The 258,687-nt window shown below is 49.6% G+C and overlaps 10 protein-coding genes, 2 long non-coding RNA genes, 1 other non-coding gene and 1 pseudogene across 44 annotated transcripts in view; 10 read left to right on the plus strand and 4 right to left on the minus strand.

The window, feature by feature from the left end:
- Positions 1–5,767, plus strand: part of LOC101609460 — a 5,769-nt gene extending 2 nt beyond the window's left edge. The window contains exons 1-16 of one of the 6 annotated variants that reach the window (XM_045144017.1): positions 1–137; positions 240–542; positions 613–735; positions 971–1,089; positions 1,165–1,315; positions 1,383–1,467; positions 1,783–1,991; positions 2,151–2,268; positions 2,383–2,555; positions 3,700–3,887; positions 3,965–4,121; positions 4,316–4,606; positions 4,812–5,030; positions 5,120–5,204; positions 5,314–5,444; positions 5,546–5,767. The exon at positions 1–137 is cut by the window's left edge and continues 2 nt beyond it. In XM_045144017.1, the coding sequence (XP_044999952.1) occupies positions 291–542; positions 613–735; positions 971–1,089; positions 1,165–1,315; positions 1,383–1,467; positions 1,783–1,991; positions 2,151–2,268; positions 2,383–2,555; positions 3,700–3,887; positions 3,965–4,121; positions 4,316–4,606; positions 4,812–5,030; positions 5,120–5,204; positions 5,314–5,444; positions 5,546–5,632 (2,388 nt within the window). In that variant the 5' untranslated portion in view covers positions 1–137; positions 240–290 and the 3' untranslated portion in view covers positions 5,633–5,767. Of the gene's footprint in view, positions 138–239; positions 543–612; positions 736–970; positions 1,090–1,164; positions 1,316–1,382; positions 1,468–1,782; positions 1,992–2,150; positions 2,269–2,382; positions 2,556–3,699; positions 3,888–3,964; positions 4,122–4,315; positions 4,607–4,811; positions 5,031–5,119; positions 5,205–5,313; positions 5,445–5,526 lie in introns of all 6 variants that reach the window. The other 5 variants (XM_045144021.1, XM_045144023.1, XM_045144022.1 and 2 more) reach the window with 5 other exon arrangements.
- An 8,861-nt stretch (positions 5,768–14,628) lies between these two features.
- Positions 14,629–26,944, plus strand: Eppk1 (epiplakin 1). Its single transcript, XM_012948240.2, has one exon. The coding sequence runs from the start codon at positions 14,629–14,631 to the stop codon at positions 26,578–26,580; it is 11,952 nt and encodes a 3,983-aa protein (XP_012803694.2). The 3' UTR covers positions 26,581–26,944.
- A 17,957-nt stretch (positions 26,945–44,901) lies between these two features.
- Positions 44,902–71,458, plus strand: Puf60 (poly(U) binding splicing factor 60). 5 transcript variants are annotated; one of them, XM_004656392.3, is made up of 14 exons: positions 44,902–44,908; positions 45,635–45,638; positions 58,920–58,955; positions 63,462–63,557; positions 65,669–65,764; positions 65,878–65,967; positions 66,901–66,951; positions 68,984–69,145; positions 69,226–69,318; positions 69,447–69,660; positions 69,747–69,937; positions 70,074–70,209; positions 70,431–70,666; positions 70,746–71,458. In XM_004656392.3, exons 3-14 carry the CDS (start codon positions 58,932–58,934, stop codon positions 71,043–71,045), a joined length of 1,689 nt encoding a protein of 562 aa, XP_004656449.1. In that variant the 5' UTR covers positions 44,902–44,908; positions 45,635–45,638; positions 58,920–58,931; the 3' UTR covers positions 71,046–71,458. The 5 variants fall into 5 exon arrangements, with proteins under 5 accessions (XP_004656449.1, XP_045000389.1, XP_004656451.1 ...); XM_045144454.1 differs by having other exon boundaries at positions 58,926–58,955; XM_004656393.3 differs by lacking the exons at positions 44,902–44,908; positions 45,635–45,638 and having other exon boundaries at positions 58,916–58,955; positions 63,465–63,557.
- On the plus strand, positions 46,915–53,056 carry Nrbp2 (nuclear receptor binding protein 2). 2 transcript variants are annotated; one of them, XM_045144455.1, is made up of 18 exons: positions 46,915–47,037; positions 47,436–47,558; positions 47,629–47,730; positions 47,825–47,914; positions 48,086–48,126; positions 48,220–48,314; positions 48,428–48,451; positions 48,522–48,605; positions 48,683–48,738; positions 48,826–48,921; positions 49,323–49,455; positions 49,555–49,657; positions 49,748–49,798; positions 49,871–50,006; positions 50,822–50,875; positions 50,953–51,020; positions 51,106–51,161; positions 51,244–53,056. In XM_045144455.1, exons 1-17 carry the CDS (start codon positions 46,915–46,917, stop codon positions 51,131–51,133), a joined length of 1,407 nt encoding a protein of 468 aa, XP_045000390.1. In that variant the 3' UTR covers positions 51,134–51,161; positions 51,244–53,056. The 2 variants fall into 2 exon arrangements, with proteins under 2 accessions (XP_045000390.1, XP_004656456.1); XM_004656399.2 differs by having other exon boundaries at positions 50,953–51,016.
- Positions 71,459–71,967: 509 nt separating the features above from the next.
- Scrib (scribble planar cell polarity protein) lies at positions 71,968–94,104 on the plus strand. Of its 12 annotated transcripts, XM_045142879.1 has the most exons (38): positions 71,968–72,155; positions 73,262–73,379; positions 73,475–73,553; positions 73,647–73,736; positions 73,820–73,876; positions 73,960–74,023; positions 74,129–74,203; positions 74,280–74,424; positions 74,784–74,902; positions 75,915–76,114; positions 76,187–76,353; positions 76,445–76,572; positions 76,649–76,774; positions 79,165–79,329; positions 79,814–80,203; positions 81,099–81,161; positions 81,668–81,757; positions 82,258–82,335; positions 83,016–83,339; positions 83,445–83,525; positions 83,605–83,862; positions 84,241–84,351; positions 84,448–84,741; positions 84,811–84,999; positions 89,313–89,423; positions 89,502–89,558; positions 89,694–89,768; positions 91,195–91,257; positions 91,697–91,780; positions 91,939–92,034; positions 92,140–92,299; positions 92,383–92,536; positions 92,617–92,802; positions 92,917–93,059; positions 93,138–93,175; positions 93,302–93,376; positions 93,619–93,670; positions 93,748–94,104. In XM_045142879.1, exons 1-38 carry the CDS (start codon positions 71,997–71,999, stop codon positions 93,891–93,893), a joined length of 5,010 nt encoding a protein of 1,669 aa, XP_044998814.1. In that variant the 5' UTR covers positions 71,968–71,996; the 3' UTR covers positions 93,894–94,104. The 12 variants fall into 12 exon arrangements, with proteins under 12 accessions (XP_044998814.1, XP_044998817.1, XP_044998825.1 ...); XM_045142882.1 differs by lacking the exon at positions 93,302–93,376; XM_045142890.1 differs by lacking the exon at positions 92,617–92,802.
- Positions 94,105–94,303: 199 nt separating this feature from the next.
- On the minus strand, positions 94,304–150,246 carry Iqank1 (IQ motif and ankyrin repeat containing 1). The gene is made up of 13 exons (XM_045142854.1): positions 150,162–150,246; positions 146,761–146,850; positions 102,470–102,603; positions 102,145–102,309; positions 101,877–102,068; positions 101,629–101,754; positions 95,739–95,881; positions 95,613–95,673; positions 95,421–95,513; positions 95,071–95,179; positions 94,889–94,982; positions 94,682–94,816; positions 94,304–94,607 (listed from the first exon to the last, which is right to left on the minus strand). Exons 1-13 carry the CDS (start codon positions 150,244–150,246, stop codon positions 94,304–94,306), a joined length of 1,731 nt encoding a protein of 576 aa, XP_044998789.1.
- On the plus strand, positions 145,958–162,095 carry Fam83h (family with sequence similarity 83 member H). 4 transcript variants are annotated; one of them, XM_045142852.1, is made up of 5 exons: positions 145,958–146,005; positions 155,835–156,296; positions 158,009–158,173; positions 158,247–158,371; positions 158,607–162,095. In XM_045142852.1, the coding sequence occupies exons 2-5, from the start codon at positions 155,850–155,852 to the stop codon at positions 161,374–161,376; spliced, it is 3,507 nt and encodes a 1,168-aa protein (XP_044998787.1). In that variant the 5' UTR covers positions 145,958–146,005; positions 155,835–155,849; the 3' UTR covers positions 161,377–162,095. The 4 variants fall into 4 exon arrangements, with proteins under 4 accessions (XP_044998787.1, XP_044998785.1, XP_044998788.1 ...); XM_045142850.1 differs by lacking the exon at positions 145,958–146,005 and adding an exon at positions 148,926–148,944; XM_045142853.1 differs by lacking the exon at positions 145,958–146,005 and adding an exon at positions 151,831–151,909.
- LOC123458589 lies at positions 155,412–158,172 on the minus strand. Its single transcript, XR_006635727.1, has 3 exons — positions 157,852–158,172; positions 157,629–157,770; positions 155,412–156,617 (listed from the first exon to the last, which is right to left on the minus strand). It is a non-coding gene; the product is annotated as an uncharacterized LOC123458589 (long non-coding RNA).
- A 2,633-nt stretch (positions 162,096–164,728) lies between the features above and the next one.
- Positions 164,729–171,837, minus strand: Mapk15 (mitogen-activated protein kinase 15). 8 transcript variants are annotated; one of them, XM_004656388.3, is made up of 14 exons: positions 171,691–171,837; positions 171,092–171,190; positions 170,903–170,932; positions 170,692–170,782; positions 170,195–170,325; positions 169,949–170,112; positions 169,650–169,789; positions 168,960–169,017; positions 168,305–168,442; positions 168,116–168,221; positions 167,839–168,043; positions 167,630–167,730; positions 167,420–167,548; positions 166,811–167,326 (listed from the first exon to the last, which is right to left on the minus strand). In XM_004656388.3, the coding sequence occupies exons 1-14, from the start codon at positions 171,757–171,759 to the stop codon at positions 167,141–167,143; spliced, it is 1,647 nt and encodes a 548-aa protein (XP_004656445.1). In that variant the 5' UTR covers positions 171,760–171,837; the 3' UTR covers positions 166,811–167,140. The 8 variants fall into 8 exon arrangements, with proteins under 8 accessions (XP_045000616.1, XP_045000617.1, XP_004656445.1 ...); XM_045144680.1 differs by having other exon boundaries at positions 167,420–167,730; XM_045144678.1 differs by having other exon boundaries at positions 170,692–170,932.
- LOC123458856 lies at positions 168,152–176,838 on the plus strand. The gene is made up of 3 exons (XR_006635809.1): positions 168,152–168,232; positions 170,249–170,317; positions 176,719–176,838. It is a non-coding gene; the product is annotated as an uncharacterized LOC123458856 (long non-coding RNA).
- An 18,038-nt stretch (positions 176,839–194,876) lies between these two features.
- Ccdc166 (coiled-coil domain containing 166) lies at positions 194,877–195,392 on the plus strand. Its single transcript, XM_004656307.2, has one exon. It carries the CDS (start codon positions 194,877–194,879, stop codon positions 195,390–195,392), a length of 516 nt encoding a protein of 171 aa, XP_004656364.2.
- Positions 195,393–208,850: 13,458 nt separating this feature from the next.
- On the minus strand, positions 208,851–219,652 carry Znf707 (zinc finger protein 707). The gene is made up of 5 exons (XM_045143567.1): positions 219,647–219,652; positions 218,647–218,949; positions 211,415–211,568; positions 211,001–211,114; positions 208,851–210,232 (listed from the first exon to the last, which is right to left on the minus strand). The coding sequence occupies exons 1-5, from the start codon at positions 219,650–219,652 to the stop codon at positions 209,391–209,393; spliced, it is 1,419 nt and encodes a 472-aa protein (XP_044999502.1). The 3' UTR covers positions 208,851–209,390.
- An 8,957-nt stretch (positions 219,653–228,609) lies between these two features.
- Positions 228,610–229,089, plus strand: LOC101596119 (annotated as a pseudogene).
- Positions 229,090–248,193: 19,104 nt separating this feature from the next.
- LOC123458874 lies at positions 248,194–248,384 on the plus strand. Its single transcript, XR_006635825.1, has one exon. It is a non-coding gene; the product is annotated as a U2 spliceosomal RNA (small nuclear RNA).
- Positions 248,385–258,687: the final 10,303 nt, after the last annotated feature.

Genomic DNA, 258,687 nt, shown 5'->3' on the forward strand with positions numbered 1-258,687 from the left:
TGCATGACTGTGGAGGTGGAGCAGTGTCTGGAAGAAAGGCTGGGTGCCAAGGATCTGGGTAGAGGTGCATGAGGGATTCCTCCCGGAGGCGTGCCACAGCCTGCCCAGGCTGAGTCCAGCAGCAGAGACCCCAATTGGTAAGTCCCATGGTGTGTCCCTAGAACTAGTCTGAGTAAGGGGTGGGGGAAGATGTGCCTGTGCATCCCCTAGTCCTGACCCGGGTCCTCCTGTCACTATAGGGCTGTCTGGTGGTGTCCTGGCCACCCTATATATCCTGCGTGGTATCTACCATGGGAAATCCTGCCTCGCGACTGGGCTGCCTGGGGGACAGGAGAAGCCGTTCGGGCACCGGCCCCAGGGCCCAAGGGGGACCCCCTTCACCCATCGCCTCCCAGGGCCCACTCCCACCAGGGATCCCCTGGGCCTGGTGGGGCCCTCATGCTGTCCAGGTGACAGAAGTGACCGAGACGGTAGTAACGGAGACAGTGGTGACTGAGGCTGTGGAGGTGCCGCCCTGCTGTCAAGGAAGACAGCCAGCCCAGGTGAGGCAGGGTAGCTCTGGTGGGGGAGGCCAGGTGGAGGCCAGGTAGGTTGAGTACGTCCATTTTGCAGGTACCTCGAGCACCCTTGGATACACTGTGTAGCTGGCTGGATGGCATGGAGGAGTTGCAAGCCTCCCAGGGGCCCCTATCCACTGATGCCGCTTTGGCTACTGCCCAGCTTCGGGAGCAGGAGGTAAAGAGGCTGGGGCACAGGGCTAGGTGGAGGTACCTAAACTTCAGGTTACGCCATTGGCAAAAGCTGGTACCTACCACATGCCAGACCACAGCAGACTGGCCGCAGGGTGGGCGGAACACAGACACCTATTACTATCCCCACGACCAGTGACTCCCCAAAATGGGGCTGTGGTGAGAGGGTGGGAAGAGGCTTCCAGACTCCCTTCCCAGCCCCCTGACTTCACACCCTGCAGCTACTCCTGCGCCTGCTGAGGGAACGGACGCCACAGGTGGAGCCGAGGCTGCAGGAGACTGGGTGTCCAGCAGAGCTGTGTGCACAGTGGCATCGCTTGATAGAGCAGGCAGAAGCCAGGTGAGGCCACAGGTGGGGAACTGGAAGGCTCCAGGGCAGGAAGGGCACAGCTAACTGCTTCATCTTTGACCCCAGGTGGGGGCTCCTGGAGCAGCTTGTCCCAGCAGTGCGGAGTTTTGAAGCGGCTCGCGAGGCTTTCCTGAAGCAGCTGAGCCCCGGTGGGCGGCTCCTGGCTGAGCTGCACCTGAGGCCTACGGGCCTTGAGGGAGCCTTGCAGCACCTGCAGGTATGGCCCAGGCCTGGAGTGGGGACTTCAGGTTGGCACAGGCTCAGGGGCATGTGTCTGCTCTCAGCTCGTGTGTGACGGAGCTGTGGCTCATGCTGGGGACCTGGAGAGAGTTTTGCACACTGGCCGAAGGCTGGCTGAGCTGCTCACAGGTGAGTGGACCTCAGTCCAGCTACTCAGCTGGCTGGTCACTCCAGCTAAGATTCATTTGGTGCTTATATTTTGGGGACTACAGAAAAGCCTACCCTTCACTCCTTATACACCATGCCCCCTAGGCAGACATTTGTGCTAGTTTTCAGGTCCAAACCCAAGATATGCCTGCCACCCACCCCCAGCCCTGGCCCAATGTCTAGGTCCCTGCTGCTGGCTCCTAAGGGTTCTTCTGATTCATTCATCCCTGCGACTGGTGTCCAAGTTCCTCTCCAATGCCTATGCCCTTGCCTCTGGCCTCTTCTCTCTGGCTGCAGAGGACCAAGCTCAGCTGGTTCAGCAGCAGTTGGACCAGCTCCAGGAGCTGGTGAGGCCAACGGTGTCCAGAACGGCCTACGCGCACCACAAGCTGCCACATGACCCAAGGACAAGGTCCCTCGAGCCTTCACCGCCAACAGCCCTGGAGGTCCAGCTTGACCTGCAAGGGTCAGCCTCAGAGCACCCAGGTTTCACGAACCAGAAGCAGGTGTTTGGACCATCATGGCCACCATAGAGGAGAGGCCCCTCATCCACCCATGTCCTCTGACAAGCCTAAAGCCCACTGTGCCAGGGAGCCAGGGTGGCTAGTGTGGGCTTTCTGGCTCTGGCCAGGTATGCCTGGGGTGATACTGGTTTTCTCCCCTAGCTGAGTGTCCAGCTTGTGCAGCTGGCAGAGCAACTTGAGCAGCTAGCACAGTGGACACAGACCCCTAGCCAGGCAGCAGCACCTACAGTGCCCATCTGGAAATGGATCCTCTCACCAGGTACCCTGGGGTCTTGGAGCCCTTGGTAGACACAGAGCATATTCAGGCATAGGGGGTAGACTTGGGGCCCAGGTAGGGCCAGGCATGGGTTGCCAGGAGGTCATGTCTTCCCAGTTGTGCTTCAGGCAGAGATGGAACCCCTGGTAGGGTACTGGTCAGAGACTGAGGAGCAGGATGTGCTGAAGGCTATACCGGGGACAGCTGAGCAGATCTGGTATGGCCTAACAGAGCAGGTGACCATGGAGAAGGAACAACAGCCTGAGGATGGCCGGAAAACAGCCTTGCAGGTACTTTGGAAGTTTGGGAGAAGGAAGACCTCACCTAGTCTCTTGGGAGAAAAAGGTGACCACAGGGAGACTGGACAATTTGGGGACTCTGGGGCTGAGCTAGAGGGCTTGAAGGTGAAGGAGTGGCATGGGGAAGGGAAGTTTGGACTGCAAGACCAGCTTTTAGTGACAACTTCCTGGCTCAGCTCTCACACTTCTGACAGCCTCTAGTCTCCTAGACATGGACACAGCCGTCTCAGTGGGATAAGGCTGACGTTAGGTCAGGCTGGATGTTAGGTGGTACGTAGCTGCCAGACAAGAACCGAACTGTACAGATTAAGCTGTATGGGCTGGGGAGGGCCCAAGTGTCTTGCTGTATCCATTGTAGCAAGTAGTGTTCCTTATCATGGTCACAGCATGCACAAATAATTCCTCTACGCAACAGCTGGTTAGAGAATTCATGTAGGAACAAGAGAGAGAGAGAAACTTACTGCTGAAGAATGCCTCTCCAGCCTGCCAAAGGCGAGAGTGGGCTCTGCCCTGGGTTTGGACCCCTCTTCTGTACAATGGGAGAAGCGGGGCCTGCCTGAGGCCACCACAGGCCAGCCTCCTCCTCCACTTGCTCTCATTTCTCGTTCTTTGGCTACCATCACCAGTCACCATGGAATTAGATCAAACTGTGGCAACACCCTGACTCACAGCTCCAGGAACTGAAAGCTTGGAATGAGAGTGGGTAGGGCAGGCTCCTGGGAGCCACGATGCCATTCTGATCCCACCTTTCTCTCTGCCTCATAAACGGCAGTGTGTGCCCTCTGCATGTCTGTGTCCAAACTTTCTCCCTTTTAAGGGCACTGGCCACACTGGTACCAACCTTCTACTGTGACCTCATGCTATACAGTTACATCTACACTGCTTCTAATAAAGGCACATTCTGAGGGATGGTTAGGGACTGGGGCTCCGAGTTATAAATCTGGGGGGATAATCCAACCCACAGGGAGCACGCTGCTAGCTTTCTCCCCTTCAGCCCTGAGCAGAGGACAGCCCTGGGCGGGGCTATAGTTCTCCCACGGAGGAGGCCCAGAGCATGAAGGGGCTGAGGAATGCTCAGGATTGGGGGGGCATGGAAGCAACACAGTCTGACCCCTTCCACCCTCCTCATCTGGAGGGCAGACAGGACACCAGGGTCGTCTGCTGGCAGGAGCTCCCGTGGGGACAACAGGCCCTAGCAATGTCTTGGCCTAGGAGGGGCCCAGACCTGACAGAAGGGGCTACCTATGAGTTCACCTGCCACCTGGCTCGGCTGATGGAGCTGTTGGGCTGTCAGGCCATCATGTCCAGCCCCTCCAGGGAGCGGTGAGCCTATTCCCCCACCATCTCCACCCCCCCTGCTGGTCCTCCAACTTGCTTATATCTGCCCATCTTCTCCCCAGGATGCATACCCTGGAGGGGATGCTACTGCTTGTGACCCACTTTGTAGAAAATCTACTGACATGCTCCCACAGGCTGTATCAGACTGAACCCCTGGAGACTAAGGCAGGAGTGATGGCTAGAGACTCTGGCCTACACAGTGATGTGGACCAACCCAGGGTCAGCATGACGACACTGCTGGGGCGGGGGTCCTTGGGCTATGCCCTCTGAGAGACCATTTGTCCTCCAGAAGGAGCTGGGAGGTTGGGTATGGACTGTGGAGAGGCCTGAGAGTCTTGGGGGCATTGGCTCAGGCAGCCACAGGTGGAGCACTAGGCAATATTGGGCATGGGGGTCGCCATTCTCCACAATAGGTGTTGCAGACCCGGGATTGGGTGCTGGAGAAGCTGCCTGGGCTGAAGCATAAGACTGGAGGCCTAGGGGAAGCACTGGCTCTGAGGTGTCCTGACCAGGGGGGGTCTGGGCACCTGTGGAATAGAGCCCAGGCTTGCCTCCTGAAGATGTCCTCAGGAGATCTGAGCTGGAGGCCTTGGTGGACAGAGACCACCATAAACAGCTGGAGCCATGGGAAGTCAGAGCCCAGGGAGAGGAGCCAAGAGGACAAGAACCAGTGGGTGCCACTGCAGCAGGGCCACCTGGAGCAGGTGAGGGCAGACAGGTACTCCGTTCATACCTAGGCATGTGAAAGAGGCTTGGCCCGGCCAGTCTCACACCTCCTTCTCGGAGCAAAAGACTAGCTCAAACCTAGATCTTGTGGGGACACTACCCATATTGTCTTGGCCACAGGACAAAGTGGCCTGAGGTGTGTTCTATGCCCCAAGCCCCAGCCAGCACTTAAACACTTCCCAGCAGGACCTTATGGACAGTCTCCTGACCTCTGGGGAACAGGACAGGTGTGGACAAGGCTGCATGTGGAGGAAACATGGGCCCTCTCCTGAGCTCTGCACCATTTTGGGGCCAGGGGTCCCCAACAGCCAGCAACAGCCACACAGCAGGATCAGATCAAGAGACATAGAGGGCACAAGTACTCCAGTAGCAAGAGGCAGGCTCAAGGTCCAGGGAGCCTCGGTGAGCAGGTGTGAGTGGGCCTGGGGGGGAAGGGGAGGACAGAGCCTTAGAGCTCTGGGTAGAAAACTTGCCACCCCTGTGCTCCACAGATAGCACGGGGAGCCCTGATGGTTCGTGTTGGAGGGGGTTGGGCAGCTCTGGATGAGTTTCTGGTCAAGAATGACCCCAACAGAGGTGAGGGCTGGTGGTAGAGTGGCATGCGAGATCTCAGGGACTGGGTAGGGGCTGGTAAGAAAGGCTTGGCATCCACCCTGGCCCTGCCCCCCCTGGGATCTCTGGGTAGCAAAGGGGAGGACCAGCCAGAAGATCCATGAGAGGTTCCTGTGCTGGGATCCCAGTAGGCCAGCCTCTGAGGTCATCGCCCTGAGGCTCTGGACCTCCATCCGCATAGCTAGCAGACCTCTGTCTCAGAAGGTGAGTACTGGGAACCAGACTGTCCTGGGTGGACAGAGGGCTTTCTCTGAGCCCAGATGGAGGGATTGAATAGTGGGGTAAGGCCTAGCCATCCTTCTCAGACAGGATTGCCAACTGGCCAGACACACAGAGACCCCAGATCCTACAAGGTCAAGGCCTCGGAGCACCCCAGTGAGGAGAACCCCTGATGACCCCAGGCTCCAGCAGACACTGGACAGTAAGCAGCTGTGGAGCAGCTCGGGAAGTGAGCAGGAGCTGGTGGACACAGACCCCAGCACGCGGGGTTATCTGCGGGTTTGCGTGCCCGGCAATAAAGTGAAGTTTGGGGAACTGAAACCTCACTCTGGCCAGCCTGCATTTCCCTTGCAAATCTATTCAAAAGCCATGGGGCAGATGCGGGTTGCTCCCCACCTCCACCCCTGCTCTGCATTCTTTTCCAATGACTTGGAGTGGAAAAGGAAGAAGGGAGGGACCCTGCTGCTAGCAGCCCCTCCTTGCCCAGGTGTGCTCACAGGGAGCCTGGCCCTGCACAGGTTCACACCCAATCTGCCTTGGAGGCCCTACCTGGCCTCTGCCCCGCCTCCTGCTTTCCCCAGAAGGAGGGCGGGCCACTATAGGGAGGGGCTCCCTGGTTTAAATGCTGGTGGCGCGGGCCCTGGTGCAGAGCAAGCAGAGAGACTGAGGATCCAGCGCCAGCGCCTTGAGGGCAGGTGGGGACATAAGGGCTGGTGGGGTAAGCGAAACCAAAAGAGCTGTGGGAGCCAGAGCCTCAGGTGGGCATAGTGAGGACTGTAGTTTAGAGTTCTGGGCTCTGGCCAGCTGTGCTTGCCATGCAGGGCTGTCAGAGCTCAAGGTCCAAGGTTGGAGCCCCTGACCTCCTGGTTTGGTGGTGGTGGGGTGGAGACTGAGGCCCCTGGCCAAGGGTGGGGGTATTATTGGTCCAGAGGTTTCCAGCAGGATATGTGGTGGGCTGGGTGGTCCTGTAGGTGGGGTCCTCCCTGTTCCCACCTTGCACCGAGTAGGACTTCTGGCAATCCCACGGAGTCGGTGGCCAAGGCAACTGACAATTTGGCAATCTTTTTGAGATAAGGGAGGTGGGGCCAACCAATAGTGTCAGGTCCCTTGTGGGGCGGAGGCTGGAGGGGCCTTGCTTCCTCACCCCCACCTGCAGTTCCTGCTGAGCTTGCATGGGGTCATTGTCTTCTGTCAGTCTGTCTGTCTCGTCTGTCTCGAACAGTGGGGGGTGGGGGGAAGGGTTGCTTTTCTGCCTTCTGTCCTCGGGGCGGCGGGGGTGGGGGGATGGAGACCAAGTTCTCTGCTTCTGTGTGGGCTGAGTCTGCCTCGTGTCCTGGTCCTGCTGTGGCCCAGCTCAGGGAGACAGCAACTAGCCCTTGCCTACTCCCTATGATCAGCTGGAGTGGAGGCCCACCCCCTACAGATGTTACCCCCCTCCAAAATGGCCTTCCTACCGCTTGGCACCTGGTACAGCCTGTGGTGGCCTATGGTGACAAAGAGGAAGGGAGGGTCCGCTTTCTTTACCACTGGGCTCTGGCTCACCTGCCTCTCCCAGCCACCGTGTGCTTATGCTGCTGTGCCTGCTAGAATCCTGGTTCTTCCCTTTCTTGGCACTGTCTGATTCTCTTGCATCCCTCCCCCCCAGCTCTGTATGCCTCCCAAGAGCCCCTCCCCCACAAGTCCTGACCCCTGTGTCTGGCTGCCACCCCAGGCACCTACTACAGACCCACAGACGCCAGGCGTCTACTCCTACACCTTCCTCATGGCAGCCTGGGAAGGGGCAGGGCCCAGACTCATACCAGGCCCAAGGTCACCCACAAGCCAACAGGGAGTGGCTACAAGCCACAGGCTGCATCTCACACAACAGAACTCAATAGTTTCTGCCCTGTTCCCTCCCCCAGCCCCCATTCTTAGCTCTCTGGGTTCCCATCATGAATCTCCTCTTTGTTCAGGGAACATGAGATGCTTGCCTGAGCTTATATTGGCTTCTCATCCAGGCCTTGCCCGCCTCCACGGAACACTGCCAGTCAGTGCAGGCTGTCTACATCCAGGTCAAGGGCTGCTCAAGACCATGTCCACCTCATCATCCTGTGGTGCCCTGTGTCCCACTTTGGCTGGGCAGTGGACCGCTTGTCTTGGCTTTGGGCAGATGTCGAGGGCCGGGTGCCATGCCCCGCAGCCCCAGGGCTTGTGCTTGACTGACCTGGGCTGGGCCGGTTCCTTCCAGCTCAGGCTGTGCAAGTGGGCAGCAAAGATACCCAGGGAAGTTTGGGAAATATCAGGGGGTGGTCCTCAGACACATCCATGGGGAAGAGGGAGGAGGTCTGCCAGGCTAATTCACTGGTGACTAGAAGCAAGCAGGTTGGGATAGCCCTGTGCCTATCAGTCACGCTGTGTCCCAGAACCAGCCTCCAGGGTGGTCCCAGTGTCTTCTCATGGAAGCGCACCAAGAGAAGGTCTGTGTGATGGACCCAGGCCCGTGGTAGAGGCTCTCAATCACACGGCCGGCCTCCTCCACTGAGACGGAGCAGACACCTTTGGCTCACTGTGCATCTGCTGGCTGGGGTCACTGGGGCGTGTGACCAGACCCCGCTTCCCTACAGTTATTCTCTCTGGCCAGGGTTCACATTCACATTTTACAGTGAGATGTTGCATGGTCTCTAGGGTCCCCCCCCAACACCTCCACTATGCAGTGGCCTGCCTCTCCCTGGAGGTCAGGTCTGACCCCCTCCCAAGTCCTCCTCTAGGGACTGTGGGACTTGTTCTCCTAGTGCATTATGGGGGTGGTTTCTGGGCTTTGGTTCCTGGACTGGTGTGGCCTTCCTGAAACCTAGCACTGTGAACAAACCACATTTTATAGTAGAAGTCTTGCTTCCTTGACATGATGCCCTGCCTGTAGAGTGTCACTTGGGCTGAGGCTGAGATGCCTTCAGCAGTTGTTCTTACATAAACCCCATCTGATCAGCAGCTTGTGTGAGGCAGTTGACATGTGTCAGGGGCCCATGTCTAGTTCCACTGACCTCTTGGCCTTCACCACTGGATAGCTCATCCTCTAAGTCCAAAGAACTCCTGAGTTTGTCTCTTAAAGACTTGAGGTAACCAGAGAGTGGCCCTTGACATAGAGCTCTCAGGCTTTAAGGTCTGGTGGGTGGCCCTACAGAGTCTAAGTCACTTTGCCAGGGCATGGTCACCAAGTGGTGAGCTGGACCTCTCCTGCAGAAAGGTTGTGCTGTTCTTGCATGTGGAGTCAGGTTCCTTCTCTTCCTCTTTCTCCTCCTCCTCCTTCTTTTTTTTTTTAGGTATGGTCTTTCTTGTTGTAGCCCAGCTGCTCTGGAATTCACTATGTAGTCTCAGGCTGGCCTCACAGCCATCATCCTACCTTAGTGTGGGATTAAAGGCGTGTGCCACCACGCCTGGCAGGTCCTTCTTTTAGTTTTTTTTTTTTAAGATATTTTTTAAATTTTTTTGTTCATTTTTATTTATTTATTTGAGAATGACAGAGACAGAAAGAGGGAGAGAGAGAGATTGAGAATGAATGGGTGCGCCAGGGCTTCCAGCCACTGCAAACGAACTCCAGACATGTGTGCCCGCCTGTACATCTGGCTAACGTGGGTCCTGGAGAATCGAGCCTCAAACCAGGGTCCTTAGCCTTCACAGGCAAGCGCTTAACTGCTAAGCCATCTCTCCAGCCCAGGTCCTTCTTTCTTAACCCTGCTTCACTCAAGCTCTGGCCACTCAGGGGCTGGAGGCTGGAGAGCCCCTCTCAGACCCTTGTTCACCACAGGGCCCTTCACCTGTTCTAAGACACATGTTCTGCTTACCACTTCTGGAACTCTATGTAGATAGACAGGTCCTCTTGGTGGCCTTCCACTAGGCTTTGACCAATAGACACCAGGGCCCAATTCTGTTGTTGGGGCATCTCTGCCCCTTCCTTCCCAATAGCTGGCTGAGTCAGGACTGACCTGGAAGCCCTGGGCTAATTTGCATCACAAGCTCACTGCCAAAGCCTATCTTGGAGGGGAGCTTGCTGCCTTCTGCAGATTCCAGTGGCATCTTAGAGTCCTTCAAATCCTGGGAGGCTCCTTACTAGCCAACTATATGCTCTGCCAAGACCCTGATCCCCTTTGGGTTAGACCTCTGACTACTCTCAGGCCCACAGGGCCATGGGCATCCCACAGGTACAGGAACTTCAAGGGAGACTACAAATTCAAGATTTTGAGATGTATTGATCCAGACATACCCATCCTGAGTTGCCCACCGCATAACAATCTTGGCATAATCTTGATGAGGGGCCCTAACCCCTGCCCTTATAGTCTTATATATTATATATAGACCCTCACAATAGAGTTACTGGGTCTATACTGACCCATGTTGTCGAGCATGTGATTCACAGCCTTTGGTGATCTTTTCTCAAAGCTCAGTTGCTTAGCAACAACCCTTCTACTGTCCTCTTCTTTTGCCTTCTCTCCACACTCCATAAGTACAGCCCGTCTGGACTAGCTCAGCCCCTTCTGTCCATGCTTCATGACTACAGCCCGTCTGGTCTACCTCAGCCCCTTCTCTCCATGCTCCATGAATACAGTACTTATGGTCTAGCTCAGCCCCTTCTCTCCATGCCTGGGATACAGTCCATCGGGTCTAGCTCAGCACCTTTTCTCCATGCCCCATGAGTATAGCCCAACTGGTCTAGCTCAGCCTCTTCTCTCCATGCTCCATGAATACAGCACTTATGATCTAGCTCAGCCCCTTCTCTCCATGCCCCATGAGTATAGCCCAACTGGTCTAGCTCAGCCTCTTCTCTCCATGCTCCATGAGTACAGCCCCTCTGGTCTACCTCAGCCCCTTCTCTCCATGCTCCATGAGTACAGCCTTATCAGGTCTAGCTCAGCCCCTTCTCTCCATGCTCCATGAGTAAAACCCGTCTGGTCTAGCTCAGCCCCTTCTCTCCATGCTCCATGAGTAAAACCCGTCTGGTCTAGCTCAGCCCCTTCTCTCCATGCTCCATGAGTACAGCCCATCTGGTCTACCTCAGCTACTTCTCTCCATACTCCATGAGTACAGCCCCTCTGGTCTACCTCAGCCACTTCTCTCCATGCTCCATGAGTACAGCCCCTCTGGTCTAGCTCAGCCCCTTCTCTCCATGCTCCATGAGTAAAACCCGTCTGGTCTAGCTCAGCCCCTTCTCTCCATGCTCCATGAGTACAGCCCATCTGGTCTACCTCAGCTACTTCTCTCCATGCTCCATGAGTACAGCCCCTCTGGTCTACCTCAGCCACTTCTCTCCATGCTCCATGAGTACAGCCCCTCTGGTCTAGCTCAGCCCCTTCTCTCCATACTCCATGAGTACAGCCCATCTGGTCTAGCTCAGCCCCTTCTCTCCATGCTCCATGAGTACAACCCGTCTGGTCTAGTTCAGCTCCTTCTCTCCATGCCCCATGAGTACAGCCCATCTGGTCTACCTCAGCCCCTTCTCTCCATGCTCCATGAATACAGCTAGTCTGGACTAGCTCAGGCCCTTCTCTCCATGCTTCATGAATACAGCTAGTCTGGACTAGCTCAGGCCCTTCTCTCCATGCTTCATGAGTACAGTCCATCTGGTCTAGCTCAGCCCCTTCTCTCCATGATTCATGAGTACAGCCCATCTGGTCTAGCTCAGCCCCTTCTCTAAATGCTCCATGAATACAGCCTATCAGGTCTAGCTCAGCCACTTCTCTCCATGCTCCATGAGTACAGCCTGTCTGGACTAGCTCAGCCCCTTCTCTCCATACATAGCCCTTCTGGTCTACCTCAGCCCCTTCTCTCTATGCTTCATGAGTACAGTCCGTCTGGTCTAGTTCAGCCTCTTCTCTCCATGCGTACAGCCTATCAGGTCTAGCTCAGCCACTTCTCTCCATGCTTCATGAGTACAGCCTATCTGGTCCACCTCAGCCCCTTCTCTCCATGCCTCATAAGTATAGTCTATCTGGTCCAGCTCAGCCCCTTCTCTCCATGCTCCATGAGTACAGCCCCTCTGGTCTACCTCAGCCCCTTCTCTCCATACTCCATGAGTACAGCCCATCTGGTCTACCTCAGCCTCTTCTCTCCATGCTCCATGAGTACAGCCCCTCTGGTCTACCTCAGCCCCTTCTCTCCATACTCCATGAGTACAGCCCATCTGGTCCAGCTCAGCCCCTTCTCTCCATGCTCCATGAGTACAGCCCCTCTGGTCTACCTCAGCCCCTTCTCTCCATGCTCCATGAGTACAGCCCCTCTGGTCTACCTCAGCCCCTTCTCTCCATACTCCATGAGTACAGCCCATCTGGTCTACCTCAGCCCCTTCTGTCCATGCTTCATGAGTACAGTCCATCTGGTCTAGCTCAGCCCCTTCTCTCCATGCTCCATGAGTACAGCCCCTCTGGTCTACCTCAGCCCCTTCTCTCCATACTCCATGAGTACAGCCCCTCTGGTCTACCTCAGCCCCTTCTCTCCATACTCCATGAGTACAGCCCATCTGGTCTACCTCAGCCCCTTCTCTCCATGCCCCATAAGTACAACCCGTCTGGACTAGCTCAGCCCCTTCTCTCCATGCTGCATAAGTATATTCCGTCTGGTCCAGCTTAGCCCCTTTTCTCCATGCTCCATGACTACAGCCCATCTGGTCTAGCTCAGCCCCTTCCCTCCATGCTCCATGACTACAGCCCATCTGGTCTAGCTCAGCCCCTTCTCTCCATGCCCCATGAGTACAACCTGTCTGGACTAGCTCAGCCCCTTCTCTCCATGCCGCATAAGTATATTCCGTCTGTCCAGCTCAGCTCCTTTTCTCCATGCTCCATGACTACAGCCCATCTGGTCTAGCTCAGCCCCTTCTCTCCATGCTCCATGAGTACAGCCCCTCTGGTCTACCTCAGCCACTTCTCTCCATGCTCCATGAGTACAGCCCATCTGGTCTAGCTCAGCCCCTTCTCTCCATGCTCCATGAGTACAGCCCATCTGGTCTTGCTCAGTCCCTTCTCTCCATGCTCCATGAGTACAGCCCGTCTGGACTAGCTCAGCCCCTTCTCTCCATGCTCCATGAGTACAGTCCATCTGGTGTAGCTCAGCCCCTTCTCTCCATGCTGCATGAGTACAGTCCATCTGGTCTAGCTCAGCCCCTTTTCTCCATGCTGCATAAGTATATTCCGTCTGGTCCAGCTTAGCCCCTTTTCTCCATGCTCCATGACTACAGCCCATCTGGTCTAGCTCAGCCCCTTCTCTCCATGCCGCATAAGTATAGTCCATCTGGTCCAGCTCAGCCCTTTCTCTCCATGCCCCATGAGTACAGCCCATCTGGACTAACTCAGCCCTTTCTCTCCATGCTCCATGAGTATAGCCCATCTGGACTACCTCAGGGCTTGCTGTGCTGCCTGTAGTCTGGGCTCTGTGCTCTGACTCCCATTGCAGAGTCGTGGAGGACACCATTGTCCTCACCTAGGTGACATCTAATTCTAGTCCTGCTGTCTAAGACTCTAAGCAACAGGTCAACCCAGAAATCTTTGGACCAACATCTGTAGAAGGAAGGGATGGAAGGGTAGGACATCACCAAGGCTATTGTCCTCTCATTGGTGGTTTTGTGGGCATTTGAAAACTGACTTGATGGCCCTCGAAGTTTCCCCAGATTAGGTCAATGAACTGAATCTGTCAATGGCCCTTGTGTGTGCTGATTCCTGAAAGGACTGGAAGTAGGTATCTGCCCACAGCCTTCCTGACCTGGGCAGCTTCTGTCTCCCTGCCAGATCATGTGATAGCAAAGCCTGTGCAGGAGCAAACATGCTGGCCCTGAGGTTCTGGGATAACCTGTGAAATTCCATGAGAACTTGGACAGGTATGAGGTGGAACTGTGTGCAGCCTGCATCAGCATCCCTTTGAGAACCTTCAAAGGCCCAGTATCAATCTATGGCACAGAAGACCACCAGCTGTCTTGTGTCCAGTGCTGCCGCGCCAGCTTGCACAGCCTGCAGGCATGGAGCTCTGAGGACAGACATTCTCAGTTCCCTGGGCACTTGGGGAGTGGGGGGGCGGCGGTGGGGGTGGGTGGAATCCTATCACAAAGGAGGAGTCTGTTCCTGAAGGTCAGGTCCAATCCAAAATGCATTATGTTCAGCAGTCCAGCTGTGGGTCGGGCACGGGTAAGTGTGAACCTCCCAAACTTCATGTGGAGATAACCTAGACATACTTGCAAGCAGAGAGAAGGTTCCAGCAGCACTAAGGCTGTGGAGCAAGAGTAGACAGGGATCAGTCCAAGTTCACGGGTAGAATGCTTGAGTAACACAAACTGGGGACCTACACCAGAGGCCATAAGTTGAAGGTCAAGGTAACACAGGGCTGTGCTCCCTCCATAGGATCTTGGCATGACCCTTTCTGCCTCTTCCAGCTCTGGGTGCTTCCAGGCTGTTCTGTGACTTTCTTCTTCCTGTATAAGTCTGTGGTCTTTTAAGAGTACCAGGTGCACTGGCCTGGGGCCAGCATGGTAACTATGATACCATCATAGTTATGAACATAGACATCTGCTTCCAAATATGGTCATAGTCATATGTCCTGAAGAATAGGACTTTGGGTTATCTTTTGGGCAATCAGTTTAGCCCAGCTTAGAAGGGGACAGGCCTGGGTAGAAGCTAGGGGCCTAGAGTCAGATGTCTGAAGACAGGCAGGGCTGAAAGAGGAGCACACATCTCTTGAATCTAGGATGGGGACCCAGAGTGGGTGAGGGACAGAGGGCTGGCCAAGAATATTCCAGCTCCTCTGCACTTGGACCATGGAAACCTGGGTAGAGGTCAAATATGATCAACAGAGAGTCCCAAGAGTTGCTGGCCTTTGGGTCCCTGTGCCCACACCATCCCTTGTGTCTTCTGAGCTCACTGGACAGCTTCTTGCAGGGGCCTTACAGGGCAGGAAGAGTTGCCAGCGATGCAGAGCTTGTGCCCTAAAAGGGCTGCTTCTGGGTGCTCAATACCACCGATGCTCAAAGTCAGTCCTGGAGTCAGAAGATGGATCCAGCACTCACCTGGCTTAGAAGGATGTACCTCTGATAAATACTATGACCATATCTTCCCTACCTGCCCAGCCACTCACTGTTCCTGACTGATTGAGTTTTTCTGTCCCCTACAGGATACAAGGAGACCTTGGGCAAGTTCGGCACAACCAGCTGTGTGCAATGAATGGCCACTCCTCTCCTCTTCATGTCCTGATTGCCAACGGCACTGAGCATGCCAGTGTCCCTCAAAACATGAAGGTCAGGCTGGGAGCCAACACCCCTTCCAGCCTCCAGGAAGAGGCTGCACCACACACCACAGCCAGGTGTGTCGCCGGGGTATATGTGGAGTCCTCAGGGCAGACCCAGAGCATTCATGCTGCCATGAAGCAGGGCCTTCTACCCACTGGGCTTGGACTGGCTTTGCTGGAGACCCAGGCAGCCACTGGGGGTCTTGTGAACCCTGCCCAAGGCCAGCTGCTCCCTGTGTCCGAGGCCCTGAGGCATGGGCTTGTTGGACTGGAATTGAAGGAGAAGTTGCTGACCGCAGAGCGTGCAGTGACTGGCTATCCTGACCCTTATGGGGATGGAAAGCTGTCCCTCTTCCAGGCCATCAAGAAGGAAGTTGTGGATAAGACCCTTGGGTGGAGTTGGTTGGAGGCTCAGCTAGCCACTGGTGGTCTGGTGGACCCTGACCGAGGTGTGCGAGTGGCCCCAGAGCTAGCCTGTCAAAAGGGGCTCTTAGATCAGGAGACATGGCACAGCCTGATGGAGCCAGAGTCTAGTGTGGATGCCCCAGGCTTCTTTGACCCCAACACATTGGAGCAAGTGCCATATCACATGCTGCTGGACAGGTGTGTGCGAGACCCCAGCTCAGGGCTCCTCCTGCTGCCCCTCAAGACCACCTTCCTCACTCTGGGTGGGGCAGCCAGTTCAGCAGAGCTGCTGGAGGCAGGAATCTTGGAGGAGGAGATAGTCCAGAGTTTGCAGGAGGGTACACTGGTGGTGTCAGATGTGAGCTCACGTCCTGAGGTGCAACGCTACCTAGAGGGTACTGGTGGCTTGGCAGGGGTTGTCCTACTGCCTGAAGGCCAAAAGAAGAGCTTCTTCCAGGCCTCCGTTGAGTACTTGCTCCCAAAGGGCCCTGCACTACAGCTCCTAGAGGCTCAGGCCGCCACTCGTACCCTAGTGAACCCAGCCACAGGCCAACGGCTGTGGGTGGACGAGGCAGTCAGGGCAGGCCTGGTTGGCCCAGAACTTCATGAGCAGCTCCTGATGGCAGAGCAGGCAGTGACTGGGTACCACGACCCTTTCAGCAGCTCCTGCATCCCCCTCTTCCAGGCTATGAAAAAAGAACTGGTGGATCAGTCACTGGCTCTGCGCCTCCTGGATGCCCAGTTGGCCACAGGTGGGATAATTTGCCCAGCCCGCAGATTCAGGCTGCCCCTGGAGGCTGCCCTGCGCTTCAGCTGCCTGGATGAGGAGACTCAGCAACGTCTCTCCCAGACAGCAGGCTTCTCAGATCCCAGCACACATGACAGCCTGCACTACGGGCAGTTACTGGCCCGCAGTGTCACTGACCCAGAGACGGGGCTCGCCTTCCTGCCCCTGCATAGGGAGACCCATGGAGAGGAGCCCCAGGGACCCATATTGATTGAACACAGCACTCGGCAGGCCCTTAGTGAGGTTACAACCTCTGTCTCCTCAGGGAGGTTCCAGGGCCGGCCTGTGTCCCTCTGGGAAATGCTCTTCTCTGAGGCAGTGCCCATGAAGCAGAGGGCAAAGCTGGCCCAGCAGTACCAGGAAGGGGCTCTGGCAGTGGAGGAATTGGCAGCCCAGCTGAAGGCCACTGTTGAACAGGCTGCAGCCAAGGCCAAAGTTACCTTTGCTGGGCTGAGGGACACTGTGACACCGGGAGAACTGCTGAAGGCTGACATTATCGACCAGGAGCTGTTTGAGCAGCTAGAACGTGGGCAGGCCTCAGCACAGGATATTGGTAGCCTGGACTCGGTGCAGAGGTATTTACAGGGCACAGGCTGCATTGCAGGCCTGTTACTGCCTGATTCCCAGCAGCATCTCAGCATCTATGAGGCCCGCAGCAAGGGGCTCCTCAGGCCTGGCACTGCCCTCATCCTGCTGGAGGCCCAAGCTGCCACAGGCTTCATCATCAACCCAAAAGAAAACAAGAGGTACTCTGTGGAGGAGGCACTGAGGGCTGGAGTCATTGGTCCCGATGTATATGGGAAGCTGCTGGCGGCCGAGCGCGCCGTCACAGGCTATACTGACCCCTACACCGGGGAGCAGATCTCACTTTTCCAGGCCATGCAGAGGGACCTCATAGTCAAGGACCATGGCATCCGCCTGCTGGAGGCTCAGATTGCCACAGGCGGTGTCATTGACCCCGTGCACAGTCACCGTGTGCCTGTGGACGTGGCCTACCAGCGCGGATACTTTGACCAGATGCTGAACTCAATCCTGTTGGACCCCTCTGATGACACCAAAGGCTTCTTTGACCCCAACACACATGAAAACCTCACCTACCTGCAGCTGCTGGAGCGCTGTGTACGTGACCCTGAGACAGGCCTGTACCTCCTGCCACTCAATAGCACACGGCCCCAGCTGGTAGATGGTCCCACCCGGCAGGCTTTCCAGAACTCGCTGTTATCTGTGAGGTATGGGCGGTTCCAAGGACAGAGGGTTTCTGCGTGGGAGCTGATCAATTCAGAATACTTCACTGAGGCCTGGCGGAGGCAGCTACTGCAGCACTATCGGCAGCACAAGGTCACAATGGATAGGGTTACTCAGCTGCTGGAGAGAGAGATGAGGAGATGGGCAGATATCACCCTGCCTGCATTGCAGGGTCGTGTCACTGCCTATCAGCTCCTGGAGGCCCGCATCATCAGCCAGGAGCTCCTGGACCAAGTGCTGGAGGGAGCAGTCAGCCCTGGTGCACTCCTCCACATGGAAGGCGTCCGCAGGTACCTGCAGGGCTCAGGCGCCATTGGTGGCGTGGTCCTGCAGCCCTCGAACCAAAGGCTAAGCCTGTACCAGGCTATGAAAAAGAAGCTGCTGGCACCTGGCGTGGCTATGGCCCTGCTGGAGGCGCAGGCAGCCACTGGAGCCATCAGAGACCTCTGCAGTATGGAGACCCTGTCAGTGGACGAGGCTGTGCGCAGAGGTGTGGTGGGGCCAGAAGTGTATGGCAGACTGAAGCGAGCTGAAGATGCTATCACTGGTTTCAGAGACCCATTTTCTGGAAAGAGGGTGTCCTTGTTCAAGGCCATGAAGAAGGGCCTTGTCCCTGTGGAGCAGGCTACCCGTCTACTAGAGGCCCAAGTATCCACAGGAGGGGTCATTGACCCCACAAGTCATCACCACCTGCCCATGCCCGTGGCTGTCCAGCGTGGCTGTGTCGACCAAGAGATGGAGGTGGCCTTGTCCAGATCTCCGAAGACCTTCCCCATGCCAGATGGCCGAGGGCACACCAGCTATGCCCAACTTCTGGAGCAGTGTCCCCAGGATGAGGCCTCTGGGCTTCACTTCTTGCCCCTGACAGAAGATGCCCCTGCTGTCCCCACTGACGCCCAGATCCAAGAAACCCTGCAGGCATCAGTGGGTACTGAGGATGGTGTGTCCCTCTGGGACTTGCTCACCTCCTGCCACTTTACTGAGCAGCAGCGCAGGGGTCTCCTAGAGGATGTGCGGGAGGGGAACACCTCTGTGCCGCAGCTGCAGGACACTGTGCGCAGCTGGGTGCACTCAGCAAAGCTAGCCCAGGCTGGCATCATGGTGCCAGGCCCACGGGGCGAGGTCCCTGCCATCTGGCTGAGGGATGCTGGCATCATCACCCAAGAGACCCTGGGAGCCCTAGCTCAGGGCATGCAGTCACCTGCTGAAGTAGTTGAGCAGCCCACAGTGAAGGCCTACCTCTGGGGTACGGGCTGCGTGGCTGGTGTGTGGCTACAACCCTCAGGGACCAAGGTGAGCATCACCCAGGCCATGAGAGATGGCCTCCTGCCCATGGGCCTGGGCCAGCAGCTGCTGGAGGCTCAGGTGGCCTCTGGCTCCCTTGTTGACCCAATAAGCAACCAGAGACTGTCAGTGGAGGGTGCAGTGAAGGCTGGCCTGGTGGGCAGGGAACTGAGTGAGCAGCTCAGGCAGGCAGAGCGGGCTGTGGTAGGTTACTCAGACCCCTACTCAGGGGGCTCCCTCTCTCTGTGGCAGGCCATGGAGAAGGGGCTTGTACCCCAGAGTGAGGGCTTTCCCCTTCTGCAAGTACAGCTGGCCACTGGTGGTGTGGTGGACCCTGTACACGGTGTACATGTGCCTCAGTCAGTGGCCTGTAGACTTGGCCTCCTGGATGAACAGACAAGCCAGGTACTGATTGCTACTGAGGAGAACAAGTTCTTCTTTGACCCCAATGCCCGTGAGAAGGTGACATACCAGCAGCTCAGGGAGCGCTGTGTGCTGGATGCTGACACTGGCCTGTGGCTGCTGCCACTGCCCCAGGACACTGCCCTTGAGGTGGATGACCACACTGCAGTGGCACTGAGGGCTATGAAGGTGCCCATCAGCATGGGGAGGTTCCAAGGACACAGTGTGTCGCTCTGGGACCTGCTCCACTCTGAGTATGTTGGTTCTGAAAAGCGGCGGGAACTGGTGGCCCTCTGTTCCTCTGGGCGAGCCACAGCCCTGCGGCAGGTAGTGAGTGCCATTACCACCCTGGTGGAGGCTACGGAGAGTCAGTCCCCGCAGGCCACCTTCAAAGGGCTCCGCAAGCAGGTGTCAGCCAGGGATTTGTTTAGGTCCCAGCTCATTAATAAGCAGACCCTGGACGAGCTGACTCAGGGGAAAAGGACAGTGGAGGAAGTGGCAGAGCTGGACAGTGTGAGGCGCTCCCTGGAAGGAGGCAGCTTCATCGCTGGGGTCCTTATTCAGGCTACCAAGGAGAAGATGAGTATTGCAGAGGCCCTGAGAAGACACATCCTGAGGCCTGGCACAGCCCTAGTGCTGCTGGAGGCACAGGCTGCTACTGGCTTCATCATTGACCCTGTGGAGAACCGAAAGATGACTGTGGAACAGGCGTTTCAGGCGGGGATGTTTGGCAAAGAAACCTTCGTGAAGCTGCTGGCGGCTGAGCGTGCCGTCACTGGATACACGGACCCCAATACTGGGGAGCAGATCTCGCTCTTCCAGGCCATGCAGCGGGACCTCATCGTCAGGGACCACGGCATCCGCCTGCTGGAGGCGCAGATCGCCACGGGCGGCATCATCGACCCTGTGCATAGTCACCGTGTGCCCGTGGATGTGGCCTACCAACGTGGGTACTTCAGTGAAGAGATGAACCACATTTTGGCCGACCCAAGCGACGACACCAAGGGTTTCTTTGACCCCAACACGCACGAGAACCTCACCTACCTGCAGCTGCTGGAGCGCTGTGTGGAGGACCCTGAGACGGGGCTGTACATGTTGGAAATTGTAGAGAAAGGCAGACCCTCCATACACATGGATGACACCATCAGGAAGGTTCTGCAATCTAGAACTGTGCAAATGCACATAGGGAGATTTGCAGGTCAGATGGTATCTGTGTGGGACCTACTGTCTTCTCAGTACTTCACGGCGGAAAGAAAGAGAAAGCTGATGCAGGAGTACCAAACCCAGAACATGGGCCTAGAGAAACTGTTGGAGGTGGTGACCACCTCCGTGGAAGAAATGGAAAAGCAAAACCAAGTCATCAAGGTGGCTGCCATCCATGGGGATGTGACTGCTATGGAACTGTTTGACTCTGGGGTTCTTGATAAGAAGACCCTGGATGAGCTGCACAGTGGGAAAAGGGGGTGTCAGGACCTACACCGACTTGAGCATGTCAACATCTACCTAGAAGGTAGTGGCTGCATTGCTGGGGTGACCACACCCCTCACACAGGAGGTGATGTGCTTCAGTGAGGCCAGCAAGAAAGAGCTCATCCCTGCAGGGTTTGCGGCTCAACTGCTGGAGGCACAGGCAGCCACTGGTTTCCTGATGGACCCCTGCACCCACCAGAGGCTGTCTGTGGATGAGGCTATAGCTGCTGGCCTGGTGGGAGAAGAGCTACAGGAAAGGCTTATGAATGCAGAGAAGGCAGCAAAGGGTTTCAAAGACCCAGGCTCAGGAGAAACCATCCCACTGTTCCAGGCCATGGAGAAGAAGCTAGTTAAGCGGGAGGATGCACTGAGACTGCTGGAAGTGCAGGTGGCGACTGGGGGAGTCATCGATCCACTGCACCACCACCGAGTCCCACTAGAAACAGCATTCAGACGTGGCTGTCTGCACAAGGACATGGTCATGCTTGTTGCTGATCAGAAGCACATGAGGAGAAGGTTTGTGGATCCCAACACCCAGGAGAAGGTCACTTACCAAGAGCTGCAGGACAGGTGCCAGAAGGAGGAGGATTCAGGCTGGGCTCTATTCCCAGTGGTCAAAGACACAAAGGACAGTGAGTATGTCGATGAGGCAACTAAGAAGGCACTGGAGGCAGAGCAGGTGGCAGTGACTGTGGGGAGATACAGAGGCCAGAGGCGATCCGTATGGGAGCTTCTGAACTCTGAGTATGTGACCAAGGAGAAAAAGCTTGAGCTGGTCAGGATCTACAAAAAAGACACCAAAAGAGCCCTTGATAAGGTGGTCAAGGTTATTCTACAAATGATTGCAGACAAGGAAGAGGGTGGCAAAAATCTCTGGTTCCGAGGCATCAGAACACAAGTCACAGCGGCAGAGCTCCTCAACTCAGCAGTCATCACAAAACAGACCTACACAGAACTGGAGGAAGGCAGAATCACCGTGGAACAGATCCAAAGAAATGAAGATGTCAAAAGATACTTGGAGGGCACCAGCTGCATCGCGGGCGTCCTGGTGCCCGTGCAGGGCGAGCCGGGCCGCCAGGAGAAGATGAGCATCTACCAGGCCATGTGGAAGGGCGTGCTGCGGCCCGGCACGGCCCTGGTGCTCCTGGAGGCTCAGGCGGCCACCGGCTTTGTCATCGACCCCGTGCACAACCGCAGACTGTCCGTGGAGGAGGCCGTGGCTGCGGGTGTGGTGGGTGGCGAGATCCGAGAGAAGCTGCTGGCGGCCGAGCGCGCCGTCACTGGATACACGGACCCCTACTCCGGGGAGCAGATCTCGCTCTTCCAGGCCATGCAGAGGGACCTCATCGTCAGGGACCATGGCATCCGCCTGCTGGAGGCGCAGATCGCCACGGGTGGCGTCATCGACCCCGTGCACAGCCACCGCGTGCCCGTGGACGTGGCCTACCAGCGCGGCTACTTTGACCAGGAGATGAACCAGGTGCTGGCTGACTCCAGCGACGACACCAAGGGCTTCTTCGACCCCAACACACACGAGAACCTCACCTACCTGCAGCTGCTGCACCGCTGTGTGCGTGACCCGGACACCGGGCTCTTCATGCTTCAGCTGGCCGGCAAGGGCTCCGCCGTCAACCAGCTGAGCGAGGAGCTGCGCAGAGCCCTGCGTGAAGCCCGCGTGACCCCGGGCTCGGGAGACTTCCAGGGCCAGAGCATCTCCGTCTGGGAGCTTCTCTTCTACCGTGAGGTGCCAGAGAGCACGCGCCAGGATCTGCTGCGCAGGTACCAGGCGGGTGTGCTGACCGTCCAGGACCTTAGCACCACCCTCGTCTCGCAGCTGGCCCAGGCTGAGGACAGGAGGCCCCGCTCGGACCCACAGAGGGCCCTCAGTGTGGCCACCATGGAGGTCAGGGTGGGACGACTCCGCGGTCACGCGGTGCCCGTGTGGGATGTCCTGACGTCCGGCTACGTGAGCGTGCACATCCGTGAGGATCTGCTGGCCCAGCTCAGGTCGGGAAAGCTGGCCCTGCCTGCGCTGACCCACACTCTCACCAGCATCATCGAGGAGGCGGAGGAGACCGAGGCAGCCCGGCCCAGCCTGGGGCACGCCTCGTCCAGCCAGCGGGTCCCAGGGCCCGGCACCTCGGGTTCCTCCCTAGGCACAGTCGGGTTGGAGGTCGAGGCCGTGGACGTCACTGAGGCCGCCAGGGGCCAGCAGGAGGGGACGCTGCGCTCGGCCACCATGGAGGTGGGCTGCGGCCAGTTCCGCGGTCAGCGGGTCTCTGTATGGGAGGTCCTCTTCTCCTCGTACCTGAGCGAGGCCCGCAGAAAGGAGCTCCTTGCCCAGCACTTGGCTGGCACCCTGGGGCTGCCCGAGCTCGTTGCCACCCTCACCCAGATCATCGAGGAGAGCGAGGAGCGGCTCAGCAAGGTGTCCTTTCCTGGTCTGAGGCGCCAGGTGTCTGCATCCGAGCTGCGCACTTCTGGGATCTTGGATTCCGACACCCTGCGTGACCTGGCCCAGGGCACCAAGACCCTGCAGGAGGTGAAGGAAATGGACTCCGTGAAACGGTTCCTGGAGGGCACCAGCTGCATCGCGGGCGTCCTGGTGCCCGTGCAGGGCGAGCCGGGCCGCCAGGAGAAGATGAGCATCTACCAGGCCATGTGGAAGGGCGTGCTGCGGCCCGGCACGGCCCTGGTGCTCCTGGAGGCTCAGGCGGCCACCGGCTTTGTCATCGACCCCGTGCACAACCGCAGACTGTCCGTGGAGGAGGCCGTGGCTGCGGGCGTGGTGGGTGGCGAGATCCGAGAGAAGCTGCTGGCGGCCGAGCGCGCCGTCACTGGATACACGGACCCCTACTCCGGGGAGCAGATCTCGCTCTTCCAGGCCATGCAGAGGGACCTCATCGTCAGGGACCATGGCATCCGCCTGCTGGAGGCGCAGATCGCCACGGGTGGCGTCATCGACCCCGTGCACAGCCACCGCGTGCCCGTGGACGTGGCCTACCAGCGCGGCTACTTTGACCAGGAGATGAACCAGGTGCTGGCTGACTCCAGCGACGACACCAAGGGCTTCTTCGACCCCAACACACACGAGAACCTCACCTACCTGCAGCTGCTGCACCGCTGTGTGCGTGACCCGGACACCGGGCTCTTCATGCTTCAGCTGGCCGGCAAGGGCTCCGCCGTCAACCAGCTGAGCGAGGAGCTGCGCAGAGCCCTGCGTGAAGCCCGCGTGACCCCGGGCTCGGGAGACTTCCAGGGCCAGAGCATCTCCGTCTGGGAGCTTCTCTTCTACCGTGAGGTGCCAGAGAGCACGCGCCAGGATCTGCTGCGCAGGTACCAGGCGGGTGTGCTGACCGTCCAGGACCTTAGCACCACCCTCGTCTCGCAGCTGGCCCAGGCTGAGGACAGGAGGCCCCGCTCGGACCCACAGAGGGCCCTCAGTGTGGCCACCATGGAGGTCAGGGTGGGACGACTCCGCGGTCACGCGGTGCCCGTGTGGGATGTCCTGACGTCCGGCTACGTGAGCGTGCACATCCGTGAGGATCTGCTGGCCCAGCTCAGGTCGGGAAAGCTGGCCCTGCCTGCGCTGACCCACACTCTCACCAGCATCATCGAGGAGGCGGAGGAGACCGAGGCAGCCCGGCCCAGCCTGGGGCACGCCTCGTCCAGCCAGCGGGTCCCAGGGCCCGGCACCTCGGGTTCCTCCCTAGGCACAGTCGGGTTGGAGGTCGAGGCCGTGGACGTCACTGAGGCCGCCAGGGGCCAGCAGGAGGGGACGCTGCGCTCGGCCACCATGGAGGTGGGCTGCGGCCAGTTCCGCGGTCAGCGGGTCTCTGTATGGGAGGTCCTCTTCTCCTCGTACCTGAGCGAGGCCCGCAGAAAGGAGCTCCTTGCCCAGCACTTGGCTGGCACCCTGGGGCTGCCCGAGCTCGTTGCCACCCTCACCCAGATCATCGAGGAGAGCGAGGAGCGGCTCAGCAAGGTGTCCTTTCCTGGTCTGAGGCGCCAGGTGTCTGCATCCGAGCTGCGCACTTCTGGGATCTTGGATTCCGACACCCTGCGTGACCTGGCCCAGGGCACCAAGACCCTGCAGGAGGTGAAGGAAATGGACTCCGTGAAACGGTTCCTGGAGGGCACCAGCTGCATCGCGGGCGTCCTGGTGCCCGTGCAGGGCGAGCCGGGCCGCCAGGAGAAGATGAGCATCTACCAGGCCATGTGGAAGGGCGTGCTGCGGCCCGGCACGGCCCTGGTGCTCCTGGAGGCTCAGGCGGCCACCGGCTTTGTCATCGACCCCGTGCACAACCGCAGACTGTCCGTGGAGGAGGCCGTGGCTGCGGGCGTGGTGGGTGGCGAGATCCGAGAGAAGCTGCTGGCGGCCGAGCGCGCCGTCACTGGATACACGGACCCCTACTCCGGGGAGCAGATCTCGCTCTTCCAGGCCATGCAGAGGGACCTCATCGTCAGGGACCATGGCATCCGCCTGCTGGAGGCGCAGATCGCCACGGGTGGCGTCATCGACCCCGTGCACAGCCACCGCGTGCCCGTGGACGTGGCCTACCAGCGCGGCTACTTTGACCAGGAGATGAACCAGGTGCTGGCTGACTCCAGCGACGACACCAAGGGCTTCTTCGACCCCAACACACACGAGAACCTCACCTACCTGCAGCTGCTGCACCGCTGTGTGCGTGACCCGGACACCGGGCTCTTCATGCTTCAGCTGGCCGGCAAGGGCTCCGCCGTCAACCAGCTGAGCGAGGAGCTGCGCAGAGCCCTGCGTGAAGCCCGCGTGACCCCGGGCTCGGGAGACTTCCAGGGCCAGAGCATCTCCGTCTGGGAGCTTCTCTTCTACCGTGAGGTGCCAGAGAGCACGCGCCAGGATCTGCTGCGCAGGTACCAGGCGGGTGTGCTGACCGTCCAGGACCTTAGCACCACCCTCGTCTCGCAGCTGGCCCAGGCTGAGGACAGGAGGCCCCGCTCGGACCCACAGAGGGCCCTCAGTGTGGCCACCATGGAGGTCAGGGTGGGACGACTCCGCGGTCACGCGGTGCCCGTGTGGGATGTCCTGACGTCCGGCTACGTGAGCGTGCACATCCGTGAGGATCTGCTGGCCCAGCTCAGGTCGGGAAAGCTGGCCCTGCCTGCGCTGACCCACACTCTCACCAGCATCATCGAGGAGGCGGAGGAGACCGAGGCAGCCCGGCCCAGCCTGGGGCACGCCTCGTCCAGCCAGCGGGTCCCAGGGCCCGGCACCTCGGGTTCCTCCCTAGGCACAGTCGGGTTGGAGGTCGAGGCCGTGGACGTCACTGAGGCCGCCAGGGGCCAGCAGGAGGGGACGCTGCGCTCGGCCACCATGGAGGTGGGCTGCGGCCAGTTCCGCGGTCAGCGGGTCTCTGTATGGGAGGTCCTCTTCTCCTCGTACCTGAGCGAGGCCCGCAGAAAGGAGCTCCTTGCCCAGCACTTGGCTGGCACCCTGGGGCTGCCCGAGCTCGTTGCCACCCTCACCCAGATCATCGAGGAGAGCGAGGAGCGGCTCAGCAAGGTGTCCTTTCCTGGTCTGAGGCGCCAGGTGTCTGCATCCGAGCTGCGCACTTCTGGGATCTTGGATTCCGACACCCTGCGTGACCTGGCCCAGGGCACCAAGACCCTGCAGGAGGTGAAGGAAATGGACTCCGTGAAACGGTTCCTGGAGGGCACCAGCTGCATCGCGGGCGTCCTGGTGCCCGTGCAGGGCGAGCCGGGCCGCCAGGAGAAGATGAGCATCTACCAGGCCATGTGGAAGGGCGTGCTGCGGCCCGGCACGGCCCTGGTGCTCCTGGAGGCTCAGGCGGCCACCGGCTTTGTCATCGACCCCGTGCACAACCGCAGACTGTCCGTGGAGGAGGCCGTGGCTGCGGGCGTGGTGGGTGGCGAGATCCGAGAGAAGCTGCTGGCGGCCGAGCGCGCCGTCACTGGATACACGGACCCCTACTCCGGGGAGCAGATCTCGCTCTTCCAGGCCATGCAGAGGGACCTCATTGTCAGGGACCATGGCATCCGCCTGCTGGAGGCGCAGATCGCCACGGGTGGCGTCATCGACCCCGTGCACAGCCACCGCGTGCCCGTGGACGTGGCCTACCAGCGCGGCTACTTTGACCAGGAGATGAACCAGGTGCTGGCTGACTCCAGCGACGACACCAAGGGCTTCTTCGACCCCAACACACACGAGAACCTCACCTACCTGCAGCTGCTGCAGAGGGCTACTCTGGAACCTGAGAGTGGTCTTTTGTTTCTGTCTGTCTCTAAGGTCTGATTCAGTGTTATACTAAATAGAATCACCATTTTTTAAAAAATCATTTCCTTATTCTGATCTTGGACATCTATTGTCTTTGTAGTGTTTAGAAAACATTCTATTGAATTTTATTTATTCGATAGAGAGAGAGAGGGAAAGAGAGAGCTAGAGAGAAAGTCAGGTAGAGTGCTGTTGCAGTCAAACTCCATATGCATGCACCACCTCATATGTCTGGCTTACGCGGGTCTTGGGTAGCTGTACATGGGTCCTTTGGCTTTGCAGGCAAGCACCTTAACCACTAAGCCATCTCTCCAGGCTGTCTGTCTTGGTGTGTTTTAACTGGCTGGCAGTTGTACGTCTTCAGTTATAGTGGATTTAAATTCTTTTTTTCCCTATTTATTTATTTATTTATTTATTTATTTATATGTGTGTGTGAGAGAGAGAGGGAGGGAGGGATTGGGAGAGAATGGTCATGCCTTGGCATCCAGCTGCTGTAAATGAACTCCAGATGCATGGGCCACATTGTGCACCTGCCTCATGTGGGTCCCGGGTAATTTAACTTGGGTCCTTTGGCTTGTAGGCCAGTGCTTTTACTGCTAAGCCATCTCTGCAACCCGTAATTCTTTCTGTTCTGTGCTGTTTGATTTCCGTCTTTTTATGTCATTCTTTCTCCATACATTCTTCTGACATTTGGGAATGTTTCTTTTTGAAACAGGCTCTCTCTGTAGGCCACACCACCCTGTCCTGGAACTCACTAAGTAGCTCCAGCCAGGTATGATCTCATGTTATCCTTTCACTTCAACTTTCCTTATACTGGGATTACAGGTGTCAGCCACCAATACAATGACAATGACTCGATACTTTTAACCAGCCAAACCAGTTCGTATGTGCCTTTAAGCCCAGAACTGAAGAGGTTGAGGGCATATGATTGCTGTGTGTTCCACACCAGCCTGGAACTATAGTGAATTCAGGTCAGCCTAGGCTAACATGAAACTGTACCTCAATATTTTCTGGGCTGGGGAGATGGTTCAACAGTTAAAGGTGCTTGTTTGCAAAGTCTGCTGCCTAAGTTATATTCCCCAGCGTTCACATAAATTCAGACCCATAAAGTGGCACTTTCATCTTTAGTTTGTTTGCAGTGGCAAAAGATCCTGGCATGTCCACATCCTCCCCTCCCCCTCCCCTCCCCTCCCCTCCCCTCCCCTCTCCTCTCCTCTCCTCTCCTCTCCTCTCCTCTCCTCTCCTCTCCTCTCCTCTTCTCCCTCCCTCCCTCTCTAATAAATAAATAAAAATAAAAAATAAAATAAAAATAAAATAAATAAAAATAAAAATAAAATATAGCCGGGCGTGATGGCGCACACCTTTAATCCCAGCACTTGGGAGGCAGAGGTAGGAGGATCGCCATGAGTTCAAGGCCACCCTGGGACTACATAGTGAATTCCAGGTCAGCCTGAGCCAGAGTGAGACCCTACTTCAAAAAACCAAAAATAAATAAATAAATAAATAATAATAATGATAAAATAAAATATAAAAAATATTTTTACCCTTGTCTCTCTGCATATTACATGAAGTATCTCTTCTTTTTGTTGTAGTCCAATTTTTACTGTATGCATTTCGATGAGTTATAACATGAGGTTCTTGTTTTGGCATATGCCGTTTCCCACCAGTTGAAGACTTCAGCTCAGTAGCTGTGCCTGGGCTAAGCCCGCTCCCAGTGCTCTGTCCTCAGTGCGCAGCTTACTCTGCCCCCCACCAGCAGCTCGGTCTTGTGTGCCCCACCCAGCAAGTGACTGGCTGACCGGCTCAGTTCGGAGTGTGCCCAGCTGGCACTTTACCAGGAAATGTTTGTTTGTGTAGAACCAGAACTCTTGTTCGGAACGTTTGGGGCACTTCTTTTTGTTTTAAAAAGAAAGGGATTTTTCTTGGCTCCAGGTTCAGAAGATGCAGGGCCGGCAGCCTGGTCCTGGCTTACTTGCTGGACGTGTCCCAAAGTAGAACAAGGCCTCACGTGAAAAGAGGCAGAAGAGTGAGGACTTTCTTCTATAACTCTTAATTTTTTAAAAGTTTATTTGAGAGAGAGAGACAGACATAGAGAAAGAAGCAGACAGAAAGATAGTGATTCCAGGCATGGTGGTGTATACCTTTAATCCCAGCACTCGGGGGGGCAGAGGTAGAAGGATTGCCGTGAGTTTGAGGCCACCCTGAGACTCCATAGTGAATTCCAGGTCAGCCTGGCTAGAGTGAGACCCTACCTCAAACCACCCCCCCAAAAAAAATAAAAAAGAAAGAAAGATAGTGGGTATGGACAACAGGGTCTCCTTCCACTACCAACAAGAAGCATGCAGCACTTTGAGCATCTGACTGGGGAGTTGAACCCTGTCAGGATTTGTAAGCAATCTTTATGTTCTGTTTTCTAACTTTTCTTTTTGAAGTAGTCTTGCTCTAGTCCAGGCTGACCTGGAATTCACTATGGAGTCCCAGACTGACCTCAAATTCACAGTGATCCTATTATAAACTTTTTTTGTTTTCTGTTTTTAGAGGTAGGATATCACTCTAGCTCTGGCTGACCTGGAATTCACTATGGAGTCTCAGGGTGGCCTCGAACTCACGGCGATCCTCCTACCTCTGCCTTCCAAGTGCTGGGATTAAGGCATATGCCACCACGCCTGGCAACTTTTTTATTTTTTAAAAACCACATTTTATTCAGTTTTTACAAAGAGTGGGGAAAGGGGAAGGCTGGGAGGTAAAGGGAGATGGAGTGGGGAGAAGAGAAGCTCACCACATGGAGGCCAAAAGCCCATGTGGGCCATGTGTAGCTCAGGAGTCCATGTGACCAGATATGGATCTGGGGAAAAAAATATGAGAGGGAATTTAAAAAGTAATGTGCACTTTCAAGAAGGACCAAAAGTGAAGATAGTAATAAAAGAAAAAAAAGGGTCTCTTCCCCATCCAAAGATTGGAAAACACTGCTGCCAGCTCCAGAGAAAAGGGAAAATGGGCTTTAAATTATGATTTATTTATTTATAAGAGAAAGAGAGAGAGGGACAGAATATATATTGTATATATTGGCACACTAAGACCTCTTGCTACCATAAATGAACTCCAGACATATATACCTTTGTGTGGGTATTGGGGAATTGAACCCAGGCCATTTTTCCAGCTCTATTTTTTAAAATTTAATTTATTAGTTTTCAGCAAATATAGGCAGTTTGGTACCATTGTTTAGGCTCATCCATGACCTACCCTCCCAATGGCCCCTCCTTGTTGATGTAAATGGGTCATGCATTGTGGAGTTAACCCACAGTTATTGGTATGACAAATGTCTCTGCATGTCATGACCCAACATGTGGCTCTGACATTCTTTCCACCCCCTCTTCCGCAAAATTTCCCTGAGCAATGTTGGGTTCATTTCTGGTCTGCTTCAGTGCTGAGGTGTTGGGGGCCTCTGAGGCTCTGGCTCTCTTATTTGGTAGGAGTTGATTTTTGTCTGTGTTGGTCTCCTTCCCCTTTGATTTTTTGATGTTTGTTATCCTTCTTGGGGTAAGATGGAATCTCATAGTTGTTGTAATTTGCATTTCTGTGATGATTAGGGATGATGAACATTTTCTTAAGTGTGTGTTTGCTATTTGTATTTCTTCCTCTGTGAACTGCCTGTTCATCTCTTTGCTCCATTTTGTGAGTGGGTGTTTGTCTTCTTATTGTTTAGATTTTTGAGTTCTTTGTAGATTCTACAGATTAGGCCTCTATCAGTTGGATAACCCGCAAATATTTTCTCCCATTCTGTGGGTAATCTATTGGCTTTGCTTATTATATGCTTGTCTGTAAAGAAACTCTCCAGCTTCATATGATCCCATTGGTTGAGTGACTGTTTAAGATCGTGAGCCATTGGGGTTTTGTTCAGGAAGTCTTTTTCCATTCCTATATCATGGAAAGTGCTTCCTAAATTTTCTTCCAGTAGTATTCAAGTTTCTGGTCTTATGTTGAAGTCTTTGGTCCATTTGGATTTGAGTGTAGTGCATGGTGAAATGTGTGGATCAAGTTTCAGTTTCCTGCATGTGGTTATTCAGTTTGTCCAGCACCATTTGTTGACAATGCTATCTTTTTTCCAGCCTATATTGTTCGGGCCTTTGTCGAATATCAAGTAGCTATAGTTGCTTGACCCTAAATCCGGTCCCAAGTCTATCCCATTGGTCTATACTACTGTTTTTATGCCAGTACCATACTATTTTTATTACTATGGCTTTGTAGTATAGCTTTAGATCAGGTATGGTGATGCCACAGAGGTATTTCTTTTGCCCAGCCCTATTCTTTTTTGTAATAGAGATGAAACAAAGGATCTAAAAAAATCTTAAATCTGGGAGGCAGAGGTAGGAGGATTGCTGTGAGCTCAAGGCTAGCCTGGAAATACAGAGTGAGATCCAGGTCAGTCTGGGCTAGACTTACATCCTATCTCAAAAAAAAGAAAAATTATACACATATATAAGATATGGGCTGCAAAGAGCCCTGACATACGGTAGTCTCCACAAGGTTGCCGTTAAGCCTCACTTCTAGGAGCACTTGAAAATGCACTCAGCCATCAACACGTGGCTCACTGGGGCAGGTGGAGGGGGGCAGGCCCTGCCTGGCTCACTTGGCAGCATGGGCACCTGCAGGGCCCTGGCCTTCTTTACTGCAGAAGAACCTGCCCATGCTTGTGGACATGACTTCCTCTAAGCTGACCTACGTGCAATGTGCTGAGCTTCCTGATTCCATGAAATCATGTTTTCTACCAAATTTGGGAAGTTTTCAACATTATTACTTCAAAATATTTTTGTAGGGACTGAAGAGATAGCTTAGTGGTTAAGGTGCTTGCCTGCCAAGCCATAGGACCCAGGTTCAATTCCTCAGGACTCACGTAAGCCAGATGTACAAGATGACACATGCATCTGGAGTTCATTTGCAGGGATAGTGGCCCTGGTGCTCCCATTCTCTCTCTATCTGTCTTTCTCTCTCTCTCTCAAATAAATAAATTAATTAAGTTAATTTTTTGCAGCACTCAGGAGGCAGAGGTAGGAGGATCGCTGTGAGTTCAAGGCCACCTTGAGACTACATTGTTACTTCCAGGTCAGCCTGAGCTAGAGTGAGATCTTACCTCAAAAGTACAAAAAAAAAAAAAAAAAAACCTATGGTCATATCTTTCTTTCCTAAATACATTGATATCAGGTATTGTTTTATATGTCTCTAACGCTTTGCTTATCTTTGATTTTTGAAAATATTTCTACATCTTAGATTGGCGAACTCACAGATACACACACATGCTGCAAACCTATAAATATAATAGCTTTTTGGTGTTAGTGAGGATTCTCTCTCCCCTCTACTCAGTGTGTGTGTGTGTGTTAGAGATTGAGACCAGGGCATTATGCATGCAATGTAAACACTATACCCACTGAGCTATATTCCAAACCCCAGTGCTAAGGGTTAAACTCAGCTTCTTGCAAATGTTAATTATTCATAATCTATTTCATGCTTACTGAATGAATCATCTGTCATCTCCATCCACTTGTTGAGGTAACTATTGAATTTTTTTGTTTTGTTTTGTTTTTCGAGGCAGGGTCTCACTCTAGCCCAGGCTGACCTGGAATTCACTATGTAGTCTCAGGGGGGCCTTGAACTCTTGGTAATCCTCCTACCTGTGCCTCCCGAGTGCTAAGATTAAAGGCGTGCACCGCCCGGCTTGTTTTTTTGTTTTTTGAGGTAGGATTTCACTGTAACCCAGGCTGACCTGGAATTCACTCCTGGGGATTCTTCTACCTCTGCCTCCCAAGTGCTGGGATTAAAGGTGTATACCACCACACCTGGGTCTGTTTTTTGTTGTTTTGATTTGTTTTGTTTTTCTGAGGTAGGGTCTTGATCTAGCCATGTTTTCTACCAAATTTGGGAAATTTTCAGCATTATAACTTCAAAATATTTTTTGGAGAGATGGCTTAGGGGTTAAGGTACTTGCCTGCAAAGCCAAAAGACCCAGGTTCAATTCCCCAGATCCCACATAAGCCACATGCACAATGTGGCACATACATCTGGAGTTCATTTGCAGTGGCTAGAGGCCCTGGTGCACCCATTCTCTCTGTGTCTCTCTCTGACTCTCTCTTAAATAAATAAATAAATTTTTTTAAAAATTTATTTGTTTGAGAGCGACAGACACAGAGAGAAAGACAGATAGAGGGAGAGAGAGAATGGGCGCGTGAGGGCTTCCAGCCTCTGCAAACGAACTCCAGACGCGTGCGCCCCCTTGTACATCTGGCTAACATGGGACCTGGGGAACCGAGCCTTGAACCGGGGTCCTTAGGCTTCACAGGCAAGTGCTTAACCGCTAAGCCATCTCTCCAGCCCTATTTTTAAAAAGATATTATTGAGGGAATGGACTTGCCAGGGCCTCCTGCCACTGCAAATGAACTCCAGATGCATATGCCATTTTGTGCATCTGACTTTCCTGGGGATTTGAACATGGGCCACCAGGCTTTGCAAGCAAGCACCTTTCACTATTGAGCCAGCTCTCCTGCCCAGCTCTTGAGAGTTTTAGCTGCTTATAATGGCACCCTCACTACCACCACAGGGCAGGTCCAGGACAGGGTTGAGAAAAGAGAAGAATGGGAATTCATCCTACACTCTCCAACTTGCAGAAGAACAGCAGGTTTCTTTCAGGGCCTTGGCTGGCTGTGCCCACTGCAGGACTCAATCTCCACCATCCCCTGTCATGGCCATAGATCGGGCAGAATAACTCACCCCCTTACCAGTTGTTCTCCGAGCTCTTACCCTCCCATCTGGCTAGCGCTGTGCACTTTCCAGCCTTACAGGCGTAGCTGCTGTGTTCTGTCCAGAAACAGGAGCTGTAACTAGTGGGAGAACCAGATTATGGAGTCTTCCTCCAAGTCACTATTCTGACTTGACAAGTGATAACCGTCCTGGAGGCTGGCAGGCTAAATCCCCGTGGCAAGCTGGGATTCACAACCATTAGCTCCAAGCTGCATTCTCACCTAGCCAGTGTGTGCCTGCCACTGCAAGAATACTGCTGGCTGCACCCTGCACGAGAAATGAGGGTCCCTATGGATGTTCAAAGTGCTGGATAACGTGGAGTACCCTCTACTGCTGGCCGTGCCAAATGGCTTCTGAATGTACTGACCAGCAAGTGTGGTGCATTCTGGGAGTATAATGAGAAGTATGAGGATTGTCAGGTCCTTGCTGTGTGTCTGAAGCGAAGGGGACACAGGGCTGAGAGCATGAGGGGTCAGTCAGGCAGCAGTCCACCCTGTGCACCATCTATCGCTGCACTCTCACCACCAGAGCATGTTTCACAGTCCCTGAGATTTCTTGGCAAAATGTGTGCCAGTCTCAGGCTCACAAACCTATATGGTTTATGCAAAGGTAGCTTCAGGCTCCAGTGGCTGCATTTGGGTCCCAGCACCCTTGACCCTTGACCACCACATACTATGTGGCTAGTTATTGATTTCTGCATGCTTCACTTTCCTTTTTTGTCAAGTGGGCATGATAACAGCAATGACTCAGAGATAATTGTGCAGACACATCAAAGCTGCATCCTGGAAGTGTTTCAGAAACATCTGCAAGAGTGGGTCCGTATGAGCTGCATTTTAACATGTGTGTGACTTTTCTTATCTGAATATATGAACCACACCCCCTTCCAAAACTCAGGCCAAAGCCGGGCGTGGTGGCGCACGCCTTTAATCCCAGCACTCGGGAGGCAGAGGTAGGAGGATTGCCATGAGTTCGAAACCAACCTGAGAATACATAGTGAATTCAAGGTCAGCCAGAGCTAGAGCAAGACCCTACCACGGAAAAACAAAAAAACAAAAACAAAAACAACAACAACAAAATCAGGACAAGTCATCTTTCTAGCTGGAAGAAAATTGGGTTGCTATAGAAACAATTCAAAGGCACACACTAGTTAATAAGCAGGTATTTGTATTCAACGCTGACTACACTGGGCCTAAATGGCTCACATCTCTCATTTCCCAGCACTTGGGATGCTAAGGCAGGAAGATCATGGGTTTGAGGCCAAACTGGCTTCAATCCAGCCTGTTCCAAAAAGCAAAACAAGGGCTGGAGAGATGACTTAGTGGTTAAGGCTTTTGCCTTCAAAGACAAAGGATCCTGGTTCAACTCTCCAGGACCCATGTAAGCCAGATGCACAAGGGGGCACACACATCTGGAGTTCATCTGCAGTGGCTGGAGGCCCTGTTGTGCCCATTCTCTCTCTCTCTCTCCCTCTTTCTTTCTCTCAAATAAATAAATAAAATATATTAAAATTTAAAAATGCAAAAGCTGGGAGGCAGAGGTAGGAGGATCACCATTAGTTCGAGGCCACTCTGAGACTACATAGTGAATTCCAGGTCAGCCTGAGCTAGAGTGAGACCTTACCTTGAAAAAAAAAAAAAAGAAAGTTTAAAAAGCAAAACAAAACAAAAAACTTACTTTGCGGGGCATGGCAGCGCATTCCTTTAATCCCAGCACTGGAGAGGCAGAAATAGGAAGATCACAGTGAATTGGAGGCCAGCCTGGGACTATAGAGAGAGTTCCAGGTTATCCTGGGCTAGAATGAGACTCTACCTCAAAAAATAAAAATAATAAATAATAAAAATAAACAAATAATAGTAATAATAATTTTTAAAAGCTGACTTTGCAGAAGGCTTTAGGCCTGAAAGATAAGTATAAACTGGGTTCTAGCTGCTTTGCTCCCTGAAGGTCAGATATGACATCCTTTCCTTTCCAGCCTCTAACACTCTTAACTATTTATTCTGGGACCATAAAAGGATAGAGCTTGTAGGTGCCCAATACCAGTGCCTTTCCCATGCTCCCTAACCCATTCTACTCTCTCTCTCTCTCCTCACAAATAAATGAACAAAAATGTTTTCTTTTTTAGAAAATATATTTTATTTATTTATGAGAGAGAGAGAACAGGCACACCAGGGCCTCAATCCACTGCAAATGAACTCCAAATGTGTGCGTCCCCTTGAGCATCTGGTTTGTGTGGGTCCTGGGGAATCGAACCGGGGTCCTTTGGCTTTGCTGGCAAATGCCTTAACTGCTAAGCCATCTCTCTAAATCAATAAAAATATTTAAGGAGAGAAAAAAATCTCAAACTAAAAACATCAGTAAGTTTAGCCATTGGCAGGTTTAGCCAGCACATCAGAAAAATTGGTGGCGAACGTGGGTGAATTGCAAGATGGTACAGCAGGTGCTATGGGAAACACAACACAAGATGAGGGGTCACAACACAGAAGAGAAGGAAGGAGGCAAGAGGCACAGTAAAATTTCTCAATATATATATATACCCATCGAGTTCTCAAAGGAAGGGGTCTGGAAGTGGGAGAGGGAACTCTGGAAAGGGTGGCAGCCTGGAATGCACCAGATTAAAGACCCTAATGTCCACGTTCAAGAACTCCCTATGTTGGGGGTGTGGCTCAGCAGCAATTGCTTAGTGTGTACAAGGCCTTGGACTCAATCCCCAAAGTCCTAGCCAAGTCACAGTGAATCTGCAGGTATCCAAGGGCCAAGAGAAAGGCAGGATGCCTCAGAGGAGCAACAGCTGGACTGGCAGGCAGCTGGATGACCCAGAGCAGCAAGATGAGAGGCACAGAGGCTCCACAGAGAACCAAGGACCCACATGTGCCAACGCAGACCATGAATGGGGTGCTGTGAGCACCAGGCCCTCTAAGAGGCCCCGCCCTCAATCTGGTACTCTGGGTGTCACCTACCAGTGCCTCTTTGGTTATTGCAAGGATCATGGCCAGGCCTGGCCTTGGTCCCTGATGTCTATGGCAAGGCTTGTGAGCAAAAGCCAGGCTGATTTCTGAAGTCCTTGTTTTCCTGTGCTCCACTGTTCTCACAAATGGAGAGGAAGTAGGAGCTGAGGAAGGAGTCCCTCGGCACAGTGAATTCAGAACACCCTCCCAGACTCCAGCTCACAGGCTCAAGGCCCTATCTCTGAGTCTGCAGGGTCTGTTCTTAGCCCATGCGGTCTCCAAGCACTCCATGTGCACTTCTGGGCATTCAGGGAGATTTGCACTCTGTGTGGCTCTCTCATTCATAAGCAAGAAATGAACTAAGGAGCATTGAATACTAAAGCTTTGGCTGGTGTGACTCCTTGTGTGTGTACCCACCACACACACACATATGTTGGGCTGGAGAGATTGCTCAGTGATTAAGGTGCATACCTGCGAAGCCTAAGGACCTGGATTCGGTTCTCCAGGTCCCACATAAGCCAGATGCACAAGGTGGCGCATGCATCTGGAGTTCATTTGCAGTGGCTAGTGGCTCTGGCATGCCATTCTCTCTCTCTCTCTCACTCTCTCAAATAAATAAATATATATTTTTTGTTTTGGTTTTTCAAGGTAGGGTCTTGCTCTAGCTCAGGCTGACCTGGAATTCACGATGTAGTCTCCAAGTGGCCTTGAACATATGGTGATCCTCCTACCTCTGCCTCCCAAGGGCTGAGATTAAAGGTGTGCATCACCATGTCTGGCTTTCATAAATTAAAATATTTTTTTAAATATTTTATTTTATTTATTTGTGAGAGAGAAAGGGGGCAGGTAGAAAGAATGGGCAAGTCAGGGCCTTCAGCTGCTGTAAACAAACTCCAGACAAATGGGCCACCTTGTGCATGTGGCTTATGTGGGTCTGGGGAATCAAACCTGGGTCCTTTGGCTTGGTAGGCAAGCACCTTGACTGCTAAGCCATCTCTCCAGCTTTTTTTTTTTTTTTTTTTTTTGAGTTAGGGTCTCAAGCTGCCCTGGAATTCACTATGTAGCCTCAGGGTGGCCTCGAACTCGTGGTGATCCTCCTACCTTGGGATTAAAGGTGTGCGCCACCATGCCAGACTCTGTTTTGTTTTTGTGAGGTAGGGTGCTATAGTCTAGACTGACTTGGAACTCACTATACAGTCTCAGGCTGGCCTGGAACTCACACCTACCTCTCCTCCCAAGTTCTGGGAATAAAGGTGTGCACCACCATGCCTGAAGAGGCAGATAAAGAGAGAGAGTACAGGGCTTTTAGCCACTGCAAATGAACTCCAGATGAAAATGCCACCCTGTGCATCTGGTTTATGTGGGTCCTGGGGAATCAAACCTGGGTCCTTTGGCTTTGAAGGCAAGTGCCTTAACTGCTAAGCCATCTCTCTAAGCCCAATAATTTTTTCCCCCAATGTAAAGTCTCATTCTAGCCCAGGCTGCCCCAGAACTCACTCTGTAATCCCAGGCTGGTCTCAAAATCACAGTGATCCTCCTACCTTTGCCTCCCAAGTGCTGGGATTAAAGGTGTGCACCACCACACCCAGCCAATCAATAACAATTGTAAAACTGACTGTTAAAGGCTGAAGCTTATTTTAAAACATTCATATATGGAAGCACTGACCCTTTGTGCCCCAAAACATTTGGGGAAAGGATCATAGGTTTACTGGTTAAGCTACACTGAGCTCACTAAGGTGGTCTTGAACTTACTACATAACCTCAAACACATGATCTTCCTCCTTCAGCCTCCCAGGTATTAGGATTACCAGCATGTGCCATCTTGTCCAGCACTGATTGACATCTTTATAGGAAGAGGTTGGGTCACAAACACCTGTAGAGAGGTGACTTTACAAGGGCCCAGGGAGAAGATGCAATCTATACTAAAGACAGTGCCTGAGGGGATCAGTTCTGTCCTGTGGAGATCCTGGACTTCCAAACCTGGGCTGTCATGAAATTAATTTCTGCTGTTTAAATCGCTAAGTCTGTGGTATCCATTCTGACAGTCCAAACAAACTGATATAGTAGACAGTTTTTAATAGGGGCAATGTTATACTGTGTCAATTACTACACAAGTTAGTTTGTTTTATTTATTTTTATTCTTACTTATTTGAGGGGGGAAAGGGAGTATGGGCCTTCTGCCATTGCAAACAAACTCCAGTGCTAGGATTAAAGGTGTGCACCACCACACCCAGCTTGATTTTTTTTGACAAGTGTTTGGAATGGCTTAAAATGAACCCCCCCCCAAAAAAATTCAATAAAATAAAATTAAAATGTAGGGCTAGAGAGATGGCTAGAGAGAGTTAAGGTAATTGGCTGCAAAGCCAAAGGACCCAGGTTTGATTCCCCAGGACCCACATAAGCCAGATGCACAAGGTGGTACATGCATCTGGAGTTCATTTGTAGCAGTTAGAGGTCCTGGTGTGCCCATTCTCTCTATATGTCTGCCTCTTTCTCTCTATTGCTCTCAAATAAATAAAACTATAAAAATGTAAATGTGCAAGTCTTGAAAGCAATATGATGGAGTTTCATCACTGATGGCCTTGTATCCATCATCTTTAATTTAGTCAGGGCTGTCTCTATTTCTTGATATTAATCCATGATTCAATAGATGGTGACTCTTCTGAAGTCTCTCTTGAAACAGCTGATCATGAATTTACAACTGGTACTTTCTTTATTTTTAAAAAATGGTCTAGGCTTAGTGGTTAAGTGCTTGCCTGTGAAGCCTAAGGGCCTCAGTTCAAGGCTCAATTCCCCAGTATCCACATAAGCCAGATGCACATGGCACATTCATCTGCAGTTTGTTTGCAGTGGTTGAAGGCCCTGGTGTGCCCATTCTCCCTCTCCCTCTGTCTCTCTCTCTGCCTCTTTCTCTGTCTGTCTGTTGCTCTCAAATAAATAAATTTAAAAATAAACAATTTTTTTAAGTCTACTTTACGTTTCTATTTGAGGCTGGGTGTGATGGCACACACCTTTAATCCCAGCACTCGGGAGGGAGAGGTAGGAGGATCACTGTGACTTCCAAGCCACCCTGAGACTACATAGTGAATTCCAGGTCAGCCTGGACTAGAGTGAGACCCTACCTTGAAAAACAAAAGCTCCCATTTGTTTGCCTGGCTAGATGGTCTCACAGCAAGCACCCTGCTCAGTAGGAAGGAAGTCAGTAGATTGAATAAGAGATGGTTTGGGTCTGGTTTCTTGGCAAAGGTCTAGAGAAAAGTACATTTCTTCTGGCCTGGATTGTCTTTTGGTCTGGTAAGGAAGCCAGCAGGTATGCAGTGCTGGCCTTTAGGGTGCAGTGGAACATCAAAATGGTAAAACCAGGGCATGGAAGTTCAAGGGCATGCCCTCTGCCATTTGGTTTATAGCTATAGATACATTTTAAAACTTATTGACAACCTCTATACATATAGACAATATGTCTATACCAATAGACAATACCATGATCATAATCCTTTCCCCCACCCTCTCTTTTTCCCCTCCCAAATCCTCCCTTTAGTAAGTCCCTTCTTCTTTCCAACTAGTCTCTTCTATTTCGATGTCATCAGGTTTTTCTTCCTATTCCATCAGCCACTGTGATATTAAGACCACTTTGTATCTGGAAGACAGTATTGTACACAGTCCTCCCCTTCCTTTGACAATGGTCCCTGAGCCTTAAGAAGGTATGATAGAGGGCTGGAGAGATGGCTTAGCAGTTAAGCACTTGCCTGTGAAGCCTAAGGACCCTGGTTCGAGGCTGGGTTCCCCAGGACCCATGTTAACCAGATGTACAAGGGGGCGCACACGCATCTGGAGTTTGTTTGCAGTGGCTGGAAGCCCTGGCGCGCCCATTCTCTCTCTTTCTTGCTCTGTCTGTAGCTCTCAAATAAATAAATAAATAAGATGAACAAAGAAAGTGTGATAGAGGTCTCACTTATAGTGGTGAACACTCCATTGTCACTTCTTCTCGGCACTATGATAGGTTTTGAGTTACATCTGAAGCTTCTCTAACCAAAAATGAGAGTAGTGTTACTATATGGGCATAAACATAAGTGTTTAGAGGGCCGTTTGGTGGGCATAATATATCAATTCAGCCAGTCAACAGTCGTAGTTTCCCTTCTAGAGCTTACGACCTAAAAATAAAAAAAAAATAGAGCTTACGACCTTCCCAGCCATAGGCTTTTCTTCTTTTTATAAATAAATAAATATATATATGCATATATATATATAATTTATTCATTTATTTGAGAGAGCTAAAGAGAAAGAGGCAGATAGTAAGAGAGAATGGGCATGCCAGGGCCTCTACCCACTGCAGATGAACTCCAGATACATGCATCTGCTTGTACATCTGGCTTATATGGGACCTGGGGAATAGAATTGGAGTCGTTAGGCTTCACAGGCAAGTACCTTAACCGCTAAGCCATTTTCTCAGCCCTCCAGCCATATGTTTTGATTAGGTTTTCATTACCAGGTCTGAATTCCCTCCTGGGAAGTGGAACTCAAGTCCAATCAGAGAATAGCTGGTTTCCTCAAAACAGACATGCTACCACTGTACCAGCTGGTACATTTGGCCTGGGTGGCCAGCTGTAAGACTTGTGGGGTCTACTGATGGTTAAAACCATTGATGACTTTTTTTTTAACTTACAAGGAGAGAAGGGGGGAGAGAGAGTGAATGGGTGTGGCCCCAGGGCCTCTAGCTGCTACAAATGAGCTACATATATATATATATGCCACTTTGTGCATCTGGCTTTACATGGGGACTGGGGAATCGATCCTCAAGTTGTTAGGATTTGCAGGGAAGTATCTTAACTGCTGAGCAATCTTTCCAGCCCTGTTTTTTTTTTGGGGGGGGGGGTTTGAGGTAGGGTCTCACTCTAGCACGGGCTGACCTGGAATTCACTATGTAGTCTCAGGGTGGCCTCGAACTCACAGCAATCCTCCTACCTCAGCCTCCTGAGTGCTGGGATTAAAGGTGTGCGCCACCACACCCAGCAACTCATAGCTCTTTCTAGCATCCTGACAACTAGTCAACAGGAAGGAGGCTTGTAGTTCAGCTCCTGATGGATTTCTCAGTGACCTGCAGCCCAAGCTTGTAGAGTCTGTAAAAATAGGGTCTTTCCGTCTAGCTCTAGTGGGCAGCCAAAAGCCTTGGCAATAGTCTGTAATGTTTTGGGGGACCTCAGCAACCTCCCAGAACAATATTTGGCTGGAAGATACCCCTATCACTGGCACTGAATTTTTTTGGTAACAATCTATGGATTCTGGACCCAGCATACCCACTCCCACAGAGTGCTTCTGTCCAAACACACTTACTCTCTTTCTCTTTCACACTCTTTCTGTTTTAATTTATTAATTTATTTATTTTCAAGGCCAGATCTCACTCTAGCCAGCCTCACCTGGAACTCACTTTGTAGCTCCAGGTTGTTCTCTAACTCAAGTAGTTTTCCTACTTCAGCATCCTAAATGCTGGGATTAAAGTCCTGCACCACCACGCCCAGCTCCAGCTCTCTCTTTTTTAACATATACATTCTTTTCTTTTCTTTTTTTCTTTTTGGTTTTTCAAGGTAGGGTCTCACTCTAGCTCAGGCTGACCTGGAATTCACTATGTAGTCTCAGGGTGGCCTTGAACTCACAGGTATCCTCCTATCTCTGCCTCCTGAGTGCTGGGATTAAAGGCATGTGCCAACACACCCAGCTTTGTTTGTTTTTCAGGGTAGGGTCTCACTCTAGTCCAGACTGACCTGGGGACTCACTCTGTAGCTCCAGACTGGCCTCAAACTCATAGCGATCCTCAGTCTCCCGAGTAGTGAGATTAAAGGTGTGCCCCACCACTCCTGGCCAACACATATAATATTTAACTAGTGAAGAAGTAGGTTTCCATATGGCTTATTCATAACATCTGCAATTTTGATTACTCTACTTCCAACCCCTCCTCTCTTCCATCCCCTCCCTTGTAAACACATCTATTTATGTTAAGTATATAGCTATGCTATTAAAAAGGGCCTTACAGTTCTAAGTGTGGTTCAGTCAGGCAGCTGTCAGGAGCCTCCCACCCCACGTGCAGGTCAACTGTGAACAAAACAGCGGGAAACACTGGAGAGATGGTTTAGCGGTAAGGCCGCTTACCTGCAAAGCCTAAGGGTTCAATTCTCTATACCCTCGTAAGCCAGATGCACAAAGTGCACACGTGCATGGAGTTCATTTGTAGTGGCTGGAGGCCCTGGCGCACCCATTCTCCCTCCCCCCCTCTCTCTTTCTATCAAATAAATAAATAAAATATATTTTAAAAACCAACACGAAACCAGGCTTTGACCAGCATCTGTGCTTAGTTAAGTACCTTCACGGTCTGACTGAAGTAAGCTGATCCTGCCTGCATGGGGTCCCCTGGAAGTCAAGGGAATGCCACAGAGGGATGTCACTCGATGCCACGTTGTACATGCAGCTGATCAGCCACCCAGGTTTGGGGCTGAGAGCTGCCTGCTTGGGGGAAAAGCAATGCGGCTGTCTCTGAGCCCTGGCTTCTCCTCACGGTGCCCCCACCCTCTTCCAACAGCAAGTACCTGTCACTGCTCACTTTTGATGGTTTGACATGATGTAACTTCTCATTCAGCCTGTGTTCTTTAGATTGTTCATGTCATCTCTAAGATTCTTATAACTACAATGTGATCAGAATATTACCATAATACTATGCATTTTAAAAAATGCCTTGCTGAGGGGTGATCTTTGAAGCAAGTGCATTTTTCTAGGTGTGGTGGCACACGCCTATAATCCCAGCACTCAAGAGGCAAAGGTAGGAGGGTCACCATGGGTTCGAGGCCACCCTGAGACTACATAGTGAATTTGAGCCTGAGCTAGAGTGAAACCCTACCAAAAAAAAAAAGGAAAAAACACACACCCAAAGGAAAAAAAAAGTACATTTTAATACACTCAGTGAATAAAGGCATAACTAAAATTTTTCTACTTCATTTAATGTTAGCATTTATAAAGACATCCTATCTTTATTTTTTCCTTTTTAAATTTATTTGAGAGAGAGAGAGAGAGAGAGAAAGAGGGAGAGAGAGAAAATGGGCATGGGCTGGAGGGATGGCTTAGCGGTTAAGGCATTTACCTTCAAAGCCAAAGAACCCAGGTTCAATTCCCCAGATCCCACGTTAGCCAGATGCACAAGGGGATGCACGTGTCTGGAGTTCTTCTGCAATGGCTGGAGCCCTGGCATCCCCATTCTCTCTCTCTCTCTCTCTCTCTCTCTCTCTCTCTCTCCCCCCCCCTTCCTCGTTCTCTGTCAAATAAATAAAAATAAAGCATTTTTTAAAAAAAGAAAATGGGCATGCCAGGGCCTCCAGCCACTGCAAACTCCAGGTGCACATGCCCCCTTGTGCATCTGGCTTACATGGGTCCTGGGGAATCCAATCAGGGTCCTTTGGCTTTGCAAACAAGCACCTTAACCACCGAGCCGTCACTGGCTCCTCTTTTTCCTTGTTTATTGTGTCTGCTTCTGTGTAAATGTGGGTGTGTGCATTCTACCGTGTGTATGGAGGTCGGATGGCAAGCCTGTGTGTCTGGAGTTGCAGTGACTAGTGGCCCTGGTGTGCCATTCTCTATCCATCTGTCTGTCTCTCAAATAAATAAATAAATAAAATAATAAAAAGTGAAATCTTAGAGTCAAGTCTCCAAGTCTGGTCTGCAGTTCTGGGGTGTAATGCACACAGGTGCAAAGCCAAGAGGCAGAATAATGAACCTCATAGGCTGCTCTCTTCCCACCTGGGATGCCTGTCTAAGCAACGAGATCCATTCTCAGCAGGCGTGGTGGCACACACCTTTAATTCCAGCACTTAGGAGGCAGAGGTAGAATCATTGTGAGTGGAGGCTACCCTGAGACTACTTAGTGAATTCCAGGTCAGGCTGTGCTGAAGTGAAACCCTGCCTTGAAAAAAATTTTTAAAAAGAAGAAGAGGGCTGGAAAGATGGCTTAGTGGTTAAGACATTTGCCTGCCAAGCCAAGGACCCAGGTTCAACTCCCCAGGACCCATGTAAGCCAGATGCACAAGGTGGCGCATGCATCTGAATTTCTTTTAAAGTGGCTGAAGGCCCTGGTGTGCCCAGTCTCTCTCTCCCCCCCTCCCTTCTTCCCTCTCTCTCTCTCTCTCGAAATTCTCTCTCACTGAAATAAATAAAATAAAAAAGAAAGAAAGAGGGAATTCAGAAATTGGGTCACCTTCCTGACCTCAGAGAGACCCCAAGGGGACATCCAAGGAGCTCTGCCATAGCCACAGGATAATGGTGGAAAGATACCAGGTACCATGACACAGGATAGGTTGTCCAGGGAGTGGCTGCTGACTCCAGAGAAGGGTGTCTCCAGAGGATGTCTGATACACAGCATGAGCCTGACAGAACAAGGCAAGGGCTGGAGGGTGGCTGGATCCAGAGCACTGGCTGAGGAAGGTGGCTGAGTGCCATGTCTCAGCCTCCAATCCCCAGAGCTGTGAGCTGGCAGCAGCGGTCTGACCCATCGAGTCACAGGGGAAAATGGCTGAGAAACCCAGGACCAAGCTGTCCAGCACCCACGTAGTATCCTGCTGTTGTGTGCTCTTCCTGTTGAGGGTGCAATTGGGCATGCTATTAGTGAAGGGCTAGTGTGACAATGCTTAAAACAGCACAGATTTCTACTCTCACAGTTTTACAGGCCTGCTGTATACAGCCAAGGTGTGGGCGGGGCTCATCTGTTCTGGAAGCTGTCAGGGGAAGATTTGCTTCAGGCTCTCTTCTCACCACGGAAGACTGAAGAACCAGGCCATGTCTGCCTGTCACTCACCTCCATCCTTTGTCTTGGCACAGCAGCCTCCTGGTTTCTCTGTGACCTCACTCTCAGAAGGTAAATGTTGGTTTCAGGGCCCTCCCTAAATCTGGCAGGAATGTTCTCCCATGAGGCATGTCACAGGAACCCAGGGATGCACACTTGACTTGTGAGGCCTCTATTCGATCTTCCACAAGTTATATGTTTGCTTGTGGAGAATCCCAACAGAAGAAAATGAAATGATTTTTGGCTCAAATGTTGCCTTCTCTGCAGGCTCTGGGGCCACTGACTTAACCCTGCACCTTGTGTGTCATGTCTGCTGAGGACCCAGTGTGTGCTGGGTACTGTCCTGAGCACCAACAGCAGACCCCTCCCAGGTTCAAATCTCAGCAGGGACAGAGGATGGAACAACGAAACACATGCAGATCAGATAGCAAATGCCACAAAAAATATGAGGCCTGGTAGGGTGATGTGCTAGGATGGATGACCAGGGCATGCCTGCCTGAGCGGTGACACCTCAGTCAAGATCTGAAGCAAGTGGACTTGGAGGACAGTGGGAAAGATACTAGCTATAGCAAAAAGCTTGCTGGGACAGGCGGGCCAAGTTCAGCAAACAGCCTGGGTCCGGGGTGCCTACAGCAGGCTCTACTGGAGAGACTGGCAGACAGGGTCAGTTGTGAGGCCTTCACAATTAGGATTTGACCCTCAAGCTGAGTGGGAAGGGACAATTGGAGGGTTCCTCCAACAGTGTCAGGCCCAGCGATTTACTAAAATGATTCCCAGTTCTCAAAGCTATTATAGGCACAGTTAGAATTTATGATAGCAAAGGATAGAGGCCAGTGTGAGTATTCAGTGTCCTCTCCCTTGTGGACTTTGCACGATGCCCCTGTCTCACAGCAGCGATGTATGGTAGTGCCAGGCTTGGGGCAGGGGTTTTGGTTGGTTCTGTTTGTAGTCGCTATCCGTCCAGAAGCCCCTCCTCCTTCATTACTAGTATAGAGTCAACAGACACAAAGCCCACATGATGTGCCAACAGGCTTGAAAACTGTCTCCTAAGCACTGACCCAGGACCTATTTGTGGGTCAAGGAAGGACTGACCTCTCCTAACCCGTCGAGGCAGCCGTTTTCAAGTTAGGATGGGCAACCAGTGCAGGCCAGTGGGTTCTGAACAGGCTCCTAGTGCAGAATGCCAGCTGGGAGAAGAAGGTGCAGAGCTGGTCAGCACAGGCAGACAGCTAGGGTTTGAGTCTGAGGGCAGGAGGGCAACTAGCAAGAGGAGGTGAAGGTGGGCAGGGCAGGTGTGAGAGGTCCACCTCAGATCGGGTGCGGGTTATGTGCGGTAGGAGGGTGAGGATGCGGCGCAGTAAGAACCAGCAGGAAGAACCAAAAACTGGGCAGAAGCGGTTCCCAAGGAGGCCCTGAAGCAGAGGTGCCCAACAGCCTGGGCAGCTTGGGAAAGCCCGGGCGTGGCCTCCGTGGGAATGGGCGGTGCCTTCCAGGGGAGGGTCTCTCCCGAGCAGGGGATTTGAGGCGCGGGCGTGGTCTGGACGGTCGGGGGTGGGACCTGGGCGAGCGGGGCGGAGTCTCGCCCCCCTCCCCGGAACCGTATCCAGCTCTTGCCCGCAGAGGCGGCTCCAGAGGGGCGGGCCGGCTCCTCCCTCGGGCCCTCTGCCCGCCCGCACCTCCCAATTCCGAGCTCCGCGGCGGCTCCGCCGGGCTTCGGGTTGCGCGGCCGGGCGCGGGGCCAGGGCGCCGGGATCCGGTCGGCGGATCGCGCGGAGGGCGGCGGCCTGGGCCCGCCGAGCCATGGCGGCCCCAGAGCCGGCGCCGAGGCGGGGCCGTGAGCGGGAGCGCGAGGACGAGAGCGAGGACGAGAGCGACATCCTGGAGGAGAGCCCGTGCGGCCGCTGGCAGAAGCGGCGCGAGCAGGTGGGCACGGGTGGGGGTGGCGCCACCCTGGAGCCCAAAGTCCGCGGCGGGGGGCAGCCTGGCCTCCGTTGACACCGCGTCTCGTCGGACCTTGGACCCCTTTGGCCCCACGCCCTGGTTAGAAACCCCCATTTCCTGAGGACTAGTGTGTTTCCAGACCACCTCCTGGTGCCTTTTGGATCACCGCCAGCCCCCCCCCCTCAGCATCCCTCGACCCCTGAACCCTGCTTCACCTCCAGGTCCAGCCCCTGGACACCACCCCCTGTGCTCCTGGGGCCGGCCTCCGGATCCCTCCCGTCCCCCGCCCCCTCCCCCCGAGTGGGTCAGGGATGGCGGTACGGGGTCACGTCCCCCACCCGCCCCTGATGTAGCAGGACACACATCCCACCACCACCCAGGTGAACCAGGGGAACATGCCTGGAATCCAGAGCACCTTCCTGGCCATGGACACGGAGGAGGGGGTGGAAGTGGTGTGGAACGAACTCCACTTCGGTGACAGGAGGGCCTTCGCAGCCCATGAGGTGAGACTCGTGGTCCTCCCCACACCCCAGTCCCGGCTCGTGAGCACTGCGTGACCGCCCTCCTCCCCAGGAGAAGATCCAGACCATGTTCGAGCAGCTGGTGCTGGTGGACCACCCCAATATCGTCAAGTTGCACAAGTACTGGCTGGATGCCTCTGAGGCCCGCGCGAGGGTGAGCCGGGCCGGGTGCAGGGCAGGGGGGAAGCCACAGGCTGGGTGGGACGGCGGGAGGACCCACCCGCAATGGCAGAGCCCGCTGCCCGCAGGTCATCTTCATCACAGAGTACGTGTCGTCGGGCAGCCTCAAGCAATTCCTCAAAAAGACCAAGAAGAACCACAAGGCCATGAACGCCCGGGTATGGGGAGTGGGCTGGGGACGCGGGGGGGGGGGGCGGTGGGGGTGGGGAGGGACAGGAAGGACTTGGGCGCGCAGAGTGGCCTCCGGTCAGGAGTTGGGCGGTGGGGTGGACTCCGCGGGCCAGCCGCCTCTGTGTGCCCACCTGACTGAGCCCCGCGTCCGCCGCTAGGCCTGGAAGCGCTGGTGTACACAGATCCTGTCGGCACTCAGGTGAGCGAGGAGTCGGGCTGGCCCAAGCGCTTGCCCCGGCGCGCCGCACTGGCGCCCTCCCACCCCGCTCCTCCTGCGTTCCCCTCCCTGCAGTTTCCTGCACGCCTGCAGCCCCCCCATCATCCATGGGAACCTGACCAGCGACACCATCTTCATCCAGCACAACGGCCTCATCAAGATCGGCTCCGGTGCTGGCGGGGCAGGGCGGGCAGGGGGGCAGGGGGGCAGGGCTGAGGATCCCCGGGGAAGCTGAGGGCAGCTCGCTGACGCCCGCCTTTTCTCCCCGTGGTGGCCGACGCAGTGTGGTACCGAATCTTCTCCAATGGTGCGTAGGGTCTCTGGGGGAGCCGGGGCGGTGGAAAAGAGGGTCTGCTCAGCACCTTGCTCTCCTGTAGCGCTGCCTGATGACCTCCGGAGCCCCATCCGCGCTGAGCGTGAGGAACTGCGAAACCTGCACTTCTTCCCACCAGAGTATGGAGGTGAGTCCGGGAAGGTGCCTGGGGTACGTGTCCTGCTGACACATCTGACCTATCCTGCCTCATTCTGCCCCTTTCAGAAGTCAATAATGGGACAGCTGTGGACATCTTCTCTTTTGGGATGTGTGCATTGGAGGTACTGGCCACACACTTCATAGCCCCTCCCCCGCTGGGCTCGGCCACTATCTCACCCACACAGTCTCTCCTGCATGTCTGTACCCAGATGGCTGTGCTGGAGATCCAGGCCAACGGGGATACCCGGGTCACAGAAGAGGCTATAGCTGGAGCCAGGCACTCGCTGAGTGACCCCAACATGCGGGTGAGCAGCTTGCCCTGCCCCTCTGGGGATGGCTCCAGGTGCGCAAGATTGTTATGTGCTAAGCTGGTTAGTGCATCTGAGAGTGCATGCTGGCTGCTGCCCCGAGGCCTCCCTGGGAGATCAGACGAGATCGGGTGCATTCAAGGTGGTTGGGGAGCTCTGGAGCTCAGTGCAGGTGAAGGGAAGTAGGGCACTGATGAGCCTGGGTCTGCCTGTCCTCAGGTTCACAGAATCAGGTCCTGGCTGCTAGTGGGATGCCTTAGCCTGTGTGCATTCCTGTGAGAAAGTACCTGCCGCACGACTAGGGGTCTGGCGTTTCCAGGAAGTCTCCTCATCTCTCATGCTGGGTCTAGAGAAGGGAACCTCCATTTCACCACCAACCTTTCCTCTCCATTCCCCAGGAATTCATCCTCTCCTGCCTGGCCCGGGACCCTGCTCATCGACCCTCTGCCCACAACCTCCTCTTCCACCGTGTGCTCTTTGAAGTGCACTCACTGAAGTTGCTGGCAGCCCACTGCTTCATCCAGCACCAGTGTGAGAGGCAGAGAGGGTTGAGTGGGCCAGGAACTAGGGGTCAGAATGTGGAAGGGATCCTGCAGGACCTTGGCCTAGCTCCACCTCTGTGTTCTACAGACCTTATGCCTGAAAATGTGGTGGAGGAGAAGACCAAGGCAATGGACATGCATGCGATCTTGGCAGAGATGCCCCAACCCCAAGGCCCCCCCATGCAGTGGCGGTGAGCAGTGGTCACCAGAGTCCTCCCCTCTTAGTTCCCTAGCCCAGCCCCAGGCTGGCCACTCCTCATGTGCTTACCACACCATGCTAGGTACTCAGAGGTGTCCTTCTTGGAGCTGGACAAATTCCTGGAGGATGTCAGGTGAGGCTGGTATGAGACTGGGGATGGCACTGTCAGGCCTGAGCCCCCAGACATACCCTGGTGTGTTCCTAGGAATGGGATTTATCCACTGATGAATTTTGCGGCTGCTCGGCCCCTGGGGCTGCCCCGGGTATTGGCTCCACCCCCTGAGGAGGCCCAGAAGGCCAAGACCCCAACACCAGAACCCTTTGACTCAGAGACCAGGAAGGTGAGATACCACTCCTGTGCACTGTGCGGTCGCTCAGCGCTGTCCGCGTCCAGGTAACCAGTGTATTTCTCTGGGGACCTGTGTTCTCTGGACCAATTCTCCAGGCTGCCAGACGGCCGATCCTTGCTGTCTCCTCTGTGGAGGCTTGGAGGCTGTAGATCAAGCTGGGACACCCCTCTTCCCAGAGGCTCCTTGCTCCTGCAGCCCTTCTCCCACCCTGCTGCATGCTCCATCTGTCTGCACTCCAAACAGCCTTCCTCTGGAAATCTCATTCAACCCAGCTTTCTGGTCCCATTTCCTTGGTTTACTGATTGTCCTGGGTTCTCCCCAAGACCTCCAGAGAGAGACCACAGTTACTTAAACCCTCCAGCCAGGCTGTCTTCTGCCTTCTGCCTACGCCTTGTATCTTCTCACCTGGTCATGTCTGCACTGGATGGGTACCAGAAGCTTTGGCCATATCCATTTCCCATCCCCTATCTCCTTCCTCCCTTCCACAGTGCCCAGTTCACATCCCAGCAGTCAAGGGGCTGCCTGGCTCCTCACTATGCACAGGGGCAGGGGAGTCCTCCACCTGAGCTCCAGCCTCTGCAAACCTGCTTTTGCTGGCACCATGCCCTTCAGCTCAGTTACATCGATCTCTGGGCTTCCCACAGTTCCCTCCTTTGCAAGGTGCTCTAGTTGTCCCACCAGCCAGGCCCGACGCCTTCTTTCTGGGAGTTTTCTTTACACCCCAGTGTGGCACAGTAGATGTGCTTTCCTTTCCCTGCCCCTGCTGGGCTCCACACTTGTGAGTGACACGGCCTCTCTGCTCCCAGGTTGTGCAGATGCAGTGCAATCTGGAGAGAAGTGAGGACAAGGCTCGCTGGCATGTGAGCAGTGCCCTGGGCGAGGGGGGAAGGGGTGGGGCAGATTTAGGCCCTGCCTGACCACGCCCTTTCGTCCACAGCTCACGCTGCTTTTGGTGCTGGAGGACCGGCTGCACCGGCAGCTTACCTATGACCTGCTTCCAAGTAGGTTTGTTGGGGACTGGGCGGCAGGCTATGGTTGGGGTGGCAACCGCTTCTGCAACTTCACCCGTTGTCCCATGTTCTTGCTTCAGCGGACAGCGCCCAGGATCTCGCAGCTGAGCTGGTGCACTATGGCTTCCTGCACGAGGTGGGTGGGCTGTGCGGAGGGTCTGTAGGGTGCAGGCTGAGTGGGGCTGCCTGTTACCTCCGTGTCTACCTGACCGCTGTAGGATGACCGGATGAAGCTAGGGGCCTTTCTGGAGACCACCTTCCTCAAATACCGAGGAGCCCAAGCCTGACCCTCTCAGCCCTGGAGGCCCAGGCCAGATGCAGCCGCTCAGGGCTGTCCAGTGGGGAAGAGCCCTGCTCCCCAGAGATGCCTTCAGCCTGGCTGGCATTCCTGGATGCTGATGAACACTGGCCTGCTGGTGAGGCCCTCTGGTCTCCTGCAGCAGTGTGGAACTCTGAGGTGGTCATGAAGCCCATCAGGGGCTGAGGGAGCTCCACTTGGAGTGGAGTGTGGGGGTCAATCTGGATGGACCTCTGCTAGGGGAACTGCTCCATCTGATGGGCAACAGCCCCCATCCCCTGTTGGCACAGAAAATCCAGGCTAGGAGCCCTGCAGGTGTCAGAAACGCCAGGCAGGCTAGACCAAGCTGGAGAATAAGAGTTGAGCCTGTGGGCAACCAGCCTCCCCCACCATTCCACCCCAGGTCCCATGCAGACCAGCTCCAAACCTTGTCTCTGACCTTCCATACACTTGAGACCAGAGCCTGTGCTCTCCTTCATGCCCCGCCCCCAAGGGGATGTCTCCCTGCTGTGTTCCCTGGCCAGGGTGTTCAGAGGTGAGGCATGGCCCACTCCTCCCAGTGGTAGCTACATGTTGGGGCCCTGAGGATGTAGCTGGCTCTGTCTTTTTCTCTCCAACTCTTTTCGATCTTGTAGGTTTCAGTACCCCAGTGGATTCTTCACTCCTTCCAACCATCCTGGTTTATTGGTTCTTAAACTGACTGTCCTCCAGTTTCAAATTTAAATAATCTTAAACATTTTAAATTGTATGTATAAATTAAATGCATTCAGGTTTCTTTATAAGCATTTCAAATGTGAAACCAGGAAGGCTTACCACTATATCAGTTCCATATTGCTGCTGTAGCATCACACACCCAGAGGCTTGGGATGACACAAATGTGTTATAATTCTGTAAGTCAGAAATTTGATACAGGGTCTCACTAGTAGTCTAAGATCAAGGTGTCAATGGGCTAAGATACTTCATGGAGGTTCTGGGGGAAACTTACTTCCTGCTCATTTAAGCTAGTTCCCTCTTTTGTCTTTTTGTAATTCCCCCCCCCCCCGGAACTAGACTGATCCTAAGGACCCATCCTAGGGCCCTTCATTTAATTGGCAAGCACTCATCCCCTAAGCTAAGTCTCCAGCTCCTCATTTAAGCTGTTAGCAGAAGTCCACTTCCTTACAGTGGTAGGACTGGGGTCCTTGCTTTCTCACCGACTGTTAGCTGAGCTTTTAGAGGCACCACCTTCCTTGCCTCTCCTCTCTTCCCTCCCTCCACCTTCCAGGCCAGCAGCATAAGGTTCAGTTTTTGTCATGGATTGGCTGCCTAGTTTTCTGCCAACAGGTTCTCCATGGGACTCCTGTGATTAATTTGGAGCCACCTAGATAATCCAGGATAATGTTCAACTCAAGGTCACACCTTTTGCCATGGGGACTAACTTTCCTGGGTTCCCATGGTTAAGAGAATGGACTCAGGAGAAAGGGCATGCTGCCTACTATAAAACCTTAACCAAAGCCAAAATCAAAGCAAATTTGCCAAGGCACAGCTAATAAATGAACTATGGTGGGGAATTTCAAGTAATCTTAAACATTCCAGTAATATTTCCAAGCTTTTAAGTTCTCATACCTTTCGACTTGAAATTGCAGATCTCAAAGAACATATTCTAGGAGACTAAACTGATTGTGCATGGACTTACACAGTTGGAGAAACAAATGCTTAACAATGTATGAGTGATTAAACTGAAGTTAAAAGCATGAGAGCTACCATTGCTGCACTTTATCATGCCTCTGTTGATTTTATGTTTTCAGAGTTATATGCATATTATTTGATTTTTTTCTTAAGATTTATTAACTTGAGAGATAGAAAGAGGGGGAAAAGAAAAAATACAAGAATGGGCATGCCAGGGCCTCCAGCCACTGCAAATGAACTCCATATGCATTCGCCACCTTGTGCATCTGGTCTAATGGGTCCTGAGAATGGAGCCTGGGTTTTTTGGCTTTGCAGGCAAGTGCCTTAACCACTAAGCCATCTCTCCAGCCCATATTGTTTGGTTTTATTTGGTGGGGGGGTTGAGGTAGGGTCTCACTGTATCCCAGGCTGACCTGGATTCACTCTGTAGTCTAAGGGTGGCCTCAAACTCAGTATGATCCTCTTACCTCTGCCCCTCAAGTGCTGGGATTAAAGGTGTGTGCCACCATGCCCAGCTGATTATTTTCTTTTTAGACAGATCCTCACTTTGTAGCCCTAGCTAGCTTGGAGTTGGTTATCTAGACCAAGTTGGCCTCATACTTTCAGTGATCCTCCTGATTCTACCTCCCAAGTACTGGGATTATAGGCATGATCCACCACATCTGACTATGCATAGTTTTAAAAGTGGAATTTTTTGGTGGGGAGGGGGCAATAGCAAATAATAAATGCACTCTTATAGACTGATTTTCAGCAAATTGAATTCTTTTATCTTCAGGTACTTAAAATCTTGGTTTTTCAAAACCACAAGCATGCTTTTAATCCTGTTTATTGGTTTTTCTACATGAGGTATTCCCAGATGGAAACCTTTAGGGGGAGACATCTACCTGCCACCCTCATCCAGCGTCATCCCAGTGTGATGGACAGCACAGCTTCCCAAGTAGTAGTATAGTTTCATTACTGTAGGTTTCAGTGGAGAACAAGGGGTCCTAGGCTGTGTTTCCTTCCTTGCATAACTTTTTGTTTTCTCTGGGATTAATAATTGTCTTTTCCTCTCTTGTTTAGTTTGATGTATGTGTCTGCCACTGATTAAGCTTAGATTTCTCTGCAATAAGTATGGCCATCCTCTCAATCCTTAGGACTGACATAAGTGACAATTTCTTCTTTTCTTGTAGCCCCACTATGTGAGTCCTGTGCCCCTGGCTGCTTGTATTGTAGCCCAGTAGTGAGCCTTAGTTACCCTGAACTAGCATTTTAGAGCACTCCTTTTTTTCCTCTCTGGATCCCATCCTTCTTCCCCCACTCCATTTGAGGAACAACACCCCCAAGCTGTCGGAGATACATGTATGTGGGAAGTTATGGTGTCTTTGTTTGCTCACCTGTATTCTAATCTCACATGTGCTTTAAAGTGTATCCAGGTACAAGAAGGTTGGCTTAGCTGACAGCCATGTCTCTCAAGGACATTGAGGGTGTCATTTCATGTTTTTCTACTAAGACTTGTCATGCCTCTAAATTCTGACCCTTTGTATGAGTTCTTCTCTTTCAGTCTCTCCTGATCTTTCTTTCTTGCTTTTTGGCTTTGTTTGCTTTGGGTTTTTCTTTTCTTTTCTTTTTCAAGGAAAGGTCTCACTCTAGCCCAGGCTGACCTGGAATTCATTGTGTAATTTCAGGGTGGCTGCGAACCTACAGCAATCCTCCCACAAACTGGGATTAAAGGCATACACCACCATGCCAGGCTTTGTTTTGGTTTTTCGATGTAGGTTCTTGCTCTAACCCAGAATGACCTGGAACTCACTCTGTAGTTCCAGGCTGGCCTCAAACTCATAGCAGTTCTATCTCTGTCTCTGAGTGCTGGGATTAAAGGCATGTGCCACCACACCCAGCTCTGATCTTTTCTTTATCCCTGTGGTTTGGAAATTCTTAGTGACTCATCCATTGTCAAAAAAGAAAAAAAAAGGGAGGGGGTTAGAAGGATAGCTCAGTGGTTAAAAGTGCTTGCTTGCAAAGCTCAACAGCCCAGATTTGATTCCTCAGTACCCATGTAAAGCCAGATGCACAAAGTGGTGCATGTGTCTAGAGTTCGTTTGCAGTGGCAAGAGGCCTTTGTGTGCCCATACCTACTCTATCTTTTTCTCTCAAATAAATGAAAATATTTTTTAAAAAGAAAAGAAAAACTTGCTTGAATTATTTCTGTATTGACATTTCTGCTTTCCTTATTTCCTGTACAATTCATTGAGGTGTGCTTGCAAGTCATGGTGACACATGCCTTTAAACCCAGCACTTAGGAGGATGAAGTAGGAGGTTTACTGTGGGTTTGAGGCCAGCCTGGAGGCTAAAGGGGGAGTTCTAGGTCAGCAGGGCTAGAGTGAGACTCTACCTATGCTTGTCTTCTGAGAGGTGTAATTGAGTGTCCCAAGGGCCGGGCTTTAAAGTGGGTCTACTGCTCCCTGTACCTCCTCATCCAGAGCAATGGAGGCAGCACTGCTGTACAGGACTTATGTAAGGATGGCATGAGTTTCTGTGTGCCAAGTCAGCGCAGTGTTGCGCACCAAGTACCTGGATGCAGTTGTACATACATTCCTAACTCAAGTTGCCACCAGAGGGCGGTTCTTCTGGCTCCCCCTGGTGGTGGTGGTGAGCTTCAGCTCCCTGCCGCCCGCCGCCCCCACCCTCCATTTAGAGGTTCTGTTTGAGGTGCACAGGTTCTTAGTTCTGGAGAATACAAATGGTGTGATTGTTAGAGTTTTTGATTTACTTAAAATTTTTTTTTTTTGATTTTCCAAGGTAGGGTCTCACTCTAGTCCAGGCTGATCTGGAATTCACTATGTAGTCTCAGGGTGGCCTGGAAATCATGGTGATCCTCCTACCTTTGCATCCTAAGTACTGGGATTAAAGGCATGCACAACCATGCCTGGTTTGTTTTTTGTTTTATTTTTTTTCTGAGGTAGGGTCTTACTCTAGTCCAGGCTGATCTAGAAATCACTATGTAGTCTTAGAGTGGCCTTGAACGCACAGCGTTCCTTCTCCCTCTGCCTCCAAGTGTTGGGATTAAAGGCCACTATGCCTGGCTGTGTCAGTTTTTGTATCCAGCTTATGTGGGTGGTTTTGGGATGGAACCTGGGCCAGCAGGCTTTGCAAGCAAGCACCTTTAATAGTTGAACCATCTTCCTAGACCTATTTATTTATTTATTTGAGAGAGAGTTTTGTGTGTATGTGTGTGTGCGCGCACACACACACACACACCAGGGCCTTTTTAGAATTTTATTTATATTTATTTATTAGAGATGGGGGAGGGGAGAGAGAGTGAGTGCACCAGGGCCTCTAGCCACTGCAAACGAACTCCAGACACATATGCCACCATGTGCATTTGGTTTACGTGGGACCTGGAGAATCAAACCTGGGTCCTTAGGGTCTTAGGCTTCACAGGCAAGTGCCTTAACTGCAAAGCTGTCTCCAGACCATGTGCTACTCTGTGCATCTGGCTTTACATGGGTACTGGGGAATAGGGTTAGTTCTTTTTTTTTTTTTTACATATTTATTTGCAAGCAGAGAGAGACAAAGAAGGAACACGCTAGGGCTTCCTACCACTGCAAATGAACTGCAGATGCATGTGCCACTCTATCCATCTGGCTTTACACGGGTGCTGAGGAATTTAACCCGGGCCTTTAGGCTTTACAAGCAGGTGTCTAAGCCACTTTTCTAGCCCTTGTTTTTGAAGCTTAGGCTGCCATGGAACTCACTCTGTAGTCCCAGGCTGGTCTTGAGCTCACAATGATTTTCCTACTTCAGCCTCCTGAGTTCTGGAATCATACTGGCCGATCTGTTTTCTAGCTACCTGCTTTTGTTGTAGGCCTTCTGGGAGATTTCGACTTTATTTTTCAAGCCTATTGAACTGCTCATTTTCTTCTCAACTTTTTCATGTGGAAGAATGCTTTCTTAAGCTGGGACCTACCTAAAAAAAACAAAAACAAACAAACAAAAAAAGAATTCTTTCTTGTTCAATTAATGCTCTTGTTTTGTTTTGTTTTGGTTTTTGGCTTTTCGAGGTAGGGTCTCACTCTAGCACAGGCTGAACCAGAATTCACTATGTAGTCTCAGGGTGGCCTCGAACTCACGGTGTTCCTCCTACCTCTGCCTCCCAAGGGCTGGGATTAAAGGTGTGCGCCACCACTCCCGGCCTTTTTTTTTTTTAATCTCTAATATCTCTAAGCATATCACTTTAGCTTTAAAAAACTCTGCTTCCTTGATTGCCTTGGTTCCTTCTGAGTCTTGTTTCCTCATCGTCTGGTGCTTGGTGATCCTGGCTGTCCAGTTATGCTTAAGAGTGAGCTTGGGGGCTGGAGAGATGGCTTAGCGGTTAAGCGCTTGCCTGTGAAGCCTAAGGACCCCGGTTCGAGGTCGGTTCCCCAGGTCCCACGTTAGCCAGATGCACAAGGGGGCGCACGCGTCTGGAGTTCGTTTGCAGAGGCTGGAAGCCCTGGCGCGCCCATTCTCTCTCTCCCTCTATCTGTCTTTCTCTCTGTGTCTGTCGCTCTCAAATAAATAAATAAATAATTTAAAAAAAAAAAAGAGTGAGCTTGGCTTGGATTTAGCACTTGGTGAGCCTGTACGCCAGGAGTCTGGCTGGGCCCTTCTACCAGGCACCCCTCACTGCTACCTTTTTTTTTTTTTTTTTTTTTTTAAATTTTTTTAGAGCTGAAAGTTGCAGCAGAGAGACTTCCTCTGGAGAAGCCCAGATGGCACTTGTATGAGGTCAGTCTCTAAGGTAGGGGAGGAGGCCGCTTTCTCCCCTACTTTTGAAACAGAGCTAGGTCTCTGTACTCCTCTCTGAGTGGAGCTAACTTCCAGCCCCTGTTGGCAGGGTAAGCGCCTGCCAGCACCAGATGGTAGGGTTAGAGGTCTGGAGTGCTTTTTCCAGCTGGGCTTGCTTTCCCAAACAATCCTAGACACTACCTGCATAGCCCAGTTGGTTAAGGCAGCTCCACAGCATTTCATTTCTCTGCCCTTGTAGGCTGTGTCTTCATAAAGTTCCTTTCCTGTGGTATTAGAGGGAGGAAAATAATCTGTCATATTTTGCTAGTATTCAATTCCATATTTTCCCAGGGTTCACAGCAGAATGCTCATACAGTCAGGGGGAGACCTTAGGTTAGGGGTTAGGGTTAAAAACTTGGATGCAGCCATGGCAATGGTCAGGGAAGTTCCTTCCACAGCACTGATGAACACACGGGGCCTTTAAACACAGCCCAGAGTCTAGGGACCAGTGTGTACTCTGTGCCTTCAGACTGTTCCCACAAGACCGGCTTGTAAGGAAGTTTAGTGGCTGAATATTATCCGAGAAGCACTACCATGTTTTTTTTTTCAAGGTAGGGTCTCATTAGTCCAGGCTGACCTGGAATTCTCTATGTCGTCTCAGGGTGGCCTCGAAGTCACGGTGATCCTCCTACCTCTGAGTGCTGGGATTAAAGGCGTGCGCCACCACGCCCGGCTTAAGCACTACCGTTTTATGAATCACTAGAAGGATAGCAAGTACCCAATTAAACAGGAACTCCAGAGATTTGACAAAGCGAAGAAGGTGCAAGGTCCTTTTGTCATTTGTCTACTCAGGGTCGGCTGCTCTTCTTGTTTCCAGAAAATGGGTTCGACTGAAATACAGGTGTGTGTGAAGTAGGTAAGAGAGTTGGAGCAAATCCTGAGTGGGAGGTGACACAAATGAACTCGCCAGGGGATGGTCCCCAGCGCTCCAGCCCTGTTTTTGCAGGCCTCTCCCGGCCCCGCCCGGTAGGGGGCGTTAACTTCCCAGCCCGGAAAGGCGTTCCTTTCTCTTTCCACGCAGCGGGCAAAAGGTCTTACATCGCGAGAATTCCTAGACCGGCGCCCAGATCGCGCGAGACTTCGGAGAGAGCAGGAGCGTGTGGCGCGCGCAGCGGCCGCGACGGACGCAAGATGGCGACGGCGACCATAGCTCTCGTAAGTGAGCCCCCCGCAGTTGGGGGCGGCCGCCAGCTGGCCGGAGCGCGTCGTCTGCCGGGCCTGGGTGCGGAGGACCCCCGAGTGCGCAGCGGCTCTCTAGGCCCCGCACAGACCCTCTCGTAGCCCTGGGCATGCAGGGCGGGGGCGGAGCGGGTGGCGGCCCGATGCCGCAGCTTCCGGCTCGAGGATTCCAGCTTCCGGAGGCCGGGGAGACCTAACTAGATCCCTGCCGGGTAGTCCCGGAGCCGCGGCGTCTGCAGGGGACTGGGATCGCGCGGACCTGAACCTTTAGCTCCGCGCTAGTGCCGCGTGGCCAGGCGGGGGACCCCCGTCCTGTTGCACACACCTTTCGAGCAGGTTCTCTGCCCCCGGCCCTATGCGGTAACCTTGATGTACAACGGGAAACTAGAGTAAGGCTGCCTGCCTTGGTGTGAGGGGCTGTCTTGCACTGCGGTGCCGTGTGCCGGGTGCCCGAGGGAGCCGCGGTGCTAGGGTGGTTTGAGAGCCCGGAGGGGCGGGCCTTGCCCCGCTCTGCTCTGCAGTGCACGAACAGTGACTGCCACAGGTCTGCCTCCCCGCCTAGCTGAGGGCCACAGCCTTCCCGGACCTACCCTACAGCGTTTCATCCTTTTATTACCGCCACCCTTCCCCAGCCCTCACCCAGAGGGATGGAGTCCGGTCTGAGAAGACTTAGTCAGATAGCTGGAGGCTGAACCGGTAAGGTCAAGTAGTGTACACCGGCTGCCTTTGCTCAGCCTTGACCCGGCAGTTGCACCCTGTTCCATTGGAAAGGGGGCACTTGCTCAAAATGCCCTAGCTTGTGAGGGACAGCCAGTGCGTGGCACCTGTATCTGCTACCTTTTTTTTCCTTTTCTTTTTTTCCGAGGTAGGTTCTCGCTCTAATCCAGGCTGACCTGGAATTATTGTGTAGTCTCAGGGTGGCCTTGCGCTCACCGTGATCCTCCTGCTGCTGCCTCCCCAGTACTGAGATTTAAGGTGTGCACCACCACGCCCAGCCTCTTTCCCCCCCCCCCCCAAGTAGGATCTCACCTTAGTCCAGGCTGATCTGGGACTCACTTTGTAGTCTAGGCTGGCTTGGAACTCACAGTGATCCTCCTGCCTCCGTCTCCCGAGTGCTGGGATTAAAGGCGTGCACCACCACGCCCAGCCCCTGCTGTTCCTTGAAGCCACAAGAGCAAATATTTGTGAAGAGAAAACCAAGTTAGTGACTTAGTGACTGTCCTCAAGTGGTTAGTTAAGGGTGATGAAGGAGAGGGAAATGAAACTTTGGAAGATGTTGGAGGAGAGTGGGTGCCTAAAGTGGACTGAGGAGTGAGGTGGGGCCCGTATCTACTGTGGCAAGGCCCCAGGTAGATGAATGTGAGCGGTAAGCCCGAGCCCGGAATTAGGAGTTTTCAGTGTGGTGATCATTACCACACAAATGTTAAGGTTAACACATGTTCTTTAAATCCTCAATTGTCAAGTCCCAGTCTTGACACAGCATGATCTCTGGGAAGTCTTACAACATTCTTACCCCCTTCCCCAGTTGGGTGTAAACCTAGGGCCTGGAATGTGCTGGGAAGATTTACCATTGAGCTACCCCTTATTGATTTTTAAATGTTCTTATTTATACTTCAGGGCTTCCTGCCACTGTAAATGAACTAGACACATGTGCCAGTTTGTGCATCAAGTTTTACACAGATTACTAGGGAATCAAAACCAGGCTGTCAAACTTTGCAAACAAGTATCTTTAAAACTGAGCCATTTATCCATCCCAACCCCAAAATTTTGAGTAGTATCGTCTAGAAGGGCTGTATTATCTGTTTTGGCTGGGCATAACAAATCCCGTTACCCATGCTACCCACATCAGATCTTGGGAACAGGTCTGGCGAGGAAAAATACTGGCAGGTATAGAAAGGCCTCCTCTCCCTTGGACTCTCGTCTGGTGGCTACAGAGACAGCCTAATAGCCCTATCTCAGTAGTTCAGTCTTTCTTTGACTCATTGCTTTTCTCTCTTTTTTCAAATTGCTGCCACTTGGGACCATTACCTGCCCCTTCTTCCTTTTCCATGGACATACTTTCTTGCCTCCTGAAAAAACTAGTTTGCATGTTACTTCACAAAGGGATCTTCCCTGGCTGCCATGGCCTAGTGTATGCTTCACAGTCACTTTCTTGTTGTCCTGTGCTTTGTTTACTTAGCACTTGCTGACTACAGAGATCATCTTAAGTTCCAGTTGGAATATTCTTTGTCTGCCTACAGTTGCCCATGAGGCTCCCAAGAGAGTTGTCACTCTCTTTCTTGTATTGCTGCTCCTGCAGTGCTCAGCAGAAGCCTGGCTACCCAGGAAGCTACACTGTACCCTGTGAAGGGACCTGAACAGATGGAAGACAGTGTCCTGCAGCAGGGCTCTGATGCTGGTGTTATTGATGGTACTAACAACCGCTAGAACCTGTGTCTCACTTTCTCTGTGCAGGGACTAAGGGCCTCATGAAAGATGATTCAGTAAATCATAATGGTTGCCCGAGAAATAGGTGATCCTCCTGCATAGCTAAGGATCCTGTGACCTAGAACCTTAGGTGTTGTGTCCCCGGGTTACTGTTGCTTGCATTTTTGTGGGTTTTTTTTTAAGGCACATTTTTTTCTTTTTTTAAGAGCAAATTTTATTTTATTAGAGAGAGAGAGAATGGGCACAGCAGGATCTCTAGCCACTGCACCTTTTTTTTTTTTTTAAAGGCAGGGTCTCACTCCTATCTCAGCCTCCTGAGTGCTGAAATTAAAGGCAAGCACCACTACACTTGGCTCCAAGTTGATTTTTTTTTTTTTTTTTTTTTTTGGTCTTGTGATGGAAATAATCCTTTGGTTCTGGGCTGGGGCAGAGCAGGCGTGTGCATCTGAGTCTTTTGGTAGCACCATCTCTCAGGCTTTCCACCCAGGAGCATTGGGACTACAAAGCCTACTATTCCCATTTCCATTGCCAGAAGTGACAGTATGTGACCAGCTGTGGTGGCAAAGGAGTTTTCTCCAGGCTTTCCTAGTGACTGTTAGACCAGATCCCTAGTTCAGTGTGACTTGCTCTGCTGTAAATGGGGTAAATGAGGTGGGGTGTCCTGTACTTTGTCTTCTGTGAGCTGTCTCCTGGTCTCAACATGATCCTTATTTCTTTTCTTAAAATATTTTACTTTTATTTATTACAGTGTGTGTGAGAGAGAGAGAGAAATAGGCACACCAGAGCTTCTAGCCATGTGCATCTGGCTTATGTGGGATCTGGAGAATTGAACCTGGGTCCTTAGGCTTTGCAGGCAAGCACCTTAACCGCTAAGCCAATTTTCCAGCCCCCTTATCCTTATTTCTGAGTTGGCTAGTGCAATAATGTGGAGAAGCAGGACCCAATGCCCCAAGTTGACCCTGCTCACCAGTGTCAGGGCTGCACGTGAAGCATGCTTTTGCTGTGGGTGTTGAGAAGCAGCCTCTGTTCTGAGGTGGCTGTGTCACAGCAACCCCTCCATTCCTGAACAGCTGTGGAGATGAGCTGGGCAGTGGAGTACTCGTGTTGGTAGCATCAAGAGCAGCTCCAGGTGCAGGCTGGGTTGGCACGGCTTCCAAGCCCATCACCTCTTAGTACATGACACTGCTGCTGTTCCTTCTTGAGAAGCATAAGGACCTGAGACACCCTGGCCAACAGCCAGCCTCTGGCTTTGTCTGAGCATAGCCCTTAAGAGTGGACACAGCCATCCCTTCATGTCCTTAAATACCTATGGATCATGTCATCAGCTGGAGTAGGATATGCATGTTCCATCCTCTTCCCATTGTAGCCTCTGTGAAGGTGGAGTGAGTCTCACTTCCCCCTCTCCTGTCTTTGCCCACCCCACCTGAGGCCTGTTTCTTCTACCACCCCAGTCGGCCATGGTAGGAGCTGTTCCCTCCTGAGGGCTGGCTCTGGGCAGCAATAGTCTATGCCCCCTCTGGGATGGGTCTTGTTAGTGTAGAAAGCCAGCCTCTCAGATGCCTTTCTAGGAATCAAACAGCCTTGCAATTTGGCTACTGGGGAAGGGAGGCCTAGGTTTTATCAGAGCCTATTGATACTCTGGGACAAATGCCAGGCTGAGTACTGGCCTAGGGTGTTCAGAAGGCAGTTCTTCTGCTTGAGGAGGGGATGGGGAGGGAGACAACTAGCAACTCACCTTGTCATCTAACCTGACCCAGTCTGTCAGCAGGAAAGGCTGCTTTCCTTGACCTGGGGTCCCTTCCCTAGGAGATTCCCAACTCAGGCCTTCACCAGCTGCTGGCTTGCTTTCTGTCTGGGTTTTGGGCAGGTGTGCTGGCAGGCTTGAGGGTGGGCAGTATGTCAGGTAGGAAGAATGCTGGGAATGCATATTCAGGGGCCCTTCTATGGCACTGTCCAGCCTCCCTCCTACATATGGGGACTGACCATAGCTTGAAGATGAGAGGGCCTGGGAGGCAGCTTGTGTGACTGTTGGTTGCATCTCCTTCCTGCCTGCAGCAGGTTAATGGCCAGCAAGGAGGGGGGTCTGAGCCAACAGCGGCGGCGGCGGCGGCAGCAGTGGTGGCAGCAGGAGACAAATGGAAACCTCCACAGGTACTGACCCTGAGCATTCTCTCCCTCTGCCAGCCTGCCTATCTGTGGATCCTGGTCTTGGAGAAGCCTGATTGGGGCAGGTGGGGAGGAACCTAGAAAACTTTCTCTGACTTCTGGATAGATAGTGCCTGCAGGATTTGGGCCTATCCTGGTGCCTCTTCTGCCCCCCTCCCAACCCTGCTTCTGCCCTGTCCTCTTCCCAATGAGTCCAGCTAGTCTTGAGTCCCTAGCAGGGCCTAGCAGTTGGCTGGCCAGATGGGGAGCTGTGGCCTAGCTGTCGCTGGTGCTGGCTCTCAGCATTGTGCAGGATGGTGGGTCTGCTGTTGCAGAATGTCAGCATTATGTATAGAGCCAGAAATGGGGATTTCCATTTTAGCTCTGTATTTTGATTTAAATAAAACATCATGCAAGTCAAAGGTTTGCATCTTTGTGTAGTGAGGAAACTCCCCACCTTCTCTGAGCCCAAGGATGGGTGTGGGTTAATCTATTTCCTCAGGTACCTGCCCATGGGATCAGGTCCTGTGGGAAGTGTTGTTGCTAGGTGATAGGTTCCTTGTGCTTCTCCATGTCACTGCTTGCTTCCACAGGGTCCCAGCAGGCCTCAGCAAGGTGGCCTGGTAGCCTCTTGGGCTAGGCCCTCCTGACCTCTCTGGCACTGGTGGGAAGGGGGAGTTGGACGGGGACATTTTATGCAGCCTGGCTCCTGGGAAGTTGTGGGGGCTGAAGTTCCCGGTCCTGGCCAGGCAGCCAGCCACTAGTTGGTGGGAAAAGGGCCTTTTGTTCACCAAGACAAAGAGGAGATTGAAAAGTTTCTAGGGGGCTGAGAAGAACTGGCATTGATTTCCATGGTGACAGCCTGCTCTAGCTTTACAGCCTCAGGTCCTCTCCCACTAAGGAAGAACAGACTTGGGGCCAGCTGGGAGGTCAGAAGAGAGGCTTCGTATGAGCCAGATTACAACCACTGGTCCTGTCTACTGTCAGCCTTTGAGAGACTTTGGGGTCTTCTTGGGCTCTGATGGCCCATGAAGTGGCCCTTTAAGCTTCCTGCCTTTTGACCTTGGTCTGGAAACTCCAACACTCATGGTCAGGTTAGGGTTTCCTGTCTGCCTCCTTTGTACTTCAGTACTGTGTGTCACTCCTAGGCGGCAGACTTTTCTCTCTCAGGCTGAATCTGGAAGGCGAAAAAAGCACCAGTGGTATTTGGAGCTGGTCAGCATGCAGTCCAGCTCCCTTTGCTCTCCAGGGCCTGCTGCTCTCACATTGGGCTTCTCTGCTCTCTTTGGGCTTCTCTCCCTGCCGACATGGCCATGTTCTTCTTCTGCAAAACAAAACAACAACAACAACCCCCCCCCAAAAAAAACAAAAAACTTGAAAACAACTTTGATAGGAGGAATGTAAACACAACTCTGGTAACATCAAGCAGTCATTGTGGCAAGCCCATTGCAGCCCAACACTCCCTGTTCTGTAGGCACTTGGCTAGGGTTCTATTGTTTTGAAGCTGTTATATGCCTGGTTTCTCCCAGTGGGCTGAGCACAGCCCATACAGGAATGTAGTAGAGGTGGATTACTGCCTCTTGGAGGGCTCATGTGCTGTGGGGCAGCACCCAGGCTCTCTGGGAGAAGTGCTGAGTGTCTCTAGATGCCCTTACTTGTTCCAGTGTGGCCTGTGTCTTATGAGGAAGCCAAGAGGCTGGAGTGCCAGGCAGCCTAGGTATTAGGAGTCTCTGAACTTCCAGAGTCCTATTATTGCTCTTTCTGCCCCGGGGGACAGTAAATGCAGGATTTAGGATGGGGACTCTGGGGTCAGATTCTCAATAATGGGCTGACTCCTATACTTTCTGCCTGAGGAGGCCATTTTGGCCAGGACCTCTTAGGTACTTGCCTGGTTTAGTCATTGTCCTAGCCATGGGTCCTGCATGTGACAAGAGGCCTGGCTGGGGACAGCCGTGTCAGAAGAGCAGACCTTATCCAAACTAGGCAGGAGACAGTTTATACTGGAGGTTTGCCCCTTGATTTGAAGGGTCTAGGGAGAAAGGGTCTAGGGTTTCTGGGGTCTCATGAGGAAGACCTTGAGTTTCCTTCTAGAACAGCTGTCCTGCTCCCTCCTCCAGGGCACAGATTCCATCAAGATGGAGAATGGGCAGAGCACAGGCACCAAGCTAGGGCTGCCTCCCCTGACGCCCGAGCAGCAGGAGGCCCTCCAGAAGGTGAGAACACACATCCTGGGCACTGGGGGCTTAACTGCTCATCCATAGTCAGTGGGTCAGGCTGTCTCCCTGCAGGCTGAGCCCCCAGTGCTCCTCACTGCCATCTCTTGTAGGCCAAGAAGTATGCCATGGAGCAGAGTATAAAGAGTGTGCTGGTGAAACAGACCATCGCACACCAGCAGCAGCAGCTCACCAACCTGCAGGTGAGCCCCACCTCCCTCTTGCACACCACTGCCACCACCTTGGGACTGGCTTTGCTGGAGGCCATCCTGCCCAACCTGGGCCGGGAAGCCTCCACTGCCCCTCCCCACCACCTCCACCATCTCCTCTTCTCTGCCTCCTCCTGTGCCTGCAGCCGACTGCCCCCAGAAGGTGTTATGACTCTCAAACTCTCAAGACTCATTTTCTGGACCCCCAGGGTCCCCTCTGAGGCATGAATGGCCTAGCCTTTCCTCCTGTTGCTTGATAAGGCCCCTTCTCCACTCCCTTCCCACTCCTTCTCTGTAGTTCTGCCTTGTTCTCCTTGGTCTTCCCACTGGTGCCTCTCGGACTCCCCCACACCCTTGTCCCCCAGGCTGTTCACAGCTATGGTGGCAGCATGTAGGGTGTGATCCTCTCTGCCCCTGTTATCAGGCCTCCACCCCTACAGTGAGTCCTGACCACCTGTGCTGGGACCAGGGAACTGAGGAGACAATCTGGGAGGGGAGGAGAGGGAGGTCCATGGGTCCTGCTGTAGGCTGGAGGCTGCAGTATTGGGAAGAAGCCTGTGAGGCTGACAGGTTCCTGGGCCTTGAGTGCCCACCCCTTCTACCATGTCCCCAGGCCCAGCCCTCAGACATTCACGCTGCCAGTTTCTTGGCTGTTAAGTGCTCCTTCCATCCCTTTCCTCCCTCCCTCCCTTCCTTTGGCCCTCGCCAGTCCTGCTGCAAAGGCTGCGGGGCAGGGCACCTGGGGCTCTGAGGCCCCCCTAGGCAGGTGCCAGTGGCCAGCCAGAGTGGCCGGCAGTGTGGGAAGGCAGGTGGGCCTCCCTGGCAGGGCGGGGACTCCGGGCCTTGCTGCTGTCTGCGTGAGGTGTTGACAAGAGCGGGAGACTGCTCGGCTCCAACAGACTGAACTCTGTCTTTACTGTCTTTCAGATGGCAGCAGTGACAATGGGCTTTGGAGATCCTCTCTCACCTTTGCAATCGGTCAATAGAAATGCTCACTTCTTCCGGGGCTCATGTCCTTAGTCAGGGCTAGAGGGGGGCAGTGCAGCCCACTGCTGGGGACCTTGCTCCCCTGGCCGGCCCTGCCCGCCAGCTCTGGACGAGCACAGCAGAGCGCCAGGCATGGCGGGGCCAGTGGTGTGGGCACTCACCCCGGGACCGCCCCTGGGGAGGCCTCCATCTGCTCTGAGGGCCCGCCTTAAAACTAACCGGCCAGGTAACTGCGGAGGGCAGCCGCGGCAGCCAGCCAGGGAGGGTAGCTGCCAATGCCAGGCTCATCTGCGCCTTGCACCCCCACATGGGGGATGCACCTGTGGGCCAGTCCGACAGTCTCCAGGCTGCCCGGACTCTTGGGTTGGGGTCAGGCCCCTGAGAAGAGAGGGGTCCTAACTGGCCCCATAAAATTCTGGAGGGCGGATGGATGGATGGGGTGGGGCCTGGGGGGACTTGAGTGAGCAAGAGAGGGAAGGGCAAACAAAGACTTGGGTCATGGAGCTGACCACCAGCAAGGGGTAGAGGTCATAAGACCATGGCTGCAGTGAGAAGAGGAGTCTGGGAAGGAGATAGCCCACTCTTGCCCAGAGGCGAGTTGAGGCAGCCTGGCCCTATCCTGGGGAGATCCTGAGGGAGAGACATGGCTCTTTCTCTGGGGTGTTCACTCGGAGGGGTCATCTCTGGATGAGTTGCCCTCACATTTGAGACAGTGTCCTGTCTGGGAAGTGTGCGTTTGAAAGGGAGCTATTGACCCTTTGAGGAGACCTGGACTATGAGATGTGCTGAAGCAGAGTGCTGTCTGCCCACCAGTAGTTGGGTAGCCTCACCCTGAAGGGGAGACATGGCCTTTATTTGGAACTGTGACCTTAAGGGATGGGTGTGGCTTCACATCTCCAGGGTTCTTGGAGAAGGGGTAACTGTACTCTCAGGGCCCTTGGTCTGAGCAGGAGCCTGTGGCCTGTCAGGAGCCAATTTGAGGGAACAGTCCCTTATTCAGGGAGTTCCTAATGTGTGGGAAGATAGGCCCCCACCTTGAGGAGTCCTATGTTGGGGGGATGTTCACCTCGTTTTTAGTTCCCTCTGAGGGAGGCTGCCCTACTAATGTCTGAAGAAGTTAACTTGTCTCTGGCCACTGGGACCTGTGTTAGGGTGAGAGGAGCCCTTTGAGTTAAGGGCCAGGGCCCTGGCCATGGGGCCCTTTCTGCAGCCTGCCCAGAGTTGTGTGGAATAGAATCCCCTGCCTGGTGAAATGTCAGGGAGGGATCCTGTCTCAGAGTACTTGGGGAAGTCCCAGCTCACTGCCAGGCCTGACAACTTCCCCATCTCCCAAGGAGCCCTGAGACTTCTCTGTTGGGTTCTCTGCTACCTCATGATGCTCTTACCTGGGCCAGCTCTTGTGGCTACGGTCATGGGCTCCCAGTAGCTCTTTTGTGGGGGTGGAGATTTTGGGATGGGGAGCATGAAGAGCACACTGAATCCCTTCCTGAGTCTCCCTGCATGAGCAGCTTGCTCCTTGTTCTCTCCAGAGAGCCCCTGTCTGGGCTCCCAAGCTCCTTCCCTGGGATCTCTTCTGGGCAGTGGCTGCTCTGTCTCTGCCACCCTCTCTTCTGGCCTCCCTGCCAGTGTGTCCCACTGGTTTGGACAGCTCCTCCTTCCCTCTTCTGTCCCAATATTTGGCCAGGTTCTTGGGAAGATCTCCCAGCCTAGTCCAGGGTACCTGGCACCAGACTGCAGGGTGGTCATTGAGCCTCCTGACACCTGTCAGCTTTGCTGCCAGTCTACCTGGGACCTTGGTGGACTGGGTTCTTCCATGTCCTGCCATTGGGACTGGCTTTCTTTCCTCAGGGAGGGGTCCTGCTGACCCCCATGCCCTGATTGCAGGGCCTCAGCCTGCACCTCACTGCTGTATGGGGAGCCCTTCCCACAGCAGAGTTGGGTGGGTGGTCCAGGAGGGGAGAGGGCTGCTGAGCCTTCTGCCCCTCTGACAAGCCAGTGGCTCTCTCCTTCTATCCTGCTGCAGATGGCAGCTCAGCGGCAGCGAGCACTGGCCATTATGTGTCGTGTCTATGTGGGCTCCATTTACTATGAGCTGGGAGAGGACACCATTCGCCAGGCCTTTGCCCCCTTTGGCCCCATCAAGAGCATTGATATGTCGTGGGACTCAGTCACCATGAAGCACAAGGTAAGCAAGCCTGGTCTGCCCCAAATGCCCTGGCTTGTCCTCCCTGCTCTTCTAGCCTGACAGCACCTCCCTGTGTCTAGGGCTTTGCCTTCGTGGAGTATGAAGTCCCAGAGGCAGCACAGCTTGCCTTGGAACAGATGAACTCAGTGATGTTGGGTGGCAGGAACATCAAGGTGAGGTCATCTGGACTTGGTCCTTAAACTGAGCACATAGTGCTCTTGTCAAGCCCCCCACAGATGTGTGGAATGCCATCCCAAAAGCCTGGGCTGATAGTAGCTTTCATCCCCTACCTCTTCCTCAGGTGGGCAGGCCCAGCAACATAGGTCAGGCCCAGCCCATCATAGACCAGCTGGCTGAGGAGGCTCGAGCCTTCAACCGAATCTACGTGGCCTCTGTACACCAGGACCTCTCAGATGATGATATCAAGAGTGTGTTTGAAGCTTTTGGCAAAATCAAGTCTTGCACACTGGCCCGGGACCCCACGACTGGCAAGCACAAGGGCTATGGCTTCATTGGTGAGTTCCGGGGAGGGGTCCCAGGAGAAGAGGGGCTCCAGCTGATCCTGAGCCCAGCCCCTTCTCACTGCTGTTCTGCCCTGCAGAGTATGAGAAGGCCCAGTCGTCCCAGGATGCTGTGTCCTCCATGAACCTCTTTGATCTGGGTGGCCAGTACTTGCGAGTGGGCAAGGCCGTCACACCCCCCATGCCTCTCCTGACACCTGCCACACCTGGAGGCCTCCCGCCCGCTGCTGCTGTGGCCGCAGCTGCAGCCACTGCCAAGATTACAGCTCAGGTGAGAGCTGGTGCAGTGGTGTGTATTTGACAGTGGATACACAGGCCTGTTGGTTCTTTGGGGACTTTTTTGTGGGTGGGGGGTGTGGGGAGGTAGGCAGACTAGGAACTGAATGTGATGCCTTTTGGGGTTGCAGGAAGCAGTGGCCGGAGCAGCAGTGCTGGGTACTTTAGCCACGCCTGGGTTGGTGTCTCCAGCACTGACACTGGCCCAACCCCTGGGAGCTCTGCCCCAGGCTGTCATGGCTGCACAGGCCCCTGGAGTCATCACAGGTGAGTCTGAGTGAGCCAAGGCTCCCTTCCATTCCTACCCCTTTATCTCTAGGCTCTGCCTTCAGTTTGCTGACACATGCTTGATTGATTGATTGATTGATTGGGGTGTAGCTCTCTGAGCCAAGAACAGGCTGGCTGTGGCCAACCAGCTCTCTGCTCTTTCCCAAGAAGGGTGGCGGGGGGGGGGGGGGGTGACTTGGACTTGGTTGGTTTTGCTGCAGGTGTGACTCCAGCCCGTCCTCCTATTCCGGTTACCATTCCCTCTGTGGGAGTGGTGAACCCCATCCTGGCTAGCCCTCCAACATTGGGTCTTTTGGAGCCCAAGAAGGAAAAGGAAGAGGAGGAGCTGTTCCCTGAGTCAGAGCGGCCAGAGATGTTGAGTGAGCAGGAGCACATGAGCATCTCGGGGAGCAGTGCCCGCCACATGGTCATGCAGAAACTGCTCCGCAAGCAGGAGGTAGGTGGTCAGGTCCTCTGTGGGGCAAAGTGGGTGTGGTCCAGTCAGCTACATCACACAGCTCTTTCCTCCCCTGCAGTCCACGGTGATGGTTCTCCGAAACATGGTGGACCCCAAGGACATCGACGATGACCTGGAGGGGGAGGTGACAGAGGAGTGTGGCAAATTCGGTGCTGTAAATCGGGTCATCATCTATCAAGAAAAGCAAGGCGAGGAGGAGGATGCAGAGATCATTGTCAAGATCTTCGTGGAGTTTTCCATGGCCTCAGAGACTCACAAGGCCATCCAGGCTCTCAATGGGCGCTGGTTTGCTGGCCGCAAGGTGGTGGCTGAAGTTTATGATCAGGAGCGTTTTGATAACAGTGACCTCTCTGCGTGACTTTGGCCTCCGTCTCTGGACTTGTACATGTCCCTTGTTTCCTCTGGGTTTTATAGAGTGATAACAATGGTGTCCCTGGGACCAGGCACTCTGCCCAGCCCAGCCTGTAGTGTGCATAAAGGTGCAGATGCTGCTGGCCCTGATTGCCTGTGTCTGAAATTGGTCCCTTGAGCCAGGCTTTGTGTGTGGGCGCGTGGCCCTGTACTCTCCGTCCTAGCACAAGGAAGACAGTGGGAGCAGGGTTTAGCCTGCTGCGCAGGCGCAGAGGGGAGGAGCCTTGGGGGCTCGGTGCGATACTCTACTCGCTTGTACCCGTTTTCTCTGCCTTGCGGGCCACTGCTGTTCACGTTGACAGAGACCTCAATCGGGAAGGTATCTCCCGGTTCTGAGACATTAAATATCGGACAGAGCGAGTGCGGATATCTCGTATGTGGTCGGTCGAGAAGCACTGGTGGGTGGGGCCTGTGCCGCATCAGCGGGGGGGCGGTGCCTCCCGGCAGCCTGTGCGCGCAGCCGCGGGTCAGCGGAGGCGCTGGATCGCATTGCCTTCTGGGGACTGCAGTTTGGGGAGACGAGGGCGGGCCTCAGCTTCCCGGCGGGCTGCGCGGCTGGGCGGTTGTCGCGGACAGCGGCGGCGGTTCCGGCTGCGGTGCTGCGGGCGGAGGAGCGGCGAGCTGAGTAGGCCGGGGGGTGGGGGGGATGCGGAGCCGCCGCCACCGCGATCCCGCTGCCTGAGAAACAGCACCACCGGGCTTCGCCCCGGCCGAGCGCCGCAGTCCGAGTGCAGCGCGCGGGTCGGGCCCAGTGCTGCCCGCGGCCCGTCCCGGTCCCCGTGGCCCGCCCCCCGCGCGCCGCTCCGCCCGCGCCCGGAGCTCATGCGGGCCGAGCCCCGCCCCCTGGCCCGAGCCCGCCGAGCGCCGCCGGTGCCCGCGCGCGCCGCCCGACCGCACCATGCTCAAGTGCATCCCGCTGTGGCGCTGCAACCGGCACGTGGAGTCGGTGGACAAGCGGCACTGCTCGCTGCAGACTGTGCCCGAGGAGATCTACCGCTATAGCCGCAGCCTGGAGGAGCTGCTGCTGGACGCCAACCAGCTGCGCGAGCTGCCCAAGGTGAGCGGCCGCCGCACCTGCCGCCCCGAGCCCGCGCTCTCTTCACCCCTCAGAGTCCGACCCTTCGGAGTCAGACGACCTACTGCCGGCTGGGGTGAGACCTCAGCAGAGAGGCCGTCCGGGCGGGGCACCGCAGCCTCCAGCCGGCCCTGCTGGTTCCTACTGGCCAGAGCCCCGCCCCGGCCAGCCCCACCCTCCCCCAGCCGCTTGCGTTGGCACCAGGTGGCAGCGGTCTTAGGGAGCCCGTCTGGGGATGAGGTGGATATTGAGCCTAGAAAAGGAGAGAACTGAGAAACTTGTGAGGCGCAGGGTATAGATTGGACCCGGGTGGAAGGCGGACCTCGGGGTGGTGATGGGTAAAGCTTGCCAAATTGCTTGAGAGGTGAGGGGCCTGGCCCTACCGTGCCCCTGTCTTGTGCTGAGTATCCTCCTAGGGTGCCTGAGGTGTCAGACATCATCTCTGTCCTTTCTGATGAGGGCTGCCTCTCATTGCCGGGTTCCTTCCGGTCACTTTGTTTTTCTTCTTCTGAGGCTACTCCAGAAAGATGACCAAAGGAAGCAGCTTATGAAAGATTTCCTTTGCTGAGGTGGGGGGCTCAATCACACAGAGGGCTTGGCTCGGCTTTGGGCCTGTTTGTGAGTGCTGTTCTTTAGTGGTCCTATGGTACCTACTTGTGTGAACTGTGCGTGTATGCAACTGGCACACTGCTGCTTTTGTAACTGCTTTCCTGATGGCCTTTGTCAAGTTCTTGCCACTCGGTGTGCAGTAGAAAAACCGTGCAGGCCCCCTGAAGGGCTCACCTGTGGGTGAAATCTGTAGAGAGACACAGGACAGAGGATGGAGCCCTGTCCAGTCGGGCAGCAGCTGGTGACTTCTTAGCTGGTGCACAACAGTGATGGTGCGTGTGGGATGGGACTCTGGGGACAAGGCATCAAGCAAGGCATTGAATGTGTATGTCAGGGTTATGTTTTACATGTTTCCTTGCTTCCAGCAAACTGGTGTCGTGGCTAGATCTCTAGGTGGCCATGACCATGCTGGTCTGGAAACTCTTCTCTAACCTCAGGGCTTCAGAGCCTGTTCTCCTGACTACATTCCCTCCCCACAGCCCTTCTTCCGGCTACTGAACCTGCGCAAGCTAGGCCTCAGCGACAACGAGATCCAGCGGCTGCCCCCTGAAGTAGCCAACTTTATGCAGCTAGTGGAGCTGGATGTGTCCCGGAATGGTGGGCAAGCAAGGGGAGGGTGTGTGGCTAAGGTGCATCCTAGGAGCTCTTCAGGCTATGGGCATCCCCATGGCAATGTCCCTCTCCGCACACAGATATTCCAGAGATACCCGAGAGCATCAAGTTCTGTAAGGCTCTGGAGATTGCCGACTTCAGTGGGAACCCCTTGTCTAGGTGGGTGCATGGCATGGGTGGCTTTGGCCATGGGTGGTCCCATAGCCCTTCTTTGGGCATCTGACGTCCTGGTCTGCGGCATCCTCTCCACAGGCTCCCTGATGGATTCACACAACTGCGCAGCCTGGCTCATCTGGCCCTGAATGACGTGTCCTTGCAGGCCCTGCCTGGGGATGTGGGCAAGTGAGTGCCCGCTTATGAGTGGATGTGGAGGAGGGCCTGGCCTGGCCTTGCCTTCCTGAGATTTGGTCCCTGGTCTCTTTCAGCCTGGCCAATTTGGTGACCCTAGAACTCCGGGAGAACCTACTGAAGTCTCTGCCCGCGTGAGTTCCGGGTCATGCAGCCTGTGGTGGAGCCATGCCGGGGCTTGAGCTGTGTGACCACACTGAGACTGCTTTCTTGACAGGTCCTTGTCTTTCCTGGTCAAGCTGGAACAGCTGGATCTGGGAGGCAACGAACTGGAAGTGCTGGTGCAGTGAGGGCTGCCTGGGGGCAGGGCAGGTAGGTTGTGGAACAGCTGCTTCTGGAGGGCAGGGTGTCACTCTCATCTCTCCTGTCCTTTACTCTTCTTGCAGCCTGATACTCTGGGGGCTCTACCTAACCTGCGGGAGTTGTGGCTAGACCGGAACCAGCTGTCGTCTCTGCCCCCGGTGAGTGAGGGCGGGTTGAAGGTGGATAAGGGCAGGACTGTGCAGTGCCTCCGCTGCTACCCCTCTGTGTCTTCAGGAGCTCGGCAACCTGAGGCGCCTGGTGTGCCTGGACGTTTCAGAGAACCGGCTGGAGGAGCTGCCCGTGGAGCTGGGGGGACTAGCGCTGCTCACAGACCTGCTTCTTTCCCAGAATTTGCTGCAGCGGCTGCCAGATGGCATCGGTCAGTATGCCCACAGGGCCTTAGAGGCTATATACCCCCGTTAGTGACCTTGTAAAATGCCAACGAGGGTGTCTTAGGTTAGGGCTTGCTTTACCTGGGCCAGAGATATCCTGAAGGGGGAGGTCAAGGTTGACGCTCAGGTTATACCCAAAGGTCTGAGGAGCATTTTATGATGCTGCACTTGGGGGTATGGGCTTTTGAGGGTAGATGGGTAGGCAGAGCCTTGGGGGACACTGCACAAGATATGCAATGGGAAGGGTGGTAGCTCAGGGTCAGTCTGTGGTCCCTGTGACAACACAGACCCTCAAGAGCACCCTTGGCCCAACACAGCCCTGGTCACTGTGTTTCCTTGATGCCAGGTCAGCTGAAGCAGCTGTCTATCCTGAAGGTGGACCAGAACCGGCTGTGTGAGGTGACTGAGGCCATTGGGGACTGCGAGAACCTCTCTGAACTGATCCTCACAGAGAACCTGCTAACGGTAGGACACCCGTGAGGTGCCAGGTCCTACCAGGAATGCAGAGTGCAGTCAGTGCTAGTGTAAAGCAGGAGTGCAAACATCTGGCAGTGTCACATGTGGATGGTGGCTTGGCCTAAGGGCACTGCTTGGGAGAGCCACCCTTGGAGTCAGGAGAGGAGCTGATGAGATGGGATGGGGACTGTAGGGTAGGGCAGGACCCTGCTCTTTGGAGTCAAGCTTAGGGTGTGCTTCTTCAGGCATGTGGAATGAATGCCTGGGGATGCAACCAGGTCTCTAGGGATCACACAGACACCAGGTCCCAATCACATTAAGCACATGTGGCTGGGTCAGATGGGTGAGCTCAGTGACAAGATGGTAGGTGATTGTCCCTCAGGAAGAGGACTCTGGGTAGGCAGAGCTTTGGGGGCTCAGGTAAGCAAGGACTGCAGGGAAAGTGAGGAGGAAAACCTCTGCTTTTAGAGAAAGATGACGAGGAAAGATGAGGGGCCGAGGGGGAGGCTGTTTTTAGCATCCCTGCCCCATCATAGCCAGGGAAAGCAGAGGCTGAGGAGTTAAAACTAGAGATAGCCACAGTGGTGTCTGCCTTGGCCTGGGGAGACAGGCTCTGCCAGTGGGCAGTGTGTCTGGGAGGTGTCTGTAGGTGAGAGACATGCCCTCAGACACGGGAGTGGGTTAAGAGCATACCCTGAGGATGCAGTGGCAGGCCAGAGTAGGAGGCTCTTTGGACAGCAGAGGGTGCCATGAGCTTGTGGGCTTGAGGTCAAGCCTTGGTGGCTGCAAGAGAGGCCAAAGATGATAGTCTGAGGTCTTAGACAGATATGAGATTAAGAGACGGCTGTGCACCCTGGTCCCAGGTCCTTGGTCCTGGTCCTGGTCCTGGTTCTGAGGGGCATAAGGAACCTGATGGGAGCCAGCATGATCTTCTTCACCCTGTATACCTGAGAGGCTTGTTTTTTCTTCCTCCTACTCTGGGGGACTTTGTCAGCCTCTGACCCCTCCTGTTCCTGGCCAGGCTCTACCCAGCTCTCTGGGCAAGCTGACCAAACTGACTAACCTTAATGTGGACCGGAATCACCTTGAAGTGCTGCCACCTGAGATTGGTGGCTGTGTGGCCCTCAGTGTACTCTCCTTGAGGGACAACCGTCTGGCCGTCCTGCCCCCCGAGCTTGCGCACACAGCTGAGCTGCACGTGCTTGATGTGGCTGGGAACCGGTAAGTGCTTGTGGCTCCTGGGGCCCTGACTGTGTCCCCGATGCGTGCTGACGGTGCCCGCCTGGCCCCCAGGCTGCGGAGTCTGCCGTTCGCTCTTACGCACCTCAACCTCAAGGCACTATGGCTGGCTGAGAACCAGGCACAGCCCATGCTCCGCTTCCAGACTGAGGATGATGCCCAGACTGGCGAGAAGGTGCTCACCTGCTACCTGCTACCCCAGCAGCCGCTGCCCAGCTCTGGTAGGTTGTTGGTGGCAAGTCTTCACTGGGTGGGTGAGGTCTTGGGTAAGGCAGGAGACCAGCCTGGGTCCCTTATGCTCGCTTCCCACAGAGGACCCTGGGCAGCAGGGCAGCCCTTCGGAGAGCTGCAGTGATGCCCCTGTGAGCCGGGTCAGTGTCATCCAGTTCGTGGAGGTCTCGGGCGGTGAGGACGCTGAAGAGGCTGCTGCTGAGAAGCGGGTATGGAGGGGGGCGCCTGTCACACCCCGCTTGACCCCTGCCCTGCCTCTGTCCCTCATCCCTGTCCCCACTGCAGGGCCTGCAGCGTCGGGCCACACCCCACCCCAGCGAGCTCAAAGTGATGAAGAAAGGCATTGAGGAGCGCCGCAGTGAGCCCTATACCTGCAAGCCTGACCCTGAGCCACCCTCACCCTCAGAGGAGGTGGGCATAAAGGAACAGGGCAACCTGTATATCTGTCCATCCTGGAGTAAAGTTGTGAGGGCTGAGGCTACACAGGGAGGGGTGGGAACAGGCTGGGGAGCAGGACTGGGATGTGTGGTGGGCAGCAGCTGTAGGCTGCGCTGGGTGAGGGGTACGTATAGACAGGACTGGGATGTGTGGTGGGCAGCAGCTGTAGGCTGCGCTGGGTGAGGGGTACGTATAGACGGGACTGGGATGTGTGGTGGGCAGCAGCTGTAGGCTGCGCTGGGTAAGGGGTACGTATAGACAGGACTGGGATGTGTGGTGGACAGCAGCTGCAGGCTGTGTGCTGGGTAAGGGGTACATATAGACAGGACTGGGGTGTGTGGTGGCCAGCAGCTGCAGGCTGTGTGCTGGGTGAGGGGTACGTATAGACAGGAGTGGGGTGTGTGGTGGACAGCAGCTGCAGGCTGTGTGCTGGGTGAGGGGTACGTATAGACAGGACTGGGATGTGTGGTGGGCAGCAGCTGCAGGCTGTGTGCTGGGTGAGGGGTACGTATAGACAGGACTGGGATGTGTGGTAGACAGCAGCTGCAGGCTGTGTGCTGGGTGAGGGGTACGTATAGACAGGACTGGGATGTGTGGTGGGCAGGAGCTGTAGGCTGCGCTGGGTGAGGGGTACGTATAGACAGGACTAGGATGTGTGGTGGGCAGCAGCTGCAGGCTGCACTGGGTGAGGGGTACGTATAGACAGGACTGGGATGTGTGGTGGACAGCAGCTGCAGGCTGCACTGGGTGAGGGGTACGTATAGACAGGACTGGGATGTGTGGTGGACCGCAGCTGTAGGCTGCGCTGGGTGAGGGGTACGTATAGACGGGACTGGGATGTGTGGTGGGCAGCAGCTGCAGGCTGTGTGCTGGGTGAGGGGTAAGTATAGACAGGACTGGGATGTGTGGTGGGCAGCAGCTGTAGGCTGCGCTGGGTGAGGGGTACGTATAGACGGGACTGGGATGTGTGGTGGACAGCAGCTGCAGGCTGTGTGCTGGGTGAGGGGTATGTATAGACAGGACTGGGATGTGTGGTGGGCAGCAGCTGCAGGCTGTGTGCTGGGTGAGGGGTACGTATAGACAGGACTGGGATGTGTGGTAGACAGCAGCTGCAGGCTGTGTGCTGGGTGAGGGGTACGTATAGACAGGACTGGGATGTGTGGTGGGCAGCAGCTGCAGGCTGTGTGCTGGGTGAGGGGTACGTATAGACAGGACTGGGATGTGTGGTGGACAGCAGCTGCAGGCTGTGTGCTGGGTGAGGGGTACGTATAGACAGGACTGGAATGTGTGGTAGGCAGCAGCTGTAGGCTGCGCTGGGTGAGGGGTACGTATAGACAGGACTGGGATGTGTGGTGGGCAGCAGCTGTAGGCTGCGCTGGGTGAGGGGTACGTATAGACGGGACTGGGATGTGTGGTGGACAGCAGCTGTAGGCTGCGCTGGGTGAGGGGTACGTATAGACAGGACTAGGATGTGTGGTGGACAGCAGCTGCGGGCTGCGCTGGGTGTGGGGTACGTATAGACAGGACTGGAATGTGTGGTAGGCAGCAGCTGTAGGCTGCGCTGGGTGAGGGGTACGTATAGACAGGACTGGGATGTGTGGTGGGCAGCAGCTGTAGGCTGCGCTGGGTGAGGGGTACGTATAGACAGGACTAGGATGTGTGGTGGACAGCAGCTGCGGGCTGCGCTGGGTGTGGGGTACGTATAGACAGGACTGGGGTGTGGGGTGGACAGCAGCTATGGGCTGCGCTGGGCAAGGGGTTCATGTAGATGGGACTGGAGTGTGGGGTGGACAGCAGCTATGGGCTCTGCTGGTCAAGGAGTACATGTAGACAGGGTTCATTAAGGCTCACCTCCATGGCCAGAATACAGGATGGAGGGTTCTAGAGCTAGGTGCCTGGTGTTTCTGGTGGCGCAGGCTAGGAGGAGGCTTGATAGCGTGGCCTTCATCCTTCTGTATCAGGGAGAGGTGTGGTGCTAGAGCAGCATAGGCTTGGCTGCTTGTCGGCAAGCTTCTCATGTCAGTCAGGGCTGGGATGTTTCTGGGCTGTTGGATGGACAGCACATGTTCTGGCCATGCATAGCCACTTGCTGTCCTGTCTGGAGAGTAAGTTCACTTCAGGTGTGTATCTTCCTGAGAACTGTGGTCCTTGTTCTCCTGAGTTTGGGGGGTGGCTTTTCTAAGGGTTGGGCTTTAGAACCATGGCCTTGAACAGCTCTGGAGGCAACAATGTCTTCTCCAGGACTGGGGCAGGGAGTGGCTGCAAAAGCAAGCCTGTTGGGGAAGCTAGCAAAGACCTACCACATAGGGTATGGCCTGTGGGGGACAAGGACCCATGCAGACTGACACCACCACCTGCCACAGGACAAACGGCTGAGTACGGAGTCTGGCTTGAGTGGAGGTTCTGGCCCATCTGCAAGCACAGCCTCAGAGGGTGAGCCTGAGGTCCATCTGGCTGAGGCACAGGGGCTAGGCCAGCAAGAGGCCACACCTGGCCATGAGGAAGAGACAGAGGAGGACTATGATGAGGTGAGGACAGACAAGGAGAAGGTAGCAGGCCAGACCTGGGTGGTCACTTGGTAAAGGCTTTCTGGGGTATAGGCTGCCCCCCCCCCCCCCGCCGTGCCATTTCCAAGCAAGTGTTGGTTGGTCTGTTCTGGGTGTTGTGTGTTCAACAGGGGTTTATCCTAGCAGAGCTTGGGCAAGGTGCAGGGACAAGGTAGTGGTCCTGGGAGAGGTGGTACCCTAGAATGGGGATAGGTTCTCCACTCTATAGTCAAGCTAGCGGTGTTGTATCTCCTACCTGTGTACTGTCTCTAGATGGTCCCCTATTCCCCGCCTGGCCTCTGTATCTTGCATTTCAACTTTGGGTGCCATGTTTGTCTGGAAGAGCCCCTAGCTCTGGTCTTGGAGCTGAATTTGCTGTGTGCCTCTGCAAGTCCCACTGGGAACCTCACAGCTGTTACCTGCAGGGCTCTGCCAGGCTGCCGTCCTCACCTTTTTACCTGCTTAGCCCACAGTACACTTCGCGGAAGACACGCTGCTGCCAAGGGAAGATGGCGAGAGTGAAGAGGGGCAGCCTGAAACCCCCTGGCCCTTCCCCAGTGGCCGACAGAGACTTATCCGCAAGGACACACCTCACTACAAGAAGCACTTCAAGATCTCTAAGCTCCCACAGCCTGAGGCTGTTGTGGCCCTGCTGCAAGGGGTGCAGCCAGACGGGGAGGGTCCCCTGGGCTCTGGGGGCTGGCACAATGGCCCGCACATGCCCTGGGCGCCTCGGGCCCAGGAGGAAGAGGAGGAAGAAGAGGAGAACAGAGTGGAGGAAGGAGGCGAAGCCACTGCAGAAGAAGACGATGATGATGACAAGGAAGATGCGGTGGCTTCTGCTCCCTCTGTCAAGGTGTGTTTTGCACCCTGCCTGGTCCAGGCTCCTCTGCTGTAGCCAGTAGCATTATGCAGGCTGGCTTGCCCTGCTCTGATGACTGCATTGTCAGTTCAGGTCAGATCTTGGTCCACTGATCCCCGACTGCCTGGAGAAGAGCCTTTCTCATGTAATCAGCACTGTCGCCCTATGACACTCTTTGCTTAGTCACAGGGCCCCCCCTGTCATTGACCTTATTTGAAATTCATGATGAGCTCAGAGACCCAAGAGGGTTCCTGGAAGCTGGTAGGCCCTCTGCACCCCCAGGGCTATATGTAGAGATCCCGCACAGGGTCAGCTGTTGGCGTTCCCAGAAATCGTCCTGCCTTCCTGAGGCCTGCTGCTGTCCTGTGGCCCCTGCTGTGGGCCTGGTGGTGGGTCTTCTGCTTTGTTTGGCCCTCCTGGGCTCCAGGCAAACCTTTGGGGATCTGGCCTATCCCTTCCTGGTCCTTATGTTTGCTTTTGATGATTCTCAAAGTAGCTCACCTGTTCACTGGGGTCTCTCACATGCCAGAGAATGCCCCCTCCTCTAAGCTGCCCAAAGTCCCACCTTTTTTGCCCCCAAAACACTTGTGCACTGAGCATGGGCAATGACATGGACTTGGAACGTCATGGGAGTCAAGTCAGGCACAGCCAGGCCTAGCTCCCCCTTCATTGGAGCCTTCACCCCAGCCAGCTGAGCCCCACCATGCAGCTTGTCCGTAGAGTTGCTCGCATTCCTATAGAATGGAGTACACCCACGTGGGGGCTGACATAGGCAACAGGAGCTTGGTGGGATCTTCCTTCTGTCCTGTCTGCTCATGGTGAGGGCTGGGTAAGGTGGTGGTTCCCAGCGGTGGCTAACCTGCATGCCTCGCTGCTCCTGTCCTAACAGGGGGTGTCGTTTGACCAGGCCAATAACCTGCTGATAGAGCCTGCTCGCATTGAGGAGGAAGAGGTCTGTACTGCTCACTGCTGCTCTTTGCTCTGGGCCCGGGGCTGCTGCTGACCTTGCTTCCTGGGCTGCGGGTTCTCCTCTCTCCACCCCCATAGCTCAAGTGTGTGACCACTCCTGAAAGAGCTCTTGGTGGAGTCCTGGAACCACCCCCATAGGGCTGGCTGGTTTCCTGACAGGGCAAGCCCACCTCCACCCGGGGCAGTCTGGTGCACGGGGCTGAGTACGGGCTGTCCCATGTCCACAGAGCCGTGAGGATGTTTCAGAGCCGTGAGGTGGTTTCAGGTGCAGTAGCAAGGGTGGGCTTTGTCTTCTGGAGCAGAGCCAGCCCTGAGCTGCCCAGCCTGACCCAGGGCCCCAGGAACCTCCCTGGACTGTGCTACTCTAATGGGCATATACATGCCCAGGGAGGAGCTAGGCAGGACTGTCAGTAGCCATCCCTTTCGTCTGCTGTGATCCACATGGGCACCCCAGGACTTTCCAGACACTCGTGTCTGCTCTGTTTCCAGCTGACACTCACCATCGTGCGGCAGACGGGGGGCCTGGGCATCAGCATCGCAGGGGGCAAGGGCTCTACCCCCTACAAGGGAGATGATGAGGTGAGCTGCTGCTTGGATGGTAACCAGGACCCAGCCTCCTTGAGCTGCCTTTTGTGACTCTCCTTAGAGGTGTCCTGTTTCTCTGAGAGGTGTCAGTCATCCTAGACAGCTGCTAATTACCCTCTAGTGCTTGAGCATGCTTGGCCACCACCAGGAGAAAACTCCCAGGGTCCCAGGTGGAGCCAGGAAGGTGCTCGAACATGATATAAGGAGCCTACCAGCCGCTTCGGCTGGAGCTGTTCCCTCTGCAGACTGGCTTTCCTCATTCTGTTCCTGCACTGGGGACAACCCCACAGGGGTCTGAGCCCAGCCCTGTGACCTTGCCTCCCCCATGTTCGCTGTTCCCCTCCATGCACTTGGGGGTCTTAACAGCCTCCATAGAGAGTAGACCAGGGCTTGTGTCTGGAGAGTGGGTCTTTCCCAGCCTGAAGGAGCCAGGATGGCTTGTCTGCACAGCCTCTGCCTGTGTTCTTGTGGACCAGTCCCTGCTTCTCCTCCAGGGCATTTTTATCTCTCGGGTGTCTGAGGAGGGCCCTGCAGCCCGTGCTGGAGTCCGAGTGGGTGACAAACTCCTTGAGGTAAGGAATGACCAGTTACTAGCAAGGGACAGCGTGCCCTCCAAACTCTATAGTTCTGGCTGTTGAGATGTTTGGCTGTCTCCATCAGCAAGTGGAGACACCATCAACCCCTTCCAAGAGCCCAGCATACTAGGACATCTGGGTAAGGGTGGGGAGTCCATGAGCCAGAAGCTTAAGAGGTGCCCACTACCCCTTATGGGACTGTGGAGATATAGCTCAGTTACAGATCACTTGCCTAGAATGGTTGAAGCCTAGGGTTCAGTCCTTTTACTGAAGGAAGGAAGTGAGAGAAGGGAAGGGGAAAGAAAAAAAGAAAACCCACCCCCTTGTCTGGTCAGGCAGTACAAGCCACATTAGAAGCCTCAGGAGTGGAGTGAGGACCAGCAGTCCCTGTGTGTAAGCCCTAGAGGTCCCCATGTGGCCATTGCGCTCAGAACAAGGAGGGCCCTGGCTGTCAATGGTGCCTTCCTGCTCAGCTCTTAGCCCAGCTCCACCCAGGAGCATCTGGGAGGTGCTAACAGGGTAGCTGTTCATAGGTAGTATTCTTCATTGTGCAGGTGACAGAAAGCTTCGGGGAGCTTGAGTTCTGGCTATGGGGACATGCACAAGGGGCATCAGCATTCAGTGCCAGGGCACTGTGGCTGGGTGCTGACTTGTACTCTGTCTCTTACCACCCACAGGTAAATGGTGTGGCCTTGCAAGATGCTGAGCACCATGAAGCTGTGGGGGCACTTCGAGGGGCCGGGGCTGCTGTGCAGATGCGAGTATGGAGGGAAAGGATGGTGGAGCCCGAGAACGCGGTCACCGTCACACCTCTGAGGCCTGAGGATGATTACAGTCCCCGGGAATGGCGAGGAGGTGGCCTGCGCCTGCCCCTGCTTCAGCCAGAGACCCCTGGTCTCCTCCGCCAGCGCCATGCAGCCTGCCTTGTGCGCAGTGACAAGGGGCTGGGCTTCAGCATTGCTGGTGGAAAAGGATCTACACCCTACCGGGCTGGTGATGCAGTAAGACAGTGTGGCCTAGGGTTGCAGGAGAAATGGTCCTGGAGAACAGGCAGTGGGAAGCCTCCAGGCCTTCTGGCGCCCATGCTTGTCCCTTCTCCCCTGCAGGGCATCTTCATCTCCCGCATTGTGGAGGGGGGTGCCGCCCACCGGGCAGGCTCTCTGCAGGTCGGCGACCGCGTCCTCTCAGTGAGTAGGGGCAAATAGGGGCTGGCCAGTGCCTTTTACTTGTCCTGCCCAACCTTACTGACCTGAGATGTCCCTGCAGATCAATGGAGTGGACATGACTGAGGCGAGGCATGACCATGCTGTCTCCCTGTTGACTGCTGCCTCCCCCACCATCTCCCTGCTACTGGAAAGGGAGACCGGGGGGTGCCTCCTGCCTAGCTCCCCGCCACATTCTGCCCCAACTCCCACTGCCACTGTTGCTGCTACCATGACCACTGCCACTCCTGGGGAGCCTGGGCTGCCCAGGCTGGGCCCCAGCTTCCTAGCCACTGCCTTGGAAGGACCCTACCCTGTGGAGGTGAGACAGCCACCCACGATGTCACATGCTGGCTTTTGTTCAGACACCCACTCAGCTCCAGCTTCACCCACCCTGCAAGTGGTCCTGCACACTCAGCAGAAAGCAGTGCACAGCCTTTCTGCTTCTGCCCCAAGGCCGGGTGGGACTTGTTCTATCTTCTCCTTGGTAAGGCCCATCTGTGGCAGCACAACCTCCCTGCCAGTGGCCTCGTCTGCCACATGGCTATCATTAGCACATAGACTTCAGATTGCACATCTGGGTGGCTGAGGTGCATGGGACAACCTGGCCTCATCCCACCTAGGTGTGGAGCCCACAGCCAGTTTGCTACCTCCTTGCATACATCTACTATTGTGACTCTTTCCTGTTCTGTGTTCTCAGGAGGTCTGTCTGCCCAGGGCTGGGGGTCCTCTAGGACTTAGCATTGTAGGGGGCTCCGACCACTCCAGCCACCCATTTGGTGTACAGGAGCCTGGTGTGTTCATCTCCAAGGTAGGTGGTTTTGGCAGGTGGCTCAGTGCAGGGCTCTGCTGTCCTGGGCACTGACCCGTGCAGCCGTCCACTGCATGTTGCTTCCCTTCCCCGCAGGTGCTCCCGCGGGGCCTGGCTGCTCGCTGCGGCCTTCGGGTTGGGGACCGCATCCTAGCAGTGAATGGGCAGGATGTCCGAGAGGCCACACACCAAGAGGCTGTCAGCGCCCTGCTCCGGCCTTGCTTAGAGCTATCTCTGCTTGTGCGGAGGGACCCGCCACCTCCAGGCATGCGAGAACTCTGCATCCAGAAGGCCCCTGGGGAGAAGCTGGGCATCAGCATCAGAGGAGGTGCCAAGGGCCATGCAGGGAACCCCTGTGATCCCACAGATGAGGGAATCTTCATCTCCAAGGTGAGCACCCTGCCTTCCTGGGGCCATGGCCAGGGGTCAGGCCCAGAACTCACGCTCATCTTCCTACAGGTGAGCCCTACAGGGGCGGCTGGGCGTGATGGCCGCCTGCGTGTGGGGCTGCGGCTGCTGGAGGTGAACCAACAAAGTCTACTGGGCCTCACACATGCTGAGGCTGTACAATTGCTACGCAGTGTGGGTGACACCCTTACTGTGCTTGTCTGCGATGGCTTTGACACCAGCATCACCACAGCTCTGGAGGTTAGTGAGCCGCCACCAGGTATGTGGCACTGCCTGAGCAGTGCCCTTCAGGGTCCAGGTGACACAGCCCTCCTGCCTCAGTATGGGAAGTGCCTGGCAGTTTTGAAATGGCTGTGTGTGGACAGTGTGTGTGTGCCAGGACTTTTTCTGAGCCCTGGTCACTGAGCTGTTGTGCTCTGCTCTTTTCTGGCATCCTTGATGGCCATGCTGGTCCCCAGAGTGTGGGTGGCTATGCCACCACTCCATAGCTTCCAGTCCTTGCAACAGCCTCACAGTTGGCTCTCATTTGCAATGGACCTTGGGTTTGCTGACTTCCTGTCAGATGCAGGCAGAAAGATGCCCCAGGGCTAACAGCCACAGACTGTAGTCTGTTCCAGACTGCCAGCAAATGTCACTTCATCAGAAACAAGTTTGCCTTCATCCTTTTGGCCCACAGTGGGATATTAGGCTGGAACCTGCATGAGCTGAGGCACCACTCCCTGGGACTTGAGGCAGGCAAGGCTGTTTCTTGTCCCCATTCTCCACCCCAAGAAGATCCTGCTTGACCTGGGGACAGATTTTGCTTAGGACTTACACCATGGAAGGTCTAGTCCATAGAGAGGGCTTACCTTTTGTTACTTCAGCACATGTATCTAAAAGCACTTTGCCCAACACATGTTTAGTTCAGGCTAGAGGGATGGCTTAGCAGTTAAGGTGTTTGCCTGTGAAGAAAAGAACCCAGGACTCATGTAAGCCAGATGCACAGGGTGGCACATGTATCTAGAGTTTGTTTATAATGGGTGAAGGCCCTGGCATGCCTATTCTCTCAATCTGTCCCCCTCCCCTCTCTCAAATAAATATTTAAATTTTTAGTTCAGAAAGAGGGAGCCCCTGAGAAAAATAAGTTGCCAACAACATAGTTTCTAGGTCCCCATGACTTTGTATCTGGCTCCTGCTGTCTAATCCAGGTTATCTTGGCAGGGCTGTGGCAGGAGGGTCAGAACCTGCCCTAGCCATATGGTCTCTTCCCTGGCTGGAGAGTGAGGCAGGTCTATCTGCAGTAGCCATCTCATATGACCACTGTCTCCTCAGGATGTTTGTCTCATCCTAGGATTTGAGGCCAGTACCCACCCACCTTCATGGAGTGTAGTGTCCATCTATTTATCTTTGGTACTGGGGATTGCATCCTGGGCCTTACTTGCACTAGGCAGGGGCTCCACCACTGAGTCTCCCCTTGCCCTGGGATGCAGCTGTGTTCCGTGTCACTGAACATTTTCATTTTATAATTTTGGGTTTAGGTGGGTTTGTTTTGTTTTGTTTTTTGAGGTAGGGTCTCATTCTGGCCCAGGCTGACCTGGAATTTATTATGTAGTTTCAGGGTGACCTTGAACTCATGGTGATCCTCCTACCTCTGCCTCCTGAGTGCTGGGATTAAAGGTGTGCACCACCACACCTGACTTAAAGCAGTATTTTTATTTTCAAGCACAGAGACACACACACAGAGAGACAAAGAATGGACACACCAGATCCTCCAGCCACTGCAAACAAACTCCAGATGCATGTACCACTTAGTACCTGGGTACTGGGGAGCTAAACCCAGGTTGTTAGGTTTTGCAGGCAAGCACCTTAACTGTTGAGCCATCTCCCCAGCCCCACAATCAGTATATTTTTAAAAAACTTATTTTGAGGGCTAGAGAGATGGCTTAGCGGTTAAGCACTTGCCTGTGAAGCCTAAGGACCCCGGTTCAAGGCTCAATGCTCCAGGACCCAAGTTAGCCAGATGCACAAGGGGGCGCACGCATCTGGAGTTCATTTGCAGTGGCTGGAAGCCCTGGCGTGCCCATTCTCTCTCTCTCTCTCTCTGCCTCTTTCTGTCTCTGTCACTCTCAAATAAATAAAAATGAACAAAAAAAATTTTTTTAAATTGTATTTTGAGAGATAGAATGTCTGTATCAGGGCTTTCAGCAGCTGTGAACAAACTCGATGCCTACGCCCCCTTGTGTGCATATGCAACATTGCATGCTTACATCACTTTGAGTCTGGCTATGTGGGACCTGAGATTCAAACGTGAGTTCTTAGGCTTCTCAGGCAAGTGCCTTAACCACCAAGCCATCTCTCCAGCCCTCAGTATCTTTTTTTTTTTAATTTTAAAAATATTTTTAAAATTTATTTTCTAGTGTGAGAGAGAAAGAAAGAGGGAGAATAGGTGTGCCAGAGCCTCTAGCCACTGCAAACTTCAGATGCATGATCCACCTTGTGCATCTGGCTTACATGGGTCCTGGGGGAATTGAACCTGGGTCCTTTGGCTTTGCAGGCAAGTGCCTTAACTGCTAAGCCATCTCTCCAGCCCTAAAAAGGAGCTCTGGTTCCTTTTAGTGGACAGTGATGTTTCAAAACCCAGCTCTAGGTGCATTGTTGGGATATTGTGGTCCCTGGGCATCTTGGCAGCCAGAGCTAGGGCACTGTAAGAGTAGTTAGTCATTACTCTGGATCCATAGGAAGCCCAAGCCATTGCCCATCTTTCCAGTCAACACTGCAGGCCAGCCCTTACTCCAGTCTGGTACATGGGAAACCAAGCTTCCTTGTCTGTAATTTGCTCTGTGCTGTCACTCTGTATGACGGTCCTTCCCACCTCACTGAGCCTGCTTGTCTTGGGCTCTCTCCATTGCCATTTTGATTGAACTATTGCAAACATTAAGAAGGTAGACACTTTGCTTACTTACTGTTGTTTAAGCCATTAGTGTCAGAATCTGGAAGACGTGTTTCATGTTTATAGCTCCCATTACAAATTCTTTTAATCTGGCTTTTTAAAAAAAATTATACTTGTAAACTGGGCATCGTGGCGCATGCCTTTAATACCAGCACTTGGGAGGCAGAGATAGGAGAATCACCATGAGTTTGAGGCCACCCTGAGACTCCATAGTGAATTCTAGGTCAGCCTGGGCTAGAGTGAGACCCTACCTCGAAAAAAAAAAAAAAAAAAACTTGTGTGTATATGTGTGCCAGGGCCTCTAGCCATTGTAAATGAACTCCTTAGGCATGCGCCACCTTGTGCATCTGGCTTACATGGGTACGGGGGAATCAAACCTGGGTCCTTAGGCTTCACAGACATGCAGTGCTTTAACTGCTAAGCCATCTCTGTAGCCCCACTTGAACACTTTTGGCATCTAGCTTATATGGATGGCTTGGCTGGCAGTATTGTAAGCAAGCACCTTTAACTGCTGAACCATCTTCCCAGCCCCTAACTTTTCTTATTTCTATGTGATCCTTGTTTTCTGTGTTTGGCTGCTCGTACTTTTTAGTGCTTACAGTTTATAGTCCTCAGATCCTTGTTCACTAGGCCTTTTGCTATACAGCGTCCTCCTGTGACTGCTCGACATTCCTAACCTCAAGCCCTCACTCCCCAACTGAGCAGCTGCTCTCGGTGCCTGCGCTCTGTTTGTGGGCTTCTCTTACTGTCTCAGTGGATCCTGAAGCAATGCGCAGTGGGGTTGTAATTCAGAGCACATTGCTCACTTACAGTCAAAGACTGCTCTGGTCAGAGTGGCTGTCGATGCCGTGCTTGCCACATTGCTGCCACCTGTCCTGTCATTCTCTGGTAGAGATTTGACTAGGTCCCTTTGTGCTTGAAGGAAAGGGAGTTAATTTTCACATTTCCATCACCTCTGTGCCTCAACCTAAGCACATGTTGTGCCCAGTGGCCATGTTCTCACTCTCCCTCCCCTGCTCTCAACCTGCCCCTGGGGCCTCTTCCACTTCACACACCACCTTCCCAGACTCAATCAGTTCTGAAGTTCACAACTGGTTATATTCCCTTTCAGTGTGTCCCGTTTCAGATTCTTAGCATCCATACTACACGTTCTGGATCTGGAAGCATTAGTTTGCCACCAAGCACGTTGCCCTTGGGTTGTTCTCTTCCCAATACTGTTCCGTCTAGCCATCCTTCTTTATTCCCAGGGGTCCACAGTCAGCCTGTTTTACCCCCACAGTGAGCAACATGGCTAAACATGGTTGTTTCACAATCCTGCCACATGTAGAAATGTGCTGCGTCCACCAGACCTCATGAGCCTAGTACCATAGCAGCCACCCTGTGTCCCTGGTACCATAGCCACCCTGTGTCCCTGGCAGACTGGGTAAAGGCAATATGGATCTTTGGTGGCCCAACAGCTTGTTCACATAGGCCATCTTAGGTGAGTGGCTGGCCAGATCGTCAGGATATGTGCTCCTGTGTCCATTGTACATCACCAGCTTGTCTTGGATCCAGGCCTCAGCCTGCTATGGAGGTGGAACCTCACACGCAGGTTTCCCCACTCAGCCCACTCCTCTCCTTTTAGGTGTCCCCAGGTGTCATTGCCAACCCTTTTGCAGCAGGCCTAGGCCATCGGAACAGCCTGGAAAGCATCTCATCCATCGACCGGGAGCTGAGCCCTGAAGGCCCAGGCAAGGTCAGAACCGAGGCAGCCAGTAGGCCAGAACTAAGAGTCAGCTGTGCTGGCTCCTTACTGCGTCTCTTCTGCTCACAGGAGAAAGAGCTGGCTGGTCAGCCCCAGCCCTGGGGGCCTGAGCCTTCAGAGGCCATGGTGAGTCTCACACAGGCCTGCCTCTGAGCATAAATGGCCTACTCCTGTTAGGACCCTGCAGAGGTGCACACACCCATGAAATAGTGGGCAGACACATTATCCCCTGCTAGAACTCTGGTCCACTTTGCTCCCCAGGGCCGGAATCTGGAGCCCCTGAAGCTGGACTACCGTGCTCTGGCTGCTGTGCCCAGTGCTGGCAGCATGCAGAGAGTGAGTGGCATGTACGAGTTATACTCTCCACCTGCTCTGTTTGCCCACCTGCCATCAGTCTCATCCCTATCTCAAGTCTCTTCCTTCACCTGGGGCCACTGCCACAAACTCAAGTGCCAAGGTCACCACAGAGGGAACCTTAGTCTTTGGTAGGGTGGGGCGTGCAGGTGGCCAGAGCTCTACCTCCCAACCAGGCAACGTTTTGACTTTTTAAAATACTTATTTTAGCCAGCTGTGGTGTCGCATGCCTTTAATCACAGCACTCGGGAGGCAGAGGTAGGAGGATTGCTGTGAGTTCGAGGCCACCTGAGACTACATAGTGAAATCCAGGTCAGCATGACCTAGAATGAGACCCTTCCTCAAAACAAACAAACAAAAAAAACAACAACCTAATTCTACTACTTTACTTACTTACTTATAGGTACAGAAGGGGGAGTCCTTAGAAAGGTCATGGCCTCTTCCCTTCACCCCTCCCTCTCAGGCACCCCTTGAGGGCTGGGCTGGGGGTCAGGGTGTTCAGCCTTTTGCAGGCAAACATACTACTAAGGGGCAAAGGCAGCTGGAATTCCTCTGAGCCATCCAGAGCTTCTGGTGGAATTTGGTGTTCTTGGCCCCCATGGGGCGGGCAGGCTGGGACAGCTGCAGCCTGTGGAACAAGGCCTAAAAATGGAGCAGGTTTGGCACTGACAACTGAGCTGGGAGAGGCCCCCAGGGTTGTGGGCAAGGGGCAGTCTCCAGGACAGTTGTGGGCCTGTGACCAGGCAGAAATGACATGACATCCTCATTCCACTCCAAGAGGTATTTATAACCAACAGTCCTAGAGGTGCATGCACTCAGCCAGCCCTTCTGGGAGACCCCGCCAGAACGTGAGTGCTTGAGGAGTGGGCTTGGCCAGAACACTGCTGAGCAGTGGGAGGATGAGGAGTGGTTGGGTGGAGCCTAGAGGTACTGCAAACAGCTCCAAGAGAGGTCCTCAGGAAGCAGCCTTTGATTGAGAAGGGTGTAGTGTGGGTTGGGGGCCTTCCCTGGCTTGTGTACTACTGGGGCAGAGGCTTGTGGCAGACACTGCTGGGCTCACTGGGCCCCAACCCCCAGGTTTCTGTCTTGTGTCGATCTTTCCCTGTCTGCTCAGACCTGCACCAGTAGCAATGGCCCACTGCCCAGCCCTGGCCCCAAGGAAACTACAGGCCTATGGGCAGGGCCAGGGCCTGGCTGACACTCACCCATGCCTGCCATTGGGTAGGGGCCACTCTTTGTGGTGTTCACATGGTCATCCAACGCTGTTGAGTGGCATCTGTGGTTGGGTTGAGACACAGGAGCAGCCCCATGCTGCCAGGATGAGTGCCCAGCCATCCCAAGTCCTTCTCCCTTGGGACACTACTGCTTGCTGCCCCCCCCCCCCCCACATACCACCCTGTTTCTCCAGGGACTATCTGGAGCTACTGGAGGGAAGATGGCTGAATCCCCCTCCTCCCCTGGCAGCCAGCAGGTTAGCACCCCAGTAATGGGTGATAATGTGGGGGGCTCCCTGCGGGAGGTGCTGTTAGGAGACCCAGGGACAGACACGCTAACCCCTTGTCTGTGGGTCCCTCTGAGTCCCCACCTGCCTGCTGCATGGAGGTGGTCTGGTTACCCGAAAGTTCACCTCAGGGGACAGGCAGGTCCAGGGCCATTACCAACCTGGCTCCCAGCCACCCTGCCTGCTGCATGGAGGTGGTCTGGTTACCCGATAGTTCACCTTAGGGGATGGACAGGCCCAGGGCCACTCTCAGCCCTGCTCCCAGCCACCTCCAAGGCAGGGGCATTTGGGTGAGTGTCTTACAGCCCACCTTGGCTCCATCTCTGTCTCTCTCCCCCATCCCTTCCTACCCTAATTCCCGGACCTCTGATCCTGCTTTCCTTTGGTCCCCCATTCCTGCCCTTTGCAGACAAAACCCGGGGTGATCCAGCCATTGGCTCAGGCCTGGCCAGGGGGCTCCCCGGCCCCCAGGGGCAGAGGTGATCCCTGCTCCGTGAGTGTCCTATTCCACAGGGTTTGAGGGTGGCAGAGCTCCTTCCAGAGCAGGATGGGTGGGGTTCAGTGGCAGCAGTGGGGACAGCTGGTGCCTGGGTAAGTGGCAGTTGCACTAGGACAGCTGCTGCAGCCGCTTATGAGTGCCCTCTCCCCAAGCCTCCCTCCCCAGATGAATTACCCACCAATGTGAAGCAGGCCTACAGAGCTTTCGCAGCTGTGCCCACTGTGCATCCACCTGAGAGTGCCACCCAGGTATGTGCCCCAGTGCCTTCTGCTGCTGCATGCTCTGGGGAGAGTGCCTGAAGGAGGTACCCCAGGGGGATGCCAGCCAAGTCTCAGGGCCTGCTCCCCCTCCAGCCCCCCACACCTGGTCCCACAGCCTCCCCGGAGCAGCTATCCTTCCGGGAACGGCAGAAGTATTTTGAGCTGGAGGTGCGAGTGCCCCAGGCAGAAGGCCCTCCCAAACGGGTGTCCCTGGTGGGTGCTGACGACCTGCGGAAGATGCAGGAGGAGGAAGGTGAGGGGCCTAGACGTGGGGGGGTCCTGGATGAGACTGTGGCCTGGCCTGGTCTGACTTGCCTGCCTGCCTCCCCCCAACAGCCCGCAAGCTGCAGCAGAAGCGGGCACAGGTGCTGCTGGAGGAGGCAGGGGCCTCCGCCCCTGACGACGTGGGCCTCTCCTTGGACAAGGAGCTCCCTGATGAGGAGGAGCAAAAGGATGAGCGGCCCTGGGCTGCACCAGGCCATGCTGGAGGGTGAGGACCGGAAGTTGAACACCATCACTCAGTCTTCTGGTGCATGCCCCTCCCACAATGTGCCCTGTCCCATTCTCCAGGCCCAGCCCCTCATCACCCTTGCCCCTGGGAGGTGGTGCCCCAGTTCGGACAGCCAAAGCCGAGCGACGCCATCAGGAAAGGCTACGCATGCAGAGCCCCGAGCTCCCTGTCCCTGAGCGGGCACTATCCCCTGCAGAGCGTAGGGCCCTGGAGGCAGAGAAGCGAGCACTGTGGAGGGCTGCCAGGTGAGCCCATCCCTACCCCTTCCTGGCCCCACCCACTGCCCACTGTTTCCTGCTTTGTTCCTCTGGTGTGAGGCCTTCCCACCCCACCTTCATCATCCACCCTCTGGTGCTTAGGATGAAGAGTCTGGAGCAGGATGCTCTCCGTGCACAGATGGTCCTCAGCAAGTCCCAGGAGGGCCGCAGCAAGCGAGGGCCACTGGAGCGGCTGGCCGAAGCCCCTTCACCCTCACCTACCCCACCACCCACTCCCTTAGAAGGTCCGTGTGTCCAGGGGCAGGCACGGGGCTCGGCCAGCTGTGAGGACCTTTCCCAACACCCACTTCTTGTCCCCCTAGACCTTGGCCTCCAGACCAGCACCTCCCCTGGACGCCTGGTAAGAAGCCAATATCTGGGGCCCTTCCTGGCACCACTGTGGCATAATGGGGAAGGACTCCAGATTCCCCTCCTAGCCTCACCTCTCCCTTGCACTCTGCCTCTCCCTTCATGCTGTCCTTTCAAGCCCTTTTCTGGAAAGAAGTTTGACTACAGGGCATTTGCAGCCCTGCCTTCTTCCAGACCTGTCTATGACATCCAGGTACTGGAGGCCTCCTGGTCCTTGCATGCTCCTGCCCCCTCTTGTACCTGTACCCTGGCCTTTTCTGCCCGTCTGTCTCCTGCTCTTCCTCTGGTGTGGGGCCTTCCCACCCCACCTTCATCTCAGCCCAGCCTGCCCTGACCCTGCCCAGACCCTGTGGGCCTCAGCCCCAGCCAGCCAAGCCCTCGTGGGTGGTTGAATCAGGTCTGGAACCCACCCTGACCAGCTCCTCTTCCTGTCAGTCACCAGACTTCGTGGAGGAACTGAGGTCCTTGGAACCTTCTCCCAGCCCTGGTGAGTTGGCATGTGGCTGGGGGTGACCTCCCAGGGTTCCTGGATACCCTTGGCTCACAGCTTCCCTGACCTTCCAGGCCCTCATGAGGAGGATGGAGAGGTGGCTCTGGTGCTCCTGGGCCAGCCCTCACCTGGCGCTGTGGGCCCTGACGACGTGACCCTGTGCAGCAGCCGTCGGGCCATGCGGCCAGGGCGCCGGGGCCTGGGCCCTGTGCCCTCCTAGGGGTGGGGGCCCTGCCAGCTCCATCAGCACCCTTGCCCTGAGTCTTTTAGCCTGGGTGTTAGCATTTTAAAAGAGACCCCCTTCAGGAGTTCTGGCCTCTGACTAACTGCCCCTGTAGCCAGGATCTCTTGGCAAGACTGTAACTAGTGATGTTTGTACAACCAAAGACTCTATTTTGTGGTTTAAGGAGAATAAAGTTGACTACATTTTATTCCCATCTGTCCATCTGCTTCCACCTGCCCATACTGACACTTCCACCCTTGTAAGGTGTCTGTCCCCGGATGGGGCCTTGCCCTACTTCCTGAGAGCCAGTGTCCTCTCACTGGGGTCTGGGCTGACTGAAGGATGGACTTGTGCAGAGTCGTGGTGGCAGCGCCTGTAGCACATGCTTTATTGATTGAGGGGTGGCACTAGATGCCCCCACTGGGCAGCTGTACACGCACTGGGAGTAGGACCTGCAGCTGGTCAGCTGGTGGCCACCGTACCCGGGTGACAAAGAAGAGACGAAAGTGCTCTAGGCGCGCCTCCTGGAACTGGGTGGGGCTGTACTCGGGCCCATCAGTGGGCCGCAGCAGTGACAGGTACCCTTCCTGTACCAGCAGCCCGCGGCTCAGCAGCGCCTGTGCCAGGCCAGGCTGCACTGCCTCCAGCTGCTGCTGCACGGCTGAGAACAGGTTCACCTCACGCAGGTCAAACACCAACGGCTTCCCGTACCTGTGGGCCCATGGCTGGTGAGGTGCGTGCAGGGCCTGCCTGTGGTTGCCCAGATCCCTCCCTGCCCACCACACCTGAGTGCCCCCAGCAGAGCCAGCCGAATCCTCTCTGGCCGCAAGTGCTCTGGATTCATGGTGTCCACGTAGTTGGTATCCTGATAGCGTAAGAAGATGGCTGCCTGGCCGGAAGGGTCAATGACAAGAGGCCACCTGAGGGCAGCCGTTAGGTCACTGCAGTCTGTAGGCACCTCTGAGTGACCCACACCCATCCGCAATACTGACCGTCCATCAGCGCGGATTCGGTCACCCACGTCCTTCATTAGCACATCATGGAGTTCAGTGACCTGGCACTTCAGTCCAGGCTCTGCCTCCTCCTCTGTGGGGATGTTTGCAGTAGATGGGCGATTCCAATGCTGGGCCCTTCCCTGGCCTCCCCTCCAGACTCCCCAGGGCCCTAGCCCCACCCTCCTGGGTCTGCTCCCGCAGCTCCAGCCTGGCCATGGCCAGCATGTCCTCAGCCTTCTGTGCCTCCTGCCGCAGTCTGTCCACTTGGGCCTCTGCATCCTTGATGGCCTGGAGAAGGGGCCACACTGACGACCTCCCACCTGCCTGTCCCCTCCACCCACCTGGAGGCTTGCTTTGCCCATCCGCTGCCTGGACACCCCAGGTGGATGTTTGACAGGGCCTCCAGGACCCCACCCCTGCCCACAGGTGCTGGTGCAAGGTGGGAGGCCTGTAAAACCAGGCTTGGGAGGTGAGGCTTCAGGTTGGTGCAGAGCAAGGAGGGTCCATAAAACAGGGTACACCATGTCACCTGCAGTGTGAGTTCGGTCTTGCCCATGCACTTCTGCTCACATTTGTCATGCTCTGTGATCCTTCTGTTGAGCTCGCAGTAGGCCTGCTGCAGCTGGTAGGCAGGCAAAACCCACAGACCTCAGCCAGCCCCACCCTTGGCCCTTGGGCCCTCCCCAGGGGCTCCTGAAGGAGGCCCTAGGTCACAGCTCACCTCCTTGTGACACTGTTGCTGCTCCTTGGTCAGCTGCTGTACCTTGAGGTTGATGCTGGAATGGGAGGGAGTGGGGCCATCAGAGGCCTTCCGCGCCCACCTAGGGTGACCACTGTACCCACTGCGCACCGCTTGGCTTCTGCTTCCTTGTGCTTCTGGGCCTCCTGGGCCCGGCGCTGCCGCTCAGCCTCCATGTTCTGGAGCATGGCCTCTGTGAGGCTTAGGTCCCACGACTGCAGCACACTGGCCACTGTGGGCAGTGAGGCCACCTAATGATAGAGCATTTGGCACATGGAGTTCCTGTGCTCTGATAGTTTATAACCTATAAAGGTACTTCCCCATTTTTCAGGGTTTAGGAAGGTTAGGGTCCAGAGGTCCTGGCCATTATGACCCTATATCACAAGTTCTCCTGAGCCCACTGTCCAAGTCCAAGTGGTCCAAGCTCCAGTGACAGGGCCACCTTTGCCCCAGCTTTCCTCCCATTCACCCCCACACCAGCCTCTTTTGCCTCTGTCCACTACTCATCCAAAGCCACTATGGGCCTCTAGGCTGCCTGGAGCTTCATTTCTCTGCCACCCACCTGCAGATGAACCCTCTAGAATTGAGCAGTTGGAGGCACCAAGACCAGAGCCTGCCAAGAGTGAGTGCTCATACCTCTATCTCACCACTCGGGAGACAGAAGCAGGAGTAATCACTACAAGTTTGAGGCCAGCCTAGTCTACATAGTGAGTTCCAGCCCAATCAGGACTATATAGTTTTTCTCAAACAAAAAGGTCTCAAGCCTCCTTGTCCCTTTGGAGTCAACAGGGCACAGCAACTGGTTGGTTTCAGATCCCTACTGCCTAGGCAAGCCACTCCTGTGCCTGACTATAAGGATGGATGGACATGATGGGGTCTGGAGGCAGAGATGGTGAGAAGGTGCTTCAGGAAGGGCTGCTGACTGCCAAAAGGCTGACAACACAGCTGACAGCACATGTCTCCAGCCTCCTCATACACTGAAGAGTTAGATGGCTGTTGGTCCCATTTCATTCACTCCAAGACAGGATATTAGCTCAAGGCCCCACAGAACCTGACTCAGTGTTTATACTTTGAGGTGCTTTACATATACTCGAGTAAGCACATTTTTAGACATCCAGTTTTAAAATAGCATCTAGCACCTGCTGGCACAGCTAAGACAAGCCCAAGGGCTGCCTGTCCCTGCTCTTCACAGCTCTGCTATGGAGTGAGCGAGGGCACTGGTCCCCACCACCCCTTATTGTCTCCTTGAGCAGACCTAGAAAATTCCCACACTTATCCCCCACAGCCACATTGTCCTTTCTTCTCAGGGCCTTCCACTGCTCTGCTGTCCTTCACAGCACCCATGTCCTTGCATTCCAGTCTCCTACAAGATACTTCCTTGTGGAGATCCATCCTGTCCCCTGTTACCACAGTCCTGCTCACCCTAGTGACTTAGACCCTGTTCTGCCCCACTTTTCATTTTTCCTTAGTATGTTATACTATGGACTGACTGAATGTCCATTGTCTCCCACTAGCATGGGCTTTTTACAATTTTATTTTCATTTATTAGGGAGAGAGAAAGACAATGGGTGTGCCAGGGACTCCAGCTGCTGCAAATGAACTCCAGATGCATGCACCACCTTGTGCATCTAGCTTATGTGGATCCTGAGGGATCGAACCTAGGTCCTTTGGTTTCTCAGGCAAGTGCCTAACCACAGTTGCAGTCAGGTTTGCATTGCTGGTAGAAATCACCCAACCAAGAGCAGTTTGTGGGAAAAAGATTTATTTTGGCTTACAGGTTCGAGGGGAAGCTCCATGATGGCAGGGAAAATGACGACATGAGCAGAGGGTGGACATCACCCCCTGACCAACATAAGGTGGGCCATAGCAACAGGAGAGTGTGCCAAACACTGGCATGGGGAAACTGGCTATAATACCCATGAGCCCACCCCCAACAATAGCACTGCCTCCTGGAGGTGTTAATTCCCAAATCTCCCATCAGCTAGCATTTAGAACACCTAGCTTTATGGGGGACACCTGAGTCAAACCACCACATTTTGCCCCTGACCCCCATAAACTGATAACCATACATGATGTAAAATGCAATGCATTCATCCAACTTTTAAAGTCCCCATAGTTTTTATCAATCACAATGATGTTCAAATATTCCCATAGTCCAAGATCTTTTATCTGAGCCATAACACCAAAAAAAAAAAACTCTCAAAAAATTCATAATGGCACAGAATAAACATTCATACTGCAAAAGATGACACTGGGCATAGCAAAGAAATATTCAACTAACACAGGATTTAAAACAACCAGAGAAAACATCAAACTCTGTAGCTTCAAGTCCAACAACTCTAGCCAATGACAAATCTCCAAGTTCGATTAACCAGCAACAAGTCTCTGGCATTCCAATTCCACTCCTCCAGCTAGGCTACTCACAGTCCTGGAAAACTTCATCAGGCCCAGCAGCTTTCCTTAGCAGCCATCTCCACGGTTCATCCACATGGCCCCATGGGGTCTCCATACAGGCATCCAGCAAACCTGCTTCACACTGCCCATGGCCATTTCCAAAACACAAGACAGTGTTGCAAACTCAATGACCCTCTCTTTCCTCCATTTCTTACACTCCACAATACCAGGTAGGGTGCCAATTTGTTTATAAATTTGGGAATAAAGCAGACTTTGAAGAATAGGACATTCCTTGAGCACTCAGGTCCCTTCAAAAGAGTCTACATTTTTCCTGTTGCCCCAACGCAGATCAACTGGCCCAATCTCAAAGGTTATAATCTCTCAATTGCAGCTGAACTGGCAGCAGTTCACCCAAAGGTTTTTCTTTCTGTGCCATTAGCTGCTGAGCCATCTCCCCAGTCCTCTTGATTCCTTTTAAATTGATATTGGGGTGCAGAGGATAGGGAGTGGGTTTAGGGCTACTAAGCCACATTCCAACCTTGCATTATGTTTTTTAGATTTTTATTTTATCTCCCTAATTGGCTGCAACTCTTGACATTTTTAGTAGTTTTTTTAGGGTTTCAGTGAACCCGTGACATCACACACTTCACAGAGCTGAGGACACTTACGATAAGACATTTGCATTTCCTGTTCCCAGTACTTGTGACTTTTGTTACACATCCAATGTACAACCTTGACTAGTGTAATTTTCTGGCTCTTAGGAATTGCTTTCTTACTGCCTGATCAGTCCAGTGTCTTGAAGCTACATGTGTTCATATCTTTGCAAATATCCTTGAATGTTGCTGGAAATATTTCAATTACCTGGAAAGTTTTATCATTTGAGTCATGCTTCAAGATTTTTGGGCTAGATCAAAGCAGCACCTGTTGTAAGAATAATTATTTCTCACTCCTGAGTACCTTACTCAATACTCCAATACTCAATCCTCCAACACCAACACTCCACTGAGCATTCAACACCTACGAGTACTCAATACCAACAGTCCATTGAATATTTGGTGCCCATGAATTCTAAATATCAATACTCCGTTGAGTACTCTGTTCAACACCTATGAATACTCAATACCAAACTGAATACATGATGCCTGTGAATTCTAAACACCAATGTTCCATCGAGGATGCTACTCAAAACCCACAAGTGCTTGTTCCTAATATTCTTTTAACACGCTACTCAGTGTGCATGAGGGCTTGTTACCAATACTCCATTGGGTCCTCTACATCATTCAGATGGTTCTTTCTCAGCCTTTTGTACATTCCTCACACACAGGAGCCAATGAATGCTCAACTTAATAACTCACCAGACCCCCAACATCTCTGGGACTCTCTCTCTGCAGCTCTCCTTGGCACTGGCCATCACAAGCCCCCATAGTTGCCCTGGACTCTTACTTCTGTCACCTCAACTCAGAGAATGTGCTCTGCATGATCTCCCTTCTATGTTGAGGCCTGGACATCCCATGGTAGGACTCCCTTCACTTTTTGGCCTCTGGGGTCATTTTGTGACTTGCTGCTTCAGTGTCTTGGGGGGAAGTTTTTCTGTGTATTCAGGCTTTGTACCTGTCTCAGGTACATCAGGTCCCTACTGCTCCACATGAAAGCAGAAATCTCTGGTCATTTTGTCCCAATCCTTTTTCTCTTATTTCGTTTCAGATCACTTTTACTACTAACTCTTCTGATTGGCTGACATCTTTTCAGTCCAATCTGCATTGGTGGCCAAGTAGCCTTCATTGCAGACACAACTTCCCATGGCTCGGAGCTTGGGTCCCTGTCCCATACTCTCAGCGTTCTTGTCTGCCAGATCACCATCTGTTATTTCAGTTTCAATTAAATTAATTGATGTTTCTCTTCTAGGTATGTGATGTTTCTTTGCACGCTGGGTAACCTTATTAAATTTTTACTTTGAAGCCGGGCATGGTGGTGCACACCTTTAATCCCAGCACTTGGGAGGCAAAGGTAGGAGGATCACTGTGAGTTCGAGGCCACCCTGAGACTACATAGTAAATTCCAGGTCAGCCTGGGCTAGAGTGAGACCCTACCTTGGAAAACTTTTTTTTAACTTTGAGATGACTATATTTTATAGGACAGGGTCTTTCAAAAGTTATACAATATTCCCATAGGGCCTTAGCAAGTTTCCCCAAGGGTGACCTCTCACCTAGCTAGTACAAAGCATGGCTGGACACCAGCAGGACCGTCCAGGCTCAAGCTATTTCAGTGATTATGCATGCACACATGTGTATGTCCTGCACAATTTACCATAGGCAGACATACATAACCTCACTACAATTGAGATTTGGAACTGCCTGTCACCTCCCTGATCCAAGCTGCTCTTCCTCACTAGCCACACCTCTCTCTTCTAATCTCTTCCCCGTTTCCAAAATTTTGTCGTTTTCAGAATGCTATGTAGGTGGGGTCTTGCATGTAACTTGTGAGACTGGCATTTTCTCACACAAGTCTCTGGAGAGCTGCCCAAGCAGTAGCACGCATTTCCAGCTCCATCCTCAGCTCAAGAGGCAGTCAATGGCATGGGCAGGCCACCTTTCAGCACTGAAGGGTGTCAGGGCAATTTCTAGTTTGAAGCACCAACAAAGCTGTGGTGTGGATCCTTCCATTTTACTTGAATGAATGCCGAATGATGCCACTGTTGAGTTAGCATCTAAATGCATGTTAAGATTTTCAAGAAATGTCAAAGTATTTGCAGAAAGGGCAAGCCACTTTACATGTCTACCAGATCCAGCATGCCAGCTGCCTACCAGTCCCGGGTTTCTCCCCGCCTTTGGTCAGGTGTTGTGACTAGGACTCAGCGGTGCAGGACGGTCCTCTTCCTGCCCCTCCTTCCTGGTGGGCTTGTCTGCTGTTGAGGCTTGAGTGTTTCTACATCTCAGCCAAGCCTGCTGTCAGGTAGGGTTGCAGATACTCCTTCTTGTCAGTGCTTATCTGCCCTTGGCAGGGTCTTGTGTAGAGGAAGAGTTTTGCATTTTAATAAAATCCAATTTCTTTCTTTTTGGATTATATTTTTGGTATTGTATCTAAGAATTTTTCACTACTCCCTAGGGCTCAAAGATTTTTCTCTGAAGTGTGTCTAGAGTTTGACAGTTTACATTTTAGGCTGAAATCTCCAATTGGAGTTAAGTGTGTATGGGTGGTGGGGGTCATATGAAGGACCTTTACTTGGGCTGTGGATGGTCTTTGGCTCTAGTGCCAGGGGTTGACATGGGCATCCTTCTTGATAGGGAATGTTGCGGGCACCACTTCCCACTGCTCCCGGTTGCCAGCCCTGTAGCTGCCCACCAGTCTTCTACCCTCCATGTCCTCCAGGCACTGGCTCTGGTGGGTCCTCTCTGCACCCCCAGACTTCTGCCCACATCCCTTCACCTGCGGTGGGTGGGGGGAAGAAGGTCAGGCCCAGAGTAGCACCCACAGAAGGAAAGCCTGGGTGGGGTTGGCATGCACAAGTTAGGGGTGTGCATCTCCCTGGGTAGCCCAGGCTAGTCTCCCGGTCTGATTGCCTCGGACTGCGGTGCTGAGATTTCCGGTGTGCCCGGGGCCACACCTGCTCTGGAGTGCTCCCATCGTCTGCATACACGCGGGGGTCAGCTCCGAGCTTTAGGAGCACCTCCACAGCTTCCAGGTGACCCCCGAAGGCGGCTCGGTACAGCGGCGTCCTGCCAAAGGAGCCCTGTGGGAAAGACGGTGGCGGTGAGCACTGCGGAGGGACCCAGAGGCCCTGGAGCCTGGCACCGCGCAAGCGTCCACGCCCCACACCCAGCACCCCGCAAACAGCGCCCACGCCCCGCCCACCTTGCTGTTGGGGCTGGCGCCCAGCTCGGCCAGCAGCTGAATGGCCAGGGCCTGCCCGCCCGCGGCCGCCTCGGACAGCGGCGTGTTCCCGTGCCCGTCCTCGCACTCCACGGTGGCCATGCGCCGCTGCAGCCGCCGCGCCTGGCCCGCCTCGTAGTGGCCCACACCCTCGCGGGTCAGCGCCCGCTCCACCTGCGGCCCGGGGCGGTCACCGGCGGCTGCGTTGCCCCCGCGTTCCCCCCCGCACCCCGCGCCCCGTTGCACGGACCTCGGCCAGCACGGCGCGGATCTCGCCCACGTCCCCCTCGAAGGCGGCGTCCAGCAGGCGGCGGCGGCGCTGCAGTTCCTCCCGCCTCGCGCGCTCCGCCGCCTCCTCCTGCTCGCGCTGCCGCCGCGCCGCCTCCTGCTCCCTGCGCACCAGCGCCAAGTAGGCCTGCCACGGGCCGCGCCAGGTCACTGCGGCCCCAGGTCAGGGTCCCCAGCCCCAGGCCACTGCTTACAGCCTAGGGTCCCCGTCCGTCCATCCTGGCTCGTGGCTCTCCCCGCTCCCCGCCGGGCCGGGCCTCGCGTCTCTGCTGGCCGGTCCTGCTCACCTCCTGTTGCAGCTTCTCCATCTGCTCCAGGTACTCCCGGCGCTCCTGCTCACGCTGGACCCGTTCCTTTCTCGCCAGGTGTTGCCGGAAGGCACACTGGATAACAATGGCGGCTCGGTCCTCAGCAGCTGGCCCTGGGTGGAGAGAATGGGGTGCAGACCCCAGCTCCCTATTCAGGCCAGGATCCATGTAACTGCTGGGACCTCTGCCACACAAAAGACCAAAATGGTACTCAGAACCCTGCAAGTCAGGGGCAATGCTGTAGTCCCAGCACTTGGGCAGGCCGAGACAAGAGGATCCCTGGAGTGATCCAGGGGTCTGAAGGGAGAAAAAAGACAGAGTAGGACTTCTGTTAAGATGGTGGTGTAGTGGCTGGCCAAAGCAGCCTGAATTTAAGGAGAAAAACACCACAATACACTCTTCTACTAAAAAGTGAAGGTGTATAAGGAATTAACAAGCACAGCAGAGAAGCAGAAGAAACCCAGAGCTTCTAGTAACCACGCAACCAGCCAGAATCTGAGCCCGGCACCGGTCCTGATCAGGGTCATTGGGAAGAAGCAAGCCAGGCCCAGCCCTGCCTGAGCCACAGGAGCAGAACCCAGGTGGGGGGACTCTCCACTCACACCCAGCCTCTTAACAAAGTCAAAAACCTGAAGGAGAAGACAGCATGGACCAGCTGAATGGATCCTGAGGAAGAGGACCATGGGGACCAGCTACACACCTCAGGTACAACTTCAGGCACCCTCCACAGCCTCCCCTCCCACAACAGCCAGTGTGGGAAACCAATGGAGACATGGGGAAGGGAGACCAGCCACCCAGCACCCAGAAAAGATGACCAATGTAGCGGACCCACTGACCCAGCCAGCCTAGCAACGCCCACAGCGCAGTAAAGAGGGACCCAAGCAGGCACAACACATAGGTGAGATTGGAAGCCATTCCAAATGGTAACAGGGGTCTGGAGAGAGAGATTAGCAGTTAAGGTGCTTGCCTGTAAAGCCAAACGACCCAGGTTCCTTTCCCCAGGACCCATGTAGCCAGATATACAGGGTAGAACATGCATCTGGAGTTTGCAGTGGCTGGAGGCCCTGGCTCGCCCATTCTCTCTCTCTCTCAATCTCTCTCTCTCTCTCTCTCTCTCTTCCTCTTTGCTTCTTTCTCTCTCTCACAAATAAATAAATAAAAATAATTTTAGATTGAGATGGGGAGATAATATGATAGAGAATGGAATTTCAAAGGGGAAAATGCGGAGGGGGGGAGGGAGGGTATTACCATGGGATATTTTTTATAATCATGGAAAATGTTAATAAGAATTGTGAAAGAAATAATAATTTAAAAAAACGGTAACAGGGCCTACTTAGATCTGTCAATCGCTGCTCCAAAACCTGGTATATAGGCCTACATTGGAAGTGCTAATTGTACCTTACATGTCAGGGCAGGTTATGTATTAGATTTGATTGATGGTCAGCTTTGCCATTCTTAAATACACTGTGTTTGGGATGGAGGGATGGTTTAGCGGTTAAGGCATTTGACTACAAGGCCAAAGGACCCAGGTTCAATTCCCATGACCTATGTTAGCCAGATGCACAAGGGGGTGTACGTGTTTGGAGTCTGTTTGCAGTGTCTGCAGATGCTGGCGCACCCATCCTCTCTCTCTCTGTCCCTCTTTCTCTGTCAAATAAATAAGTAAGAATAAAATATAAAACTTAATTACGCTGTATTTTGGGGTTGTTCTTTATTGCTTCTTGACTTGTAGTGCCTTTGTCATTGTTTTCTGTCATTCTTGGGGCAGGGTCTCACTTGGCCACAGGCTGATCTAGAACCCATTACAGACCAGGAATCTCAGTCTACCAGTTGACAGGATTAGGGGTGTGGGGCAACATATACCCTAGGGACATTGACTTTGTTAGATTATCTGTTTGTTTTAATGCCCACTCTTGCATAAGTACTCCATGCTGGTTTTGATTGAGTGTGTATAGTGCTCAGTTGAATTTTAGAATTTGCCTGTATTTTGCTCCACCCAGTGTACTACAATACTTGCACAACGGGCAAAGTCGACACTTAGGGTCATTCCTGCTTCTACTCTAAGAATAATATAAGAGCCACACCCGGCACCTTAAGCTCCTACCCTGAAGATATATAACATCTGATTTACAGTGCAGATAATTAGAAAACCCAAGCATTAAACTAACCTAAGAATCAAAAATCTCTACATTATACCAAAAGAAAAACAAAAAGTCAAGACAATATAATTCTCCAAAAATTATAAATCCAACAGAAATAACTTCCAGTGACACTGATTTAGAAGAAATGTCTGACAAAGTTTTCAAAAAAAATGATTATAAACATGTTCAAAAAAATCAAAGAAGAAAACAAACTACTGAAGGAGAACATAGGAAACTAACTTAATGTAATAAGAACATCAATAGAAGACATGAGTAAGGAAATAGAAATACTGAATTAAAAACAATTAGAAATACTAGAAATGAAAGCCACAGTAAGTCAAATAAAAAACTCTATAAGTCTCACCAGTTTAATGGATGAAGGAGAGGACAGAATATCTAAACTAGAAGACCAGGTGGCAGATCTAATACAGTCCAACAAAGAGAAAGACAAGCTAAGAGGAAGGGATGAATGGGATTTTCAAGACATTCAGGACACTGAAGAGATCAAATGTAAGAATTCAGGGCATAGTAGGCAAAGAATTTCACTCTAAAGACATAGCAGGTGTTTTCAACAAAATCATAGAGGGAAATTTCCCACAAATAGGAAAGGAGATGCCAATACAGATATAGGAAGCCTTTAGAACACCAAATAGACAAAACCAGGAAATTACCTCTCCTTGCTATACTATAATTAAACTACTAAACACACAAACCAAAGAAAATATATTTAAAGCAGTTAGAAACATTAAGTCACTTATAGAAGCAAGCCCATCAGGATAACAGCAGATTACTCAACACAAACTTTAAAAGTCAGAAGGGCTTAGAATGATGTATTCCTAGTAGTGAAAGATATCAACTGCCAATGGAGATTACTTTATCCTGCAAAACTACCCATCAAAATTGATGGAGAAATAAGGACACTCTACAACAAAAACAGGCTAAAGGAATATATAACCACTAAACCTATACCACAGAAAATACATGAAGGGATCCTTCATGCTGAAGTGAAAGGGAAGCACACACATAAGGAAATAGGCAAAAATAAACTATACAAGAAAGTAAAGGAAAAATAGAAAGAACTACAAAACAAGAATAGTAAAATAAATACATACCTTTCAATAATAACTCTTAATATCAATAGCCTCAATGCCCCAAAGAAAAGACAGGGTTGCAAACTGGATTAATGGTCAGGATCCTACTGTTTGTTGCCTCTAAGAAATTCACCTTTCCATAAAAGACAGATACAATCTTAGGGTGAGAGGATGAAAAATGGTATTTCAAGCAAAGGGGACTAGAAAATGATCAGGTGTTGCTATCCTAAAATCAGACAGGGACTTCTGGTTAAGATGGTGGCATAGGAACCACCCCAAAGCAGCCTAGGGGAGAAAAAAACCAAAAAATAAAAATAAAAAAGCCACCAAAATACACTCTTCTACTAAAAAGTGAGGTGTATAAGAAATTACCAACAGCAACAGTGAAGGAGAGATGCAGAGCATCCAGAACCCATACAGGCAGGCAGAAGCAGCTAGAGCAGCGGCAGCACCAGGGCCGCGGGGCCACATCTGCCAGGCTCGGCTTGAGCACAGGAAAAGCCAGGTGAGGAGATTTTCCACTCACACCGGAGCTCTTCACAAACACAAGAAACGTAGAAAACCCAGCAAACAACAGAGGAGCAGTTCATGAGGTAGAGGATCACTTGGACCAGCAGGAGAACTAGATCCACCATCCACAGCCTCCCCTGCTCCACCACCAGTGCAAGCGCCATCAAGCAGCAGAGACCAAGGGAAGGGAGATCACAGCACCCAACACTGGTGACCAGAGCAGGAATCCAATGACCCAGTCAGCCTACTTGAACCCACAATGCACCAAAGAGGAACCCAAACAGGAGTGTAATATAACTGAGACCAAAATCATCCCAAAAGGTAACTGGGATTACACCAGGTGAGTACCCGCCAAATAAACCTGGTATATAGGCCTGAGCCAGAAGTGTTAATTGTGCCTTCCATATCAGGATAAATTATATGTTAAATCTGATGGTCAGATTTGCCATTCCTAAATAAGCTATATTTTGGGCTTGTAATTTGTTGCTTCTTGATTTATAGTGGCTTTGTTTCCTCTTCTGTTGTTCATTAGGGAAGGGTCTCACTTGGTCACAAGCTGACTTGGAACCCTCAACAGACCAGAAATCATAACCTCCTTGTTGACAGGATTAAGAGTGTGGGGCGCCACACACCCTAAGGGACAGTGATATTGTTAGAGGATCTAGTTATCATGATATCTACTCTTGCACATATACTCTGTGCTTATTTTCATTGAAAGTGTACATTGTTTAGTTAAATTTTAGAATCTGCATGTATTTTGTTCCACTCAGCCTACTTGAATAATCCCATAGCAGGCAAACCCAGCATCTAGGATCACTTTTATAGATGCTCTGAGAGTCTTGAGAGCCACACCTAGCACCTTAAGCTCCTATCCTGAAGATATATAACATCAGATTGATTGATACATCTAATAATAACTGTAGCTAACTAGAAAATCCAAGCATTAAATTAATCCAAGATACAAAAATATATACATTATAACATAAGAAACACAAAAATCAAGACAGTATCAATCCACCAAAAAGAATGAATGCATCAGAAATGACCTCCAGTGAGAATGAGTTAGAAGAAATGCCTGAGAAAGATTTCAAAAGAATGATTATAAATATGCTCAAAGAAGTCAAAGAAGAACTCAAAGGAATGAAAGAGGAAATCAAAGGAATCCAAGAAGACACCAATTTAATGAAATAAAGAGGTCAATACAAGACATAAATAAGGGAATAGAAATAATAAAGAAAAACCAGTCAGAATTACTAGCAATGAAGAGCACAGTTAATTAAATAAAAAACTCTGCAGAAAATCTCACCAGTAGAATGGATGAAGGAGAGGACAGAATGTCTAAACTAGAAGACCAGCTGGCAGATTTAATACAGTCCAACAAAGAGAAGGACAAACTAATAGGAAGGTATGAATGGGAATTTCAAGATATTCAGACACTATGAAAAGATCAAAAATAAGAATTCAGGGTATGGTAGGAGAAGAATTTCACTCCAAAGGCATAGTAGGTGTTTCCAATAAAATCATAGAAGAAAACTTCCCCCAAATTGGGGAAGAGGTGCCAATGCAGATAAAGGAATCCTTTAGACACCAACCAGACAAAACCTGGAAAAAAACCTCTCCTCGACATATTATAATTAAACTACCAAACACACAATCCAAAGAAAAAATATTGAAAGCAGTTAGAGAGAAAAATCAAGTTACCTACAAAGGCAAGCCCATGAGGATTACAGCAGATTACTCCACACAAACTTTTTTTTTTTTTTTTTGAGGTAGAGTCTCACTCTAGCCCAGGCTGACCTGGAATTCACTATGGAGTCTCAGGGTGGCCTTGAACTCATGGCAATCCTCCTACCTCTGCCTCCCAAGTGCTGGGATTAAAGGTGTGCGCCACCATGCCCAGCTTCCACACAAACTTTAAAAGCCAGAAGGGCTTGGAGTGATGTATTCCAAGTCCTGAAAGATAACAACTGTCAACCAATGTTACTTTATCCTGCAAAGCTATCCATTCAAATAGATGGAGAAATAAGAACATTCCACAACAAAAGCAGGCAAAAGAATATTTGAGGACTTCCAGTTAAGATGGGTACCACGCCAAAGCAGCCTACGGGGGAAAAAGACCAAAAAAACTCAGCAAAATACACACTTTTACTAAAAAGTAAGGTGTATAGGAAATTGAAGTGGCAGTGGAGAAGTAGAAGAGATCCAGAGCATCCAGAGCCCGCAAAGGCCAGGAAAAGCGGCTCGGGCAGCTTGGCCAACCACCGCGGCGGCAGCGCACCAGAAAGCCGCCAGGCTTGGCTCAAGCTGCAGGAAAAGCCAGGTGTGGGAGCTTCCACACACACCACGCTCTCCACAGCTCAGGAAACGTGAAGGGAGAGTGGCAGTGAGCAATGGAGGAGCAGACCACGAGGTAGAAGCACATGTGGAACAGCGAGAGAACCAGAGCAGCTGTGGCTCCTTCCCCTCCCCCACTGCCTGAGCCCAGCTCCGGCAAACAGAGCAGGGGTCCCGGGACCCAGCCATGCCAACTGGAGCCAACAGCAGGACCCAAGCAGGAGCAGAGTTCGGCAGCAACATCAGTGGCTCCGGCACCGGTAACTGCGGCCCCAGAAGCAGCAGACCCAATCGCGGCGGCAGCAGCAGACCCAGTAGCGGCAGCAGCGGCAGACTCTGCAGCAGCAGCTTCAGTGGCAGCAGTGGCAGTGGACACAGCAGCAGCAGCTTCAGCAGCAGTGGTGGCTCCAGCAGTGGCAGCTCCAGCAGCAGCAGAGGCAGCAGCAGCAGTGGGTCTAGCAGCAGCAGCTTCAGCAGCAGCAGCTACAGACCCAGCAGCTGCAGCTTAAGCAGCAGCAGTTCCAGCAGCAGGCGTGCTGATCTGCAGGGCCACACTTGCCAGGCTCGGTTTGCCCCACAGGAAAAGCCAGTGCCCAGCTCCAGAAATCAGAACAGCAGCCCGACGACCCAGGCAGCAACTTGACTGAGACCAAAATCATACAAGGTAACTGGGATTGTACCAGGGAAGGGTCTCACTTGGTCGCAAGCTGACTTGGATCCCTTAACAGACCAGAAATATTAACCTCTCTGTTGATAGAGGATCTGGTCGTTATAATAACTACTCTTGCATACATACTTGGGGCTGTTTTTGATTGAATGTGTACAGTGTTTAGTTAAATTTTAGAAACTACGTGTATTTTATTCCACTCAGCCTGCTTGAATACTCCTATAGCAGGGAAACTCAACCCCTGAGAACATCTTTGTAGGTACTCTGAGAGTCTTAAAAGCCACACCTAACACCTTAAGCTCTTACCCTGAAAATATATAACACCAAATCAATTAATACAGCTAAGAACACACAGCTAGCTAGAAAATCCAAGCATTAACTTAATCCAAGATGCAAAAATATATACATTATAACACAAGAAACACTAAAAAGCAAGACGATATAAATCCACCTAAAAGTATTAATGCTTCAGAAATGTCCTCCAGTGAGAAAGAGTTAGAGGAAATGCCTGAGAAAGAGTTCAAAAGAATGATTATAAATATGTTCAAAGAGGTCAAAGAACACATCAAAAGAATCAAAGAAGATGGGCTGGAGAGATGGCTTAGCGGTTAAGCGCTTGCCTGTGAAGCCTAAGGACCCCGGTTCGAGGCTCAACTCCCAGGACCCACGTTAGCCAGAGGCACAAGGAGGCGCACACGTCTGGAGTTCGTTTGCAGTGGCTGGAGGCCCTGGCGCGCCCATTCTCTCTCTATCTGCCTCTTTCTCTCTCTGTCTGTCACTCTCAAATAAATAAATAAAAATGAGCAAAAAAAAAAATTTAAAAAGAATCAAAGAAGAAATCAAAGAGGAAATCAAAGGAATAAAAGAAGACTCAGGACTCCAATTTAATGAAATAAAGAAGGCAATAGAAGACATAAATAAGGAAATAGAAATAATAAAGAAAAACCAGTCAGAATTACTAGCAATGAAGAACACAGTTAATGAAATAAAAAACTCTACAGAAAATCTCACCAGTAGGATGGATGAGGGAGAGGACAGAATATCTAAGCTAGAAGACAGGTGGCATATCTAATACAGTCCAACAAAGAGAAAGACAAACTTATAGAAAAGTATGAGTGGGAATTTCAAGATATTTGGGACACTATGAAAAGATCCAATATAAGAATTCAGGGCATAGTAGAAGGAGAAGAACTCCACTCCAAAGGCATAGTAGGCGTCTTCAACAAAATCATAGAAGAAAATTTCCCCCAAATTGGGAAAGAGGTGCCAATGCAGATACAGGAAGCCTTTAGAACCCCAGCCAGACAAAACCCAGAAAGAACCTCTCCTCGCCATATTATAATCAAACTTCCAAACACACACACCAAAGAAAAAATATTGAAAGCAGTTAGAGAGAAAAATCAAGTTACCTAAAAAGCAAGCCCATCAGGATTACAGCAGATTATTCAACACAAACTTTTAAAGCCAGAAGGGCTTGGAGTGATATATTCCAAGTTCTGAAAGATAACAACTGTCAACCAAGGTTACTTTATCCTGCAAAGTTATCCATTCAAATAGACGGAGAAATAAGGACATTCCATGACAAAAGCAGGTTAAAGGAGTATTTGAAGACAAAACCAGCTCTACAGAAAATACTTGATAGAATCCTCCATGCTGAAGAAAAGGAAAGCACAGATATAAGGAACCTAGAAAAAACAAGCAATACTCAAATACTAGTTAACACAAGAGAGCACAGGTAGAACCAGAACCACACAAAAAAAAAAAAAAAAAAAAAAAAAAGGCAAACAGAAATACACACCTTTCAATAATACCTCTTAATATCAACGGCCTCAATGCCCCAACGAAAAGACATAGATTTGCAGACTGGGTTAAAAAGCAGGATCCTACAATTTGTTGTCTCCAAGAAACTCACCTTTCTACAAAGGATAGACATCATCTTAGGGTGAAAGGTTGGAAGACGGTGTTTCAAGCAAATGGGCCTAGAAAACAAGCAGGGGTTGCTATCCTAGTATCTGACAAGGTAGACTTTAGTCCAACGTTAGTCAAGAAAGATAAGGAAGGTCACTTTATATTGATTAAGGGCACACTCCAACAGGAGGACATTACAATCCTAAACATATATGCACCTAACATGGGGGCTCCCAATTTCATCAAACAAACACTATTAGAACTAAGGTCACAGATAACACCAAACACAGTGGTGGTGGGTGACTTTAACACCCCACTCTCATCAATTGACAGGTCATCCCGGGAAAATATAGAGAGGCATCTGGACTAAATGAGGTCATAGAAGGAATGGACTTAACAGATATATATATACAGGACATTCCATCCAAAGGCTGCAGAATATACATTCTTTTCAGTAGCACATGGAACATTCTCTAAAATAGACCATATATTAGGACACAAAGCAAATCTTAACAAATTCAGGAAAATTGAAATAATTCCTTGCATTCTATCTGACCACAATGGAATTAAACTACAAATCAGTAGCAAGAAAGGCTATAGAGCATACACAAAATCATGGAAACTAAACAATACACTACTAAATGATGAATGGGTCAATGAAGAAATCAAGAAGGAAAACAAAAAATTTATAGAGTCAAATGATAATGAGAACACAACATACCAAAATCTCTGGGACACAATGAAGGCAGTTCTAAGAGGTGAATTTATAGCCTTAAGTGCCTATATTAAGAAATTAGAAAGGTCACAAGTAAATGACCTAATGCTTCACCTTAAAGGCTTGGAAAAAGAAGAACAAGGCAAACCAAAAATCAGTAGACGGGAAGAAATAATAAAGATTAGGGCAGAAATTAATGAAATTGAAACAAAAAGAACAATCCAAAGTATTAATGAAACAAAGAGTTGGCTCTTTGAAAGGATAAACAAGATTGATAAACCCTTAGCAAATCTGACCAAAAGAAAGAGAGAGGAGACACAAATTAATAAAATCAGAGATTAACAAGGTAACATCACAACAGATTCCAGAGAAATTCAAAAAATCATAGGGACATACTATAAAAGCATATACTCCACAAAGTATGAAAATCTGAAAGAAATGGATGACTTCCTTGATCTATATGACCTACCTAAATTAAATCAAAATGAGATTAATCACTTAAATAGACCTATAACAAACATGGAGATCCGAACAGTTATCAATAATCTCCCAACTAAAAAAAGCCCAGGCCCGGATGGATTCACTGCTGAATTTTACCAGACTTTTAAGGAAGAGCTAACACCATTGCTTCTTAAGCTTTTCCAGGAAATAGAAAAAGAAGGAATTCTACCAAACTCCTTCTATGAGGCCAGCATCACCCTGATACCAAAACCAGGCAAAGCTAGAACAAAAAAAGAAAATTACAGACCAATCTCCCTCATGAACATAGATGCAAAAATTCTCAACAAAATATTGGCAAACAGAATACAAGAGTATATCAAAAAGATCATTCACCCTGACCAAGTAGGCTTTATCCCAGAGATGCAGGGATGGTTCAACATACGCAAATCTATAAATGTAATACATTACATAAACGGGTTGAAGGACAAAAATCACATGATCATCTCATTAGACGCAGAGAAAGCATTTGACAAAATCCAACATCCCTTCATGATAAAAGTCCTACAGAGACTGGGAATAGAAGGAACATATCTCAATATAATAAAGGCTATTTATGACAAGCCTACAGCCAACATATTACTAAATGGGGAAAAACTGGAAGCTTTTCCACTAAAATCAGGAACAAGACAAGGGTATCCACTGTCCCCACTTTTATTTAATATAGTTTTGGAAGTCTTAGCCATAGCAATAAGGCAAGAGACACACATAAAAGGGATACAAATTGGAAAGGAAGAGATCAAGTTATCATTATTTGTAGATGACATGATTCTATACATAAAGGACCCTAAAGACTCTACTAGCAAACTGTTAGAGCTGATCAAAACCTACAGCCATGTAGCAGGATACAAAATAAATACACATAAATCAGTAGCCTTCATATATGCTAACAACAAACACACAGAGGATGAAATCAGAGAATCACTCCCGTTCACAATTGCATCAAAGAAAATAAAGTACCTTGGAATAAACCTAACCAAGGAAGTAAAGAATCTCTACAATGAGAACTTTAAAACACTCAAGTGAGAAATTGCAGAAGACACTAGAAAGTGGAGAAACATCCCTTGTTCCTGGATTGGAAGAATCAATATTGTGAAAATGGCAATCTTACCTAAAGCAATCTACACATTTAATGCAATCCCTATCAAAATTCCAAAGGCTTTCTTCATGGAAATAGAAAAAGCAATCCAAACATTCATTTGGAATCTCAAAAAACCTCGAATATCTAAAATAATACTGAGCAACAAAAATGAGGCTGGTGGTATCACCATACCTGATTTTAACCTATACTACAGAACCTATACTACTACTCACATCTGGGTCCTCTAGTCTGCTCCATTGATTTACATGTCTGCTTTTGTGCCAGTACCATGCTGTTTTTGTTACTATGGCTCTGTCCTCTCCCTCATTCATCCTACTGGTGAGATTTTCTGTAGAGTTTTTTATTTCATTAACTGTGTTCTTCATTGCTAGTAATTCTGACTGGTTTTTCTTTATTATTTCTATTTCCTTATTTATGTCTTCTATTGCCTTCTTTATTTCATTAAATTGGAGTCCTGAGTCTTCTTTTATTCCTTTGATTTCCTCTTTGATTTCTTCTTTGATTCTTTTGATGTGTTCTTTGACCTCTTTGAACATATTTATAATCATTCTTTTGAACTCTTTCTCAGGAATTTCCTCTAACTCTTTCTCACTGGAGGACATTTCTGAAGCATTAATACTTTCAGGTGGATTTATATCGTCTTGCTTTTTAGTGTTTCTTTTGTTATAATGTATATATTTTTGCATCTTGGATTAAGTTAATGCTTGGATTTTCTAGCTAGCTGTGTATTCTTAGCTGTATCAATTGATTTGATGTAATATATTTTCAGGGTAGGAGCTTAAGGTGTTAGGTGCGGCTCTTAAGACTCTCAGAGTATCTACAAAGATGTTCTTAGGGGTTGAGTTTCCCTGCTATAGGAGTATTCAAGCAGGCTGAGTGGAATAAAATACATGTAGTTTCTAAAATTTAAGCACTGTACACATTCAATCAAAAACAGCCCCAAGTATGTATGCAAGAGTAGTTATTATAACGACCAGATCCTCTATCAACAAAGAGGTTAAGATTTCTGGTCTGTTGAGGGATCCAAGTCAGCCTGTGACCAAGTGAGACCCTTCCCTGGTGCAATCCCAGTTACCTTGGATGATTTTGGTCTCAGTCAAGTTGCTGCCTTGGTCGTAAGGCTACTGTTCTGATTTCTGGAGCTGGGCACTTGCTTTTCCTGTGGGGCAAACCGAGCCTGGCAAGTGTGGCCCTGCAGATCAGCTCCCCTGCTGCTGGTATTGCTGCTGCAAAAGCTGCCACTGCTGGGTCTGTAGCCACTGCTGCTAAAGGTGCTGCTGCTGGACCCACCACTGCTGCTGCCTCTGCTGCTGCTGGAGCTGCCACTGCTGGAGCCACCATTGCTGCTGAAGCTGCTGCTGCTGTGTCCACTGCTGCTGTTCCCACTGAAGCTGCTGCTGCTGAGTCTGCCACTGCTGCCGCTCCTGGGTCTGCTCCTGCTGGGTCTACCGCTGCTGCTGCGACTGGAGCTGCTACTGCTGGGGCCGCTGTTACTGGTGCCAGAGCCACTGATGTTGCTGCCAAACTCTGCTCCTGCTTGGGTCCCGCTGTCAGCTCAAGTTGGCGTGGCCGGGTCCCGGGACCACTGCTCTGTTTGCCGGAGCTGGGCTCAGGCGGTGGAGGAGGGGAGGGAGCCGCAGCTGCTCTGGTTCTCTCACTGCTCCACGTGTTCCTCTACCTTGTGGTCTGCTCCTCCATTGCTCACTGTCACTCTCCCTTCAGGTTTCTTGAGTTGCGGAGAGCGCCAATGTGAGGTAAAGCTCCCACACCTGGCTTTTCCTGCGGCTAAAGCTGAGCTTGGCGGCTTTCTGGTGCGCTGCCACCGCAGCCGCTTTTGCCGGCCTGTTTGGGCTCTGGATACTCTGGATCTCTTCTACTTCTCCGCTGCCGCTTCAATTTCCTATACACCTCACTTTTTAGTAAAAGTTTGTATTTTACTGAGTTTTTTTGGTCTTTTTCCCCCTAGGCTGCTTTGGCGTGGTACCTACGTCGCCATCTTAACCAGAAGTCCCTGTGCTGTCTGCTTCTTGACTGAAAACACAATGTGACCAGCTCCCTCACATTCCTGCCTCCACACTGTGCCTTCCTGCCGGGCGCGCTGTGGGCCTTCTTCCCTTCAGCAAGGAGACCAGTATTACCAGTAATTAGTACAGTTCGTACACCTCCAAATGTTCCCTATGGGATGCAAAGGACCCCCCAAAATGATCAGGCAACTGAAGAAAAATGATGTCACTGGAAAACAAGAGAAATGACAACATTCAAAGCAGACCCAGACAGAGTCAGTAATGGTGTTCTTAGACACAGACTTCAACATGATCATGATCAACATAGTTCAAGACTTAAAGGATGAGGTTGACATTGGAACCTCATGAAATTAAAAAGCTTTTGTATAACAAAGAACACTGTGAATAGAGCAAAGAGGCAGCCTATAGAAATGGAGAAAATCTTTGCCAGTTATATCTCTGACAGAGAATAAATATCTAGGATATATAAAGAAGTCAAAAAATCTAAATAATAAAAAATTAAACAACCCAGTAAAAAAAAAAAAAAAAGGCTATAGAACTGAGTAAAGAGTTTTCAAAAGAGGGCTGGAGAGATGGCTTAGCGGTTAAGCACTTGCCTGTGAAGCCCAAGGACCCCGGTTTGAGGCTTGGTTCCCCAGGTCCCACGTTAGCCAGATGCACAAGGGGGTGCATGCGTCTGGAGTTCATTTGCAGAGGCTGGAAGCCCTGGTGCGCCCATTCTCTCTCTCTCCCTCTATCTGTCTCTCTGTGTCTGTCGCTCTCAAATAAATAAATTTAAAAATAAATAAATAAATAAATAAAAATAAAGTTTTTTTCTTAAAAAAAAGAGTTCTCAAAAGAAAAATGGTTAATAGACATTTAAAAACATATTCTACATCCTTAGTCATCAGGAAAATGCAAATCAAAACTACTTGGAGATTCCATCTCACTCCTGTCAGAATGGCTATTATCAAGAAATCATGGGGGCCGGGTGTGGTGGCGCACGCCTTTAATCCCAGCACTCGGGAGGCAAAGGTAGGAGGATCTCCGAGAGTTCGAGGCCACCCTGAGACTACATAGTGAATTCCAGGTCAGCCTGAGCCAGAGTGAGACCCTACCTCGAAAAACCAAAAACCAAAAAAAAAAAAAAGAAATCATGGGGCTGGAAAGATGGCTAAGTGGTTATAGGCACTTACTTGCAAAGCCTGCCAGTCTGGGTTTGAGTCCCCAGTAACTACATAAAAGCCAGATGCATAAAGTGACACATGCATGTCCCTCTCTCTGTCTTTCCTTGCAAACAAGTAAACATAGATTTGTAAAAAGAAATCAAATGACAATAAATGCTGTAAGGATGTGAGGCAAGTGTTCTCCTTTGTTGGTGGGTTTAAACTGGCACAGCCATTATGGAACTCAGTGTGGAGGTTCCTGAGACAGCTAAAAACAGATCTACCATAGGACCCAGAAATAGCACTCCTAGGCACATACCCTAAGGACTCTGATAGTTACCTTAGAGACATTTGTTCATCCATGTTTATTGCTGCTCTATTTACAACAGCTAAAAAATGGAACCAGCTTAGATGCCCTTCAACTAATGAATAGATAATGAAGATGTGGTATATTTACACATGGAGTTTTATTTAGCTGTAAAAAATGAAATTTGCAAAGAAATGGATAGATTTGGAAAATATTATGCTAAGTGAGGTTACTCAGGCTCAGAAAGCCAAACACTGCATGTCTCTCTCATATGTGGAGCTTGGCTTCCAAGATTTAGATCTGTATGTGAGCTGGAGTAAAAGTAGTGAAGGCCAGGAAGCTTGATAGGGGCTAGGAGGGAGGGAGGGAGGGAGGGAGCAGAGGGGAAGCTATAATAGATATGTAAGTAGAGGGGCAGAGCACTATGAATGAACTGGTCTAAGTGGGGTCAGTGGAGGAGAAAAGAGGAGAGGAGGGAGTGGGAGGAGGGTTAATCAAAATTTAAGAACTGGGCTAGAGAGATGGCTTAGTGGTTAAAGAACTTGCTTGTTAAAGCCTAAGAACCCAGATTTGATACCCCAGTACCCACGTAAAGCCAGATGCAAAAAAGTAGCACATGCATCTGGAGTTCATTTGCAGTAGAGGCCCTGGTGTGCCCATATTCTTGCCCCCCTTCCTCTTTCCCTCTCTCTGCTTACAAATAAACAAAAATTAAAAAAATTAAGATCTATGAATAAGCTATATGGAAGCCTATGTTTTTTGCTAGCGATATATAAAAAAATGTTTTAAAGCCGGGTGTGGTGGTGCCTGCCTTCGATCCCAGCACTCGGGAGGCAGAAGTAGGAGGATCACCATGCAGAAGAGGTGGAAGAAAGAATGTAAGAGCCAAAGGAAGGGAGGAGTGCTTTGCAATACTATCTTCTAGACAAAGTGCCATAACACTCATGGCCTCACAGTGGCTGATACCACCTATACAAGATATGTATAATAGGAGGAAAAAAATGGTGACATCAAAATAGAAGAGATCTGGGGCTGGAAAGCTTACTTAGTACTTAAGGTGCTTGTCTATGAAGCCAAAGGACACAGGTTCAATTCCCCAGGACCCATGTAAGCCAGATGCATGCATCTGGAGTTTGTTTGCAGTAGCTGGAGGCCCTGGCATGCTCATTTTCTCTCTCTCCCTCTCCCTCTCCCTCTCTCTGTAATAAATAAATGTTAAAAATAGAAGAGATCTGATTGGACATGAGGCACGCTCAGTAGTAGGGAACTCATATCTGGTACTAGAAACCAAGTCAGATTCCCAAAGTCAGGAAAGAGTAGTCTGGCACACCAAAAATCTCCTAAACAACTTTATACATCCCTTTAACCTAAATTGCTCTCATACTTGTCTAGAGAATCTGTTTTATTTTATAGATGGTAGGGAAAATGAGGAGATCCTAGACCCATCTATAAGATAAGAAGATAGCTGACTGCCTGCCATGAGACTTTCTACCTCTACCACTTCTGCCAGAGCCCAGGAGAAATTGCAGAGAAAGCAACACCGTGAATACTGCTCTTACTGCTAGCCTGAACACCAGCCCCAAGGTGATGATGACAGACACTTAGAATAATAAAAACCTATGGAAGCAGAAATCCAGAGGCTATAAAGAACTCAACAGTAAAGCCGGGCGTGGTGGCTCACGCCTTTAATCCCAGCACTTGGGAGGCAGAGGTAGGAGGATCACCATGAGTTCAAGGCCACCCTGTGATGACAGAGTTAATTCCAGGTCAGCCTGGATCAGAGTGAGACCCCACTTTGAAAAACAACAACAACAACAACAAAAAAGAACTCAACAGTAAAACAGACTGCCAATGGGTCTGCCATGGTTCAGGGAACTTTGTGGGAGAGGAGATAGAAAGATTATAAGAGCCACAGAGTGGGTAGAAATACCTTCAAACGCAGTCCTTTGCTACCCCATAGGGACTACTGAGGCCTTCATGACCCCACAGTGATTACCATAACCCCACTGAGGAGGCTGCCAGGGCAACAGGAGTGGGGATTTGGGGACAATAGTGTATAACCTGTTATATATAAAATAAAATTTAAAAAATAGAAAAGAGGCTAGTTGAAAAGAAGATGGATTCAATAGGGCAGGATTTGGGAGGTAAACAGAGAGGATGGTGGTAGGGAATTCTGATCATGGTAGATGGTCTATATTTATGGAAGTTGTCAATAAAAAGTTTAAGAAAATAAGGTTGAAAAATTTTGGCAGTGCTGGAGAGATGGCTTAGCAGTTATGGCACTTGACTTAAAATCCAAAGGACCCCAGTTGGATTCCCCAGGACCCATATAAGCCAGATGTACAAGATGGCACATACATCTAGAGTTTATTTGCAGAAGCTAGAGGCCCTGGCATACTGGTTCTCTTTCTCTCTCTCTCTCTCTCTTTTGCTCTTTTCCTCCCTGTATCTTTTTTTTTGGGGGGGGGGTTGTTCATGGTAGGGTCTCACTCTAGCCCACGCTGACCTGGAATTCACTATATAGTCTAAGGGTGGCCTTAAACTTACAGCGATCCTCCTATCTCTGCCTCCCAAGTGCTAAAGACATTTGATACCATGCCTGGCTCCTCTCTCTATCTTAAATAAATAAATAAATAAATAAATATACTTATCAAACTGCCCAGCAAGCACTTCTCTTAATGCTCATACCCATATATTAATGCTACTCTCACTTTTGGTAGAGAACCTTCTCTTTTCAGATGGCAGTGATCTTGGGATGACTCAGAAGGCATCATGGTGCTAGAAAGAAGTGACAGGAGTGCTCAGCACTGCAATATCTCTATCATACTGCCAAGGCTCAGGGTCTATTGTGAAAGAGGTGGCGGAAAGAATGTAAGAGCCAAAGGAAGAGTAGGACTCCTTACATCATGCTGCCCCCAGACACAAAATGGCCTGGATATCCATGACCTCACAGAGCCTGACACTATCTACACAAGACCATCATCATAGGAGGAAAAGATGATGACATCAAAATAAAAGAGAGACTGATTGAGAAGGGGAGGGGATATGATGGAGAATGGAGTTTCAAAGGGGAAAGTGGGGGAGGGAGGGCATTACCATGGGATATTGTTATAATCATGAAAGTTTTTAATAAAAAATGTTAAAAAAAATAAAGAGAAAATGATTTGTTTTTTAAAGTTAAAAAAATAATAATAAATAAATAATAATTTTTAAAAATTTGGGGGAAGAAATGGAAATAGGACTGGAGAGATGATTCAGCAGTTAAATGCACTTGCTTAAAAAGCCTGAAGGCCTAGATTTGATTCCCCAGTACCCATGTAAAGCTAGATGCACAAACTGGTGCATGCATCTGAAGTTTGTTTACAGTAGCAGGAGGCCCTGACATGCCCATACTCTTTCTATATCTACCTCTCTCTCTCTCTGACTCTCTCTTTAAAATAAATAAATAGGGCTGGAGGGATGGGTTATCAGTTAAGGCACTTGCATGGAAAGCCATAGGACCCAGGTTTGATTCCCCAGGACCCACATAAGCCAGATGAACAAGGTGGCACATGCATCTGGAGTTCATTTGCAGCAGCTGGAGGCCCTGTCTGTCTATCTGTCTGTTTCTCTCTCTCTCTCTCTCTCTCTCTCTCTCTCTCTCTCTCTCTCTCAAATAAATAAAAATAGTAAAGTAATTTAAAATAAAAATATTATTTATTTTTAAATATTTTATTCATTTCGCTGAGAAAGACAGAGAGGGGCAGATAGAGAGGGGGGCACACCAGGGCCTCTAGCCACTGCAAACAAACTCCAGATGCATGCATCAGCTTGTGCATCTGGTTTACATGGGTCCTGGGGAATTGAACCTAGGTCCTTTGGCTTTTCAGGCAAATGCCTTAACCACTAAGCCATCCCTCCAGCCCTCAAATTTATTTATTTATTTTGTTTGGTTTTTCGAGGTAGGGTCTCACTCTAGCCCAGGCTGACCTGGAATTCACAATGAAGTCTCAGGGTGGTCTCGAACTCATGGCAATCCTCCTACCTCTGCCTCCTGAGTGCTGGGATTAAAGGCATGTGCCACCATGCCCAGCTTATTGTTTCCACTTAAAAAAATTTTTTTTGAAGCCAGGCATGGTGGTGAGTGAGACCCTACCTTGAAACCCCCCCCCCCAAAAAAAAACTGAAAACAAAATACAATCAAATAGAAATTCTAGAGTGTAAATTCACAAAACAAATTGAGAGTCCAGTGGTCAAGGTTAGCAGCACAGTAGACACAGCTGAAGGTAGAATTAATAATGTGCAACATAAATGAGTAAGAATACCCAGAGTAAAGTCAGAGAGACAACTGGGCATGGTAGTTCATGCCTGTCATCCCAGCACTCAGAGATGGGGGCAGGAGGATCAGGAGTTCAAGGTTAGGATTGGCTTGTAGTGAGTCTGAGAGAATCCTGGGCTACATGAAACCCTGTCCCACACCCCCCAAAAAACCACAGAGACAAAAATTGTGGAGTGCAGACGCAACTGGAGTCCAACTATTGATGTAATATCAATATTTGAAGAAAATTTTTGAAAGCTAACCGAAGGCTTTGCTATGTATTTGGAACTTGAAGAAGGAGAGATACAAAACAAGCCAGCAGACATGTGCCAAAGTAAACAGGGAATGGCCTCATGCTGAAGACAGGGAAAAAGAAATATGTTACTATCAGATTAAGTGATAAAATTTAATGACATTTATAAAAGGCAAAATAAACAGTAGTAGCAGATAGATGCTGAAGGAAGTCCAAAAGGCATTCTTCAGACAGACGGGAACAATGACAGATGGACTCAAGTTCAGGACAGCATGAAGTCAATAAAAAGGATGAATATGTGGGTGGATGCGAATAAGGCAGCACCCCATCATCTTGTATAAGAATTAAAATTTACAAAGAATAACATATCAACAAGTAAGTGTAGCCATAAGTACTAAGGTCCTTGCAGTATCAAGAAAATGAAACATTAGGGGCTGGAGAGATATCTCAGTGGTTAAGACACTTGCCTACAAAATCTAAGGACCAGAGTTCAATTCCCCAATATACCCATATAGCCCCAGATATACAAGGTTGTACACGCATCTGAAGTTTGTTTGCAGTGGCTAGAGGCTTTGGTGTGCCCATTCTCTTTCTCTCTCTTCTTCTCCTTTTTTCTGTATCTTAAATAATGGAGAAATAAATATATTTTTAAAAATGAGTGAGCTGGGCATGGTGGCACACACCATTAATCCCAGCACTTGGGAGGCAGTGGTAGGAGGATCTCTCTGAGAGTTTGAGGTCACCTTGAGACTACATAGTGAATTCCAGGACAGCCTGAGCTAGAGTGAGACCCTACCTCAAAAAAAAAAAAAGTAGAGAAAATGAGGGTTGGAGAGATGGCTTAGCAGTTAAGGTGCTTGCCTGTGAAGCCTAAGGACTCTCCAGGTCCCACATAAGCCAGGCACACAAAGTGACATAAAGTTGCATGTGTGCACAAGGTGGTACATGCATATGGAGTTTGAATGCAGTGGCTAGAGGCCCTGGTACACCAATTCTCTCTCTTCCTTTGTAGTAAACAGCTTCAAGTTTGCTGAGATGAACTTCCAGACCAGGCACAATTATGGAGGAAGGGGTATTTATGGAAGCTTACAGATCCAGGGGAAGTTCCTTGATAGCAGAATAAGCTGGCCTGCTTTCACAGGTCCAGCAGAGAGACAGAAGCCACACAGCACACTTCAGGAACTCCAGGTAGAACTAGGCACTTTGCACATCCCACCACCACACCTTAGGGCTGAATCCTAAGATCTATCCAGTGATACTGCCTCCAGCCAGGTGGCTGCAGATGCAAAGTACAAACTAATAAAACACTGAATATATTGGGGGCCATCTATTCAAACTACCACACTCTTCCTTCCCTCCCCCCACTCTCTTTCTCTCTCTCTCTCTCTCTCTCTCGCATAAAAAAAAAGGCCAGTCTGTTGGGCTTGCCTCAAAAAAGAAAAAAAAAAGGAAGAAAGAAAGAAAAGAAAATGGCACAATAATATGGAGAAGTTAAAACATTTTATGGGGCCTGGGGAGATGGCTCAGTGATTAAGAGCACTTGAGAGTTTGAATCCCTCAAACCCACATAAATTGCACACATCCTCAATCCCAGTGTTACATCCGTGAGAGGCAGTCAGGAGAACCCTGAAGCTTGTGGGCGAGCTAGTTGGGCATTTGCCATGGCAGAAATGATAGATCCTGTCTCAAACAAGGTGGAAGCAAGGAATGACACCCCACCTTGCCTGTGACCTCCTTACATACACTGTGGTACACACACTGGTACCTGCACACACACACACACACACACACACACACACACACACACTAAAAATAACTAAATAAAACATTTTTCTGAACTAAAAGATTAGCAGCAGAATTCAGTGGCTGGCATCCCCTGTTGTGACAGCAGTAGCTCATGCCATCTCAGTCCCTCTGCAGTAGTGTGTCAGATCTGTGGTTTGCTTCTAGCCAAGTGTATGGCAGAAGCAATGAGTCATCACTCCTTGGACTGCGTCAGCAAGAGAGACTAGTTGCCTCTTAGCTCATTGACTGCTGGCCTTGGAAATTCAGGTGGCCATATTGCAAAGTGCTAGGAGAGGTTGCATGACAAGAAAGTGAAGACAAATGAGACTGAGGGGACAGTTGCCAGCAAATTGCCAGGGCCATGGGCTGAAACCATGAGAGCATGAATTCTGTAACAACCTCAACAGACTGGAAAGTGAATTTGCAACCCAGCCCCACCTCCAGACAATATGCAGCCTCAGCTGACTAGACCTGACAGGGGACCCATCAGTCATGCCCAGACTCTGCCCACAGGAAACGGTTTGTGGTAATTTGTCATACAGTAATAGAAAATACAAGTTTACATATAACTGCTAATAGTAGGAAAAACTGCACTAACAGGAATAACTTAGTGGGGGCTGGAGAGATGTCTCAGTGGTTAAGGTGCTTGCCTGCAAAGATTAGGGTTCAATTTCCCAGTACCCATGTAAAACAAGATGCACAGTGGCACATTCATCTGGAGTTTGTTTGCATCAGCTGGAGGTCCTGGCATGTTCATTGTCTCTCGTCTTTCTATCTCTCTCTGCTTGCAAATAAATTTTTTATAAAGAGAATAACTTAATGGAGTCAAAAGAAGGCCAAGGCCAGACATGGTGGCACACGCCTTTAATCCCAGCACTCAGAAGGCAGAGGTAGGAGGATCACCATGAGTTTAAGGCTACCCTGAGACTACATAGTGAATCCCAGGTCAACCTGGACTAGAGAGCAAAACCCTACCTCAAAAACAAATAAACAAAAAAAAAGGCCAGAATTTTAAAAAGAGTAGAAAAGAAGCCAGGTGTGGTGGTGCACACCTTTAGTCCCAGCACTCAGGAGGCAGAGGTAGGAGGATCATGTGTTACATGTGTTAAAGGTCAGCCTGGGCTATAGTGAGATCCTGTCTCAAAAAAAAAAAAAGGGCACGGTGGCAAAATGGCGGACAAGGAGAAGAAGAAGAAGGAGAGCATCTTGGATCTGTCCAAGTACATCGACAAAACGATCAGGGTAAAGTTTCAGGGAGGCCGAGAAGGTAAGTTGGTCCACAGGCTCCCTGGCTGTGTGTGCAGGGGTGTGGAAGGAAACCACACCATTTTCCTGTAGATTTTTCTTTCTTCCTTTTTTTTTTTTTTTTTTTGTGTGTGTGTGTATATGCCACGTCAGAGTCTCTTGCCATTACAAATGAATGTCCAGCTTTACGTGGGTGCTGGGATGAGCATGGCATTCTATATGTGCAGCCAAGACCACCTCCAACTGTCCTGTTTCTGTGGCTCTCTCTATCACTGGGCTGTCCTCCAGGTCCCACGGGTCCTGGGCCCTGAAGGGTGCTGAGTAGCATCCCTGGCCTTCACCCACTCCATACCAAAATCTCCACGAGTCAGAACAGCCACAGATGTCCCCAGACATGGCCCAGTGTCCCCCAAGATTGAAATGACATTTGACTGGGAACTGTAAGTGTCCGGACACAAGATCTGGACAAGGAAGGATGCCTTTACTCCCTGCTCAAATCCTGTAGGGCTTCCCCTGCCCCAGGGGCAAGTCTAGCTTTTTCTGTGTGCTTTACTTCCATACATGTATGAAGTGTCTGTCACCTCTGCCCGGAACATGCTTAGCAGGTGACCCCCACCACCACCATCCAGAGTCACTTCCTAGGCTCAGCCACTCTCCTGGGTTTGCTCTCCCTTGGCCCTTGGATTTATACTCCCAACTGTTTTTTGTGTACTCCCAACTATTTTGTTGTTTGGTTTTTCGAGGTAGGGTTTCACTCTATCTCAGGCCAACCTGGAATTCACTGTGTAGTCTTAGAGTGGCCTTGAACACATGGTGATCTTCCTACCTCTGCCTCCTGAGTTCTGGGATTAAAGTGGTGTGCATCACCACGTCCAACTGTTTGGTTTTGTTGGCTTTTGGCACACAGTCTCACTCCGTGGCCCATGCTGGACTCACACAGCAATCCTGCCTCTGAGCAGCTAGGCTGGTAGGCAAGCCCCCCCCCCACACACACACACACTTGGATTTACAGCCTCCTCAATGCTTTCTTTTCTTCCTGAGACAGGGACCCAGGCCCCTCTCCAGAAGCTGAAGTGTAGGTGATATCAGTCTGAATGCACAGTGCTGAGCACATGGACCCAGGCCTAAATCTAGTACCATTGGTTGGAAGCACTCTGCTTCCAGACTCCACAGTTGACAGTCAGCTCCTTGGGGTAGGGGCACATTGAGCAAACTTTGTTCATGGGCCATTGTGGAAGTGTCTTTGAGAAAATGCTCAGGCATGGAAGGGCTTTCCCTGTGAGGCCAAACCTCCCAGGGTCATCTCCCTTTAAATTTCTCCCAAACCAGGCTGGAGAGATGATTTAGTGGTTAAGGTACTTGCCTGAAAAGCCTAAGGACCCATGGTTGACTCTCCTGATCCCACAATAGCCAGGTGCACAAAGGTGAGGCAAGTACAAGATCACATATGCTCACTAGTTGACACAAGCGTGTGGAGTTTGACTGCACTGTCTGAAGCCTGGTGTGCCAGTTCATCCCCCACCCCTTGCTCTCTCTAAAATAAATAAATAGATAAATTTCCCCAAAGCCCACTCCCATCTCAGACCTTCATTGTACCTAACCTGGGAGGTGGCACCCCACCTGTGTCACCTGAGCTCAGGCAGCATCCTGGCTTCTGCCCCAGCAGCTCCTCTTGCCATCACAGCCACAGAGGAGCAAATGAATGTGACTGTGGCTAAAATAAAACTTTACAACAACAGGGTGGGCTGGGGCCTGGCATCCAATTCTTGCTTTTTTATTATTTATTTTATTTTATTTTTTGAGGCAGTTTCACTAGCTCAGGCTGACCTTGAATTTACTATGTAGTCTCAGGGTAGACTTGAACTCATGGTGATCCTCCTACCTCTGTCTCCCAAGTGTTGGGATTAAAGGCATGTGCCACCATGCCCAGCCCCAGTTCTTGCTTTTGGGGACACTGGACAGGAAGGGTACCTGTACAATGCCTGAGTCCTAGACAAAGCCAGCCAGCTGGGCTATCACCCAGACTGCTGCACTTGTGTCCAGAAGGATGGGAGGAGGCAGGATGGAGCATCCAAGGGAACCCAGAGGTACCAGGGTGTTACTCTAGCAAGCGAGAGGATCCCAAGTTCAAGGCCACTCCCAGATACGTAGTGAAATCCTGTAGTAGCATAGGAGGGTTGCTATGAGTTTGAGGCTACCCTGAGACTACATAGTGGATTCCAGGTCAGCCTGAGCTAGAGCGAGACCCTACCTTGGAAAACCAAAGAAAGAAAAAGAAAAGAAAAATCAGAGCCAGGTGTGGTGGTGCACACCTTTAATCCTAGCACTCAGGAGGCAGAGGTAGGAGGATTGCCGTGAGTTCGAGGGCCCCCTGAGATGACATAGTGAAATCCAGGTCAGCCTGGAGTGAGACCTTACCTCGAAAAAAAGAAAGATAGATCAGGGCTGGAGAGATGGCTCAGCAGTTGAGATCCTTGCTTAACAACCCAATACCTACAGTGTAAAGCCAGATGCACAAAGTGTGCATGCATCTGGACTTTATTTGCAGTGGCTAGAGGCCCTAGCATGCCTTTTCTCTGCCTTTCTTTCTCTGCTTGCAAATAAATAAAAATAATTGAATAAAAAAATATATAACATTCAAACCCAGGCATTGTGGTGCATGCCTTTAATCCCTTTACTCGGGAGGTAGAGGTAGGAGGACCACTGTGAGTTTGAGATCAACCTGAGACTACATAAATTAATTCCAGGTCAGCCTGGGCCAGAGTGAGACCCTACCTTGACAAACCAAAAATAAATAAATAAATAAACAAATAAAAACATTCTTTTTAAAAAAAATCGAAGCTGGGTGTAATGGTACACGTCTGTCATCCCAGCACTCAGGAGGTAGAGGCAGAAGGATCAGGTTATAATCATCCTTGGCTACATACTGAGTTCAAGGCTAGCCTGGGTTACATGAGACCCTGTCCTAGGCAGACAAAACAAGGGTGTTTTGTAAATGGAAACTGAAATTCAAACTTTGTTGTCAATAAAGTTTTATTGGCAAATTCAAAAAAAAAAGATATCAAGAAAATGACAGGCTGGGGAGATGGCTCGGTGTTTAAAGGCACCTGCTTGCAAAGCTTCCTGGCTGGGGTTTGATTTCCCAATACCATAAAAAGCCAGACAGAAAACGTGGTGCATGCATGTGGAGTTGTTTACAGTAACAAGAGGCCCTAACACACCAATACACACACACACACGCACACACACACACACACACAGAAAAAATAAACAAATAAGTAATATTTTTAAGAAAAAATATACAAATCGAAGCAGATAAATTGGAGCTAGGGAGATGGCTCAGAGGTTAAAGGCACTTACTTACAACTTCTGACAACCTGGGGTTCACTTCCCTAGCCACCCACATAAAGCCAGATAGTATGTACTTTCAGTGACAAGAGACCCTGGAGTACCTAGACACATACAAATGCAAGTAAATAAATGCAATTTTTTAAACAAAAGGCAGATAAACCAGCCAGATATGGTGGTGCAAACCTTTAGTCACAGCACTCTGAAGGTTGAGATAGGAGAATCACCATGAGTTCAAGACCAGCCTTGGGTTATATTGTTGGTTCCAGGTCAGCCTAGGCTAGAGTGATATCCTGCCTCAAAGCAAACAAACAAAAAAGCAGATAAAGGGCTGGAGAGATGGCTTAGTGGTTAAGCGCTTGCCTGTGAAGCCTAAGGACACTGGTTTGAGGCTCAACTCCCCAGGACCCACGTTAGCCAGATGCACAAGGGGGCTCACACGTCTGGAGTTCGTTTGCAGTGGCTGGAGGCCCTGGCGTGCCCATTCTCTCTCTGTCTCTATCTGCCTCTTTCTCTCTCTGTCACTTTCAAATAAATAAATAAATAAAAATATTTTTTTAAAAGCAGATAAATCTACAATTATAGGAAAATTTAACATCTCAGTAATAGACTAAGTATCAATAAATTTGTTATATAACTCACATATTAACCTGACATATAGAATATTCAACCTTACAACTGCAGAAAGTAGATTATTTTGAAGTACATATGAAATATTTACCAAAATAGACTATGTGCTGAGCTAGTACATTTTAACAAGCATTACATAGTTGCAATTGTACAGAAGTCTTTTTTTTTTTTTTTTGCAGTACTAGGATTAAACCCAGGGCTTCATGCATTCCAAGCAAGCCACTGTCACTGAGCTACATCTCCAACCCTCTTTTTAAAACATTTAAAATAATTTTTATTTGGGATGGAAAGGTTGCTTAGTGGTTAAGACACTTGCCTGCGAATCCTAAGAACTCATATTTGAATCTCCAGGTCCCATTTAAGCCAGACACACAGTGATGGAATCACACAATGTATCACATGTGCATAAGGGGTGCATGCACCTGGAGTTCATCCACAGTTGGCTGGAAGTCCCTGGCATGCCCATTCTCTCTCTGCTTTGTTTGATCTCTCTTTTTCTCTCAAATAAATAAAACATATTTAAATATTTGAAAATTCATTTGTGTGGTGGTGGTGATGATGACATGTATGGGTGCTTTAGAGCCTCTTGCTACTGCAAAAGAAGACCACATGACTATGCCACTTTCTGTGTCCTGCTTATGTGGATGGTTTGGAAATTGAACCCACACCTACAAGCTTTGAAAGCAAGTGCCTCACTCTGTAGCCCAATGTTGTGATTTGAACAGATCTCCAGTCCAATTAGTGAGTGGTTGGTTTCTCCCATAACAGACATGCCACTATTGTACTCATTGGCTCATTTGGCCTAGCTGGCCAAATTTAAGGCTTGTAGTGTCCACTATTTATTCTTTTGGTTTTTTGAGGTAGGGTCTCACTTCAGTCTAGGCTGACATGGAATTCACTATGTAATTTCAGAGTGGTCTCAAACTCACAGCAATCTCCCTACCTTTGCCTCCCAAGTGCTGGGATTAAAGGTGTGTGCCACCATGCTAGGCTGTATCCACTGTTTTTTTATCTCCACTGATGACTTTTCTTTCCCTTAGGACTGCATGCTTTTTCCAGCTTTCTGTAGCTGATCTACAGGGAGGAGGTTTTCAGCTTAGCTCCAACTTGATTTCTCAGTGACCTTGAAGCCCAAGCACATGGTGTCTCTAGCAATAGGGTCTTACCATCTATTCCTCATGGGGACACCAAGAGCTTTAGCAATGGTCTATAATGTTTGGGGGACATCAGGGACCTTCTTGGCCAACAACGCACTGGAAGGTATCCCATCTCTGGCACTGAAAGTTTTCTGGCTTCTGGGTGTGCCATTGTCCAATAAAATGAGGTTCCCATATGGCTTATTCATACCATTTTAGATTTTGATTAGCCCTCCCCTCAATAGCACCACCCAGTTGGGGACAAAGTGTTCAAACACGTGAGCCTATGGGGGACATTTTACATTCAAATCACAACATCAGGCTACAGAGTCAGTTCAAAACCATCTTGGGCAACTTATTGATATCCAGCTTCATAATAAAAAGCAAAAAAGAGAAATGGAAGGAACTGGGAAGGTGGCTCTTGATTGCAGATAAGGCTCTTGATTGCAAAGCTTTCTGGTGTGGGTTCAATCAAGATCAAACATCAAAATAAAAGAGAGACTAATTGAGAGAGGGAAGGGATATGATAGAGAGTGGATTTGTGAAGGGAAGGGGGGAAGAAATAATTATGGTTTATCGTCTGTAATTTTAGAAGTTGTCAATAAAAAAGTTTAAAAGCAAAAAAATAAATAAATAAAATAGATAAATCTTTCCTCCTTTAAACTTATTTTAATTTATTGAGAGAGAGAATGGGTGCACCAGGGTCTCTAACAACTGCAAAAAAACTCCAGATGTATGCACCACTTTGTGCATCTGGTTTATGTGGGTCCTGGGGAATTGAACCTGGGTCCTTAGGCATTGTAGGCAAGTGCCTTAGCCACTAAGCCATCTCTCCTGCCCTAAACTGATTTTTTCTTCTTTTTAAAAATCTTTTAAAAAAACATTTTAATTAATTTATTTATTTGAGAGAGGAAGAGGCACATAGACAGAAATAGAATAAGCATGCCAGGGCCTCCAGCCACTGCAAACGAATTCTAGACGCATGCATCCCTTGTGCATCTGGCTTACGTGGATCCTGGAGAGTCAAACCTGGGTCCTTTGGCTTTGTAAGCAAGCACCTTAACTGCTAAGCCATTCCTCTAGCCCCTAAACTGATTTTTGTCAAGTATTTTATCACAGCAATGAGTAAAGTAACATGTCCAAGCAGATCTTGAAATTTCAATAACTTTGCCTCAGCCTTCCAAGAAGCTGGGATTATAGGCCTGTACCATCACATCTAGTGGCAGGATACTTTCTTAAAAACACACTTGAGAAGTTAGAGATGGTTCAGCGATTAAAGGTATTTGCTGACAAAACCTGATGGCCCAGGTTCAATTTCCCAGTACCCATGTAAAGCCAGATACACACAGGCATTTGGAGTTCATTTGCAGTTGCAGGAAGCCCTGGTGCTCCTCCTCCTCTCTCTCTCTCTCTCTCTCTCTCACTTAAATAAATATTTTAAAACATAGTTAAATTAAGCTTTAAATTAAATAACAAAAACGGGAAGAAAAATGGGCTGGAGAAATTGCTTGGCAGTTAAGGCACTTGCTTCCAAAGCCTAAATGACTCTGGTTTGATTCCTTAGTACTCATGTAAAGCCAGATGCATAAAGTGGTGCATGCATCTGGAGTTTGTTGCTCTTTTTCCCTCTGTCTCTCTCTGCTTAAAAATAAATAAAAATATTTTTAATAAGATAGAGATACATATTTAGAAAATAGGGTTGACACTTTATAATAGTCTATGGCTCCCAAGGGGAATCACAGATAAAGCCTAAATTGTATTGAACTGAATGTAGCGAGAATGCTGCGTGTAAAGCAATGGTATCAGGCATTTAGTTGTGAGATGTGGTCTAAGCCACTGCAGCAGAGCTCGCAACTGAGTGAAGAGTAGGCTTTTTGTTCCCAATACAGAGGACCTCAACCCCGACTGAGTCGAAGTGGTCTGGTACCAGAATTAGGTACTGCCTTCACACCAGTCAGACCAGACTCTTGTGCTGGCTTTAAAGCAGTGGGTGTGAGCTGCAGGGTATGGTTTCACATGCCTATAATCCCAGCATGCAGGAAGCCAAAGCAGGAGGATTGTGTGCTTAAGTCAGCCTGGCTCAATTGCAAGACTATTGTCTCCCCCCCCCAAAAAATGTTACTTCCAGTTAAGATGGTGGCATAAGAACCATGCCAAAGCAGCCTATGGGAGAAAAAGCCAAAGAAAACCCAGAAAAATACATACTTTTACTAAAAAGTGAGGTGTATAAGAAATTAAAATGACAGCAGAGAAGAAGGAGAGATCCAGAGCATCCAGAGCCCACACAGGCAGGCTGAAGTAGCTCCGGCAGTGGTGGCCCTGGCTCCAGCAGTAGAAGCAGTGGTGGAAGCCACGGCCCCAGATCCAGGAGCAACAGCAGTGGCTCCAGCTCCGGGAGCAACAGCAGTGGCTCCAGCAACAGCAACAGTGGCTCTAGCAGCGGTGGACCCAGCAGCAGCAGCTTCAGCAGCAGCTGTGGCAGATCCAGCAGCGGCAGCAGCAGTTCCAGCAGCAGGGGTGCCGATATGCAGGGCCACAGTTGCCAGGCTCGGTTTGCCCCGCAGGAAAAGCCAGTGTCCAGCTCCAGAAAACAGAACAGCGATCCAGTGACCCAGCCAGCCTACTGACTGAGACTAAAATCATCCAAAAAGGTAACTGGGATTGCACCAAGGAAGGGTCCCACTTGGTCACAAGCTGACTTGTAACCCTAAGCAGACCAGAATCTTAACTTCTTTGTTGACAGAGGATCTGGTTGTTATAATACCTACTCTTGCATAAATACTTGGTGCTGTTTTTGATTGAATGTGTACAGTGTTTAGTAAAATTTTAGAATCTACCTGTATTTTGTTCCACTCAGCCTACTTGAATACTCCAATAGCAGGCAAACTCAACCCCTAGAAACACTTTTCTAGATACTCTGAGAGCATTAAGAGTCCACCTAACATCTTAATCTCCTACACTGAAGATATATAACTTCAGATCAATTGATACTGCTAAGAATATACAGCTAACTAGAAAATCCAAGCATTAACTTAATCAAAGATGCCAAAATATATACATTATAACACAAGAAACACCAAAAATCAAGACAATATAAATCTACCAAAAAGTATTAATGCATCAGAAATGACCTCCGGTGAGAACGAGTTAGAGGAAATGCCTGAGAAAGATTTCAAGAGAATGATTGTAAATATGTTCAAAGAAGTCAAAGAAGAAATCAAAGGAATCAAAGAAGAAATCAAAGGAATCAAAGAAGACACAGGACACCAATTTAATGAAATAAAGAAGTCAATACAAGACATAAATAAGGGAATAGAAATAATAAAGAAAAACCAGTCAGAATTACTAGCAATGAAGAACACAGTTAATGAAATAAAAAACTCTACAGAAAATCTCACCAGTAGAATGGATGAAGGAGAGGACAGAATATCTAAACTAGAAGACCAGGTGGCAGATCTAATAAACTCCAACAAAGAAAAAGACAAACTAATAGAAAAGTATGAATGGGAATTTCAAGATATTCGGAACACTATGAAAAGATCAAACATAAGAATTCAGGGCATAGTAGAAGGAGAAGAATCTCACTCCAAAGGCATAGTAGTTGTCCTCAACAAAATCCTAGAAGAAAACTTCCCCCAAATTGGGAAAGAGGTGCCAATGCAGATACAGGAAGCCTTTAGAACACCAGCCAGCCAAAACCTGAAAAGAACCTCTCCTCACCATATTATAATCAAACTACCAAACACACAATCCAAAGAACCTTTTTTTTTTTTTTTTTTTTTTTTTTGGTTTTTCAAGTTAGGGTTTCACTCTAGCTCAGACTGACCTGGAATTCACTATGTAATCTCAGGGTGGCCTTGAACTCTCAGTGATCCTCCTATCTCTGCCTCCCGAGTGCTGGGATTAAAGGCATGCGCCACCACACCCAGTCCAAAGAAAAAATATTGAAAGCAGTTAAAGAGAAAAATCAAGTTACCTACAAAGGCAAGCCCATCAGGATTACAACAGATTACTCAACACAAAATTTAAAAGCCAGAAGGGCTTAGAATAATATATTACAAATTCTGAAAGATAACAACTGTCAACCAAGGTTATTTTATCCTGCAAAGCTATCCATTCAAATACACAGAGAAATAAGGACATTCCATGACAAAAGCAGGCTAAAGGAGTATTTGAAGACAAAACCAGCTCTACAGAAAATATTAGATAGAATCCTCCATGCTGAAGAAAAGGAAAAGCACACATATAAGGAACCTGGAAAAAACAATCAATACTCAAATACTAATTAACACAAGAGAGCAAAGGTAGAATCGGAACCACACACAAAAAAAGGCAAACATAGACACACACCTTTCAAAAATATCACTTAATATCAACGGCCTCAACCAAAAGACATAGGCTTGCAGAATGGGTTGAAAAGCAGGATCCTACAATTTGTTGTCTCCAAGAAACTCAGCTTTCTAAAAAGGATGGACATTATCTTAGGGTGAAAGGTTGGAAAATGGTGTTTCAAGCAAATGGGCCTAGAAAACAAGCAGGGGTTGCTATCCTAGTATCTGACAAGGTAGACTTCAGTCCAACGTTAGTCAAGAAAGATAAGGATGGTCACTTTATGTTGATTAAGGGCACACGCCAACAGGAGGACATTACAATCCTAAACATATATGCATCTATCATGGGGGCTCCCAAATTCATCACACGAATGCTATTAGAACTAAGGTCACAGATAACACCAAACACCATGGTAGTGGGTGACTTTAACACCCCACTCTCATCAATTGACAGGTCATCCCAGGAAAAAATAAACAGAGAGGCATCTGGACTAAATGAGGTCATAGAAGGAATGGACCTAACAGATATATACACGATATTTGATCCAAATGCTGCAGAATATACATTCTTTTCAGCAGCACATGGAACATTCTCTAAAATAGACCATATATTAGGACACAAAGCAAATCTCAACACATACAGGAAAATTGAAATAATTCCTTGTATTCTATCTGACCACAATGGAATCAAACTACAAATAAACAGTAAGAAAGGCTATAGAGCATACACAAAATCATGGAAACTAAACAATACACTGCTAAATGATGAATGGGTCAATGAAGAAATCAAGAAGGAAATCAAAAAATTTATATAGTCAAACGATTCTGAGTACACAACATACCAAAATCTGTGGGACACAAAGGAGGCAGTTCTAAGAGGTAAATTTATAGCCTTAAGTGCCTATATTAAGAAATTAGAAAGGTCACAAGTAAATGACATATGCTTCACCTTAAAGCCTTGGAAAAAGAAGAACAAGGCAAACCAAAAATCAGTAGATGGGAAGAAATAATAGAGATTAGGGCAGAAATTAATGAAATACAAACAAAGAGAAAATCCAAAGAATTAATGAAACAAAGAGTTGGTTCTTTGAAAGGATAAACAAGATTGATAAACCCTTACTAAATCTGACCAAAAGAAAGAGAGAAGAGACACAAATTAATAAAATTAGAGATGAAAAAGGAACATCACACAGATGTCAGAGAAATTCAAAAAATCATAAAAGCATATACTCCACAAAGTATGAAAATCTGAAAGAAATGGATGACTTCCTTGATTTATATGACCTACTTAAATTAAATCAAGATGAGGTTAATCACTTTAATAGACCTATAACACACATGGAGATCCGAACAGTTATCAATAATCTCCCAACTAAAAAAAGCCCAGGCCCGGATGGATTCACTGCTGAATTTTACCAGACTTTTAAGGAAGAGCTGACACCATTGCTTCTTAAGCTTTTCCAGGAAATAGAAAAAGAAGGAATTCTACCAAACTCCTTCTATGAGACCAGCATCACCCTGATACCAAAACCAGGCAAAGATAGAACAAAAAAAGAAAATTACAGACCAATCTCCCTCATGAACATAGATGCAAAAATTCTCAACAAAATATTGGCAAACAGAATACAAAAATATATCAGAAAGATCATTCACCCTGACCAAGTAGGCTTTATCCCAGAGATGCAGGGATGGTTCAATATACGCAAATCTATAAATGTAATACATTATATAAATGATTTGAAGGACAAAAATCACATGATCATCTCATCTAATGAGACGCAGAGAAAGTGTTTGACAAAATCCAACATCCCTTCATGATAAAAGTCCTACAGAGACTGGGAATAGAAGGAACATATCTCAATATAATAAAGGCTATTTATGACAAGCCTACAGCCAACATATTACTAAATGAGAAAAACTGGAAGCTTTTCCACTAAAATCAGGAACAAGACAAGGGTGTCCACTGTCCCCATTTTTATTTTAATATAGTTCTGGAAGTCTTAGCAATAGCAATAAGGCAAGAGACACACATAAAAGGGATACAAATTGGAAAGGAAGAGATCAAGTTATCATTATTTGCAGATGACATGATTCTATACATAAAGGATCCTAAAGACTCTACTAGCAAACTGTTAGAGCTGATCAAAACCTACAGCCATGTAGCAGGATACAAAATAAATACACAGAAATCAGTAGCCTTCATATTTGCTAACAGCAAACACACAGAGGATGAAATCAGAGAATCACTGTCACTCACAATTGCATCAAAAAAAATAAAATAAAATAAAGTAGGGTTGGAGAGATGGCTTAGTGTTTAAGCGCTTGCCTGTGAAGCCTAAGGATCCTGGTTTGAGGCTCGATTCTCCAGGATCCACATTAACCAGATGCACAAGGGGGTGCATGCGTCTGGAGTTCATTTGCAGTGGCTGGAGGCCCTGGCACACCCATTATTTCTATCTGCCTCTTTCTCTCTGTATGTCGCTCTCAAATAAATAAATAAAAATAAATAAAAATTAAAAAAATAAAGTATCTTGGTATAAACCTAACCAAGGAAGTAAAGAATCTCTACAATGAGAAGTTTAAAACACTGAAGCAAGATATTGCAGAAGACACTGGGAGTGGAAAAACATCCATTGTTCCTGGATTGGAAAAATCAATATTGTGAAAATAGAAATCTTACCAAAAGCAATCTATACATTTAATGCAATCCCCATCAAAATTCCAAAGGCATTCTTCATGGAAATAGAAAAAACAATCCAAAAATTCATTTGGAATCACAAAAAACCTCGAATACCTAAAATAACACTAAGCAACAAAAATGAGGCTGGTGGTATCACCATACCTGATTTTAACCTATACTACAGAGCTATAGTAACAAAAACAGCATGGTACTGGCACAAAAGCAGACATGTAGATCAATGGAGCAGACTAGAGGACCCAGATGTAAGTCCAGGTAGCTATAGCCACCTGATATTCAATAAAAATGGCAAAAATACTCATTGGAGAAAAGACAGCCTCTTCAGCAAATGGTGTTGGGAAAACTGGATATGTATCTGCAGAAGGATGAAAATAGATTCTTCTCTCTTGCCATGCACAAGAATTAAGTCCAAATGGATTAAAGACCTTAACATCAGACCGGAAACTCTGAAACTGCTAGAGGAAAAAGTAGGGGAAACCCTTCAACATATTGTTCTTGGCAAAGACTTTCTGAATACAACCCCAATTGCTCAGGCAATAAAACCACAGATTAATCACTGGGACCTCATGAAATTACAAAGATTTTACACTGCAAAGGACACAATGGAAAAAAGCAAAGAGGCAACCTACAGAATGGGAAAAAATCTTCACCAGCTATATATCTAGAGGATTAATATCTAGGATATACAAAGAACTCAAAAAGTTAAATAATGAGGAATCAAACAAGCCAATCAAAAAAAAAATGGGCTATGGAGCTAAATAGAGCATTCTCAAAGGAAGAAATACGAATGTCATATAAACATCTAAAAAAATGTTCTACATCACTAGTCATCAGAGAAATGCAGATTAAAACTACATTGAGATTCCATCTCACTCCTGTCAGACTGGCTACCATCATGAAAACAAATGATCATAAATGTTGGTGGGGATGTGGAAAAAGAGGAACCCTCCTACACTGCTGGTGGGAATGCAATCTGGTTGTGGAAATCAGTGTGGAGGTTCCTAAAACAGCTAAAGATTGATCTACCATATGACCCAGCTAAAGCACTCCTAGGCATATATCCTAAGGACTCATCTCATTTCCTTAGAAGTACGTACTCAACCATGTTTATTGCTGCTCAATTTATAATAGCTGGGAAATGGAACCAGCCTAGATGTCCCTCAACTGATGAGTGGATAATGAAGATATGGCACATTTATACAATGGATTTCTACTCAGCGGTAAAGAAAAATGAAGTTATGAAATTTGCAGAAAAATGGATGGATCTGGAAAGGATTATACTAAGTGAGGTAACTCAGTCCCAGAAAGCCAAGCACCACATGTTCTCCCTCATATGTGGATCCTAGCTACAGATGATTGGGCTTCTGTGTGAGAAGGAAAATACTTAGTAGCAGAGGCCAGTAAGTTAAAAAGGAGATATAAAGGGAAGAGAAAGGAAGGGAGGATGGTACTTAATAGGTTGGTATTGTATATATGTAAGTAGAATGATTGAGATGGGGAGGGGATATGATGGAGAATGGAATTTCAAAGGGGAAAGTGGGGAGGGGGAGGGAGTGTATTACCATGGGATATTTTTTATAATCATGGAAAATGTTAATAAAAATTGAAAAAAAAAGAAAGTAGAATTTAAAAAAATGTTGATGGGGGGGAGGCTTGAGAGATGGCTTAGTGGAAATTACCTGCAAAGCCTAATGGCCAGAGTTTGATTCCTCAGTGGCCATGTAAAGCCAGATGCATAAGGTGGCACATGCATCTGGAGTTTGTTTGTAGTGGCTGGAGGCCTTGACATGCCCATTCTGTCTCTCTTCTCTTTGTCTCTCTCTCCTTGCAAGGTAATTAATTAATTTTAAAATGTTGAGGCTGGGAAGATAACTCAGTGCTTGCCTTTCAAGCCTGAGGACCCGAGTTCAATCCCCAGAACCCATACAAAAAAAAAAAATGCCAGGTGTGGTGAACATATCTGTAATCCCAGTAATGGGGAGGCAGAGACAGGAGGACCGCTGGGGTTCACTGACCAGCCAGTTTTGCCTAATTGGTGTGCTCTAGGCCAGTGTCTCACTGACTCAAAGGAAGCAGATGACGTGCTTGAGGATGACACCCAGCGTTGTCCTTTGGCCTACACAGACATGCACAAACATGTGACATGAACTTGCACACACACATATGTACACATGAGCAGGTAACACACACATGCATAAAAATGTGTTGGATGTGGACTAAAGAGATGGCTTAGCCATTAAGGTGCTTGCCTGTGAATCCTGATGACCCATGTTTGACTTTCTAGGTCCCACGTAATCCAGATACACAAAGAGACACAAGTGTGCAAGGTTGCACATGTGCACAAGGTGATACACATGTCTGGAGTTCGACTGCCGTGGCTGGAGGCCCTGACATGCCAGTTCTTTGCCTTCCTCCCTCTGTTGTTCTCTCTCTGTCCTCTCTCATAAAAAAATATTACAGAAAAGGAAAGAACAGATAGATATTCAGCCTAGAAGGGTAGCAAAGAGCAGATGTGTGGTGTAGTCCTCTGGGATGGAACAGGTCTTCAGCGTTAGAACCCAGAATCCAGCCTGGAGATAATTCTGTGTCTCCTTCCCCTTCACACATGGGGGATTCTGTAGCCCTGTCCATGTCCAACCATGGTCACAGCTTTAAGCCACTGAAACTTACAACATCCCACAAGTGAGATTATGTGGTCCTCTTAGTAGATAAAGATGCACTTGATGAAGGCCAGTATTTCTATGTTTTCCTAAAGGGAAATTTTCCTAAAGGGAAATTGGCCTAATGTCACAACTTAAAGAACCAGAGGGCTGGAGAAATACCTTAGTGATTAAGGTTCTTAGCCACAAAGCCTGAGGACCCACATTCAATCCCCCAGTACCCACATAAGCCAGATACACATGGTAGTTCATGCATATGGAGTTCATCTGCAATGGCTAGAGGCCTTAGTGTACCCATTCTTTCTGTCTCTCTGTCTGTATCTCTCTCTCTCTCAAATAAATAAAAATAAAATATTTTTAAAGAACCAGAAAAAATAAAACTAAACCTAAAGATGTCAGAGGAGCTGGACATGGTGGTGCATACCTTTTGTCCCAGCACTTGGGAAGTGGAGGTAGGAGGATCACCATGAGTTTGAGGCCATCCTGAGACTACATAGTGAATTTCAGGTCAGCCTGGTTTAGAGTGAGACCCTACCTCAAAAAACAAACAGGAACATATAAAAAGGATAGCAGAAGAAAGTAAAGATTAGAGCAGAGAGAAATTAAATAGAGAAATTAACAACAACAGAGAAAGTCAATAAGACCAAAAGTTGGTACTTTGAAAAGATTTTTAAAAATTGACAAAATTTAACTAGACAAAGAGAGAAAAGATGTGAATTAGTACGATCAGAAATTAAAGTAGGGACAGCTCTACTGAGTCTATAAAAGTGAAAAGAACTATATGCACCAAAGGGCCACAGTAGGACCTTGCCTTCAGAAAGAAAAAAAATGGGTGGGTACAAGCAAAGATCAGTGGTAGAGCACTTGTCTTGTATGCATGAGGCCCTAGGTCCAACAGTATACAGTATAGCCAAGGAAAAAGAAAGAAAAGGAAAAAAGGAACACTGTTAATGTTTGAACAATTGTATACAACAACCTAGATTTGCTAAATGAAGTGGAAAACTTCCTGGAAACACAAAGCCCACAAAAATTAAAACAGGAAGTAATAGAAATTCAAAATAGACCCCTAAGTAGTGAAGAGATTAATCAGTCATCAAAAATTTGCCAATACATGTTGGTTCACACCTTTAATCCCAGAACTTGGGAAGGAGAGGTAGGAAAATCACTCTGAGTTCAAGGTCAGCCTGGGACTAGAGTTCGAGGTCAGTCTGGGGTAGAGAGAGAGACTGCCTCAGGGGGGGGGAGGCAAAAAGAGAAACAATCATAGAATATATATTTTATTAGCTCCATTCCTATACAAAGATTATACTTTTTAGCTAGGTGTGGTGGCACACTCCTTTAATCCCAGCACTCAGGATGCAGAGGTAAGAGGATTACCTTGAGTTTGCGATCACCCTGAGAATACATAGTGAATTCCAGGTCAGCTTGAGCTAGAGTGAGACCCTACCTCAAAAAAACAAAGGATTATACATCTGTACCACACTTACAAAGGGTTTGGCCATCTGATTTGTAATGGCCGATAAAAATGTTAAGTAGAAGTTATGTGTACCATTCCTTAGCAGAAATTATAAGGTATGTCAACTGTTGTTCTTTTTCCGTTTTTAATATGTCTTAAGCTATCATAGAGAGGGTCCAGATGTCGGTCCTAAAATGATGTCTGAACCAAAAATGTACCCAACAACCTGTGAATGTGAGCAAGAAATAAACTGTTGATGGACGTGGCAAAAAAAAAAAAAAAAAAACACGTTGCCAATAAATAAAATCCCTGCATATGGTAGGCATGATGACAAGGATGGTGAAAATGCTTAAAGAACTCATGCCAGGGCTGGAGAGATTGCTCAGTGGTTAAGGAACTTGCCTGCAGACCCTAACAACTCATGTTCAATTCCCCAGTATCTACATAAAGCAGGTGGCACATGCATCTGGAGATCATTTGCAGTGCCTGGAGGCCCTGGTGCACCCATTTTCTCCCTTCCTCCCTCCCTCCCTCTCTTTCTCCCTTTCTCTCTCTAACCCCCTCCCATTGCTTAAAAAATAAATAAAAATATTATTTGAAAAAGAAGTCATACCAATCCTTCTCAACTTTTCCAACATAGTAAAGAGGACATTCTACAAGACCAGTATTGTCTGATACCAAAGTCAAGCAAAAGCACCACAAGGGGGCTGGAGAGATGGTTTAGTGGTTAAGGTGCTTGCCTGCAAAGCCTAAGGACCCATGTTTGGTCTCTCTCCAGATCCCATGTAAGCCAGACACACAAGGTGATGAAAGCACAAGGTCGCACATGCACACTAGGCAGTGCAAGCATCTGGAGGAATTAAATTTCAGTGGCTGCAGCCCTAGTACACCAATTGTCTCTCTCTTTTGCTTTCACTTTCTCTCTCTCAAAAAAAAAAAAACAAAAAAACACCACAAGCCAGGCATGGTAACACACACCTTTAATCCCGGCACTTGGGAGGCAGAGGCAGGTAGATTACAGAGTTCAAGGCCACCCTGAGACTACATAGTGAATTCCAGGTCAGCCTGATACCTGATCTAGAGTGAGACTTTACCTCAAAAAACCAAAACACACACACACACACACACACACACACACACACACACACACAGAGACAGAGAGAGAGAGAAATCCAGATCAGCACCTCCTAGGAGCACTGACACAGAAATCCTCAACTGAATAACAGCAAACCAAGTACAGCAGCTACCTGAAGTTTCTTCACCACACCCATGAGATTTGCTTCTGGAATACAAGGATGGCTCAATACATGAAAACTGACTAACCCCTTATACCACACTAACAAAATAAAGGAAAAACCACAGGACCATCTCAACTGATACACAAGAAAAAAGAAAAACCACTTGACAAAATTCAATACCTTTCCACAACAAGAAATATTGAACACACTAGAAATAGAAAGAAATTTTCTGAGCCTGATAAGAGGCATTTATAACCCACATAGTAAACATTATACTTGATGGTGAGGGAGTTAAAGTTTTGTCCTTTAACATTAGGGGGAAGAATACATATTTTCATCTACTCTGCTTAACACAGAACTGGAAATCCCCACCAGAGCAGCTGGACAAGAAATAGAAGACATCCAAATTGTATAGGAAGAAGTAAAATGATATGTTTATAGATTACATGATTTTTATATCTAGAAAACTCTAAACATGCCACAAAACCTTGTTAGAATAAATGGATTCAAAAAGTGGCAGCAAGTTGTCTATAAAAAAAAAATAAGCCAGATGTGGTGGCACACATCTTTAATCTCAGCATTTGGGAGGCAGAGGTAGGAGAATTGCCATGAGTTTGAGGTCACCCTGAGACTACATAGTGAATTCCAGGTCATTCTGAGCTAGAGTGAGACCCTACCTTGGAAAACAACAACAACAATAATAATAAATAATGTGGCGGCGGCAGCCTGTTTATAGAGGTCAGGATCCATGGCAGATGGCACTGTGGCCAGATACACCTCTCGTGGGTCCAGCAGAGCTATGGGGCTGTCTCAAGGTAGACAGACTTAGTGTCTAACAGGATGCTCAACTCGGCACTGGTCAATGGAGCAATGGTCATTGTGGAGGGCAGGGGCAAGTGAGGGTCTATGGAATGCTTCCCATTCCACATATGAGACAGAGAGAGAAACTGTTTTCCTGGAGGGATTTTGGATACAAATACCAACAGTGAAGGTGAGGGAAGTAAGGACAGTCTCTGGCACTTCCTCATCACATTGACTGATCTGGCTTTTGCTAGAACTATGGCAGAAACCAATGACTACAAGAACTCAAACAGGTGACAGAACCCACTAGTGGAACGGGGTGACTTATATTCCTGGCACTTGATAGGTAGCTGCTGAGGTAGCTAAAGTGGCCAATCTTCATGTGGCAAAGACAGCAATATACCTTTCCTACCTGGAGCCAGAGTTACACTCTGGTCTTCTATCCTGATATGGTTCATAAAGACCAGGACAGGCAGGCAGAGCAGTGTCCTCTCAATTATGTCTATGACTTGCTCCCTGGACACTAATTATGTTAGGGCATGTGGTCAGGGGGAATCAAGGTTGCAGTTAAACTCAGGTTGCTGATCAACTGACCCTAAAACAGGGAGGTGTGATGGCTGCTCTTGCCAACTTGATGGGGCTTGTGACCAGTCACCTCAAACTCCTGCTGCCATGTCCTGTTACAATAGACTGAATTGCTTCTAAAACTCTAAACCAAAACAAACCTTTCTCCATTATGTTGCTTTTTGTTGGCTATTTTGTTACAGCAAAGAGAAAATGGACTAAAACTGGAGGTACTCCCTCATTATTCAAAACCTAGTATAATCATGGGGCAGAAAGGGGGGAAGAGGGAGGCAGAAAAGAGGCAAAAGAGAGGAGTTCAATGGAGGGCATTTGCTGACTCTGAAGATAAAGGAAGGGGTCTCATATGAGGCAAGAACCATAACACTGGAAATGAGCAAAAAGACCACACTCCGCGATAGCACCTCAGAAGTAACAGTCCCTGAGCCACTTGCTTGTGTGGTGGCCAGCTGTTAACCCCCAGGACTGCTGGATACCAAGTGCATATTGTTTTATGGTCCTTAGTTTACAGTAATGTTCACAGCAGCACAAGGAAACAAGTGCAGGACCTTGACCATCTTGATACTCTGCTGGTCGAGGGTGGAGCTTTGGGGTTTGTATGTCTGGGACATACCCAGACACACTGAGGTAAAGGAGAAATAACTGTATCTGGTGTCTCTATCCAGCAAGACTGTCCCAATGCCAGCAGGTCTCTATACCTCAGATACACTGTGCTATGGATTCCACTTTGGCCCACTGGAGACCTGGAGATCTTTGTAGGAATACAGGGGTCAGTGAGGTGTGAACCCCAAGCCACTTAGAACTTATGCTCACAGGTGATATGTGAAGGAATGTGGGGAGGAGGCTGTGTGGACTCTGAAGAGCTCCAAGGTTCTGGGAAGCCATTCTCCCTTTAGAGGGGGATTCCTGGGAGGTGGCACAACCAGCCCTTGAGGGCCAACTGTCAGCTCCTGGCATCAGTGGCCCAACAGCAGCGTGTGCAGCAGAAAGGACAGGCACTTTCCTCTCTAGTGTGCTGATGCCTCTAGAGGTGGACGGTGGAGAAAAGGAGCAGTATGCACTTGGTCAGTCCATATCTTGACACAACCCCAGCTAGACTGCCACCAAGTATAGGTGGTCCTGTGCTAGGAGGTACCAAGAGACAGAAGGGAGGAACAGCACCCCAAAGGGCACCTGGCCATTCATTTGCTGTGAGCACTAAGTGTGTTCTGAGTGGCTCTGGAGAAATGAAGGGCAAGTTGACTCATAAGAATCCTGAAATGAACAAACTTAGGCCAACAGTGACATGGAGATCTGAGGGAAGGTTTTGGACTGGCCTGTGGGGACAGTGGCATGTGGAGTGACATTCTCAGAGAGAATGTGAGGGGTGGGCACCTGACAGCCAGGTGGATGCCACAACCATTCTGTGGACATCAGCCAGGAGATCTTGAACACAGTGGTGGTGGTGGCAGAGATCGTGGCCCAACGTGAGTATCTCTTGTAGGACTCCTTCAGACTGTCCCTGCTGAACAGCTCTGGCTGATGGATTAGAGAATCAGAAAGTCACAGAGGACAGGGCTGAGGGGCAGTGACAGGGAGACAGGGAAAGGTATGCTCTGAGGACCTCTTGGAAAGCCCAAAGGGTGACAGAAAGGCCTATATGACAGTAAACAGGTGTCCCTTCTAAAGAAGGCAGAGTTAAGAGACTAGCACAGTGGTTAAAGGTACTTGCTTGCAAAGTCAGCCTGCCCGGGGTTCAATTCCCCAGTCACCCATGTAAAGCCAGACAGGCACTTGTTTAACAAGAGTCCCTGGTGTACATGTGCAAGCAAATACACACACGCGCGCACACACATGAAAGCAAAATCAGAAAATGGACATGAGACCCTGTTCCAAGCACTCAGAGCCCCCACGCTGCTGCAGTACGGGATGGAGCTGCCTGTCCTCTACTTCCAGTGCACAGTTCTGAGCCTGCGCCTGGACTCCAGCAGCTCTGTTTGGCATCTTCCACTGTGAAGGGGCCACCAATGCTCTGGCCAAACTGAAAGTCCTGCTGGGTTTGCAGGTCCCTTCCGCAAGCCCCCAAAACAGTCCTAACACCCCAGCAGCACTGCTCCCAGGCTGAGCCTCCAACCACTGGCAGTCTCTCCAGGACATGTAGTGAGTAAAGGTGACCAGGAGCGACGCTGGGACGCTGCTCCTGCTTGAACACTTGGCTCTGGTCCATGCGTTCCCTGTTCCTGGCATTCGGCTTCCCTTCTGCGCCCAATCTCTGCTCGGGACTTCATGACTACACATCTGTCTGATTGCGTCTCTGGACTGTTTGACCCTTCCCTAAGCAGAAGCCAAGTCAATGCATCAGACACACACAACCACAGAACCACCCACACACGTTCTGTGGTCATCCTGTCCTCAGGACAAACTGAGCCTCCTTAGCCCAGCACCTTGGGGGAGTTACAGGAGACTATGGTGCAAGAGAGTTGGTACCGGTGACAGCCGTGCCAGGACTTCACGGGGGCGGGCCGCAGCGTCTCCCAAGGTTCAGCACACCGCCTCTGGCTGCTCAGAGAACTCTGGGAGGGAGAAGCAAACTGGGAGGCGGCGGCCAGGTGAGAGCAGGCCAGCTGTGGTGAGGTGAGAACCGGAAATCAGGGAGGGAAAGCGCAGACGCGAAGGGGGAGGCCTGGGGTGGCGCCAGGGTGTGGGTCACTGAAAGCAACGCGAACTGGAGGTGGGGCACGGGGGAAACTTGGTTGGATGTGCTGGCGGGCTGCAGGATACCGGGCAGGGAGCTAGGTGGCCGCTCGAGGCGCGGTTAGGGCGCGGGCGGTGAGGTCTGAACCTAGGCGCGCCTCGGAACAGTGCGCACAGCCTGCGGGACAGCTGAGAGGTGGGAGAGGCTGACGGAACGGGCCGCAGTCACAAAAGGCCAGGGCCTTGGGACTCCCTGGGGAATCCGGTGGTGGTGGATGTGCCCGCTCCAGGCCGGAACGCTGTACTGCCACCAGAGGGCGACGCGAATAGAGCGGACGACATGGTGGGCTGGGTGGGACGAGTGATGCTTGACCCCAGGAGGGCAGGGGGCTGGGGCGCTGAAGGCCACACAGGCAGTGCTGGCCCGGGGAGAGGAGCAGGAAGTGGAGATGGGGGAGCCAGGAGCTCCCGTGACGCCCCTGCCCAGGGAAAGGCTGTAGTGCATGCGTGCTGCAGGCCTGCTCCCCAGCCTACTAGGGCACATGTGCGCGTGTGTACTTACATGCACACACTTGCACACTCATTCACATACACATCAGTGTGTTCATACACTGCATACCATGGTGTCCGGACCCAGGGCAGTTCCCTTCCTGACAGTCTACCCCTCAGCAGAGGAAGGGAGCCCAGGCTCTCACCTGCAGGGGCCTCTGGGTTCTCAGGGTTGGAGGGTGCCCTGGCTATCGGGCCTGTCTTCTTCTGTGATTGACGGTTCTCTTGAAGCTTCCCTGGGGGATGAGGGGGAGTAGTAGTGGTGTTAGGGTGTGAGACGCTTCTCATCCCATCTACTTCAGGAGGCATTTATGGGACACCAATGGGGCTTGGGTCCAGGCCATTAGGGAACTCCCCCGTGAAGCATGGTCATGACTTTAATGGGCAGCCAGGCAGCGTCCTCCAACAGAAAATATACCTTGGACCACGTGACCCCAAGGTCCAGCAGACAGGCCTGCCCCTGCACTTGAAACCCAGAACCCCTTAGGATGTTGTGGCTCCTGGAAGGCCTGGCCCTTAGAAGTCCTGATTGCAGGCCTGACCTCCACCCTCAGTACTGTCCTTCACCCAAACAGTGCTCTGTCCATCCTCCATGCCTTTCTGCCTCTGTCCAACTGAACGCTCAGGACAGTGGCTCTCCATATGCTCCTGGGCAAGAGCAGGATGGGGGGGGGGTGCTGCTCTGGGTAGGGCTGGGCCAGGCAAACCAGTCTGGCCAGTGAAACAGAACTAGCTGGGATGAGGCCTTGGGCGTGGGTGTGAGTCAGTGGCTGAGGCTAGGGAAGCACTGGGGAGGCCACCTGGAGCACCGCCCTTGAAACAGGAAGCCTGGAAAGGAAGGCTGAGGTGGGAGTTGGTCCTGAACCCCCACCCCCATTTCAGAGTGTCAAAGGAGGGCCTCGTGAGAGCTTTATTGCAATGTTCAGAGGAGCTGGACTCCCAGTCAGGACAGCAAGCAGGCTAGACTCTTCCTTTCTCACCTCAGAATGCCATTTAGGACTTTGAAAGCCCAGTGTCTTCACCAGCCCAGTGTGGCTTGAGTCCTCCACACTGGGGCGATGGGGCCCTTCATCTTTATGGGTGCCCAGGCAAATTCAAGCCCAGCAGGACTCCTCCGAGTAGACTGCCTGGGCTTGGCCAGGGTGGGCTGGGGGTCTTTGTGGCTAGTTGGGTTGGGACAGCCTTTCGCCAGCGAGGGACTGAGTCTTTACATTTGGTGTGGCCAGGATGCAGCTGCTGTCCCTGTAGTAACAGTTTGAGTTTCCCGCGCGACCAGGGGTGGGGCGAGGGGTGGGGGGCCTCGGTGCCACCCAGACAGGACTGGGCACGTCCTCCTGCGGCGGTCTAGCTGCATAGAGCCGCCTACAGTTTCTCAGTCTCCCTCCCAGTCTGGCCAGAGAGGCCTGTGGCCCGTAAACTCCTGTGCCCTGTGTCAGCATGTTAGTCAGACTTCTCAGCCTGCCAGGGTGAGCCACCACGCCGCCGCCAAGTCCCTATAAACTCCCTAGCGTAGCCTGGCCCCACCAAGTGGGGCCCATGAGGCCTATAGGCATAGCCAGGGCCTGGAGCTGAGCTATTGTGTGCGGTGCCAGCAAGGGGCAGGAGGACCAGAGGGCTGAGTGTGCTGGGGAGCAAGCAGCCAGTTGTGGCGTCTTGGATGCCCGCTGAGCTGCCCAAGGCAGCCAGTCGATGGGCCGACTCCTGAGGAGCAGAAACCTGGTGAAAGAGGCACTGGTTCCAGAGCCATGTCTGGGAAACGAGGTCGGGCTCGTAAGACCCGAAGCAGGAGGGCAGGCAGGGCCCAGAGAGCAACTGGGCAGCAAGGCCCTGAGGCTGAGCCCCCGCCCCCCAACACAGGGGGCCGTCAGAACCAGACGGGGGTGGCCCTGACACAACACGTGACCAGCACCCAGCTGGCTCCTCAGGGACACTTCAGGGATACCGGGCCAGAGCAGCCACAGGAAGCCTGGAGGCCAGTGCAGGCCACTGCTGCGGACTCAAAACTGGTGCCAGTCCCTGAGCACATGGAAGGCTGTGAGGCTGGGGGCCTCATACCAGCCCTGGGCCCTGAACTGCTGAGACTCCATGAAGTCCAGCTGTGCCTGGCTCAGGAGCAGCTGCTGCTGGAGGACCGGCAGCGGCAGGTCCAGATGCACATGCAGCTGTGGCAGGAGGAGCAGCTGTGGCTGCAGCAGCTGCAGGAGGAGCAGCTGTGGCTGCAGCAGCTGCAGGAGGAGCAGGCCTGGGTGCACATGGAGGGGCTGCAGCTGGCTGTGGCCCTGGAGCAGCTCCGGAGTGAGGGCCTGGAGGCACTGCAAAGCCAAGGCCAGGTAAGGCTTGGAGGGATGTGGGGAGGGGCTTGGGCACAGTGACCACCTGAGCATCCTACAGGTGTGTGGAAGCCAGGAGAGCAGGTCAGTTGTGGGAAACCTCTGTGTGCCCTTCTGCCAAGGGAGGCTGGTGCCTACTGCCCAGGATGCTGCTGAGCCCATCCAAATGCTTAGCAGGCAGGAGCCCCTGAGGGAGGAAATTTGTTTGGAGACGAAGGTGTCCTGGGGCCGGGACAGAGAGCTGCAGGAGCTGTCCTGGGAGTGTGCACATAGGGTGTGGGGTAAGGGCTGGGCGCATGGTTGGCAGGCAGTGGCAGAACAAAGGAGCAGCCCCTGCCTGCAGTCTCCTAGCTGGCTTCTGATCTGGTCCTCCTGCTCTGCTCCCTGTTTCCTGCAGCGTGGTGCCTGGGGCTTGAGATCATGGAGGCAGCACGCCGTGCCGGCACCCATTATCCTCATTCCAGGAGGAAAACCAGCCTCAGACACGGCTGGGGCTATTTTGGGCAACCAGGATCTCACACAGGTGTGGTGTGGAGTCACTGCCACCCCACCAGCTCCAGGGAATCTGGCAGCTTTCTAGAGTACAAAGAGCTGGGCCAGGCACACTTCCATTCTATAGGGCTGTATTGGGACTGTGTGGGTCTCTTGCGGCAGACACAGGCTCCAGGCAGGCAGGACACAAAGCCTGAGAGACACAGCCTGGAAGTGTTCACAGTTGGGATGCAATAAATGGAGCTCAGAGGACAGAAGTAGTAACGACTGAAGGAGAGTAGGTGTTGGGGACGTCCCTTCCTGATGTTCTGCAGGATGCAGGCCAAATGAATTGGCATCTTCCAACCTAGAAGTACTAGGGAGAGGTGCTGGAGGCATGATGCAGAAGGATGGAGCCGAGTGCATGGGCACAAATTTTGCTTTTTATCCCAACTCTTAAGTTTTTTCAGCCACCTATTCCCCTCCCCCCCCCCAACTTCCTCTTGTCTCCTTTCTACCACCAGAGGCTCTAAAACTGTGCTGCTCTGAACACCGTGCCCAGCCCCTAACCCGGCTATAGGGTCCTGGGCAGCAGCAGATGTCTGAGCTCTGAACCACTGGTCTGGTGTGCCCAGGCCCAATGAAGACATCCCCTAAGTCTGCTCAGAGGCAGCCCTGGGTAGCTGCCTAGAAGGTCTCATGGTCAGTGTTGGGGCAATGCCCTAGAGGGCAGAGGGTGCACTCACCAGCAGTAGCTCGTGTCTTGGGTCGAGGGTGGGATGCCTGCCACTTCCCTGTTGCAGCTTTGGCCACCCCCTTCTTACTGCTCATTCTCCTAGGAGTGGGAAGGAAAGGCCGAGGAAGAGTATGCTCAGGAGTGCATAGGGCTGGCCATGCTGCCCTGGCCTAGGGTGAACACATAGCAGGAACACAGGCCCTCTGGCACATTCCTTAACCAGCTCCCTGGCACACTTTCCTGCCCCTGGTTATTTGAGTATATGCCCATGAGCTTGAAAAGGGATGCATGGCAACTGTGTGTCCCCTTCATCTTTGTGTGCTTGTCCCCACAACCCTGACTCAGCCTGTCCTTCCAGGCCCCCAAGTCTGGGTTATGGCACCAGACTCCAGGCTCCAAACCACTGTTGGGACAATGCAAGCTGGAAAGCCTGGACTGTGACACACAGGACTGAGCAGAAATGCTCTGCAGACACATACCATTCACTGCTCCAGAGCCAGGGATGCTGAGCCCAACCCTTGTCCTTCCTCCAACCCCTCTCCTCCTATCCTCGGCAGATGCTGATGTCTGCACCTGGAAGCAATATCGTTTCCCCCTAGTCTGAAGGCTCACCCCAAGTTCATTCCTCTGGGAAACCTCCCTGCCTGCTCCTGGCTGGGTCAGAGGTCTCCAGGGCCCCACAGCCCTTCACTAGGGCCCAATGTACAGCAAGCCCAAGCGGTGCAAACGCTTTGGTAGAGATCTGACCCCACAACTGTGCTCCCCGAAGCCGCCATGGATGCGGTAGAATGCTACTGGGTGTTTGGAGGACTTAGTAAAATGGTGTAATCCTGAAAATGTGACAGGGGTGACTGAAGGCTGTCTGGAAGAAAAGACTCAGGCAGGATAGTGGGGAAAGGTAGCTTGGGGTGGGAGTGGTAGGCAGGGGAGGTGGCTTTAACAGATGGTTGAGTACAGGCAAGGTCTAAGTGGGGAAGCAGCCCTAAGTGAGGGTCCAAGAAGGAACTGGGCAGACTAGGAACGGGGGTGGGGGGGGGCGGTAACTGAGTGCTAGAATGCATAAGCTGGGGGTGGCATGGGAGGGGCTGGTGTGTGCTTGAGTTCAGTATTGCAGCATCTTGGGTGCATAAGGGACTCTAGTGTGAGGGGACTTCCCTGTGTGAGCCCAGGATCCGTGGGTATGAGAGCTCTTGTCTGTGTGAGATGTGGTCCTCCGTATGACGGGGTGTGTGGAGCTTGGTGTGCAAGGTCTATGTGTGGGAGCGGTCTACCGTGTTTGTAAGTCATTCGGAGTCCACTTGTGCCTAGGGGTCCCACGTGTTTAACGGTCGGTCAGTGTTTGCTGAACCCCCTGAACGTCAGGGGGTTTGGTGGGGGTTCTTCACTTAATGCCTGTAGTTTCCAGATCAAAGGCTGAGCTTCGTGCTCCTGGCCTGGGGGAGCCTGAGGTGTGAGGAGGTCTCGTGTGTGCGTTGGGTGCCCGCGCCCGTCTCTTGGTGGGCGTCGGCAACGCCCCCACGCCTCACCTGTCTGCTCCTCAACGCTCCCAGGCGAGAAGCCACGCCCCGCGCGTGGGGCCGACCAGTTTCCTAGCAACTGAGCCGGAACTTCCGAGTCACCCCGACTTCCGGGGCGAGGGTCAAGGGTCACATGTAGGGGCTTCAGCGTTCTGTTCATCGATGGGCTCGAGGGTGCCCGGGGCGGAGGTCCCGGAACGGGGGGCCCTTTGGTCCGGGGACGCGCCAGCCGAAGCGCGGGGTGCGGCCGGCGGGGCGCGCGGGGGTCCCGGTGGGGCTCGGGGGACCGGTCGGGGGTCCGGGCGGGATCGGGGGACGGGGCGGCGGCGGCGCCGGAATGCGGGCGCGTCGGGGTGGGGCGCCCCGCCCAGGTGCTGCCCGGGCAGGCAGGAGGCCGAGCGCGCGGGCGGGCGGGGCGGGGGCGGCGCGTGAATCAGGCCGGGCGGGCGGGCGCGCCGCGCCGGGGAGTGGCTGCCGGACCGACGGGACCGCGAGGCCGCTGGGCGGCGGTGGGCTGCTGCTGCCCCTGTGCCGAGACCCCGCGCACCTGGCCAGGTAGGGCCCCGTGGCCGGGCCGGCGGGGCGGGGGCCGCGGGCTCACCTGGGTCGGGCCGCGGGGCTGGGGCAGTGAAAATGAGTGCTTGCGTGGCCGGGGCTGGGGTCTTCGGACTTCCGAATGACAGGTTTCTCCGCACACCAGCCCAGGACGGGCAAAGGGAAAGGGGGCCCTGACCCTACGTGGATCTGCTGGATTGCCCCGCCCTGATTTCGCCCTCGCGGCCTGCCTGGAGGCTGGGCACGGCCTAGACCCTTCCTGGGGACATGCCCCCTGGACCGTCATGGCCTTGAGTGTCCAGGGCTGGATCCTCGAGTGGAGGGCAGAGAGAATGGGAGAGGCCTCTTATCCTTGTTCCAATGTCCCTGGACTGGGTGGGCGGACAGAACACCTGGCTTGGGTAGCGGCTACTTTCCTGGTCAATAGCACCCTTTGGCCTGGCCTGCTAGTGCCTGCCCTGCAAGTTATGAACCATGACTTCTGTGCACCACGCCCGTGAATCCCACCGCCCATTCCACCTCCTCACTTTCTAATTCCCTCCCCTACTTGGACACAGTCACCCAGGTCCCATGGTGTTCCCCATCCAGACTCGGGAAGTCTACTAGCTACCTGGTAGGAAGGGTGGGTCTGTGCTGTGGAGGTGAAGGGCCTAGACACTGACTCTCTTCAGGTTGGAGGTCATAGGCAGAGGGTTCTAGCTAAGTCACTGGTTTGGATGGGGTGGGACCCTTTCTCGTGCAGGGCCCCAGGTGGATAGGCAAATCCGGTAGTGGAGGCTGGATTCACCGCTGACAGGAGTGGTCACTTCCCAGTCCATAGTCCAGAGGGGTGCTTACTCTTAAAATAGGTAAAGCATAAGGTCATCGCAGGTTGTGATTGACAGCTCTGAGGCCAGGAGGTCCTATAGTGACCACTCAGGACTGAGGTGCCCAGGGTGCCAACCATTAGCGTCTGTGCCGGCTCCTCACCACAGAATCCACAGACTTCTCCCTAGTACCTAAAGACTGAGAATTACCGAGTGCCCTTTAGCTCGTCTTCCTCCCACCATGGAAGTGCCCTTAAAATGAACAAGCTGGGTGCTGTACGAAGCCTGCCCCAGCTAACAGTTGGGCTGCCTTGATCCATCCAAGACAGTGCCCCGCTGCACATGGGAGGCAGGAGAAGTGTCTGCAGTCAGGGCAATGCCCCAAGTGGAAAGTCAGGGCCACTCCACCTGGGGCCAGAGGACACGGAGATCCTCACCTCCTAGCTCTCCATTTTGCTTGTACTCATAAGTTAACGTGTCACATACGGCTCTGGGAAAGGCAGGCATCACGGCTCCTTGCTTGGTGTACAGCAGGACCCTCGCCCCCTCTCCGCACTTTATCAGGCTAGTGTGTGAGCAGAGCAAGCCAGCGCCCGTACTCGTCGGTATCACTCAGCCACACCTTGAGGCACACTCCTGTCTGGGCAGAACTACTTCCTAGTCCAGAGCAACATCTGGGAATCTGTGTGCTAGGATAGGCAGGAATCCCTTCCACTCACTCTGGAGAATGAATGCCCTAGGGTCGGCTCACTCCATCCCTCACTGCTCCCCTGGTTCAGAGGGCAGCGAGTTTCCAGGTATTCAGTCTAATGGGTTCCCCAGGGGCAAGCCTCCCCCGCCGGCCAACAGAGGCCATTCCACTAGAGGGCAGAAGTTCCCAGGGCTGACAGGAGTAGCTAGTGCTTGCTGTGGAGGTGGGAGGCCTCATGAAGCTCAGGATGAGACCTGTCTGCAGCAGAGGCTCTGACTTCATGCTTAATGCAGCCTTGAGAGGGTGGTGACCCAGGAACTGGAAAGGTCCCTGGTGCCATGGAGCTAAACTTGGCAGGACAGGACTCTAGGGGAGCTAGGTCTGAGAGGGTGTGAAGTACAGGCCCTGCTGGGGGTATTGACCCCCAGGGACTGGCCCAGGGATGCTTTGGCTAAGATGACAGTGACAAGTGAGGGTTGGTGCTGGGAAGGAGGGATGACGATGGACAGGTCAGGGCTGAGAGGTCAGTGAAAGGGTTTGGGGGTCCAAGTGTGAAGTCCTAAGGATGTGGAGGAGGTGTGGCTGTGGGTAGGGTTTAAGTCATCACCCCACGATGAGTCAGTCTCCGCCCTGTGCTGTGCTCACCTTGGGTCTGAGTGTCTCATCACTCCTTCACTGTGTCTCCCAGGTGGTGGAGACAGTGCCAGCATTTTTTTCTATTTAGGTGGTGTCCCATTGCTGGCGGGGTGGGGGGTGTCTCCATTTAATTACTTACTTGTACCACTTTGCATCAGGGTTTACTTGGGCACTGAAGGAATTGAACTAAGATCAGCAGGCTTGGCAAGCAAGTACCTTTAGCTGCTAAGGTATCTCCCCAGCCCCAGTGCTGACTTCTGGAGGAGACAAAATGTTGGGGAGATGGGCTGGAGAGATGGTTGATAAGTTTAGGTGCTTGCCTGTAAAGCCTAAGGACTCAAGTTTGATTCCCCAGGACCCATCTAAGCCAGATGCACAAGGAGGCACATGTTCCTCTCTACCTGCCTCTTTCTCTCAAATAAATAAGAAAAAAATACTGGGGAGGAAGAGGAGGAGGGGCAACAAAAATGTTTTAAAATAAGAGAAAGCAGAATATCATACTGGATTACATTTGTGTATCAACCAACACTATATATAAATTTTATTTATTTGAGTCAGAGGGAGAGAGTGAGTGAGAATGGGCACACCAGTGCTTCCAGCCATTGGAAATGAACTCCAAACACGTGGGCCCCTTGTGCATCTGGCTAACGGGTCCTGGGGAAGTGGACCTTGGTCCTCTGGCTTTGCAGTCAAATGCCTTAATTGCTAAGTCAGCCCCTTCAACGCATTTTTTAAAAGTTTTTAAAATTCATTTTTATTTATTTATTTGAGAGTGACAGAGAGAATGGGCGCACCAGGGCCTCTAGCCACTGCAAACGAACTCCAGACGCGTGCACCCCCTTGTGCATCTGGCTAACATGGGTTCTGGGGAATCGAGCCTCAAACCCGGGTCCTTGGGCTTCACAGGCAAGCACTTAACTGCTAAGCCATCTCTCAAGCCCCCCCCCCCCGAACACATTTTTAAATCTGTTTTTATTTTCAAAAATATACTTGAGAGTTTTGGATGCACCAGGACCTCCTGCCACTAAAAAAGAACTCCAGACACATGCTAGCTACTCTGTGTGTCAATCTGGCTCTATGTGGCTACTGGAGTATCAAACCCAGGTGGTCAGGCAATTCAAAGCAAGTTCCTTTAAACACGGAGCCATATACCCAGCCCTAACTTACTTATTCTTATAGGTTTAGGGGCCCACAAATTACGTGGGGCCATGAATGCTGTAACCCTGAAGAAGAGGCGAGGAGCTACAGCCCCTGCCCAGAAGCTGAGGCAGGCACTGGCAGTCTCTAGGGTCTGGTGAAATAGTCCTATCCCATTCCCAAGAAGGGGAGTCAGGGCTGAGGACCTAAGGCCTTTGTCCCACTAGGAGCATCCTTCCCAGACGTGGGCTGAATGAACACACGATCTCCAGCAGCTCCACGAGTGAGGATAGGGAAGAGGTCCCTGCATGCCCTACTTCATGTATCTTTTACTCTTCTAGGCCCCTGGCCCCAACATGGCCCGTCGTTCCCAGAGCTCTTCTCAGGGGGACAACCCACTGGCACCAGGGTACCTACCTCCTCACTACAAGGAGTACTACCGCTTGGCCGTAGATGCACTGACTGAGGGGGGGCCAGAAGCCTATAGCCGCTTCCTGCAAGCCGAGGGGGCACCTGACTTCCTGTGCCCTGAGGAACTGGAACACGTGAGCCGCCACCTGCAACCCCCACAGCATGTGGCTCGGGAGCCTCGTGAAGGCAGCCCTCCTCCTGTGGACATGGATGGCTCCTCAGGCACATACTGGCCAGTAAACTCAGATCAGGCTGTGCCTGAACTGGACCTGGGCTGGCCCCTGACCTTTGGCTTCCAGGGCACTGAGGTCACCACACTTGTACAGCCACCACCACCGGACAGCCCCAGCATCAAGGATGAAGCTCGAAGGATGATCCGTTCTGCCCAGCAGGTGCATCGTCATGGGCCTGGCGGGTAGTGGAGGACAACCTGAGCTGGAGCTGAAAGCTTGAGTAGGAGGGTGAAGGAGCAGTACAAGTGTGGCTGGTGCTAGTGGGGGAGGGGCATGGCTGCCAGCCAGGCCTTGGGGACAGCAGCAGAGGGTCCCAGCTGCGCGAGAGGCTTCCTGCAGAGTTCTTCCATGGTCACCCAGAAGTTGGTATGTGCAGACTGCACACACTTGCTGCCCAGGGTCTGAAAGTCAGGGGCTTTGGAATGTCGGGATCCTCCTAAGGGACTGGTATTCTCCAGGCCTGCCTTGTCCATCCAACCCCTGCAAACAGTTGGTAAACAACAAAAAAACCTGTTAAACTGGAAGACTGGCTCATGCCTGTCATCCTAGCACTTGAGAGGCTGAGGCAGGAGGATCACCAGGAGTTGGAAGCCAGCCTGAGTTTCACAGTTCCAGGCCAGTGTGGGTTGTAGAGTATGACCCTATCTCAAAAGAAAAAAGAAGGGCTGGAGAGATGGCTTAGCGGTTAAGCGCTTGCCTGTGAAGCCTAAGGACCCCGGTTCAAGGCTCCGTTCCCCAGGTCCCACGTTAGCCAGATGCACAAGGGGGCGCACGCGTCTGGAGTTCGTTTGCAGAGGCTGGAAGCCCTGGCGTGCCCATTCTCTCTCTCCCCCTCTATCTGTCTTTCTCTCTGTGTCTGTCACTCTCAAATAAATAAATAAATAAATAAAAGTTTAAAAAAAAAAAGAAAAGGCTACAAAACCTAGGAAGACTAGACTAAAGTAGCAGAACCAGGTGGTAAAGAGCCCATTTCTAAATTTTTTGTTTTTATTTGAGAGCAACAGACATAGAAAGAAGCAGATAGAGAATGGGCATGCCAGGGCCTCTAGCCACTGCAAACGAACTCCAGGTGCATGTGCTACTTTGTGCATCTGCTTTATTGTGGGTACTGGAGAATCAAGCCTCGAAGCGGTGCTCTTAGGCTTCATAGGCAAGCGCTTAGCCGCTAAGCCATCTCTCCAGCCCAAGAGCCCATTTTTTTCGGGGGGGGGGGCGGGTTTGAGGTAGGGTCTCACTCTACCCCAGGGTGGCCTGGAACTCATGGCAATCGTCCTACCTCTGCCTCCCCAGTGCTGGGATTAAAGGCATACGCCACCATGCCCGGTTTACCAAGAGCCCATTTCTAAGCCGGATATGGTGGCACATGCCTTTGGGAGGCAGAGGTAGAAGCATCATCATGAGTTCCAGATCATCCTGATACTCCATAGTGAATTCCAGGTCAGCCTGGGCTAGAGCGAGACCCCACCTCAAAAAAAGTAAAAGAAAACCTACTTCTGCTCCTGCTCCAAGCAGTGAACCCCCTTTCAGCCTGATGTTCTGCCCTGATCTCTGTCCTGGGGTTCAGGCATCTCAGACAACTCAGGGTCCGTGGAATTGCAGGGGCTCCCCTTGCTTTCCCCTGCAAATGAAGCACCTCCAAAAAGGTGTGGGCCTCAGGCTCCCTGTGGACCACCACCTGTCAACTGCCTCATGTAGGTCCCTTCCACCTACCTACCTTCCCATTCACAGCCACTCTCCTGTGGAGTGGGCTACTGGCCGTTCTGTTCTGTAGTGCTTGTGGGTGAAGTGGTGGCCTCCCATCTCTGGGAGTGTGGTTGGGGAAGGGAGTGGCTGGGGGCCCTGGCTCCCCTGACGCGGAGTGCACTCCCCAGGTGGTGGCTGTAGTGATGGACATGTTCACCGACGTGGACCTGCTCAGTGAGGTGCTGGAAGCGGCCGCCCGCCGCGTCCCGGTCTACATTCTGCTGGATGAAATGAACGCACAGCACTTCCTGGACATGGCTGACAAATGCCGCATCAATCTGCACCACGTGGATGTGAGTGACTGGGCTGGGGGTGGGGGGGAGGAGAGGAAGCTTTGGAGAAGACCTGACTGCTCCCTCTCCCCAGTTCCTACGGGTGCGCACGGTGGCGGGCCCCACCTACTACTGCCGCACTGGGAAGTCGTTCAAGGGTCATGTGAAGGAGAAGTTCTTGCTGGTGGACTGCGCTGTGGTGATGAGCGGGAGCTACAGGTGTGCCCGGCTGGGACGGGGGGGGGGGCGGGGGTTCCTCGGCCCTAGCCCTCCCACAGACCCTCTCGTTTGGCCCAGTTCCCTCCCACAAAACCCTTCTCTCCAGGAGCCCCCTCCTGTAACACAGCCCACCAACACAGATCCTTTCAGACTAGGGACCCTGCCTGTCCAGAGGGAGCCCCCGGGCTTTTGTAGCTCTACTCTCTTCCCCTGACTTTGGCCAACCTATTCGCAGCTTCATGTGGTCCTTCGAGAAAATCCACCGCAGCCTGGCTCACGTGTTCCAGGGAGAGCTGGTCTCCAGCTTCGACGAGGAATTCCGCATCCTTTTTGCACAGTCAGAGCCACTGGTGCCTTCAGCTGGGGCTCTAGCCCGCATGGATGCCTATGCCCTGGCTCCGTATTCAGGGGCAGGGCCCCTGGCTGGCATACCTGGTGGTGGGGCGCCACCACCTTTCTCCTTCCCTAAGCGGGCACACCTCTTGTTCCCACCACCCCGGGAAGAAGGCCTGGGCTTCCCCTCCTTCCTAGACCCCGACCGACACTTCCTATCTGCCTTCCGCCGGGAGGAGCTGTCCAGGATGCCAGGAGGTACTCTGGAGCCACATGCCGGGCTGCGGTCACTGCGTGCAGCGGAGGGTCCCGGTCCCGGAGGAGAGTTCGCGGGCCCACGGGGCTTCTTCCAGGCTCGGCACCTGGAGATGGACGCCTTCAAGCGTCACAGCTACGGGGCTGACGGCGCTGGGGCGGTGGAGAACTTCGCAGCAGCGCGGCAAGTGTCCCGGCAGACGTTCCTTAGTCACGGCGACGACTTCCGCTTCCAGACCAGCCACTTCCACCGAGACCAGCTCTACCAGCAGCACTACCAATGGGACCCACAGTTTGCACCTGCGCGCCCACAGGGCCTGTTCGAGAAGCTTCGCGCTGGCCGCCCTGGCTTCGCAGACCCTGACGACTTTGCGCTGGGCGCGGGTCCTCGCTTCCCCGAACTTGTCGCCGACGGGCACCAACGGCTGGAGTATGTGCCGTCCAGCGCATCGCGGGAGGTGCGCCACGGCTCGGACCCCGCCTTCGGAGCTGGCGCCCGTGGCCCGGAGCCCAGCGGGGCCTTGCGCGCCAACCTAGGCCAGCGGTTTTCGTGCCAAGCAGTGGCGAAGCAAGGCCTGGACACCGCTCCGGAGGCGGAGGCAGAACGCCGGGGTGGGACCGAAGGACGGGCCGGGCTTCGGCACTGGCGCCTTGCCTCCTACCTGAGTGGCTGCCATGGGGACGATGGGGGCGAGGAGGGCTTGCCCATGGAGGCCGAAGCCTACGAAGACGACGTGCTAGCTTCTGGCGGCCGAGACCTGCTCCCCTCCGCCTTCCGCACCCCTGCAGCCCTCCCAGCCAAGGGCCCGATGCCGGGCTCCGGAAGTGGCGGCGGGGACAGCTCCGAGCGCGAGGGCCCCGAGGAGATGGGCCTGTTAAAGCAGGATTCGTTCCGCTCGCGCCTGAACCCACTCATCCAGCGCAGCTCCAGGTTGCGCTCCTCGCTCATATTCGCCTCGCAGGCAGAGGGTGTGAGTGGGGCCTCGGCAGCCACCACCGAGAAAGTGCAGCTGCTGCACAAGGAGCAGACCGTGAGCGAAACTCTGGGTCCCAGCGGGGACGCTGTGCGCTCCACGGCCTCCGCCAAAGTGGCTGAGTTACTAGAGAAATACAAGGGCCCGGCCCGGGACCCTGGCGGGGCAGCGGGGACCGTCACTGTCTCGAGCCACAGCAAGGCTGTCGTATCTCAGGCCTGGAGGGAGGAGGTGACAGCACCAGGTGGAAAAGGAACTGAGCGCCGCAGCCTTGAGAGCTGCCTGCTGGACCTGCGCGACTCTTTCGCGCAGCGACTGCACCAGGAGGCGGAGCGACACCCGGGAGCCGCTTCCCTCACTGCTGCTCAGCTACTCGACACCCTCGGCCGGAGTGGCACCGACCGCCTGCCCTCACGCTTCCTCACTACCCAGGGCTGCTCCATGTCCCCGCAAGGGCGGGACAGCCCTCCCCCAGAAGGGTCTGGAGCGCACCAAGTGCCTAATTCTGAGCCAAAAGGGAGCCCCACCTCAACCTACCCGGAACGGAAGGGCAGCCCCACGCCTGGGCTTCCCAATCGGAGAAGCAGCCCAACCACGGGGTTTACTGAACCGAAGGGGAGCCCCACTTCGCCCTACCCGGACCGTAGAGGCAGCCCGGTTCCTCCAGTGCCAGAGCGCAGGAGCAGCCCTGTGCCACCTGTACCTGAGCGCAGAGGCAGTCTCACCTTCTCGGGGGAGCCTCCAAAGACTGGGTCTGCAGAGGAGGTGGCTGTCGGCCCCATGGAAGTCCTGCGAAAGGGCTCCCTCCGCATCAGGCAGCTGCTGAGCCCCAAGAGTGAGCGGCGTGGGGAGGACGAGGGCGGCTTCCCAGTCCCGCAAGAGAACGGGCAGCCTGAAAGCCCCCGGCGAGCGTCCCTAGGCCGAGGTGACAGCGCGGAGGCTGCTGCGGCGGATGATCGAGGTCCAAGGGCGCGCCTGGCTTCTGCTACGGCTAATGCCTTGTACAGCAGCAACCTGCGGGATGACACGAAGGCCATTTTGGAGCAAATCAGTGCCCATGGCCAGAAGCACCGTGTGGTCCCTGCCCCGGGCCCACCCCACAGCAGTCCTGAGTTAAGCCGCCCAACAGTTGCAGGAGACCTGGCTCCAGACATGTCCGACAAGGACAAATGTTCAGCCATCTTCCGCTCAGACAGCCTAGGGACGCAAGGCCGGCTTAGCCGCACACTGCCGGCCAGCGCCGAGGAGCGCGACAGGCTGCTGCGCCGCATGGAGAGCATGCGCAAGGAGAAGCGCGTCTACAGCCGATTCGAGGTCTTCTGCAAAAAAGAAGAAGCTGGCGGAAACGGGGCAGGAGAAAGCCTGGCAGAGGAGGACACCAGGGACAGCAAGATTGGCAAGTTCATGCCCAAAATCCTGGGCACATTCAAAGGCAAGAAATGAGTCTCCTGGTCCTTCATCAGTGCCGCCTTATACCCAGTGTACCTGTCTGGCCAGATGTTCCCTGCCCGTGTTTTGGAGTGATCACTGCCAGGCCCTGGTGTCAAAGCAGTTTGAGACCTGGCTAAATACCGCCTGAGCTTAGCAACACTTGAACTCCTCTGACAGCTGTAACTGCCTCTCACCTTTAGCATCTCTTCCCTGGGAACTTTGCCCTTTCCTCTGCCCTGTGCTTTTTCCTCAGCATCCTCCTCACTTCTGCCTCCACCATGTCTTGAGCTCAGGTCTCCTATGGGCCCTCATTCACCTCAGGGACCCCTTTCTGTGTGCCTTATTACCCAATTTCCCAGGGGGCCTTTCACTTGGTGCCTCGGTTTTTCCCAGAGCCTTTTGCCTCGGGGCTGCTTTTCTCAGGACATGCATCTTCTCACCAGCGTCCTGGGTCTGCTGCCTCTACCCGTTGAGAGCCCCATCTTCATCCCAGTCTCCTTTGCTGGGCCTCAGTTTCTTTGCTCCAACCCTGTCTCCTCCCGGCCTCCTGGCACTGTCTTCTTTACCATCTTGCTATGGGGAAGCAGGGCTTGTTGTAGGCAGTTTGTGAGGAAGGGGCTGCCTCAGCCAGGTCTATCCACCTCAGCAAATCCCTGGGGTGGGGGCATCTGTGGAGGAACCAGTATGGAGAATACTGGTCCTTGAAACACAATAAACAAGCACAATGAGCAGTCTGGTGGATTCCCTGTGGCCCAGCCTCATTACACATTTCCCACACAGGTGAAAGCCAAGTCTTGGAAAGAGGCAAGGAGAGTGCTTGTCCTTGTTAAAGGACAGAGGACAAGGTGTGGTACAGCCTGAGTTCAAGCCATAACCATAAAGCACAGCCTTTTGCCCAGCACATCCCAGTTCCGTCCTTGTCTTTAGTACTATCCTGCCATCACATACAATTCGTCCAAGGCCTCTGGCTTACACTATACTCTTTTACCTCCAGAGTGGTTTTAACTGATTTGAAATGACACTACCACCAAAGGTTTAAAAGGACTTCCCACTGCTAGGTATTGACACTGGGAAATGTGTTTCTGTAGTCTGTTGTTTCTTTCCAGATTGTGTGTATGACCTCCAAGAGGAAAAAGACGAGAACAAGGCCACCAAGCAGTTCCTTCCAACTTCAGCGGCTGGGGAAGGGAGGGCTCTAGGTCCTGGGAGGTGGCCCTTTTCCATCATGTCAGTTCACTGTTGGAGTCCCAGAGTAGGAGTGTGCAGAATTTGTCTTGTTGCTGGAACGGAACACCTGGCCAGCAGCAGCCTGGGAAGAAAAGCGTTTATTCTGGCTTACAGCTTTAAGGGCAACTTTCACCGCGGCAGGGAGAGCGTGGCTGAGCAGACAGCTGAGCATCAACTCTGGTCTCATCCACTGGAAAGAAGGAACAAGAGTAAGCTGCATTCACACTGTTAAGGGGGCTGGATGATCAAAGTCTGGAGACCACCCCTAATGAGCACCTCCTCCTCCACCTCTCAAAGGCCCCACAACTTTCCAAAATTGCCACCAGCTGGGGACTAAGTATTAAAAATATGTAAGGCTACAGAGGATATTCAAAGTACCATATTCTGTCCCTCACCCCCATAGACTCATAGTCATCTCACATTGCAAAATGCATCCAGTCCAAGAGTCCCCATAGTCTTTATTCATCCCAATATTGTTTAATAGTCTTAAGTTCAAAGTTGCTTCTGAAACTCAAGACCTTTTTTTTTTTTTTTTTTTTTTTACTTTTTCAAAATATTTTTATTTATTGAGAGTCAAAGAGAAAGAGAATGTATGGGCACATCAGGGACCCCCACCCCTGTAAAATCCAGATACATGGACCACTGTGTATCTGGCTTTACATGCATACTGGGAAATTCAACCCAGGGTGTGTAGCTCTACAAGCAAAAACCTTAAAACATTGAGTGATTTCTCTAGCCCACTGCGGTGGTTTAATTCAGGTGTCCCCCTGAATTAAATACCCATAAACTTAGGTGTTCTGAATGCTAGGTTCCCAACTAGAATTAAGTAATTGAGAATTAACGCCTTCTGGAGGCAGTGTATTGTTGGGAGCAGGCTTATGGGTGTTATAGCCAGTTTCACCATTTCTTGACTGTGAGCCCTGTAAAAATCTGTAAAAAAAAAAAAAGCACAAGTTAACTGATTCCAAGACATACTGCACAGAGTAAACATCCTCATTTCAAAAGGGACCATTTGGGCATAGCAACAAAAGACTGGACCAAGGCGCAGTCCAGACATCAGATCCTCCAGCTCCGTGTCTGGCACCTGGGATTCTTGATGAAATCCTCTGGGCTCCAAAAGGCTGGGGCAACTCCATTCCTCCAGCTGTGCTCATAACTCAGGCAGAATCCATCTGAACCTGAAGCTTTCCTTGGTGGCTCTCCCATATCCTGGCATCTCCAACAGCCTGGAGTTTCCACTGCAACCCATATTTCATCCTTCATGGCTCCTTATGGCCTCCATGTTGAAACTATCACCCTGCTTCACATCACCTAGCAGTTCTCTCAGAACCATGCACACTTCAATGACCCTCCTCTCCTGCATTTGTCATACTTCCAAAATCAGTACCAAGTGGTGATAGTGCCAAATTTCTAAGTCCAGGGGGGTTGTGACTTTGTGGAACAGGAAACTCCTTCAGTATTTGTTTGTCAGGCTCCCTCCTTTCAGGCAGATCAGCACTCCTATTGTCCCAGTGTAGAGCAGCTGGCCCATCCTCATTGATGGTAATCTCTTAACAGTTGCAGCTGAAGTTGCCTAAGATTAGCCCATGTTCCCTTTTGTGCCAAATTTTCCATCTTTTGTATCCTTCTGCTCTGTATTTTCCTCCACTAAACATACCAGTCCATTACTCTTAAGTTCAGCTTTGCTCAAGTTCTTAGGACATGGGCAGAACACAGCCAGAATGTCATACAATTTGCCTGTAACCAAGTTTCTGACAAAGTTCTCTCTCCTTTCTGAAGTCTTATAAGCTGTGTCTCCATAGTCCGTACTTCTCTCTACATTGTAGTTTTTCTAAAGGTATTTACTTTGCTCAAGTTCTTAGGACATGGGCAGAACACAGCCAGAATGTCATACAATTTGTCTGTAACCAAGTTTCTGACAAAGTTCTCTCTCCTTTCTGAAGTCTTATAAGCTGAGTCTCCATAGTCTGTACTTCTCTCTACATTGTAGTTTTTCTAAAGGTATTTATTTATTTGAAAAAGAGAAAATTGGGATGCCATGGCCTTCTGCTGCAAACACATGTGCCACTGTGTGTCTGGCTGTATGCAGGTACTAGGGAATTAAATTTGAGATGTCAGGCTTTGCAAGCAGGTGCCTTAACCACTGGTCCATCTCTCCAGCCCCCACTGTAGTCTTGCAAATAGAGTAGTCCATCAAGCTCTGTTTACAGTACTTCAAGGCTTCTCTAGTCCAAAGTTACAAATCCCTCCGTGTTTCCCTTGCAAAGTAGTTCTGAAAGACAAAAAGAAAGCCTTATGGTTAGGCTTATCACAGTAATGTTCCCACTTCTTGGAACCAATTTTCTTTTTACTTTTTTTAAAAAGATTTATTTGAGAAAGAGACAGGGAGAAAATGAGCACACCAGGGCCACTAACCACTACAAACAAACCATATGCATGTGCCACCTTGTGCATCTGGCTTACATGGATACTGAGGAATCAAACCTGGGTATTTAGGCTTTTCAGGCAAGTGATTTAACCTCTAAGCCATCTCTCCAGTCCCTGGAACTAGTTTTTTTGTTGCAGAGACCTTGCTCAGACAAAACCCAACCACAAGTGGCTCATGGAAGAAGTAAAGTTTATTTCACCTTGCAGCTTTGAAAGGAAGCTTCATCATGACCAGGAAAGCATGGCAGAGCAGACAGCCAGGGGTGTCACATCTTGTCACATCAGCAAGAGTAAGCTGAACTCACACTGTCAAGGGGGCTAGATGGTAATTCTGAAGACCCCCACCCCCGTGACCACCTTCTCCAGCAGGGTTCTACCTCCCAGAGGCCCCACAACTTTCTCAAAGACATGAGGCTATGAGAGACATTTTACATTCAAACCACCACTGAGTGACAGCAGGGACTTGAGAGCAGGCTGGGAAGATTCTATGGGAGCTGGAGTGTCTCCCATTTTGTGAACACTTCCTAGCTTGACCTAGGACATGTGGCCTGGTGTCCTTGCAACAGCACTTAGACTCAGCGCACTCTACCGGTGGAGAAACTGAGGCTGGCAGTGTGTCCCAGGACTCTAACCCTTGCTGAGAAGGACATTTCCTGAAACACAGTGTTGTATGTCCTGATATTCACAGTAAAATCACATAAGATACTTCAATCTTTCCCCAAAATGTATCTAACCACTTCATTCATATAGTAATCTTTAACTTCATAGGTTTCAGCTTTCCTAGTGAATGCTATGAATCCCTGTGGGGAGTACCCAAGAGACCTCCACACCTGTACTAACACCACTCCTGCACCACCCAACCCCTCGCAGACTCTTACCTCTGGGTCCTCCATGTAGACACCCTGTGGCTACTCACCCTGGCCCAACCCACCCTGGCACTCGCCCCAACAGCTTCATGGTTCCTTCTTGTCAGCACCTTGGGGCTGTATCTCTGGCACTTTCCCAATCAGCTATCGCCCCACCCCACCCCACGAGATCAACCTTGTGACTGAAGCTCATCTATTGGTCCCTGTCATGGTGAAATCCCACCCATTCTCTCCCAAGCCCAGTTCTTTGCTTTCTGATTCAGTGTCATCCAGGTCCAACACCACTGCTCTCAGGTTTGGACTCTGCTCAGCTCTGCCTATGCTCACCTGTCCTTCCATCCTCCCCCAACTGTGGCCGGCAGCTTTCATCTGCGAGTGGTTCCAGCCAGCTTGAAGAAGTGGCTTTCCTACACTCTGGGGTCAGATGCTGTGTGGGACACCTGTGGCACCACAGCCCCCATACATACACTGCCTGAACCCACACCAAATCTTTGATCGGTGGTGCCTGACAAGACCTTTAAGGTGTTCCCCCCACCAACACACACACACACACACTACCAAGACCTGGAGACAAAGAAAAACTGGCCACTGTGTGGATGGGGGCAAGCTGCAGATGAAAAAAGGGGCTGGCAGTGGCCTTGGCTAGTAGCAGCCTCTTCCTCACTCTTCATGCACTGCCTTGCACCCAGGCAGGCATTGGGTCTGCTGTCCTTTGCCCCACAGGTCCAGCCTGGGGCAGCTTCAGGCCGGGATCTGATGGTGCTAATGGCAATCCAGGAGGCAGGCACCAGGACACTTGTGGACAAAAGAGAAGAAACTGGCTTTGAGGTGTGAGGTGCTCCCCCCAGATCAGGCTTAGGTGGCATCCACCTAGAGGAAAGTGGTAGGCAGTGGGCTAGGTGGGCAAACACCACAGGAAAATGGCAGACCAGACCCACTTAACTTTTACTGGATACAGGACCTACACATGGGAATGAGCACTCAAGAGAGCAGTAAGGTAGGGGGTTCTCAAAGGAGGCTGTGGCCTAGGAAGGGAGCCTCAGACAGGAGTGGGTGAAAGAGGGCTACCTGGCCTGGGACAAACAAGGTTTTATTTGAGGTAATTCTTGGATCTGGGGTGGGAACCTCTGTCTGCTTCCCCAAGAGGGAGTGAGGCTCAAAGAGTCTTCCCAGAGTGGAAATATAGAGGGGCAAAGGAGGGAGTTGCCGTGGGGCCTGAGGGAAAGCGCTGGTCACAGTGGGCAGGTCGGTGGTGGTCACGCACGCGGTCCAGGAAGCAGGGGCAGGTGGTCCAGGGCAGAGCGGCACACAGTCCCATAGGCCTGGGAGTAGCCACCAAGCACAGCTCTGGCAGCGCCCTGGGCCCCCTGTAAGCCGGAGGTGCCAAACATCCTTCTGCCTGGCCTGGGCTCCATAGCCTCCTGGGGCTGGCGGGAAGGCCCCTGCTTGAAGGCAAGGGTCATGTCCGGAGGGAGAGGATGAAGGGGGGGCACTAACGCACTACAGCCCCCCACCCCAGGAGGACCAGAACTCACCCTTCGGAGAGCAGCTGCCTTGGGCCCACGACCCCGGCCAGGGTCACTGCGGACCAGGGCCTGATTGGCCGCCTGGGCCGCAGCCTGCAGGGTCAAGGAGGGCTCCACCACCTTCACACTTGGCTTCACCTGGAAGGCGCGCACGACGAGGTGACTCAAAAATGCGGCAGTGTGGGAGGGCTCAACCGCGCTCACAGCACCTCGACTCACCCCTGAGGGTGCCAAGGGAGGGTCAGCGATGGCGCCTGGGGGCCTTTCCCCGCTGTCTGGAGGAAACTGGCGCAGGGGGGCTGCGCTCGGCGAGGGAACCTCTGCGGGTCCGAAGAGCCCGGGTTAGTGCCCACTGCTCAGGTCGATGGCCCCACCCGGGAGGGGCCGGGAGCGTCGCCGCGTGTGGGAGGGAGGCACGCAGAGCTCACCCACGCGCTCGGGGTTACGCCCGGAGCCGCTCTGAGACCTGGGCGCACGCCTCCTGGAAGGTGTCTGCGCAGAGGCTTGAAGGAGAGATCCGGGCTGGAGCGGAAGCTTGCGGGCCGGGGCGACCCTAGGCTCTGGGCACCCGGCGGCGTCCCCGGGGTTCTCCTCCTGCCGGCTGCGCCGGTTCCCCCTGCGCCCCAGGATCATCTGCAGGATGGAAGGGGCGTTCAGGGGGGCGGCCCTGGGGTCACCGAGGGAGGGGGCTCGAGGGTGCAGCACCTGGTAAAGATGGCTGCGATACTGCGATGCTGAGAGCCTGGCTCCTTCGTCCACCGGGAGCCGCACGTGGCAGCCCCGTGTCCACTCGCGGTCGGGGCAGTGGAATCTGCGGGGCCGGTGAGCCGGATGCGGCGCTGGGGTTCCCTGCCCGTCCCGGCCCCCACTGGGGGCTCGCCCCGCCCGCCCCACCTCTGAACGTAAGGGTGCTGCAGCGCCTGTGCCGCGCTGAGCCGCTTGTCCGGGGCAAACACCAGGAGTCGCCTTAGCAGATCCAGCGCTTCTGTGGGCGTGTCTGGAGGCAGGAGGGCGTCCAGCGTCTGCCGTGGCCTGTGGACAGCCGACTGTTGTCTCCTCGCCACGGACCCCACCCGTGGCCTCTTCCAGATCTCACTAGGGCTTGGGCTCTCTTCCAACTCCTTTCCTGCCTGCGTTCCTTTCCCCTCCCCCCCACCCCCCCACCCCCGCAGACCCGTAGGTGGTCACTTCCTATCCCTTCCTCCCCACTCACAGGCAAACTTGTCCAGCCTCCTGCTTTACTGCACAGAGCTCAGGGCTCTTGCCTACAGCCCCCTTGCCAGGACTGAGGTTGTCTTCCTATTTTGTTTTTCCTTTTCTCTCTCTCCCTTCTTCCTTCCTTCTCTCCCTCCCTCCCTCCTCCCGTTTCTATGCCAGTCTCCTGGACTTTAGCATGATCAAGCTTGCTGAGGTTGGGGATGAGGATGGGGCTGACATCAGGAGTGCAGGGCACAGTCTGGACTGGTGCACACTGGCTCCTGTGTCGGCTGCAAGAAGGCTCCCTCCTGCGACCCACCACCCCTTCCACACATCTGAGCTTCTTGCTCACCTGGATCCCAGGCTGTGCAGAATCAAGGCACTGTAGCCTGAGCCAAGGGCCTGGAGCTCTGGGGGTGGATGGCAGAAGGAGGTATGAGCAGACAGGCCTGCTGGGATGGAAAGGCTGGTGCATGGTAGGGGTGCGTGTGATGGGGCAGAGACTAGAGCCAGCCATCTCTTTAGGCCACAGGACCTGCAGCCTCTCAGAATTTGTGGTCTGGTGGGGTCCACCCCCGTCAAAGCCAAGCATTATCCGCAGTGAGTCTATGAGTGCCCACAGCTGCGAGAACCTCACAGACTCTTAATACCTAAGCATGCTCACAAACGTGGGAGCTCATGCCCCACCCTCCTTGCCTCTGCTCAAAGAAGCAGAGACTTCTGTGTCCCCCTTTGGTCCGTCCAGCACCCTAACTGCTGCTTTCCCCATCTCTTCCCTCAGTACCTGGGCTGCCTCACCTTGCACAGCAAGACATCACCCATCCTCTCACCCCTCTGCTGCTTGCTCCTCTGGTTTCTGTGGCCAGTCCTATTTCCCTTGAAGCATCTGTGTTAGCCTCTTTGCAGTGGCCCCTGAAACCTGTCCCCTAGGCCCTGCCAGTCTTGTCCTGGCCCTCCTCCTGCCCTGACATGTCCTTCTGACCCTCATCATCCTGTACCTAGGGATAGCTGCTGAGTTTGGGAACCTAGCACACATGCTTACCGTCAATGGAGGGCGGTGAGATGGTCTCCAAAATCAGCTCCAACTGGTGGAGGGTGGATGTGCCTGGGAACAGTGGCTGCCCTCGCAGCATCTCTCCCAGGATGCAGCCCAGGCTCCACATGTCCACCCCAGGGGTATACCTGGGGCAGGAAGAGGTGTGGGCAAGGGGCAAGGTACAGAGGCAGAATGGGGGTGATGGGATGGGGCACTGAGGACCCAGATGGGCCCAGGCAGGCCCAGGTTACCGAGTTCCCTGAGGGACCTGTAGAGAGAAGGTAGGGTGGACATCTGGCTTTTACCTTCTCGAGGACAGTAGCACCTCTGGAGCTCGGTACCAGCGTGTGGCCACATACTCTGTTAGGGCTTGGCCTTCTGGCCCCTCAGGGAGGTCACTCAGGGAGCGGGCCAGGCCAAAGTCACAAAGCTTCACCCGGCAGGAAGCATCCAGGAGAACATTGGATGGCTGGAGAGAGGAATGGGCTGAGGCCCAGTGGGCCCAGTGTACAAGGGTGCCTGGGCCCTTGATTGCACAGTGTGGGCCCAACCTTTTGATCCCTGTGGATGACACGCCCTGAATGGATAAACTTGGTGGCCCGCAGGAGCTGGTAGAAGATGCAGCGCTTGTGGATGTCTTCCAGGAGTCTGCCCTTCTGAATGACTGCATTCAGGTCAGTGTCTGGGGAAGGCGGGATCCAGGGAGGATGGAGAAGAACATAGGTCTGGATGACTTTGAGTCTGGTCCTTGTGACCACCCTGGCATCATCTCCACCCAGCTCATTGTCAGCACAGCCATAAAAGTATGGAGAAGTATTTATACTTTATTGCAATGTGGAGCTTGTTTTACAAAATGAGTAAAGAGAACAAAAGAAGACAGTTCTGTGCCACAGTAGGCAAGGTAGTCTCTACCAGTATCCAGATGCTGGTCCTTGCCAGCTGTGTGCTCAGGTTCAGAGGACAGAAAAGGTGCTTGCCATAGCAGAGGGACACACCGAGGAAGCCAGGCCACCATGTAGAGTTTGGGGCTGGTCTAGACCTCACTCACCCATGGACTCAAACACCAGGTAAATGTCCTTGTCATTCTCCGCTGGGATCACATGGAGCAGACGGATGATGTTGGGATGGTCCCCAAACGCCTGGAAAGAGAGGCTGCTGTGGAAGCCAAAGCTGTGCAGAGGGTGCTGGAGCAGGCTCTCCCTTGTCTGCAGGGATGTGCATCTGCAGAGGGCCCAGGCAGTGTGGCCTGGGCTGCTCACCTGCAGAAGCATGACTTCCCGGAAAGTTCTCTGTAAGAGACAAAAACACCCAAAGGGGCTGATGCGTGTTACACAAACACCCAATTAGCCGACATTCCAGGAGACCTGCACTGAGGGGATTCCCAGTTATAGCGAACCTCCTGCCTCCTCGCTCCTGTCCTTCCCCATACTGCCTGGCCACTGGCTTACCTGGGCATCTGTCTGGTCCTTAAAGGCATCAAAGATTTTCTTGATGGCTACCACCTCACCAGTCCTCCGATCCACTGCCTTCCACACGATGCCGTAGGCCTGAGGAGCACAGGGTCAGCTAGCAGGGCACAGGCCAACATCCAGCCCCCTCCCCCAGGGTTGCCCTGTCAAGCTCTGAGTCCTTAGATTGGTCAGAGTTTGATGAGGCCTGGAACTCCAGACCCTGCAACTGGAGCCTCTGTAGAGAGGGCAAGGGACAACAAAGAAGAGGGAGAGGCTCTGCTGGAGTCTTTGTTTGAACATGAAGCCACAAGTGGGCGCTTCCGGGCAGGGCCTGGAGCCCCACGCCAGCTGTCCAGGCATTCTTAGCTTCTCTTTCCTCCACCCATCCCGCCCGCTCACTGGACTGGGCGGGTGGGCACCAGAATCGCTCCTGAGGCCACCTGGGAGAAGTCCCTGGATGATCCTCAGAGGAGGCTGTGGGCCCAGGAGCCAGTGTCCACTGTCAGAGGGAGCCGACCCAGAGGGGCTGCCCAGCCCACAGGTGGCCTTGTCCCCGGGCTGCAGCCCCCTTAGAGCGACTGGTGCCCCGCGCTCACCCCTTTCCCCAGCCGCCGCTTGAGCAGGTATCTCTGGGCAATGTGGCGGTCCACCTCCGCGGCGCACATGACCACCGGTGGGCGATGGCTCCAGGGTCGCTCCCGAGCCAGACCTGTTGATCCGTTGGCTTGGGAACCCGCGGCGGCGGCGGCCCTGTGCTGCGCCTGCGCCGGTGGGCGGGGTCTTGCTGGTCCCGGGACTGCGCTCGCAGAGGTCCTCCCGGACCTCTTCGCCTCACACCCCGGGTTCAGGATCGGGACCGATCCGTTGCACCGGGGCCGACTCTTCGGGACCCGCGCCTAGCAGCAGCTTGGCGGTGAGGTCGCGCCTGGCACGCTGAAGCCCAGCGCCCTAAAGGTCCGAGTGGAGAGACCCAAGGACGCGACCTGAGATGCCTAGCGGGCAGGAAGCCCAGGATTCCACCTCCAAACAGCCCAACAAAGTGTAAGATGCAGATTAGACATCCTAGTGGAAATCTTAGACACCCGAAAAACCAGCTGACACACTGGGGATATGGATCCAGTGGGCCAATGTGAGGGCAACAGAGGGGTCAGGAAGACCTCTTGAGTCCCTCCATTCACAGATTCCAAACTGCCCATCCACAGGCATTTTAGAAAGTTTTAAATCTGTTGTAGATCCTTTTTCTCTCTGCCTCTTCCTCTCTCTCTCTCTCTTAAATAAAAATGTTTTTTAAAAGCCGGGCGTGGTGTCGTACGGCCTTAATCCCAGCACTCGGGAAGCAGAAGTAGGAGAATGGCCTTGAGTTCAAGGCCACCCTGAGACTACATAGTGAATTCCAGGTCAGCCTGGGCTAGAGCGAGACCCTACATCGAAAAACAAAACACAAGCGAACAATAAACAGTTTTTTAAAAGACCGGTGTGGTGGCCCACGCCTTTAATCCCAGCACTTGGGAGGCAGAGGTAAAAGGATCGCTGTGAGTTGGAGTCTGCCCTAAGACTTCCAGGTCAGCCTGGGATAGAGTGAGACCCTACCTCAAAAAAACCCAATAAATAAATAAATAAAAATAAAAGGGTCTGGGGAAATGACTTAGCGGTTAAAGAGTTTGCCTGCAAAGCCTAAGTACCCAGGTTTGATTTCCTGGGATCCACATAAGCCAGCTGCACAAGGGGGCGCATGCGTCTGGAGTTTGCAGTGGCTGGAGGCCCTGGAGTGCCCATTCTGTCTGCCTCTTCCTTTCTCTCAAATAAACAAGTAAAAATATTAAGTCTGTTGCAGATCTGTAATTGTGTAACATATAGTGAAAATGAATTAGCAGACAAAAACTAAATCACAGATGTACAAACAAAGCCTGATTTATTTTTTACTAGATTCAAGGGTAAAATCCTTGCTCTAGCAACAGTGTCTTAGTTTTTCCTGTTCTTTCCTGTCTACTTCAAGTGCCCTGAGAGAAACGAAAGCATGTGTTCATATAAAGCACTCAGACCAGGTGCCCAGCACCCATTCAACTGTCACCAGTGGGAAAAAACCCACCTGCTCTCAGCACTTGCACTGGGAATGGGTCAGTGAGCGGGCCTACCCATGCAGTGGAGAACTACTGGGCAAGGAAAGGGAAGAAACTAATGATACAAGAGCCTGGATGCATCCCCAGTCAGGAGTTTGACAGAAACCAGCCAGGTGCCAGCTGGGAAGAATCACACTGAAGAGTTCCATTCTACAATTTTCTAGAAAACGTCAGCTACAGGTCCGCGGAGACTGACAGTGGGTGGAGACAGAGAGGGATTGCAAGTGGTGACAGAAATGATCAACTGTCTTGAGGGTATGGCTGATGTCACTTGTTAAATGTGTGAAGGTTGTACTCCTTATGCAATGCAGATTTGGATTTGGAGGGTGGAGAATGCATCATTAAAAAAGAGCAAAAAGAAGCCGGGCGTGGTGGCGCATGCCTTTAATCCCAGCACTTGGGAGGCAGAGGTAGGAGGATCGCTGAGAGTTCGAGGCCACCCTGAGAATACATAGTGAGTCAGCCTGAGCTAGAGTGAGACCCTACCTTAGAAAACCAAAAAAAAAGCAAAAAGAAGTCAGGCCTGGTAGCGCACTTGGGCCAGAGGTAGGAGGATTGCTGTGAGTTTAAGGCCACTCTGACACTACATAGTGAATTCCAGGTCAGCCTGTGCCAGAGTGAGACCCTACCTGGGAAGACAAAAAAAAAAAAAGAGCAAACAGAAAGGAGAGAACTTGTAGTAACAGGGCCTTCCCTCCATTGATAGTGTGGTGCTTTGAACCAGGTTCCCCCATAAACGTAGGTGTTCTGAATGCTTTGAACCAGGAGTCCCCCATAAACGTAGGTGTTCTGCTCAGGAGCCATAGATTGTTGCTAGAAAAGTTTCAGGGCCACAGGTGGGAAAACTTCCAGTAAGTTGTTGGTCAGGGAGATCCCTGATGCCCCCCAAACACCCTTGGTTTCCCACCAGAAATAGACTGTAAGGCCCTCTTGCTGAAGACTCCACATACTTGGGCTGAAAGGCCACTGAGAAATCCTACTAGAACTGAGCTGATAGACTCCTCCATGTAGACCAGCTGACAGAAAGCTAGAAGCCATTCTGTATGCAGTTCAATGGGAGAAAGAGAAATTAACAGTGAAGATACTCAACAGTGGACACTGCAAGCCTTATATTTGGTCAGCCAGGCCAAATGAGCCAATGGGTGCAATAGTGGCACATCATGGTAGAAACCAATTGGACTGGATGCCTGCTCCATAGGAGGGAATATATCCCTGATACTGAAAACTTAAAACAGGGGTAGTCATGAGCCCTAGGGGTGTAACATCTGCTGCTGTCTGGCTAAATGTATATACTATGCTTATCAAACTGCCCAGTAAGTACTTCTCTTAATGTTCATACCCTTATATTAATGCTACTCTCACTTTTGGTAGAGAATCTTCTCTTTTCAGATGGCAGTAACCTTGGGATAGCTCAGAAGGTATCATGGTGCTAGAAAGAAGTGACAGGAGTGCTCAGTACTGTAACATCTCTATCACACCTTCCAAGGCTCAGGGTCTAAAGTGGAAGAGGTGTCGGAAAGAATGTAAGACCCAAATGAAGGGTAGGACTCCTTACAATGGGTGCCCCCAGACAAAAAATGGCCTGGATATCCATGACCTCACAGGGCCTGACACTACCTACACAGGACCATCATAAGAGGAGGAAAAGATCATGACATCAAAATAAAAGAGAGACTGATTGAGATGGGGAGGGGATATGATGGAGAATGGAGTTTCAAAGGGGAAAGTGGGGGAGGGAGGGTATTACCATGGGATAGTTTTTATAACCATGGAAATTGTTAATAAACATTTGAAAAAAAAAAGTAGGTGTTCTGAATGCTTTGAACCAGGTGTCCCCCCCATAAACGTAGGTGTTCTGAATGCTTGCTCCCTCCTGCAATGGTGGCATCTTGGGAGGAGATGTGTTGCTGAGGGTTGACCTGGAGGTCTGTTAGCCCCTAGCTAGCTAGTGAGTTCAGTCACTCTGACTGCTGCCTGCCACCTGCTGTGGCAGAGGTAATGTCCAGCTTCTGCTCATGCTGTGCTTTCTCCTGCCTTCATGAATCTTCCCCTCAAGGCTGTGAACAATTATCCCCTTTTCAAAAATATTGGTCCTCATTCATTACCTACAGTTCTATCTAAGTAAGATGGAGGGACCCATTGACTGGAGAGGACCAGACCCACTCCTTACAGCAGGGAGAGGGTTTGGATGTGTCTTCCCTCAAGATGAAAAAAAAAACCCATTTGGGTACCACAGAGAGACCTAAAATATTTGTCCCAATAAGGGGACACTGACAATCACTTCTCCAGGGAGTGTCCCACCCCTGAGGACTGTTCCTAAAATGGCCTTCATCCTGCTAAACCAAACAACTCCCTCCCTTGTGGAGGATTGCTGGCTTTGCCTCCGATCTGGGCTTCCCCAGCTGCTTGCAGTAATCACCAATGATACAACTACAGTTGCCCATACAACCCTAAAAAATTGCTCAGCCACCTTCCCCATCCCCATCCAGCTTTTCTCAATGTCTCCTTCTTTTGGGCCCTGCCTTCCCCTGATAATTCCAGTATAGATGTGGGATACATTCATCCTTCCTTTGTACTTTTAACACAACTGAGCCCAGTGCTCAACACTGCCCACCTTCTGGAATAGTTTATGTTTGTGGAGGCGGGATAGCCTATGACTTTCTGCCCACCAATTGGACGGGCCTTTGTGCCCCAGCCACCTTGATCCCAGATGTGGATATCATTCCTGGAGATGAAGCACTCCCTATACCCTCTTTTGATTATATCGAAGGGAGACCTAAGAGGGCTGTACAAATGATACCTTTACTTGTTGGGTTGGGCATAACCGCAGGCATGGCCACCAGGACAGCCGGGATGGGTATGGCAGTCCATCTCCACAGAAAGCTCTCTCTCCAGTTGATCAGAGACATAAAAGCCATGTCCAACACTATCCTTCACGGGGCTCCTTCCTGGACAGGTAGGTAGTGCTAAGGGAAGAACCAGGCCTGCTGGTTCCTCCCTAGGGGTTGAGGAGGATGATGAGTGTCGGACGACCCAGAAACCTCTCCTGGACACCAGAGAAAAACCACACTGAGTCGGGAGTCTTTTCGATGCAGGAACTCACAGAAAAAACTTGCTTTATTATTCTGAGCAGTTGCCTATATAATGTTGGGGATGAAGGCGGGGATTTTAGGACGGGAGGAGAGGTAAGGGCCAGTAGTAAACTGTAACTATTGAAATGGTAATTACAATTGCCATGCAGAGGTGGCAGGCCAGAAGCCATTAGGCATCTTGCTGAGTCCTAGCTGGCCAGAGACAGGTCACCAAACTTTAGCTAGGCTCAGGAAGTTCCACTAGGCCTCACGCCTGGGCCTTTCAGAGCCCAACAATCCTTGATCTCCAAGAACAGCTAGATTCCCTGGTTGAGGTAGTCCTACAAAACAGGAGGGGACTAGACCTATTAACAGCCAAAAAGGGAGGCATATGCTTGTTTTTACAGGAAAAATGCTGTTTCTATGCCAACAGGTCGGGAATCATTCAGGACAAGATCAAAAGGCTTCAAAAGGACTTGGAGAGGAGATGGTGGGACCTCCAGGACAACCCACTGTGGACAGGCTTACATGGCTTCTTACCCTTCCTACTCCTTCTACTACTTCTCCTTCTCCTTATCCTCACTGTTGGGTCTTGTGTAATTAAAATTACACAATTCATTCACCAACGGCTAGAGGCAATAAAACTTCATCAGGTTGAGATATATTACCACAGGCTGGCAACTCAGGAATTAAGTTCCTCATATGACCCACTACCATCTCCTCTGCCCTCCATGTGACCAATGACAGGTAAGATCTCAAACTGACTGAGACAACCTAAGACAGGCCATGGAGTGGGTTCTCAGTGAGCTAAACATATGGCACCCAGTGACAGGTAAGATCCCCAGAGGGGGACAACCTACGACAGGGGCCATGGTGACTAATGCTCTTACCAAAACAGAAGAGGGGATGTTGGGCCTTGAGAGACCCGGACGTGAGGCCTAGTGGAAATTCCTGAGCCTAGCTAAAGTTTGGCGACCTGTCTCTGGACAGCTATGACTCAGCAGGGTGCCAAATTGCATCTGGCCTGCTACTTCTGCAAAAAAAGTTCCCATGTGCACTTAGAACCAATCATTTCAAAATCATTTCAGTCACGATATGCTATTGGCCCTTACACCTCATCCTTTCCTGAGATCCCTGCCTTCATTCTCAATGCTATATAAACACCTGCCTGTTACAATAAAGTGATATCCTGCCTTGACAAATCTCTGACTCAGTGTGTTTTTCTCCAGTGCCTAGGAGAGGGTCTGGGTCGTCAACACTCACCATCCTGTTCAGCCCCAAGGAGAGACCCCAACAGCAAGAAGGTGGCCACAACACATGAACAGACAGAAAGCTGAGCCGGGCACAGGAAGTAGCTGTCCACGTAGTGGCCCAGCTGTGCAGGCCTGTGGGCTCATCACAGACATCAAACCCCACCAGCCTCTGGCTTCTGAGAGGTTGCAAAAGGAGGGCAACATGGTTAAGTACCAAGTAGCCAAGGTGGGGAGCCCTTGCTGACTGGCAGAATATTTAGAGTGAGGGCCTGACACAGGCCACAGCTTACTGATGTGTCAAACCAGCCATAGAGGTTGGACGGCTCCACACCCTATACATGTGGAAAACCATCATTAAAGGTATCCGATGGTATAAAAATAGCTTAATTTGCCGGGTGTGGTGGTGCACGCTTTTAATCCCAGCATTCGGGAGGCAGAGGTAGGAGGATTGCTGTGAGTTCAAGGCCACCCTGAGACTACAGAGTGAATTCCAGGTCAGCCTGGGATACAGTGAGACCCTACCTCAGAAAACCAAAAAAAAAAAAAAAAAAAAAAAAGCTTAATTGACTAATATAATGAACTTACACACTCCAAAGAGAAACAGTAAGCTGGGGAGGCAGCACAAACCTACAATCCCAGCACCTGGAAGTCTGAGGCAGGAGGATACAGAGTTCACAACAGGCCTGGGTTACATAGTAAAGCTCCATCTCACACAAAAGTGAGGTCTGTCAGTGCCTGACACTACCTACACAAGACCATAATAATAGGAGGAAAAATCATGACACCAAAATAAAAGAGAGGCTGATTGAGAGGAGAAGGGGATATGATGGCAAATGGAGTTTCAAAGGGGAAAGTGGAGGGGGGAGAGGGCATTACCATGGGATATTGTTTATAATCATGGAAGTTGTTAATAAAAAATAATAATAATAAATGTGAAGTCTGAGAGTTTAAGTCAGTGGTACAGAAATTGCCTAGCTTGTGCAAGGCCCTTGGTTAACCCCCAAGCACTGCAAACTGCAATGTCATAGCTAGGGGGATGGAGAAATGGCTCAGCAGCTAAGGCACTTGTCTGTAAAAAAGAACAAGGCAAGCCAAAACTCAGTAGATGGGAAGAAATAATAAAGATTGTGTACAAGTTAATGAAATAGAAACAAAGAGAGAGAGAGAAACAATGAAACAAAGAGTTGATTCTTTGTAATTTTCTTTTTTTGTTCTATCTTTGCCTGGTTTTGGCATCAGGGTAATACTGGCTTCATAGAAAGAGTTTGGTAGAATTCTTTCTTTTTCTATTTTATGGCAAAGTGTAAGAAGCAATGTTGGCTCTTCCAGTTAAGATGGCAGCGTGGGTACTACGCCAAAGCAGCCTAGGGGGGAAAAAGACCAAAAAAAACTCAGCAAAATACACACTTTTACTAAAAAGGGAGGTGTATAGTAAATTGAAGCAGCAGGAGAAGTAGAAGAGATCCAGAGCATCCAGAGCCTGCACAGGCCGGCAAAAGCGGCCCCGGCAGCTCTGCCAACTGCAGCAGTGGCGGCGCACCAGAAAGCCACCAGGCTCGGCTCCAGCCACAGGAAAAGCCAGGTGAGGGGAGCTTCCACTCACACCAAAGCTCTCCACAACTCAAAAAACATGAAGGGAGAGTGGCAGTGAGCAATGGAGGAGCAGACCACGAGGTAGAAGGACATGTGGAACAGCGAGAGAACTAGCGCAGATGCTGCTCCCTCCCCTCCCCCACCGCCTGTGCCCAGCTTCAGCGAACAGAGCAGCGGTCCTGGGACCCAGCCACGCCAACTTGAGCCGACAGTGGGACCCAAGCAGGAGCAGAGGTCTGCAGCAACATCAGTGGCTCTGGCACCGGTAACAGTGGCCCCAGCAGCAGCAGATCCAGTAACGGCAGCAGCGACAGACCCGGCAGTAGCAGCTTCAGCAGCAGCAGTGGCTCCAGCAGTGGCAGCTACAGCAGCAGCAGCAACAGAGGCAACAGCAGTGGTGGACCCAGCAGCAGCAGTTTCAGCAGCAGCGGCAACAGACCCAGCAGAGGCAGCTTTAGCAGCAGCAGTTCCAGCAGCGGCTGTGCTGATCTGCAGGACCACAGTTGCCAGGCTCGGTTTGCCCCACAGGAAAAGCCAGTGCCCAGCTCCAGAAATCAGAACAGCAGCCCGACAACCCAGGCAGCAACTTGACTGAGACCAAAATCATCCAAGGTAAATGGGATTGCACCAGGGAAGGGTCTCACTTGCTCACAAGCTGACTTGGATCCCTCAACAGACCAGAAATCTTAACCTCTTTGTTGATAGAAGATCTGGTTGTTATAATAACTACTCTTGCATACATACTTGGGATTGTTTATGATTGAATGTGTACAATGTTTAGTTAACTTTTATAATCTACCTGTATTTTATTCCACTCAGTCTACTTAAATACTCCCATAGCAGGGAAACTCAACCCCTAGGAGCACCTTTGTAGATATCCTGAGAGTCTTAAGAGCCACACCTAATACCTTAAGCTCCTACCCTGAAAATATATTACATCAAATCAATTGATACAGCTAAGAATACACAGCTAGCTAGAAAATCCAAGCATTAACTTAATCCAAGATGCAAAAATATATACATTATAACACAAGAAACACTAAAAAGCAAGACGATATAAATCCACCTAAAAGTATTAATGCATCAGAAATGTCCTCCAGTGAGAAAGAGTTGGAGGAAATGCCTGAGAAAGATTTCAAAATAATGATTGTAAATATGTTCAGTCCAACCTTAGTCAAGAAAGATAAGGAAGGTCACTTTATATTGATTAAGGGCACACTCCAACAGGAGGACATTACAATCCTAAACATATATGCACCTAACATGGGGGCTCCCAATTTCATCAAACAAACACTATTAGAACTAAGGTCACAGATAACACCAAACACAGTGGTGGTGGGTGACTTTAACACCCCACTCTCATCAATTGACAGGTCATCCCAGGAAAATATAGAGAGGCATCTGGACTAAATGAGGTCATAGAAGTAATAGACTTAACAGATATATACAGGACATTCCATCCAAAGGCTGCAGAATATACATTCTTTTCAGCAGCACATGGAACATTCTCTAAAATAGACCATATATTAGGACACAAAGCAAATCTTAACAAATTCAGGAAAATTGAAATAATTCCTTGCATTCTGTCTGACCACAATGGAATTAAACTACAAATCAGTAGCAAGAAAGGCTATAGAGCATACACAAAATCATGGAAACTAAACAATACACTACTAAATGATGAATGGGTCAATGAAGAAATCAAGAAGGAAATCAAAAAATTTATAGAGTCAAATAATAATGAGAACACAACATATCAAAATCTCTGGGACACAATGAAGGCAGTTCTAAGAGGTAAATTTATAGCCTTAAGTGCCTATATTAAGAAATTAGAAAGCCGGGCGTGGTGGCGCACGCCTTTAATCCCAGCACTCGGGAGGCAGAGGTAGGAGGATCGCTGTGAGTTTGAGGCCACCCTGAGACTCCACAGTGAATTCCAGGTCAGCCTGGGCTAGAGTGAGACCCTATCTCGAAAAACCAAAAAAAAAAAAAAAAAAAAAGAAAAAAGAAAAAAAAAAAAGAAATTAGAAAGGTCGCAAATAAACGACCTAATGCTTCACCTTAAAGCCTTGGAAAAAGAAGAACAATGGGAAGAAATAATAAAGATTATGGCAGAAATTAATGAAATAGAAACAACAACAACAACAACAACAAAAAAAACAATCCAAAGAATTAATGAAACAAAGAGTTGGTTCTTTGAAAAGATAAACAAGATTGATAAACCCTTAGCAAATCTGACCAAAAGAAAGAGAGAAGAGACACAAATTAATAAAATCAGAGATGAACAAGGTAACATCACAACAGATTCCAGAGAAATTAAAAAACTCATAGGGCCATACTACAAAAGCATATACTCCACAAAGTATGAAAATCTGAAAGAAATGGATGATTTCCTTGATTTATATGACCTACCTAAATTAAATCAAGATGAGATTAATCACTTTAATAGACCTATAACACACATAGAGATCCGAACAGTTATCAATAATCTCCCAACTAAAAAAAACCCAGGCCTGGATGGATTCACTGATGAATTTTACCAGACCTTTAAGGAAGAGCTAACACCATTGCTTCTTAAGCTTTTCCAGGAAATAGAAAAAGAAGGAATTCTACCAAACTCCTTCTATGAAACCAGCAGCACCCTGATACCAAAACCAGGCAAATATAGAACAAAAAAAGAAAATTACAGACCAATCTCCCTCATGAACATAGATGCAAAAATTCTCAACAAAATATTGCCAAACAGAATACAAGAGTATATAAAAAAGATCATTCACCCTGACCAAGTAGGCTTTATCCCAGAGATGCAGGGATGGTTCAATATATGCAAATCTATAAATGTAATACATTATATAAATGGATTGAAGGACAAAAATCACATGATCATCTCATCTAATGAGACGCAGAAAAAGTGTTTGACAAAATCCAACATCCCTTCATGATAAAAGTCCTACAGAGACTGGGAATAGAAGGAACATATCTCAATATAATAAAGGCTATTTATGACAAGCCTACAGCCAACATATTACTAAATGGGGAAAAACTGGAAGCTTTTCCACTAAAATCAGGAACAAGACAAGGGTGTCCACTGTCCCCACTTTTATTTAATATAGTTTTGGAAGTCTTAGCCATAGCAATAAGGCAAGAGACACACATAAAAGGGATACAAATTGGAAAGGAAGAGATCAAGTTTACATTATTTGTAGATGACATGATTCTATACATAAAGGATCCTAAAGACTCTACTAGCAAACTGTTAGAGCTGTTCAAAACCTACAGCCATGTAGCAGGATACAAAATAAATACACAGAAATCAGTAGCCTTCATGTATGCTAACAACAAACACACAGAGGATGAAATCAGAGAGTCACTTCCATTCACAATTGCATCAAAAAAAATAAAGTACCTTGGAATAAACCTAACCAAGGAAGTAAAGGATCTCTACAATGAGAATTTTAAAACACTCAAGTGAGAAATTGCAGAAGACACTAGAAAGTGGAGAAACATCCCTTGTTCCTGGATTGGAAGAATCAATATTGTGAAAATGGCAATCTTACCAAAAGCAATCTACACATTTAATGCAATCCCTATCAAAATTCCAAAAGCATTCTTCATGGAAATAGAAAAAACAATCCAAAAATTCATTTGGAATAACAAAAAACCTCGAATAGCCAAAACAATTTTGAGCAACAAAAATAAGCCTGGTGGTATCACCACACCTGATTGTGGTGGTTTGATTCAGGTGTCCCCATAAATTTAGATGTTCTGAGTGCTAGGTTCCCCAGCTGATGGAAATTGGAAATTAAGGCCCCCAGAGGTGGTGTATTGTTGGGGGCGGGCTTATGGGTGTTAGAGCCAGCATCCCCTTGCCAGCGTTTGACAGACTACCCTGTTGCTATTATTCACTTTATGTTGGCCAGGGGGTGATGTCCACCCTCTGCTCATGCCATCATTTCCCCCTTCCATCGTGGAGCTTCCCCTTGAGCCTGTAAGCCAAAATAAGCCTCTTTTTCTCACAAGCTGCTCTTGGTTGGGTGATTTCACCAGCAAAGAGAACCTGACTGCAACACTGATTTTAACCTATATCACAGAGCTATAGTAACAGAAATAACATGGTACTGGCACAAAGACAGACACGTAGATCAATGGAACAGAACAGGGGACCCAGATGTAAGCTTGGGAAGCTATAGCCATCTGATTTTCAACAAAAATGCAAAAATATTCATTGGAGAAAAGATAGTCTCTTTAACAAATGGTGCTGGGAAAACTGGATATCTATAATGTAGAAGGATGAAAATTTCTCTCCAGGCACAAGAATCAAGTCCAAGTGGATCAAAAACCTTAATATTAGACCTAAAACTCTGAAACTGCTAGAGGGAAAAGTAGGGGAAACGCTTCAACATGTTGGCATAGGCAATGACTTTCTAAATATACACCCAGTTGCTCAGGAAATAAAACCACTAATCAACCACTGGGACCTCATGAAATTGAAGCTTTTGTACAGCAAAGGACACTGAGCAGAGCAAAGAGGCAACCTATAGAATGGGAGAAAATGTTTGCTAGCTATACATCTGACAGGAATTAATATCCAGAATAATATACAAAGAAGTCAAAAAACTAAATAATAAGAAACCAAACAACCCAATTAAAAAAATGGGCTATTGAGGGCTGAAGATGGCAGAGGTAGGAGAATGGCCTTGAGTTCAAGGCTACCCTGAGACTACATAGTGAATTCCAGGTCAGCCTGAGCTAGAGTGAGACCCTACCTCGAAACGCCCCACCTTAAAAAATAAAGGGCTATGAACTAAATAGAGCATTCTCAAAAGAAGAAATACAGATGGCATATAAACATCTAAAAATGTTCTACATCCTGAGCCATAAGGGAAATGCAGATTAAAACTACTTTATGTCACTCGGGAGGCAGAGGTAGGAGGATCGCCGTGAGTTCGAGGCCACCCTGAGAATCCATAGTGAATTCCAGGTCAGCCTTGGCTACAGTGAGACCCTACCTTGAAAAACAAAACAAAACAAACAAAAAAAAAAAACTACTTTATGTGAGTTAGTGTAAATATTGGTAGCAGAGGTCAGTAAGCTAGATAGAGGATATAAGGGAGGGGGATGGAGTGGAGGACTTAAGGGGATGGTATTGTATATATGTATAAATGAACAGATTACTTGGGATGGAATGGCCTAAGTAAGGTCAAGGGAAGAGACTGAGTAAAGAAGGGTGGGAGAAGGGCTAATCAAAATTTAAGAGGGGATGAATAGCCGTATGGAAGTCTTTTATTTTCTTTAGACAATGGTGCACCCAGAAGCCATAGGTTGTTATTAGAAAAATTTCAGTGCCAGGAATTGGGTTCCTTCCAGTGCACTGTTGGCCAGAGTGATCCCTGATGCCTCCAAAACATTGAAGGCCATTGCCAAGGCTCTTGGTTTCCCGCCAGGAATAGAGATCCCACATGCTTGGGCTGCAAGGTCATTGAGAAATCAAGCTGGAGCTGAGCTGAAAACCTCCTCCCTGTAGAGCAGCTGACAGAAAGCTGGTAAAAGCTACACTGCATGCAGCTCCATGGGAGAGAGAGAGAAGTTCTCAGTGGAGATACTCAACAGCAGATACTGCAAGCCTTAAGTTTGGCCAACCAGGCCAAATGAGCCACAGTGGCATGTCTGTTATGGAAGAAGCCAACCTCTCACTAATTGGAATGGAGGCCCCTTCCATGGGAGGGCATACATGCCTTGGACTGAAAACCTATGATGGGGAGCCATGAGCCCTAGGGGAGTAACAGCTGTTGGTGTCTGGCTAAATGCATACATTATGCTCACCAAACTGCCCAGTAAGCCCTTGTCTTAATGTTCATACTCATATTATTAATGCTACTCTCACTTTTGGTTAGAGAAGCTTCTCTTTTCAGATGGCGGTGACCTCTGGGATGACCCAAAAGGCACCATGGTGCTGAGAAGTGACACAGGAGTGCTCAGCACTGCAATATCTCTATCACACCCTCCAAGGCTCAGGGTCCGTTACAGAAGAGGTGGCAGAAAGAATGTAAGAGCCAAAGGAAGGGTAGAACTGCTTACAATGCAGCCTTTCAGACACATAATGGCCTGGATATCCATGACCTCACAGTGCCCAGTTCTACCTGCACAGGAACCGCATAATAAGAGGAAAAGAGGATAACATTAAAATAAAAGGCTAATTGAGAGGGTGAGGGGATATGATGGAGACTGAATTTGTGAAAGGGAAAGCGGGGGAGGGGATTATCATGGTTTATTGTCTAAAATTATGGAAGTTATCAGTAAAATTAATTAGTGAACTAATAAAAAAGCCATCTCAGAGTTTCTAAAGGAGGAGCAGAAGCACACTGAGCAGGGCACAGAAGCCAAAGCCGCACTTCCGGGGGGCCGCTGCAGTCCCAGCCACCACCACCAGCTTCACCCGCTGCTGCACCTGAGCAGCCAGTTCTGATGGCCCAGTTGGCAACCACTGCAGCCAGTGTGGCAGTGGGCTCTGCTGTGGGCACACCCTGGGTCATGCCACCACTGGGAGCTTCAGTGGAGATGGTAATTTCGAGCCCGCAAAGCCTGATAGCACTTACCAGGAGCCTGGGAGCCAGGCCAGTGGAGTAGCAGCCTTCCTTTTCTGAGATCAAACAGTTCCTAGAGTTTGCTCAAAACCAGAGTGATGTTAAGCTCTGTGAGGGTTTCAACAAGGTACTGGAACAGTGCAGAATAGCAAACAGACTAATCTAAGAAGTTATTCAGCCTGAAGAAATGGAAAACCTGCTCTGATGATCAAGTTGCTTTAGAATAAAAATGTAATTATAGTGAATGTGTAATCTCTAAATTAAACACTGTGTAAACAGCTCCATTACTTCAGAGTGACTGTGCCCTCTGAGGTGTATAGGATGGGCTGAGCAAGTGTGGTATGGCCTCCTGCACTACTGTGATGTTTGTGAATTAGAATAAAATGACTTTGTCCTCTCCCCCGCCCCCTCACAAAAAAAAAAAAAAAAAAAAGGCCAGGTGCAAAGTAACATATGCATCGGTGATCCCAAGGTGCCACAACACTGGGGGGCAGAGCCAAGAGAATGTAGCTGGTCTGACATTTGTTTGAAATCTGGCAGCTCATTTGCAGTAGCAAAAGACCCTGTCTCAAAGACGGCGGCACACAGACACCTGGAAACTGACCTCTGACCTCCACAGGTGCACCATGGCACATATGCCAAAACACACAAATAACTTTTAAAGTTTTTTAAGTATTTGCATTTATTTTATTTGCAAGCCAAGAGAGAGAGAGAGAGACAGAGAGTGAGAGAGAAATGGGCATGCTAGAGACTTCAGCCACTGCAAATAAACTCCAGACACATGCACCCCATTGTGATGTAGGTTTATGTGGGTCCTGAGGAATCAAACCTGGGTTCTTAAGCTGTGCAGGCAAGAGCCTTAGCTGCCAAGCCATCTCTCCAACCCCACAAAAGTAATTTTTTAAAAAATAAATAAAATAAAAACTCAGGGATGGAGAAATGGCTTAGCGGTTAAGGCATCTGCCTGCAAAGCCAAAAGACTTCAGTTTGATTCCCAAGCACTCATGTAAGGCAGATGCACAAGGTGGTGCATGCATATGAAGTCCGTTTGCAGTGGCTGGAGGCCCTGGTGCACTCTGTGTGTGTGTGTCTTGTGCTCTCTCAAATAAATTGATAAATTTTCATAGTTTATTTGCAGTGGCACGAGGTGCTGGTGTGCCCGTTCTCTCTAAATGAATAAACATTTCCCCAATTTTAAAAAAAGTCACATCAAAAAAAAATAAAGGGCTGGAGAGATGGCTTAGCGGTTAAGCGCTTGCCTGTGAAGCCTAAGGACCCCGGTTCGAGGCTCGGTTCCCCAGGTCCCACGTTAGCCAGATGCACAAGGGGGCGCACGCGTCTGGAGTTCGTTTGCAGAGGCTGGAAGCCCTGGCGTGCCCATTCTCTCTCTCCCTCTATCTGTCTTTCTATCTGTGTCTGTCACTCTCAAATAAATAAATAAATAAAATTTAAAAAATAAAAATAAATAAAAAAATAAAGTACCTTGGAATAAACCTAACCAAGGAAGTAAAGAATCTCTAGAATGAGAACTTTAAAACACTCAAGCGAGAAATTGCAGAAGACACTAGAAAGTGGAGAAACATCACTTGTTCCTGGATTGGAAGAATAAATATTGTGAAAATGGCAATCTTACCTAAAGCAATCTACACATTTAATGCAATCCCTATCAAAATTCCAAAAGCATTCTTCATGGAAATAGAAAAAACAATCCAAAAATTCATTTGGAATCACAAAAAACCTCGAATATCTAAAATAATACTGAGCAACAAAAAAGAGGCTGGTGGTATCACCATACCTGATTTTAACCTATACTACAGAGCCATAGTAACAAAAACAGCATGGTACTGGCACAAAAACAGACATGTAGATCAGTGGAACAGAATAGAGGACCCAGATGTAAGCCCAAGTAGCTACAGCCACCTGATATTCGATAAAAATGCCAAAAATACTCAAAGGAGAAAAGACAGCCTCTTCAGCAAATGGTGTTGGAAAAACTGGATATATATCTGCAGAAGGATGAAAATAGATTCTTCTCTCTTGCCATGCACAAGAATTAAGTCCAAATGGATTAAAGACCTTAACATCAGACCTGAAACTCTGAAACTGCTAGAGGAAAAAGTAGGGGAACCCCTTCAACATATTGTTCTTGGCAAAGACTTTCTGAATACAACCCCAAATGCTCAGGCAATAAAACCACAGATTAATCACTGGGACCTCATGAAATTACAAAGATTTTGCACTGCAAAAGACACAGTGAAAAAAGCAAAGAGGCAACCTACAGAATGGGAAAAAATCTTCGCCAGCTATATATCTGATAGAGGATTAATATCTAGGATATACAAAGAACTCAAAAAGTTAAATAATGAGGAATCAAACAAGCCAATCAAAAAATGGGCTATGGAGCTAAATAGAGAGTTCTCAAAGGAAGAAATACGAATGGCATATAAGCATCTAAAAAAATGTTCTACGTCACTAGTCATCAGGGAAATGCAGATTAAAACTACGTTGAGATCCATCTCACTCCTGTCAGATTGGCCACCATCATGAAAACAAATGATCATAAATGTTGCCGGGGATGTGGTAAAAAAGGAACCCTTCTGCACTGCTGGTGGGAATGCAATCTGGTCCAGCCATTGTGGAAAACAGGGTGGAGGTTCCTAAAACAGCTCAAGATTGATCTACCATATGACCCAGCTATAGCACTCCTAGGCATATATCCAAAGGACTCATCTCATTTCCTTAGAAGTACATGCTCAACCATGTTTATTGCTGCTCAATTTATAATAACTAGGAAATGGAACCAGCCTAGATATCCCTCAACAGATGAGTGGATAATGAAGATGTGGCACATTTATACAATGGAGTTCTACTCAGCGGTAAAGAAAAATGAAGTTATGAAATTTGCAGAAAAATGGATGGACCTGGAAAGTATTATACTAAGTGAGGTAACCCAGGCCCAGAAAGCCAAGCGCCACATATTCTCTCTCATAAGTGGATCCTAGCTACAGATGATTGGGCTTCTGCGTGAGAATGAAAATACTTAGTAGCAGAGGCCAGTAAGGTAAAAAGGAGACATAAAGGGTAGAGAAAGGAAGGGAGGAGGATACTTAATAGGTTGATATTGTATATATGTAATTACAATGATTGTAATGGGGAGGTAATATGATGGAGAATGGAATTTCAAATGGGAAAGTGTGGGGGTGGGGAGGGAGGGAATTACCATGGGATATATTTTATAATCATGGAAAATGTTAATAAAAATTTAAAAAAAAATAAAAATAAGTCAAATAAGGAAATCCAAGCTATAAATGAATTTATTGGTCTGCATAGGTTTAATCTGAATTTTAAAATTGTGTGTGTGTATGCCTGTGTCATGGCATGCATGTGGAGGTCACAGAATTACTTCAGGGTGTTGGTCCCCTTCTTCTGCCTCATTTGAGACAGGCCCTGTCTTGTGTCCTGTGGGTAGGCCAGACTAGCTGCCTGAGAGCTTCAGGATTCTCCTGACGCTGCCTCCCATTGTCATAGTAGTGCTGGAATTTCAGACCTGTGTGCCACTGAGTGTGATTTTACATCAGTGCTGGGGACCCAAATAAAAGGTATATTCTCACCTAACCATAAATAGACTCAGCAAGAAGCTTCCATCCCTCATCTCCTTAAGAATGAGGAATGGGGCTGGAGAGATGGCTTAGCGGTTAAGCGCTTGCCTATGAAGCCTAAGGACCCCATTCGAGGCTCGGTTCCCCAGGTCCCACGTTAGCCAGATGCACAAGGGGGCGCACACGTCTGGAGTTCGTTTGCAGTGGCTGGAGGCCCTGGCACGCCCATTCTCTCTCTCCCTCTATCTGTCTTTCTCTCTGTGTCTGTTGCTCTCAAATAAATAAATAAATAATTAAAAAAAAATTTTAAAAAGAATGAGGAATGAAGCTGGGTGTGGTGGCACATGCCCAAGTGAGGTCAGGGGAAGAGATTGAGTAAAGGAAAGGTGGAGGGAGGCTAATCAAAATCTAAAAGTATATAAATAAATCATAAGGAAACCTACCTTTTTGGACAATGGAACACTCAGTAGCTGTAGATTGTTGCTAGAAAATTTTCAGTGCTAGGGATGGGATAACTTCCAGTAAGTTGTTGGCCAGGGAGGTCCCTGATGGCCCCCAAAACATTATAGGCCATTGCCAAGGCCCTTGGTTTCCCACAAGGAATAAATAATAGGTAAGACCCTATTGCTGAAGACTCCACATACTTGGGCTGCAAGGCCACTGAGAAATCCTGCTGGAACTGAGCTGATAACCTCCTCCATGTAGACCAGCTGACAGAAAGCCGGAAGAAGCCATTCTGCATGCAGTTCAATGGGAGAAAGAGAAAACACCAGTAAAGATACTCAACAGTGGACACTGCAAGCCTTATATTTGGCCAGTCAGGCCAAATGAGCCAACGGGTACAATAGTGGCACATCTGTCATGGTGGAAACCAATTGACCCCTTATTGGACTGGAGGCCCGCTCCATGGGAGGGAATACATCCCTGATACTGAAAACTTAAAACAGGGGTAATCATGAGCCCTAGGGGTGTAACATCTGCTGCTGTCTGGCTAAATGTATATACTATGCTTATCAAACTGCCCAGTAAGCACTTCTGTTAATGTTCATACCCTTATATTAATGCTACTCTCACTTTTGGTAGAGAATCTTCTCTTTTCAGATGGCAGTGACCTTGGGATGACTCAGAAGGCATCATGGTGCTGGAAAGAAGTGACTGGAGTGTTCAGTACTGCAATATCTCTATCACACCTTCCAAGGCTCAGGGTCTACTGTGAAAGAGGTGGCGGAAAGAATGTAAAAGCCAAAGGAAGGACAGGACTCCTTATAACATGCTCCCCCCAGACACAAAATGGCTTGGATATCCATGGCCTCACAGTGCCTGATACTACCTTCACAAGACCATCATAGTAGGAGGAAAAGATAATGACATAAAAATAAAAGAGAGATGATCATAAATGTTGGCGGGGATGTGGAAAAAGAGGAACCCTTCTACATTGCTGGTGGGAATGCAATTTGGTCCAGCCATTGTGGAAATCAGTGTGTGTTGCGCCCCTCCCGCCAGCAGGAAGAACGACAACAACAGGATTCTTCTCAAGCACACTTTATTGGGAGCTCCAAACTGAAAGAGAGAAGGACCCCGACCCTACGGAGCGCCAAGCTTATATACTTATGGTCATGTGATTGTATAGCGTCGTCTGATTGGCTTAAGTCTCATCAGATGATTTTGCATCACCCAATCGGGATGGGTGAGCAACCATATTAGAATAACATCATGTGCTCATGCGCAGACAATTAGGATACAAAAGCAGTAAACAAGCTGACACAGCAAAGCCTGACGAAGCCAGCATGGCTTCCCACAAGTGTGGAGGTTCCTAAAACAGCTAAAGATTGATCTACCATATGAGCCAACTATAGCACTCCTAGGCATATATCCAAAGGAATCATCTCATTTCCTTAGAAGTACGTGCTCAACCATGTTTATTGCTGCTCAATTTATAATAGCTGGGAAATGGAACCAGCCTAGATGTCCCTCAACTGATGAGTGGATAATGAAGATGTGGCACATTTATACAATGGAGTTCTACTCAGTGATAAAGAAAAATGAAGTTATGAAATTTGCAGAAAAAAGGATTATACTAAGTGAGGTAACCCAGGCCCAGAAAGCCAAGCGCCACATGTTCTCTCTCATATGTGGATCCTAGCTACAGATGATTGGGCTTCCGCATGAGAATAAAAATACTTAGTAGCAGAGGCCAGTAAGTTAAAAAGGAGACATAAAGGGAAGAGAAGGGAAGGGAGGAGAGTACTTAATAGGTTGATATTGTATATATGTAAGTACAATGATTGTGATGGGGAGGTAATATGATGGAGAATGGAATTTCAAAGGGGAAAGTGTGGGGGTGGGGAGGGAGGGAATTACCATGGGATATATTTTATAATCATGGAAAATGTTAATAAAAATTAAAAATAAATAAATAAATAAATAAAAGAGAGACTGATTGAGAGGGGGAGGGGATATGATTGAGAATGGAGTTTCAAAGGGGAAAGTGGGGGGAGGGAGGGCATTACCGTGGGATATTGTTTACAATCATGGACGTTGTTAATAATAATAAATAAAAAGAATGAGGAATGAAGCCAGGCATGGTAGTACATGCCTTTCATCCCAGCACTCAAGAGGCAGAGGTAGGAGGATAGTGATGGGTTTAAGGCCACCATGAGAGGGCATAATGAATTTCAAGTCAGCCTGGGCTAGAATCAAACCCTACCTTGAAACCTCAAAATAAAACAGAACAACCAAAAAAACAAGAATGAGGAATGAGGGCTAGAGGGAAGGTTTAGCAGTTAAGGTGCTTGCCTGTGAAGCCTAAGTCCCCAGGTTTGATTCCCCAGGACCCAGATAAACCAGATGCACAAGATGATGCATATGTCTGGAGTTCATTTGCATTGACTAGAGGCCTTGACATGCCCATTGTCTCTTTCTCAAGTAAAAAAAAAAAAAAAAAAAATTAATTTTAAAAAAAGAATGAGAGCTGGGCGCGGTGGCGCACGCCTTTAATCCCAGAACTTGGGAGGCAGAGGTAGGAGGATCGCTTTGAGTTCAAGGGCACCCTGAGACTACATAGTGAATTCCAGGTCAGCCTGAGCTAGAGTGAGACCCTACCTCGAAAAACCAAAAAAGAAAAAAAAAAAGGAATGAGGGGCTGGAGGGACTGCTTAGCAGTTAAGGCACTTGCCTCCGAAGCCAAAGGACCCAGGTTTGATTGCCCAGGACCCACGTTAGCAAGATGCACAAGGGGGTGCACACATCTGGAGTTTGTTTGCAGTGGTTGGAGGACCCCTGGTGTGCCCATCTCTCTCCCTCTTTCTCTGTCAAATAAATAAATAAATAAATAAATAAATAAATAAATAAATAAATAAATAAAAAGAATGAGGGAGCTGGACAGATGGCTTAGCGGTTAAGCGCTTGCCTGTGAAGCCTAAGGACCCTGGTTCCAGGTTCAATTCCCCAGGACCACGTTAGTCAGATGCACAAGGGGGCGCATGCGTCTGGAGTTCGTTTGCAGTGTGGCTGGAAGCCCTGGCATGCCCATTTTCTCTCTTTCTGTCTCTCTCTCTCTGTTGCTCTCAAATAAATAAGAATAAACAAACAAAATCTTTAAAAAAAAGAATGAGGAATGAAATATATCAGGGAGAATTTGTTAACCACTAAACAAGGCAGACACCTGCGGGGACAGACTCTTGTATCAATACACCTTTCACCTATTCTTTATTTCAGCTTAAACTTTGTGGGTGCAACTGAGTATGCCCAGAGGCATTCTTGTCCATCACTTTAATCTTTTAAAAATGTGCTTTATCACGTTGAGCTGAGCAGATTAAGTAATGTATACTTAACTGAAAAGATTCTGACCCTTTCTGTGTTCAATTTGCTTTGAAAATAATGCTTGTGCTCTCAGCCACTGCAGGTAATAAACTTTTCTCCACCCTTTTGTCTTGGGTGTGCTTGCTTTGGCTATGCACTAAGATGTGAACCCAAACTTCAGTCACAGGTGGGACTCCTTGTTCCCCTCAGAAGCCTCTCAGGACTCAGGAGTCCACTTGCACATAGTCCCCATCGCCTAGATGTCAGTTTCTGTGCATTGGCCCTGCCCCTCCCATTTGTGTCCTAGCCCTGACCACACTGTGTGGTCTGATCCCCCAACTAGTCCCAGTGTCACATCTGAGTGGGGGAGGCCACAGCCCTGTCCCCTACCGTGTCACAGTCAAGATCACTGCCCATTTTAGTTCTCCTCTACCTAAGGAGATGCACCTGGTGGGAATCTCCTCCTCTCTCCTGATCCTAGCAGGGTCTTCAGACACAGGTGACCCAGTTTTTTGTTTTTTTTTTTTTCTTCTTCTTCTTTTGGGTTTTTCGAGGTAGGGTCTCACTCTGTTTCAGGCTGACCTGGAATTCACTAGTTTCAGAGTGGCCTTGAACTCACAGTGATCCTCCTACTTCTGCCTCTTGAGTGCTGTGATTAAGGGAGTGCGCCACCACGACCGGCATGACCCAGTTTTTTTTTGTTGTTGTTTTGTTTTTGTTTTTGTGACAAGACCTCTCATTGGCCTAAAGCTCATTAGTTAGACTAGACTGGCTAACAAGCCCCAGGGATCCTCCTGTCTCAGGCTCCCCAGTGCTGGAATTACAGGTGTGCACCACCACATTCAGCATTTCCCATGGATATTGGGGATCAAAACTCAGGTCCTCATGATGAAAGGATACAAAACGGGTACAGATTTAGGTTGCCTGACAAAGGTTGTCCAGGCCAACATGAAAAGGCATACAACCCAAGGGTGAGGCTCCTCCAGACCCTAGAGGACCTGTTTTTTCTAGTTGATACAGAATCAAGAGATGGTCTGTCTCCATGGAATCTAGAGCAGAAAGGGAGGCAGCCCAACCCCTGGTGTGCCTCTTATTCCCTCCAGCAATTGGGTCCACGCGGAAGGAAAGCCAGGAAGGTGCTGACCGAGGGGTAGGCTGAGCAGGTGCCACCCACGTGAGCGTAGGGGCGTCGAGGAGAGGTGCACTGGCCAAACAGGCTAATGGTACAGAACGCAAATGGACTTAAAGTCTCCCAGTGACCCCTCCCCATGGAGGTGAAAAGCTGTGCGGAGAAGCTTCATCCTGACAGCACAGACTACCCGAGGTAGGCGGGGAAGGGTTCGCATATGCAGCTCCAACAGAAGGTGCGGAAGACAAAGGAGCACCAAGGGCCCCTGGGCTACTGTGCAGGCCTGTTAGATTTGGAAAGAAGTCCGGCGGCAGGTCCTGCTCCGAAGGCAGCTGCTGGCCCGGGAAAAGGAATCGAGCCGTTGCGGGAGCGACGAGGTTCGGCGGGGGACCGCGACTAAGTCCCGTCTCCATGGAGCCGCAGCCGAAGCAACGCCAACATTCCTAATGTAGCACGCACTGGCACCGACGGCCGGAGGGAGCCTGAGCGCATAGGCCGGCCTCGGTGCTGGACGCCGGTTCTTCTGCCCCAACCCTCGCGAGCTGAGACGCATTCCCCGTCCGGGACCTAGAGCGTAGTGTCGGGATTTCCGGGCCCGGGGTGGGGTACGCGAGGGCCTCGGGCGCTGACCCATGGCGCCCAAGAAGAAGAGCGGGCTGAGCGCGGGACGCGCGCAGGCTGGCGAGGGCGCCGAAGCGCCGCTCTCCGAGCATGCGCAGTACCTGCAGCGCGAGTGCGCGCTGCTCTCGGAGCAACTGGAAGCCTGCGAGCGGCGGATGGACCAGGTGCTGCAAGACAACGCCTTCCTGGAGCGCGAGGCGGGGCGCCTCCGCGAAGAGAACCGGCTCTACGCCGGCTACATGAGCGCGCGCGCCCAGCGCTCCGCCAACAACGTCGTGCGGCTGGAGGATAAGAACCGCATGGACCTGGCGGAGATCCACTGGCAGCGGGCCGAGCTGGCCTCGCTCTACCAGGGGCGCGAGGAGGGCGTGCGCGCGCAGCTGCAGGACATGACGGCGCGCGTGGAGGACGTGACGCAGCAGGTGGAGGGGCTGCAGCCCTACAAGGCCAGTGCGCACGCGCGGGCTCGCGCCCGCGGACGGGGCGGGGGCCGAGTGGGGTGGGCGCGCCGTGCGCGCGCGCGCTGACCTGCGGCCCGCCACAGGAGCTGCAGCTGGAGCATCTGGCGCGCATCCGGACGCTGGAGCGGGAGCTGCTGCACATGCGCGTGCAGCACACGCAGCTGCTGCACCGCGCGAAGCGGCGCTTCCTGGACGACAAGGCGGCCTTCGAGCGCGATGCGCGCCAACGCGTGCTGACCCTGACTCGCCGCGCCGAGCGGGAGGCGGCGCGCGCGCTCATGGAGCACACGCAGGCCATCAAGGCGGACAACGGGCGACTGCGGCAGGAGCTGCTGAGGCTCCTCTGCCACTCCCAGCTACTGCTCGACATGCAGGGACAACTGCTGGAGCAACGCGACAAGCTGCGCCGGGAGCACGAGGACGTGAGGAACCTGGCGCGAGTGCACGACTGGCTGCTCCGGGGCCCCGACGGCCCGCCCCTCCGGCAGCCGTCCCTCCTGGCCGCCTCGCCCTTCGGCTCCTTCGCCGCCGGGAAGGACCCGTCCCAAGCTCATCCTCCGCCCTCGTCCCGTGCGGCCTCCAAAGCCTACTCTAGGGCCTCGTCGCTCCTGTCCTCCCAGGCCCAGTCGATGGCCTCTTTATGCTCAGCCTCCAGGAACTTGTCTGAGGAGTCACCTCGGACTTCAGCCACACCATTAACGATGTCACTTTCTCTTTCAAAGGTGGCCTCGAGGTTTGCGGCCCTGAGGGGCTCCCGGGCCCAGTTCCTGACTCCATCTACCACTGGCTCCCCATCCCAGTCCCTGACTCCATCTCACTCTGTCTCCCGAGTTCCATCCCTGACTCCAACCCACCGGGGCTCGTCCCTGTCCCAGTCACACCAGAACTCTCCAGTCACGTCCCTGACTCCGACCCACCCAGCCTCCCCTGTCCCGTCCCTGAACACTTCACGCAAGAGTTCTCAGATCGCGTCCCTGAACCCACCATCAGCGAGCTCAGGAACTTTGTTGCTGGGACAGTCGCAGGAGGGCCCTCGGGTGTCAGCAGGGCCCTCCTTGCGTGAAACTTCACACCATAATGTCACCTTTGCAATGTCCAACTCCAAACTTCCCTCGGGTATGTCCCAAGATAGGATCCCTCCCAACACACCACCAGAGGTCAACACCGATGGTCCAGCAGACGCGGTCTGAGGACCAACCTGAATCCAGGCATAGGAAGGCCAATAATGAGGTGAGGAAGGTGTTTGCTGAACACTTTCTTGATGCTTGAGGATGCTAATAAAAGTGTGACCCCCTATGGAGACGTGGCACCTGCTTCGTTTGTGCCCTTACATTTTCAGTGGGCACAGGGACAGCTGGGACAGCCTCGGATTCCTAAGTTGCAAAGAAGCCTTTGTGTGTGTCTCCCCCTCCCCCCAGCATGTTTGCTGGAATTCACCATCTTTCCACTCACATCAGCCTTAGCCGGGAACCAGCAGGCAGGTGCCAGCAGTGCTGGGGTTGTACCTGCGACCAGAAGAGTGAGGTCTGTGGGTCTGAGAAAGATGGCTTTACTTCCCCAGCTATGTGAAGGTTTCATTGCTAACTTACTGGACATTTTTTATATTTCTTGTTATTTTTGAGGTAGGGTCTCACTCTGGCCCAAGTCGACCTGGAATTCACTCTGTAGTCCCATGCTGGCCTTGAACTCACAGCAGTTCTCCTACCTCTGCCTCCTGGGTGCTGGGATTAAAGGTGTGTGCCACTACACCTTGCTTTGATAATTTTTTTATGTATTTATTTGAGAGAGAGAGAGAATGGGCATGCATGTGCCACCTTGTGCATCAGGCTTATATGGGTCCTTTGGCTCAGCAAGCAAGTGCCTTAAAGCTGTTAAGCTATCTCTCTAGCCCTTGTTTTGATAATTTTAAAATATATTTTCCAGTTTAGAGAAAGTCCCAACAATCATTTGTGAGCTCCCATTCTTATTCACCCATACGAACAGGAGTGTGAATTTTGCTCTTGTGCCATGTGCACATGCCTGGCTCTTCCTGAGTCAGCTGGGATTCTGCTGGCATAGTGTTCTTCAACCCCAAGCATGGTGGCACCTGCTCAACCTACCCCTCATTCAGCACCTTCCTGGCTTTCCTTCCACGTGGACCCGATTGCCACAGGGAATAAGAGACACACACCAGGGGTTGGGCTGCTTCCCTTTTTGCTCTTGATTCCATGGAGCCAGACCATTCCTTGCTTGATTCAGAATCGACTAGGAAATAATATGTGGTCCTCTGGGGTCTGGAGGAGCTTCACCATGTCCTTCATAGAGATGCCCTATCACATCTTGAATTCCGTTGCCGTGCCTCATTGTGCAAGGTGAGTTAAAATGTCCTTCATCAGAGGTTGGAACTTTGTTGATGCAGTCATAGAGGCCAGATTCCTGCCCTGTCTCCATTATCCCCAGGAGTGCATAGCAAGGTCCTTTCAGATAGAGCAGCCAGCACACATGCTCAGGGATGTGTGAGTTCTGACAAGCGATGTTTCAATGGGCTCAGATCACACTGAACAAGTCCCCAGCCAAGCTCCAGCTACCTCCATCTTGAAGGACCATGAGGGCATGTGGCCTCTGGTGGGACCTTCTCCAAGCCTGGTGGAACAGGGTAGTCTGGCTGAACAGTTGTCCCCACACAAGCCCTGGGGTAAGAATGGATGGAATTGGAAAGATAGAGGAACCACATCAGGCCAGTGTGGGAAGCTTGGCCTTTAACAACCCAACTAGTCTAATAGACTAAGAGACGCTAAAGTTCAGACCATCACCAAATACTGACGATGTGAACAATGGGACCACTCACCCACTGCTAGGGTGGGTAAAAAATTATGCAGTCACTTTGGAAGACAGCTTGAGAGTTTCTTACAAAACTAACATGCTGTTTTTTTGTTTATTTTATTTTATTATTTGAGAGCGACAGAGGCAGAGAGAGAGAGAATGGGTGCGCCAGGGCCTCCAGCCACTGCAAAGGAACTCCAGATGCATGCGCCACCTTGTGCATCTGGCTTACATGGGTTTTGGGGAATCGATCCTCGAGCTGGGGTCCTTAGGCTTCACAGGCAAGTGCTTAACCACTAAGCCATCTCACCAGCCCACTAAACATATTCTTGCCCTAAGACTAGCAGTTGAGTTCCAGGGATTACAGGCCTTCTAAATAAACAGAAGAAACATGCAGTGAGGGAGGGAGTATATCCTGATCCCCAAGGATGGCCTCACGACCAAATTCAGAAGCTAGGCCTGCCATCCTCGGACTAACAGTTCACAGACACTGAAAACTTAGTCTGGAACACAGGCTGCATAGGACATGGCTATTGCTATCTATGCTAACTACCCAGACACCCTCACATGATTGGGCCTTTTCATATTCCTTGTAGGAAGGGGTAGGTGGTTGCCCATCGGAAATCTAAGATGCTAGCCACGCCTTGCCTCACCTCCAGCTGCATCTAATTCTACCCCACCTGCAGGTGATCTGGGAAGGTGCTAGGGGATGGAAAGTTAACTGAACGTAGAACTTCAGATACGCAGCTTTCAGGAATCACACATATTGGGGTGAGGCTTTTCAGTGGAGCAGCTGCTAGTCACTAATACTGTAAGTCTAATAAACTCATTGGCTTGCCAAGCTGGACTTGGATGGAATTGTCCCTTTGGTCACTGGTGGTGCACCATCTGGGGTGAAGAGGCATTTTTTCACACCTTCTCAGGAAGTCATGAAACGGTGAGCTACTGTTTTACTTAAGTTCATTTAAAAATATTTTATGTATTTGAAAGAGACCGAAAGAGGCAGAATAAACACACACACACACACACACACACACACACACACAGAGAAGGAGGGAGGGAGGGAGAGGGAGAGAGAGAGAGGGAGAGAATAGGCACGCCAGGGCCTCCAGCCACTGCAAACTCCAGACATATGCATCACCTTGTGCATTTGGCTTACATGGGTACTGGGGAATCAAACCTGGGTCCTTAGGCTTCATAGGCAAGCACCTTAACCACTAAGTCATCTCTTCAGCCCCTTAATTTCCTTTTTTTTTAAAGATAGGGGTGGTGAGCTGGAGAGATGGCTTAGGAGTTAAGGTGCTTGCCTGCAAAACCAAAGGACCTAGGTTCGGTTCCAAAGGACCCACATAAGCTAGATGCACAAGGGGGCGCACGTGTCTGGAGTTTATTTGCAGTAGCCAAAGGCCATAGCATGCCCATTTGCTTGCGTGCACTCGCTCTCTCTCACGCACTCGCTCTCTCTCAAATAAGAAAATAAAAAAATAAAAGATAGGGTTGGGGTTGCATCCTAGCCGGTAGAGTGCTTGCAAACATTTATAATACTAGCACTTTTAGGAGGTAGAGCCATGAGAATCAGAAGTTCAAGGCCAGTCTGAGACTAAAATGGCATGAGGGCACTGGGAAAAGTGTGCCCACAGCAATTACTAGATATAGTTTAAGGATACTGCAGATGGACATGGTGGCATGTGCCTGTGATCACATCACTCAGAAGATTGAATCAGAAGGCTTAAGTTCAAGGCCAGGCTGGGCTACACAAAAAGACATTGTCTCAAACAAAAAGCTAAACAAACTGGCATTGCAGTTGAAGATGGGTAAGTGGATTGGGGATCAAAACAGCTGGTGGGAAGTGAATGTAGGGTGCAGTGCTTTCTTCTCAAGCACTCTGGTGAGGAAACCTTTAGCCTTGACACAGCACCTGGAAGCCAAATTTGATAAAAGTGACAAATTCCCCAGAAAGTCCTAAAGATTCCAGTCAAGAAACCCATATACTTGCTGTCCATGAGGAGTGAGCACGTTACTTTGCAATGTAAATTAATACAGGTTGTCACAAATCCTAGCATGTATGCAGGGAGTCGGTGGGAGCCTTGTGAAGCATGAACTTGGCTCACCTATGGAGGTGGCCCCAGCCCCCAACATCCCCTAAGTGTGGCTGCCTGTCTGGGTCCCTGGCTTCTGCAGCATTCTGAACAGAACAAATGAAGCCTCAGGCTAGATTTGCTTCTAGAAGGAGCTGCCCACCTCTGCAGAGTATGTGCGTATACAAATGCAGGTCCCATCACTCAGAAGTATTAGTAATTTGTGACACTGTGACTAGAACAAGCTCAAACCCTGATCTATCTGGCATTCTGTTCCTAAGACACATGCTTGGCCATGGCTTCTGGCAGGGAGAGCTGGCCCTGCTGAGGATACATTTCAGTCTTCCTTCCACCGTGCTGTCTTCTCAGGATCAAGGTTGCTAATAAAAATGCCACATGGCTAGGCCAGTTGCCTGAGGACAAGGTGAAAAGTCACAGACATGGCTCTGCCACCTGCTGGCCACACACCTGCTTACAGGACATCAGATAGGAGATCTGTCACTTGGCCCTGAAAAGGTGGCTGCAGGTCCTCTTTCCTGATAGTATGGCTCAGGGTAGCTTCCCATGTGACAGGGTGCAGAGCAGTGTTGCAGAGCAGGTGGGAGGCATTACTGCACCATCTGCCATGACAACCCCAGGGAAATGGTGGGATGTAGATGCCCATCTGCTCGAGAGCTCATTATGCAAGACAGAGGAGGCCAACCCAATCTCACCATGACCATCAACTGGACAAAACTGCCACCAAGCACCTAGATGGCCAACCTTGATAAACAGGTCACCATCAAACAGATCACAGCTCAATACCCACGTTTATGCCATGCATAGTTAATCCCACAATTGCATCATGAAGTGAATGCACTGTGAAAGATTAAAACCAGCTAGCAGGACTTCTGGTTAAGATGGGGCATAGGAACCATGCCAAAGCAGCCTAGGGGAGAAAAAGAAAAAAACAAAAACAAAAACAGCCAAATAACACTCTTCTACTAAAAAGAGAGATATATAAGAAATTTTTATTAATGATAGCAGAGAAGTAGGAGTGATCCAGAGCATCTAGAGACCCCAGAAGCGGCTCCAGCAGCAGAGGAACTCAGCCTGAGCTGCAGAAAAAGCCAGGAGAGGGAATTCTCCACTCACACCGGCCACCTCTCAAGGATGCAGGCAGGTCGTGGGGCCTTGCTGAGCAGTCTAATCAAAATGGTAAGTAGGCTTCATCTTTACTAAGACCTTGTGTCAAAAATAATAATAATAATAAAAAAGTGGGCTGGGAAGATGGCTCAGGGGTTAAAGGTACTTTCTTTTTAAAAATATTTATTTGAGGGATATATTTTATAATCATGGAAAATATTAATAAAAAATTTTAATTTAAAAAAATATTTATTTGAAAGGAGGGAGGGAGGGAGGGAGGGAGGGAGGGAGACAGACAGAATAGGCATGCCAGGGCCTCCAGCCACTGCAAATAAACTCCAGATGCATGCACCACCTTGTGCATCTGGCTTACATGGGTCCTGGGGAATTGAACCTGGGTCCTTTGGCTTTGCAGACAAGCACCTTAACTGCTAAGTCATGTCTCCAGCCCTAAAGGCACATTCTTTTTTTTTAATTTATTTTTATTTATTTTTTAATTTTTTATTAACATTTTCCATGATTATAAAATATATCCCATGGTAATTCCTTCCTTCCCCACCCCCACACTTTCCCATTTGAAATTCCATTCTCCATCATATTACCTCCCCATTACAATCATTGTAATTACATATATATAATATCAACCTATTAAGTATCCTCCTCCCTTCCTTTCTCTATAAAGGCACATTCTTGAAAAGCTTGCCAGCCCGAATTCAGTTCCCCAACAAAGCCAGATACAAACTCATACATGGGTCTGGAGTTCGTTTGCAATGGCAAGAGACCCTGGCATGCCCATTCTCTATCCCCCTCTCAAAAAATAAAGAAAAACAAAAAAATAAGGTGTGGAGGGTAGAGTTAGGGTGACTGGACCATTGAAAGTGAAAAATACAGGCTGACTTATCTTTTGACTAGTTTCCTAGAGACAGTCAAGACCCCTCTTGGGAGAGGGAGGTCTTGCATAGGTTTTAAACTTTGTGGTTGGCCAAGTTCAGTCCCCAGAACTTGGTGCCAGAGCTAATCTCTTCCTGAGACAGGCCCTAGCCCTAACCAACCAGCTGGCCCTCTGGTTCACCTGGGCCAAAAGACAGCCCAACACCCTAAGGTCATAAATACCTTGGCAAGGGGAGGACAGTGGCTCTCTGATCACTTGGCAACTTCCAGTTGAAGGCGAGTTTTCCCTTTGACTGGGCCTGGGCTGGCTTGGCCTAAGCTCAGGCCCAGGCTGAGCTGGAGGGCCCCTTATCCCTTACTCTGTGCAGTTCCCCACATGACAGGAGCTACTTGAACTTTAATTTCTCTTTTCTTTCTGCACTTCCTCTTACCCATTCCTATCTGGTCACCTGGACTCCTGAGCTACATGTGGACCACATGGGTTTTTGGGTTCCACATGTGGTACACTTTTCTCCCCATTTTATCTCCCCTTACCTCCCTGCCTTCCCCTTTCTGCATTCCTTTGTAAAATCTGAATAAAATGCGTTATTTTAAAAATCATTCTTGGGCTGGAGAGATGGCTTAGCGGTTAAGCGCTTGCCTATGAAGCCTAAGGATCCCGGTTCAAGGCTCGGTTCCCCAGGTCCCACGTTAGCCAGATGCACAAGGGGGCGAACGCGTCTGGAGTTTGTTTGCAGAGGCTGGAAGCCCTGGCGCGCCCACTCTCTCTCTTCCTCTATCTGTCTTTCTCTCTGAGTCTGTTGCTCTCAAGTAAATAATATTTAAAAAAATCATTCTTTTGCCGGGCGTGGTGGCGCACACCTTTAATCCCAGTACTCGGGAGGCAGAGGTAGGAGGATCACCATGAGTTCAAGGCCACCCTGAGATTACATAGTGAATCCAGGTCAGCCTGGGCTAGAGTGAGGCACTACCTTGAAAAATAAATAAATAATAAAAAATAAATCATTCTCTTGAATCTGGAATTGCCCTTTCTTTGGTTAGTTTGCAGATATGAACTCAGGGTTTGAGGTTCCAAGAAGCACCCTAGAACCCCAACTTCCACATTACAAGGGGGTCAAAGATAGGAAGATGACCAAGAGCTCAAAACTAGCTTGGAGCAGAATGATATCCTGCTTGAAAAATAAGGTGGAGAATGATGGAGGAAGACACGTGATGTCAATCTCTGACCCACACACAGTAGATTCCTATGTCAGGAATCTTCAGCTAATAGTGGTAGTTTGAATGTGTCTCCATAGACTCTTTTATTCAGTTTGCAGCTTCAGCCCCCAGTAGAGTCCCTGCTTGCTGTGTTTTGTTGTCTGCTAGCTGCTGGTGGTCTCTCTCCTCTCTGCTTGGATTTATGAATGGGAGCCAGCTGCTTCTGCTATTGATGGACCTTCCGCTGGATCTGTAAACTTGACTAAGTCCCTTCTTCCCACCAAGCTAGATGGTTGTATGTTCATTCTGGGAATGTGGAACTATCTATGACAGAATTTAGTACCAGTAGAGTGGGGTTTTGCTGAGATGAAATGTAACCATGTGGATTTTGGTCTCTCGGAACTTGTATGCTGGAGGAATGGGGTTATCTGTAACTTCAGAAGCCTTACAGCATGGTAAGCCAAATTTTATGGGTTATTCTGGTAAAATGCTAAGTCCAGAGAGAATTGTGTTGGCTTTGGAACTTTCAAAGGGCAAGGAAAGACTGCAAAGAACTTTGTTGGAACTGGGCTTCTGAAATAAAGGCTGCCCATGCCCAGAATTTGGTCAAAATTGAATTTGAAATGGAATGGTGTGCTTGGTGGAAAATAGAAAACTAAGAGATGCAAGATACAGAATGGGAAAAACTCAAGTTTGAAATTACTGCCAGAATCAGGTTTTAGGTCACTGAAAATGCTATTGCCAAGCAGATTGCCACTATCAAGGATGGGCCAATTGCTTTTCATTCAAACAATGGGAAAGCTGCCTGAGATAAATTTTACCCAAGAAAGCTGAAGTAGTAGGAATACAAATTCTTGAAAGGAGAGGACTGAAGGGAAGAAACCTGCTCTTCAAGGTTAACAATTTATTTCCTCCCTGGATCAACAAAATGGCTGTCACTGCACAACCAATGATTGATTTTGAAATTAAGAAAAACAAATGGAAATTGGCCATGAAGTGCACAGTTCCAGGAGCTGCTGTTGAGATGCAGTGGCATATGAAGCAGGGAGATGTAAATGTATTGTAGACCAATGAAGCCATTGTAAGATGGACCATGGTTTACAACAGAGACTTGAAGATGTATTGGATATACCAGAGATGGGCAAAGGCTAAAAGTACTGTTGGCTCAGGATGGAAATTTTCCCTGACTACTCAGCCCAGGTGGGCTGGAGAGATGGCTTAGCGGTTAAGCACTTGCCTGTGAAGCCTAAGGACCCCGGTTCGAGGCTCGGTTCCCCAGGTCCCACGTTAGCCAGATGCACAAGGGGGCGCACGTGTCTGGAGTTCGTTAGCAGAGGCTAGAAGCCCTGGCGCGCCCATTCTCTCTCTCCCTCTATCTGTCTTTCTCTCTGTGTCTGTCGCTCTCAAACAAATAAATAAAATTAAATTAAATTAAAAAAAAAAAGAAAGAAATCCAGGGACTGTCGTCACTGGTTGTGGATGTTGGACTTGAACTGTAGATATTTGATGTTTACCCAATGGTTACTGACTCTGCATTGGTTGTCTCTCCTTGTTAGACCTTACAGCAATGACAATGCTTACTCAGTACCATTGTATGTGCAAGTATTGCACTTGATTTTATAGGATTCAGTTAAAGGACAGTCTTAAAGCTGGCAAAAAGACTATATGGGGTCCTTTGAAGTTAGACTGAATGCAATTTGCAATGAGATGGTTGAGTCTATGGAGGTCAAGGGTGGAATATGGTAGTCTGAATGTATGCCTCCATAGATTCAGGTGTTTTATTAAGATTGGAGGGCTGGAGAGATTGTTCAGCAGTTAAGGCATTTGCCTGCAAAGCCTAAGGACCCAGGTTTGATTCCCTGGCACCCACATAAGCCAGATGCACAAGGTGGCACATGCATCTGGAACTTGTTCGCAGTGAGTAGAGGCCCTGGCATGACCATTCTCTCACAAACATGTATTTTAAGTTTTGAGTTTGTAGCTTCAGCTCCCAGCAGGCAGATGCCTGATGCAGGGTGGATCTGAATTCCAGCCCAAAGGAGTGCAGAGAAGTTTGGGCTCTGACAGGGTCTCTACTTGCTGATTTTTGGTTTTGCTGGCTGGTGGTGGTGTCTCTGCTTGGATTTATGAATGGGAACCAGCTTTTTCCACCATTGAGGGAACTTCCCAGTACTTATGAAATAAATTCTTCCTTCCACTAAACTGTATGTGGTTGAATGTTCATCCCTGTAATGTGTAGCTGTCTACACCACTCACTGACATCATAAGTTCCTTCTGATTCCCTAATAACCAGGCCTGGGTCACACTTCTGAAGTTGTTTGAACAATGCTTTCTTGGGCTCAGGGAGTATGAGCAATTGCTGTGCAAGCATGAGGGCCTGATTCCTAGCACCCACATAAACAGCTGGGCATGGCCATGCATGCCAGTAACCCCACTCCCATGGGGAGCAGAGACCAGAAATGGTTGGGGCTCACTGTCAGCCATTGCAATCAAAAACAGCAGCTCCAGGGTCAATAAGACTCCATCTTAAGAAAACATGTGGATCAGTGAAAAGAGAAGTCAAAGCAATATTCTTCTCACACATAGGCATACATCACACATAAAATCACTTCTTACAGGGCTGGGAATGTACTTGGTACAACCTCTTTTATTTTATTTTATTTTGGAAAGAGAGAATTGACATACCAGACCCTCAGCCGCTGAAATCAAATGTCAGACACTTGTGCCACCTAGTGGGCACGTGTGGCCTTGTACTTGCCTCACCTTTGTGCATCTGGCTTATGTGGGATCTGAAGAGTCAAACATAGGTCCTTAGAGTTTGCAAACAAGCACCTTAACATCTAAGCCATCTCTCCAGCCCTTGGTACATCCTTAGGACCAGAGTTTGGAACCCCAGGACCCAAAGAAAAGCTGGGTGTAAGCCAGATGTGGTGGTGCACACCTTCAGTCTCAGCACTGGGAAGGCTGAAGTAGGAGGATCTCTGTATGAGGCCAACCTGGGCTAGAGAGAGACCCTGGCATGGTGGCATACGTTGGTGTTTGACTAGCACACATGACCTGAGGTTTCTGAACCTCAGCACTGTATAGAACCAGGTGTGATGGCACATGCCTGTAATCTGAGAACTAGGGAGATAGAGGTAGGACCAGAGGTCAATAGCACCCTTATCTATATAGTTTGAGTCTAGCTAAGACTAGGTGGGACTTTGTCACATAAACAAAAGACTTCTTTCAGCAGGTGAGCCCAGGTGAGGGTCATCCCCAACCCCAGCTCCAACTAATTTTCCAGGGAAAAGCATCTGCCTAGTTCTGTCTAACCTGGGGGCCCAGCACTTCCTCGTGGTGGGCAGAACCTGCTCTTCCTCATCTCATTTCCTGCAAACACTTCTAATTCCATATCCATTTGTTCACTCAAAATTATTGACCCTCCTGCTACTCTACCTCTTCAGCAATTTCCTACATGCACTCACCGCTGTTTTTTTTGTTTGTTTGTTTTGGATTTTTGAGGTAGGATCTCACTCTAGCCCAGGCTAACCTGGAATCCACTATATAGTCTCAGGCTGGCCTAGAACTAGCGGCCACACTCCTACCTCTGCCTCCCAAGTGCTGGGATGAAAGGTGTGTGCTACCACACCTGGTGTACCACTGGAATTCTTAAAAACCAAAAGCAGGGACTAAGGAGGTGGTTCAATGGTTAAAGGCACTTGCTTGCAAAGCCAGCTGATCCAAGTTCAATTCCCAACTACTCACATAACACCAGATGCACAAAACGGTGCATGCATCTAGAGTTTTTGGCGGCAAGAGGCCCTGGGATGCCCATACTCACCCTTAAATAAAAACTTTTTTAATTTTTTAATTTATTTTTATTTAAGACAGAGAGGGAGAAAGAGACAGAATGGGCACACCAGAGACTCTAGCTACTGCAAACAAACTCCAGGTGAATGCACCACCTTGTGCATATGGCTTATGTGGGACCTAGAGAATCGAACCTCAGTCCTTAGGCTTCACAGGCAGGCACCTTACCTCTAAGCCATGTCTCCAGCCCTCACTCCAAAATAAAAATATTAGCCAGGCGTGGTGGCACACGCCTTTAATCCCAGCACTCGGGAGGCAGAGGTAGGAAGATCACTGTGAGTTCAAGGCCACCCTGAGACTCCATAGTGAATTTTAGGTCAGCCTGGACTACAGTGAGCTCCTACCTCAAAAAACCAAAGACAAAGGGCAAGGCTATAGTCACAAACTCCCCTGACAGACTTGTGTGTGTGTTTAGAAAAGCACATGTGACTAGAAATATGGCTCAGCAGTTAAGGCGCATGCCTGCAAAGCCTAACAAACCTGGTTCAATACCCCAGTACCTACATAAAGCCAGAGGCACAGGATGGCACATGCATTTGGAATTTGATTACAGAGGCTGGAAGCCTTGGCACTCCCATTCTGTCTCTCTATGCTTGCAAATAAATAAGTAAAGCCAGGCATGGTGGCACATGCCTTTAATCCCAGCACTCCAAAGGCTGAGGTAGGAAGACTGCCATGAGTTTGAGGCCACCCTGAGACTACACAGTGAATTCCAGGTCAGCCTAGGCTACAGCAAGACCTTACCTCCAAAAGCCAAAATAAATAAGTAAATAAAATATTAAAAACAAAAAAAAGCATCCATGCAGTAATTCAGAATAGGTCATCCCTGTCCCAGAAGATGCCCTGTGGTGAATATGGAATGCCCTTCCCTGCTCTAAGACCCAGACTCATTAACTCCGGGAGTATACACAGCTTTCAAGGGGCCACTGACAGGCCACCCACTTTCCCATGCTGATCAGATGGATCTAACTCAGCCAGTTCCTTAGCACCACCCACTACCTAGCACTATGGCATTTACTGCTGCCAAGGCAATCAAGGGTTTGTGACCTAGGGCTGGAGAGAAGGCTTAGCCGTTAAGGCATTTGCCTGCAAAGCCAAAGGACCCAGGTTCAACTCCCCAAGACCCATGTAAGCCAGATGCACAAGGGGAAACATGCATCTGGAGTTTGTTTGCAGTGGCTGGAGGCCTGGAGTGCCATTGTCTATCTGCCTCTTTCTCTCAAATAAAGAGTATTTTTTTAAAAAGTCTGTGACCTATGTATGGCAGTGCTGTGGGGTCTTATTTACTGAAGGGTCTCAAAAGTAGGGGACCTCAGAGCTAAGCAGAATAGTCCCAGCTTGGCAGTTATCTCCATGACTTGTGGTACTGAGCATAGAAACAGGAATGGTGAGAAGTGCCATCAGTCACTCGGCTGTAGCCCAGCAGAGGTGCAAGCTGCCCCTTCCCCACCCAAGCATGAACAGCTCTGTGCAGATGTGGAGGGCAAAGGGTCACAACCGCAGCAAAAGGGTATCAAGTCTCAGGCAGTGCTCCCTTCCTTTCAACACGTTAATTCTCATACATACAAGACACAAATGCTATTTTACAAAGAGCCAGTATTTTTAGTTTAAGAAAATGCCAGAGGAACAGGGTCACGAGGGCCTGGTTCTAACAAACTCATTAACTATCCACTTAGACCTATGTGGTCATCAGAGAGGCTGCTCTCCCACATGCACCAGGTACTTGGCACCCCCAGTTGTGAATTCAGGTCTTTCTCTAGCCCTTTAATGGGCTAGTTATATCACAAACGTGCTCATTTCTGCATCCCACCTGTGCAAACCTCAATGCTACCACACACAGGACAGAAGACAGACAAAAAGCAGAGTCAAAAAAAAAAAAAAAAAAAGGCAGAATGACAGCCAGGAAGTTAAGTGAACAAGTGACCCTGCAGCCCGGCCAGAGTATGCTCCTGGCTTCACACACCCAGGGGCACAGGGCACCAGGGGAGCAGCAGCAGCTTGCTCTGTCAGTATACTCTGGCCCCTGCCTTTCCCCCAGGGGCAATTTCCCAGAACTTTCTGGTGGACTTAGGAGCTCCAGGCGGCCTTCAGGGACCAGGACTTCCCGGTCCAGGCATTTCTACACCTCCCCACGTCCATGCGTCCTCTGATGCCGCGTAAAGAAGCCCAGGTGGCGGAAGCCCTTTCCACAGAGCTCACACTCGTACAGCCTCCTTGTCAGGTGCAGTCTCTGATGGATGCTGAAGCCCTTGGGCCACCTAAAGGACTTCCCACACTCAGCACAGGTGTATGGCTTCTCTCCACTGTGAATGCGCTGGTGATGGCTCAGACTCTCCTTGGTCCGGAAAGCCTTCCCGCACTCAGCGCAGTAGAAAGGCCTCTCCCCAGTGTGCACTAGCTGGTGCCGTAGCAGGTTTGACTTCTGTTTGAAAGCCTTCCCGCAGTCACCACAGGCATAGGGCCGGTGCTCTGTGTGGATTTTGCGATGCTGCACCAGGCGATCCTTCAAGCTGAAGGCCTGTCCACACAGCTCACAGCAGAAGGGCTTCTCACTGGTGTGATTTCTCTGGTGACGCAGGAGGTTTGAAACCCAGCGGAAGGTTTGGCCACATTCAAAGCACTCGAAGGACCTGGTCCCCGTGTGTACCGTCTGGTGAGCAGCCAGTCGGCTGTGACAGCTCAGTGCCTTCCCACATATGCCACAGATAAATGGATGCCCCTCGGTGTGGCTCTTGCACTGTTCCCTGGGGCCTGGCTGCTTCTTGTGGGACTTTCCACACACTTGGTCCTGGAAAGTTGCAAGCGTATTTGCTTTCCTCCCAGCAGCTGCTCTAGGAAGGTGCACACTACTGGAGGTCAGTAGCAAGCTCTTCCTGAAGGCAGCCCCTCTCTTAGCTCCTGTGTGTGGATGGACTCTCCGCCGATCACAGTGTCTCTTACGGTCACTGGGCTTCCTGGCTCCTACGGAGGAACAAAAACTCTTACACAGGTCTGGCCCAGTCCTAAAACAACCATCCAGCAAAGCATGAAAAAAAGCTACCCGATGTGTAGTGTCACATCAACTCCTTTCCATCTACTTAGGGAGCCGCAGAAAAGAGGCATGACTTATAAAGCTTTCCTCAGATCAGAGCCCTGACAACCCCAGCCTGGGCACCACACGGTCCTCCCAGGCTCACAGCTCCTTGATCTCACTTCAGAAAGATCTGAAATGAAAAACAAAGCCCTGAGCTGGCTGTGTAGCTCCACCGCAGAGCACTTGGTCAAGGCTACGGGTTCCACCCTGAACACCACAAAAAGAAAACAAAAGCCCTGCTGAGAACACCTAACTTTTAAAGCAGGGCTCTAGTCACAATTTTACAAATGGACAGACAGACACACCTGAAGCAAGACCCACAACTCCCAAGGGGCTGTCACAGACAAAGCTCATGCCCAGAGGAATTACGGACAGTGTGAGGACTGAGCACGCCTTTCCTTTATCACCCCTCCTCACCACCAGGCCCATGGCACATGTACATGCCCCTGCCAGCAGGCCTCAGTGGCAGGAGTGTGGCTGTCATTCAGGCACCACTATGTCCCTAATTTAGAAGCAGTTTTGTTTCCATTTTTCCCCTATGGATATGGTGGTGGAGGGAGGGGCCACTAGTCAGTGCCCTGTGTTAGGCATTCCCAAGAAATATGGCATCAAGGGATGGGGCCAACCACACCCAGTCCAGCCTGCATCTCACTTACCTGGGCAGGCGTTTTCCTGTGCTCCCAGAAACTCGGGTCTGTCCCAGTCTTCAACCCATGGCTCATGCCACTGTTCCAGGTGAGAAACAAGGTCCGGCCTGGGGCTGTAATATCCTTTTCAAAGCAAGAAATGGTGTTTCAGTTGTGTAATGGACAATATAAAGGTTAGAGCTCAGACCAGCTCTGGTCAGCATAAGATCAACCCAGCAGTCAGGCCAGCCCTGTGGGTCCCCTGGAGAGTTACAAGAGAAAGACAGGACTCTGCAATAGCACGCACATGCTGGCTCTAAGACCCAAGGAAAGAAAGTGGGCTGCCTCCAGGGGAGCCAAGAAAGACACCCTTGACCACACATGGCACAGATTTTCTTAGTGCCAGATCCCACCACACTCCAAAGGTTGCCACGCAGGCCTTACCCAGTGTGACCAAGCTCTTGAAGTTGTCTAGCATCACATCACGGTACAGGGCCCGCTGGCCAGGGCTGAGACACTCCCATTCTTCTCTGGAAAAGTACACGGCCACATCTGCGAAGGTCACTGGCACCTGACACACAGATGGCTCCAGGGTTGCCTGTTCCCGAATGACAGTGAGACAGCTAAAACCCACTCACTGCCCCGAAAGGGGTGAGGGTCGGCAATGGTCCTTCCAAGGAGGTCGAGGGAATACTCAGCCTGAATGTGGGTTCCACCACCCCACAGGCTAAGGTCTCAGAATAAAAAGGGAGAAGGGAGACAGCCTGCCTCCTACCGGTAAGCTAAGGGAAGACACTTGCTATGGACAGGATTTCTGTCTCCCTCAAATAACCTAGCTGGAGTCCTAACCAGTGTGGCCACACTGGATACTAAGGAAGCAATTAAGCAAATGAGCTCACAGGGTGGGGCCACAAACTCATAAAATGGAAGTCTCTATAAGAAAAGCTGGGTGTGGTGGCTCACACCTATAGTTCCAGCACTCAGGAGGCAGAGATAGGAGGATGGCTCAGTTTGAGGCCACCTTGAGACTACATAGTGAATTCCGGTCGGCCTGGGCCAGAGTGAAACCCTACCTTGGAAAAACCAAAAAAAAAAGAAAGAAAGAAAGAAAAGAAAAGAAAAACTGGAGAGCTCCTTGGCCCTCTTCCCACATCAGAGCACATGGTACAAAGGTAGCCACTGCAAGCCAAGAAGCAGCCCTCACTTGAAGCTGCATATGCCGTTCTTGATGTGACCTAGAACATTCAGGTTCAAAAATAAAAAAAGTAAGTAACTAAATAAATAAACAAGCCCATTTGCACTTACAATCTGGTTCAAGATCTTTCTAAAAAAAATTATATTTTTTGGTTTTTTGAGGTAGGGTTTCACTCTAGTCCAGGCTGACCTGGAATTCACTCTGTAGTCACAGGGTGGCCTCAAACTGTTGGTGATCTACCTCTGCCTCCCAAGTGCTGGGATTAAAGGTGTGTACCGGGGAAGGTTCGGGAAGGAGGGGTTAAAAATAAATAAATAAAATAAATAAAATAAAATAAAATAAAGGTGTGTACCACCACAGCTGGCTCTAAATTATTTATTTTTACTTATTTTTAAGAGAGAGTTGGCGCACCAGGGCCTCAGCCACTGGAATTGAACTCCAGGTGCTTGTTCCACCTAGTACATGTGTGACCTTGTGCTTGCATCACCTTTGTGTGTCTGGCTTACACTGGATCTGGACAGAGATTTTTTTAATATATTTATTTTTATTTTTTTATTTGAGAGAGAGAGAGAGAGAGAGAGAATGAGTGCACCAGGGCCTCCAGCCACTGCAAATGGACTCTAGACACGTGCGCCCCCTTGTGCATATGGCTAACATGGGACCTGGAGAATTGAACCTGGGTCCTTAGGCTTTGCAGGCATGTGCCTTAACCACTAAGCCATCTCTCCAGCCCCCGGACAGAGATTGAACATGGATCCTTAGGTTTTGCAAGCAAGCACCTTAACTGCTAAGCCATCTCTCCAACCCCTGGTTAAAGATCTTAAGAGTCATCAAGGGCTAGGGAAATGGTTTAGTAGTTAAGACACTTGCCAACAAAGACAAAAGACCCGAGTTTGATTCCCCAAGACCCACATAAGCCAGATGCACTAGGTGGCACATGTGTATGGAGTTTGTTCACAGTGGCTGGAGGCCCTGGCATGCCCATTCTCTATCTGCCTCTTTCCTTCTGTCTCTCTCAAATAAATGAATATATATATATATATATATATATATATATATATATATATGTATATATATATATATATATATGTATACACATATATATATATATATATTTTTTTTTTTTTTTAAAGAGTCCTTAATAAAGCTTTGGTTCCCATACTCCTTGTACAAAACTTTTATACCCTCTCAGGACAAATCCCTATAAAGACTTCTTCGTTTACAGTCCCAGACAAAGAATGCTTGCTTCTGTAATGGTACATTGTAACACTCAGTTCCTGTGCCTTAGAGTAACTACACCCTGCCTCCCAGGTCAGACAATAATTATCTTAGATGGGCCTACCCCATATGAGTTTCTAAGATAGCCACCTGTCTGACCTGGCCTTAGCTAAGGACCTTTCACCTTTACAGCTGTATCTTCCTTCAGTGCGTAGATGACATGCTTATCTGCAGCCCAGCTAAAGAAACTTCTAACCTAATCATCAGGTATTCAGAAACTGGCCTCCAGTGGACACAGAGCTGCTCACCCAAAACCAAGGCATAAATCCCTCTTCCTCACTAGGTACAACTTTTAGGAGAGGTGCTAACTCCAGGGACATAACATTAATTTTAGACATGGGCATCCCTACCAATAAAGAACTACGTTTGTTTTGGTGGGGTACTACGGTGTCTAGAGACTCCAGTTTGGACTCAGAGCTAAACCTCTTTAGAGACCTTATGGAATATGGAGGAGTATTTAAGTTGGACTTGTCACTGCAGTGACAAAAGACCTTAACAAAAGCACCTTCAGGGTTTGTTTTGGCTCACAGTTTGGAAGTGCAGGCTACCACGGAAGGAAGGAAAAGCACGACAGCAAGAGTGTGAGGCACCTGTCACATCCAGCCAGGAAGCAGAGAGGAGTGCTGGTGTTGAGCTTACTTTCTCCTGATTATTCAATCTGGTATTCCTGCCGAAAGAATGGTGCTGCCCACAGTTAGGAGTGGATCTTGCCAGGCGTGGTGGCACATGCCTGTGAGACCCTACCTCAAAAAACAAAAACAAAAACAAAAACAAAAAAAAGTGGATCTTCCAACCACAATCCAAATCTAGAACCTCCCTCTCAGATATGCCCAGAGGTTTGTCTTTTTTAAAAAAAAAAATAATAATTTTTAGCCGGGCGTGGTGGCGCACGCCTTTAATCCCAGCACTCGGGAGGCAGAGGTAGGAGGATCACCGTGAGTTCAAGGCCACCCTGAGACTCCATAGTGAATTCCAGGAAAGCCTGAGCTAGAGTGAAACCCTACCTCAAAAAACCAAATAATAATAACAATAATAATAATTTTTAATTTTATTAATTTTCAAGCAGAGACACAGAGGGAATGGGGTGGAGAAGGGGGAGGTTGTGTCAGGGCCTCTAGCCTCTGCAAATGAACTCCAGGTACATGTGCCACTTTGTGCATCTGGCTTTACATGGGTACTGGGGAATTGAACCTGGGTTGTTAGGCTTTGTAGGCAAGCACCTTAACCTCTGAGGCATCTCTTTAGCCCCAGAGGTTTGTCTCTTAAGAGATCCTAGATCCTGTCAGATTTGACATTAACCATCACAACTTCTGATATGGAAAAGACCCCATAAACCCTCACATAGGCCTAACTACTGCCCTTCCCTTAGTCCAACCAGACCTAAGAAAACCGTTCTGCTTATATGCTCACGAAAGGGGAAATGCTTGAGTCCTCACCCAAATACTGGGATTAGCCACTCATGCACTAGTCTACCTGCCAAAAACCTCACACCAGGTAGCTCAGGGACGGTCTCAGTGTGTCCAAGCTTTAGCTTCTGTCACCCTCTTTGTTGAGGAGCTTCAAGTCAAAATCACTTTATGTACTACCAGATGTTAAGATATGTTAAACTATAAGGTTTTTCACTGGACTTCTGACAGTCACATTCAGAAATACCAGATCTTCATGTTGGAAACCTTAGAACCCAACTTCAGGCCTAGAGAAACCTGCTACCCTGTCCTTCCACGAGGTGATGTCCAGCCTCTGCTCAAGCCACTCTTTCCCCATCATCATGGAGCTTACCCCACAAGACTGTAAGACCCTTCCTTCCATGAGGTGATGTCCAGCCTCTCCTCAGGCCACTCTTTCTCCATCATCATGGAGCTTCCCCACTAGACTGTAAGACAAAAACCCTGTCCTTCCATGAGGTGATGTCCAGCCTCTGCTCATGCCACCCTTTCCCCGTCATCATGGAGCTTCCCCGCGATGCTGTAAGCCAAAACCCTGTTCTTCCATGAGGTGATGTCCAGCCTCTACTCATGCCACACTTTCCCTGTCATCATGGAGCTTCCCCACGAGACGGTAATCCAAAACCCTGTCCTTCCATGAGGTGATGTCCAGCCTCTACTCATGCTACCATTTCCCCGTCATCGTGGGGCTTCCCCGCCAGACTGTAAGCTAAAAACTGTGTCCTTCCACAAGGTGCTTTCAGTTTTGGTGTTTCATCCCAGCAACTGAAGCCAACTGTAACAGATACATACAGCTCTAAGCCAGATCCCTACTCACCACAGCAGGACCCCTCTAACCCTGAGACAGGGGCCTGTCTCCAAGTTCTCTCACCCAGATGCATACAGACCAACCCCCACCAAACTGAGCATCGTTGACTTTCTCCCTGGACCCACCTCTCCTGCTTTCAACTCCTCTACCAATAACACTCGGCAGCCCACTGAGGTTGCAACCATGACAGAGACCGGTACTTGTTATCTGAGAAGATGGCGGGTGGCAGCTGGGGGTGGTGGCACACACCTCTAAGCCCAGCATTGTTAGCAGCACTCTTCTCACATCAGAGCAAAATACAGCAAATAGTGTGCAGGTGCTGACCCTACCCAATTATCAGAGCGACCTCGACTCAACTGCCCCAAGACTGGGCTTACTGCTCAGTCAGAGGAGAATGTGGAGAGAAGGCCACGTATGACCAAAAAACACAAGTGCCCCTAATCACACCATAAAAGAAAACTGGTTTCTCCTGCCAAACTGATACTTCTGAGCACACTCAATCAAGTTAACCATGACCATGTACTACAGGGCTGCAGTCCTGTAAACCTTGCCTGGGCCCAGAGTCAGACATTGGCCAATCAGGAGTGGGTTTATCTGCATGATGGGAACACAAACCCAAAAGAGGATTACTTCCTAATAAAAACTGCTACAGACTACATTTAGTGCACAAAGTTTTATTATAGTCAATGTGTTCTTGAGGATAAAGTTGTCTTTTTCTACTTTGACTGAATTCTCTCTTGCTCAATTTCCTACTACATCTACCTTTTCTCTAATCCTATCTTGGCCCCTCCTCTAACCTTCAAAGCCACCAAGGGACACCAAACTACCAGTAATTTGTCAGCATACCAAAAGACAAGGCACTTCAGAGATTTCAAGGATTTCTAGAGTTGTGTTCCACAAAATGAGGGTTGAAGACCAAGTGTGGTGGTTTGATTCAGGAGTCCCTCCATAAACTTAGGTATTTTGAATGCTAGTTCCCAGCTGATGGATATTTAGGAATTTATGCTGGAGGCAGCATATTGCTGGGGGGTGGGCTTATGGGTGTTATAGCAAGCTACAGTTTGGCACACTCTCCTGTTGTTGTTGTCCACCTGGTGTTGGTCAGGAGGTGATATCCACCCTCTGTTCATGCCATTGTTTTCCCCTGCGATCATGGAGCTTCCGCTCTAGGCTGTAAGCCTTATAAACCTTTTTTCCCCCACAAGCTGCTCTTGGTCAGGTGATTTCTGCCAGCAATGCAAACCTGACTGCAACACCAAGTAATTACCTCACCTATGTTTATGAATGTTGTCCCAGTGATCTGTACATTCAGCGTGAGAAACCCCAGAGAACAGGCTAATGATAAAATGCATACAGAGTGTAGTCTAACAGCTCAGCATGATGAACAAGCTGAATAAGATGAATACAGCTGCTGTGAAATGCCACAACTACCTGTGACAGCACAGTCACTGCGCCCTGTGCCCTTTGGCAAGGGTGCTTGCCTACTCCAGTCAGCTTTGTGTTGCTGGCACAAACAAAAGCAGCTGTGGGAGGAAAGGCTTTATTTTGGCTTAAAGACTTGAGGGGAAGCTCCACGATGGCAAGGGAAAACATACCATGAGCAGAGACTGGCAAACAGCAGGACAGTGTGCCAAACATTGCAAGGGGAAGCTGGCTGTAACAACCATAAACCTGTCCCAACAACACACCTCCCCCAGGAGGCTCAACTCCCAAATTGCCATCAGCTGGGAATCAACCATTCAGAAGGCATGACTTTATGAACGACTTGCGATTCGAGAGACCACATTGACCTCCCTGACATTACATCAGCATCCTACACTCTAAAGTGAAGCCAATGGTACAATACCACCCGCTACACCTGCTTTTTTGGTTTTGTGAGAGAGGGTCTCTAGCCCAGATCTGGCTCTTCCTTAGTTAATACAAAGCCTGTAAAGGTTGACAATATGCAGATGAGAAATGTCAAAAAAGGAGCTGGGCATGGTGGCACAAGCCTTAAGGTCCTAGCCCCTGGGAGGCTGAGACAGGATAATCATCATGAGTTCAAGGGCTACAGAGTGAGCTCCAAATCAGCCTGGGGAGAGACCCTGCCTCAAAGTATTAAAAAAAAAAAAAAAAAGGTAGCACAGGAGATAAAGGTCCACTGAATTAATAAAAATAAAACAAAAAAAGCACGTATCCTGGGGCTGGAGAGATAGCTTAGCAGTTAAGGCGTTTGCCTGCGCCAAAGGACCTCGGTTTGATTTTCCAGGACCCACGTAAGCCAGATGCACAAGGTGACGCATGCACATGAAGTTCGTTTGCGGTGGCTGGAGGCCCTGGTGCTCGCTCGCTCTCCCCTCCTCTCTCTCTCTGCCTCTTTCCTTCTCTCGCTCTCTCAAATAAATAAATAAAAATTCTAAAAAAACCACGTATGCTGGATGACCATTCAGGGATCAAGACTCCAACTCCCCAGGTACAGCCGTAAAGTTGCGGCCCTGTCCCTCTCTTTTCCCAGCCCATGAAACGTCCTTTGTCGTCAGTTAAAGGAACTTGCTAACCAAGCATGAGGGCCCAGGTTTGATGCCACAGTACCCACATAAAACCATATGTAAATTGGCGCCTGCATGCACCTGGAATTCACTCGCAGTGGCAAGAGGCCCTGGAGCGCCCACTCCCCCATTTTCAACTTCCTCTCTCCTCGCAAACAATCCTAGCGTGCTGGAGGATCCTACTGAGTTCTAGGTCGGCCAGGGCGACAATGGCAAACCCCGTCTTAAGCAAAACGGGCAGAACACTCGGGCAGGCATCACAATCGCCTAAAAAGGTGCCACGAGCCGCGCGGGTGCAGATGCCCTCATCTGATCATCACAGCGGTAGCCACGAACCTCCGGGCCGAGAGCGGAGCGGGAAAGTTCGCGGAGGACTGGGGGCTGCGGCCTGGGCGGGCCCGACGAGGCCTTCGCGGGCTCACCTGAGCAATGTGGCGGCGCCGGGCGCCGTCCTCGGCGGGACTCGGGGGTCGAGCCTCCCGAGGGGCGGCCGGGGCCGGCCTGCGCGCGTCCCGAGGCCGCGGGGGCGTCCGGAGTCCCGCCAGCTCGAGCGTGGGCGCGGCCGAGACGGGAGCCACGCTGGCGGGCGGGCGGGCGGGCACCAGCCGCTGGGGGCCGGGCACGGGCGTCCCGGTGATCCGATCCGCAACGATCTCTTGGTTCCGCGGCCAGGCGATTTCAACGCCCCACCGGAACTGCGCTGCCAAAAGCCACTTCCTGCCACTCTAGGAGTCTCCCCCCCACAGCACGCTCCGGAAACCCAAGGGACGCCGGAAGTGTGCGCAGCCGCCCCGGTGGAGGCCACGCCCACCGGGGGGCCTGTCTCGCCAGGCTCTGCCCTGGTTTTGCTCAGAGTTGTAACCCTGGCAGCCCTAACGAACAAAGGAGTGGCCGGTGGTCCTCAGTAGTCCACTTAAAGACACAATTAACGGTGCAGGACTGGAGGGATGGCTTAGTGGTTAAGGTGCTTCCCTGCAAAGCTAAAAGACCCAGGTTCGATTCCCCAGGGCCTACTTAAGCTATATGGACAAGGTGGCACATGCATCTGGAGTTCATTTACACTGTCAGCCATTCTCTCTATATATCTGCATCTCGCGCTCTCTCTCTCTCTTAAATAAATAAAGAAATAAACAACAGTGGAAAGCAGAGGTTTACATCTCTAAACATTGTAGGTCAAGATGTGGACCCGAGATCACAACATAAAAGCTTTTTTAAAAATTTTGGGCTGAGCTGGGCGTGGTGGCGCACGCCTTTAATCCCAGCACTCGAGAGGCAGAGGTAGGAGGATCGCTGTGAGTTCAAGGCCACCCTGAGACTACAGAGTTAATTCCAGGTCAGCCTGGACCAGAGACCCTACCTCGGGGAAAAAAAAAAAAAAAAAAATTGGGGCTGGAAGGATGGCTTAGAGGTTAAGACGCTTACCTGCATAGCCTGAACATCCAGGTTCGATTCTCTAGATCCCACGTAAGCCAGATGCACATGATGGTGCATGCATCTGGTGTTCATTTGCAGTGACCAGAGGCCCTGGTGTGGCCCCTCCCCTCTCTCTATCTTTCTCTCCCCTTGGCTCTCTCTCTAATAAAAATAAGATTAAAAAAAATAATAATCTGGGTGTGGTGGAGCACACCTTTAAAATATTTATTTATTTATTTTGGCAGGGCATGGTGGCGCACACCTTTAATCCCAGCACTCAGGAGGAAGAGGTAGGAGGATTGCTGTAAATTCAAGGCCACCTTGAAACTACATAGTGAATTCCAGGTCAGCCTGGGCTTGGAGGAGACCCCACCTTGAAATATTGAAAAAAATATATTTTATTTATTTGAGAAAGAGGCACAGAAAGACAGAATGGGCACGCCAGGAGCTTTGGCCACTGCAAGCAAATTCCAGACATATGTGCTACCTTATGCATCTGGCTTATGTGGGTTGGGGGGAACTGAAGCTCCTTAACTGCTAAGTCATCCCTCTAGCTCAAGAAAACAGCTCTATTAGCCACCTAAGAGACAGATGCAGTCACCTTCAAAGAACCTGAACCTCGAGTCAAAGTTGTTCACACCTTGTATACTAAAGAACAATATACAGAGCCTGGCGTAGTGGTGCACACCTTTAATCCCAGCACTCAGGAGGTAGAGGTAGGAGGATAGCTGTGAGTTTGAGGCCAGCCTGAAAGACTGCATAGTAAATTCCAGGTCAGCCTGGGCTAGAGTGAGACACTATCTCAAAACAAAACAAAAATAAATAAATAAAAACAATACACAGTAATGCTGAACACATATTTGACAATGATTGATTACTTCTGTCTGAGGGGAAACAGGGTTGTGTGGGGTGAGGTCGACTCAAGGAAGCTCACACTGTGCTGAAGATGTTTCTTGTTTTTATTTCCTTCAGTTAACCCCTCTGCCCCCATAGCATCATGGCACTTTCTAAGCTACTGGACACCAAGTTTGCTTATATGTTTGCAGACAGACACCAAGCTGTCTTCTCTGTTCTGTGAAGGCCCTTAACACATCCCTCCCCATCACTACCACATTGCCACCTTTGACAGTTGAAAGCCCCTTAGCGTCAAAGGGCATCAAAACACATGGTCTGGACTTCTGGTTAAGATGGCAGAGTAGGAACCAAGCCAAAGCCGCCTAGGGAGAAAAAGAAAAAAAAACAGCAAAATACTCTCTTCTACTAAAAAGTGATGTGTGTAAAAAATTACCAATGGCAGCAGAGAAATAGGAGATATTCAGCACATCCAGAGCCCACATAGGCAGGCAGAAATGACTTCAGCAGTGGCAACACCAGGTCCACAGCAGCACCAGGTCCACGAGGCCACAGCTGCACAGATCAACTTGAGCTGCAGGAAAAACCAGGTGAGGGGATTTTCCATTCACACTGGAGTTCCTTGCAAACTCAAGAACTGGGAAGGTAGGACTGCAGCAAACAACGGAGAAGTAGATCACGAGGTAGAAGATCATGTGGACCAGTGTGAGAACTAGAGCCACCATCCATAGCCTCCACTCCCCCACCACCAGCCCAAGAGCAAGTACCAGAGACCTGGGGAAGGGAGATAACAGCACCCAGCACCAGTGACCAGAGCAGCAATCCAGCAACCCAGCCTGCCTACTTGAACCCACAGTGCACCAAGGAGGGACCCAAGCAGGAGCCAGCATAACTGAGACCAAAATCATCCCAAAAGGTAACCGGGATTACACCAGGTCAGGACCCGCCAAATAAGCCTGGTATATAAATTTGAATGAGAAGTGCTAATGTACCTTCCATATCAGGATAAATTATATTTTAAATATGATGGATAGTCGGATTTTCTATTCTTGAATAAGCTATATTTTGGGCTTGTTATTTGTTGCTTCTTGATTTATAGTGCTTTCTTTTCTCTTCTCTTGTTCATTAGGGAAGGGTCGCACTTGGTCATAAACTGACTTGTGACACTCAACAGACCAGAAATCTTAGTCTCCTAGTGGACAGGATTAAGCATGTGGGGCAACACACACCCTAAGAAACAGTGACTTTGTTAGAGGTTCTGGTTGCCATAATACCTACTCTTGCATAAATACTCTGTGCTGTTTTTCATTGAATATGTACATTGTTTAGTTAAATTTTAGAATCTGCATGTATTTTGTTCCACTCAGTCTACATGAATACTCTCCACAGCAGACAAAACCAACATCAAGGGTCACTTTTTTAGATACTCTGAGAGTCTTGAGAGCCACACCTAGCACCATAAGATCCTATCCTAAAGAATATAACATCAGATTGATTGATACATCTAATAATACTGCAGATAACTAGAAAATCCAAGCATTAAAATAAATCCAAGTTACAAAAATATATACATTATAACACAAGAAACACCAAAAGCCAAGACAATATAAATCCACCAAAAGGTATTAATGCATCAGAAATGACCTCCAGTGATAATGAGTTAAAAGAAATGCCTGAGAAAGATTTCAAAAAAATGATTATAAATATGCTCAAAGAAGTCAAAGAGGAAATCAAAGAAATGAAAGAGAAAATAAATGGAATCAAAGAAGACATGGGAAACCAACTGGATGAAATAAAGAAGTCAATACAAGACATAAATAAGGAAATAGAAATAATAAAGAAAAACCAGTCAGAATTACTAGCAATGAAGAACACAGTCAACAACATAAAAAACTCTGTAGAAAATCTCACCAGTAGAATGGATGAAGGAGAGGATAGAATATCTAAACTAAAGACCAGGTGGCAGATTTAATACAGTCCAAAAAGAAAAAGACAAATAGGAAAGTATGAATGGGAATTTCAAGATATCTGGGACAGTATGAAAATATCAAGCATAAGAATTCAGGGTATAGTAGAAAGAGAAGAATTTCACTCCAAAGGCATAGTAGGTGTTTTCAACAAAATCACAGAAGAAAACTTCCCCCAAGTTGGGAAAGAGGTGCCAATGCAGATACAGGACTACTTTAGAACACCAACCAGACAAAACCTGTAAAGAACCTCTCCTCACCATGTTATAATTAAACTACCAAATATGCAAAACAAACAAAAAATATTGAAATAAGTTAGAGGAAAAAAATCAAGTTACATACAAAGGTAATTCCATCAGGATCATAACAGCTTACTCAACACAAACTTTAAAAGCAAGAAGGGTTTGGAGTGATATATTCCAAGTTCTGAAAGATAACAACTGTCAACCAATGTTACTTTATCCTGCAAAGCTATCCACTCAAATAGAGAAATAAGGACATTCCAAAACAAAAGGAGGCTAAAATAATATTTGAAGACAAAACCAACTCTACAGAAAATATTTTAAAGAATCCTCCATGCTGAAGAGAAAGAAAAGCACACATATAAGGAACATAGAAAAAAAAAAAACATACTGAAATACTAGTTAATACAAGGGAGCAAAAGTAAAACCAGAAGAACTACCAAAAAAAAATGGCAAAAATAAATAGATACCTTTCAATAATACCTCTTAATATCAATGGCCTCAATGCCCCAACCAAAAGACATAGGTTTGCAGACTGGGTTAAAAAGCAGAATCGGCTGGAGAGATGGCTTAGTGATTAAGTGCTTGCCTGTGAAGCCAAAGGACCCTGGTTTAAGGCTTGATTCTCCAGGACCCTTGTTATCCAGATGCACAAGGTGGTTGCATGTGTCTGGAGTTTGTTTGCAGTGGCTGGAAGCCCTGGCGCACCCATTCTCTCTCTCTTTTTCTCTCTGCCTCTTTCTGTCTCACTCTCAAATAAATAAATAAAAATGAACAAAAAAAAATTTTAAAAAGCAGGATCCTTCAATTTGTTACCTCCAAGAAACTCACCTTTCTACAAAGGATGGACACTATCTTAGAATAAAAGGTTGGAAAACAAGTTTCAAGCAAATAGGCCTAGAAAACAAGCAGGGGTTGCTATCCTAATATCTGACAAGGTAGACTTCAGTCCAACATTAGTTAGGAAAGATAAGGAAGGTCACTTTATATTACTAAAAGGCACACTCCAACAGGAGAACATTACAATCCTAAACATATATGCACCTAACATGGGGGCTGCAAACTGCATCAAACAAATACTATTAGAACTAAGGTCACAGATAACACCAAACACAGTTGTAGTGGGTGACTTCAACACTCCACTCTCATCAATTGACAGGTCATACTGGCAAAAAATATACAGAGAGGCATCTGAATTAAATGAGGTCATAGAACAAAAGGACCTAACAGATATGTACAGGACATTTCATCCAAATGCTGCAGAATTCACATTCTTTTCATCAGCACATGGAACATTGTCTAAAATATACCATACATTAGGACACAAAGCAAATCTTAACAAATACAGGAAATCTGAAATAATTCCTTGCATTCTATCTGACCTCAATGGAATCAAACTGCAAATCAATACCAAGAAAAGCTATAGAGGAAACACAAAATCATAGAAACTAAACAATACACTACTAAATGGTGAATGGGTCAATAAAGAAATCAAAAAATTCATGGAGTCAAATGATAATGAGAATACAACATACCACAACTTTTAGGACACAATGAAGGCAATCCTAAGAGGGAAATTTATAGATTTAAGTGCCTATATTAGGAAATTAGGAAGGTCTCAAGTAAATGACCTAATGCTTCACTTTAAAGCCTTGGAAAAAGAAGAACAAGGCAAACAAAATCAGTAGATGGGAAGAAATAATAAAGATTAGGCAGAAACTAATGACATTGAAACCAAAAAAAGCAATCCAAAGAATCAATGAAATGAAGAGTTGGTTCTTTGAAAAGATAAACAATATTAATAAACCCTTAGCAAATCTGACCAAAGGAAAGAGAGAAGAGACACAAATTAATAAAATTAGAGATGAAAAAGGCAGCATCACTACAGATACCAGAGAAATTTAAAAAATCATAGGGACATACTATAAAAACATATACTCCAATAATATGAAAATCTGAAAGAAATAGATGATTTCCTTGATTCATATGACCTACTTAAATTAAATCAAATGAGATTAATCACTTAAATAGACCTGTAACAAGTATGGAGATCCAAGCAGTTATCAAAATTCTCCCAACTAAAAAACGTCCAGGCCCAGATGGATTCACTAGTGAATTTTACCAGACCTTCAGGGAATTTTACCATACCTTCATTACTTATTAAGCTTTTCTATAAAAGATAAAAAGAAGGAATACTACCAAACCCCTTCTACAAAGCCAGCATCACCCTGATATCAAAATCAGACAAAGATAGCACAAAAAAAAAAAAAGAAAATTACAGACCAATCTCCCTCATGAACGTAGATAAAAAAATTCTCAACAAAATATTGGCAAACAGGATACAAGAATATATCAGAAAAATCATTCACTCTGACCAAGTAGGATTTATCCCTGAGATGTAGGGATGGTTCAACATATGCAAATCAATAAATTTAATACATTATATAAATGGACTGAAGGAGAAAAATCGCATGATCATCTCATTAGATTCAGAGAAAGCATTTGATAAAACCCAACATCCCTTCATGACAAAAGTCCTACAGAGACTGGGAATAGAAGGAACATGTCTCAATATAATAAAGGCTATTTATGACAAGCCTACAGCCAACATATTACTAAATGGGGAAAAACTGGAAGCTTTTCCACTAAAATCAGGAACAAGACAAGGGTTTCCACTGTCCCCACTTTTATTAACATAGTACTGGAAGTCTTAGCCATAGCAATAAGGCAAGGAACACACATAAAAGGGATACAACTCGGAAAGGAAGAGATCAAGTTATTATTATTTGCAGATGACATGATTCTGTACATAAAGGACCCTAAAGACTTTACCAGCAAACTGTTAGAGCTGATAAACACCTATAGCCATATAGCAGAATACAAAATAAATACAGAGAAATCAGTAGCCTTCCTAACAACTGAAAGGATAAAAGTTGCCATATTTCTGCTGCTCTGTTTTCTAGCTGCTTTGCTAACTTGCCTTTTTAAGCTTCTGTAATATGGCTTGCTTGCTACTGCACTGAATCACAGAACTGCCATTTTGCAACTGCCTCCATTTTGTAAAAAGTATGCAACTACCTCCATTTTGTAAAAAGTATACCATGAGGACCTGGCCCTTTGTACGCCCTACCCAATCAGAGGGACCCTCACGAGCCCGCCTCGTGGGCCCCACCCAATCAGGGGAACCCACGGCTGAAAAGCCCCTATGACTCTGCATACCTATAGTTTTCAGCCTTTATAAGCTGACCAAACACGTGGCTAGGGGCTCTTCACCTTTCCTCCTGCGAGAGGAATCTGTGTTGAGCCCCGATGCATCGGAATCAATAAACCTCGTGCGGTTTGCATTGAGAGCGTCCTGCGTGAGTGTTCTTGGGGTCCCGTAGACAGCCCTGAGCGGGGACCCCTCCGGGGAACCCTACACAACAAACACACAGAGGATGAAAATCAGAGAATCACTCCCATTCACAATTGCATCAAAAAAATAAAAAATAAAGTACCTTGGAATAAACATAACCAAGGAAGTGAAGGATCTGTACAATCAAAACTTTAAAACACTCAAGCAAGAAATTGCAGAAGACACTAGGAAATGGAAAAACATTCCTTGTTCCTGGATTGGAAAAATTAGTATTGTGAAAATGGCAATCTTACCAAAAGCAATCTATCTATCATCTATCTATCTATTTATCTATCTACCTATCTATCTATCTCTATCTCTCTTCTCTCTCTGCTTGCAAATAAATAAATAATTGATAGTAAATAGAAGAATAGAGTTACAAAACCCCTTTAATATACATAATATACAGTACAAGTCTCTAATAAAACACAGAAGACTTACCTCATCTTTCATCTGTGGACCTGCCCAGGTTTAGAGGTAACATTTTGTCCTCAACATCCCCAGAGCTCTGGTCCCCAAGAAAAGGGCCTGGCTGCGTCTGCCCAGCCACTTGCAATTTGGTCACTGTCATTGTATTGGTTGGTTCTGATGAGTGAGTCAGTGGGTTTTCTGAAATGGTCTCAGACCTAGAATGCAACGTTGGAAGCCACAGGGGAGCTGCAGCTGCTCTTTGACTTCGGGAGCTACAGGTGGTCTTTAATCTCTTATCCTACAGCCTAGGTGAGAAGGCAGCCCAGGTGAAATAACACCAGGCATCATTTAACATAAGGCATAGGCACCTGATAGAGGGGCGTTACCACATGGCCCTGGGCACGAGCACATTGTCTTCTGTATATAAGCTTGTGTCTGCCTGAATAAACCTGAGCTCCATTCCTTGTGTTCTTGTCTCAGATTCATTCCCACTCCCTCCTTCGGGGTCTGTTTCGACCTTCATGCTGCAGGCTGGCACTAGGCAATATCCAGGGGTACAGTGTTAGATGTAGATGTCAATACCACAGGAAGGCCAAAATTGTGTTTTCTCTTTCCTCATAATGATGGGCTTTCTTTGAGCTAGCAGAGGAAGGTACACATCATTAGTTGGGTGCAGAGCCCAGGCAGCACAGTGATGCTCTAAGCCAGGAGACACAGGAGGTCTCAGCATCTGGCTAGGGGTATGGGGACCACATGATGTTGACATGGGTCAGAGCCTTGGGTTCCCTGTCTTTCATCCCACCCCTTGGAGGGACAGTATGCCCCACAATCACCATAGCATGTGGATTGGGGTAAGGCCTCCTTACACATGTAATATATCTTTGGGTCTTGAGACATGTCCCTCTCTAATACTTCTAATTCTACAATAAAGAAAAACAACCATAGATGTCAAAATTGTTATTTTAATTCAAAAATATATATGTGAATGACTCTGATCAAGGGTCGCTTAGTTTAAAAAACTTCATTGTTCATTGGAAACAATTGTGAGTCCCTTCTAACTTGTGCCAGAATATCATTATAGTCAATGCTTCTCTGGTGCCAACCTTTGGCCCTGGCTGCCTGTAGGACAGATTTAAAAAGGTGCACTCTCGGAGGCTATTGTACACAATATGGTATAGTTACCATTATCAAGGTTAAATGCTGTGTATACATTCCTGATAACTGCTAATAGCTCTTGTGTTTTATAAGCCTTACAAAAACAGATTCAGACCATGTCAGACACTACTGCACCATTCTATGAACAGTTTTGGGAGAAAACCTCCGCCAACTCATGCTGAGATGGTCCTGAGACAATCCAACTCCATCTAGCTGGGTTTCCTTGAGTGCTCCCCAAGACCTGGAAGTCCACAAGGACAACCCTAATGGTGACCAGTTTGCTGTGTGCTCATGTCTCATTAACTCCTTACTTTTATTCTTTCTCCCCAACATTTTCTTCCAGGACTATCTTCCTGTATGCCATCATACACTTTCAGGGTTCTTTAGAATAGTTTAGAATAGGTCCCCTCCCTGAGAGAGACTCTCTAACTGCCATACACCCCCATTCAGCCAGAAGCTGGTAAAGACTGACCAGTCATTGTCCTCTTTCCTCTAACAGCAGTTAGAGTGTCTTCTCAAGACAGTGGGGAATGTGCTGGGCTTGGTGGCACACACCTTTAATCCCAGCATTCAGGAGGCAGAGGTAGGAGGATTGCTGTGAGTTCAAGGCCACCCTCAGACTCCATAGTGAATTCCAGGTCAGCCTGGGCCAGAGTGAGACCCTACCTCAAAAGAGAAAGAGAGAGAGAGAGAGAAATGAGAGGGAGTATGCAGTTAAGGGTGACTGGGCCCCTGAAAGTAAAAGACAGGAAAGTTTGCACTTGATAGAAATCAAAGATGGACCAGCACCGGGGCTCTGTGGAAACTGGAGTTAGACCAGGACATGTAGGAGGGTGCTGCTGGGGACCTCTACTTCAGCTGTGTGAGTGGTCCTGATGGGGCAGCGGGCCCTGGACACCTAAAGCTCTAGAGGAATTTAAGATGATTTTACTCAAGTGTGTGGGATAGAAGATGAATTCTTCCTCCTCCACCATGAATGAAGAACCTGATGTTCTGTCAATAGTTAACCAGCTACCGGATTTAGCTAAATTCCACTAAATTCCACTAAATGGAAGAGCAACCGTCCAAGATCAAGTATGTCTGCCTGACCTGATTTTGTTTATGGGCCATCCCAACCCCCCTGTTATGCACTCAGTTTTGCTTGCTCTTCAATACTTGGCATAATGTCATTCAAACAGAGACAAAATGAAAGGAGAAGTTGGTATGATGCTAAGCTTGCAAAATGTTATACAAAAGACTACAACTCCAGGAGAAAAAAACTTCTGGCCTCTGAAATGTGTGATGTTCTTCAATCTTCCAACATGGCAGATGGCGATAGTTTTAATGAAATGAATTCACATCAAAGGAAAGCCCAGTTTTATCTGGGAACTACAAATATATGCAAAAACAGTGATTTTGCACATAGATAGTCTTGATGATGTGTCTCAAAAAAATCTACACACACATGGGATATTTTTTATAATCATGGAAAATGTTAATAAAAATTATGAAAAGATAAAAAATTAAATTAAATTAAATTAAAAAAAATCTACACACATAGATGCCCAAATCACGGAGTCCCCCAAAGACCACCAACAGAATCAGACACGTGTGCAACAGCAAAGATCTTTATTTCCGGGTTAAGCTCAGGCTCCAGATTTTACCAAAGCAGTGGATCCATCCAAGAGCCCCTAATGGAGTCTGGGAGGAGCTTTTATTAGGTTTAAACAAAGAAAAGGGGAATTTTCAAGAGCCACAGGAATGCATAACATCTACTTGTTCCTTTTTGATTGGCCCGTTACAGGGATTATCATGAAAGTTTTTAGATTACATGTTTGTGTTTGCTGCATTTTACATTTTTTTTTAAATATATTTTTATTTTTATTTATTTATTTATTTATTTGACAGAGAAAGAGGGAGAGAGAGAGAGAGGATGCCAGGGCCTCCAGCCACTGCAGATGAACACAAGATGCGTGCATCCCCTTATGCATCTGGCTAACGTGGGATCTGGGGAATTGAACCTGAGTCCTTTGGCTTTGAAGGCAAATGCCTTAACTGCTAAGCCATCCATCCAGCCCATGCATTTTGCATTTTACATTTTATTGGAGGTTTATCTCACTGAGTGGTAAACAGAGGCTACAGGTGGAGTTTGTTTATGAAAGTTATTTTGGTATTGTTTTCCTTTGATTATTTGCCTCACAATTTTAAAAACATGGGTCCACTGTTAAAACCAAATGTATGCGCCGCTTTTCATTTTATTTTACATAAAGCATGTGATAAGGAAAAGTAATTTTTGCCTCATGCCTCAGGATATTTCTGAAGAGAAGTTTTTCGTAGCTCAAGTTGTGCTTGAATTGCTGAATTGTTTGTCAGCTTTTCTTCATGAACTATACGATATGTGCCCTGGTACTCGTCACCAAAAGTTGAAAACATATCTTGTTTGCCCCTCTTTTGTGCCTTTTTAATTTTGCCAACCATGTTTATAGAAAGGACATTACTAATGACAGTTTGCAAACTGAAGTATAGAGTAGTCCCTTAAAATACAATTCTTTTTTTTTATTTTTATTTTTGCTTATTTTATTTATTTAAGAGTGACAGAGAGAAGGAGGCAAAGAGGGAGGGAGGGAGGATGGGTGTGCCAGGGCTTCCAGTCACTGCAAACAAACTCCAGACACGTGCGCCCCCTTGCGCATCTGGCTTACGTGGGTCCTGGGGAATCGAGCCTCGAACCGGGGTCCTTAGGCTTCACAGGCAACAGCTTAACCACTAAGCCATCTCTCCAGCCCAAAATACAATTCTTTAAAAAATTACAATTTTATGTGATACAAGTTTAATAAACTTGACACAAAATCAGTTAAAAAAGACATGTGTAGGAGCAGAGTGCTTTTGGAAATACTTGAATGTGACCAAATGTGGCTGTCGTTGCCTAGTGTTCACTTTGGTTTGGATCAGCTTTTGAGAGTTAGATCCACCGTGATACTATGAGCAATGTAAATGGTCTGTCAGCCTTACTGTGTGATTACACACTGTGTCCTGCTAGAAAAGGGTAATTGTAGTAAAGAACTGACAAACTCGAAGAAAGAAAACAGAAATTTCAATGCCAATGTCGCAATGCCACTTTGGTAGCATCTAACCTAACAAGAATTGCCTGGCTGAAGCCTATCCAATAGGGGTTTCTTTTTACTCTATTTTGTGAGGTTATTTTAAAAATGCTGCAGGAATATTCAGTTTTGTTTTTAGATCCAAAATATTGCTTATAAAGAAAGAAACCTAGCATTGGTCACTTACCTTGTTTCTCATATCTAGACAAATAAAAGGGATTTCATTGACAGTAAGATATATAAATAAATATATACACATAAGTGTTTTGTAGATAAGTACAAATTACATGTATTTAATGCTTTTTAAAAGTTCTGAAATATTTGGCAAGTAAGATTTTCCTTTTGGAAATCCAGCTAAATCTGTTTTAATGTTAACATGATTAAAAACTAATACAAAGAAACTGAAGTTCATTATCATCACCCTGTAGAGCTGCTATTTTATTTTAAATATTTTATTTATTTGAGAGAGAAAGAGGCAGGTAGAGAGAAGGAGAGAAGGAGCGTGCCAGGGCCTCCAGCCACTGCAAAGGAACTCCAGATGCATGCACCCCCTTGTGCATCTGGCTTACATGGGTCCTGGAGAATTGAACTGGGATCCTTAGGCTTTTCAGGCAAACAGCTTAACCACTAAGCCATTTCCCCAGCCCGAGAGCTGCTATTTTACTACTTGGAGAATGTGAAGTGAAAATCAGATCCTGGAGGATGTCCTTTCATTTTTATTGCTTCTCTTTTAGATAAATGTTACAGCATCCAGTGCTACTGGAGAAAAATAACTATAAAAATACCATCACTCATAAGAATTTTGAGCTCTGTTCATTAACATTCTGACATTGTGGAGGGAAAAGTACTGAGGATATTGAGAACAATTATTTTTTCATGTGTCTAGTCTCTGGTCCAAGTGATAATGCACACACAGAAGACACAAGTTTTCAGGGCACATGCTGCTTTAAATGCATCCTACTATTTACTGCCAGAACCAGATGTGTTGAAAAACAAAACAAAAAAAAAAAAAAAACACCTCTTTTCTATGCCATTAAAGCCAAGTTTGCTTTGTGTTTTAACAAGTTTTAGTTCTATTTTGCATTATCACACATCTGCTTATTTAAAAAACAAACCCTTTGGTATTATGGCTCAGTACAAGGAGGCGTTTCAGCTTGATGTTTGTGTGTTCTAAGTGTTCTTTTATTCCCGGTCTTGTAAAGCAATCAAGGCAACTATAATGTCATTTTTTGAAATATATTGTAAAATAATAAAAGGTAGCAATTAAAATTTTTAAAAAGAAATCAAAGATGATCTCACTTCTTATCTCTTGCCTAGTCACCTAGACCTGTTTTTCTATAAACAGCCTGGGCCCCCTCCTGGGAAGGAGGTATTTCCTAGGAAACATTGTGGCAGGTCAAGTTCAGCCCCCAGAACTTGGCATCAGGACTAGCCTCTTCCTGAACAGCCCCTAACCCTAACCAACCAGCTGTCCCTTTGGTTCACCTGAGCCAGAAGGCAGGGACCACCGCCATAAGTTTATAAACACATTTATGAGGGGAAGGCATGCTTGCTGAGATGCCTGACCACTTGGGAATTTTCAGCTGCTAGTGAGTTTCACCTAGGCTCAACCCAGGCCCACCAGGGCTGAGCTGAGGCGGGGTTGGGGGTGGGGAGGCTGGGGTAGCCCTTACTCCTCTCCACATGGGCTCTTTACCCCCATTTAGCTCACATTGTAGGAATTCTTTTTTTTTTTTAAATTTTTTTATTTATGAGCGACAGACACAGAGAAAGACAGAGAGAGGGAGAGAGAGAGAATGGGCATGCCAGGGCTTCCAGCCTCTGCAAACAAACTCCAGACGCGTGCACCCCCTTGTGCATCTGGCTAACGTGGGACCTGGGGAACCGAGCCTCAAACGGGGGTCCTTAGGCTTCACAGGCAAGCACTTAACCACTAAACCATCTCTCCAGCCCTGTAGGAATTCTTTAAACTTTCTTTTCTCTCCAGTTTTACCAGACCCTCCACATGGGATCTCTAGCCACATAAGTGCCTTTCCTTGGCTTTAAACTTCCCTCAACAAATGTAATAATTAAATTAAAAATGACCAAGTGGATGTCTACATTTAGCATCAGATAGGAAAGCCTGTTAACCTGAACATCTGTTTACATTGTTATATTCTGTGGTTATACTCACTTGCATGGTTTTTAAGACTAGGTAGGCAGCCAAAAGTAACCATATATTGCATTTTTGAAGGTCACTAGTGACTCTGTAGGAGAGATTCTTGGGGACCTATGAGGAATTCTATGACTGTCAGCATTGTGTTGTCTACTAGGATAAGTCAAGGCTGTGTTGACCATGTGTCATCCTTTGGAAGCATTTGTTGTGACTCTCCTCTTAGAGATGGTACACTAGCTTTGAGTCCATCTCTGTGTCTCTTTGTCCTCCCTGATCAAAAATACATGTGGCTCTCTCTCTCTGTCCCTCTCTATCTCAAATAAATAAAAAGGACTGGAGAGATGGCTTAGCAGTTAAGGCATTTGATCCCAGTTCGATTCCCCAGTGTTGTGCCACGACCCCTGATCAGGAGCCAAGACCCCCGGTCACCCAGGAGTCACCTAGAGGACTGCCACAGAAGCCGAGACACTCGAATGTAAAAACAACAGGTTTCTTTTAATGTCAAGCTTAAGCAGGGACTCAATCCACACAGACCGACGCAGCGGGAGTGGGAGAGAGCCTCGACCTTCTAAAAGTAGGGGTTTATAAAGGAAAAGAGTGGGAAGGGGGCAAAAGGTTACATCACATAGCATCTTTTAAAATGATTGGTTCCAAGAAGGCACACGCGGGAACATTTCTAGTTGCTCATCTCTGGTCAGCAGACTGCTTGCAGATCCTATCTTTTGCAAGGGCCGGAGGCCCCCAGAGCTAAGTATTTCTGGAATGTCCTGTTGAGCAAGCGAGCATGAGTTTCAGAAGCAAAGGTTGGCACTTTAATCAGTTCGTTCCTTATCTGGGCCGAGCCCGGGATCCTCCTTTGTTCACAATGGTTTGTCCTACAATGGCAGTGTCATTGTTTAATTAGTTACGTGTTATTTCTTTCTGGTCTCTCATTTCCCCCTCTCTATGTGTCTTGGGGAGCCTATCCAAGGTCCCTATTTGAGTGTCTAAATATTTCCTGTATCTATGTTGGTTGTCACTGGTTGGTAAGAGTAATTTCTTTGTACCATCAATTGGATGGTGCCTAGCCGTTGTTTCATAAACTTTACCAGCTTATTTAAAATACAGGGGCCACTTCCGGTTAAGATGGCGGCGTAGGTACCACGCCAAAGCAGCCTAGGGGGGAAAAAGACCAAAAATCTCAGCAAAATACACACTTTTACTAAAAAGTGAGGTGTATAGGAAATTGAAGCGGCAGCAGAGAAGTAGAAGAGTTCCAGAGCATCCAGAGCCTGCACAGGCGGGAAAAGCGGCTCCGGCAGCTCGGCCAACCGCTGCGGCTGCGGCGCAGCAGAAAGCCGCCAGACTCAGCTTGAGCTGCAGGAAAAGCCAGGTGCGGGTGCTTCCCCTCACACCACGCTCTCCGCAACTCGGGAAACGTGAGGGGAGAGCGGCACCGAGCAACGGAGGAGCAGACTGCGAGGTAGAAGAACACGTGGAGCAGCGAGAGAACCAGAGCAGCTGCGGCTCCTTCCCCTCCCCCACCGCCTGAGCCCAGCTCCGGCGAACAGAGCAGCGGCCCGGGACCCAGCCACGCCAACTTGGGCTGACAGCGGGACCCAAGCAGGAGCAGAGTTCGGCAGCAACATCAGTGGTTCCAGCACTGGTAACAGCGGCCCCAGCAGCAGCAGACCCAGGAGTGGCAGCAGCGGCAGACTCGGCAGCAGCAGCTTCAGGGCGAGCAGCGGCAGTGGACACAGCAGCAGCAGCTTCAGTAGCAGTGGTGGCTCCAGCAGTGGCAGCTACAGCAGCAGGAGAGGCAGCAGCAGCGGCTCAGTTTGCCCCGCAGGAAAAGCAAGTGCCCAGCTCCAGAAATCAGAACAGCAGCCTAACGACCCAGGCAGCAAATTGACTGAGACCAAAATCATCCAAGTTAACTGGGATTGCACCAGGGAAGGGTCTCACTTGCTCACAAGCTGACTTGGATCCCTCAACAGACCAGAAATATTAACCTCTTTGTTGATAGAGGATCTGGTCGTTATAATAACTACTCTTGCATACATACTCGGGGCTGTTTTTGATTGAATGTGTACAGTGTTTAGTTAAATTTTAGAATCTACCTGTATTTTATTCCACTCAGCCTGCTTGAATACTCCTATAGCAGGGAAACTCAACCCCTAAGAACATCTTTGTAGATACTCTGAGAGTCTTAAGAGCCACACCTAACACCTTAAGGTCCTACCCTGAAAATATATTACATCAAATCAATTGATACAGCTAAGAATACACAGCTAGCTAGAAAATCCAAGCATTAACTTAATCCAAGATGCAAAAATATATACATTATAACACAAGAAACACTAAAAAGCAAGATGATATAAATCCACCTAAAAGTATTAATGCATCAGAAATGTCCTCCAGTGAGAAAGAGTTAGAGGAAATGCCTGAGAAAGAGTTCAAAAGAATAATTATAAATATGTTCAAAGAGGTCAAAGAACACATAAAATACAGGGGCCAAAAGTAAGCAATAGTAGTAGGATGAGTAGGGGTCCTAGGAGGGTGGATATCAAGGTAGTGAACCAGGGGGAGCAATTGAACCATGATTCAAACCATCCTTCTTGAAGTATGCGTTCACGTTGTCGCTTTTCTAATCCCTCCCTTATTTTAGTCATTGATTTTTTAATTACTCCAGAATGATCAACATAGAAGTAACATTCTTTTCCTAAAGCTTGACATAGTCCCCCTTGTTGTAGAAGGAGTAAATCTAAACCCCTTCTATTTTGAAGAACTACCTCAGCTAGGGAAGTAAGTGACTCTTGTAAATGGGAGATTGACTTTTCTAATTCTTGGATGTCTGAGTCTATTGCTATTCTGAGGTCAGTGTACTGTTGGTTCTGAGTCACTATGGAAGCTATTCCCGTTCCTGCTCCTGCAAGTCCCAAACCTAGTAGTAAACTAACAGTTAGGGCGGTAATCGGCTCTCTCTTTGTTCTGATTAAGTCTACACCCAGATAGTGGTTCATCTCTTCAGCTGAGTAGTAGGTTATTTTAGGGATTAATCGTACCTGAACACAGGAATCTTCAGCAGTGGTTAGCACAGCTGCATTAATGCAGGGTGTGAGCCCTGTATTGCAAACCCACCAAGAGTCTTCAGAAGGAATAAGATAGGAGGAAGAGGCATTGAGAAAAATGGTCTGATTACATAAAGGAGAGGGAATTGAGTTAGATTGGGCACCAGGGACACATAGTCCTTGTCCAGATACCTGTTGGAGGGTAAGTTTTATATTTCTTGGCTGTTGCCATCTGCATTTGTTTATATCTGATGATACATTATATGAATCAGAGACTGCGACCCCTTCATAAAATGGGGGCCTCGCATTATAGCATAACCAACAGGATTCGGTGAGATCAGGTCTAGAGGAGTTAAGGAAACAATAGGTAGAGTGTAAGAGTGAGAGAAGAGGGTTGTGTTCTTCTTGCATCAAATCCCTGCTAGGGTTTCTTTCTATGTCTTCTGCAGGCCTCCCTGGAAGTTTTTGTGTTGTCATTTTATAGGCTTGTGATGGGGGGGGGGGATGGGGCTTTGAAGGAGGTAGGGTCCTGGTGTTATTATGTGGGGCAAGGGGTTTGACTGGTACGGCTTGAGTTAAGGCCTTATTGGGCCCTATAGCCTGGGGTGGCTGTAGGGGTGTAATTTTTAAGAGAATGGTGAACAGGACTCCATTGTTATATCCTGACTGGCAGAGTCGCAATCCCCAAGTAATCCCTGTATCCCATTTTGTCTCCTTTTTTCCTGCTTCAGTAAAGGAAACAACAATGGGATTACATGTAGGTAGTCTCGGGGTACATTGAGTGGCCTTGCTCCTTTGGATCTTAATGAGGCTCGAGGGGGATGGCTTTACCCAAGAACAAGTCCCAGTCTGTTCACATCCCCATGCTTTACAATAAAAATCTGCTTCTCTGGGCTGGAGAGATGGCTTAGCAGTTAAGCGCTCGCCTGTGAAGCCTAAGGACCCCGGTTCGAGGCTCAGTTCCCCAGGTCCCACGTTAGCCAGATGCACAAGGGGGCGCACGTGTCTGGAGTTCGTTCGCAGAGGCTGGAAGCCCTGGCGTGCCCATTCTCTCTCTCTCTCCCTCTATCTGTCTTTCTCTCTGTGTCTGTTGCTCTCAAATAAATAAAAATAAATAAATAAATAAATAATAATAAAAAAGAAAACAAAAATCTGCTTCTCCCCCACATTTTGAGATTTTCCTCCTATCCGTGGGGACTGGACATACATAAAAGCAGGTGCCCTGTAAGGTTTGCATGGCAGTATGAGTTCCACATCCTGGGATTCCTATCCTGCCTTGGTGATGGGGGTCCTGTTTAAAAAGGGCACATAAGTCTAAAGTCAAATTGGGCCACCAAGTTCCAGGGGGATGTGTTTCCCAAGTTTGCATTACCACCTTTTTGGAACTAGGGGTGATGGTCTGCCAGAAAATGTTATGTGGGAGATGAGGGTTTCTAGCAGCCCAGCAAACCTGGCTATTAATTAAGCAAACAGTAAATAACAGTATCAGTACTTGTTTCAATTTGGGTCTTTCCGGTGGAGGCAGAGCTTCAGTGGGTCCTCTGGGTCAGGATGGCTCGTCCATGTGTCTCCAGCTTGCCAGGGAAGTGGCTTTACGTGGGTCCAATGGATCCATGATGTGATGCCATCTACCTTTATGGCTGTGGGAGTGGTCATCAGCACGATGTAGGGGCCTTTCCATCTGGGTTCTAAGGACTTCCGTTGGTATCTTCTGACAAGTACTTTGTCTCCTGGTTGGAACCTGTGGGGTTTTGGGGGAGCAACAGTCTCATATACAGCCCTTAAATGTGGCCAGATCTCTTTGTGAGTGAGCTGTAAACGCTTTAAAGAGCGAATTAGGTCTTGGTCATCCATTTGTTCTAGAAGGTCAATTTGGAGGCTTGGGATAATAGGAGGCGGCACTCCAAACATTATCTCAAAAGGGGTCAGACACATATGATATGGGGAGTTCCGAACTCGGAACAAAGCAAAGGGAAGGAGAGACACCCAGTCAGCGCCGGTCTCTAAAGCTAATTTAGTCAAGGTCTCTTTTAGAGTTCTATTCATGCTTTCTACCTGTCCTGAACTCTGAGGGCGATAAGCACAGTGCAACTTCCAATTGGCCCCCAGTGCAGTGGCTGTTCCCTGACTTACCTGAGATATGAAAGCTGGTCCGTTGTCTGAACCTAGAGAGATTGGGAAGCCATACCTGGGCAATATCTCTTCTAGTATCTTCTTAGCAACCACCTGCACAGTCTCTGTTTTTGTAGGGAAGGCTTCTACCCAGCCTGAAAATGTATCTATAAACACTAGGAGATACTTATATGCTGTTTTTCCGGTCCTAATTTCAGTAAAGTCTAATTCCCAATAGGCTCCTGGTCTGGTTCCTGGATTGGAGGGAAGAGCTGTAGCATTAGTCATACAGCAAGGCTGGCAATTAGATACAATTTGCTCAATGATCTGACTGGCATTTTTTATTTTGAGGTGGGAGTTACACAGTAACTCCTGCATCCGCTTGATTCCTACATGGGAAGAATGGTGGATCTTTTTTAGAATTCTCTATCCCAATCTTTGAGGTAGAATCAGGCGGCCATCCTCTGTTTTCCACCAGTCATCAGACTGTTGGGCTCCTTTTAATTGTTTAATCCATGTTAAGTCTTCTGAGGTGTATTTTGGAACGTCTGGAAGTTTTCTGCCTCCCGGGTCTACTAGGACAGGGGCTATCCTAGTTGCCAGGGCCACACGTTTGGCTGTCTGGTCAGCTAAGTTGTTTCCTTGGGGAATTAGTCTGTCCCCTTTTTGGTGTCCTGAACAGTGAATGATAGCCACCTGTGTAGGGCCCCAGAGGGCTTGGAGCAGATCTAGGATCTCTTGCTTGTTTTTAATGGTTTTTCCTTCAGCTGTCAAGAGCCCCCCTCTCTCTGTATATTGCTCCATGGACATGTGCCGTAGCAAATGCGTAATGGCTGTCCGTATATATGTTTAGTTTTTTATTAGCCCCTAGTTGTAAGGCTTTGGTGAGGGCTATAAGTTCTGCCTTTTGGGCTGATGTGCCTGCTAGAAGAGACTCTGCCCAAATGACATCTGTCCCCGACGTGACTGCGGCCCCCGCGTACCTGTGTCCATCCTGGATGAAGCTGCTGCCATCTGTAAACCAGGTTACTTCAGCGTCTTTGAGGGGGGTGTCCTTGAGATCTGGCCTTACGCTGTACACGTGAGCCAGTATCTCCACACAGTCGTGGAGAGGCATCTCCAAGTCTGGATCAGGCAACAGAGTATTGGGGTTCAGAGTAATGGGCGTCTGGAAAGTTATTCTGGCTGGATTCAGGAGCAGAGTCTGATAGTGGACCATGTGGGCGTTGCTGAGCCAGCGGTCCGGCGGTTGCTTTAGCACTCCCTCAATGGCATGAGGGGTGGCAACTGTAAGGTTTTGTCCCAAAGTCAGCTTGTCTGCATCCTTGACTAGAAGGGCTGTGGCAGCTATAATCCTCAGACATGGGGGCCACCCTGCTGCTACAGTGTCCAGTTTCTTTGACAAGTAGGCAACAGGGCACCGCCAGGGTCCTAAACTTTGGGCGAGGACTCCCTTTGCTATCCCATTATGTTCATCTATGAAGAGCATAAATGGCTTAGTCACATCAGGGAGGCTTAGGGCCGGGGCTTCTAGAAGGCGTACCTTTAAGTCATCAAAAGCTTGTTGGTGATGATCTGTCCATTGGAAAGGCTGGTTTTCCTTGGTGGCTTCATATAGAGGTTTTGCCAGTTCCGCGAATCCAGGGATCCACAGATGGCAGAAGCCTGCTGTGCCAAGGAATTCTCTAACTTGCCTGGGTGAGGTTGGTGTTGGGATCTGGAGAACAGTCTCTTTCCGGGCATCTGACAGCCAGCGTTGCCCATCCTGGAGGATGTATCCCAGGTATGTCACCTGCTGCTTGCAGATCTGGGCCTTTTTAGCAGAGGCCCAGTATCCCAGATTGCCCAACGTCTGTAGGAGGTCTCTGGTTCCCGCCAGGCATATCTCTTGGCTGACTGCTCCTATTAAAAGATCATCCACATATTGTAACAGAGTAAGTCCTGGGTTACGTACCAGAAGTTTGAGAGATCTTCATGTAAAGCCTCATCGAAGATTGTAGGAGAGTTTTTGAATCCTTGAGGCAGCCGAGTCCAGGTGAGTTGGCCATTGATTCCAATGTCTGGATCATGCCATTCAAAAGCAAAGTATGGTTGGCTCTGTGGGGCTAAGGGTAGGCTAAAGAATGCATCTTTTAAGTCCAGGACAATATACCAAATGAGCTGAGGTGTTAGGCTTCCCAACAAAGTATAAGGATTAGGAACTGTTGGGTGGATATCCATTGTTCTTTTATTTACTTCCCTCAGATCCTGGACTGGGCGGTAGTCGTTTGAGTTAGGCTTTTTCACTGGTAGGAGGGGAGTGTTCCAAGCTGACTGGACTGGCTTTAGGACCCCCAACTGGAGGAGCCGTCTGATGTGGGGGGTGATCCCCTGTTTGGCCTCCATTGGCATTGGGTATTGTCGTACCCTAACTGGTGTGGCTCCGGGTTTTAGTTCCACCAGTATGGGGGGCCTGTGTTGTGCATATCCCATCCCACCAGTTTCTGCCCAAGCTTGCAGATATTCCATCAACCAGGAAGAATCTAAAAGTTCCCCCTCCTTTGCATGTTTTTGGAAAAGCCTGTATTCTTCTGTTAGATTGGTAGTTATAAGAATTTGGGCTATTGTAGCCTTTAATTTGGGTGAAGATCCACCCATGGCAGAAACTTGTGCCCCCTGTTCTGAAAAGGATATCTGGGCTTTCATTTTAGATAACAAGTCACGTCCCAACAATGGATATGGACATTCAGGTATGACCAGGAAGGAGTGGGTCACCTGGTTGGTGCCTAAATTAACAGTCCTCCTAGTTGTCCATTGGTAAGGTTTGGTGCCTGTGGCTCCCTGGACCCAGATAGTTTTCTTTGTCATGGGCCCCTCTGCTTGTAATAGTACTGAATTCTCTGCCCCAGTGTCCACCATAAAAGTTATTTTCTTCCCCTCCACATCAAGGGTTAGCCTGGGCTCAGGGAGGGGAACTGAGCCCTGTCCCCCTCAGTCACTGTCTTCTTTACTGGCTGCCAGGATATTAGTCCGTTGTTTATTTTTGGGACAATCTCGGACCCAATGTCCTTCCTCCTTACAGTATGCACATTGATTCTTTCTTACCTTAGATTTTGTTCCTTTATTGTCTCCCTTCCAATGGGGTCTCCTCATGCAAGTGGTGTCCTGGGTGGTGAGATTTCCAGTGGCAGCCAGAATTTCCTTAAGATCTTGACGATGCTTGGTCTGTTGTAGTTCTAAGATCTTAGTTAAATTTCTTTCCTGTCTCCTTTCTCGTTTAATTTCTTTTTCCTCTATGCTTTCTCTTTTATCAAAGACCTTTTCCGCCACTGCTACTAAGTCCCTAATATTTTTCTCTCCTAACCTTTCTAATGACTGTAACTTTTTCTTAATATCAGGGGCGGTCTGATTAATAAAAGCAAACATGACAGTGGTAGCTGCTTCCCCTGACTCAGGCTCATATGGAGTGTATCTGTGGAAGGCTTCTTGGAGTCTTTCTAGGTAAGCGGCTGGACTCTCATCTGGTCCCTGTCTGACATCATATACCTTGGACATATTGGCAGGCTTTCTTGCTGCTGCCCTGAGACCCGCTAACAGAGTCCGGCGATAGATCAGGAGTCTCTCCCTACCTTGTGCCGTATTGTAGTCCCAGGTGGGGCGGGTAGTCAGGAAACTGCCATTTATTATGGCAGGGTCGGTGGTGGGATCTCCTGTAGGCCCTGGAACGAGTTTGCGGGCACTTTCAATGATCCTGCCTCGCTCCTCAGTAGTGAACAAAACCTGTAGGAGCTGCTGACAATCATCCCAGGTGGGTTGGTGGGTGAAGAGCACAGTTTCTAACAGATTAGTCAGTCCCCTAGGATTCTCAGAGAAGGGAGCATTCTGAGAACGCCAATTGTACAGGTCACTGGTGGCAAAAGGCCAATAGTGAAAGGGCTGATTCCCATCCGCATCAATGGGTCCAGCAGGGCGGAGCGGTAGAGCCACTGTCTGGTCAGGGACTTGTGGGGTAGCTGCCCTCTGGCTCCGTGTAGCCTGAGCTGGTCCCTGTGGATTTGGAGGCAGGCTGGCTGGAGCTGGGGCCTCTAATGGAGGTTGGGGAGGATTAGGGTTGGGAGGAGGTACATAGGGGGGAGGGAAGATGTTGATTTCCTCGTTTCCTCCTGTGAGGATGGGGGCCGTCACCTCTGCAGTGGGTTTGGTACCTCTTTTAGGGGAGGCGGCCAACACCTGTGAAGAAAGGGGTAGGGGAGGAAGGAAGGGCTTTATCCAAGGAAGAGGTTCTTCTATCAAATTTCTCCAGGTCGCAATATAAGGAATTTGGTCAGGTTGTCCACTCCTAGGACGAAAACCAATTTTTTCAACTTCTAATATGGTATTCAGGTGAAAAGTTCCCTCTGGTGGCCATCCTACATTAAAGGTGGGCCACTCAGAGGTACAGAGCATGATCCATTTGCCTTTCTTAACAGCTATTCTGTTCTCTCGGGCGACACTTTTGACATCCTTCCAGTGTGCCAGACAGAGTCCTAGAGGAGAAGAAGGTGTCTGTCCCATGTTATAAACATCCAGGGAAAAGCGTCTGTAGGATCAGGATGAATGTAACACACAGACATACAAGTACAACACAAACACAGAGGGCCCAATAGAGAGTTATGCGCACTTCAGAGCTAAATTCAAATCCGTGATGGCCAAAGGAGTCTGTGTCCTTAAGAGATAGCTCAACAATACCAAACACAATACAAATGGGAGCTGGTCTCCCCAAATCCGTGATGGCCAAACGAGTCTGTGTCCTTAAGGGATGGCTCAACAATACCAAACACGGTACGAATGGGAGCTGGTCTCCTCAATAGGTTGGCTCTGTCCTCCAGGACAGGGTCCCTACTCAAATGAGGGGGCAAGACGTCTCAAGCCTCCTCCAGGTCTGCCCTTACGGTGCGTCCACCAGGGACATAAGACTTGTCCAAAATTACAGGATTACAAATGCCATGAATGCGGCTTGCCAGCAAACTGAAAGTAAAAGGGAAGAAAAAGAAAAGGAAAAGGAGCACTCAGTTACTCACCCGGCCGGTCAGAGAAGAAACCTTCGGGGTCTTGGGTTCATTGGGGGTCTCTAGGGATCCCGGGCGAGCCCCCAAGATGTTGTGCCATGACCCCTGACCAGGAGCCAAGACCCCCGGTCACCCAGGAGTCACCTAGAGGACCGCCACAGAAGCCGAGACACTCGAATGTAAAAGCAACAGGTTTCTTTTAATGTCAAGCTTAAGCAGGGACTCAATCCACACAGACCGACGCAGCGGGAGTGGGAGAGAGCCTCGACCTTCTAAAAGTAGGGGTTTATAAAGGAAAAGAGTGGGAAGGGGGCAAAAGGTTACATCACATAGCATCTTTTAAAATGATTGGTTCCAAGAAGGCACACGCGGGAACATTTCTAGTTGCTCATCTCTGGTCAGCAGACTGCTTGCAGATCCTATCTTTTGCAAGGGCCGGAGGCCCCCAGAGCTAAGTATTTCTGGAATGTCCTGTTGAGCAAGCGAGCATGAGTTTCAGAAGCAAAGGTTGGCACTTTAATCAGTTCGTTCCTTATCTGAGCGGAGCCCGGGATCCTCCTTTGTTCACAATGGTTTGTCCTACAATGGCAGTGTCATTGTTTAATTAGTTACGTGTTATTTCTTTCTGGTCTCTCATCCAGGACCCACATAAGCCAGATGCACAAGATGGCACATGCATCTGGAGTTCATTTGCAGTGGCTGGAGGCCCTGGAGTGCCCATTCTCCCTCCCTCCCTTCCTCTCTCTCTCTCTCTCTTTCTCTGTATCAAATAAATTAATTAAATATATTTTTAAAAAAACAACATCAAATAAAAATAAAAATATTTTTTTTTTAAATAAGACAAGTGGCTTACCAGAGCTATACCACATGCTAGGAGTGTCATGTCATCTACTGTGGCCTTTTTGATATGGGAGCAAGAACCAAAATATTGGTTGCAGTAGTTTGAATGTGAAGTTGTGTCCCCCATAGCCTGAGGTTTTTGTTGTTGTTTGTTTTTAAATTAAACTTGCAACTTGAGTTTCCTGCAGCCTGCTGGAGGACTGTCACTGGGGGCAGGATCTTATAGTATAGCCTTAGGGTGTGTAGGCAGACAGTTTAAGCTCTGGCTGTTTCTGCTTGCTGGTGGTGTTTTGTTTTTGTTGTTGTTGTTTTATCTCTGTTGTGGATGTATGACGTGAGCCAGCTTCTTGTGTTCTGAGGAGCTTCTGAAAGGCCCAAGAATTCAGAAGCTCAGAAATACTATCATGCTCCAAGGGGAGCTTAAGTGGGCCCCCTGCATACCTCAAACTCCAGGCTTTACTCTCTGTTGGAAGCAAGTAAAGAATCCCTCTTCTCATTATATCAGAGCCCGCTCCTAATATAAAACTAGGTAAAAAGGGCATGAGATAGCCCTCAAGGATGGGAAATGAGTAATGAAGTGAACCACTTATTTGGTTTCTGTAAATAGCCTGCACTATAAGCCTTACGCTATAAGGCTTAATAGCCCACACTGTAAGCCTTAGTAGCTCGCACCATAAGCTGTAGCAGCCTGCCTCAGACCACCAAGGTCATAGGAGGCTGATACCATACTCTGCTACCCCCACCTAAGGAATTGTGCAAAGGCTGACCTCCAAGGTCATAGGAGACTGGTACCACACTCTGCTACTCCCACCCAAGGACCTGCGCAAATGCTCACCACCAAGGTCATAAGAGAATGATTGGTCCACGAGGGACTTGAACAAATGAAACTAATAGGCTTAGAAACTATGGGGTGGCACAAACTGACTGGCTAACACCCTGTGGGCTCCTGATATTAAAAAAATGATTGGTCTAATGCACAGGCTTTGTTAGAAACCCTATAAAAACTGTCCTGTTCCTGCATTCGGGGTTCTGCAGTCCTCTACCCCTGTGAGGTGTACGACTGTGGGCCCCAGCGCGCTTGGAATAAAATCCTTTTAAGCACACTTTTAATCCCAGCACTCAGGAGGCAGAGGTAGGATCACTGTGAGTTCAAGGCCACCCTGAGACTACACAGTGAATTTCAGCTCAGCCTAGGCTAGAGTGAAACCCTACCTTGAAAACAAAAAAACAAACATAAAAAATTTCATTTATTTATTTATGTAAGATAGAGTGAGAGAAAGAGGTAGAGGGAGAGAATGGGCATGCAAGGGCCTCTAGTCACTGTAAACAAACTCCAGACATATGTGCCATCTTATGCAACTGGCTTATGTGGTGTATTAGTCAGGGTTCTCTAGAGAAACAGAACAGACAGAATGAATTATATTAAAAGGGAACTTATTGGATTAGTTTACAACAGTCTAATGACAGCAGATTACAGGCCTGAGAGTCAAGGAACCTAGTAGCTGCTCAGTCCACAAGGCTGGATGCCTCAGACAGTCCCAATCTGGCACTGAAGGCCTGGAGGTGTCCTGGAGAGACGCTGCTCTTCAGTCCATGCTGGTCTTCAGTCCACACTGGAAAGCAGCCAAACAGCCAGCGGCACAGGCAGCCAGGTGGGAGGGGAGGAGAATACCTTTCTTCCCAGAGCTTCTTTTGATATGCCACCCAGGAGGGGCCACCAGCTCTGTGGGGAGGGCTCACCCTGAGGGAAGGATTCCTCCATTTTAGTTAATACTTCCTGGAAGCAACCTCTGAGACCCACTGATGAGGAATGTCTGTGTATTCCTAAACAGATCAAGTTGAACTTAACCATCACACATGGGTACTGGGGAATCAAACCTGGCTGGGTCCTTAGGCATCATAGGCAAGTGCCTTAACTGCTAAGCCACCTCTCCAGCCCAGTTATTATTTTTTTTCCCAGTTATTCTTTGTTGTTGTTGTTGTTTGGTTTTTCGAGGCAGGGTCTCACTCTAGCTCAGGCTGACCTGGAATTCACTATGTAGTCTCAGGGTGGCCTTGAACTGACAGCAATCCTCCTACCTCTGCCTCCAGGATTAAAATCGTGTGCCATTATGCCCAGCTCCAGTTATTCATTTCAGCTGTAGTGTCTCCAGTTAGCTTTGGCTTCTACATATAGTTATTAAGCATCCAGAAGGACAGAGATGCCAGTCTTGAAGAAGGTCATATAGCACATTTGAGAAGCAAAACAGATCAAAAGCATGTATGGAATGGATGTTCCCCAATATAGTCAGGATTTTATTAATGTTTGTAATTTAGATCTGCAGCCCCCAGGCTGGAAGAGATGTCACTGGGTAGATCTTAGGTCCAGCCCTAAGGTGTGGTGGTGGATTTGGAATTCCAGTCCAAAGATATGCAGAGTGCCCGAGTTCTGCCTGGAGTTCCTGAAGTGTGCTTGCTGATTTGTGGTGGCTTGTGGCTTTTCTCTCTGTGCTTGGTCCTGTGAAAGAGGACCATTTTTTTTCTACCATTATGAAAATTCCTTTCTATCTTCAATAAACCCCTTCCTCCATAACTGTACCTGGTTTGGAAGTGCATCTCAGGGACTTGAAGCTATATTACAGTTTAAAATCATTTTGCCCAACATTCAATTTTAGTTGCCAAGCTGGGCATGGTGGCACACTCCTTTAATCCCAGGACTTGGGAGGCAGAGGTAAGAGGATCACCATGAGTTTGAGGTCACCCTGAGATGACAGTTAATTCCAGGTCAGCCTGGACTAGAGCACGACCCTAACTGAAAAAAAAAGAGTCACCAAATGGCAGTGTGAACCATACCTGGAACACAGAAGCAGGAGTGTCTAACCCTTTTAATTATGTGACAGCTATAAATACAGGCAAACATGTTAGTAGCCCTGGAAACAATATTCCTGCCAGCAAATCTAAATCAACTGATTTGATCTAGAAGTTGTCAGGAGAAGGCAATTAGGGCAACATAAAGGCTTGGCAATGAATGCAGCTTACTTTCTTCTTTAAAAAATTTTATTTTCAGGCTGGAGAGATGACTTAGCAGTTAAGCACTTGCCTGTGAAGCCCAAGGACCCCAGTTTGAGGTTCAATTCCCCAGGACCCACGTTAGCCAGATGCACAGGGGTTGCACGCTTCTGGAATTCAGTTGCAGTGGCTGGAGGCCCTGGTGCGCCCATTCTCTCTCTATCTGCCTCTTTCTCTCTCTGTCTGTCGCTCTCAAATAAACAAATAAAAATAAACAAAAATTTTAAATTTATTTTCTAAATTTTCTTTACTTCTTATTTATTCATTTTTAAATTTTTAATATATTTTAACATGTATTTATTTATTTGAGAGAGAGAGGCAGATAGACAGAAAGAGAATGGGCGCACCAGAGCCTCCAGCCAACTGCAAATGACTCCAGATGCCTGTGCCACCATGTACATCTGGCTTTATGTGGGTCCTGGGGAATCAAACCTGGGTCCTTAGGCTTTGCAGGCAAACACCTTAACCAAGCCATTTCCCCAAGACTATAAAATATTAATTTTCTTGAGATAAGGTTTCACTCTAGCCAAGACTGAAGTTGGGTTGAAATACAGTGATAGGCAGTTAGATTCTCGGACCCTTACATTTGGGGGCTCATCCTGGGATTGCTGGGGACCCCCAGATTCAATAGTGGAGTGTTTCTATGGGAACAATTGGTTCTCTGCCAATCAGTGAGTTGGGGCGCTCCTCTGTGTTGTGTGTCTCTGTTCTCCTCTGTCCCTTGTTTCTGTGATTAATCTCGTGTCCAGACACAATCTGGAGGCCCACGAAGGTCGGTAATACCTCTGGGCCAGGGTGTTCTGAGGACACTTGGGACCCCCATCTGTTGGACCATGAGAGCGTGACTCTGTCTTTGATAAAAACTGACAGGTCCCACCTGTCTGGCGGAGCCCATTCACAAGATAGACTATCATCAGCATCACTTTTGTTTCTTTTTCACTTCCCGGGAAATTTGTTTCTGTGTCTGTGTATTTGTGTCTTGTTCATCCTTTTTTTCTTTCTTGTGAGACACCATGGGACAGACAGCAAGTTCCATCCCACTGGACCTAGTCCAGTCACACTTCAAGGATTTCTGACACCTGGCAGACAATCTGGGTTTAACAGTATGGTCAGGAAACTAAACAGCTTTTGCAGGAATGAATGGCTTTCAATGTGGGATGGCCAGAGGAAGGCACCTTCCACCTCCCCACCATTTACAAAGTTAAAGGTATTTTGTATTGGAATCTGTTTCTTGGCCTTTTGGCTAAGATCAAGTGTAGTATCTGTTCTTATCAGTTTAATATCTGATACGTCCTCTATCCGAGGACAATATATTAAATGGATTTTTGGAACTTGGAGTTGGAATAGGAGGTTACTCCGTCCACTCCACGCATTGACCTGGTATTGCAGTACTTCCAGGAACGGTGCACCCCTTTGGGGAATTAAAAAAAAAAAGATAATTAATGATGGGGTGAGATGAATTGACTGAAGGAACTGGGAAAGGATTTTTCAATATTGGGACATAGAATGCTCGTTAAAAATGCTCTTTGAGTGGTTCTGAGAATGTTAAAGTATGTGGATACAGATGTGCGTATGTAGGAAAGAATTTTCAGGCTTAACCTAAATGCCATGCCTAAAGTTAGAGATTCTTCAACTGTTGACAGACTCTTAAGGATACTCTAAAAGTTTTATATAGGGACATAGTCTTAATCTAAATTCATCTTACATTAGACACAGGTGATACCTACATTAGGTGGGTCACAAAGTCATAAGTACAGATGTAACTGGAGGTTTAACCAGGTTAAACATACACAAAAGTCTATCACCTTGTGTTTTACAAATGGGTAAATTTGCTATGTAAAAACAAACAACTTCGAAATAGGAAAAAAAAAATGTCAGGATGCTTATCTCTCTGCTCTGTAATTTCATTTTGCTCTTGCTTTCCAACATATGCTACTTAAATGCATGGAAAGCTGGACTCTTAAAAAAAAAAACAGGTGGAACCCCCTTTATCTCAAACCCCATGCAAGTTTAAGCCATGTGCCCCCCAGACTCTGACTAGAGACAAAAATGGCCAATTGTCTCTGACAAGGAAAAAGGAATACAGCATATAACTGTGGTTCTCTTTAGTTCATCTCTTATGAACGCCTAAAGTCACATCTGTTAGATAAAGTCTCTCACTAGACAAAATGTTAAATAGATAAACTGAGTCTTATGATAAGGCCTCACTCATTAACAGGTCACTGATGCTAATTTGTTATGATTTAAGGGTTATAAAACTGGCTTTAAGACTCTCTCAGTAAAGTAAATTAGGTTCCTCTTTTCATCAAGGTTTTAACTATTCTAAAGATAAAGCCTCACATAGAAATGGTTAATTTACAAAGGTGAAGTACTCATACCTAAAGACATTGTGACTTTATAGATAGCTTCTGTCTTATTTATGCTAATTTTATTGAATGGTCACAACTAGGTTTAATCACTTAGGTTTAAGTGATTTAATTTCGGTAATAATAACTTTCATCTTCCTTGGATTTGTTGGGATAGCTTACTTAAACTTTATCAAATTTAAGTCATGGGTAAAATATAAAATTGTTTTACGTTAATAAAAATTTATGTGGTACATAAATCAATAGCTATCAAGTTTAAGCCAAAATCATTGGTTGTCAAATAATGTTTTTTCTTTCAAAAAAAATTTTATCAAGGGTTATATTAATATTTAGCTAGCTATTTTGGCTCAGGAAAAACCAAATTCTACTCTATTGTATGCAAAGTCACTGTCTCAAATTTTACATCTTAAGTCCAGTGCTTATAACAAAATTAACTCTTAAGACATATTCCCTACTTTAGGGTACAGCCTCAGGCTCAAACAATGGTTCTCATCTAAATATATATATGTGTGTGTGTGTAATTTTATATAATTTGTATATATATAATTCAAGCTCCATGGTTCTGTTTCCAATGTTTTCTGGTAATTTATACCCACACAGGTATCTGAACTAATCAAAGATGTTTTCACACAGGTGCTAAGACCTTATACTGTCTTACTTGTTCTTTTCTGATAATTTCTAGGTTAAATTAGTTAAGTTTATAAATCAATTGGTACTGTTTTCAAGACTGGTAACAGGTTCTGCCTATAGTTATAAATGTTAGATATTTAAAATGTGAGATGTGCCTACTTCCCATGCCTCAGATATATGGCTTACGCTGCCACAGTATAACAAAAATTTTAAAGATAGGACAAAATGATTTTAGAAGCCCTGTGCCATTCTTTAAGTCTATTTCAGTAATCAAATGTGCTCTATATGTACATACATCCAGGCTGATGTAACTTCCTTTCTCATTGTGTTAACCACCTATGCATAAGCCAAAGCCAACTGGAATCATTAGAATAAAAAGTGTCAATATTTTGGCCTGTACTCCCATGTCATGAGGCCACTGGAGATGATGGGACACTTCTACACTGGCCCCCTGGTAAGTCACCTGTCTTCCTGAGCAGGGAGGATATGGAGACCCAAACAAAATCGGTGTACATTCTAAAACAGGAGAGTCACAATTGAGGAACAATCGGCCCTCCTGACTTCCCAAAGAAGGGAAAATTACTTGGCCAGCATGGCCCTGACTCATCCTAACAGGCAAGACACCAGTAAACTATGGGGCTGTTCCTGTGTCCCTTAAGTCTCTTTGGAGAGCCATTAATGACCTCTAAAATTAATCCTTAATTAACTTTTGGCTATCTGCATGGTCTTAAACACTCAGAGAGAAATCTTTAACCCAAGGAAAAAAAATACCTTAAATGTATAAATGGCCCTTAACTTCTGAAATTAGCTACAGCCACGATGTTAGTACAGGAACAACTTGCTTCAGGCCATATTGGACCTACCACTTCTCCTTGGAAAACTCCTATCTTTGTATTGCTCCAGGACCTTAGAGAAATTAATAAGGCCATGGTACCTATGGGGGCCCTACAACCAGGCCTCCTCACTCCAGTAGCAATTCCTGCAGGACATTGTAAAATCATTATTGACCTAAAGGATTGCTTTTTTACAATTCCCTTACACTCCTTGTCAACATTTTACATTTAGTTTACCTGTGGTAAATTTTAGAGGCCCTGAAGATAGTGGAGGCTACAATTCTGAGCCAAAGAGTCACTTTTATCTCTTATAAAAAGCCTCTTCTCCTGGTCATTTGTGCTACTGACTTTACACCCACTGGGGTGTTCTGGCAGGAGGGGCCCCTCTTCTGGGTCCATTTACCCTCCAAAAGTTAAAAACGGGGGATTTATATCCCATAAAAGGCTCTCCAAGAAATATCCTTCATCATGCACTGTTTGTCCTAAACTTTTTAACTCTTGACGCTCAAGGAAAGTCAGCAGCTGATCACTTTTGGCACACGAATACAAAAAATACCTTTGCCAAAGCCATGTGGAAAGATCCATTAACCTTAAAATGGAATGGCCCAGACCCAGTACTCATTTGGGGCTGAGGATCAGTATGCTTGTCTGACCAGAGAGACTTGTAAAACAAGCTGATGATCCTCCAGTGACATCTCACATATCCAGGGAAGAAACACTTCCCTGAGAGAATCTCCCCTTTTTCCCTAACAGGACAAAGCTGGAAGGACCTCTACTTATCTTAATCCTCTCACTCACAATTGGATCCGTTATTATAATTAAAATCATGTCTTTTATATGTCAACAGACTAAAGCCATTAAGGTGCAGCCTTTACAGGTCCATTATCACAGACTGGAGCTGGCGGATCGAGGCGTTGCCACTGAAGACCTACCACCTGCAGCTGTCACTCTCCCTTTATCTTACATTCTGTACTTATTTACTATACTGCTGTCTTCTACACCTCTGCTATCGCTGTGGCCTACCTGTCTTGGCCAAAAAGCTACCCCTCCTTTAGGAGCAGCATGAGGATCCAGACCTATACATGTCAGCTCATAATGAAGTGAGTGTGATATGGGCACCAACATGGGTGCAAGGCTAAGCACAGCAGGGGAATGTCCTTATCTGACCGCTTCTGGATTCCCTGAGAGGTATACCTGGCTTGCATGGAGGTTGGTACCATAACTGTTATCACTAAGGCAGTGCCTCGCTCTCCAACCACATAGGCCCTGCCTCCCCTCCCCAAAAGGTACCAAGGGCCAAAGATTGTGGGAAAAAGACATCCCATGGGAGGAGTCAGGTCCCTACTCCCCCAGTTGGTTAATGCCCACCGCTGCAAAGTGGGCCTCCCCCGAGGAGATGTTGGGAGCTATGAATCAAACCATGGCCATGTTAACAGAAACCGCCATATAGCAAGTTATGTTTCTACTTCCTCACCTAATACTCAACTACCAGAAACCAAGACTTCCATATAGCAAGTTACTTCCTCACCTAATATTCAACTACCAGGGGATCATACACTTGGCTGAATACTCCCTCATCCTGCCAGTAGCTGATGAGGAAACAAAGGCATTGCAGCCCACCGCTGAATATGAATATTTTGTATAAAAGAAGGGAAGAGATGTCGGGAGCCATAGAGCAAAAGCCTCTCCATTTTGCCTGGGCCTGCTCATAAACTGACTCATTACTCAGAAAGCTGGTCCATCCATTCTGGAACCGGTCAGCAGACTGCTTACAGAATCTTATCTTTTGCAAAAGGCCAGTTTATGGTCAGGATGTGAAGCCTGGTGCAGTCAGGATGTTAAGCCAGTTAGGCAAGATTAGATGAACACCTAATTACATCCCCTCTAGGTTTCCTGACAACTCCTTGCCCTGACCATGTCCCTTTCCCCCTACAACCCTATATAAACCTACATGTAAGAATAAACTCTCGAGGGGCTGGAGAGATGGCTTAGCGGTTAAGCGCTTGCCTGTGAAGCCTAAGGACCCCGGTTCGAGGTTCGCTTCCCCAGGTCCCACGTTAGCCAGATGCACAAGGGGGCGCATGCGTCTGGAGTTCGTTTGCAGAGGCTGGAAGCCCTGGCGCGCCCATTCTCTCTCTCCCTCTATCTGTCTTTCTCTCTGTGTCTGTCGCTCTCAAATAAATAAATAAAAAATTAAAAAAAAAAAAAGAATAAACTCTCGAGGCCGTGACAAACATCTAGAATGGTCTCCTTCTTGTGTCTGTTTGCCTACTTTCATTCAGATTGATTTTCACCTCGCTTCTTTGTTCAACTCCCCACTGGCCAGGGCAGGAATCCTGGGCATGCTGACCAGGTGCCATACATAACAGTCTGGCAATATCTAGTGGAAAGCACCCCTCCTTGGTTGACCCCCTTTTAACCTCCAGCCCCAACAATCTTGTCAGCCAAGGAGTCAGGACTGCCTGCCCCCTTCTGTCCCTGAAGATATCTCTACCCACCTCCCTATGTACTTGCCCCTGCACCAGAACCCATACCGCAAGTGGTGGCTGCTGATCCAGGCTCAGGGGAAGAAGGAGGAAACATGACAAGTCCTCCCCATACATGGGCCTGGACCGCAAGACAGACAGACTCCACAACAGTTGCACTACGTCTATGGGCAACTGCCCCCCCCCATCAGGACTGCCAACAGTTCATGACTCATATCCCTTTTTCTACCAGTGACTTATATAATTGGAAGATGGAGAATCCAAAGTTTCCTGAGAAGCCCTCAGTCCTGCTAGACTTGTTAGATTCCATATTGATAACCCATCAGCCCACTTGGGATGATTGTCAGCAGCTCACACAGGTTCTTTTTACTACAGAGGAAAGGGAATGAATTCTAGCTGCTGCCCACAAACTTGTTCCTGGACCTAACAGTCAGCCCACAACTGTGCAGGCTGACATGGATGCAGCCTTTTCCTTAACCCACCCAAATTTGGATCCCAACAGGCCTGCAGGCAAGGGGGGTCTCCAAGAGGTTGCAAGGAAGCCCACAAATTTATCTAAGGTAGGACAGGTTATACAAGGTAAGGAGGACAGCCCAGAGGCCTTTTTAGAGTGACTACTAGAGTGTACTGGACCTATATGCCCCTGAACCTGGAAGCAAGAGAAAACCACTCTGCTGTGAAATGGCCTTTGTCAACCAGGCAGCGCCAGACATCCACAGAAACTCCAATGACTGGACAGATTTGTGGGTAAGCAGATGTCAGAACTTGTAATAGCAGAAGAAGTTTATAATAATACAGAGACTCCAGAAGATAAACAGAATAGAGGATTGGCCAAAATACTACTGGCTGCCATGGGAAAATCTGACACAAGGGAATTAAAAACCATGGTTTATGGGAGAAACAGGAACAAACCACCCCCACAATTGAGAGGGGAAGGACAATACTGACCCCATCTCCAGAAGGACCAACATGCTTATTACAAAGAGATGGGACATTGAAAAAAATGAATGTCCCAAAAGACAAAGGGACAAAAATCCTAAAACCCTGAAAATAGGAGAACTCAGTGTGAGGATGTCAGGGCTCATGTCCTCTTCATGAGCCCTGGATAACCTTGAAGGTGGAGGGGAAACCAGTTGAAATTTTAGTCGACATAGGAGCACAACACTGTATCCTAAAACAACCTATGGGGCCCTTGTCTAACAAGAAAACATGGGTCCAAGGGGCCACCAAAACTAACCAATATTCATGGACTACCTGAAGAGAAGTGGACTTAGGAATGGGACGGGTAATCTATTCATTCCTGGTCATCCCTGGGTGCCCTGGGGTGAGACCTCTTGACTAAAATCTTTTTCAGCCCCAAGGGAGTACAGGTTCTCAATCAGAATGGTCCTGTGCATCTGTTGACTGTGTCCCTGGAGGAAGAATATAAGCTCTATACCTCACCCTTCCAAGCTACCCCTGAAAGCCCATATCTGAGGGAACTATGGGAAAGCATTCCAGGTATATGGGCAGAAAGAAATCAGACCAGGCTGGCCAAGCATTGGGCCCCAATTGTGGTCCAACTGAGGGCTAGTGCGTGCCCAATCTGAGTCTGCCAATACTCAATGTCCCAACAGGTATGACACCTCACATAAACCAACTTTGGGAACAAGGGATATTAGTCCCTTGTCAGTCCACCTGGAATACCCTCCTTCTGCCAGTAAAGAAGCCCCACTCCAATGACTACAGAACTGTGCAGGGTTTGAGGGAAATTAATAAATGGGTGGAAACATCCACCCTACGGTGCCAAACCCATACACTTTGCTAAGCACTCTGCCACCTAAATACAATGTGTACATGGTGCTGGAACTTAAAGATGCATTCTTCAGTCTGCCACTGGCCCCAAGCCAGCAAGCCTCTGTTTGTCTTTGAATGGGATGATACAGAATGTGGATTCAACAGGAAATTAACATGGACTAGATTGCCACAAGGATTAAATAACTCACCCACTTTTGATGAAGCACTTCATGAGGATTTGGGTGAGTACTGTCGGGCCCATCCCCAAATAATCCTCTTGCAGTATGTAGATGACCTCCTTATTGCAGCCTCAGATGAAGGGGTCTGCTGCTCAGCCACAGAGGCCTTGCTGAGAGAATTGGACTGCATGGGATGCCAAGTTTCGGTCAGAAAGGTGCAACTCTGCCAGAGGGAAGTAACATTCCTTGGGTACGTACTTGGTGGGGGGGCAACGTCTGTTGTCTCAAGCCTGCAAAGAGACAATCCTTAACATTCCCCACCCCAAAACCCTGCATCAGGTTATGTGAGTTCTTGGGGTCAGTGGGGTTTTGTAAACTCTGGATACCCAGATTCACAGAAATTGCCAAGCCTCTCTAAGAGACCACAAGGGGACAAGAAAGCTCCCTAGAATAGACCCCAGAAATGGAGAAGGCCTTACTCCAAATAAAGGAGGCCCTCCTTAAAGCCCCAGCATTAGCTTTGCCAGACATCCACAAACCTTTCCATCTTTACGTTGATGAGAACAAAGGCATAACTAAAGGGGTATTGACTCAAACTCTTGGCCCTTGGAAGAGGCCAATTGCTTACCTATCAAAGAAATTGTACCCAGTGGCAATGAGATGGCCCCCATGCTTCCAAATAATAGCAGCCACCACTTTATTAGTGAAAGACTCAGATAAACTGACTTTGGGGGCTGGAGAGATGGCTTAATGGTTAAGCACTTGCCTATGAAGCCTGAGGACCCCAGTTCGAGGCTCGATTCTGCGGGACCCACATTAGCCAGATGCACAAGGGGGCACATGTGTCTGGAGTTCGGTTTGCAGTGGCTGGAGGCCCTGGCGTGCCCATTCTCTCTCTCTCTCTCTGCTTTTTCCTCTCTCTGTCTTTTGCTCTCAAATAAGTAAAAATAAATAAATAAACTGACTTTGGGCCAAAACCTGAGAGCGACTACTCCTCACGCTATTGAAGGAGCACTAAAGCAGCCCCGGACAGGTGGCTGAGCAATGCCAGACTGACTCATTATCAGGCTCTTCCTCTTAACCCACCACAGGTCCAATTTGTGGCCAGTCAGGCCCTGAATCCCACAATGCTGCTACCTGATCCGGATCTGGACAGTCCCATACATGACTGCTCAGAGATCTTGAGCAGTTTACAAGGGACCCGACCAGATCTCAAGGACATTCCCCTTAAAGGGGACAAGCTGACCTGGTATACAGATGGTAGCAGCTTCCTTAAAGATGGTATCTGGTATGCAGGAGCTGTAGTGACAACTGAAGAGACAACTGTATGGTCAGAAGCCTTCCCTCTAGGCACATCTGCCCAGAAAGCTGAACTGATAGCCCTGACCAAGGCCTTGCAACTAGGCCAAGGAAAGAGACTTAATATCTACAGTGATAGCCGTTATGCCTTTGCAATTATACATGTTTATGGGCCCATTTATAAAGAGAGGGGACTATTGACAGCAGAAGGAAAAACAATTAAAAACAAACAGGAGATTTTGGAACTCCTGCAAGCCATATGGCTAGGAGGTATCAATCATGCATTGCTCCAGGCACCAGAGAGGAGGTGAGCCTACCTCATAGGGAAACAACAAGGCGGCACAAGAGGCAGCCCTCCATGTTGCTACTATCCTGGTGGCAAAATTGCCTCCAATGGTGACGCCAACCTTGCCAGAACTCAGAACTACAGAGGATCCATACATGCACAGCAGCCTATAAGCAACAAGGATGGTACAAAACCCCTGACAGGGGGCTGGAGAGATGGCTTCGCGGTTAAAGCGTTTGCCTGCAAAGCCAAAGGACCCAGGTTTGATTCCCAGGACCCGCGTCAGCCAGATGCACAAGGGGGCGCATGAGTCCGAAGTCGGTTTGCAGTGGCTGGAGGCCCTGGCGCACCCATTCTGTTCTCTCCCTCTCTCTGTCTCAAATAAAAATAAATAAATTTAAAAAAAAAAAAAAAACCCTGACAGAAGAACCATCCTCCCATCAGACTTTGCTAGCCAACTCATTAGACAAATACACCAGAGTACTAATCTAGGTCAACAGATGATTGAGGACTTACTTAGGCAGGCCCACCTTAAAGTGTTGGACTTGAGGCAAAAGGCTGCGGAAGCCTTGCCTGATGCCATGCCTTCTGCCTGGTAAATGTAAAAAGCAGTTTCTTGGTTGGGAATCAGGGAAAGAGGAATCCCATCAGAAGTTAATTGGGAAATTGACTTCACAGAGACAAAACCTGGTTTGTATGGATACAGGCATTTACTGGTATTTATAGACACCTTTTCAGGATGGACTGAAGCTTTTCCAACCAAGAATGAGACTGCCACAGCTGTGGCCAAGAAACTATTGGATGACATCATTCCAAGGTATGGTTTACCTGTTCTTTTGGAGGGTCAGACAACAGACCAGCCTTCATCTCACAGGTAACCCAGACCAAAGTTAAAATTGTGGGGACAAATTGGAAACTCCATTGTGTGTATTGTCCCCAGAGTTCAGGACAGGTAGAAAGAATGAATTGGACCCTAAAGGAGACCCTAACTAAATTAACCGTTGAAACTGGTGGTGACTGGGTGTCTCTACTTCCCTTTGCCCTTTTCTGAGTTCAAAACTCCCCCTATACCATGGGGCTGATTCTCTTTGAAATCATGTATGCAAGACCCCACCCTTGTTGCCCAATATAAAAGCAGAAATGTTAACTGAATTTGATGATGAGAGATTTCTCTCCTCCTTACAAGCTTTATTTCAGGTGCAAGAACATTTCTGGCCCCAACTGCAGGCCATCTATGAAAAGACACCACTCCCCACACCTCCACGGGTTCAGATGGGGAGACCTAGTACTTGTCAAAGACATCAGAAGGAGACTCTTGAACCTGGCTGGAAGGGACCTTACATTGTGATCCTGACCACTCCAACGGTCATCAAGGCAGATGGCATCCAAGCCTGGATACATTACTCACACATGAATCCTGTCAACCCACATGTGGACCCAGACGACTATGCACCTGAAGAGGAGCCAGGACTGTGGTGAGCTGTCACCCACCCACAAGATCCACTCAAGCTGAGGATCCAAAAACTCTTCCACACCTTCCACCATGCCTTAGAGAACAAAAAAAAACCAAAAAAACAAACAAACAAAAAAACAATTTAGGGTGCTCCGCAGCTTGCGAGTGTGCGCGTGCGCGCCGGCGCGCGTGCGCGCGCGCTTGTGTGTGTGTGTGTGTGAGTGTGTATGTGTGTGTGAGTGAGTGTGAGTGTGTGGCCGCGGCGACGGGGGGAAAGAGCAGCTCCCGCGGCCGCGAGCTCCCGAAAGGAGGGGTGGCCGGGGAGGGGGGGAGGGGGGACGCCAGGCAGGTGGGCCGCGCAAGCGATGAGTCCTCGGCTCTTCCTCCTCCTCCTCCTCCGGGACCGCTC

This window comes from Jaculus jaculus, chromosome 2 (assembly GCF_020740685.1).
Source record: "Jaculus jaculus isolate mJacJac1 chromosome 2, mJacJac1.mat.Y.cur, whole genome shotgun sequence".
In the NCBI taxonomy this organism is placed as follows: domain Eukaryota; kingdom Metazoa; phylum Chordata; class Mammalia; order Rodentia; family Dipodidae; genus Jaculus; species Jaculus jaculus.

Excerpts from the sequence above, each read along its gene's own strand:
- Eppk1 (XM_012948240.2), top strand. The coding sequence starts at position 14,629 with ATGAATGGCCACTCCTCTCCTCTTCATGTCCTGATTGCCAACGGCACT.
- Nrbp2 (XM_004656399.2), top strand. The coding sequence starts at position 46,915 with ATGGCGGCCCCAGAGCCGGCGCCGAGGCGGGGCCGTGAGCGGGAGCGC. Across the intron at positions 47,915-48,085 it reads ACAAGGCCATGAACGCCCGG|GCCTGGAAGCGCTGGTGTAC; the intron begins GTATGGGGAGTG and ends GTCCGCCGCTAG. Across the intron at positions 51,162-51,243 it reads ACTATGGCTTCCTGCACGAG|GATGACCGGATGAAGCTAGG; the intron begins GTGGGTGGGCTG and ends TGACCGCTGTAG.
- Puf60 (XM_004656392.3), top strand. The coding sequence starts at position 58,932 with ATGGCGACGGCGACCATAGCTCTC. Across the intron at positions 69,661-69,746 it reads CAAGGGCTATGGCTTCATTG|AGTATGAGAAGGCCCAGTCG; the intron begins GTGAGTTCCGGG and ends TCTGCCCTGCAG. Across the intron at positions 69,938-70,073 it reads CTGCCAAGATTACAGCTCAG|GAAGCAGTGGCCGGAGCAGC; the intron begins GTGAGAGCTGGT and ends TTGGGGTTGCAG.
- Scrib (XM_045142879.1), top strand. The coding sequence starts at position 71,997 with ATGCTCAAGTGCATCCCGCTGTGGCGCTGCAACCGGCACGTGGAGTCG. Across the intron at positions 89,769-91,194 it reads GTGCTGGCAGCATGCAGAGA|GGACTATCTGGAGCTACTGG; the intron begins GTGAGTGGCATG and ends CTGTTTCTCCAG. Across the intron at positions 93,176-93,301 it reads GCACCTCCCCTGGACGCCTG|CCCTTTTCTGGAAAGAAGTT; the intron begins GTAAGAAGCCAA and ends TGTCCTTTCAAG.
- Iqank1 (XM_045142854.1), bottom strand. The coding sequence starts at position 150,246 with ATGAGCAGTAAGAAGGGGGTGGCCAAAGCTGCAACAGGGAAGTGGCAG. Across the intron at positions 102,310-102,469 it reads TGGAGAAGCTGCAACAGGAG|GCCTACTTGGCGCTGGTGCG; the intron begins GTGAGCAGGACC and ends GGCCCGTGGCAG. Across the intron at positions 95,180-95,420 it reads AGACCGAACTCACACTGCAG|GCCATCAAGGATGCAGAGGC; the intron begins GTGACATGGTGT and ends CCCCTTCTCCAG.
- Fam83h (XM_045142852.1), top strand. The coding sequence starts at position 155,850 with ATGGCCCGTCGTTCCCAGAGCTCTTCTCAGGGGGACAACCCACTGGCA. Across the intron at positions 158,174-158,246 it reads TCAATCTGCACCACGTGGAT|TTCCTACGGGTGCGCACGGT; the intron begins GTGAGTGACTGG and ends CCCTCTCCCCAG. Across the intron at positions 158,372-158,606 it reads GTGATGAGCGGGAGCTACAG|CTTCATGTGGTCCTTCGAGA; the intron begins GTGTGCCCGGCT and ends ACCTATTCGCAG.
- Mapk15 (XM_045144677.1), bottom strand. The coding sequence starts at position 171,759 with ATGTGCGCCGCGGAGGTGGACCGCCACATTGCCCAGAGATACCTGCTC. Across the intron at positions 168,222-168,304 it reads CAGCACCCTTACGTTCAGAG|ATTCCACTGCCCCGACCGCG; the intron begins GTGGGGCGGGCG and ends CCGGCCCCGCAG. Across the intron at positions 167,327-167,419 it reads AGGCAGCTGCTCTCCGAAGG|GGGCCTTCCCGCCAGCCCCA; the intron begins GTGAGTTCTGGT and ends GCCTTCAAGCAG.
- Ccdc166 (XM_004656307.2), top strand. The coding sequence starts at position 194,877 with ATGGCGCCCAAGAAGAAGAGCGGGCTGAGCGCGGGACGCGCGCAGGCT.
- Znf707 (XM_045143567.1), bottom strand. Across the intron at positions 211,569-218,646 it reads GGCGCCGCCACATTGCTCAG|GCAACCCTGGAGCCATCTGT; the intron begins GTGAGCCCGCGA and ends ATTCGGGAACAG. Across the intron at positions 210,233-211,000 it reads ACAGGAAAACGCCTGCCCAG|GAGCCAGGAAGCCCAGTGAC; the intron begins GTAAGTGAGATG and ends GTTCCTCCGTAG.